This window comes from Medicago sativa, chromosome 7 (assembly GCF_051527215.1).
Source record: "Medicago sativa cultivar Bolivia chromosome 7, Bolivia_mono, whole genome shotgun sequence".
Taxonomy (NCBI): Eukaryota; Viridiplantae; Streptophyta; class Magnoliopsida; order Fabales; family Fabaceae; genus Medicago; species Medicago sativa.
In genome coordinates, this window is record NC_140755.1 from 98,621,404 (window position 1) to 98,906,763 (window position 285,360).

The following is a 285,360-nucleotide window of genomic DNA, read 5'->3' on the forward strand; positions in this document are numbered from 1 at the left end:
ACCTGATGAGTCTACGCAGACCCCCTTATCTGAAATTTCTTTAGGATGGATGTAGGAATTAGCATGTTCAACATGGAAAGAAGAATTAGCATGTCCAACCTTACCTTCAATAGGACTTGAAGCATTAGCTTGCTCAATCTGATGTTCAACCTGATCTTCAACAGAACTAGCATGTTCAACCTGATCTTCAACAGAACTAGCATGTTCAACCTGATCTTCAACATGATGCGAAGAATTAGCATGTTCAACCCGATCTTCAACACGGCATGATGAATTAGCCTGTTCAACCCGATCTTCAACATGGTGGGAAGAATTAGCTTGTTCAACCGGATCTTCAATAGGTATTGAAGCATTAGCTTGCTCAATCTGATCTTCCAAGTCTTCAGATGTAGTTGTCTCAGATTCACTAGAACTGCAGCTTGAGATGGTAGACATATTCGCAGGTTGGAAAGGTAAGCTTTTCATCTGTCTCACTTTACGTTGATCTGTATCATGAACCATGCTGGTATCTACAATTGTAAATTTCACGAGATCCGGTTTGCAATTTGAATTGTGAGATTGAAACGAAGGACATTGAAGTGTATTTGACACGCCATCTAGGGCTTGTTTGTTTTGCGTGTTTTCCTTATCTTCACTACTCTCAGTTGCCTGAATTTCAGTCTCAAGAAGCCTAGGGTCAGATGCCACTTTATTCAGTACATCACTTATAGAATCGAAGTATTGGCTACCTTTTGCCAGTTTCCTTCTTGAAAATTTCTTAACACCAGGCACAAGAAAAACCAAAGATTGTTTTGTTCCAGAAACAAAACTGTCCTTTGGCTCTTCAGAACGCCAACCGTTTGCTAAAAGACGAGGCCAAACAGCTTCCCAGAAGAGATCACTGGATCGAGCTTTACTTAATCTAAAATTCCCCGTTAGAATCTTGATTATATCTGCAGATGCTAGAGAGGAGCAAGCTTTGCCGGCTGGTACTTCATGGCGAACAGAAAAGACGTGATTGGTCTTTGGTGGCTCAAGAGCAGTGCCTGTGAGGTCATGTTTCCCTTTGCCGATACCTACTGCAGCTATAAGGAAGTCGATGCCAACAGCATTCTTTAAAGCAAATACATATTCTTCAAATGGCATCTTTCCTTCCCCAAAATTTCTCGAAATCTGCAGTGTGTAATATTTACGTGAGTTCAGGAAAACTGTTTTTCTGGTGAGGAAATACATGGGTTTAGAGAAATACAAAATTACAGATGCAGCTTAGCAGCATGTTTGCAATGGCTATGTGAACTATGAACATGTTTAGAAGATAGCATCTATACTAATATTTAAGAAATGGTAATATTAGAAATAATGTAAAAAGGACAGTTAATTTTGTACGATAATATGTAAATAGGATAGATAAGGCTGTGTGATAATACGATAACTTGTACCATGCTCGGGAAATGTTACTTATTTGAACAGTCTTGATCACAGCATCAAATTATTCAAATGCAGAGACCCAGGAAACAAGGAAAATCGCTAACTCTGCTACTTAGTTTCTTCTAAGAATAGGAAATGTCAGATTATCAGAAAATTGTCAATAAGGGCGTCATCATACACATTTGTTGTTGTCATGTTTTTGTCTCTCTTCTTTTCCATTGATTACCACATCTATTCTTAATGCAACTTCAATGACTAATATAACAGCAAATAGTTGCTGAAATTTCTAATTTATAGCACTACTGATTGTCAATAAGCATCATGATAGTCCACATATCAGCAAAGATGTTTTCATAACAGTATGGTCCTGGTTATGTTGAAACGATATCTTTCATTTCAAGTTCAAATATTAGCATCACCTAAGGCCACTAAATGCAAAACTACTTCACAAGATAGCTAGTAGCATGGGCAAGATAATTTTCCAGAAGGTAGTTGACAAGATCTTAAAAGACAATAATCATGATAGAAACATTGTGGCCAACATATGTGTACAAATTGAATATTATACCAAGGATATATAACAAACAGAAATTGGTGAAAATATCATTTTCAGATGTTTCTTAACATGTCAATGAAATCTAGAGCTTGCTGATGATTAATTAGTTAACCTCCAACAAAAATCATTGTTTAACAAATAGACCTTTTGAACAAATATATAAGTCAAGAGCACCAACTAAAATGTTTAAATCCTGCAAGAACATTGCTTAACGAGGTATACATTTATATGGCAATTCCATTTTGTTGCAGCCGAACTCCGGATTACTAGGGCCCCCTTCCCCTAGGAACCGGAGGGTTAACAAAAAAATAAAAATAACGTCAGTCTCAGATCAGAGATATACCTCAACCAAAGTAGCTTGAGAGTCCTGTGACACACGGGAAAATAATCTTGATAGCAATTCTTGTTGCCTCCAACCGGTGAATATTTTCTGGCCAAATATACATCGCTTAGTTTTCGCCTTCCGGCATCCTGACCATCGGGAATATCCTTTAGACTTAAAAAATTTACTGTAATAGAAAAACAATATGTCTCCCATACTCTTAGTCCCAACAAATCTCTTCAAAAAATTAAGGTTCTTCCCAAATGCATAGAGGCCAAGAAGAAAACTGTCATATTCAGTATCAGTCCAAGACTGATCATTCGGCGATTCAGGAAGAAGATACTTGCCACTCGACGAGTCAATATCTGTCTCACCATTTCTATAAGAGGATTTAAAATTTGAAAACCCTCCTCCATTTTTTCCTTCATAAATAACATGCCCCTTTCGACTTGTGACAGATTCTAAAGGCCTATAACCGCAACTCCTTTCGGATTCACAATGTGTCCACATAAGAGGAAGTGGTAATCCTACTAAAAAAGACTCTGGCATATTGAGCTCGGTTTCGGAATCTCTTGTCTTTTTTGCAAGCTGAGAAAGATAAGGTGGTGTCATAAGTGGAGGAAGTTCTGCCTGGTACTCGTCTCCAACACGAGGTACCACGTCCGGATCATCTTCAATGCCAGAAACACCGGCAGGTTCCATTTCAGTGTCTTCGTTGTTGTCATCAAAACAACTCGGATTCATCTGCTAATAATGTACAATGTGTTGAAGAAATTATAATATAACAAGCTTTTCTAATTTAAAGCAGCAATATCATCATTCATTATTCTTGCCCCCTCAGTAGCACAAACACTTCTGATTGAAGGTATGTCACGTGTCCGACACGTGTCAAAGACACCAACACAACACAAACACACGTGATTACATTGAATTATGTCATTTTCTCAAATTATTATCGACGTTCATGTTGTGTCGGTGTGAGACACTGAGCATATGTCGGACACTAGGACGTCTTCAATCTGAAGTGTGGATACTACATAGCTTGCCCCTCATTGCAATTGCAAAGCATTAAGCACAACAATTTATTCAATCACAATAAGTGAATTGGTAACCAATTCAAATTCATGAACAAAACTAAAGCAAAATCTTGTATGTTAAATTAAAAAAAAAATATTCAAAAAAAAATAATAATTAAATTCATATTTTACTCACATCAGAAAATTCATATATATTTATCCATTACTGCAGAAAATGTAATTCGTACATATTCCCAATAAATAAAATAATTATTGCGTTGCTAGAATACAAAAAAAATGGATGTGAATCTTTACAAAGATAAAAGAGAACATTCTGAAAATCCAATCACGCAAAAAAGGCACTAGACATTCACAACTAACGATAATTTCAAACCTAAATCAAATTTCCACTTTATAGTGATTAAACACTACAGAAAAAAACAATTAAAAAATAAAAAATCGAATCAGAAAACGAAATACGAAGTAACTTCACAGTGATAAAAAAAAAAAAACAAACTTGATATATAATTATACTCACAAAGTGAAGTAATGACAGAAGCAATAACAATGGGGTTTATTACGAGAATTGAGAGAAAAACCCCAAAAAAATGTAAAATTTGATAATAAATAATTAAGACAAGTAGAAAAAACATGCAGAAAGTAGTAATGATTAGAGAAAAGACATGTAATGTAACCTTGATAGAGTTGAATTCCCACGTGTGAAAATCGACCTGGGAAAATGGGTAGAATCAACAAACAAACCTCAATTGTCAACGTGTTTATTTCTATGCTGCGGTGCTGTTGAGAACAACTGAAAATTATAATAACACAGACATTAATTAACTTAATTCAATTAATTAAAACAAGAAAATGATTTATACTAATATAAATATAAAAGAGTAGAGAGAAGAAGAACATAGTAGTAGATTATTACTAGTAACTACTCGTATTATCGTAAACATAGCTAAACTTATGACAGCAAAGTTGTGTTTCACCGAAGAGAGAGAGAGAGAGAGAGAGAGGACCAAGAAAGAAAACTAGCGATCAAAAGAATAAAGAAAGGAAATTCTCCGACGTTGAAACTTGAATCTAAGCTAACTTTTATATTCATTCATTGGCTAAATAAATAAATAAACTCCTCACTTCTATGTAAACATAAAATAAAAACAATCCTACATTACATCCTATCACTATTATAAATAAACATTTGTTTTCAATTCAAAAGGAGTATAAATAATGTATTTAGACTATAATATAAATCAAATACATAATTTACTCAATAAATCTGAAGAAAAAAAAAATTACTTATTACGGTGATCGAAGAGAGTAATTTTGTGTTTATTGACCTAAAATATTCTTTATAATGAGCTATTCATTTGTTAAAAAAATCTCGAATAAATACACAAATACTTAAAGTTTATTTGTATAACTTTTCTAAAAAAGACCAATATTTTTTTAAAAAATATAATCATTTTTAAGAGTATAAGATATTTTTGTTAAAACTTTAAAAACATGTTAAAAAACATCTTCTTCTTTTTTTGACGTTAAAAACATCTTCAATCGAGAAGATGATATAATTTATGAATAGTTTTCAAAAAAGAATTTTTTTTGTAAAGGAAAGCGAAAACAAAATAGAAATATTTTAGAAATAAAGGAAAGCGAAAACAAAAAGAATTAATATTTAAAAAATGGTTTTTATTATGATGAACAAACACAAAATGGTTTTTTATTTTTTTATAAAATCTTTAAAAAAATTGAGGGATATAAAATCTTTAAATTATTAAATATTAAAAAAATATATAATTTGTAAGAGACTCTAAAAAGAACAAGTCAATAAAAATATGATTAATTTTATTTATCATTTTTTAATAAATGAAAAAGGATCCAATGGATCATTTTTTAGAGAGAGTCATTTATTGTGAGATGGGGAACTACCATTTATAAATGCTACAGATATCTTTTATTTTTTCTTAATGATGCAAAGATCTTTTTCTTTAGGAGTGGTGAGATCTTCCATAAAAGGTATTGGATTGTATTATCTATTAATTAACAATTGTATGACATCGTATTGGTTTTTTTTTATCATTTCTTGATATATTGATTTTTATAACACCGTGAAAAAAAATATCCTTAAAAGTATTTGTGATTAATTAATTATGAAATAAAAAGGGCTACAGTATTTAAATTCATCTTACGTGAGACAAGACAGCACATCAAGACATTGTTTTAATTTGTATTGATTGTATTAATTAAGTTTACAGTCAAAAAAAGAATGCTATTAATTGTTCTTTTTAAAGGGATTGTATTAATAACTTTTTTTAAAAGGAGGAATTGTAATTAGTTAACTAATCAAAAGAGTCCATATTTGATTTTTTAAGAATTTTCAACCAATCGTCGTCTTTTTCTTTTTACTTTTTTTGGCTATAAACTATCGTCGTTAGTCTTATCATCTCTAATAAAATAAAATAATATTAGAAAATAAAAAGAAGGTTTGGTCGTTTAGTTGGGATCTATGAGATCCCTGTACTCATACTGTTTGTTTTTAGAGAGAAGGTAAAAATCGATTAGGGGTAAGGTAGTAAATTGAGTAGTGTAGGACTGTACTGTTGTTGCCTTAACAATAGCAAATCATCATTTTTGTTTGGATTATGGTTGAGCTGGCAGTGTCCCTGAGCAAATAGGGTACAGTTACCGATTCCAACGGAGACGTGACAAACTTGCAAGCAAGCAGCATTGCAGCAATGGTTGTCCTTTTTTTATCCCCTAGTTTTTTTTTTTTAATCTGAAATTTGATAGAAAAGTAAATAAAATCTAACCATTAATTACTTGCAACAACCATGATTTCATATAGTTTTAAACTTGCAAAATTACATTTATAATAACTTTTATTTTGATTCTTCCCTCAACAAACAAAAAAAAAACTTTTAATTTGAAAAATTAAGTTGGTCTAAAATGAGGTGATAAAATATGATTACATGTGACCATAACTCGGTTAACATAGACAATGCATTGTTATACGTAGGGGTGTAACGGTTCGGTTTGGATTGGTTTTCAGTCAAAAAAATGTCTGAACCGATGAAATATTCATCGGTTCGGATTGGTTCGTTTTCACTGTTTTTCAAAAAAGAAACCGAACCAAACTAATCGGTTTGGTTCGGTTTGGATTGGTTCGGTTGATCGGTTTGTTTAATAATATAATTAAAAAAAAATTCATATTCACACAAAAATATTTCATAGAACTTTGTATAATTGTATTTCATATTTTGTTTTTTCATGTTCTCTATTTTTCAAACAACTTTTCATAACTAACTTTACTCAATATTTCATACATATGATCCAAAATTCATTCATCCATCATTCTTCAAAAACAACTTCATCAAACTTAAATATTTCAATCATCCATGATACATACATGCATCATTCATCAACAACACAAAAATTCCAAAAAGCACATCCTAAAATTAAAACATAGTCAAAATGACAAATCAATGACATAAACATGATAAAACTAACCAAGAGATAAATGATCGCAGCGGTGGCCGGTGGTGAACAATTGGTTTGGTGTGGTTGATGGCTAGGGTTTATTTTTTAGTAGAAATGAAAAAGTCTGATGAGATGAGATGAAGATAATGATGAGAGAAAGTGAATGGATTAAAAAGTATTTTATGTTGGACTTTAATTTTGGGATTAACCATAAGTTTGTGTGAGGTAGGATAATATAAATATTAGTAAAATAAGGAGTGGGGTTATCATCGGATTGGTTCATCGTTTTCACGGATCTCGAAATGAAAAACCATGAACCAAACCAAACTAGATTGGTTTTGATTGGTTCGGATCGGTTTCAAACCGAACCAAACAAGGTCGGATATTTTTTCGGTTTGGTTCGGTTTGGACTTTCGGTTTCGTTGGTTTAGTCCGAACCGCTTACACCCTTAGTTATACGCATGTGTCTGGTCCGAACCCCGGACACTCATTTCTTCATTTTAAAAATTGAATTTTAGTCAAAAAAAAATATATGAGTACCTATGAGCAATGAAATTGCAAGAGATTTCTTTTAGTTAGACAAAAAAAATTTAGTTTGAATCAATGCTGAGAATGCAACAATCTTTCCCTCAAAAAAAAGAAAAAAGAATGCAACAATGTTAAATCTCTTAAAGACGTTTGACCATCTATTATCGTTTCCAACCCAATTGAAGTTGTGCACATATGATACTCAACAACAACAACAAGCAAATCTTACCTCACCAAGTGGGATCATCTACATGGATCACACCATAATGTTCTATCATAAAGCACACATCATTATAGTTTTTTTAAATCTTCATCTTTATTTTAATACGACTATCTTTAATCTGATCTATTATCTCTACTAAAGAATATGTCTTTTTTCTATGTGCCCAAAGTATCTAAATCTATTTTCACCATCTTTTCTATAAACGGAAGAAAAAAAATATGACTTTGGTTACAACTCTCATCAAGAAATTAGTTTTAGACTAATGAGTCAATATTTATTCAATTCAAGTCAACTAAGCTTTGTTCACACAGTAAAATATCATCATTTGAGAGACCATTTCAGACATATTCAATTCCGATTCAAATAGACAACAATCAAAATGCCGCAATTTATTCTAGAATGATAGCAATATTGATTTTTCCATATTCTTCTTCATTCTAAAATTTATGTATTGGCCATAAAAGTAGCTGCTGTTTCATTCATTCAAAAAGAATTTAAGATCAGAACAGGTTTAAGAGGATGGATGAATGAAACAACTAATTTAAGACCAGTCTATCATTTATATCTATATGTAAAAATGGTTTTATACTTGGAAGTATACATCTAAAAAATAAAGTTTTTGTAGTTTATGAATGTTTAAATTTAGACAAAATATACTTTGGGAGTTAAGATCCTCTCCATTTACTTAAAATAAATGGATAATGTCATTTGAGGGGTAACCTTGGCGCAACTGGTAAAGTTGTTGTCATGTGACTGTAAGGTCACGAGTTTAAGTTCTGGAAACAGCCTCCTGTGTGAAAACAGGGTAAGGCTGTGTACAATACACCAAATGGTGGGACCCCTTCCCGGACCCTGCGTATGCGGGAGCTTCAGTGCATCGGGTTGCCCTTTAAATGGATAATGTCATTTGGTGAGAGATGGATACAAAAAAAGTATATAGCGGAGCCTACCACTAAGTCGGTCACACCACTATTAATTATGATCAAACTTCTGTGTCTTTATCTTTTCAAATGAAAGAAATAAAGACTGATAAATGGAGAGGATCTTAACCCCGTCTTACTATCTTTGTTGTTCAAACCACTAGCCTCTTGTGTGAAAACATGGTAAGGCTGCATACAATACACCAAATGGTGGGACCCCTTCCCGGACCCTGCGTATGCGGGAGCTTCAGTGCACCGGGTTGCCCTTTAAATGGATAATGTCATTTGGTGAGAGATGGATACAAAAAAGTATATAGCGGAGCCTACCACTAAGTCGGTCACACCACTATTAATTATGTTCAAACTTCTTTGTGTCTTTATCTTTTCAAATGAAAGAAATAAAGACTGATAAATGGAGAGGATCTTAACCCCGTCTTACTATCTTTGTTGTTCAAACCACTAAGTTGTGAGTTGAGGATCATCAATAGAGCATACATAAAAAAACGACACCTAATATTAACTCAATGTAGCATTCTAATCTATTGTGCCATTAAATCATAATAACTAGAACAAAAGTACATTGTGAGTTGAGATGAGGATTATCAATAGAGCATACATTATATTTCTTTTTTTTTTTTTTCCATCTAATTTTCTCCCTTTCTTCCAATGTTATATGTACACAATTTTATTTAATCTTATAGCTCATAAGTCATTCCCACTTTAACCATACGTTTATGAGGAATATCAAATAATTTTTCACTCTGCCTCAAATTTTTCTTCAAGAAATTGTAGGCATAATCAATCAAAATCCTCTTTCCAATGCCAGCTCCTTTACCAGCAATCACCTCATTTTCACCAATCAAGTGAACAACACCAGCCCTTGATGCTTTTTCAACTGCCTCAATCTCTTTTTCAATTTCCTCTTGTACTCTTTCTTCATCAATAACTTCTTGTGCTTCATCAACATTCAAGTTTTCATCATTTTTACCATCTTGTATCACTTTTTGAGACCAATAGTATTCCTTAACAATAAATTCCTTCAACCTCTCAACCATTATTTTCTCAAAAGGCTCTTGCTCGTTGTGCGTATCGGTGTATCCGTATCGAACAACACATCGAAATACATTGAGTTCTTTAGGTTGTACTCGGCGAAAAAGGAACCTTTCTTCCACTGGGACTTTACTAATAGGCAAGGATTTGATTGAAACAAAAACAAGGACAGTGTGTAGTGCAGGCACATTTGCAACATAATGCTTGAAAATTGGTGGAATGCCTTGAACAAGCTCAGAGTAAAACATTGCAAGACCGGGCAATCGACATAAACTTGTGTCACAAACAACCTCTCTAAGCTTCTCAGGTGAAATCTTGTGATCGAGTTCGTAATAGTACTTCTTTCGATACACGTTATTCCATACATACATGACGAACATTAGAATCGCAGCAAATGCAAGAGGAAGATAACCCCCTTGATCAAATTTGTATAAAACTGAGCTTAAATAAAGAAGCTCCACTGAACCAATGATGAGAACATAGCTAATGATCAAAAGTATGTGAGTCTTCCATATCATTATCATGATTAGTACGAGAAAAGCAGATGTTAGCGTCATCACGAATACTACTGCTATCCCTGCATTGCACAAATGTATCCATTAAGAATTAGAATTTCATTGCTCAAAATATTTTACTCGTAAAGTTGGCTTTGTTAATGCTAACATACTATAAAGTGAGAGACTTGCGTAAAACAAGAAAATTTAAGGGCATGTTTTTGGTCGTCCTTGAGATTTTGAGGATCATGTGTAAAGTATGAACATGCTGCCTACCCTATCTTTTTTTATAAATCGCACATGCGCACGCATGCTGTGCGCACGCGCGCACATATATAATATTTTTTAGCCTCAACAAGTAGCAACATGATGTTTGCTATTAGAGAATGTTCTTTCATTTTCAGTTTTCACATTCAATTACAAAATTATGACATTGATTTTATTATACCGATTTTGTTTTCAAAGATTCTCGAAGTTATAAGTAATGACACTTTCTGTTTGCATTGAATTGTTTGAGCTTATGTCCTAACTTAAATACTTTTGAGACCGTATGGAAGAACTTATGGAAACAATGTATGAGAAGTTTATAAGATGTGTTCAGCTTATTTACATAAGTTCTCCAAGATAGATTATGAAAATAAATTATAGCTTATGAAAACGGTTTAACTTTATTTTATCTTGTGTAAAGAAATATCTTGTACATAACCACTTTTATGATAAGTGCTTATGCTAAGGGGCAATTTTATAATTAAGAGTTAAAACTGCTATGAATAAATAAAAAATGTTTTCTCAAATCAAATAGATTAAGTGTTTGTAAGAGAAAGAGTTACCATAAGCATTGCCAATTTTTGTTGTGGTTTTGAAACCAACAGTGATGGCAATACAAGCTATCATGAGGATGTAATTAACTTCTGGGATATAAACCTGTCCTTCATACTTGGCTGATGTATGTACAATTTGCACACGAGGAAAACATCCCAATGATAAGGATTGTTGGATTATTGAGAAAGTCCCTGATATCATGGCTTGAGAAGCAATAATTGCTGCCAGAACAGCAATCACAAACATTGGCCAATACAGAGAGTCTGCAATACATGAAACCTTCATTAGTTTGGCTATTTTAATTAAAATAACTTTTTTATGTGCTTATATTACTCTTTAGTCCTTGTAACATGCATGTTTTCCTCCTTGTAATACTTATTTGTTCATTTTAGTCCCTACAAAATGAGAAAAGTTGTTTTTGACCTAGTGCATATTTGGAATCATACTAGGTTTAATGAAATTATGGTAGCCGTGTGATTTATTGAAGCTACAAAGTATAGTTTTTATAGAAACCAAAAAAATGTGTATGGAAATATACTAAAAGTCAATTGAGTATTTTCTAAAATAATAATTGAAATGGTATGTTGATGATTGAAACTAGGAATTACCTGGTATAGACATATAGAATGTCTCACCGACAAGATCATTGTTTTTGCGAAGAAAAGATGCTTGTCCAGCATAAGCCAAAATGAGAGCAGGGTAAGTCACAGAACACATACTTATCTGTATAGACCGAACAGTAAAGTGTCCAACATCAGCAAATAGTGCTTCAGTTCCTGCACAAAGAAACAAAATCACATCAAATTTATATTCTAGAGTTATTTGTATAATTGAATATATATAACCAAATGATATGATATGATTATGAACCTGTTATAGACAACACAACACCACCAAGAGAAATCCAAGCATCTTTTTTATTCCTGATGAAATAATCTACTATGTATTTTGGATTTATTGCTTTTATAACTGATGCATCATGCTTGATGAAATTGTAGATGCCAATGCCTCCAATGAATGTGAACCATATACAAATAATGGGAGCAAAACTGTAACCCACTTTGTCAGTTCCAAATCTCTGAACCATGAAAAGGCCAACCAAGATAGCAACTGATATCAGAACAATTTGATCTGCATGTGCACAACCAACACAAATAAATTGCATCAGTTAATAAGTACTATCTTAATTCATAATCATTGTCGAAAGACTTAAATGCAGTCAGTCACTTTTACTAGCAAATTTTATTAAATTTGTTAAAATGTCTGCCCCTGCAGGGTACCTACCGTCAGTTATTTGATTATCAGCTTGCTTGATCCCTCCCACAGCTGATAAAACTGCAACAAAATGAAACTTTTAGTTAGCATGTTTGCTTTTGCAGCGTGGACACACTTCATATTTTACAATAATACATATTCGACACTTCATTTTATCTCTCTATCTCTCTCTTCTTATAACATTTATGGCATCATTCTCTTTATCTCATACTCTCTCGACTCAAGATGTATACATTATACACTCATTAGAGGTGTACACCAAAAACTATTGGACCATAACTAACCAGAGATGCAAGGGGTGAGAACACCATCACCAATGACCATGGAAGTGCCAAGCATGGTAGCAAATAAGAGGAAGAGCTTGATGAAGTGACTGTTCTCAAGCGTAGATTTAACCTTTGATGCTCTTTTCTCACGGCGGTTGTTTGGCAATTGCAGCTGATAATTGGACACATCTGCGTCCTCTAGTTGTTGATTCGGAATAAGTCCCACTCTAGCGTAACGGCATATTAGAGAGTACAAAGCAAAAGTTCCACCTAACAAATTATGTTCAAACATGCATGTTAGTATATTGATGTGATATATGTGATAGATTGGGGAAGTGGTAGAAAGAGAAAAAATTGAAGTGTTGAAGAGATGTAGGGAATAGGTGCTCAAACATAATGGTTGGAGAAAATTGAGAATTTTTTTTTTTTTTTTATTTTAGAATTGAAAGAGTAAAAAAGATTATTAATGTATGATCGCTTTATACAGCGATACCAAAGTAATAAATATGACCAATATCAACTAAAAATAAATAATTTGAAACGTACTTAAACAATATTCAAATGTGTAACCAAAAAAATATTCAATAGGATCGACTTATCGTAAGGCCACTAAAAATCATCTTATTAAGACTTCAAATATATATTATATAACTTTTAGTTAATAAAAAGGCTTGATATATCCTACTGCTTTCATAATTGAACTGATGAATTCTTATATACAATTAATTTTATCTTAATAAAGATTTTTGACTTAATTTTCAACTGAAAAATATATTAAACGAAATTGATTAAATTAAGTTATTAAATGATTTTTTCTTCTTTCTTAAAAAAAAATGATTTTTTCTTCTAAAACATCAAGAAAATTACATTTAAATCAATATTACATAGTAATATTTCTAAAATAATCTTATAAACTTTAAAAAAAAAAAACTTATTTAAATTTCGCTTTAGAGTTCCTTATAAATAAATAAATTCCTAACAAATCTCAAAGTAGCCAAAATGCTCATAAACAATATTATGAAAACTAATAAAAAAGATTGAAGTGTGTCAGTGTATATAGTAGTTTACTGTACTAACCATCACCATTATCGGTGGCCCTTAGGACGAAGAAGACATACTTGAGAAGAGGGATGAGAGTGAGAGTGTAAAAGATTAAGGAAAGAACTCCCAAGATATCATCATTGTGCTTTATGCCATCAGTGAAGGTGCTTGAGAACACATACAACGGGGACGTTCCGATGTCTCCATACACTATTCCGATACTTTGAAACGCCAGTTGAAGTATTATTGCCGTTGATGGTCCCTACAATATAACATTACGTCATATAATTATTATTATTTTTTTCAAAAAGTCAATTTAATAATGAATGATATACTTTTTTTACGGAATAAATTCATATACTTTGTCGTATTTTTAAGTTAGACGAAATGAGAAACAATCTTTGAAACTCACACACACAAATAATGGGATTAGGGTCTAAACCTTGTTTATGGCGTCCAGCTAACAATTTTTACATTTTTGTCACTTAAGCTAGGTTTTATGGACTATATTTTGTTAGTTTTATTCATGGAAATACTAATATTTTACAAAATCTAACCCACTAATGGTTAATCCCTAAACACTAAAATTTTACAAAATATAACCCACTAATCGTTAATCCTTATGAAGCACAGATACCTCTAGGACTAGTTGTGTCGCTGTGTCTGACGCGTGTTGGACAACTAAGACCGATGTCCTAAATAAATTTATTTTTTTATATACTTCGACACTCTTAGACCGATGTCTGACTCCAATATAACACTCATACGAGTCGTGTCAGACAACTCAGACAAATGTCTGAAACACTTTTTTTCTTTGTTGGTTCCACACACCATAAATACAAGAGTTACATATGTGTTGAAAAAAGTTGATCAATTAGGGGTTATAAAAATCAAAGTTGATTACAACATTCTTAGTTTTTAGATAGTCTACCCTTCAGTCACTATTATAAGCAAAAAAAAAAAAAAAATTTTAGGTTCATTGAATAAATGTTGTTTCCAGTCATTATTGTAGACTAGATACATCCTCTATTCAATGAATATAAAAAGTTATTTTTCGCTTATAATAGTGATTGGAGGGTGTAGATAATAAATATATAAAGGTCAAATACTATGATATTTTGTTTTAGAATTTTTTTCGATGAAATAAATTGTTCAGGTTACATGCTTATATATGTATTTTGAATCTTTGATTTTCATTTTAGACCGTCTATAAATAAATTTTATATATATATATATATATATATATATATATATATATATATATATATTAGTGTCAATGTCCTATATTTTTTACATTAGTGATGTCGATGTGTCCATATCAGAGCCGCGTCAGATATCCGTATCAAAGTATGTGCTTCATAAGTTAAACCTGAATAATCAATTTGGCTGATTATTCCATGGAAGTTGGAAGGCGATAATACATGCATGCCTCTGTATATTATACACATATGTGATGATGAATTAATCTACATGAGTGATTAGTACTGTACAAGTTAGTACTACTATCTTTCAAAAAAAAAAATTAGTACTACTATGTTAACATAATTATACTTAGCACGTACTTTAGAGTGACGGGCATGGGAGATGGTACGAGATTCCATTTCAAGAGAATCGTTTCTTTGATACTTTTGCAACGAAAGCTGCTTCTTCTCTTGGATTAGTACTCTAGGATGATCAGAAACATGATTTTGTTGTATGCTCTCCATGTTCACAACTACTGCTTCTTCTTCTAAAGCCATTTTTAATTGAGACTGAGGTTTGTGAAGAGAGGATCTCGGTATAGTTCAGTGGAGACAAGTTCATATCATATGCATGAAGGGTTGTTTAAATAGAGAAAATTAGAATAGAGAGCATCCATGATGTTTGGAAGAAGGTGCAAAAGTCAGGATCAATAGCGTGTTCTGTTTTATTAGATAATAAACACATGCATTCTTTCCCACTTGCACTATTCAACGGTAAAAGTTACAAGTGATATATGTTGGTTGGCAACGGCCGCCTTTTTTTAGTTATTATTTTTTTTTTTTAAAAAAAAGACGTCATTAAAAATGTAAATGATGAATAACTAATATCAAGCTAATAGTATGCAATGGTAAAGTGCTTACAAATAATGTTTGGGTTCAAACGTCAAGTCTTGTATATATTATACAATATCCCTACCGATTAAGATAAGCTGAACGACTTTTTCTTCTTTTTCTAATAGTCATAATATAAGATGTGAAAAACATAAAAAAAAAAAAAAAAAAAAACAAAAGAGAAAAAGAAAAAGAAAAAAAAACACTAATATTTAGTCACCTCAAATTTCTCAATGTCATGTTTTCTACCTCTCCATTTCTATCGTATCACTAATCTATTACATAACTCTTTATATTTTTCGCTTCTCTTAGTGTTAGTGAGATGTCTGAGTGTATAGATAACATTTTCAAGAATGATATGAGTACTTTGTTGGTAGATTGTATATATGTATTATGTATCATTTATGATTGCCTGCGTATCTTTTATATGAATAAAGATCAACTAAAATAATATATGGGTCTTGTACTCCCGGAGCACTCTTTAAGCATCCTAAATTTAGAAAGTAATCCTAAAAAAGTCAAATGTTGCAAATTTCAATGCATTAATTACATAGATTTAAATAAAAACTTAATCTTAAAGGTGCTTAAAGAGTGACCCGGGAACACTCGTTAACATTTTCCGTAATATATGTGTGTGTGTGCGCGCGCGCGCATGCCCGGCCTTGAGGGAGTGCAAGGTGCTCAATCAAGCCGGGCCTCCAAAAGCTATGGGCCTCAAAAAAATTAACTCTAATACCCACCCCCACTTAAATAAAAAATATATATGTTACTTCTTTACACGTTTAAGTTTTTTTCTAGACTTTAGTTCTCCTATCTGGACATAAATCTGGTACTATCAAACCACCCCCAATTTGTATAATCACTTAAGCAGTCAATTTGAAAACCTATTTTATTGAAAGAATCACAACAATCATTTCTTTTTCACATAAACCATTCGTTTTTCCCTTTCCCACAACGGATAAGTGACAAATCCAAACGACGTCGTTAGTAAATTATACCTCTCTTTCGCTTAATTTTTTTGTAATTCGTTTCATGTTTAGAATCCCTTTTGATTCTGATTTTTTTAATAAAGCTTAGCTACACAAAAAAATTGTGTTTTTATTTTATCGGGGGCCTATTTTAAATAGAGAGTCGAGCCTCCTATTTCAAAGGGACGGCCCTGTGTGTGTAATATTTTTTATTTTTGAATGGCAAATGTTAGTCAATTGTTAAATTAATATTTACTTTCTTGTTTAAGTTTGAACACATAACCTCCAACTCATTAACCCTTAGCTCGGACCAATTAAGTTGCCCAATTCCCATAATATATATGTGATATTGATTGAATCTTTATATTATTATAAAAAAAAAAATAAGACTTTTATAAACATAAACTATAATAATAATAATAGAAACATTCATTTCTTTGTACCCAAAGATATATATATATATATATATATATATATATATATATATATATATTAATTTATTTTATAAACAGATAGATTTTCTACTCTTTTTTATATGTTTTTAATTTCAGGTAACTTTATTACATTAACTGCTACACTCTGCACTTTTTTTTGTGAATTGACTCTTCTATGGTGAGTAGTTTGTAAAGTGGTAAAATTAATGGATTGATACTAAAAAATATAAGAGAAATTCTTACGTGAACCGTTACCCAACACATTATTCTTACACCCAACCAATTAAAATCAAACACTTCATTAAAATAATAAAAAGAATTAATATCAGATTTTTTTTATTATTTTTAATATTTCTCTCTCCTTTTTCCACTTTCTTTAACCGACAAGAACCACCCACCACCATTTATGTTTCCATTTCCTTAATTAAAATCACATTTTTTTTAAAGTTAATAACACGTGTCATATTTCTATTGGTTGGGTGTAAGAATAATGTGTTAGGTGAGAGTTCATGCAAGAATATCTCAAAATATAAATTAGTATTGGAAATTTTGAGTGGAAAAACATAAAATTTCTCTATAATTTTGTCACTAGATTAAATTTTGTGACAAAAGAATTAGATAGAAATTTCATTTATTTTTGTCGTTAATTTTTTTTCCTCCTGGCTAGTAGTAATATGTACAACCACCATAACTTGTTAGGTATCTCTCTAATTTCTTAACCAAATTAGAGAAGATTATGTCATAGCTTTCAATTCAATTACTAATATTCAATATTCAATAGGTACACAAAAGTTTTAGTTGAAAGTTCTCTTACAGTCACGAGGGAGGAAAATATGTTACACAATTTGAAATTTACTTTCTCTTAATGTCCACTAAAAAGTGGTAAGATTATCAGCACACATTGGTGGTATATTCTTCTTAAATCCCAAGTCAACTGATATTATGTTCATTCATATACCAACCAACTTAGAAGCAAACATTTTGATGACACAATATCATTAGGCCAGGACTAGAGAATATTCATTCCAGCCGTCAAGGTGGTTGTTTGGACTTTGGACCCATTGTGGGCTTGTGATTGTTGTTACTTGTTTCTATGTGATTGAGTGAATGAAAGTGTTTGAGCCATTGAGCGTGGGGGATACTACAGTAGTTTGATTCAAATGAGTTGGATTAATTGACTTTCTTTTTTATCGTATTAATTGAAAGATAATTCAGAGGAGAAATTTTAAAGAAATAGAAATACTAGTAATTTACTCTTTTAAGTGAATAAACATTCATCATTCAAAACCAATATGTGACCTACATATTATTTTAAATAATCACATGTTGCATTGTGACAAACGAAACATATAACCGTTAAACTTTGTGATGTTAAATTCAGTTAAAAAATTGGTAGGACGATAATTAATTCAAGGGTCTCGTTAACAAAATGTTCTAAGCCTCTAAAGATATTGTTAAGAAATCTATAAAAAAATAAAAATAAAAAAAACTGCGTCTTCGAAATACAAGTTAAATATGTGTCAAAATTATAAGTGCACAAGTTTTGATGCAATAAGTTATTTATTTTCACTCCATAAACAATGTCATACGGAGTAGCATTTTTATTTATTCAAATACAAACTTAAATAAAAGAAGCCATATAAAAATGATAAAATAATCCTTAAAAGACTCATATAAAGGTCTATCCAATAATTTTTAATGGTAAGTGGGATGTAAGACAATCTTGAATATATGTAACCATTTTATTTATATAATATATATCTATGTCATTGAAAAAAAAGAATATATGAGAAATTTTTTGTTAGAATATGAGACATATTTACTTGTAAAATCTATTGAATTCTTTTTTGTGGGTATCTAAAACAAGGGTTTTAGTGGTCTTACCCTTGAATCGACTCTATCTTATATTTAAAGGCAGTGATTGAATAACCTTATTAGTAATACATAATGATTTATACGACTCATAATAATAATTACAAAAGAAAATCCTTTTTCGACGAAAAAAATACCAAAAATTGTTAAGTAAACTTTAATATTTTTCAATTGTAGTCCTCGAGTTCAAAACGGAATGAACATCTTTATTGATAAATTGGAGTGCAATCGATTGGTAAATAGTCAAAAATTGCATTAGTCATGGATAAAAGTAAAATATTCGCAATTTATTTGACCACGTCTTATACACTTATTAACCAAATGAGTTCACCTACTTTGTTGAATACATTATAATATTACATATAGTAACTTTATTTAAATTTTTATAAAATTAAAGTCTTAAATGATTTAGCAACCGGACGAATCTAAACCAGACTCTCATATTATGATGAACCAAAATTCAAATTCCAACCTAATTAAGAGAGATATTAATATTTAGTGTTTTGTTACCAAAAAATATATTAATATTTAGTGTTTGACAAGTTTCAAATGAAACTTTTATAATAAGATAGAATTAGTTTTTATTATGAAAAATGTCAACAAATGTCTTAAAAACGTTGTTTAAGGAAAAAAAAATGTAACTTTTATATATATAAAAAATCATACGATTATACTTTAATAATAATTTTACTTTACTTGTATTTTCAAGACAAAATATCATATTAATAGCGTACTTACAAAATCCATTTGAGTTGATCTGATGATATTGACTTAGGATCTGGGAGTGTGCTCCTCCTCAAGATCTCTTACGAAACTTGTTAGTAATTAGCATGAACCTTTTATTATATACTCCTTATTAGTATTAGAACCCAAAAAAATGTGGACACGAATCTTTGGTCCTATTTTAAGCAAAATAAAATGTTATTTTTGAACACTTTAATACTAGTATTCTCTCAGACTGCTCAAATAAAAATATACGGATGGTTGAGCAAATTTTTCTATTAATCTTTATTTTATTTTTGTAATTGTCTTGAATTACTTGTAAATTGTGATAATAGCGATTAGAGGAAACCAAACCGAGAGCCTTCACAAGTTCACATGGCTTTTGGTTCCAATTCAGTCAAAGGTTTAGGTCATCAGTCACGTGATTGTTGTTTTGACCTTTCAAAGTTCATTTGGCATTTGCATCCGGTAGCAACATGCAATTTGCAATGCGGCAATACTTTATACTCCCTCAGTTTCAAAATGAATGTCGTTTTAGGTGTTTACGCACATATTAAGAAATGCAATGATTAAAAGAAAGAGAATAGTTATTTTACCAAATTATCCTTATTAATCATTGGTTAGTTTTAAAAGTAATACTTTGGAAGTAGTGTGCAGAGTATTAATTGGAGGGTACAATTGAAAAGAAAAAGTTATTATTGCATTGGAAACTGAAAGTGACATTCATTTTGAAACAATTTTTTTTTTACTAAAGTGACACTCATTTTGAAACGGATTGAGTAACTTTTTGTGGGGTTCCACTTTGGTGCCATAGTTGTGTGTCATTGGTGCCATTGGTGCTATCTCAACCACACACACACATCACACACACATCTCCACACCCATCAACACACATCAACGGCCAGAATTGCATCAATGGCACCAATGGCACCCAAGCAATGTCATGGAAGTATTTCCCCTTTTTGTGACCCCATGTGAAAGGATACTGGTACCCATTCAATAAAACTATCTAAGAAAAATAATGTAAAAGAAATAAAATGTATTTTATCTTGAAAAAGAATGTAAAAGAAATCAAATGTATTTTATCTTGAAAAATAATGTATTATCGGCCGAAATAATTTTCTGCAGATATTTAACTTATAATGAAATCATCATTCTCTCAAAAAAAAAAAAAATGAAATCATCATTGTCATATAATAAGTATAAGTATTAAAGGAATCGAAGAGTTAACATAAAAAATTATCAACTAAGCATGTGTCTTCATATAAGTAATTCATCGAGTAGAATGAATACTTCTTTTTTTGGTAACAAGTAGAATGAATACTTCCAGTAGAAATAAGAAAATATGTACTTCTAGAATATCAAAAAATAGGAAAAAATTCAAGACATGTATGAAAATATTTGAGTGTCATTGCCAGTGTATTGGACATTTTTCGCATGAAATATCCAATGAACGAAATTTCCATATGACAACTTTGAAATTAAGAGAAGAGACGGATCATGTCACAAGTTTCCTGCTGGCTACCAAATTATAGTATTCAACTGTTGGAAAAGCATATGGCAATTCACTATTGGATGGTGAAATGACAATTCATTGTATTAAAAAAATTAATGTTGGTCACATGCATCATCTCATTCTTCTTGTTCTCTCATCCTTTCTCCTTCATCAAGTTTTATCTATCTCTTTCTAAATTTTAAAGAGAAGATCAAGAGAGAAAAATGTATAAGATAAAATCAAGGGGGAGAGAGAGAGTGAGAGTCGGGCACAGGGGGAATGAGATGGTCAAATTTTAAAAATAAAAAAAAATATGTTGTGAATGGAGGATTTTGGTTGGAATCCTAGGTGAGGTGATGGTCGATGGTGGGCTGTACCTAACAACAACAGTCAAATCTTATATCATTAAGTGAGGTTGACTACTTGTATCAAACAACGTCATCACATTTTAACACAGATCTCATAGTTTTTCTAGATCTTCATCAGTCGGTAGATCTTCATCTTTATTACTAATTCCACTTCCAATTACTAGAGAAAGTAGTGTGTTTTGACTTTGTAGTCTGCACAACTAATTGATTTTGACTATAGAATGGAGTGTGTGGAGCTTTAATTGTCCAAAAGTCCAATATAGAGGTGCAACACACAACTTTCTTTGCACATAGGTGAAATATTAGGTTCAAGCTACCAATTTGAGGGGGATCAAGCATTAAAATAACATAAAAAAATGAAAATTGCTACTTTCAGCGAATAAATTTGTCCCGACATCATCACGATGGTTGTTGGTTACTTATCTCACCTCCACCTCATTATGTTGCAGCCCCCCATGTATTCCATCAAATCCTTAATCCAACGGCTGCACACAATTCGTGAAGCATTCTTGATAAATTCTTTCCCTTGAAATAGCATAGCTCTAAAAAAATAGGTGTAAGTGTAAAAAGTGAGAGGGTTCATATGAATCCCATGTACCATGTACCACCAAAAGGCATGTTAATGATTTGGAATGAGTCACCTTGGTTAGATTTCATACTTTCTGTGGATTGAGTGATCTTACGTTATTTTCAGCATGTTTTTCAATCATTTTATTAGCAATTTGAGTCAATAAAGAAGAGTTTTAGAGAAAATGTTCATAGTTTAAGGGACATTTTAATGTTTTCATATCAAGTCGTGTAATTATTGTTCTTCCTTAAATCAAGCAATTCATAGGTGTTTTTGAAGTATTTTATTGTAAAATCATGTAATTCAACAAATTAAGACACCTCAGGAAAAATGAAAGGCATGGAATGAAGATTCAAGAGGCCTGTGAAGACATTACAAGTTGAGAGAGTCATGTCCCAAGTCCTAAGACAAATTCGAAAGAAAAAACACTCAAAAAGACGAAGAAAAAAGCAAAAACACATTGGGAGCTGAAGTAATGCGTCACAAGTGTGCAGATGAGAGAACAACATCTCTGTTTATAGGACTCACGTGTGGCGCGCATGTTGAGGACAAAATCCTTATTTGATGTTTTAAAGATTACAAACATTTAATACTTGTTTTTTAACTTGTTATCTACTAATGAATTTTGTGAGAAATGTTTCATGAGAATGTTCTTAATATAAGAAGAAGGTTATTTGCTCACAAGACAAGTTAAAAACGTCCTTTTCAAAGCAATTAAGCAAAAGGACGTAATTGGACTTTTTGGAACAAATTCAAGAAGCAAAATATTCTCTATGTCTCACCAAAAGAAGATACTTTGGATATATGACATAAATGGAAAGAATATCATATGATTACATAAAGGCCTTTCAATTTAAAAAGGAATTGGAAAAGCACGTGCCTTGAAGGAAGAAGAAAAAGTTGTTTTACAAAGAAAGAATGTTCTTGAGAACATTCTTGTGAAACTACAAATATGGATAAGGATGATGTCATTCAATCACAGCCAATTACAACTCACACACAGCTGTATTACAACCTCACGTGAGCTGTCTCAAATGGCTAGAAAGAAGAGAATGTTCTTCAGAACATTCTTCACTTTGAATAACACATTTTTTGCAACACTTGTGCATCAAGCAACAAAAGCAAGAGCACATGGGTTGTTTTTCGTACAAGCTTAACAGATGTATAATCATGTATAATTTCAAGTGAGCTTCACTACTTCAGCCTCTATAAATACAACAAGATAGCAAGGCAAATTCTTAAGAGCTTACACACAAGAATTCCATTCTTCTCTCACGTGAATATTCAAAGAAATATTCTTCAAGCTCTTCAACCATAACAACAAAGCAAACTTCAAATATCTTTCTTCTAGCTTAGATATCTCTGAAAGTTTGTATTGATAATATCTCCAAGTTGGGATATTATTTAAAATATCTCTTTGAGATATTATTTTGAAATCTCTACGTGAGATACTTTTAAAATCTCTTTTGAGATTCCATATTCTACCAACCCCCACCACCATACAAATTGTAACTAGATCTCAAGTCTATTGGGCTTAATAGTTTGAGATATAACTTTTCTTGTGTGATCAAGAATCGTAGAAGCCTGCTGAGGTTGATAATACAGAGTGTAACAGACTGATCTGGTGTGATCAACTATTCAGAAGTTTCTGATAGCAGGATACTATAGTGGATAATCTCACACGTAGTGTGGGGACTGGACGTAGCCGGTTAGGCGAACCAGAATAAAACTCTTGTGTTCTCTCTCTTCTCTAATCTCTTAATTTCTGGCCCACATATAACTATAACTAACTATATTAATTTTCCAGAGTGCTCTGGTCCTTAAACTAAAATTAAATAATTAACCTATCACTTAATAATTATGCAGAACTTTATGGTCCTTTATCGCTTTATTTATTTCAGTTATATATATTCAGAGTTTTCTGGTCCCTTGCTGTTTTATTTATTTCAGTTATATATCCAGAGTTTTATGGTCATTTACTGTTTTATTTATTTCAGTCTTTTATTCCAGAACTTTCTGGTCCTTTTTATTTATTTTAGGGTTAATTATGTTTCTAGTCCCTATAAAATAGCGACCTTGTAAGTTTAGTCCCTACTTAATTTTAATAGCATTTTTAGTCCCTAATTTTGTTTTTCTGCATTGAGTATTAGTCCCTACTCAATTCAAATTTGTTTAATTTATGCTTAAACTCTTAAATTTTTGAACAATTTTTTGCAGACATGTTTAGAACATTACTAAAAGTTCGTCCGCAAAAAATTATCGCAAAATTTGATTTCTACATCCAGATTTTATTACTTTTTATCTTTAACTTTTGTCGTTTTAAAAAATTCATATTTAATTCATTTCATGTCAGAAAATTCTAAATTTTAGTAAACGAACCTTTCATAGTGTTCTAATCTTGTCTCAAAAAAATCGTTCAAAAATTTAAGAGTTTAAGGATAATTAATCAAACTCTGTTTTAGCAGGGACTAAAATTATAAGTAAATTTTTTTTATAGGGACTAAAAATGCTATTAAAATTAAGTAGGGACTAAACTTACAAGGTCGCTATTTTATAGGGACTAGAAACATAATTAACCCTTTATTTTATTATCCAGAGTTCTCTGGTCCTAATATTATAATATTTTATTATTGTTCACTTAACACTAACCAAGAATTTTCTTGAGCATATATACTTATTTAAGTTTCAGGAATAAATTTTAAAAGGGTCACAATTCAAACCCCCCTTTCTTGTGACGTTTATTACTACTTCAGCGCATGCGGTTATAGGAAAAGCAACAAAATGTTTTTTTTTCTATTCTGGTTTAGGGAAAAAGCTTGCCTTTTCACCTCAAACCCAACTGAAAACTTGCCTATAAATATAAAGTCTTTCATACACAAATTCTTATTCAGAATTTGACAATTCAAAAGGAAGACAATCACCAGGAGCATCAATTTAAGAGTCTCTCATCAACCTTTGTTCTTATTGTATGTTTTATTTATTTTATAATTGGGTTAAATATGTTTTTGGTCCCTATAAAATTGGGACTTTTTAAGTTTAATCCTTACTTAATTTTAATAGTTTTTTTAGTTCCTATAAAAAAATTATGCACTCAGTTTTAGTCCCTACTAAATTCAAATTTGTTTAATTATGCTTAAACTCTTAAGTTTTTGAACAATTTTTTGCAGACGTGTAAAGAACATTACTAAAAGTTTCTCTGCAAAAAATTATCTCAAAATTTGATTTCTATGTCCAAATTTTTGTTGCTTTTATCTTGAACTTTTGTCGTTTAACAAAATTCATATTTAATTCATTTCTTGTTAGAAAATTATAAATTTTAGTAAATGGACCTTTTGCAATGTTCTAAACTTTTCTCAAAAAAATGGTTCGAAAATTTAAGAGTATAAGGATAATTAAACAAAATTTGTTTTAGCAGGGACTAAAATTACATGTAATTTTTTTTTTGTAGGGACTAAAAAAACTATTAAAATTAAGTAAGGACTAAACTTAAAAGTTTCCAATTTTATAGAAATCAAATACATATTTAACCATTTATAATTTGTTTTTAGCTACGATGAATAACTAAACATCTATTAATTAAAGGTTCTAAGATGAATTTTTTTAAGATTTAGTTAATTTTTGTACGGAATGAATTTTTTTAAGATTTATTAATTTTTGTATGGAAAAGACTTAATTTCACAAATTCTAGGGAAGCATTCTTTTGAGAAATTTGCGCTAAGCATAAAGAGAAATTTCCTACACAAGCAAGCAGGCATAGGAGCACAACAACAGTACATAGGTAAAAAACAATCGAGGAGGGTGCAGTGCAGGAAACGCCCTTCCATAAAATCCGTTCTCTTGTGTTGCTTCATCTCAACCTCACTCATTCTCTCATCTCATCTGCGACCAATAGCTCAGTAGCTGATTCGATCTGCCGGAATCCTTTCAGATCTGACCTTCCACCACCGGAGACCGATTCACCGGAGTTTCATTCACCCGTTGGATCGGATTTTCTTTTACCCACAAACCCATTTCACTTCCTTTGTCTCGCTTCAAGTTTTAGGTAAACTTTCGATTTTTCCTTCACCCCCTTTTGTTGTTTCGTCATTTTAGAAGTGGGTTTTTGTTAAATTTTGAAATGGTGAACGCAATTTGATTTTTTTTTTTTTTTTGCAGGATTTTATTTGGAATTTTGAAGTTGGAAGAGCTTTGTAGCAATTCTCAAATATGGGAAGCCAAAACAGTAAGGGTTATTGTTCTTCTCTTCATTTCATGTGTTTCAACTGTTTGATTATATTTTTTGAAAATTGTAACTGTTTCGAAAGACTAACTTGAATTAAAAATATTAATTATTAGATTAGTAAATACTATCAATATTAATCTCCATAGCACCGACACTTTTGATCAAAGACATTGTGTCCGACACAACTTCAACCAATGTGATCACATTAAATGTTATTTTCTCAAATTACTACCGGTGACAGTGTGTTAGTGCCAGTGTCACTCTGTGTTTGGTTGATGGAATATTCTAAAGCAATCGCTTCTGAAAGGATTTGAACTAATTGTGCCGCAATTGAGCGTTTTTTTCGAATCGCTACATAGACACAATGTCTCACTCTCCGAGGTAGCCCTTGAGTTCATTTGCTTTTGGTTTAATATGGTATCAATAGGTATAGCTGTTTTTCCAGTTTGTAGGTCCTGATTATAAGTTCTCGTTGACCACAACCTATACGAACTACGCTATCTTTTGCTTTTAACATGCAGAATTTTACTAGATTCAAAGGTGGTTGTTTAGATGAATCATAGTGATCCAAGAGTCAATAACAATGCTAACTCATTATGGCAAAAATTCTTGCCCTAAAAAAAGAAGAGAGGGTGAGAGAATTATTTTTATTGGACTTCTAATGTCTGAATTTTTATTTTTTTAATTTTTTTTTTGTGTATATGCAGCAGCAGCATTTTTTGATGATAAATCTGCCAAGGTTTTTGTTTCCGGTCATCGAGGTCTTGTTGGTTCGGCCATTGTTCGCAAGCTGACTCAACTCGGGTTCACAAATCTAATCTTAAGAACTCATGCGGAGCTTGATCTCACTCGACAATCTGATGTTGAAGCCTTCTTTGCATCCACGAAGCCTGAGTTTGTCATTGTAGCTGCTGCCAAAGTTGGTGGTATCCATGCCAACAACACCTATCCTGCTGATTTCATTGCCATCAACCTCCAGATCCAGACCAATGTCATTGATTCTGCTTATCGCAATGGTGCTAAGAAGCTTTTGTTTTTGGGTTCCTCTTGCATTTACCCTAAATTTGCACCTCAACCAATCCCTGAAGATGCTTTGCTTACTGGCCCCTTAGAGCCCACAAATGAATGGTATGCCATTGCCAAGATTGCCGGGATCAAAATGTGTCAAGCATACAGAATTCAGCACAAGTGGGATGCAATTTCAGGGATGCCGACCAACTTATACGGACCAAATGATAATTTCCATCCCGAAAATTCACACGTTTTGCCTGCTTTGATGAGGAGGTTTCATGAGGCAAAGGTCAACGGTGCAAAGGAGGTAGTGGTGTGGGGTACGGGGAGTCCACTTAGGGAGTTTTTGCACGTTGACGATTTGGCAGATGCAGTTGTCTTTATGATGGAAAAGTACAGTGGAGTTGAGCATTTGAATGTAGGGAGTGGAAAGGAGGTTACAATTAAGGAATTGGCTGAGTCAATGAAGGAAGTTGTGGGTTTTGAAGGCGATCTCGTTTGGGATAGTACTAAGCCCGATGGGACACCAAGAAAGCTGATGGATAGCTCAAAACTTGCAGCCCTTGGTTGGACACCGAAAGTCTCACTTAAGGATGGGCTTGTTGATACCTATAAGTGGTACTTAGAGAATGTCAAGCAATGATTCTTCTGGTTAAGAAGAATGTGCCATATCAAGTTTTATATAGGTTTTGCCATTTCACTAAGATGAGTTATTTTTATTAAATAATTATCCAGTTACATTGTATGATCCATTTTTCTGTACTAATTACGTGGGATGAATACTTGAGTGCTATTTTGTTTATTTATCTTGTTCAAGATATCATGGTAATGAAGATCCATTGTTAAAGACCATGAACACCCATATTAGCAGTTTTTTTAGTGTTCTCTTCCACCAAGTTATTCTTGTGTCATTTGTTGCTTACTATGAGTTATTTTCTTTGTATTGGAGCGAGTCTGAGTTGGGGCACAAGGAAAAAAAAAAATGCTGTATTGGTGTATCATATCTTCTACCGTTTAATTGACAGGAGGAAAACGTTGTGTTGGTCTATCATAGCTTCTGGTAATTAAAGTTGGAATTCTGCTGCCACAGTTTGGTAGCTTGAGTCAATTTTCTTAGTTTTGATGTTTGTCCCTTCATTCTGCTGCTAATGGTAGCTTCATTATTTGGTATTGGTTTGTATTGAGCTAGTTTTGACATAAAAACTAGCCACTTGAGGGTTGGTTTTTCAAACTAGAACTTCTACAAGTGATGATATACAAATTTAATACACTATATTACCTATAAGATTAGCAAAATAGGCATTTGTATACCCTATTTCAAATTGGAAAATATTAACAAGTGTTCCTGGAGTATTCTTTAAGGACCCTTAATAATAAACTTTTATAAAAATTTGTGTATTCAATGCATTGAAATTCATAATATTCGACTTTTTGAATGAATAATTTTAAAATTTAGGATCCTTAAAGACAAGACCCTTTCAAATTAAATGCTTACGTGCAGCCGACCTGCGTCTCTACAGCATCTTTTAGCACCATCCAGCATCATACCATCATGTTTCCTTTTAAATATAGAGTATCCATTTCGTGCGTTTCAAATTGTTCATATAACTTACAAACCATAATGCTAATTCCGTACAAGAAAAGCGCAAGAATAACTATATATGTTTAGCTTTAGATAAACCGGAAAATTAGTTCCTAAGACGGAAATCATGGTCGTTCCTTGGTTAAATTATAAGAACCTGATCTATTCGTGCATTTCTTGCTTGAACTTTCCTGTAACATTAAGCATTACCTTACATGTCATCCCTTTTTATTGATCCAAAACTAGATATTAGCTACAATGGGAAGGAAAAAAAAACACATCAAATAAAATGATTTTATTTTATATAATGTGTCTTTCTCTACCCAACTGGAGGTGAAAAAACAACAGGCAAACATTTCTGGAAATCAGAGTTCTCGTTTGTTAACTACCATTAATATATTTTAAGTCCATTACAATGTACAACAGACACCTAACTGGACCATTGCAAATACAGAACTTGCACCATGCGCGAGAATTATCAGGTGCATATAATATAGCCAAAAGACATTCACAAAATTGGCCATGACACAATCGACACTGATCTACATAGATAGACAGATGATGGTCCAGCAGGAAAAGTGAAAAACAAGTGTGGTGGATCAATTTTTCGCTGTTCTTAAGGCCCTGTCGAAAATTGGGTTCTCTACCAACTCTCTGGCAGAAGGCCTCTTAACCGGATCAGGATCGATCATGGCCTGAATAAATATCAAAACATCAGATAAATTTACTAAATCAAACATATTAGCTCAACAAGAAAAGAGCACACAACATCATGAAAATTTTGCAATCGTAAAATTCAGAACGATGCTACTTACTACTTGGTACAAGAAATAAAGAATGTGTCATGAAGTTGAATATCATGAATATCAAAAAGTATATAAAACATGAGTTGTAAACAGGTATAGCAATCCATGGTGCTTCAGAAAATTCTGTGCAAATCACAAATTTTAAATGTGATAGTTGTATAACTCAACAATAAATAAAGAGCATTTTGTACAACATACTCTGTTTTTGAGATGTAGTACAGCATGGTTTTTGAGATGTAGTACAGCATGATTAATTTTCACTATATAATAAAACAATGTAAAAATACCATAGTAGCTTACATATTTTAACAATGATCAAAACAATATATATAGCCACAATAGAATCATAGTTCATTTGTAAAAATACCATAGTAGCTTACATATTTTAACAATGATCAAAACAACATATATAGCCACAATAGAATCATAGTTCATTTGTATACGTATTTGTCTAGTTTGTTAAGTACCTCCTACAAGTCTACAAACCACACATTGGATTTATTAGTCGTGCAAACGTGTTGAGAGATAATGTAAAACACAGAGAAGTGAGAATCACAGACGATATTAAACAATGTATAGTACCTTGAGCAAGTTTTGAAATTGCAATGAATGACCAGGCAGGAGTGGCAACTTGCCTTCTTTAAGATTCAAAAAATGACATCCTGATTCTGGCATAGGTGATTTTCGGATGAGTTGATAAATAGAAACTCCCAAAGAGAAAATATCAACCTTGTCAAGGTGGTCATAATTCTCATTAAGGATTTCCTGGGGCATATAACGTGCATCTCCTTCCTCAATCGGAAGGCTACTATCAGTAAGAGTTGCACATCCAAAATCACCAAGCTTATAGACACCATTTTTTACATAAATATTATCAGGTTTAAGATCAAGATGAGCTATTCCCTTGTCGTGTATAAATCGCAGTGCATTAGCAACCTGTCCAAATTTCCAAATCAAAACAAAATATAAATGTGATCAACGAATTATGTAAAAAGTTATGCAGGTTTACTATAGATTAAGGAAACCATGGCAAAAACGATGGACGACTTTCATCATAGATAACAACAGTTACTGATGATGATAATCTGTACCAAATCAAATCTACATAACAGTCAGACAAGGAAGCTCACTTGATATAAAACTTCTAACACTTGTCCTTCTGCTAATAACTCGGAGCCTTTGTTTACAGATAAGCTATGATCACATATCTCCATCTGAATGTACAGTTGTTCGTTTTCAAACCATGAAGTATAATAGCCCACAATGTTCTCATGGTAACCTATAGAGGTAAGATGATAAACGAAATAAAGATAAACAAATTTAGAATAAAACCTACTCCATCAATGCTTGAACCTTAAATAAGAGAAAACCATAAAATACAAACCCAATGCTGCCAGAGCTTGAACCTCCATCAAAGCTTTTCTCCTTCAATCACAGAATATCGGTGTTAGTGGTTAAACCCAAGAAAAGAAGAAGTCTCCGTAGTATGAAGATGATACCTTTCTGTATCCAGCTGTAACTGTGTACTGCGTTTCACAGCATACAAGCAGCCATCTATTCGCTTTAATACTTTAAAAACACAACTAAAGTACCCTCGACCAATTTGCTGATAAGAGAAGTAAGAATTATACAAAACCATGAAGTTGAATGCGATGAAGGTAATACCAATTCAAAACAGTTCTCAACAAATAAAATTCCTTTTGAAACATGGTACCTCAATCTCATGAAAGTCAGTGCGATAGCGTGAGAGCCCATCATAAGCTGTAAATTTAGGGAAGAAACCTACAGTCATACCATTATACAGTTAGAAAATGGCAATATAAATGAATAAAAAACAACAGATATAAGATCATGCCAGTTACAATGACTTTTCCACCATTAATGAACGGGATACTTGTAAAGGATTGACTAGAGTGATACCTGCACATTTGGATCTTTGGTTTGCATAGGGATCTGTCTCCTTTTGGGAAAGGTCCTTTAAATAGGGGTTACTAAAGCAAGGAGGAGGTATAGCCCTGCAACGCAATGTAGCTGCAGAATGTGACACATAGTTCTGGGCCTTCGGCTTACCAGCAGCTACCGTTATATCAACAGCTACTTCCTCTGCAACAGAGTCCTTACCAAGTTCCACAACTTGTTGATGGTCACCAGAAAAGGTAGGGCTAAGAGGGTTTGCCGAGACACCATCTATGACAAGTATGCATGTTGATTAGAGAAAATGGGTAAATAAATAGCATTGGAATAAGAAGAAAAGAAAAAAAGCAGCACTAATTTTTCCATGTGGTGGGAAATGGGAGCCTATGTAGCATGGAATGTATAAGAGTGTCTGAAGAAAGAGTGTAAAGAATAACACAGACTGTAATTACACTCTGCAGTGTTCCTACAATTTAACCAGATATGTTGAAAATTAACTTAAAAAACATGGTATAGTGTACAAACAATTAAGCTATAGGTTTCACCCTCCAGTTAGATATGTTTAGTCCAGACAACAACAACAACAACAACAACAACCGAGCCTTATCCCACTAAGTGGGGTCGGCTACATGGATCAAATGACGCCATAATGTTCTATCAAAGACCATATTTGGATCCAACTCATTGACCTCTAAATCTTTTCTAATGGTTTCTCTAATGGTTTTCTTAGGTCTTCCTCTACCTCTTTTAACTTGACTCTCCTCCATTTGATCTACTCTTCTTACCACGGCGTCTACGGGTCTTCTCTCTACATGTCCAAACCATCTAAGCCTATTTTCTACCAACTTTTCTACTATAGGTGCTACCCCCACTCTCTCTCTAATGATGTCATTCCTAATCCTATCATGTCTAGTCTTACCACTCATCCAACGCAACATCCTCATCTCCGCTACGCTTACTTTACTCTCGTGTTGGCTCTTAACCGCCCAACACTCCGTACCATACAACATTGCCGGTCTGACTGCTGTCCGATAGAACATATGTTTAGTCCAGACACCTTTCATAAAAAGGGGTTAGAGATTTTTTGTCCCAATTGTCTACAAAGTCATAAATTGGGAGAACTACGTTGAAACTAGAAATGACAGGTATTCTAATATCCCCATTATGCACAATTGGGAGGTCACTGGAGTATAGAATAATCCGATGATTTCAGGGGGGGTGATCACATACTCTGAAGCACAGATACTCAAAAATGGCTTCTGAGTGGTACCCGATATGCACTCATACATGTCGTATCCAATACTTATGGTGTCCGTGCTTCATAGATGACATACTTCTTGAATATGGTGTAAGACATGTGCTTCTCTATCACCCTACAGTCTCTTCTAAGTGGTAGGGTACAATTCCATGAGTAGACATTTTTCATGCAAATTTGGCTGTTACGTTAAGTTAGAAGAAATAAAAACTACTAAATCACCATCAACATATGTTCACAATCCATACTGATTCGCACTACATGCATAAAGTGTATTACTAGCAAGAAAAATCAAGCACTGCAGCTAACAGCATACTCGTTCCCATAAACTTGATGAGACATCCCAGTTTTTCAAATTAGTAAATCCATTTTACTATTTATAAATACATGTGCATACACAAACACGGTAAAATTATTCTGATATTAGCATGTTATCAATTTATTTTTCTAAATATATATTTTTATAAATAAAAACAATTAATTATAATTTAATTAGCAATTAGTGAGTAAGAACATGCAGTAAAAATAAAAAGTCATACCCAGTCGACATCTTTTGCTTTTAGTAGTATTCAATTTCTCCGGGGATTTAGGGCAAGGGCTATTATCCTGCGGAACACATTACATTACAACAACAAAAAAAAAAAATTAGTTTTTTAATCTTTTTATTTATTGATACTAAAAAAAAATTATTAATTTACTAATACACCCCACCTTATTGAAATCGATACCGTTCAAAATCCGCTGATTATCCGGAGTTATGTAATCTGGAGTACTGTAAGAGAAAAAAACAAACACATGCATCACAAACTTCGAAACCAAAAAATGGAATCGACTCAATTTCGGAAAATGAAAAGGGATAAAGCGTGTTGTTACCAGAAGAAATCTTGACTAAGAATGCCATCTCTTGAATCAGCATCGGTAGCATCATTGGTAACCCTAATGGAAGGATTTTGATTTGTCTCTGAATCGAGAAGGTTCTGGAAGGCGGAAGAAGTTATAGTCGTTGTTGGTAACGGTTTGTATTGTTTGAAAGAGAATTTGCTGAGCTGAAGCTGTAACTGTCTTGTGTTACTCGCACCGAGTGGTGCCTTCTTCCTTCCCCTTGATTTTGGGGTTTTTCTCGTCATTTTTAAATCTTTGAATCTTGGATTCAAGACCAGTGAAGAAGATGAAGAATAATAGTAGTAATAGTGTGTTTGGTCTTTCAGTTCAGTATATAAATAAAATACTATTATTGTAAATTTAGAAATAAATAAAAATAATTAAATTGTTATTATTATTTGGGTACGGGGAAGCGGAAATTATTCAAAAAATGCGCGGGTTAATTTTCGAGTTAATTTGTGATTGGGATTAATTTAGATTAGATTAGATGTGGGGAAGTGTATTTAGAAGGGGGATTTATAATTCAATCTTGGCCGTTTATTTGTGCTTTTAAGGGGAAGTGACAATTTGGGGTTTGCAGTGGGATTTGACGTTTGGAGTTTGGACAGTGTGGTTTTGTGATGCGTGCTGCGGAAGCTGGTTCCTTTTTTTTTTTTTCCCTTCTCAAGTGGGATTATGTAGACAGTGCGCACGTGCCTTTTTTTAGTTTGGACAGATTTCAATGATTCCACCAACATAGTTCATTTTAGGGTTAATTATGTTTCTAGTCCCTATAAAATAGCGACCTTGTAAGTTTAGTCCTTACTTAATTTTAATAGCATTTTTAGTCCCTAATTTTGTTTTTTTGCCCTGAGTATTAGTCCATACTCAATTCAAATTTGTTTAATTTATGCTTAAACTCTTAAATTTTTGAACAATTTTTTGCAGACATGTTTAGAACATTACTAAAAGTTCATCCGCAAAAAATTATCGCAAAATTTGATTTCTACATCCAGATTTTATTACTTTTTATCTTTAACTTTTGTCGTTTTAAAAAATTCATATTTAATTCATTTCATGTCTGAAAATTCTAAATTTTAGTAAACGAACCTTTCATAGTGTTCTAATCTTGTCTCAAAAAAATCGTTCAAAAATTTACGAGTTTAAGGATAATTAATCAAACTTTGTTTTAGCAGGGACTAAAATTATAAGTAAATTTTTTTTATAGGGACTAAAAATGCTATTAAAATTAAGTAAGGACTAAACTTACAAGGTCGCTATTTTATAGGGACTAGAAACATAATTAACCCTTCATTTTATGCCAAAATCATTTTATTTCAATTATAATTTCACTTTTTTTTTAAGGAAATTATAATTTCACTTAAAGAAAAAATTATTTTATTGTTGTTGTGTTAACATGTCTGATGTCTCAACAAAATCACACATTTCATCCAATGCAAATTTAAATGGGAGATTAGTCACTTTAGTCCCTGAATAGAAAATGAGTCGGCACTTTAATCCCTAAATACAGATAAATTGTAGAATAGTCTCTGAATGTATACTTTGTTAGTCAATTTAATACTCGAATGCAGACTCCGTTAGTCAATTTAGTTCCTGAATGTAGACACCGTTAGTCACTTTAGTTCATGAAATTGACCAACAGAGTCTACATTCAGGGACTGTTTTGCAATTTCTCTGCATTCAGGGACTGAAGTGATTACTTATTTCCCATTCAGGGACTAAAGTGACTAATTCCCCAAATTTAAATAGAGAAATGATATTTGACCATCCATTTTACAACAAATTTCTCTCTCATACTCACATTATTTTTTACTTTATCTCTCTATTGTTTTGGTTTTCGTGCAAATACTTTCTTTGTAAATTATGGTTATGGTTGTCCCATAAATTGTCAACCAAATGGTTGTTCAAGTAACACTTCTCATTCAAATAAGTCTTCTCCATAAGTGTTCGACAATTGAATCCCTTCCAAGCAAAACACTAGAAAAACAATTTTGCAATTACGATAGAAATTTCATGTCATCTTTTTTTTGTGTAAGTAAGAAATTTCTAGGTTTAACAAATCCATCAAGGTGTAACAAAAAAAAAAAATCCATCAAGGTGGCATTTAATATGGGAAAAGACAAAAGTTTTCCACCACGGGAAAGTTGCTTTTAACCATTAGATTAAATGAGAAACATAGTTTTATCATAGACACTCAACACACTATCTCTCACCACTCTTCTCTCAACCAAACTTTGATGTTATTATAATGTAGTATAAGATAAGGTATTTTTCTAATTTTCTAGTCTTGCCAGAAAAAAGATATTAAAATTTTATATTGAATATGATTTTAATCCTATAAAACAGCTTCATGTTAATGTTAAGTTAAACACAAAAACATTTCATCGATATTTAATCACTAACTTGTTGATTTCAATTAAAAAAAATAACTTGGTTATTTCAAGATATTTAATTATATCATACACATCATGCAATTTTTGAAAATTAAGTTTTAAATTACTTTCAATTGTGATTTGTACCTTGAGTTGTAACGTATTCATCGTCAATAAAATTATATGCCGAAAAATTTATAACAGCGTTGATCAACATCAATAGGCAATGAAGTTGAATCCATGAGTACCAAACAAATAGAAATGTGGTCATGCCCATTCCTCTTTGTGTTTCAAGATGGTATAGACAAGCTCCTGCGCATGAATGAAAGTATAGTAATAATATCATTATTCTTTTTTTTTTTTTTTTTTATAATTAAAATAATGGTATCATGGTTGTGAACCAGCTTTCAAATCTATTAAACGAGACATTCAAGTAGTTATCCTCGACACAAACATTAACATTGAAAACAATCACATATGTAATTGTTGTATGAGTAACCCGGACAACAAACACATCATCATATGAAGTGTAGTAACTGGCCATTAATTTAAGGCCAAAACACATTTACATACCATTTGTAACCCCTAGCTTCAAACTCTTCTTATACACATTTTTCTATGGAGGCCTTAGAACATCCACAATGGAGACCCTCACATTTGAGGTCTTAAATGAGTCTCACATGTACACATCACTTTTTTATTATTTTTTAATAATAGCACCTAATAGGTACTCAACCACTCCCATGGAGATCCTCTATCAAAAGGTCTAAATGGGTCCCACCAATAACTATTTATTAATGAAAAGCAACAAAAGCAATTTAAATAATGATTATTTTATTGAAAAGTAGTGTGAGATCCACTTAAAATTGGGGGTCTTAAGTTAGACTCTGGATCTTATGAGACCCCCAATTTTTTTTCCACATTGGGGGTACCTATTAGGTACCTGAACGATGCTCAAACAGTGAGAAAGACTGCATTTTGAATGTGTAATGACAAAGCTTTCCTTTATGTAAAAGATATACTCCCTCCGTTTCAAAATGAGTGTCGTTTTAGCCAATTACACACATATTAAGGAATGGAATAAATTAGTCAAATGTCATAGCAATTTTACCAAATTATCCTAATCAACTATTGGTTTGTTTTTCATTAAAGAAAAAACAATACTTTGGAAGTAGTGTAACATAGTATTAATTGAATGGTACAATTGAAAAGAAAAAGTTATTATTGCATTGAAAACCGAAAGTGGCATTCATTTTGAAACAATTTTTTTTGCTAAAGCGACACTCATTTTGAAACGGAGAGAGTAAATATAAATATAAATAAATTATCACTATATCAGTTAAATTAAATGATATGCATACTGTATCCACCTTCTTTTAATGTATCTAATAATCTAATAATAATGGAATAATTTTCAACTGTTCCGATTTTGTATTTACGACAAACACATCAAACTAGAGATGTTTTTTCTGAAAGATAGAGATGTTTTTTCTGAAAGAAATGATTCTTACTTTTTTGTTGTCAACCTTATCTTATCTCTAAAAAATAAACATAATTATAATTATAGACATATATTTGTAAATAAACACACTTGTGTTACCAATTGTTGTTTATATGAATCACCTTTCATGGGTGTGGTAGACAACATTGGGTGTGGTAGACGAAGCAAACATTGTAGGGAAAGAACTAATTAATACACCCTCAATAAAAAAGAACTAATTAATGAAGGTTTTTATCTGGATTTTGAGGTTTCTCAAATTTTTTAATTTCTTAGTATAGTGCAATTATTACCCTTAGTATGTGATTTATGTAATTGGTTGCACATATCTAATTATACTTAACAGTTTCAAATGAATTACACATTGAACAATTCTTTGCTTGTTGTGGCAGAAACAACATGAATAATTTATTTGAATGTTTGCAGAACAATCACATCTTCTTTTCTTCAATGCATGTTAAATCATTTCCTTGAACTTGACCATAATTGGATTAACTAACCACAACGAAGATAGATGATTATGCAAAGATGTAGGCCAATTTTTTTATTTAATTTATACTTGGATTAATAAAAATAAATTCATTAGACATGCAATATTCAAACATTTAAGTTTACCTGATTCACCTCTAAAAGCATGTGGATGGGTTATGAATGAAAGGAACGACAACGTTAACATCAAGTCGTTGTAGTATAGTGGTAAGTATTCCCGCCTGTCACGCGGGTGACCCGGGTTCGATCCCCGGCAACGGCGAATTTTTTACTACTTTTCATTTTTTTTTTTTTTTTGACTATATCCTTCTTCTTCTTGGTAACTGAACACCACAGTGATAGCAGTTTGCATACTTAGCGGGAGAACAAAGCTTCGAATCAATCTCACTTCAACTTCAATGGCCACTCTTCCTGCTTCTCCTTCACCCCCTTGGCCTACTAATTCTAACCCTAATAATAATAATAATCCCAATTCTATTTCAATTCCAAACCCTAATTTCCATCCTGATCAATCTCAAACCCTTGATTTTGATTCCCTTATGTCTCCCCAACCTCAATCCCCTTCCGCCACCACCACACCGCCGCTGCCTCCGTCGCTTCTTCAACTCTCCTTTAACCAAGACCACGCCTGCTTCGCCGCCGCCACAGACAACGGCTTCCGCATCTACAACTGCGACCCATTCCGCGAACTCTTCCGCCGCGAATTCGGCGGTGGAGGAATTGCTCACGTTGAGATGCTTTTCCGCTGCAATATCTTAGCACTTGTTGGTGGTGGCTCCCACCCTCAGTATCCTCCTAACAAAGTCATGATCTGGGATGATCATCAAGGTACTTGCATCGGTGAACTCTCCTTCCGTGCCGCCGTTCGTGGCGTTCGATTGCGTCGTGATCGGATAGTTGTGGTGGTGGAGCAGAAGATATTTGTTTATAATTTCGCTGATTTGAAGCTGTTGCATCAGATTGAAACTATTGCTAACCCTAAGGGTTTATGTTCAGTTTCTCATGTGTCTGATTCTCTCGTTCTTGCTTGTCCTGGTTTGCATAAGGGTCAGATTCGTGTTGAACATTTTGCACAGAAGAAAACTAAGTTTATTTCTGCTCATGATTCGAGAATTGCTTCGTTTGCTCTCACGCTTGATGGACAGTTAATCGCAACTGCCAGTGTCAAGGGTACGCTCATTCGGATTTATGATACTGATAGCGGCACGCTACTTCAGGAAGTATGTGCTAATTGCTCTTACTTTCATTTGTTTAGCGTTTCTTGATAATTAGTTATGTTTCTTTTGTTGGATTAGATGTTATTAAGGTTTAATGTCTATATCTGTTGTCTTATTTATGTCCTATGGTGTGAAGATTTGATTTTTATGTGTGGGCTATTGAGACATTTTGGTTTTTCTGTGTGAATTTCTTGGATGTGGATTTTAGGTTAGAAGGGGTGCAAATGCAGCAGAGATATATAGTTTGGCGTTTTCTTCCACGGCTCACTGGTTAGCAGTTTCAAGTGATAAGGGTACTGTCCATGTTTTTAGCCTTAAGGTTAATTCAAGTGGTGTTCCTGAGAATGAAACATCACAAGGTTCGTCTAGTTCAGATGCTGCCATTGCCCCTTCTAGCTCATCTCGCTCCTTCATTAAATTTAAAGGTAAAATATTTTGTTGCTTTTTTATCAACTTGAAGAGTATTTCTTTCTATTTGACAACCTATTTAGCAGGATAAGACTTGGTTGTTGTTGACTATTTCTTTCTATTTGTTAACTGAATGTGTTGGAGATGCTCATGTTTTCCTTTTATGATTCTTCTTCTTCTTCTTCTTCTTCTTCTTCTTCTTCTTCTTCTTCTCATTTGCAAAGAGAATTAGTGTCAATTCAATTCTCTTTTTTCCTGTTGATGAGTGTTACTCTGCGCCTTCAGGAGTGTTGCCCAAGTATTTCAATTCAGAGTGGTCAGTTGCTCGGTTTCACTTGCATGAGGGTACTCAGTACACAGTTGCTTTTGGTCTACAAAAGAATACAGTCATAATTCTTGGCATGGATGGAAGGTATGATACGAGGAAATGACAAAAAATATATCTTGTATATAAGTTTTAGTCTTTTAGATGATAGCTATTCTATTAATATAAGACACTGTCAGTTCTATTAATAGTAAAAAAATTGATCTATGTTATTACTTTAAGTACTACTGAGTTGAGGATTTGAAGAATGACCATGTGAACCAATTTTTTTGTTTTGTTTGCTACTACTGTCTCATACTTTCTAATTTCAAGATAACATGAAATGTAATATGGAAAAAGTTGCTCTAAATTGAGCTTGTCTGAAAAGAGAGTGACTGAATACGGGTGTGGTCACCTTTAGTTTTTTTCTGAGTTAAGATCATAATGTATTTAATGTAATACTGTCCCAAATTTATCTTGACGATTCAATTGAGAAGTTAGCTCTGAGATTATTCGACTACAAGAATTGAATGAAATAGAAGGAACACTTTATTTAAGAAATACGATAGAATAAGAGAGAATATTTTCCAGTTTCCCCTTCACAATAGAGAATACTCTATTCACAAAGACGATATTCAAAGGTGCTGTCTACCCTTTGTGTTCTCTTATTTTTACACATACTTTCTCTAACAATCTCAGCTAACTAACCAGCTAACTAACTAACTAACTTCTATAACAGCTATTAACTGCTTTAACAATCTCAGTTTCCCTTTATGTTATAATCCTAACAAAAGAATTAGGTGTTCCACATATAATTTTGTTCACGTGGGTTGGATTAGTCTTGTGCCTCTTTAGATAAATCCTTTCCTAAATGCATTGGGCATTTTTTTTTTTTGGGTATCCCAAATAAAGGTGAATGTTTATGTTTATGTTATATGATCTTAATGATTTACATTTGATTATTCTGTGCAGCTTCTATAGATGCCAATTTGATGCAGCGAATGGAGGGGAAATGACCCAGCTGGAACATCACAACATTTTAATTCCAGAAACTGCTTTTTGAGATGAAATCCTGTAGCATTTGACGCTTATCTTTTAGTTAGGGTTATTCTACAGGAATATTCACCGTGTAATAATAATAGAAATAGATCGAGAGTGTAATTATTAATAGATGGTGGTTGAAGTAACGCTGACACCGTTATTGTTTACTCTGTGTCGACTAGTTGCTTCCATTGTAATATTGTAATTATATAATGCACTAAATCTTTAACTTATAGACATTTAGTTTGCACCACCAATCACATTGGTCCAACTTGCACCAGTTCAATATTAGCCTTTGATATACTCTTAAAATATTGTAACGGTTTGGATTTAGTGATGGCTACCTTTTTGGTAGGTTACTAGTTATCCTTGGCTCACATGCACCTTGTTGTAGGGAAGTTTATTTTCATTTTTCTGGGCTCACGTACAGAACTCTCTTCTTTCATCTTCTTCCTCAATTCATCACCCACCACCACCATCTTCTTAAGCTTTGATTGATCATCATGGCTTGGTCACTATTACCACTCAACTCAATTTCATCTTCACAGCTGAATTTCCCTTCATTACATCTTCATCATAAACGATGTCCAAATAATGGATCTGAATCACAACACCAGCATCATCTTATTTGTACCCTTCTTTATAGAATCCAACACCAATAACAACTTTCTCTAATGTTTTTAGAAGATTTTTGTACTTTTTTGAGAGAAACTTAGAAATGGGTGTCAAGATTGAAATTGCGATGAGGACAAATTGATTCCAAAATTTTAAAATTGAAAACAAGTTCACATTTTGAATTAAACAAACGAAAAATGAAATGTTTAGTTTTGGTGTTGCTATGGTAAACTGTAAACCTCCTCTGTCAAGATATAGAGGTGATGGTGAAATAGTGACAATGATGATGCAGTGGTGAATAGTGATGTGCAGAAACAGCGAAGATCCATAGTTTTATCTTTCCTGTTGTTTTTGTCCAAAATGATTTTACTGAGTCAACTCAGATTATAAAAAGAAAAATGAGTCAACTCGGTGGTAGTAGTGGTAGTTGCTGCAAGAGAGAGACGAGTCTTAATTGATCTCACCTTAAAAATCATGTTTACATCTTAGAATTCACCTTATTTTTATTAATTTAATGAATAAAAGATTTAATCCCATGTTTACATCTTATAGTAGTCCATTGTACTTTTTGACTTGAAAAAACCTGCAATAATAGGTCATTATAGTGGTGCAAGTTGGGCCAATGTAATTGGTGGTCCAAACTAAATGCCACCTAACTTATAAATATTGAAAGCTGTGGTGAAGCAAGCATACACTTTCCTAACAACTTATCAATTCCTTTCAACCCAAAAATGAATTTTTTTTACGTCATGATAAAGCATGGGGCGGTTTTTGTCGAATGATTGACAACTTCCATGGTGGGATACGGCAGGTCACAGGTGGGGTCGGGCCAAAGATTGATTGTAACTAAGAGAGACTAGTTGATGGAGGTAGAGATACGATACAATCAAAAGTAGGATGAACTCACTTGCGTCCGGTGAGCGGCATATTTAACTTGTGCACCATAGAGGACGCCCTGAGTTAAAGGATTGAAAAAAGGGGGGTGGTTTTTGGGCCACAAAAAATAGAGTAAATTGCCAAAGTATACATTAGTTGATCTAAATTGCGTATGAACGTGTTCCTGAGTTGGGGATCTTGGTTAATCTTTAGGGTTATAATCACTTTAATTCTGACTGAGTGTTGGAAACAGTTTAGGGGCATAATAGAAATAGGATCATATGCATTTAATCGAGTTCGGTTGCATGCAAATATTTAATCATTGGTTCACTCTGTTTGTTTTACTACGTTAATACATCACATGAAGCTGAGCTATAATATAACACTCTCTCTCCATTACATCATCAAAATGTAATACTCCCTCCGGTCCTTATTATAAGAAACAATTGACTTTTTTGGTTCATTGTGTATGTGATGTATCTAGTCTATATTTACAATAAGATACATTAATTATTCTATGAACCTAAAAAGTCAACTTTTTCTTATAATAAGGACCGGAGGGAGTAATATATAAAGCCTTGGAAAAGCTTTGCTTTTAGAAAAGTATCTCTAGGAAGTAACTTGAACATCAACAGCAGAAGACATAATTTTTTTAGACCGAAACAAAGTTAACTATTATCATTAATCATCCAATGTTCAATACAAGAAAGATAAGAATCAAAAATACGGTGACTAACCCAAGAACAGGCCGCCCTAGCTAAACTATGAGCAACCATGTTCGCTTGTCTCCTAACAAACTTCACCTCGAAGTTGGAATGTAAAGATAACTGATAAATAATACTAGAAACAATAGCATAAAATTCCGAATCACCCTGGCACGGAGACGATAGAGCTTCCACTAGAGTAGATGAGTTGGACTCGAAGACAACTCGGTCCCATCTGTTCGCATCAGCAAAATGAAGAGCCTCGAGTAAGGCAACTGCCTCCCCCTCCAAAACAGTCATATTTGCCCGCTGCCATTTCGTTTGAGCCTGAATAAATTGCCCGCGGGAGTCTCTAACACAACACGCAAAAGATGTAATATGGTTACGGTCATGAAACGCGGCATCCACATTGCACTTCAACCATGTCTCGCGTGGTTTCTCCCAAACTGAGTTGTTACCTTGCACTCTATTCTACCCGTGTTGCACTACCGGTTGTGCGGGATGTTTATGAACCTCCTGCCATTGCTGCCATGCATCTAGTGCCGTCCTCCCAATGCTTGTTGAAGTATGATGAGCGGCATTCCAAATGACATCATTACGTGCAGCCCAAATTTGCCAAAGAAGTGAAGCCACCCGACCAGCAATGTCTTGGCTTTCGGAACGACATATATCAAAAACAAAATCTGCCAAACTGCTCACAGTTCCAACTCGCGGTTGCAGCACAGTCGAAAGGCCTGCACAATACCAACTCTCATGCGCCACCATACAACCCACAAAAGCATGCCAATCATCCTCAACATCCGTATCACACCAGGGACATCTCACCTCACATTGTACATGTCGTGATTGTAGTCGGAGACACGTTGGAACACACCCTCTGCAAATCCTCCATAACAAATTACGTGCTTTTTGAGGGGAATTCACATTCCAAATTCTATGCCACTCTCCTTCAACATAGAACCGATCAGTATCTAACAACTCCATCATAACAAGTTTATAACCAGTCTTAACAGTATACCTCCCGTTACGTTCCATCATCCACACTATTTTATCATTCTGAACTTCTTGCAATGAGTGGTGTGTCGAGAATAGCTTGCAGAAGACATAATTTTTAAGGAAATGTAAAATCTACTAACAATATATAAAAATCGAAGTACATCAAAATTTTATAATCGTTCTCTTTAAAACTCATGATCTCCTTAATTTTACGTGCATAATCATCATTTTGCAAAATTTAATTCAATTGTTTTATTTTTAAATAAAATTTTAGTTATGGATAATGGTCATCACAAGTAAAGAATTTTCACTGGTTAACTATGAAATTAATTAATTTGTTAAAAAAATTATGGATAATGGTCATCACAAATCTAACAATTTTTCACGGATAACTATGGAATCAATTTATTTGTTTTTTTAATTTTTTTAGAATGACTTAAAAACAAATATTATGGAACTATCGACAGATACAACAAATTTACACGCATATTTGTTTTATGGGATTCAAAATTAATAAGTCTTTGTAATACTTTAAAAACAATTATTTGTTTTTTTCTTCAGAAAAACATTATTTGTTTTTTAATTAAAAACAAAAGGGTGTAATCAATTTTTCTTTACAAAAAAATTGTAACAAATTTGCACTTCCAAAAGATAGGTGGATATAACAAATTTCCATTGATATTTGTTTTTTTTATGCAAAATTAATAATTTTTTCCCATACTTTTAATTTTAAAATATTATTTCTTTTTTTAATTTACTAACAATATATAAAAAAATTATTTTAAAAAAACAATATATTAAAATCGAAATCCAACAAAATTTCATAACTGTCCTTTTTAAAAGGCAATATATTATCATAATAATTACATATGATGTTTCCATATATGTACATAAAATTTTATCATATCGATTTTCTAATATATGCACATAAAATTTTATCTATTGAAAATCTCACATATCGTTAAATATAAAATTTAAAATAAAAAGTTATTTAATAGAAACACTACATTGATGAAATAGTCTTGAGCTTCCAAAATTTTATCATATCGATTTTCTCATGTATGTACAACAAAAATTATTTATGCATATATAAGCACACAAAATCTGCAACGGGTGCGGTGCAAATATTGAACGGTGTTATACATATAAAATAAAAAATTATTAATAGAAACACTATATTAATGTTTATATTTTGACAATATTAATGAGTTTCCAAAATTTTATCATATCAACTTTCTCATTTATTTACATAAAAAATTGTTTCTGCATATAAAACACATAAAATCTGCAACGGATGCAGTGCAAACATTGAACGGTGTTATGCATATTAAATAAAAAAGTTATTTAATAGAAGCAATGAATGCAGTATAAACATTGAACAATGTTTTGCATATAAAATAGAAAAATTATTCAATAGAAACACTATATTAATGTTTATATTTTGACTATATTAATGAGCTTCTACAATTTTATCATATCATCTTTCTCATATATTTACATAAAAAATTATTTTTGCAGATAAAACGCATAAAATCTGCAACAATTGGGATGCAAACATTGAACAGTATTTTGCATGTAAGATAAAAAGTTATATAATAGAAACATTATATTATTAATATTGATATTTTGAAAATTATCACGAGTTTTAAAAAATTTATTGTATTGATTTTCTCATATATATGTATATAAAAATTTGTTTTCGCGTACATAAGAAAAAAAAATTCACTAACATACGCGATTCAAATATTTAATATAAAAAAATATTTAATAGAAACATATTAATGTTGATAATTTTCATTTAATATCTTTAAACATTTGACAATATTAACATTGTAATTATTTTTATATGATTACTGCAATATTATGTGACACGTGCGGAAGGCCAAGTTTATTACTAGTTGTTAAAAAAAAAAAAAACGTGTGTTTGTTTCAAGTTTACCAAATTCATTCCTAGGAATAATATTCCTTGGAACATAAAGATGGGAATTTTATTCCAAGGTATTTAGAAAAAAGATGTTTGTTTAACACTATAATATTCCTGGGAACCATAAAAATAGGAATTATAATAGGAAATTACTCATGAATTTATTCCCATCTCCATGGGAACTTTATTCCCACCCTTTTCTTTGGGAAAATTTTTCTATTCCCAGGAACGTTTTATACCCGGGAATAAAATTTAGTAAACTTGTAACAAACATAGGCATATGTATTCCTATCGTTTTATTCCCAGGAATCTACAAATATAACTTGAAACAAACGCACCCTTAAGCATGGCGCATATGGAGAAAGGCTAAAACATAAAAAATAGTAAAAAAGAAAAAAGAAAGAGTATTTGGACCGTAATAATGTGCTGTCTTTGACAGCTTTAGCTTGTCACAATAGGTTTTAACAATAACATTTATGTTTAAACAAACAGCAACACGAATAAAACATGTAATCAGTGTCATGAATATTTTCAAGACAAATAGGATTAGACTCCAGGAATAGGATACTGAGAGGCAAGAGCTTAAACTTTCCTATGCAAAATCTGAAACCTTGTCTCCCATAGAAAATTCAGGCGATATCAGAATCACAAAATTCATAAAATCTTAAACCATAGTTCCCAAGACCAAACATTTTGCTTCGAGACGGAGGAGCAAGAGCTTGAACTTTCCTACATAAATCTGAAACCTTGTCTCCCAAAGAAAATTCAGGCGATAGCACAACATTCATAAAATCTAGAACCGTAGATCCCGAGACCAAACTTTTTGCTTCGAGACTTATTAGCACACCCTCGTGAATTAAGTCTGCTATTAGTTCAACTTCTTTCTCACCAAATCCTCTTACTGTCATTGCTTCTGTCCCAATGGAAATGCCGTCAGAAACGAGGGCATTCTTGTCACCTTTGTAATTAGCACATGTTAGTAAATAATACTAAAGAAAAAGTTTTGACAAAAAAAAAAAAAGCAAACATGCAAAATAAGGGGTGTTTATTCTTTTCTTTTCTTGTCATGCAACCTAGTGGCTTGAAATTCATCATTTATGATGAATAAGTTGGAAATCCGAGGTTTGAACCTCGGCCCCTACATAATGCAATTCGGAATACTGCAAGTCACTCACCCGACACTAAATTCTTGTTGACCATTATGTGAGCCATGTTGATAACTTTCTCCACGAGAGCTCCATCAATACCCTGAAGGATGTGATGTTGATTAATATGAAATACAGGGCACTAAAAAAGCATAAGATCAAGGGTAAATTAAGTAATGATCATAAATATCTAGAATTTCATTTTTGGTCTCTATAAAAAAAATCAACTTTTTTAGCCATGTAAAATTTTCCGTCAGTCCTTGTAGAACTTCCCATCAATATAAACTTAGGGTTGGAAGTGGGTTAGGCCAACTGGGCTTTTTAAGGCCTAAGTCTAGCCTACTTCAAAAAATATAGATCTGAGTCTGACCTATTACCTGTCATAGGCTCATTTTTAAAGACTAGCCTGACTTTTTTGAAGGTCCGATGAAGCCAAAAAATCTATTTTACACCAATGCCTAACCACACCTTCAAGTCTACTACTAAATAGACCAAATCTTATGAAGGCCTAAAACACATGAATATGTCTGCTACTAAATAACAAAATAACATGAAGAATTAAGTTTATAAAAATTAATTCAACAATATTAATAATGGAAGAGATATTATATATAAAAAAACTTAATAGGCCGGCCTGATAGACTTAATAGGCTTTTTTGTAAGTCTTAGTCTCGCCTATTTAATTAAACAGACTTTATAAAAAGCTTAGGCCTAGCGTTTTTAGTAAATGAGCTGAGACGAGCTAGACTTTAAATAGACTAGGCTATAGGCCACTGTCGGACACAGAGCCGCAACCTTTCCTTGCCATGGGGTAGCCTTGGCTACCCCAAAAAATATATTATTCTTCAATTGGTTGGTATAAATTTATATCCGGCTACCCTAAATAATAAACATTGAGTTACCCCAAATAAATTCAGTTGTCGAAAATTAACATAAGTAAGAAAGTAAAAATATTACTACATGAGACAATAGTCATAAACAAATTAAATGGACATTGAGTTTCTTGCAAATAATCTATTTGTTTACATCGGAAAAACATTATTAATCTATTTAGTAAACGGCCAACTATGGATAAAATTGGCTTTTTGAAATGCATTTTACCCAACTTTTTTATATAGCTATTGACAATTATATCTTTTGGTGTTACTATAATTTACATTTCATATAAGTAAAAAATTATTATGACTTTTTATGTATTGATTGAATTTCGGATTAAATATATTTTTGATTGAATTTCGGATTAAATATATTTTTAGTCTCTACAACACTTGCGATTTTTAAGTTAAGTTTTTAAGATTTTGTTTGATTTTAGTCCTTAATTTTTTGTTAGAGATTAAATACAAAGATTTTGATTGTTTAGGTGCTGGTGGTGTTGTTCGCAACCACGATGGAGATTGGATAGCTGGTTTTTCTCACTATGAAGCTGGAGGTGATGCATTATTAGCTGAGTTACGTGTTATCCAGATAGGTCTTGATTTTTGTAGTCTAAAAGGCTATGCCAACATTATTTGTGAGAGTGATTGTTTGGAAGCAGTTGACCTGCTTACTGATGGTCGTGATCATACCTTGCACATTTATGCTACTGACATCCTTCATATTAGAGATGCTTTAAATGGAAATGGTAATACAACATTGGTGCATGTTCTTAGGGAACAAAATACGTGTGCAGATTTTATGGCTAAAGAAGGATCACATGCAAGGTGTTCTACTCGCTGGAACTGCCCTCCGCCAGGCATGGAATCTCTCATTCTGAGAGATAAGCTTGGAACTTAATTTTGACTCTCCCTCTTTTTTCTTTTTCTTTTTGTCTCGTTACTTTGTAACACTACCAAAAAAAAAATACAAAGACTAAGTTCTTGTGAGCTTAACTCAGTTGGTATGGACAATGCATAATATATGCAAGGTCCGGGGTTCAAACCCCGGCCACCACAAAAAAAAATACAAAGACTAAAAACACTTTTTTTTTTTGTAAAATTTTAAAAATCGAGACAAAAATTGAATAAATTTTTTGTAAGGACTAAACCTAAAAAAGTATAATCTATGGGACTAAAAACATTTTTATCCTTAGATTTAACATATTCGTTTTACTGTTCCTTTATAGTTGGATTTTGCGTAATTTTTTTGCTAGCTTCGCCGCTGGTCGGACACCTGACCCGGTCCCACCCCTAAGAATAGTCCTTGTAAAAAAAAAATCTGTCCCCAAAAATGCTAAAGAAAATTGAAATTTTGATATTTATAAGGACCATTTACTTAATTCACCCTAAAATCAATAAGCAAAATCTCGCTTGTCAGTAATATACACAACACTACGGACTTATGAAAAAAATTCACATTATTGCACCATTTCTAAGGATTAAGGAGGGGAAGACGAAATAATTATAATTTTATTGACACGCAAAAAAAAAAAAAAAGAGAGAGCAAGAAGATTACAAATGGCCTAAGATCAACAAGAACCATGTCATTATCATTACCACCAGAAACCAGTTTATATCCATGTTCAATTAATCGGTTAGCAAGAGCTATACAGTTAGCAACCACCTGCAGGATAGTATGAAGGAATGTTATTGTTCGGAAGTTGTTTACACCCAACTCTAACCAATGTTGAAAAGCGATATTGACATATACCTGCTTTTGGTATTTTTTAAAGTGTGGTGATTGTTCATCCTTGAAGCAAACTACTTGTCCTCCAATTGTGTGGAGATGCGGACCCCCCTAGATAGTTCTACACTATTAAAATGACATGCTAGGAAGGTAAAGAAGATAAATGCATCTTATTCCATAGGGGCATGTTAGAAAGAAAGGAATTGATCAAAGGATATTCCAAATTTACCTCCGCACGGGGATAACAATTATTATTGTCAATGGCAGACTCCAGATCGACCCCATGCACGGAACCTTTCTTGAAGAATATCATACCACCTCCTGGACCTCTTATAGACTGGAGGAAGTGGTTTTCAGAAAAAATTAATCATTTCACAGTTTTGAGGTAAATAAAATTATATTTTTACAAATGCGAATTTTTCTATTTCATTTTGAGTCAAAAATGTAAGCCGAAACCAATATCAAAGCAAACCTTGAGGGTTTTGGTGGCCACAATATCACAAAATTCAAATGAATCAGCGAGCACAGACTCGGCAACAAACCCAATAATATGAGTCATATCCATCATAAAAAAAGCACCTACTTCATCTGCAATCTTTCGTTGCATAAAAGATGCAACTAGTTTATCGCAAAGAATAAAATCACATTGTATATAGAAGCAGATAATAAAGATTAAAATAAACATACTTTTCTAATGCGAGAATAATCAATATCTGGTGGATACCCACTAGCAACAATGAGCTTTGGTCGGAATTCAGTAGCAGTTTTCTCCAGCCTATCGTAATCAATAAGATCTGTTGTAATTCAAAAGCAAGTGGGGAAAAAAAATTTCATGTTATTCCACAAATAAGCCAATATATGTAAAACAATTTTAATGAAAATATAAACACCTGTTGATTCATCAAGTTGGTACGGCATAATTTCAAAAAAATTTGAGGCGTATGCATGAGATAAATGTCCCTTTTGAGTCAAATTCAAATACTGGTAACATATAATTACTGACATTAGAACAACAATGTAATGGATTTCCACTTTGGAATTGGAAAAACTAAACAAACTTAAATGAAAGAAAGATAGTTTACCATTATTCGATCACGTAGCTCAAGAATTGAAATGTACGCTCCAAAATTAGTCAGGGACCAGATAATGGTTCAACACTCACACCCCACTTATTACAATCTAGATGGAATGTGGCAAGTACCCTTTCATTAAAAGGAATTTTACTCTCATCAACTTCAGAATCAACTTCACTAAAGTCATAATTTGGGAAACTCCTTCCTTCACCTAATATTTGAAAATAGCACATAATGCCGTGAACGAAGAGATGAATACATGGGCATATATATTAATGGGCAAATTGCACTGACCTCCCTTAAGTTTTGCCAAAATGTCACTAACACCCCCTTTATTTTGCAACATGACAGTAACCTCCCTTATTTCCTTTTACATCCATTCAAGGTTAACACCGTTAGCCCCATGTGATAAAAACAAAACAAAGAACTGTGAGTCTGTTCTGCCAATTTCATTCGGCAACTAGTATCTTGGCTTTTGCTGGGTTACTCTCCGATCACTTCCGGTTTTACTAAAAGCCATAAATCATAAATGTCTAAAACAGATATACTCTCCGATCACTTCCGGTTTTACTAAAAGCCATAAATCATAAATGTCTAAAACAGATATTATCCTAATTATTATTTAGGGCATTGAAGAAAGTTGATTCAAATTCCAGATACATGTTTAACCTAAAAAAATAATATATATGCGTGTAGTTGATTGAATATCTTCTATTGATTTAAAAATGATTGGTATGTTATCTTCTAAGAAAAATAAAATCAACCAAATTGAATTGATTTATCTAATTGAGCGGATAAATCGAAAGAAGCGCCTATATTAATGGCACATTATAGCAATTAGCAAGCATGTGTTTTGTTTGGTTGTTCTTCCAAGAATAATTGCAGGCTACTCCTACAACTATGTGATCGTGAGATCTCACATGCTCACCACTATTGGAGTTATTTCATCAGAAACCTTGGAGCACCACAGCTGCAAAGGCAGGAGAAGAGTAGCGGCTGAGTAAAATTAGGATATGACATGAGTCTCACTATTACGATATTTTTGTTGTTGTTTTCACAGAGATTTAACACTGTTAAACTCCAAGGGATGTATGTGTAGCTTTCAAAACAAAATAAGGGAGGTTAGTGTCACTTTACAAAATAGAGGGGGTGTGAGTGACATTTAGGCAAAACTCGGGGGAGGTCAATGCAATTTGCCCTATATTAATTAAAGGGTTAAAATATGTTTTTACCCCTTGCCATTGGGACGAATTTTAGTTTAATTCTTGTAAACAAAAAAAAAGTTACAACCAGAATTCGCTGCCCAAATTACAGGGGTGAAGGTACATTTAATCCTATATTAAAACATGGGTTAAATATGTTTTTGGTCCCTATAAATATGTCAACTTTTCGTTTTAGTCCCTCTAAAATTTCCTTCAACTTTTAGTCCCTATAAAATTTTCAATCTTCACTTTTGGTCCCTCTTTTAAAGTAAAATCATATGTAGATTTCATATTATTTAATAAAATTTTCCAGAAAAATTCAAAATATTATAAGAATCACTCCAAAAAAAATTCAGAATTTTTTAACAAAACATGAATTTAATATGAATTTTTATATGTTTTAAGGTTAAAAATTCATATTTAATTTGTGTTTTGTTAAAAAATTCTAATTTTTTTTAGGAAATTTTTTTAGAATATTTTACACATTTCTGCACAATTTCATTAAAAAATACAAAAATTAAATTAAAAATAGGGACCAAAATTAGTGATTGAAAATTTTATAGGGACTAAAAGTTGAAGGAAAATTTTAGAGGGACTAAAACGAAAAGTTAACATATTTATAGGGACCAAAAACATATTTAACCCTTAAAACATCGGTGCAAAATTCAATTATATATATAAGCACATATTCCAAAGTTGATTTCAAATATATTCCAAAGTTGTTTTAAAATCTATGATGCATAGGTACGAGTACGTTGATATAAAAAAAAAAATATATCAAGTGAATTAGTATCATTGTTGTTCTAAAAACATGCTTAACAAAATCAATTATAACAAAAAATAGTATAATACTAGTCGTATTTTGATTATGTGTTAACAACACTTCTATCATCATTTTGTGCACCCCTCTACTATTTTCATCAAAAGTTGAAATACACTAGCTACCATTAGATGCTGTTAGAAATGAAACAAAACTCTAATTTTATACATTTTCTCATTTTGATTCCAAATTTCATACTCACCTTTTCAGTACCTTCAAAGAAATGAAATAACACCCACGCCTCTCTTCCACCATGGGAAGCATGGCACAACACCTAAAGCACCGAGTATTTTCCATTCTCCTCGGTTTCATTTTCATGGATTTTGTTTGTCTTGTTCTTTCTCATCGCTCAACACCTAAAGCAAAGCACCGGGTATCTTCCATTCTTGTTGCTTTGTGCTCTCATGTTTCTTTTAATTCATTATGTGTTTCTTTTCCTGCCCTTCCTATTGCAGGTTGATGCCTCTCATTCGCTCACATTTTTTTGTGCGATTACGCTTCAGGTCACGTGAATAGCTCAGTATCTTGTAAATTATGGCGCTGTCATGATAAAATGACGTTTTCATTATAAACGGGATGATGTTCACTTGTGTTGTCCAACATATCAGACATGAGATATATGAAATAAAGGACAACAGAAATAAATGAAATAGATTTGAAAAACTAATAAAAATGTCAAGAATATTAGGTGGTTTATTGGAGATGGATTGTTTACGTCAATGGAAAAGTAGTGTTTTTTAGGTTTATCAAATTAATTAACAATGTTAAGTTGAAAAGGGTGGTGTTTATCTATTTAAAGAGACCTTAGCGGAGATTACTAGAAGGGACGTTTGTGTCATTTAACCATTCCATTACTTATGCTCTTCTTTGTTTCATCAAATATAACTAAGTATGCTTTCCATTTATAAAATTCTCATATGGTACGGTGATCAAAATAAAATCTGATGAGAATATATGCAATAAGAATTCCATCAAAAGATATCCAAGGTCAGAGTGAGAAAATGTGTAGAATATCCAAGCCCAAATGACCCACAAATCAAAACACACCTGAAAGTGCAAGTTGACGGTTAATGTGGAGGTCCTTCAAGTAATGCAGTATTTATTAGGATTTTCATCTCAACTGTTAAATTTTATATCATGTACCACGAGGAAGACATCATACTTTTGCCAGCAATGACGAGTTGATTTAGTGATGGTGTTTTTGTAAACTAAATAACCTAATACCAGCTCATTGATATCGATGACAATATTTTCAGGATGCTCAACAGCTGTAGGAGCTTAACAGGAATACTGACCCCATATGAGTTACTTTCTCAATGAATGAGCTATCATCTGTACCATCCTTCAATATCCATCAATAAATACATATCGTAGCAGAGCAGCTCCCTATCAGAAGTAACTGCTAAGTTGGTGTTCTATGTCAACTTACAAGCTGCATGAAAATATTGGGAGAGTGAGCACTATGCCAAGAGTTCACTGGCATGCCTTTGATGCTCAACCTCCACAGAACTACATCCTAAGTCCTTAGTCAGTCCTCTCTCTTTCATCATTCCTCTTATCCTCTCAACATCGCTCCACCTTCCCGCCTCTGCATACAGATTCGACAGCTGAACATAATAGGCAGTGTTATATGGCTCCAACTCAACCAATTTTGTAGCCGCAACCTCACTGAATTCCAAGTCACCACGAGATTTCGAACCAAGCAATAAGGATCCCCACATAGCTGCCGTTGGCTCAAACGGCATACATTTGATGATCTCAAAAGCCTCCTGCAATTGACCAGCACGTGCCAGGAGATCAACCATACAAGCATAGTGTTTGACATTAGGACAAAATCCATACTTTCCATCAACCAACATACTAAAGATAAATCGACCCTTTTTCACCAAACCCGAATGACTGCACGCAGAAAGAACCGTGACCAAAGTCACTTCATCCGCTCTAACTCCATCCAACTCCATCCTATTAAACCACAAAAGAGCCTCCTCACCACTCTTAGCCAAAGCTAGCCCTTTAATAATAACATTCCAAGTAAACACATTCTTTTCCTTCATATCACCGAAAACCTTCAACCCCTCTTCCACTCTCCCACACTTGACATACATATCAATCAACGCCGTCCCCAAAACCACATCCAATTCCCACCCATTCCTCCTCACCATATCATCTATCCACACTCCCATTTCAATAGCACAAGAGCTAGCACAAGCAGACAAAGCATTGACCATCGTCACCCTATTCGGCACCACACCCGCATACTGCATTTGTTCAAACACAAGCAAAGCATCATTATACTTCCCACCGTTCCGATAACCCATTATCATTACAGTCCATGACACAACATCTCTCCGAGGCATTTCATCAAACAGTTGGCGACAAAGTTCTAAACGCCCACATGTAGCATATACATCAAGAAGAGAGTTATTAACATAAATATCATTAACATAACCGAGTTTAATAACATGAGTGTAAACACATTGTGATTGAAGGAAGTAATGTGAGTCGGAAAGTGATTTAAAAAGAAAAGGGAACGTGAAGTTATTGGGGAAGATGGAGTTTTTGTGCATGTGGGAGTATAGAGAGAAAGGGGTGTGAGGGATGTGAGAATGAGAGAAGGCTCTGATGAGAAAGTTGAAGATGAAAACATGTGGTTCTGGAATGAGGTGAGTGAAGAGAGGTGAAACATAGTTGAGAAGGTTATGAGATTGAGATGCTGTGATTAAGTGTTCTGCGATTGTTGTGTGTGATTGAAGGTTGTGAATTATGATTTGTGCTTGAATTTGTTTTACATGAATTTGTGAAAAGCAGAAACTTTTCAGCAGTGTCACTACTCTTCCGGCTAGACAACTCAACTGATCTGTTCCTCTTTCTTTCATAAAAATAACAATGAAATAGAGACGAAAAATGCAACAATCACTATTTTGATTTTTGATTTTAGAGTACCTAAAATTAAGAAATAATTATTAAATAGAAAATCTTAAATAAAAATTGTTTGGTAAAAAGTAGAATAAAGGAAAATGCGCATCCAGGGAATCGAACCCTGGTCAGTACCGTGGGAGGGTACTATGATACCACTACACCAGATGCGCTTATGGTTATTGGTCTGCATTTACTATAGACAAAATTTATCATTTAAATTTGTTTTTGTAGCCTCACCCTTTAACAATTTCTCGCTTTGGCAGACTCCCATCTCACTCTTCTCTCCACACTTTCATCATTTCCTATTCCGGCAGCTTCCCACCACTGCGCGCGACCCCGTCCACTGCCAAGCACTCCAACCTCTCCATGCTCGGCCTCCAACAACAACAGGTAATTCAGAAATCATCATCTTGCCTTTTATGTTTTGAATCTCCATTTGTAGGGTTTTTGAAACCTTGATTTAAGATTATTTTATATTACTCTAGTTGTATCACACTGGGATTGTATTTGCGTTCCACCTTTGTCAACCTCCCATGTTGTAGCTATAGGAATAGATTCATTACGATGAAGCTGATTATTAATCTATACTATGGCTCTGTTTGGTAAAATTAGCTGATAGCTGATAAGCTAGCTGATAGCTTTTAGCTGATAAGCTAGTTGAAGTGTTTGGTAAAATTAGCTGATAGCTTTTGCTTTGAATAATAAGGGTAAATATGGAAGAAAAAATGAGAAGCTAAAAGCTATAAGCTCAAAAGCTACTTGAAGTAGCTTCTGAAAAATAGCTTATAAGCTCATGAAATAAGCTATAAGCTCGTTGTACCAAACAGAGCTAAAGTGTTACCAAACAGAGCTTTTTTTGTCAAATGAGCTTATAAGCTAAAAGCTAAGAGCTAAAAACTCTTTTTTTGGGTTTACCAAACAGAGCCTATATATATATATATATATATAAAGAAAACTATCCTTTCAGCACTTTTGGGTTGGACTTTTCTTTCTAAAATTACTCTTAATTTTAAATACAAATAACACATGTAACAAATAGATAATAAATTTTTTAATTTAAATATTAAAATAAAGGTAACAAACGTAAGCAAAAAATAATGTTAAAGATTGGACTTTAAATCCTCTAAAAAAAATTAGTAACAAACGTGAGCAAAAAATAATGTTAAAGATTTAACTTTAAATCCTCTAAAAGAAAGATTAGTAACAAACTTGAGTAAAAAATATTGTTAAAAATTGGACTTTAAATCCTCTAAAAAAAGATTAGTAACAAACTTGAGCAAAAAATATTGTTAAAGATTTGACTTTAAATACTGTAAAAAAAAATTAGTAACAAACGTGAGCAAAAAATATTGTTAAAGATTGGAATTTAAATCCTCTAAAAAAAATTACTCCCTCCGTCCCGTAATAACTGAGCCATTTGTAAAAAAATATTGTCCCAGGAATCTTGACCCATTTCTGTTTTCAATACAACATTAATTACTATTTTCCAATTATAATTTTAATTAATACTACTTTCACCACTCCCAATTCAATATATTCTACTTTACATTTATGATAAAGAAGAATGCACCAATACTTATCATAGACACTCAAAACCATTTTTCTCTCTCATTCATTTATACACTTTTCTTAATCTGTGTGAAAAACTAAACTAACTCGGTTAAATTAGGACGGAGGGAGTAGTAACAAACGTGAGCAAAAAATATTGTTAAATATTGGACTTTAAATCCTCTAAAAAAAATTAGTAAAAAACGTGAGCAAAAAATAATGTTAAAGATTTGACTTTAATTCCTCTAACGTTATGAATACCATTGATCGTAAACAGAGTCAAGTATTTTTTGTTGATGGTCCAGGCGGAACAGGTAAAATATTCCTTTATCGAGCATTAATGACAACTTTGAGAAATAGAGGAAAAATTGTCTTAGCAACTGCGTCATATGGTATAGCTGCAACATTATTACTGGGTGGTAGAACTGCACACTCCCGATTTAATTTACCTTTTGATGTACAACCAAATTCCATCTGAAATATAAAAAAGCAAAAAGATCTTGCAAAGCTTATAAGAGTAGTAGCTGCCATAATTTGGGATGAAGCCCCAATGACAAATAAATATTGTTTAGAAGCATTAGATCGAATACTAAAAGATATTTTAGACTGTGATGCTCTATTTAGTGGAAAAATTATGATCATGGGTGGAGATTTTCGTCAAGTACTTACAGTTATTCAAAAAGGTAGTAAGGCACAAATGATATATGCATGTATTATTAGGTCTTATTTGTGGGCTAATACCATGGTCCTACATTTGGTACAAAATATGCGATCAATGAATTATCCTGAATTTGCACAATTTCTTATGCGAATTGGTGACGGTGTTGAACCTGCCAAACCCATTGATATGGTGAAGATACCTCCTCAAATTGCATTACCATGAGAAGGAGAATAGTTAATACAAACTTTCATTGATCATATTTTCCACAATTAGATTTGCATGGATGTGATGCATCATATATGGTCGAAAGAGCCATAATTACACCTACAAATGATGATGTTCAAAAATTGAATGACCTAATTATCAATCTTCCAGGAGACGAATATAATTTGTTGTCATTTGATGAGGTTGAAGGGGATACCTATAACTTATATCAACATGAATTCTTAAACTCAATTACTCAAGGAAGTATCCCACCACATATTTTAAAGGTAAAAAAAGGTGCACCTTTGATGTTGTTACGAAACATAGACCCTAGATATGATCTGTGTAACGGGACACGATTGTTATGTCGTGGTTTATTTAAGAATATGTTGGATGTGGAAATCCTAACATGAAGCAATGGTGGAAAAAGAGCATTCTTGCCTAGAATTAAAGGACTTCCCTTGGTGCTTAGTAGAAAACAGTTTCCCGTTAGACTAAGTTTTGCAATTACCATAATTAAGTCACAAGGGCAGACCATTTCCAATGTCGGAATCTATCTTCCATGACATGTTTTCAGCCATGGTCAATTATATGTAGGCTTTATCAAGAGGAGTTTCTCAAAATTAAACAAAAGTTCTCATTAAAGAAGGGAAAATAGAAGGAGAAGATGGAGACTTTACAAAAAATGTAGTTTTTAAAGATATTCTTTTATCGTAATCATTGCAATGTTTCTTTTACATAACATGTCATTTATACATTTATGTTACGATGTACTAATTACTATTAGAATAAACAATAAATGATCATTATTTTATATTCAGGCAAACTAAAATATGTTGAGTTCATAAATAATTTTGTTATATGCATTGACAATATTTTGTTTATAAATCAATATATCAATAATTTTCATTAGTATTTTAAAATTTAAAATTTTTAATCAAAATTATACAAAAAAACATAATAAAATAATCACATGCGTTAGCGCGCAGTAGAAAAAGCGGACAGACGAGCACGATAGTGCCCGTCTTTCCGCTAGTGATATCATAACATGAGTATGTATTTAATTTATTTGAGTATAATATATTAAAATCTTATGATCTTAATATTTATGTTATTATTTTCATTATTCAAAACCTGAACCGCACCGGTTAACCGAACCGAACCAAACTCAAATAACCGAACAATTACATCTCAATTAATCATATCAGCTCTCACTTCTCACACAAAAATTCATTTTCACGCAAAAAAAAAAAAAAAAAACTTTTCTAAACCCTAATTTCATTTCAATTTCAATCCAATCCATCTCTTCTTCTCTGATTCTCACTCAATTGAAGCTCATATGAACGAAATGTGATAAACAAGTTGCAATGAGTGTAAATTGAAGCTCAATCCACCTCTTCTTCTTCTCGACACCTTTTCTGCAGAAGTGAGCTTTTTCACTCTTCTCTAATTTCACTCTTCTGCGATTCCAACTCTACCATTGTCTGAAGAACTTGAAGAAGGTACAAATTAGTTTATGGCTATGATGTTGATTTTGGGTACAAATTAGTTTTGTTTTGCTTTTTGTTAATTTAATTAATGGATTTCATTTTATTTTATTTTATTTTATTTCATAACCTAATTTAGAGCAAACGTTGTTTTACATTTGAAGCATAGATAACCTTTGTGTTGTTCTTTTACTAAAAGCGACAGTTATAATGTTTTTTCATCTTTTTGAACTGAAAACTGCAGTATGAATTTCTTTGAATTGAAAACTTCAAATCTCTTTGCTGCCAAGAACGAAATAACTTTCATGTAGAACTTCAGTGCAGTTGCAGACATTGTATCATATATATGTAGTCATGTAAACAATTAAATTCGCAAAAGGATTAAAAAAATTCAAAATATAAATTTTGGTTCGGTTCGGTTAGCAAGTTACGAAACGGTTAACCGAACCATAACTTTGGTTCAGTTCAATTCGTTCCAAATCTTAAACGGTTCAGTTCGGTTATTCCGAACCATTTTAGCACTTCAGTTCGGTTCGGTTTGGTTAATATGGTTAACCGAACCATGCCCACCCCTAATTTTCATGCATATGATTGTAATTATGAATTGAAGTTGAATAGTTCGACCCAGAGTTCTTAATGAATTGATTTCCGTGACAAGTGTTATAAAGGTTCATTCAAATATTGAGAAATTTTTTGTGGTTTAATTCATACTTTTGTGCTATGTTTAATGCACTGTCTATGATGATTTTCCGTGTTCATGTGTCTATGATGATTTCCTCATTGCCCAGGAAATGTTTGATGAAATATGCGACTGTAGTATTTAACTCAGCCATAGATATAATTTTTTTTTTTTTTTTTTTTTGCTTTCAGAAAGAGTAGAGTTGCTGAAAGCTTGTTTTGAATGGACAACCAAATTTAAATTCTCTAAATAAATACCGATACTAGTAATTTGATAAATTAAAAGGGAAATTAATAGATGCAATTAATTCTCTATCCACCTTCCATTTAAAATTTCCTAAAATTCTCCAGCCAAAGTCCAAACACAGCCTTGGTGTAGTGACCTTGTATCAGCTTTTGAGGTATAGAGTACAGAACTGTGAGTGGAGCATTTACCTTAGAATCAGTTTGAAATATTTTATTGAATATTATGCAGTAAAAGAATGCATTTGGTTTTGAAGGTAATGGATTCAAGAGCTTACAGTTTAGATGCCACTTTCAGGTTTATTATAGTAATTTGAGGTACAAATTGCTCAATTGTTAAATAAATAAAAGATAAAACATTTTTCTTTTGTTTTGAAGAAGCCATAAAACATTTTATTTTTAGTTTGATTCATGTTAATATCCTGAGTTGTTACTTGAATAGCCTAATTTCATCATTTTAGTAATAACTGCTAGTCTTTTAATGCTGCATAGTAGTGGTATAGTACCTCTATTGATGGATAAACATATTCGATATGTCTTTATACAGTTGTATATTGTGCTTGCTCTGTCGTATCTAGTAGTGTTAAACATTCATATACAGTATCCTTAAATTTCCATACTTATTGAGTTATTTATGTTTGTACATGTTAAAATATGTAATGTTTTCATGACTGTCCATGCTCACCCAGGTAAGTGAGAAAAACTCAGAATTAATAGCCGACAAGTTTCAAGGGTGCAGTGATTGATAGAATAAATGAGGATTGTTGGACTGACTGGTGGAATAGCAAGTGGCAAGAGCACCGTTTCCAATTTATTCAAGTCTCACGACATCCCTGTTGTCGACGCTGATGTAGTTGCTCGTGTATGTTTCTTTTTCTTCGTGTTTTTTTCACCTTTTGGCTTTGCTTATAATTTGGGGAAAACCCTCTCATGGTCGGTGGTTATTGGGATTTGAATTACTAGGATGCGTTGAAGAAAGGGAGCGGCGGATGGAAAAAAGTTGTTGCCGCGTTTGGGGAGGAAATTCTACTAGACAATGGAGAAGTTAACAGACCCAGACTTGGCCAAATCGTTTTTGCTGATCCTGATAAGCGTCAATTTCTCAATCGGTATTCTAAATTTATGTTGTGGTAATTATATTTGATTTCAATTTTACTTTATTTTTGAAGTTTCGGTTGTAATGGTTGTTTTAGATTGTTGGCTCCATATATATCCTCGGGGATCTTTTGGGAAGTTGTGAAGCTGTGGTTGAAAGGTTACAAGGTCATTGTTCTTGACGTCCCTTTGTTATTTGAGGCTAAGATTGACAAGGTCACGAAGCCCATAATTGTTGTGTGGGTTGATCCTGAAACACAGATTCAGAGACTCTTGGCAAGAGATAAGTCTAGTGAGGAGGATGGTCGGAACAAGGTCAATGCTCAGATGCCGCTGGATGGTAAAAGGAGTAAAGCTGATATAGTAATCGACAACACTGGTTCACTAGATGACTTGAATGAACAATTTCAGAACGTTTTGGTTCGGGTCACCGGACCCTTGACATGGTATGAGTTTTGGCGTTCTAGGCAGGGAGTCTCAATCATTCTCGCTTCATTTACCTCAGGTGTTGTTCTATGTATGAAGACATTTAACAACAACAGTTTATAGCCACTTTCTTATATTATGTTTTGTGACGTGCTTTACTGTATCTCTTTCTAAATCCCCAATAAATAGATATGACATACCATAGCTCAAGTTTCAAGAACTTTCACGTTTTGAAGTATAGGACAAGAACTATATTTTTTTTCTTCCCTTGTTTGAGTCTGATTTTCTTTCCTTTTATTGCCGTTGGTTGGGAAAATGATTAAAAAATTCATTTTGTCGTAAAGACTTCGGTTGACATTTTTGTTATATTTATTACATATATATAATTGCAGGATTTGAATTGTCTGCAGTCCACCCATTCACAGTCAACACATAGGTTGTCATTGGATCAAGATCGATTGGTGGAAAAAAAGAAGTACTATATTATTTTTTTCCAACTCCAAGATACAAAATTTGAAATCTGGACTGTCCGATCTCAATCCAATGCCTCCTGGTGTGCTATTTGTGTGATGAACTGCAGGCAACCCAAATCCATAATTGTAAACATTTGAAGGAATTATGGTTAGCTGTTGTGTTATGACTAGTCAGTATGGGCAAGTCCAAATAAGGCGAAGATAAGATAGGAATGGATGAAAATGTCTTCAAATATTATAGTAAGCTCATGTAATGACACTTTTTGATTCTTACATATATATTAGACTTGGAGCTTTGAATCTTCATTTGACTGCAGGGACGTTCAAAGCTTTGTGCCCCACTAAATTGTGGATTTGTTGCACACCTTCATTACTGTTTTTGGCTACTCCATAAGACAAGATATGGAATATTGATAATAGTAATAACATGTCATTTGTCCAAAGACCTGTCAAAACCATTGGCTTGCACTAAGTGGAAGATAACCTGGTATCCATTATAAAATCGTGCAGTATTGATATGGATGTTTTTGTTCTAATATTGAATGTTACGGTTATATCATTTGTCAATAGACCCTGTTACATCTTATATTCTTATTCTAATGATTGATGGTTTGAAGTGCAACACCCACACTTCAGTCATAATCCATTGTTTTATTTAATTATTATTTTTTTGAGGCACCACTATTGTATTATGCAATTTGCTTTCATTTTTTTATCTCTAAAGACTAGGTCTATGACATGCATGCATACGCAAGTCGTATTGTTGTGAATGTGATTAGAGTTTCTTTATGCAATAGGTGATATCATTTTATATTTTTCATTCTTTGCTATTAACTTCTGGTTGTAGTGGTCTGCTGGAGGCTGGAAGGAGCCACCTATGATGTGCTGTGTTTAACCTTTTTGTTGTACAATATATTGTGCGCAATGAGACACTTGCTGCAACTGTGGTGGGTTTATTATTGGTTTGGTGAACCTTTATCATCCAATGATGAAAAACATTTTGTTCACCGTGCACCGCACAATTTAACTGGCTTGTGCAAAGTAGCAATAACCCAAATACAAACATTTATTTAAGAATAAAATACACGACAATCAAAGAAAAATTCTCCAACCATTTTCTTATACTAATAAGGACGGAGGTACTGGTAGTTAACATCAAATTTATTTTTGATAAAAAGCTTAGTAATAAGTATTTATTTGACAGAACAAATAAAGTAAAGAGTTAAGAGCATCAGAAAAGGATTTGGTAGTGTGATAAATGTCATCTGGAAATCTGTCTGAGTGGGAGGAATTATTGAATAGTGATCGATACTCATCAGTTACAATCCCAACTAGCTAACCAACTACTCGTCAGTCAATTATTATATATCCTCTATCATGTTGTTCTTACGTCAAATTAACATGTGTTAGTTGAAGCATAATTTTTGATTAATTAGCCAGTGTTACGTAAGTAGTATATGAATCTTCTAACCTCCGGTCCGGACCCTTTATCATATATCATATGGTATATACTGTCCACAGGAGCTCTCAATCAAAACCGCATGATCAATATGATTCAACAAGAGTCTACGCAAAAGGACTATTTAAAAAGTCTTCTGGAGCTAAATCCAATCACAAATTTTACTGTGGACCACATTGAAAGATTGTCCACCGTTGATTAATAATACTAAAAAATTGTCTACAACTTCAATGATGGTTGATGTCGAATCTTAAAATTAGAAGTTCATGATCTCCCTTGTTATAGCATATGAAACATAAGCTGAGATTGATATCAATTTATCTAAAACCAAAGGAAACATATATGTATGCACTCTAAACTGAACCATCAAATTGTTCTCTCTTGTTTTTAGTCAAATTGCAGTTGATTAGATCTTTATCTTGAAGACAAAGAGGAGCATAAATTTTTGCATATAGATGACATGATTAATCATCGTAGATGTTTTGACCAATCTTCATGTACCGATTCCCAGTAAAACCACATATCAAAGTGGTCACTTGTTCTATAATATAATACTGTAGAACTATAACTCTGGAAGATTTGGGCACTTGCCATCAAATGTCTTCTTTTGGAGGTACTATTATTATTTTACAATTTTAATAATTACTGAATATTCTCTTTGGAGTCACGTGATTGAATCACGTGTCTTTGGTGATTTAAATGTCATAAATAAGCATAATGGTGATTACTTTTGTGAGATATGTATGTTAAAGGGGATGTGGCATCCAACACCAAGAGAGTGCTATGATGATTTCGACCACTTTTCTTCTTCGACTTTTTTCTTATTAGTTTACTTCCTCCGTCTCATAATATTAGTCGTTTAAGATTTGTGCATAATTATTAAGAAAATGATTAATTCTGTTGATTTCAATGGTAAAATTAGTAGCATTTACTAAAACACCCTTATTAATTGTAGTTAGTGGAGTAGTTAAGTTGGATGAAATTCAATAAATAAGGGTATAATAGTATAAAAAAATAATAAATGCTACATTGGTATTGTAAAGTGACAATTATTTTGATAAAAAGAAAAAAGGCTAAAGAGAAATAACTGTGAGAAGGAGGGAGTATTTATTAGTAGTACTACTACTATACATGTACATGGGTTCCTCACACCCTTTAAAAGCATTGGCAAAACCAACAAACACACCCCACTTAGACAAGCTTTCTTCGTCCCTTATTTTCCACTCCACTAAGCTAGCTACGTACCAACCAAACTTCATTTCAAATGGCTGCACCCAAACCAGCTGCTGATCAACAAGTTCCTCCCGGATTAGAAACACTCAAGTATCAGGTAATCATAATTAAACACACTTTAATTTCCTTGCTCTAACAAGTCTACTAATCATTCCCTCCTGAATCTATTCTTTGCTCAACTTCACTTTAATTAGTAGTAACTGATTATATATGTGATCATTCTACAGACGTGGGTTTTAAAAGTCTTGATCCACTGCGACGGCTGCACAAAAAGAGTCAAGAAAATTCTTCAGGGCATTGAAGGTATAATAATACACACACACACACCATGGTTCTGAATTGCGACCGCGGTTATGTTGCAAACTTGATATTGTGACAAAATGAAGACAAATACAACTGAGGCGGCTGTAATTTCGGAGATCTCTAAAACCTTTATATTGCAGCCATAATTGCGGTTGTAGTCCGCAATTTAGAACTATGATATATACTATACATTATATATTTTTCTGAGTACCTAATGGTATTTATTTTATCAGATATATACATATATATCTCCACTTAAGTGTTAGTCTTCTAATAGCTTATTAAACATATTGGTTAAACAGTAGTGTCTTGGCGGGTCTTGGATTGACATGATCAATAAACCTGGAATTTAGTTAATTACATGAATTTAAGACATTATACTATGATTATCAATTTATCATCCACTTCAGACTTTATCATGGATGTGCTTTAGTGATATTCTTTATACAATTTTCTTAACATATATAGAAGCAACTAATTAATTATATAAATAATAATAATAATAATAATAATAATAATAATAATAATAATAATAATAATAATAATAATAATAATAATAATAATAATAATAGAGATTAATTTAGATGCATTGTCAGTGTAATTAGTCACAATTTATCCTGTATGACTCTTACGTATATTTGATTAAAGTCTAACGGATCCAACCGTTATGATTGTCACGGATATATAGGGGTTTACAGAACAGAAATTGATTCTCGGCAGCACAAGGTTACAGTTACTGGCAACGTGGATGCTGAGACTCTCATCAAGAAGCTTTCAAGATCAGGGAAATCAGTAGAACTTTGGCCAGAAAAGCCTCCTGAGAAGAAAGATAAAAAATCTTCAAAATCAAAAGGTGAAACTGAAAATATTAATAAGGAGATCAAGGAAGATCACAAGAACAGTACTGAACAAGTTGGTGAAAGTAGTCATGAAGGTTGTATAGATGATGCAGGTGATGATGGTGAAGAAGATTCAGATCACAAAGAAGGTCATAATGGTGATAATAACAATAAAAGTGAGGGTGGTGCTAAAAAGAAGAAGAAAAAGAAAAAGAAAAACAAAAGTGGTTCTGCTTCATTAACTCCAAATAATGGAGGAGGAAAAGAAATGATTAGTACAGAAACAATTGATTCACCACAAGTACTTGAAAAAGTGAATGCCATTCCTAAGGAAATTATTATGCCTCCAGTACTTCCTCAGCAGCATGCTTATAACCCATATCCACCACATATGTACTATCCACACCCTCCTCCAGCAGTAGCACCACCCTATGGGTTAAGCTATAACACATCATATCCTGTTTCTAGCACTTCTTCTTATTATGTTGGTGCCCCTGTCATGCCCATGCATGCTAATTACTCTAGATTCCCTCCACCTCCTCCACCCTCTCATCCAATCAACAGCTATGGTCATCATAATGATCATGAAGAATATGAAGGTGGATATTGCTCCATTATGTGACAAAGCTATACAATGTGGAGGATGATGTTGTGTATGATAGTGTTGTTGCTTGTTAATTAGTGCTTAATGTAAGGGAAAGTGGGGGTTTTAATTTTGTATTATGCGCTGTGAAAACAGAAATTAGTTGCCTAGTTTGTAAAAAGACGATTTGGATATTTCGCAATGTCTAGTGTAGCTATTGCATAGTCGTTCGTAATTTGAATCTTTTGAATTCAGATCCGACTTTGCAACATCTGCATTAGAAGTTGCGGAAGATCTAGATTAAAAAAATGTGGGAACAAGGACAAGAATGTAATAGAAAAAAAAATATGGTGTAGTTTGCTTGCTGGTATGGTGGGTCTTCAATGCTTTGTCTTTGTTTAGCCTTTTTTTCTTCTTCTTTGTATTAACCTGTTAAAAAGTATAGTTTTTTGGGTTGCTAAAAAAAGGCCAATAGCATTGTAATGCTCTGCAATTTGTACACAAGAAATCTTACTTTCCTTCTCTATCTTATGTGTAAAGTATATTTTCATGTACAAAGTTTTCTTTTCTTTTTCTTAATCTTTTTTTACATGCCCATGCTTTTTTCTAATTCACATGCATGCAAGTGTGCTATAGCTGGCCAACTAGTCTTAGCTGCTAAGTAGTTACTAAAGAGAGTGAATAACAAAAGCAAAAGAAAAAATGTTTTGAAGTTTCTCTTTTATGCTAGATTTGGCCAAAAACCATGTTTTGAAGTTTCATTTGTCAAATTCTTACTTTGATTGGAGATATATGTCACGATATTAGAATATGCATATGTTGTAAGCAGAAAGGGGAAGATAAAGTAAACGTAGTAAATGTTTGATAACGTGTTTATGACCCTGCAAATTAGAAGTTTTTATTATTATATCACAGTAAGGTAGCATATACATACTACCCTGCATATTACAACATTATGTCCTTCCATGAAACAAAGTGGAAATTTTCTAGATTATATAAAAATCATAAAACTTTAAATATAGTATGTATTTCATTTTGATACTCGAAATTGTAAGAGTAGAGTAATTTTGTCTCTCAAGTTTACAAAATAGTAAATTAATCTCTTAAACTATAAGAGAATTGAACTGTGCTGTGAGAGTGGACGTTGAAGTTATATTTGCGTTTAGTCACCTCATCATTTGAACCAATGTAACATACTCATGATCTCATATCATAGAGCATGTGTGAGTGGGATTGTGTACTATATCTGAATCAGACTGTCACTGTTTGCCCATTTGCAATTGCAGCCTCATATCATATCTCCTTCAAACTTTACTTCAAATTCTATAAAGCCACATGAAAAGATAATTATTACCATAAGACTAAAGAAAGACTGATTAATTAGTTAATATAGTAGTAGTACTAAGCAAATGTACAAGGTTCACTTTGTTGTGTTATTTTATTTTATTTTGTCAGGCACTTTGTTGTGTTGTTTTCATTAAACAAGTTAGCATTTCCCTATTATTATTAGTTTGGTTTGGAGGGATCTTTCATTAAACAAATAATTACAGAAAAGCATCAAATCCAAAAGTTATCGTCCGGACTTTTGGTGCAGTGCAGAGATGGAGTGGCATAATTTTTCGGGTCCCTCTTGCCTGTGTATGATTTATCTGGAATCTAGAAAATTTGCACTTCAGTTTAATCATGGAGGATCACCTTTGTAGTTAAAATGTAAAATTATGCAAAATTGTACCAAAAAATAATATAAAATTATGCAATGCTGAGATAATGATGACGTTTTTTTTTTTTTTTTTTACAAAATTGAACTAAATACATTAACTTGTTTAATTTTTATATTGAAGATCGGACGAAATAAATAACATTTGAAGAGTTTTCAATAACTTTAATTATTCTAGAGACTAAGGCTTTGTTTGGTAAAATTAGCTGATAGCTGATAAGCTAGCTGATAGCTTTTAGCTGATAGCTTTTAGCTGATAAGCTAGTTGAAGTGTTTGGTAAAATTAGCTGATAGCTTTTGCTTTGAATAATAAGGGTAAATATGGAAGAAAAAATGAGAAGCTAAAAGCTATAAGCTCAAAAGCTACTTGAAGTAGCTTCCGAAAAATAGCTTATAAGCTCCTGAATAAGCTCTTGAAATAAGCTATAAGCTCGTTGTACCAAACAGAGCTAAAGTGTTACCAAACATAGCTTTTTTTGTCAAATGAGCTTATAAGCTAAAAGCTAAGAGCTAAAAGCTCTTTTTTTGGGTTTACCAAACAGAGCCTAATTTAACCGCGTTTAACACATTCAATGGTCAAAATAAGAGTTACTCTTTAAAATACTCTTTTTTTTATAACACGTTTTTCATGTTGAAAATTTACATATAATAACGTACACCCTCCGGTTACTAATATAAGCAAAAATAAACTTTTTAGATACATTTAATTAATGATGTATGTAGTCTTTATTATATGTCACATACATCATTAATTGAATGTATATTTTTGCTTATATTAATGACCGGAGGGTGTATGGTTCAAATTTAATTGACCAAAATCACAAATACTACATATTTTTGTGCACCACACAACACAAACATATTATCCACACTTGTCTGTTTCTATTTATTTAAAAAAACAAAAAAAGAAATGGGGCCACTATTATAGTCGTTGATAATTTTCGTTCAAATCAATATATTAGTTAGATATTTTATACATCATCATTCGAGTTCGGCCACTATTATAAAGAAAAATTTACTTTTTAGATTCATTTAATAAATGATCTAGGTAGTTTATATTAACACACATGAAGCAGCACCACATAAAATGTAAATTGACCTATGAATAAATTCATCTTTCTATCATACTGAGTCAATAGCTAATTTGTCTTTGATATAAAAAATGTCATAATTACTTGTATTTTTTGTGAGAGTTAAATTGGGTGGCTGTGACTTATTATTAACATGATATTGATATGATATAGTTAGTGAAGTTACATTGTAAGAGTAGACACAGCGCAACCTTCTCCGATCAAATGGCCACCGTAATTGACGGCAAAGCCGTGGCACAAACAATCCGATCTGAAATCGCCGACGAGGTCCGTATCCTCTCTGAGAAATACGGCAAGGTAAGTAACCCAATCATTCCTTCATCATCTTCTCTCGCGATATATTCCCCCCTTCCAATTTCTCGCGAGATTCTCATCATTATCATCATCAGGTTGCTGGACTTGCAGTGGTGATAGTAGGGAACAGACAAGATTCAGAAAGCTATGTAAGAACGAAGAGAAAAGCTTGCGCTGATTTGGGAATCAAAAACTTCGACATTGACCTTCCTGAACAAATTTCCGAAGCTGAAGTTATCAAGCATGTTCATCAATTGAACGCTGATCCCAATGTACATGGTGAGTCACTTTTTCATTAGATACATTTATTATTTACATTTTCTTTTTTTACTGTATTTATTTGGTTTGTTTGTTGTTATATGTGTGCAGGTATATTGGTTCAACTTCCACTGCCCAAACATATAAATGAAGAGAAAGTTTTGACTGAAATCAGCCTTGAGAAGGATGTTGATGGCTTTCATCCTTTGAACATCGGCAAGCTTGCCATGAAAGGCAGAGACCCTCTCTTTGTTCCCTGCACTCCCAAAGTAAATGCTCTTCATTCTCAAATCTTTTGGATTCAACTCAATTCTATCAATAGGAAAATAATCCAGGCTCTGTTTGGTAAAAATAATGGATAGCTCACAAACTAGCTTATTTTGGATGACTTGGAAGCTAACTATAGTTGATAGCGGATAAGTTAGCTGATTGAATTTGTAGTGTTTGGTAAAATTAGCGGGTGAATTAGTTTATAATTATGAATGGCATAAAAAATGGTATATTTAATTTTAAAAAAAAAAATCAATTAAGATTACTGGGGTAAAACTGAGATAAGAGATGATAAGTTATAAGCTTTTAAGTTATATGTTACTTGAATTAACTTATCAAAAAACACTATAAGCTCATAAAAATAAGCTATAAGCTCTTGAGAAAGTGACAATTACCAAACAGGTTCGATCTCAACCAACATACGAGATTATAAGACATAAGCTATAAGCTTGGAAAAAATGCCTTACCAAACAGACCCTCGATGAATTCCACTCACATGTTTATTTTTTTATAATATAGGGTCTCTTTCTTAAAAGATATCGAGAAAGATGATTTTAAAGTATTTTGCTTGCTAAATTAGAACGGGATAGGACAGCAACAAATCTATTGAAGTATATTGTCATTCATTTAGACAAACTAACCTGTCATTAATGCACAGTTTTCATTGAGGCGTTGACAATTTTTATTTGTCTAAAGCGTTTATTTTTCAATTCTGAGATAGCTTCAGCTGTGACATTGCTGTTCGATGTAGCGTTTTTATCCTACTCATGCGAAGAGTCATTTATATTCAAAATATTTGCAAATAAACGAGTAGAAAAAAAAATTTGCTTGTCAGAAAGCTGTAGTCAGATACAACTATCTGTGATCCCCCTAAAACCTGTGGGAAGGTTGTTACAATATATGAATTTCTCTAGTTTTGATTTAAACAGCCCATGCCGATCAAGAACGCACAATTACAATTAGCTTTTGAACTACTTTCTTTAAATAGTGTATTTAATTTACATATGCTACTTGTATTCAGGCATGTCTTGAACTATTGTCACGAAGTGGTGTAAGTATAAAGGGGAAAAGGGCAGTTGTGGTTGGTAGAAGCAACATAGTCGGGTTACCAGTTTCATTACTGCTTTTGAAAGCAGATGCTACGGTTACCATTGCTCATTCACACACAAGTCAACCAGAAGATATCATACGTGAAGCAGATATTGTTATTGCAGCAGCAGGACAGGCAAAGATGGTAACTAGCAAAACATATTTAACTTTACCTGCATGTCTATTCCAAGTCTATGTTTTTTTAAAAAAATTCCTAGTATATGTGCAGTTTTTGTCAATTTTCAAATTTGGATGGTTCTTTCTTGGTTTAAAATGTCACGCATAAATAGTTTTTAAATGGTAGCGGTACTGTTTAATATTATATTTTCATAGGAACCTAAGTGTTTGTGGCCAGTTCCACATCAATTATATTGAGCTAAATGAACGATATATAAGAGTGGTGACTCGTATACTCATGTTTTAAACTTGAGTGGAGATATGCGGTGTCCAGCTCTCTTGACAATCTTGATTTTTAATCCGTTGTTGCTCTCAATGATATTCCTATAAACGACATTGGTATATGCAATACTTGTCTGCACACACCAAAACACAGTTTTAGAAAATTTTGTTGATCAGTGCCTCATACTCCAGAAAATATAGCCTACTGTTATTAATCTTCTCAATGCATAGTAATATATTTACTTTTTCTTAGATCAAGGGAAGTTGGATAAAACCTGGAGCTGCAGTAATAGATGTTGGCATGAATTCTGTTGATGACCCAACTAGGAAGGCAGGTTATAGGCTTGTTGGAGATGTAGATTTTGAGGAAGCATCTAAAGTTGCTGGTTGGATTACTCCTGTTCCTGGAGGTGTAGGTCCAATGACAGTCACAATGTTGCTGAAGAATACTTTGGAGAGTGCTAAGCGCAGCATTGAGCAGAATAACTGATATTCCTTTAATTTTAAATAAAAGGGAATTTACTCTTCTTTTGAGAATCAGTAATATCCTCAGTTCAGTTTCTGCTAAGATAGATGAACGTATTCTATAAAATTGTAAGGGTAGGTGTTGAAACTTGTTCAATATCTTTTGTTTCCTTCCCTGTTCTTGATCTTTTTCCCCTCTTGTTCTCTGTATGTGCTATACTTTATTGGAATATTGCTTTTGGTACATCAAAAATCTTAAGTCAGCATATTTTATTAGTACTTGAATGAATGTTAATGTTGATCCTATATATAACCTATTTCTTCTTCCCCTCTGTAATGCCTGCAACCTCTTTGTTATAAAAAGAAGAATTCTGCTCTTCCCCCAGCACAAAACGTTTGCACCCTGCAGCCATGCCCAAAATGTCCCTGCGCTAGTTAACTAGCGCAAGTGTAAACTAATGCGCAATTTAAGTCACGTGGCGCAAATTAAGTGGCGCAAGGTGGCATTTTTTTTTTCTTTTTAATTTATTTACTATTTTCAAATTACGTTATTTACTTTATTCTAAATTATTTTATTCTAATTTATTTTTTCATTTTATTTTAATTTACTTATTTTCTAATTTATTTGTTCACTTTATTCTAATTTATATATTAAAATTAATTTATTTACGTATTTACTTTATTCTAATTTATTTATGAACTTAAAATAAATATTGATTCAATTTTATTCATTAAATAAATACAAATATAAATTAAAGGAAATGAACTAAATTAATATTTATTCATTAAATACAAAATTAGAAAATAAAAGCAAATATAAATAACAAGGAATGAACAAAATTGAGGCATATAACAATATCTCATTTTATTAATAATTCATACAATACAATAATTGATACAAAAATTTATTCGAATTCACTAAATCTACTTATTTTCTCCCTCTTGGGGTAAAAAGTGACCAACCTTCTTGGGGTAAAATAGTGAGCAGCCTTCTTGGGAAAAATACATCATCAACCCTTGGGCTAAATTTAGATCTGGTTTTTTTTTTTTACCACAAGAAATTCTTTTTACCCACGGTAAAAAGTTTCTGGGGCTAAAAAAATCAGATTTTTACTTATCCCAAGGGTCGATCACTTCCAAAAGTCGGCTACTCACTATTTTACTCCGAAGAAGTTTGATCACTTTTGCCCCCCAAAGAGACTATTGAAAAAAAAAGAGAGAGAAATAGAGGGAGAGAGTGAGGAGGGAGGGAAAGTGATATGGTGTGAGGAAATAGGGAAGTATGGAGGGGTATTTATAGGTGGGAATGGTAGTATAGGTTGTAAATACCATTAATGTGGTAAAAAAAACGTGTATAATGGGTAAAAAAACGTGTAGATTGAATGTTGAAAACTGACCAAAGACCAAAAAACGTTTGTTCTTCAGCTCTGACCACCGGCCAACGTGCGTGAGTTAACTCGCGCACATGCCAGTGGTGCGTGACTTAAGTCACGCAAAGCTTATAAGGTGCGTGAGTTAAGTCACGCAGCGTGACTTAACTCACGCAAGGGGTATAAAAGGAAATCATGCTGGGTGCGAACAAAAAGTGCAGGGGAAGAGCAGAATTCTAAAAAGAATGTGATTTTGACCCAAAAAAAGTGGGCTAACATTCTTGTATGCATCCAATTAAATCACGTCAATTTTTTTTGAGTGTTACTTTTTCCACCCTATGGCCTTCTCGCGCGCCTTGCAAAAATTCCAAAAATACCCCTGGTCCGGATTATGTTTTCCGAACCAGATTGTTAGTTACTTCCGGAACATAAAATCCGGACCAGATGTTGTGCGCTTTTTTGTGTCTTTCTTTGATGTCAAGGGTCTCTGTTGACCGTTATATGAACCCCACACAAGCTGAAATGCTATTGCAGGGTTCATATGAACGGTCAACAATGACCATGACACCACCGACACCCCTAAAAAACTAAAAACATTTGAAGAAATTTGAAGAAAAGAGATGAAGAGATTTCCGGAAAATTAAATCCGAACAAAAACGATATGAATATTTTGTGTCTTTCTTTGATGTCAAGGGTCTCTGTTGACCGTTATATGAACCCCACATAAGCTGCAATGCAATTGCAGGGTTCATAGGAACGGTCAACAATGACCATGACACCACAAACACTCCTACAAAACTTAAAAAATTTGAAGAGAATGGAAGAAAAGAGGTGGAGTGAAGAATGAAGGTATTTATTGAAGATGGAAGCCTATTTATAGCCTAAAAAAAGTCCTAGGTCATTAATACAGTCAATGAAAACGTGTTAGTGGTTGTAACCGTCCAAACCCACATTGATGGCTCTCTTTCAAAAGTGCTGAATCATTCCGGATTATACATTCCGGAATGTCCTTAGCCCTACAAAGAAGTGTCAACTTTTCCCTCGTTCACCATAAACGCATTAATCTGGAAAATATATTCCGTAAACCAAAGGTGCATTCCGGATTTTATATTCCGGAACGCCTCAGTGCCATGGCCGGTGGTCTGCACCACACGTTTTTGACAGTGGTCAAGTCAAAAAAACGTGTTTTACCACGTTTTTTGACTGCATTTATGGCTTCCCAACCATTTTTCACCCACCCCTCCCTATAAATACCCTTCCAAACCCCACCATTTCTCACACCATCCCTCTCCTCCTCTTCTTCCTTCTACAACCATGGTTTTCCATCGTTGGCCTTTCATAGATAAGGGCCTCGTTGAAAACTTTCAGGGTTTGTATGAACGGTCAATGAGGATGGAACCGCGCTGCAACGAAGGGCAGTTCATCTGAGGGTCATGTGGGTCAGTGTGGTTATTAGCTTCGCCTGCCTAGGCGTAAGTCTGAGCACCCCCCACCTCCCTCAGGGGCATTTGTTTCTTCTTCCCGCCCTCCTCTTCCCTCCTCCTCCGGTTTTCCTCCAATAGCCAAGCTACTGCTATCTCCTATCACATAGCAGTGGTTAGGCTCTTAGGAGATTAGAATTAGGCTCTTAGGAGATTAGAAATAGATTTAGGATCTTATGTAATAAGCTTAAAAAGCTTGAAAATTATTGTAATGTATTGTTCATATATTAATAAAATGAGTTGTTTTTATGTTTGTGTCTTTTTATTTCTGTTTTTTTATTTTATTCGCATTTTATTTTACGAATTGTAGAGCTTAAAATTGCAAAAGTTCTGCTAAAATACTATTCCGGATTTTATAATCCGGAATCATCTGAAAAATACAAACAATTCATTCCGGAATTTGTAATCCGGACCAGGAGTAAAATTGGAAAAAATAGGGCGCGCGAGGAAAGGCATAGGGTGGGAAAAGTAATACTCATTTTTTTTTTAAAGTTTTACACAATACAAATTAAATCCATTGATAATATGCTTGACAAAATCACATAACCATATTTAAATAAAGTAACAAATCTCAAACCATAATTTGTTGTTTGGATAAATAGCGTGACACATGTGAGAGATATTTTGGTCATTTAACCATTTGGTCTAAAGTTCGATCTTCGATCAATGCGTATGAGAAAAATATTTGTTGGGAGAAGTAAACTCTTTAAATAAATCTCAGTTATTTTGAAGGATTAAACTCTGCGGTTGCGCGCAGATGATATCTTGATTTTAAAGTTAAATAAAATAACCTCAAATAAGTTAATCAAAAAAATAAAATTAGTTTTGGTGTGCATAATTGCAAACTTCAAACAAGTGGAGACACTGAGGGTGTGTTTGGATTGAGGGTTTAGGAGGGGAGGACTCACTTCTATTTTTTAAATTACGAACAATGTAAAATGTTTTTTTAAAATAAATTAAGTGTTTTTGAAGTATTATATGATCATTTATCATATTGTTAATTTAATTTTCTAAAAATCATTTTATAATGTCCGTAATTTAAAAAAGAAAAGTAAATTCTTCCCTCCCTTCCCCTCCTAACTCTCCATCCAAACACACCCTAAGAGTGGTCAAGATCGGGTAGAGGTACCTCTATACCTTAAAATCCTGACCGTCCATTTGCTGGCAACAACCGAATGGTTAAAATTATGACATGTTTGGATAATAGAAAGAACAATAAGAACATTAACAAAACAAAGATATGAAACATGGTGGCAATGGCCATGGTTGCAGCGCAACAATTCCTATGCTTCTCAAAATCAAATTGTAGAATCACAACAACAAGACCATGCATTCCTCTTCATCATTTCAGCTCAATTCTTCTACGCTCACGCAATAACAAGAAGATTCAGTTTCCACTCATTTCATGCTCTTCTTCATCACAGACACCAGAAACTGAAACTCAAACTGCTGAATCTTGTGTCAATTTGGGTCTTGAGCTATTTTCCAAAGGAAGGGTATAATTTATTATCTTCAAAATTTTATCTTTTAGTATTCAAACTATGATGTTTAAGTGGGTCCTTTAAAGTTGTGTTTTTTTATCATGGATTCCTCAGGTTAAAGATGCTTTGGTCCAGTTTGAAACAGCACTTTCTTTGAATCCGAATCCTGTTGAGGCACAAGCTGCGTTCTATAACAAAGCTTGCTGTCATGCATACAGGTATAATGCTATCTTTTTTGCAATGAATTAATGTGGATTCCATAGTTTAAGATGGTTAATTAGTAGTAATTCCACTGGTTTTATAAATTTATTGAAAATGCTCCCAGACTAGTCTGCATTCTATGACCTTTGAGTTGGTAATTATTATTTCCATTGCTTTCATAAATTTGTGATTTGTCCAATAAAAGTTATGTTGGTAGGAATAGTATTTACGGCCCGTTTTTATTCACTTATTTGACTTTAGTTTACCTATTAGCATAAACACATAAGAGTATGTTAGGGAGAGGTTATAGAAGCGGTTTATTTATGACATATCCATAAGTTGTTTTCAAAATGTTTCCATAAGTTTATCAAAACATTTTGACTTTATTTTATCTTTTGTTATAAGCGCTTATAACACAAATCTTATGTTATAACGCTAAAATAAAGTTAAAATGTTTCCATAAGTTTTCCACTATAGCTTATGAAAACATTTTGACTTTGTTTTATCTTTTCTTACAGAAATAAACTATACATAAGAACTTACGTCTTATGTTATAAGCGCTTAACTAAGTTGTTATCCAAACAAGACTTTAGTCAATGATTTTTGCTTTTATGTGGTAGTTGTTTTAGTTCATTCAGACTCAACACACTACTCGAGTCTTGTAACTTACATACTGTGAGATGGTAAGGCAAGTGAGCACCTCTAATCTGGATGTTGTTTGTTTGTTGTTTTTATGAAGAGGAGAAGGAAAGAAAGCTGCCGATTGTCTCCGCACTGCTTTGAGGGAATACAATCTAAAATTTGGTACAATTCTCAATGATCCAGACTTGGCCTCCTTCAGAGCTTTGCCTGAATTCAAAGAACTGCAAGAAGAGGTGCTATAATTAGTTCTCAAAGATTTTATGATGCTAAGTTGTCCCATCTTTATGTGTTTTATCTTAGTTGTCAAAAACTACATTGATTCTTTATGCTTTTCTGCCACGTTACCAGGCGAGGCTGGGTGGGGAAGATGTTGGCTCCAGTTTTCGAAGAGATTTAAAACTTATCAGTGAAGTTCAAGCACCATTTCGTGGGATTAGGAGATTCTTTTACGTAGCATTTACAGCAGCTGCAGGAATATCGTTATTTTTTAATGTACCGAGGATATTGCGTGCAATTCAAGGGGGTGACGGTGCTCCAGATATCTTGGAAACTGCTGGCAATGCTGCCGTTAACATTGGAGGTGAAAAACAATTCAGGTTCAGTTTATATATTTGTTGTATTTAGTGTTTTACTTTTTGTTTTTGTGTGTGTCTGTGATTTTCCTTTTAAGCATTGGAATCAGCAATGTGCAGGTATTGTTGTTTTTGTGGCATTATTCCTTTGGGACAATAAAAAAGAGGAGGAGCAGATTGCGCAAATATCCCGAAATGAGACGCTATCAAGATTGCCTTTGCGTCTGTCAACTAATCGCGTAGTTGAACTCGTGCAGCTAAGGGACACAGTTAGGCCGGTCAGTATCTATGTTATTTTTTCTTCTGTTTTCTCTTTACCTTCTGCTCTTTATTTTTTCATTGTGAATGTTCTATGTTTAACCGAGGTTTCGGTTTTAGGTTATAATAGCTGGGAAAAAAGAAACAGTGACTTTAGCTTTGCGCAAGGCAGAGAGATTTCGCACTGATCTCCTTAGACGCGGTGTTTTGTTAGTTCCGGTCATCTGGGGAGAAGGTAGAGAAACCAAAATTGAAAAGAAAGGTTTTGGCCTTCAACCAAAGGCTGCCGAGGCTCTTCCATCTATTGGGGTGAGACTTGATATAACAACAAAACCTTCTCTTCTAAGCAAAAAATGTTGTTTCTTTCATGAGATGCAAAGTAACCATAAAATTTTGTTAGGAAGATTTTGAGAAGCGAACACAGTCCGTAACTGCACAATCAAAATTGAAAGCTGAAGTTAGGTTCAAGGCTGAGGCTGTCTCGCCAGCAGAATGGGAACGGTACTTAGTTTCAAATTCTTGCCTATACAATTGAATCGCCTAATCTTTAATCTATTTATTATTGAGATTAATTAAAGGATATGTACTGTGAGTGTAAAATTATTTTACACCAACAACCAATCACAACTCGACAAGACAACATACAATTAAACAACTACTTATATTTAAAAACTTTAAAGATGATGCGACAAATTGAAGAGTTGTGATTAGATGCCAGTTTAAAATAACTTTACATCGAGAGTGCACATCTCTTAATCTCGTTATCATTTAAATGAGGAGAAAATTGGCATCAACATAATGAAAGTGTGGATTGATGTCAACTAAGAGTTGGTAATAGCTCCATGCTAATGCGTGTTAATTTAACTAGGTGGATAAGAGATCAACAGAAGTCTGAAGGAGTCCCAGTTGGTGAAGACGTGTACATAATACTGCGCCTAGATGGGCGAGTTCGAAGATCAGGGAGAGTAAGTGCAATTTCAGAGCAGACTTATTTTGCTTTTATTCCCATTCATGTAGAATTGTCATTTATTAGCTTGCTAAATGTCAACAAAAACTATGAGCATCATTACACAAGGATAAGACTTGATTAACAGAATTGAATTTTAAGAATTATTAAAATCTACTCTCAACATTTGGGATGCCTTTCTTGCTGTGATGACTTATTTGCAATTTGCAAAACTTGATGATCGCGCAAAAACTGCTGCATTTCAAATTAATTTTACATCTTAGGCCCTGTTTGGATAAATAGCTTAAATAGGCGCTAGTAGTATAAGCGCTCTGCTTATCATATAAGTGCTTATTTATGAGTTATTTCTATAACAACAGATAAAATAAAGTTAAACTGTTTTTATATTAGTTATAAGCTGCTTTCATAAGCTATCTTGGAGAGCTTATGGAAATAAGCTGAAAATAATTTATGAAGTTATGAGCATGTCATAAGATGTATGAAGTTATGAGCATGTCATAAGATGTTTACATACACTCTCGCAAACAATCTTACTAGGGCTCATGTCACTAGATAATCTTAAACAAACTAACTCAATCAGCCGGAATATTTTTCATCTCGTGATATTATTATTAAATATTGCATATCAACTATAAACTGTTTACAAAGCAGTTTTATTGCAGTACTATTTCTCATACTCTGCCACTTTGAGTAATCTACATATACTAATAGATAGGAATGCATTTGCAGGGTATACCTGACTGGGACCAAATTGCAAAGGAGCTTCCGCCAATGGAAGCAATTTTAAGCAAGCTGGAAAGATGACAAGTAGTATTATGTTGCCTGCTATTCTTCCTAAAATTTGGAGGGTGCAAATTTTATTTTGTTATTTCATACAGCAATATTTATCTGTGCCACTAAACTAAAAATTGTACATTCACTCCTCCACTATCACTACTATAGACAATTGCAAAGTAAATGTTACAATTAATAAGTTTTAATGGAAGAAATATTACTTTAAGTCGGATTTCTACTGTTATAGCTTAAATTAGGAATCTGCAGGTAATCAAAATTGCCCCAATGTATATAGAGTATAGGTTTGTACTTTGTAGAAACTAGATGTCAAATTTTGTATAACAATGCTTCAAATAATTGTGTAGAATGTGATTTTGTATAACAATATCATCAATAACAATTCATATAAAATTTATATATACACATTTGCGTTTTAGAACCAATACATAAAGAAGAATAATGCCTAGCAACACAGAACTAGTCCTTTTCTTTTTTCATATGTGCACTATTTGAGGTAAGTGTAGGGTACCTTGCTTTTACCAAAATCTCTGTCCCTTCCCAGCATTAATAAGGAAGAACCTTCACTCTGGGTCAGTGTCAATGTGTTTAGAAATTCTCCTTGTGAATAAACCAACCCAGCCCTGTATCATCATTATCACAATCCCTTGAATTACTCAAATGTTTTTAAAAAAGTGATTAAACCTTAAAATTCAAGCCATAACAGTGACGTTTGATTGCTCAAAAAAAAAAAAAAACCAATGACGTTTGATCTGTGTTGTTGTGCAAATTTTCCCTCTGAAGAAACTTGACTTAGATAAGCACAAGATATTCCTTCCAGAAGCTGGTTCTCATTTCTCAATGTCAATTGGCTTACGGGATTTTGGGGATAAAAAACACTCTTAGTGGGGGCAGCATGATTCAAAGTTTCAAACCCAACATCAAGATTTTAAGGGCTCGGACACAACACTGTTGAATTAGACATCTGCGTAATTCATACATTTTATGCCCAGACTGAACTTTCAACATTCAGTTAATGCTTTGAATCCGAACCTAGTATCATCCATGCTCCTTTCATTCTCAACGTCATTTTCTTGGTAGGTTTTGAACTCTCTAATTTTACTTTTACCAAACTTTCTTCTCAGCACTCAGAGCACATTTGAACTTGAAGGGTAAAATAAACTCTTTCACCTAATTACACGATATGGTGAAAATTTTCACTTTTTTTAGGCCATTATTCTGCTACACCAAAACGTCCTACATTATTTAAAAGTCAAGATTAAAAGTAGTTTATGAACAACGCTCATGCTTGTTTAAAAAACAAAAAACACTCATAATTTACATAACTATTAATTAACTACAACAAAAACGAGTAGTTTACACAAAGCCCAAAGCGAAAAATACTTAAGAAATAGAGTGCTGTGGGTATGAAGTCAGAACATTGATGTCCTTGGTAGAATTGAACCTAAGCCGTGGCAGAGGGCCAAGACATTTTAGCCACTTAGCAATCTTGCACGAGATCTATACAAGTCTATTTTATCCTCAAAAAAAAATTTCTCTTAATAACATATCACAATATTGTACACCTCTATTTTTTGTCATTTTTTTCCTCAGCATTCGTGTAAATATTTTAGCACAAGAGACGAGATCTTTACAAGAATTAAAAAAAAACTAGTGACAAGTTTGGTAAAGCCGTCCCATGTTAGAAAACAGAAATACTTGATAAACAAGCTATTTACCCACTCCCACTCTCCAAGTAAGCTTCTTTCTATAAATTGGTGAAAAATAGAATGCATAAAGACTTGAAAGCAGAGAGAAGAATAAGAGGGGCTTCACCATTAACTACCACCTCTTAAAACAATGTCAAGTGCTTCTTTTCTCCTACTACCTTTGTACTTGTTCATGGTTTCCATGTCCATCTTTCCCGCCACAAGCGGTGCAACAGGCGAGCACCATCTAAGGTGGGTGGCCCCAACTACAACACCAACTTGCCAAGGCTCTATAGAAGAGTGCATAGAAGAAGGTGAGTTTGGAATGAATTCAGAGTCTCACCGGCGTATCCTAGCAACCACACACTATATAAGCTACAGAGCACTGCAGAGGAACACCGTGCCATGCTCTCGTAAGGGTGCATCCTATTACAATTGTCAGACTGGTGCAGAAGCAAATCCTTACTCCCGTGGCTGTGCCACCATCACCCGTTGCCGTAACTCTTAGATGTTCAACTTTCCTTCTACCATATATTCCTCTAGTTATGATGATGAATGAGGTTATGTATGTTTTGCTTTTGTTGGTGTTTCCTTTCCGTCTTTGATTTTCATAAGTGTATGTAAATTAAACTTGAAACTGATATTGACATATTGTTGCTGTAGTAAATGGATTGTCTTCTTTCATTTGCTTGTTCATCCGGATAAATATTAGTATCCATTGGAAAGACGAAAAGAGTGATAGAAATATGAATAACGTTTATGCATTTTTTTTCCTGCATTGAATCAAAATTCCTCTACATCATTACGGTAAGACAATGACCTGATCGATGTTGATTCAATTAAAACCAAAGAGAACAAACTTAAGTTAAACTTTGATATACTAATATTTATTTTTCACGCATTGTTGAACTGGCATAGATGAGGTCGCCATCTTGTAAGGACAAATAATACTTTGAACTTCTACTTGGAAGAAACATCAGTTGTTAAAGCTTCAAACATTAGTTCAACTTGGATTATGAGACATTTTTCTTCGATTGACTTCATGATGTTTATATAACAAGATGTTCCCAGATCTTGTTAGAGTATGGAGTATTCATTATTGTTAGACGACAACTAATCTCCATCGGCAGACTTATTAGGCATATAGGATAGATTTCCTCATCCAACTAAATTTTCTCATTTTGCAATGTACATTGAATAGTAGGAATGATGTATATTTCTCAATTAAAATACAGAATTTTATTATTATAGTTCTATATATAAATAGGGAAATGTTAACTTGTGCCCTGAGGGCACAAGTTAATGATTCAAAATAGAAATATTTTATTGTAATTAATGCATTTGACTTTAACTTTTTTACTTTTCAATAATTGAATGCACAAAATTTAAGAAAATGTTTTCATTTTTGGGTTGCTTAACATGTGCCCTAAGGGCACAAGTTAACATGACCCATATAAATATCTAAGTATGTCTTCGTTACACTGAAAACGATAACAATGGAACTCTACATCTTTACTTAAAGGGAGAGAAATCCTGCTCCCTATATTGGATCCTGCTTGATGAGATTGCAGTCCCCATTGGGATGTGGGTCAATCTTCTCGGAACCCTATTAACAGCTAAAAGCAATGGAATTGTTTAGGATGCAACCAGCTATCTGAACAAGTGAGGCTATTTACTCGTGCCAGCATGTGGCTAGTAGATGTGAAATTGAAAGCCTCAAAAAACAAATCATTATTTTTTTACAGGAACTATATTCGAGTAACAGAGGTTCATAATACAGTTCACATAATAGGGGCCTTGGATCTAGGGACACGAATTGCCCTCTGTGCAATCTAAAAACGAATGAATAAACAGCCTGAGCATGCAAATAAATCGAGCAGAAGGAGAACAAAGTAATCAATATAACAAAAGTTTTCTTCAACCAATAGTAACAAGTCTAGCTCATCTCGAATTGGGAAAAGAAAAAAATTAGTCAGCAGTACTGTAATTTTTTTAACAGAGACAAACTTTAGCTACAAACGAGAGTGCACTCATATGTTCCATGACAAATATCTGAGTTCCGAATCACTTCTATACTCACAAGATACAGGGACAAAATCCTGATGTATCTTATTCCAAACCTTCTTTCTTCAACTCTTCTTCCTTTGGCTTAACAGGGGCCACAGGTGATGGAGAGCTCTCCACACCTATCTCTGCTCTTAGATCATTGATGCTTTGCTCCAACTCATTTATACGGCTTCCCATTTCGTCAAGTGCAATGGAGTCAAGGAGAACATTAACTCAACAATATGAATAATAACAGGCAACTCAGCAATATCCATGTGATACAATTGGTATCAGTACTCATCTTGATTTAGCTAATATACATGACACAACATATACAAACCGATACCTGAAATAGAATTAGTATCACTACTCATCCTGGTTTTAGCCAATATACATGATACACTATATACACAAATCACATTAAGTTGTAGGTCATAAATCATGCACATCTGTAAGGGGAATGCACTGAATCTATAAAGAATTTTTTTTAGAAGCAGCTATGCACGATAATAATTTACCATCAGTGGTGTTGTGTAAATATGCCATTGTGTTATAGGTTTGAGTTCTGATACCAACTTTAACTTTTCAAGACACAGACAACTCAACCTTTTAAACACCATATAACCAAACTTACACAACCAATTCACCAAAGATATTCCTTGAAAAAAAAATATATTTAAGAGCACAGGTTAAAGATATAAAGAAACTTAAATCTCTTGTGATTGCGCCTATTTGAATGATTACGATATATTATTTTTATTCTAAAAAAATGATATTTACAGGGGAAAAGCAAGATCTCTATCGTGAATTACCATTTTCTGAAATTAGTTTCTTTGACAAATTTCTATTAAACAAACTTTATCATATCAACAATTTGAAGAATGTCTGAAAAGGATATTCTTTGAAATGATGGAGTCAGACATTGTCTGGAACCTAGTTTGCTGGAAACAAAATTATGGTTAGTAACAGTTTAATATATACTTAAAATAAGCAATGCAGCTCCATGAACCTAGAGTATAGAACTCACCATCTGCTGAAGAAGATTTTGCACCTGAAAAGAGAGAATGAGGGCAAAGGTCAAAAATAATTGACATACAAAAGAAACAATTTAATCATCTAACTAAAAACAAAATCAGTACACGATGGCTCAAAAAACATAAGATAGAGCCAAAATCAGTGTTGTCAAATGCAGATTGCGAAAAAATAGTAGTTTGTTCAAATTCAGCTACGCTGCAGTGCTATAGCTACTATTTAACAACACTTTGTACAAAACGGTGTATCACGGAACAATAGTGATTAGTTCAGAAGCCGCTACACTACAGCGCCACAGCACTGGCTAAAATCTTTGTCAAATGTTACTATCAGGCACACCAATTTTTATACTATTTTCCTCTCGCAGTGGACAGCCAGTTATCCACATAGGCTTGGAATATGAACTAGCTAGAGTGATAACATGATCAGAAATCAATGTGGCATCCCAACTAAGTTACTAATACTAGCATTATTGAAATAAACAGCTGCAAATGCAATCATAGAACAAAAAACATGACTCTTGAAAATGTTTAAAAACTTACAAAAACAGTCATATCAGCAGTGCTTTGCTTTGGGTCTTCTGAGTCATGTGCATGCTATCATCAAAAGAGAAAAAAAGGAAGCATATGATAAATAAAAACTTCACAAATACAACATTCTCTATATTAGAAAAATCTCTAATCAAATCACGAAAAATTCAAAATGGAAACCAACTAGGTTACTCATAGTTTGAAAGTTTGAGCACGGTAAAGATTTACGAGGCTTAACAAAGCACATTTTCGGATTTTGCAAACCCTAATTGGTTGAATATTGAAATTGGGGATTCTCGTGAGAAAAGCATAAGCAGGGATAAAATAACGCAACGATGATTGTATTTTTACTATTATTTATTATAAAAAAAAAAAAAAGAGAGAGAGAGGGAACCTTACCATGATTTGAATTTTGAACAACGGACGCTTCAGGAATGGAATGGAATGGAATGGAAGTGCTTCAACAAGTTTCAAAAGCTGAATCAACTTTGTGAGCGACCAATAAAAGACTCTCTCTAGCTTAGGTCCACAAAGTAAAGTTAAAGGATATTCATGCCAAATCCGTAAGGACCATTTTGTCTTGTAATATTAGGACAAATTTACCGCTCCCTTGTGAAAAATTGAAATTTGAGCTAAAAAAACAAAAGGGTTAATTATGTTTCTAGTCCTATAAAATAGCGACCTTGTAAGTTTAGTCCTTACTTAATTTTAATAGCATTTTTAGTCCCTATAAAAAAAAATTACTTATAATTTTAGTCCCTGCTAAAACAAAGTTTGATTAATTATCCTTAAACTCTTAAATTTTTGAACGATTTTTTTGAGACAAGATTAGAACACTATGAAAGGTTCGTTTACTAAAATTTAGAATTTTCAGACATGAAATGAATTAAATATGAATTTTTTAAAACGACAAAAGTTAAAGATAAAAAGTAATAAAATCTGGATTTAGAAATCAAATTTTGCGATAATTTTTTGCGGAGGAACTTTTAGTAATGTTCTAAACATGTCTGCAAAAAATTGTTCAAAAATTTAAGAGTTTAAGCATAAATTAAACAAATTTGAATTGAGTAGGGACTAATACTCAGGGCAGAAAAACAAAATTAGGGACTAAAAATGCTATTAAAATTAAGTAAGGACTAAACTTACAAGGTCGCTATTTTATAGGGACTAGAAACATAATTAACCCAAAAACAAATCATTCCAAAATCATTTAAATTAATTTAATTTAAGTTTTAGGTTATTTAAAAAAAAAAAAACTTCTACGAATGAAGAGAGAATGGGAGACCTATGTGTCAAGTGTCAACACTAATGTCTTTTGTTAGTTCATTAAAAAGAGTTATGTGTCGGTTATTATTGAAGTCTCTAGATTTATACGAATGAAAAGAGAATGAGAGAAATCAAGAACTTTGACGAAGAAATTTGGGCGAGTAGTGAAGAAAGAAGGCCGTACTTGCATTTGAAATCTACAATTAGATCCGAAGTAAAATAATTGTCCGGGATGAATTAAATGACGTTGAAGGAGACTTAAGAAGGAGGTCTCAGGTTCAATCCCCAAAAACTAACATTTTCCTTTGCTATTAATCTCCTCTTAACAATTTACTAACAACAAACATTTGCCTATTTAACCTGCTCTAATTTGCCCTCAACAACTTACGTCCTTTGAAAAAACTTACATCCTTTGAAGTCCGAGGAGTGAGTTGAATAAGTCTTGAGGTAGTCATTCCAATGTGATTCCCTCCTTAGAACGTATACATACATATTTGAATTGAAGGTGATTATGAACTAAACTTTAAAACTTCAAAAAAATCAGAAGAAAAAAAAATTACTTTAGTGAACTTCACTCGATTTCAAACATGCACAAAATTTATCACCTTTTCACACTTTTAAGGGGTTAATTGCACAAAGTTCCAAGATATTGTTACTATATTTGCTTTCTTAACTAGTGCTCCAAGGGGACCAATTAGTATTTTCCTTTCTTTTATTCATATTAGCCTATAACACATTTTATATAACAATAATGAAGATTTAATTCCAACAGTATATCTTGAGTGTATTGATATACCAAAAAAAAAAAATCAAATTTATGCAAGAATATCAATCCTACTCGACAATAACTCATTTATGCTATCAAACACCTATAATTCCTTTTAAGATGCATTCAGCCTGAAAACATAACTGAGTATAAAATTTTCGAATAAATAAATGAAAGTGAAAATAAAACAAAAACTTGTCAAAATGTGGCACCCGTAATCCAAACTGATTGGTGCTCCTAAATTCTGTATTCTCTTTTACAACACAGTTGGGCAAATAGCAATTCTTAGACTATCACTCATATAGACCACAAACAAACATTTACTACATCAAAGGGGAAGGAGTGATAAGGGAAAATCACTTGCCATCCAATTCCTCCACAAAATAGAGGAAGGGAACCTTTGAACTTCTATTTGTCTTTCTGGGACGACGGTTCTTTTTCTGCATAAGGATACTCAGGAGGAGCAGACCACAAACCCCAGAGAATAATTAAGTGAAGGCAGAAAAGTAAAGCTGATGAAATGTTGTTTGAAGGATAGATATTCCAGCACAGCTCCACTCCCACAAACAAAATCAATCTACTTGATCGTATAGAGAAAATAATCATTTATGAATTCAATAGAACATAAAATTATAAAAGAAAGACGAACAAAAGCAAGAATGTAAGTTAACTTACCGGATCAATGTTGGGTAGCGTGTTCTCCACAACAAGTATGGTAAGGTATAGAAGTACCTGTACCGTAAGCCAAATTACAAGATTAGCACCTTGCATTTGTTAGAATACAAGACCACAAACGTGAGACAGCAGTGTTGTTATGTGCATAATAGCATAAATAGTTCAAGAAAGCTCGGCATAAATATGGTAAAATTTATGGGAAAATATGATATAAGAGAATTAGTATTGGCCACCAACAGAAAAAGTTGGTTAACTCATGATACATCTTCAAGAAGGACAGCAAAAATGGAAATACCAGTATTAATGGAACTGTGAAAAGGGATGAAAGGATGGCTATAAACTTACACCAAAAGACAATTTTTATTCACAGAAGTTAAATAAATATATAAATAGCTAAAAGTATACACAAGTACAATCAAACCAAACAACTTTTGCATCTAAAGCAAGTAATAGTATCATTAACAAAACAAAGGTCATTTCCAGCACACTTACCATGAATAGAACTGATAATGCAACGAACGAGCGCATACGATGCCAATGAAGTTTCCAACAAACATGGTAGTCACAATATCTGAGAGAGAGCCAATATTAGGTATCACCAATCACGAAAAAATGGAAGTTACCATATCCTTTTAAATTCAACACAAGACTAATTACTTACGTTCTTTAGTGAGGATCTTGATGGATGATGAACTGCTCTTCCCATGCTTCTTAAATGAGGAGGAGAACAAAAGTGCAAACCTCATTCTCATAAAGACATATCTTGAATGCAGAAACTTGAGAAGACCTCCTTCATGTCTGTAAGCAACTAAATAAGTAAACATATACAATCCATCTGCATCATTATTTCAAACGGATATATCTCGGTATCCCATATACTTTTTTTGTTTTTGATAGACGGCATCCCATATATTCTAATTACAATAGGAATTTTCGGTGGCATGGTGAATTAAACATAAGCAGTACAAGAACAATAAAAACATTTACCACCAAGTGGAGTAAACTCAACTATATGGAACTAATAAGGTGATTATGTTCTATCAAAAAACACGTCTTTGGAGTAGAAGCCTTAATTCCTTTTTAACGGTTTCAGTTTCGGTTACAATTTCTTTTTAGTCTTCTTCTACAGTTCTCCCTCTAAATATTGGGTCATTCATCCCCTCAATTCTTCTCACCACGGCTTTTATCAATCTTATATTTCCACATGACAAAACCATCTTAGACACTATTCTACCATCATTTCCTCACTACGTGATACGCCTAATTTTTTAATATATTCATCCCTTGTCTTATCTAATCTTGTATTTAACTAAGCCATCACAATATTTCCATGTCCAGAACACTTCGTTTATAATCTTACTGGATGTTGGAACTTTATTGCAAACATACAACACCATGCAGCATTGCTTGCTCAATGTTAGGTTCACATTATTTATTGCAGAAAGAAAAGATAAAGAATTTATCAAATGTTCTTGACAAGAATAATCAAGATTTTTTTTAACTATAATGCACACAACCCACCCTTACTATAGGTCGATGGAAGAAAACCTCCGTGTGGTTCAAAACTCAGTAACTCGACTCGCTAAATAAATTCAGAGTAGTACAGAGCAGAAGGGTAAATTTAACCCCTTGTGCATGAGGAGAAACCCCTGTAGGGAATCAACATGCATGATTTGGTAAGTTCAAGAAATCAAATTGTGGTTTCTTAAACCACAAGGTTTTTTCCCATTGACTGTTGGTTGATGGGGTTCCTTGTACTTTAACCAAAAAATTTAGAACCCATTTCTGAATAGAAAATAATAAAATATAACGTTTATACCTACTTGCACCATCTATAATGTGCAAATGCAGCAAGTGCTATGAGGTGAGCAGCCAACAAAAAGATTGCAAATCCTTTGGATACAAATACTGGTTCAGGGATGAATTTGAAGTTAACAGACCTGATAACATACAATAGGAATAATATCAGAAAACCCAAGTAGACGATATAAAATAAAGGTAAATTACACTTTACACCCACCCACACCACTCTCAGCCCCAAAAAAAAAAAAAAAACCTTAAAGGACGGTCACAAACTCAAAATACCCCTTGATGTTTGGACTTAAGTGAAACGAGTATAGGTATTAAGTATAATACATATGCATTCACTACAAAATTACGCAAGCCCTTTCAAATCCCAGCATTGACCCCTCTAGTGAAATTTTCACCTCCCACGATTGATTTAGAGAGAGAGAGAGAGAGAGAGAGAGAGAGAGAGAGAGACAGAGAGATAGGGAGAAGAATTGGTCTGTTGGTTCTTTTCAAAAGATAGAAATAGCCTTATACATTTACATGTGACAGAAATACCACCTTGAATCATCCTTACCAGTAAGAGGTCAATTAAATCCACTGATCCTCTTTTTAATACTCGGGTTAATGATCTCTCAGCCAGGGTTTTGCACAAAGGAGTAGCATATGCTGCTTTGGCCGATACGAGAATAACAAGATGGGTGTGGGAAGGATTCTGTTAGACCTCTCATTAAGGAATATTGCAGGAGAAGGGGCTGAGAAGACCAAGCTCTCAAAAACTTGGAGAGGAACCCGAGTCTAAGCCTTATTTTAATTGTTATATTTCTGTATCTGTTGTAACATGTGTATACAGGACATTCTGGTTGTGACTAATTCCCCAGAATTGTTATTAATAAAGTCTTGTATTGTTCAATCACATTCTGTTTGGTACCAGTTCTATCAGATTCTATCCATCTAAATGGAGAAACCAATGCATTCACTTAGATTGAAACATTAGGTGAGAATTAATAAAACGTTTCAATCTTTGTATTTTTATTTCATAAACCCCTGAACCAATAAAGAAAAATTATATACAAATGAAGACATGGGATGGGAGAATAGAGAGAAAAAATCAGCTGTTTTTCTGAATCTAATACATGAATGAAGTTTAGAGTGTAGAGACCAAATATATTTTAGACACTTGCCAACAGCCTTAACCTAAAAATTACAAATCATATCTCCATTTAACCACCGTATAAGGAATCAAATATTTAGCAGCTTTTTAGCCTATGTATTGCATCTGGAGGAACCTCTCTAATTATGTTTCTTAGATCCAGAAGATTGCTAATGATCCTTGCATAAAATAAACTTTATATACCCTCATTTGAGTTATTTGCCTTGTCTAATCAACATTACTGGACCACAAAAAAAAAGCTTTCAAATTGAATTTTATGACTTTAAAAAAAATAATTAATGAATTTAGATTAGAGGAAGAATGCCCTCATGCAAGGCCAAGGAGAACCACCGACCTTAGCGAGGATTTAGATTTTAGCATATGACTAAATTTGTCTGCAGAGTACATTCTTATCAAGCATATATCACAATACAAACTTAAAAAACTAAGTACCAGAAATGGATGAAGACTCGGCCAAGATTGAAGGCTCCTGATATGTATGCAACTGGATGTGAAACCAGGAAAGGAAACCCCAATAATATCTGCAGCAGTCATCCATCAGGATAGGAGTTAACAAATGTCACCAGAATTAGACACATCTCACCCTTTAGAACCAATCAATCATGAAGCCCAAGAAGAGAAACTCACCTGAAAATACAGAAAACAATATTTGAGAAAAAAATGCACCAGCCATCAGGAAGCTAAAGATTTGTTAACTGTGTAGAGCATTTTGTTTTGTATGAGAAAATTAAAATACCAAAAGCATTTAAGAATACAGAAAGAAAGTCTAATGCCACAAAAAAGTTTTGCAGTTATAGCATCACAAGTATATCAAGTAAACAGAATGTTAAGGAACCTGAACCAATGCTGCACCAGCTAATGCCAATAAAACACCACCAATATCCATAGCCTGCATGTGTGAAAAGAAGAAGAAGCCACGTGAGCACCGTTCTGGTTGCCAATGGATAGTAATATTAACAAATGCTGCATACTCAACAGTGGGTATAGTATGTACCTTCAGCATGAGGAGCAGTAAAGGTGGAGCATAAAGAAGCACGTTCATCTTTACCGAAACAGCCACACTAACAAAATAATTATACGTTAGTCATGTAAACATTTTAGCTGTATGGAAAGATAAGTTAGGAAGTCAGACTTTACCTGAACACAATCAAACCCAGATTCCACCTTCGGTGCATGAGAAAGAGCAATGCAGCGTGAAGAAGAGTCATGGCCACACAATCATTAAAGAGACGAAGAACAAAGATAGAATGCACTCGTTTTGAAAGAGAAAGCAAGCAAAGAGCCCACCATGGAAGCTGAAAGAAATTTCAAAAACAATGAAATTAACACCATAGTTAACAAAGACCCCTTTGGGATCCAAATTGAACTAGTTACAGAGGAAATTGGTGCTTACCACATCAGTCTTGACATAGATGAAGAGAACAATTGCAAGATTAATGATATACAAAAATCCGAACAAAATCTGCAATGAGAAAAAGAAAAGACATGAATCAGTAAGTGCATGTATTGATGAACAAGTAAATAACATTATTTGATGTGAAGTTAATACCACCTGAGCAGGGTAAACATGTCCACCAGTAAGATAAAGAAAAGAAGAGTAAATATAGAGAAAACCAGCAGGGTAAACAAGAGGACCAGTATCACCCTTTAGATTATTGTAATCTCTTTCACCTCCTAGAAACCCATTAACCTGTGACATGTAAGCATCCCAATCTATCTTTGTATCTGAAATTATTAAGAAATTGAAGTTATTAGCATATGCATTGATTCGATTCATGGAATATGGGAAATAGTGAAACTTACAAGGGACAAATACGATTATGAGGAAGACGAAGATTGCATCGGCAATTAGAAGAGCAATTGCTATGGGTATTTTCGGGTTTTCCGTGAATATGTTGTTTCGTTTTGATCTCGGGGGTGGTGCTGATTGTGTAACTGATTCGACGGCCAATGTTTCTATGTTTTTCAATCTCCTGCCTCCGATTTCCATTTTTTACAGCAACAGCAACAGCAACAAACCAACCAGAAAGTGAATGAAGTAAACTAGGAAATCACGTCTTACTCTTTTATTTTTAAGCAAAGTCAAATCTGACTTTACTTTTCGTTTTTTGGAAATCACATGGATGGGCCCATCAAAACTATATTTCAAATATTTTTGCTATTTTGGTTCCCTTTATTTGCTGCTAATTCTGAAAAACAAGGTTTTGAAATTTTTTAAAATCTATACTTTCATCCCTTAATAATTTTTTTTCAATAATTTAACAAAAAAATCTAACCCACAATATGCAAATGAGACATTCTTCCATGATCACAAATATAAATAAATAGTGTTTAGTCACACACATAAAAATGTATTTCTTCAAAATACTAAATCATTATATTATCAATTTCATTTTTATTATTAAAAAAAAACCATTGATGTGTGTGTCCAAACTCCAAACACTATTTATTTATGTTTGTGTCTATTAAAATTTCTCAGTGCAAATGGGTAACCATTTTGATATAATAAAAATCGAATGAATAGTTTTCTTGTTGGAAAAAATGCTTAAACATAAAATTTAAACATTTTTTTAAAGAGTAAATGATTAAAGTAACATGACAAAATAAATATTGTCGACAATACGCAATACCAAGATGTTTAATCATTTTCATCTACTAAACTAGATAGAAAAATGAATGTCCGTACGTTTTACTATTTTGCCCCTCTGAGGGTATTTTCGTAAATTGGTAAATATCCATCTCCCCCCATATATATATGTGAAAAGGAAAAAAAAACAAAAGAAAAGAAAAGGGAGAGAGAAACGGGAACGGGAGAAGAAAGGGGGAACGGGAATGGGAGGAGAACCATTCTCTTCCGTCGCGAAAAACGGCGGCGCTTTCTCACTACTGCTTCATTTCCATTTCCTTCTTCAGCATGCTAAAAAAAACGCCTTCTCTCTAAAATAAAACACACCACCGCCGTCAACCTCGCCGTTGATCTTGCCGTCGCCGCCGTCGAACACACTGATCCACGGTTCTCCATCTTTCATCAGCATGCATGTCACAGATCAAGCCTCAATCCTCTTCTCCTCTACCCCTCTCCCTCAATTTTCACCTTGGGTTTTCATTTTTATTCAAATTCAAACAATAATTTTAGAGAATTGAATTTTTCAACTTTTTAATTTTTATTCAATCAATCTAATTGCATGCAAGTCTCCAGAAAGTTGTTTTTGTGATTTTAAGGGTTTGATTTTGTGGTTTTGGTTTGTTTTAGGTTCAGAAAAAGGTTTTTCAGAATTTTATTGTTCTTGGATGATTTTCGTTTTCTGGGTTTCTGTTTGTGGCTTTTTTTCATGCTTTCATGTGTATTTTGGTGAGTTGGTATCTTAATGAGGGTTTTGTATTTGTTTGGTGAACGCAGAAAAGGGAGGAAGCAGGACAATTTGTGACTGTAGCTGAAGACCCTTTTCAATCTTGTGTAACAGTTTTCATTCTTCTTTAGAAAGCGGGATGTGTCTGATATTGTGATCTTCAAAGCACCATCTTGGTTGAAGGTATATTTTACTGGCACAACAGTTCAATTATTGCAAGTTTTTGGTCATATTTTATGTTTATGAATTATGATGTTTATTGTTTGATCCGGCTTATGGTGTTTCATTTTGAATTGTTGAATTTGAATTCATATACTTATATATATTTCACTTGTGGTGTGAAATTGTTGTTGAATTTCATCAGGTTTATGTTTGATTTGAATTTAATTTGATTTGGAATTAGTTTTGTGCCCTAATTTTGTGTTTGCAATTTCAGTTTTGGCTTCAATTTGTTGTGTTAGTGTGTTTTTCTGCTTCCAATTTTCGATCTTTATCGTTTAATTAACATGGGTTTTGTTCATTCTTTTAAAATAATTGAGCTTTTTTCTCATCTTGATAGTTGAAGCCCCAAAATTACTTTGATTTTAATTGGTTAATCCCAAATTGGTGTTGTGTGGTTCATTGATTGTGCATTGTGAGAAATTTAGAAGCATTGTATAAGTTGATTCAATTCAAATCAATGATTTGTGTCCTGTTGAGAATTGTATGAGTTTATCTTATCACATTATTTTAATGATTTTAAGCTGCAATAGACATTTTCATATTATTTAAATAGCGATGATTCTATCAGATTTTAACTTGAGAAGTTCCATTAGACTTGATTCCTGGGAAGTTAGGTATTATTGGCTTCATAATGTGTGGAACAAATTTTCAAGCCGTGGATTTTGGACATGTCAAAGGTCACTGCTTGAAGAGTTGAAGTAAATTAGTTTTATTCTTTCTTTTTTTGATCATTTTGGTTTTGTTATTATATCATAGCAATTTTATTGTGTATTCCACTGTATGCATATTGTCTAAATACTGCTTTAATTAATCATTCTTAACCAAAATGAATTTAACTATGTGTTCCATACAATTTTTTTTGAAGCATCATTGACTAAAAAAGGATCTGCATCAACAATGGGCATTATTAAGATCTTAACAATTTGAAGTATTATGACTATTCCATAATTTTCTGTTTTTGTTTTATAACGATAATGATCATAATTTTGGTTTACCTTACTTATGCAGTCATTGATTGGTCATTTTGATTTGGATCCGAACCGGGTTTTTGATATTGTAAGTTGGATCTCTTCAGGTGTCTATTTTCCCAATAAACTCAGGTGCCTATCTGCATTATCATTTATTGTTGTATTTGGCTACTGACGAATGTTTCTTATCAGATACTTGAGTGTTTTGAACTTCAGCCAGATAAAGGTAGACATAAATCATATAGCTCATGCGGTACAGAAGCAACGAAGTGCATCCATCGGTGATTTTGAGATTTTTCATGGTAGCGGTTCAAATGTTTGGAGCGTAGTTGGATCTGGATTGCTGTAATATTTTTTTTAAAAAGTTATGCGAATTTTTGTGGGAGCTTCTAAAAATAGAGCTGCTAATTTTTGTGAACTTGGCCAGTTAATTTGGAGTTTGAATTCTTTAATCCTTTTGCAGATGTTCCTTTATCAAATGCTCTGTGGAGTTGCTTATTGTCATTCACATAGAGTTCTTCATTGAGACTTGAAACCACAGAATTTGTTGATATTTGGCGCACTAATTCAGTAAGGCTTGCAGATTTTGGATTGGCTAGGGCATTTGGCATACCTGTCAGAACATTTACACATGAGGTTTACTATTATTTACACATTTACACATTTGGCATTTGTTTTTTCTTAAAGGGTTTGATTATTGAGCATGCTTAATTATGATTGTGATAAAATTGATGATGTTTTGTTTGTATGCAAAACAGTTGAGCATGCTTAATTATGATTAGTACTAGATAATATAAAAGTGCAAATTATGATTGTAACATACATGTGATATAATTCATGCTTTCATTTTTCAAAGAGTATAAGTTCAAATGTATCTCTATTCTCTAAAATTTGCTATGTCCTATAATTGTACACACATTTGATATATGCCTACATAAATATGAATTTGTTGGTTGCGAAACCAATTAGATTGGAAAGCTTACTTTTACTACTTTAATACTGTCAAGTCTTATATTTTTATATTGGTTATGTGATTTATAGTGATTTTATGAATTGAGCTGTTCGATTTTACAAGTTATGTTGCATCAGTCAGCTTAGAAAGTTAACATCTTAAGCTTGGAAACTCCTTTTCAAGTGGGACCAGTTGCGTTTGAAAGAGGACATACAGTAGTTTCTTCATGTTTAATTTCATAATTTTATAATTTGCCTAAATGTCCCAGTTGCTATTTAAACACAGCTGTTCTGTCACAGAATTTTAAGGTACATGGTTGACTTTAGGTAATCCAAAACTTGAGTTATATGAATCGGCTTGAGAAGCTGTTTTTCCAAGTTTATGTCTATCTTCTCATCAATGTGTATGTTATGTTGCAGAGACAAAGAAACATCATGAAGAGTCTTAATGGTTATAAGGTCATTGAATAAACAAAAACTTAGGAACACTCTATTAGAACTTCTTTGATTTGAGTTGTGTTTTTTCTCTTCCATTTTAAGTCTTAACTTTTCTTTATTTTCATGATGCATGTTTTTATTTCCATTGCATTAATCCTTGGTGATGGACTATACAACTTTATCAAAATTATATATTTTAGTGCCTTAAATTTTCAGGCCGGCATGAAAAAGAGGGATCACAATGCAGGTAAATAAATGACCTTTTATCACTTTTTGCTGTAAAAAAGCGTATTAACAAAGCTATTTATGCTCTGATAATAAGTCTAAAAAATGAGTCACTTCAAAAGTGACAAGTGGTTTAGGTCATTATACAAGTATATGGATAATTAGTTAACAAAACCGTAGGCCATGATGCTAGATAACTTATAATTTTAAGATCCTAAACTCTCACATTTTGTCTCCTCTAGCATGGAAAAATTTTCTGCACTATTTTGCACAAATCATACTTGAATATGAGTGTTTTCAACCTTGGTGGATCAATTGAAGATGAAATAAGGTGGAAGTGCTAGGCAGCCGCCTTGAAACTAACCTTTGTTTGGAGGGAATATGAAATGTTGTTTTGAATGTGATTGTTCTCTCTTGGACATCCTTTGTCACCAATAGTGGTGATCAATTTCAGTGTTGCTAAGCTAGCTTCTATTATCCTTTTAACTCAACATGTTCTTACATATTTTAGGATAATTTCAAGCCTGCAATGCTCATGGACTTTGTTGTGTTCCTTTATATGATACCTTAGGTATGATCACCTTCTTTGGTATCTATCTACCTACTGAACAATATGAGAAGTGATTTTGCCTTTGATTTGTGATGACACAATTAGAATGAATAATGTTTAGTTGAATGTAACTTCTACGTACACAAGGAATTTGTGACGGGTTCAAGAATAACCAAGGCAGGTATTAACATAAATAATTAGTTATCAATTATCGCAACAGGGACTTGCTTTTTCGTTTGATTTTTGTGCATCATATCTGATTTCTTGCTTTCCTTGGAGTTCTATTTTTTCAACTATAAGTAGTTTCAATCAAAATTTAGGTGTCACTATATTGTTGATGCTTGCTTTTTCATTAATTATAGTCAATTGTTGCTCAACAATGAGTGGTTGTGGTTATGGTATCTTTGCATATATTAAAATGGTTTGGGAAAGATTTTGGAATCAAAATTCTTGACAAAGTTCGTTTAAGATGGATCATCAGAAGTCAAAGGAACACTTGATTTTTAAAGATGGGGTGAGAAAAAATAAAGCAGCAAAGGCTAGACTTCTTAGAAAAAATGTTCTCCAAGTTAAGAAAACAAGAAGGTTGAAAACAATGTCAAAAGAAAATGCTCCAATCTCATGTAAATGTTCTATTTTTTTATTCTTTTTTATGAATATGAAGTTTGCATTTTCACTCATATTCTAATCTTTTGGAAATTGTATTCTGGCATGTATATTTTGTATAATATTTCAATGACAACTTCACTTCGTGGTGATAATAACCAACTTCGAAATAATACTAACATGATCACAACTTCTACAGCTGCATTACCTAACAAACCATTAATATTTACTGCTGTGAATTCTAAGGTGAATCAGAAAATAGAAGAAAGTAATGTTACCTCATCTAAAGTCTCAGAGATTCAAATCTCTACTCCTCCGCCGAGTAACGAAGCAATGCAAGAATCAATCCACAACAGGAAGAAATGGATAAATGATGAGGAGAACTCTTCAAAAGTGGTGAGAGGATTTCGTAAGCTTATATTCTTTGGAAGAAGGAGTTGAAGAACCTTTGTGGATTGATACTTTTTCACAGAGGGGTTCACATGAACTTATGAATTGTTCATGGAAGTTATGAGTTCTCTTTATCCATGCTTTTGGTTATTCAATATTTCAAAAGAGAGTTTACTTTGTCCATTATTAGCTGAGTAGAAAGTGTTTGGCAAATTGAATTATTTGTTGTTACTGAACATACTCATTCATGTGACATGGTAGTCATGTGGAAGATTGTAGATAGTTTCTAGCTTCCCACACCTTATAAGAATAATACCATGTGGATTGGAATTGCTATCATACTAAGGAAGGATACCAAGTATAATACATTTTCCATGTTTTGGAATAATAATATTTTCCATTAGAACAAATTTCCTTCATTACTTTAAAAAGTTTATAGCAAAAAAGTTTTTCGGTTGGATCGAGGTCCACTTCTGGAACCGCACCCGCATTAGTAGATGTAATGATCCTTTTTAGTTTATAAATGTGCAACGTCTTTGACTGTTTATCATTTTAGAGTTATTAATCTGCAACATTTACATATATGTTCTTAGATAAATTTATCAACATTATTAAAAAGAGTAGAAACCTGAGCGCAAATACGAATCGGTTTTAGTAATAAACAGATTTTCCAAATTATAACTTATTCAAACATATAATAAAGAATTTCAAAACCATAGTATTCTAATTGCCCACGGGTACCCGTGGGTAAAATCCGTCACGGACATGGAGCGGGTAGCTAAACGAGCATCCACGGGTATAATAAACGGGTATTTGACTACCCATTTTAATATGAACACAGACACGGATTTGATTGTATCTATAACCACGGGTACCCATACCCGATAATAAATTAAGTAAATTATTAAAATATCTTTATATATCATATCTTATTACTTAAAGTTTTAACATTATTGAAGAAAATTTTACCGCCCACCTAAAAATCCTCAATAATAACCTATTTTTATTTTAAATTTTTTTAATTCAATCTTATTAGGTTTACCGTTTCCACTTCATTCACATCATAAAATATATAGATTATCTAAGAATCATGAATTTCATATGGATTATGTATGATTTATGAAATTTTGAACGAATTATGTATGGATGTTTAAAAGTTGAGGTTTTTTGGTAATTAAAAAAGTTTTTATTTGTACCAAAAAATAAATAAATTCAAAACTTCATGGGTACTCATAGATACCTGAATACCCACGAGTACCCGTATAGTGGGTACCCACGAGGTTAGATTGACTCTGCATAATGCAGGGGTGGTGGATCGGATCAAGTACACAGTTCACAATTATTCTACTAAATTAACTTTACAGTTATTGAGTTGTGGAAAGCCACTACTTTTCCAATGCACGTTTAGCCTTCTCAATTGTTGTCTTCGCTGCAACTTGCTTTGCATCTCTCTCTACAAAAAAGGTCCTTAACGTTTTCATTTGTTAATCGTGATAAGCCGTTTTGAACATTTCATTTTTTAACCCGTGATGCAGGAGTACTCTAAATATTGTGTTATGGTTTATAATTATCTGTTATTTTGCAATCTATCCGTCCGATATAATATTTTGTCAAAAAAGTAGCTAACCCCCGTGCGAAGCACGGGTTTGTAACTAGTATATGTAAGAAAGGAAATGTCCATTGAATTTACCAATTTGCCCCTATGAGGGGCATTTTGGTAATTCAATTATTGGAGGGTTTTTTTTTTTTTTTAAGGTTTGACCTATGAATTTCCATTTTTGCCCCTAACCAATTTTTTTAATTATTTTCTTATTTTTATATTTTTAATAACATTTAATTATTTTCCAATTTTTATATTTTTAACTATTTTTTCAATTTTTCCTCCCAAATTCAATTGCTTCTACATTGCCGTTGTGGGAGATTAAGGTATCGTTTGACCCGACTTTTTTTCAAACTTCTCTACATTTTTAAGGAGAAGTTAAGCCGAATACAATATCAATTAAGTACTTACTAAAAAAAGTGCTTTTTTTGAACGCATAAAATTGAATGGAATGAGCTTTGACCAAAAGCTGTTGAATGTTACTTTAAAAAACTACTTCTCGACAATTTATTTCACAAGCACCTCTTTTCAACTCACGCCGGAAACTTTTTCTTTATTTTTTAATATTATATTTCAATATGTTTTTTTCTTCCATTTAACTTTATTTTTTTTAACCGTTCCATTAATTTTTTAAGGAGATTCCATTTAATTTTATTACCTTTTTTCAAAGGAATTTTATTATCTTTTTATCACTTATATATTTAATTTCAATATCGTTTAATCATCACAATATCACAAATATTTTTATTCACGCTGTCATTTAATGATCCCAAATATTTTTATCTCCTTTCTTCAACCTCGCGAATATATACACACATTAACGTTTAGAGTAATATTTTATGTCCGTCTGTCAGTTTTTTTGTTACGCTAATGCATATAATTTTTTTAGTGTTGCTTGGTTGAGTGCTACCTCACCAATTTTTTTAAATATTTTCCAATTTTTATATTTTTAAAAACTTTTAACTATTTTACAATTTTTTATTTTTAACTATTTAAAACTAAGTTGATGGTTCATGGTTTTTAAGGTTTATATTTTGACATATTACAATGATTCACAATTATCCGTCATTTTACCATCTATCCTTTCAATGTAATCTTCCAGACTGAATATTACTAAGCATATGTGAAGAGACTGAATATTGCTCTGTTGATATTACTTTTTTGACGTCAAAGAGATTTTTTATTTTTTAACGGTCAAAATATTAATAACAAGTTCCTACACAAGACGCTAAAGAGTTTAATGTGTTTCTTTCGCTCATTTTGTGTCATATAAATATTGGTGTTAATCCCTTTTTGGTAACTCTATGACAGTAGCGCTCACTTTTATAATTTTAACTATTATGTAATTTATGATGTTTTCCTGCTTTTATTAAAGCTTTCATAAATATTTTGATAAAGTTTCTTAATTTTTGTGCAATATTCATTAATTTGTTCATTTTTCCTTCGGAACAATTTTTTTACAAAATACGTTACTGAACCCCATGCCTTAAACCATGCATCACAAATATTTGGATTATGCGAACTTCATTCTCAAATTTACTAAGAATGGTAATATTCCATAATTTGAACATCTCTCCTTTAAAACAAGTTTTTAAAAGTGCGTATAATTCACATGAAAGGACTCGATACTAAATTGCAGTTAATATCTGCCTTTGCTGTAGATCATGTGAAATGATTTATATACGTTGAAACTGAAAGGCAAAATGATATAAATCAAGTAGAGAGGCATTCAACTATCTGTCTAATTCAGAAGTTTGTTCACCTGAAAGGAATGGATACTAAATTACAGTTACTATCTACCTTTGTTGTAGATCATGTGAAAGGATTTATATACGTGGTACTAAATTGCATTTAATATCTGCCTTTGCTAGGGGTGGCAAAAATACCCATGCCCACGGGTACCCGTGGGTAAAATCCGTCACGGGTATAGAGCGGGTAGCTAAACTGGTATCCACGGGTATAATAAACGGGTATTTGACTACCCATTATTATCTGGACACAGACACGGATTGGATTGTATCCATACCTATGGGTACCCATACCCGATAATAAATTAAGTAAATTACTAATATATCTTTATATATATCATATCTTATTACTTAATGTTGGTACCTTATTGAAGAAAATTTTACCCCCCACCTAAAAATCCTCAATAATAACCTATTTTTATTTTAAATTTTTTTAATTCATCTTATTAAGTTCACCGTTTCCACTTCATTCACATCATAAAACATATAGATTATATAAGAATCATGAATTTTCTATGAATTATGTATGATTTATGAAATTTTGAGTGGATTATGTATGGATGTTTAAAAGTTGAAGTTTTTTGGTAATTAAAAAAAGTTATTATTTGTACCAAAAAATAAATAAATTCAAAACTCCATGGGTACCCATGGATACCTCAATACCCACGGGTACCCGTATAGTGAGTACCCACGAGGATACGGGGCGGGCACGGGTATCATACTTATCCAACGGGGCGGGGACGAGTATCATATTATCCGTACCCATGGGTATCCATTGACATCCCTAGCCTTTGCTATAGATAATGTGAAAAGATTTATATACGTTGAAGCTAAAAACACAAAATGATATAAATTAGGTAGAGAGGCTTTCAGCTATCTATCTGATGCAGAAGTTTGTTCGCCTGAAAGAACTAGATACTAAATTGCAGTTAATATCTGTCTTTGCTGTAGATCATGTGAAATGATTTATATATGTTGAAGCTGAAAGTCAAAATGATATAAATCAGGCAGCTTTGGTAATAGGGTTTTCATTGGTTTATAGATAGATATCAATTATTACTGGAAAAGTGTTTCTACAGCTGACAAAATATGTTTTCATTTGTTACTTGTGATCAAACCATTTTAAAGATTTAATTTTGTAATCCGTAATGTAAGAGTACTCTAAATATTGTATTATGGTTTATAATTATCTGTCATTTCACAATCTATCCTTCCAATATAATATTTTGTCAAATACGTTACTGAACCCCCGTGCGAAGCACGGGTTTGTAACTAGTTCCTTAAAGAAAAGTAGACTTTAATTTTCTACAACAGCATATTCTAAAAAATAATTAATCAGGAAACAATTTGATTTTGCTCTGTTTCTTTGAGCAAGACTTTTAACAGTCGCAATTACAAATATTTTGGATTGAAGCGTACACTCAAGCGATAAAATATGGAAAAATGCATTAATAATATTAATATTAATATTAATATACTATTTTAATATTTAATGTAATTTATGGTCGTGATTATGGAAGTTTTGCTCCTGTATCTTACTATTTCAGGATACGTCGGCTAAGACACAACTGAATTTGGGGGAAATACTTGTGTGACATTAATGTCACGGTGACATTAAATCTGGGCCACACATTGGGTGACATTAGATGTGTTGTGTGGCCCAGATGCAATGGCAATAACAATGTGTGGCCTAGATGCAATGGCACGGTGACATTAATGTCACCAAAGTGCCACCCCTGAATTTGAGCTGAACGGATGTTATTGTTGATGGACGGTGCAATAATGTGAAAAAAGTATTGGCCACGTGCAGCAACTATCAGCTTCCACAACATCATCGTCAACATCATCAAACAGAAACACAGACAAACTTAATCCTCATTCCTATCTTTACGCGGTCTCTCTTGCACACGCGTAATGTTTCTCCCTCAAACCCTCTCCACTTCTTCCATCTGTCACTCACTTTTTCCTCATACACACTATTTCTACGCTCTCTCCCTAAAACATTCATCATCACTTCTCTTACACATTCATTCATTCCTATCTCAACCTCCTCTCTTCTCTTCTCCCATTATGGCTTCTTCTACAACCACAGACCTCAAACAAAGACAAAGAAACATCACACCCGACCAAACCACCACCACCACCACAACAAACGACCAAAATGGAACAATTAATCACAAAAGAGACAAAAGAATGAAGTTGGCCAAACGTGGTCTTAGATCACTCATAATAGCACTTTCATTGCCTCTCTCAATAACCCTTTTATCTATTTACATATCCTCTTCTTTCACCTTCTCAAACCACAACAAAGAAGTAATAACCAGTTCTAAAAAGCCGTTTTGGTTTCCACCATCATGGGCCTTACACCTTATGGATGGTTTGGGCTGATGGTGGCTTTCATAGAGATCTAACTGCTCTTTTGCTTTACTTGCTTCAGATTCTATACACTGTCTTGTGGGACCCTGTTGTTTTTGGATTTGGGGCAACTAGTTTTGGGTTGGTGGTTTGTTTTGGAAATTTTGTGACTTTGTTAGGGTGTATGCGTTTGTTTGGGAAGGTTCATCCTGTTGCTGCTAATTTGATAAAGCCTTGTTTGGCTTTGATTGCTTTTCTTTTCATTGTAAATCTTAAGCTCTTTTTTATCTGAAAACCTTAAATACATACATGTTGTAGTCTTGTAGCTAGTATACGAATCTTGTAATGGGAGGAAACATAAACAGTCAGTTTCATGTGTTGTGTTGGATACACCAGGTGTAAATAATATGTAGATTCCCACTATTTTGTGTTGTTTTTTCTTTCTTGGCTTAGATATTTTATAGTATACAACGTCCAAATATGATTAGTGATTCAGTGTATGGCTTAAAATTGAATAATGTAAAAATATTGCATTTTTGTGCTTTTATCACTGCCTTTGAGACTGAGATTTGAACGACAGAACTTGTATGCGTTTGTTTTTAATGTAATGTAACTCTGTAGCTCAAGTGACAGTTTCTGTAAAAATGAAAGGAGAGAGGTAGAGGGAGAAATGGGTTAGTAGAAATGGAATGTAATGTTTTTATACAGTTTCTATAAAAATGTAATGTAACTCTGTAACCATGTAGCTCAAGCTTTTAGTTTTGACAAAATGAGAAATGGGCTAGTAGAAATGGAATCAAGGACTAGTTCAAAGAAAATAGATTTGAAGCATTATATCTTGGACTAGCTCACCCTAAAGCCTAAACTTGATTGCTTTATTCATAAGGCAAAATAGGAATAAGCAGCAACTCAAAAGTTCAACTATGTATGCATACACAGTTAGCCGCTTGATTGGGTCATGATTACTAACTAATAGAGGAAAGGCTACATATCTCAATATGTTAAAATATGAGAAATAATATTTATACAACCATACAACTTTATCTTTCATAATTCATACTCACCTTATGTTTTTACTTTCTTTGTAGATTATGATTATCCTATAAGTTGTCATTGAAATGAGTGTCTAAATAACACAACTCTTAAAATACTCTCTCCGTCTCATAATAATTGTCTCTTTACCGTTTTTTATTTTTCTCAAAATAATTGTCACTTTAGAATACCAATGCAGCATTTATTATGTTTTTCCATTATTATACCCTTATATATTGAATTTCATCCAACTTAACTACTTCACTAACTACAATTAATAAGGGTGATTTAGTAAATGATACTAATTTTACCATCAAAATCAACACAACTAATCATTTCCTTAATAATCGTGCATAAACCTTAAACGACTAATATCAAAAGATGGAGGGAGTATGTAATATTCAATTCGATGACCTTTTGTTTTGACTAGTCTATGGAATAGTGCAAGGTGACTAATTAATAGTGCAAGGGAAGTGCTCAAATATCATTTCTCTAAATAGAAATATTGTGTTGAGCAAGGTGACTAATTAATAGTGTAAGGGAAGTGCTCAAATATCATTTCTCTAAATAGAAATATTGTGTTGAAAAATGGTGAAAAGTGATGAATTTAACTTTTAAAAGCCAAAATGTTATTGAATTCAATGTACACATACTAATTTTGGTTTCCAAAAGAGACATTCATATTTAGAGTAAATTTGTCTCTAATAAAAGGACAAATGTAGGTTCATCCAAAAAAAAAAATTAAAGTAAGTAGGAAAAAAGATTCGAGATTGAAGAGAGAATTCCACAACATATAAAGGCAGATCAATGTTTCACTCATTTTCTATACCATCAAAAAATCCACCAGTAAGCAGATTGAAATGTACAAAAAGTTATATATTCTATACCAACAAAAAGTCCCCACCAGTAAGCAGATGGGAATGTACAAAAGGTATATGACTTGAAGCTATTCATCATTCAAAGAATTGCCACGAATTCCTCTACATATCTCTAACTACGGAAAAGCTCATATCCATGTCAAAGCTCACGTAGTTTTGCTACATTTTGATGTATACTAAGACCAGAATCACTATCTGTGTCATCAATTATCATCTTTAGCCTCTGTAAGTGAAAATGGTAATCGGCTGCCATCTAGAATGACAAGGTATAATCCATTTCTTGATTGTGATTATAATCTCCAAAATCTTAAGTACATCCCCAACACAAGCTCTTCAAGACACAATCTCTTTAGAATTAATGAAGCTTCATATCTAATAAAAACATATAATAAAAGACAAAAGGTGATCACATCAGTAACTTAACAAGTAATAAAGCTCCAAGGAACTAAGAAAAACAATATAGTTTTACCTGTTACAAGACGCCAAAATTGCCGATCTTCCTGAAAATGAAGCAAGGAATTGCTCTATCCTAACCCAGATTGCGTCTGGGAACCACGTAAGGGGTTCACACTTCCATAGATTCTCATTTGCAACAACATACAAACGTAATGTGCCAAAGACTCGTTTAACCACCTTCTGTTGCTCAATTGCACAATGTAAACCCTTCCTAATATCAAATGTCTCATATTTGGGATCACCATAACGAATGCAATCAATTATATTTCCTTCGGTAGGAAAAACCATTTCATTCATCAGTGTATTCGAAGTGACTAGAATAATATCCACAAGTCCTTGCAAATTCTCATGTGTTGATATTGTTTTCAAAGTCTCTAACTGCTTTGTTCTTCCATTTGCCTTTAGCCTTCCACCTTTGCCTTTGTCACCACCTTTATTCTTTGCTAGCTGCGCTTGCAAGGCTTGATCACTAGATTTTTCTAGATTTCTTTCATTCATTCGCTGCTCATATGCCGCCAATGAACCTTGAAGTTCTCCAACTTTCATTTCATCAAGGTTCTTGGATTCTTCAATTATCACAAGTCACAACAATGTAGCCAAATTTCAGGGTTAAGTAAACATTACCTTCTCTATTATCTTTAAATCTGACATTTTATAACCACATCTTTTCATTGAGTTCGCAAGACTCAACACTTTTGCGAAATATTCTGAAATCGTTTCAAGATTCCTCATCTGCAACAATTCAAATTGCCTCACGATAGCGCCGGTAGCGGCCGCTATTGACAACAGAGATCTCCTCCAGCGAAACTCTTCTCCAACGTGTCCCAAGCCTCCTTTGCCGTAGCAGCAGAAGCAATCTTCTCAAAGTGGTCAGCATCCACAAATTGATGTATGAGAAACATGGCCAAGCAATCTTTTTTATCGAGTCGAGCTGAGCTGAACCAAGTTCGACTCAGCTCAAGTCATATCCCGTTCTGCACCACCTCACACACATCTTCAAATCCAAAGATCACTCTCATTTGCACACACCATTTGTCCCAATTCATTCCATCAAGGATGGGTAGGTTTCCTAGAAAATCTCCATTCAAACCTGTCATTGTGTTGCACAGCACAAGTAACACTAAACTCTCACTGAGTCACAAAAGGATTGAACCTAGCTCACTGATACCATTTCTGTTGGCGAATGAAGAAATAGAAATGGAGAAACTCACACAGCACACACTATAAAACTGAGAGAATTGGATGTGAAAAGAAAGGAATTTTATTCACACTTTTTAATTGCACTCAATTGAGTATTCACACTCTTTATTTGTAGAGTAGCCAAATAGTTACTAACTAACAAACTGACTTTGTAACTAACTCACTAACTAACAGGATCAATTCTGGATTACAATATTCAACAATATTTCCCTACTTCATGTATGGTCTCTGTGATTCCGTATTCTTCTGAGCTACGTGTAGTGTACTACTAAAATGTACTAGTATATATTGACTTCATAAACAAATGACACCATTTTTTTTTCTTCATAGTTACTTGTTATAATTATTATGAAGTGTTAAAATTAGATCGTTAGCACTCAAATACAGAGCAGCTGATAAAGCAGAGTACATACCAAGCAGGATCAACTTGACAGAAAACAAGAAAAATGCAGACAAAATTGTATTTTTTTTCTTTTCTGCATCTCTATCTAGTGTTATATTCCAATCACATCTACCCCTGTAAATGTGTAGTCCAGTGACAATCTCAATATTTCCGTTGTCCTTATACTGCGGCTCAGGTGTGAGGAAAGTTCACAACTGTTAAACTTATCAACTAAAAAACTTATATTATTGATCAATTGATTGAACAGAAGGTTACAAAGGATTACGAATGAAGGAAGATTATTTATAGGATAGATGGCTCCCAATATCCCTTAACAAACTTAAACTATAGCAGAAATAAATCTAACTAAACTAACTAATGAATGATAAGGAGAAAATGTTATCAACAAACACAATATGAGGCCAAGATAGTCCAAAACTATTTTAACTTCAGAAGCCAATAGAATAGCTACAAACTTACGACAGAATGAACCATAGACAACCATATATTTTATATGCAAATCTACCGTGAAACTTCTCCATTACTTCATAAAAATTTGTGTTAAAATACAATTCTACAAGCTTTAAAACTGAGAGAGAGGTTACATAAGAATATCAAACCCATTCAAAAAAAAAGAGAAGCATAACCTACTTTCCTGTTTCTCACACTGTACTTTCTATAACAAAAAAAAAATGATAAGGAGACAAAATTTCTATTTCTGCAACTAAATGTGCAACACAATCCAATCCATCAAACACGTCTCAGCTAGAAGATGATACCTCAACAGCTTTAAAAGTCGGATGGAGCAAGCCAAGTTCATCTTTAACCTCAAGAGGATTACTAGTCTCATTCCTTATTCTCCTAACTCTCCTACTAACCAATGACTTATGAGTGAATCCATAAATCTGCAATATTTGATTATCACCGAAATTGAAAGCTCTATCCATCTGCTTCAAGCATCTCTCCACAGGATAATCACCAAACTTCCCACAAGGCTTACACCCCACAAAATGAGTCACCAATGGCCACCTATGGTCACCAAAACCAGGATGATAATTCTCAATCATCTCCTCATATCTATCAACCAAAATCCCCCAGTAACCATGCAAGTAATAACCATTCTCAAGATAAACCTTATCACCCCACTTTTCCTTCTCCTTGGCCAACAAATAAACCATAGCAGATTGATCATCTGCTTCGAAAACCGGCCTATCTTTGAGTTCGCGCGTAAGTATTTTCCCTGCTTCATCCCTAACTTTCCCCTTCGGTCCCATTGGTGCCCAAGCATCAAGAATATCCAATGACCACTGACAGTTCCTCAACAAAAAACTACCAGTATTCAACCCAATCCAATTCTTTTCATCATACACCATCTCATTCCAACCATGCATCACCAAATTTGAATCTTTATACCTCTCCCACGGCACTTCAAAAGCCATATCCGTAAACATAGCATCACTATCCATCCACCACAAAAACTCCACTTCTGGGTGTGCCAAAAGAAGCTTCCTAATCAATGGCAACTTCGCCCAAAAACCAGCCATTTCGGCATCAAAAAGAGCCATATTGTAAAAAACCTCAATACCATGTAAACGACAATAATCAATCTTGTTCTTAATAGACTTCAACAAGTAATGATCACCCACTGGATTCTCACATGGTTTAGGTGATGACCCAGTTACCAAAAGTACACGAGGCTTCCCGGGTCGAATGAAATTCGAGAAATTAGGGTTTTCACGAATCCATTTTGACCTTTGTTCATCCCAATTCGAAATTTTTGGTCCTAAACTATACGGCTCATTGGAGCTACGTTTCTCGAATTCATCTCTCTGTTCTTCTTCTTCTTCATCGACCAATATTGTGTTGATGTCAAAATCATTGTAATTGGTTGTTGAAGTTGTAGAACTATCCGAACGAGAATGCGATGAAGTTGTGGAATGAATCTCACCGAGAATGCGGTGAGGTTCAGATAGCTTACGAGAGGAGAAGCGGTTGCGAATGTCGACGAAATCTTGCTCCGGCGTGCCGAATTTCCCGGCGCCGATGGTGCCACGTAGGACAACAATGGTGAGGAAGAGACAGAGGATTGTAACCTTACAATGGTTAAGAAATCTCTGGAATTTTCTCGCCCTTTGAGCTCCCAAACACTTTTCTAACATTTTTTGTCGTCACCAATCTGGTTTTTTTTTTGGTTGGTCAAAGGGAAATGAATGAATGAATGAAAATGAAAAAGGCAGAACAGAAGCAGAAACAGAAGAGTGATTTTGTTATTGTCGGTGAATGAAGAAGCGCGTTTAAAATGTTGCGTTGATGAAGAAAAGATAACAAAAGCAGACAAGGGGTGGGTTGGCGAACAGCATATTCTGTTCGTATAACAGAAATAAAACACTCTGGATTTTGAGACTCTTGTAATAACTTGATTTACTTTCCCAATTTCATTATTAGTTTTTTTGGTAATAATTTCATTATTAGTTTTCATACATGTTTCAAAATTAATTCCGATGTTTATTATAAAAAAAAACAAAAAATATAAAAAATAATGTATTTTTTTCTGAAGGAATAAAATATAAAAAATAATGTAATCGTTAATTATTATTGTACTAATATTTTTTCAATGTTTTTACAAATATATCTTTATAAAAATTGTGAAACATTAGATACATCAACTATAAATGAAAAGACAAATATTAAAGAAAGGGTAAAAAAAAGTAGTTTAAAATTTTTTTTTTGATCAAGGGGAAAAATTAAAAAAAGCTAAGCAATTCGCTGTCTAAATATCCCAGAGGCATCCGCAAACAGAGAGATATTTAGCTGAGGAGGAGGAGACATCCATATCTTCAAAGAATCAACATTCATAGCACCAAACTTGGCCAACCAGTCAGCACATTCATTGCCCTCTCTCAAAGTATGATTAAAGGAGACCATCCAAGGAAGAGAAGAGAGCTTCCTAATGAGAGAAAGCAAGTTTGCATGAGGATGAAAGTCATTTTGATTAGTATCCTCAATAAGATCCAAAGCTGTCCGAGAGTCAGATTCTATGATGATAGATCGATACCCAAGGTCCCATGCGAGTTGAAGTCCTTTCCAAATAGCTGAAAGTTCAGCTAGTAAATTAGACGCTCTACCACAAGAACCAGAAAATCCTTGAATCCAAATTCCCATATCGTTTCTCAAGAGACCTCCAAAACCTGCATTACCAGGATTTCCAAAAGAAGAACCGTCTACATTGATCTTAATATAGCCTTCATGAGGGAGATTCCAACGAACCTGACGGACCACATGATGCTTACTAGTGGTACTAAGAGCGCAAACCATAGATGCATGATAAGAGATTATGTTGTTGACAGAATTCCAAGTATCTTTTTGCGTATTTTGGAAAATATGTTCGTTTCTATTTCTCCAAATTTCAAAACAAGTTACTATAAACTTGGTACCTGCCTCCATTGTAGCATGATGTTTAAACCAAAGTTGACAGTCCTGCATATAAAAAGTATTAGGAATGGTAGGATAAACATACATCCAAATAGACATTGCTCTAGGGCAATCCCGTAGAGTATGCAAATCACTCTCAACAGCAGCACCACATCTATGACAAGAAGTATTAGAGGTAAGGTGACGTGAGACTCTGAGAGAATTGGTAGGAAGACTACCATGCATCACTAACCAACAAAAATGCCGCAAATTTTCAGTAATTTGTAGCCGCCAAATCCAACTCCAGGTAGTATTGGGCACCATTTGTTGATTTAAATTTTGATCCAACCATCTATAACCATGACTGGCCGAATATATACCATTGGGGGAGCCACTCCAAATGAGTTTATCATCAACGTCACTATCAATGGTAATGCTACGAATACAATCTTGGTAAAACGAAGGAAGTTGAGTGTAGAGTTTGTTGAAGTTCCAAGCCTCATTTTCAAACAAATCACAAAGACGAAGGTCTGTGTCACTAATGTCAACATATGGCACAACATTGCAAAGGTAGGCATTTATCATACCAGACATATATATGTCCTTTTCCGACTCTACAAATAAAATCGGGCCCTAATATTTCCACTGCCTTCACAATAGCACGCCATATGCAAGAATCGACAGGCTTAAAAGAAGAATGCAAAATATGAGTATCAGACATGTATTTGTTCCTCAACATCTGAACCCAGAGCTTCTGTGGTTGGTGTAAAATGTCCCATATGTGTTTTCCCAGTAGAGAAATGTTTGAGTTCCTAGCTGTGCGAATGCCTAAACCACCTTGAGATTTAGGCTTAGTCAAGTTGTTCCAATTAACCCAATGACAAGAGTTTCTTCCCCAAATAAAGGAACGCACAATGGCATCAATATTATCACATATACCTGATGGAAGCCAAAGGTTTTGCATAGTATAAATAGGCATGGCAGTCACAACACTTTTGGCTAAAGTGACTCGACCTGATCTACTCAGTAGATTTCTTTTCCAACCTGCCAACCTACCATTTATTTTGTCTAGGATATAATGAAACTCAGAATTTTTAACTCTACCAGACAACATAGGAAAGCCAAGGTACTTACCAAGTTGTGAAGTATGGTTAAATTGAAGAAGACATTCAAATTTGTTCTTTTTCGGCCGAGACACATTTGAGGATGTCATAAATTTTGACTTTTGAATATTAATCTTCAATCCTGAAGCCAAACAAAAATTTTGCAACACATCTCGGACCAATTTAACTTGTGAGCTCTTCGCTTCAGTAAAGAGAAGACAATCATCAGCAAACAATAAATGGGAAAAACTAGGACCCTCTCTTGAAATACTTATCGGCTTCCAAATGTTGTTAGTAACTTGGTGTTGTATCATTAAAGATAGTTTTTCCATGCAAAGAACGAAAAGATAAGGTGAGAGTGGATCACCTTGTCTCAATCCCTTTTTGGGTTTGAAACTATCAAGTTTTTCACCATTCCACTTAAGGGAGAGAGAGGAAGAGGTGATGCAACTCATGATTAAATTAATAATAGAATGAGGAAACCCAAATTCAGATAGAGTTAATTTCAAGAAGTTCCAATCCACCCTATCATAAGCTTTCTCAAAGTCCACTTTAAACAATAAAAGTCCTTTCTTACCTTTTTTCTTGTGCATGTGGTGAACAATCTCTTGCGCAATTATGGCGTTGTCAGAAGTACCTCTATTAGGAATGAAAGAGCTCTGGAAAGGGCCAATAAAATCATTCAAAAAAGGTCTGATACGTCCTACTGTAACGCCCGTCTTAATTATTCGATTATTTAAAAATATATTTATATATATGATTTACGTGATTTTCATGATTGATATGTGTGAATTTTATGATTCATGAAGTTGAGTGGGTTATATGATTTATAACTGCATAATGTGGAGTATTTTGTTGTGGTGAAGTTGCTATGTTGTTATGACTTATTTTATTATTAAATAAAATAAGATATGAGAAATAAAATAAAAATATTAAAGATTGGGCTGCGTGGTGAGATGAGCAATTAGTAGTGAGAAGAGTAAAAAGGAGAGATAAATAGACAGACATAAGTTAGGAAAAATAGTACGTACGTTTTTGGAGAAAAAGAGAGAAGAACCAAGGAGGGCTGCGATTCTGCTATTATCAGGTAAGGGTGAGACTAATTTTCAATATTATCAAGGGTATAATTCTATAGGATGAATTTGGCATGATTAGATTAAGTTTTGGTGAGAATTGAGAATTAGGTTTAAGATCAATTTTGACGATTGAATCATGAACAGATGTTAGATTGATGCAAAATTAGTGTACAGACCTTAGATATTACTTAAGATGATAATTAGATGCTATTTAGACGAGGGAATCATGTATATAGGTGAAAAGTTGTGATTTTTAGGTTTCTGGCCGTACTGACATTCATCGCTCGCACCTGCGAGCAAGAACACTCGCATCTGCGAGCTAGAACCCAGAACTCGCAACTGCGAGCAATGCAACTCGCAACTGCGAGTGACCTGTAAGCTCGCAACTGCGAGCAGAATGACTCGCCACTGCGAGTAAAGACTTAGGAACCCAGAATGCACGCTTTGCTCGCCATTGCAAGCAAAGTTACTCGCAACTGCGAGTTAGGCCGTTAGTTGCCCAAAATTGTTCTGTTGCGATCCTTTCGCACGTGTAGTCATGAGTTGATCTTAGAAGTAAGAAAGAGGGTTGTTAGGATGCTTTCAGAAGTCCCAGAAGTCTGTTTAGATGACTGAGATTAGTAGTGATGTTGTATAAGAATTATTTAAGATGCTTTATGATGATAAGTGGTTATGATTCATTCCCTTTAATGTTGTTATGTTATTTAAACACTGTCTTACGATGTAAATGTTGCTGGTTGCTGCTGTTGACTGTTAGTGTCTTGAAGTTGCATGAGTCGGTCTATGTTGTTGGAATTTTAAGAAGTTGTCCATGATTATGAGTCGTATGAGTTGTTCACGTCGTCGTCTAAGTCGTTGGAAGTTCGAGTTCATTGCATGCTCATTAAAGTTGGGGGCTTTAGGCCCGGCAGCCTTTGTGCTCATTAAAGTTGGGGGCTTTAGGCCCGGCAGCCATTGTGCTCATTAAAGTTGGGGGCTTTAGGCCCGGCAGCCTTTGTGCTCATTAAAGTTGGGGGCTTTAGGCCCGGCAGCCTTTGTGCTCATTAAAGTTGGGGGCTTTAGGCCCGGCAGCCTTTGTGCTCATTAAAGTTGGGGGCTTTAGGCCCGACAGCCTTTGTGCTCATTAAAGTTGGGGGCTTTAGGCCCGGCAGCCTTTGTGCTCATTAAAGTTGGGGGCTTTAGGCCCGGCAGCCTTTGTGCTCACACGTTGAAGAGCCTATTATGCTCATTTTGTTGTTGAATGGTACCACATGCATTTGCATATCAAGAAGTTTCATGTTGTTTAAGTTGTCAAGTTGTTGTTGAGTTGATAGAGTTGCATGGTCAAAGATGAGTTGTGTTGTCAAGTTGTTGTTGAGTTGATAGAGTTGCATGGTCAAAGATGAGTTGTGTCGTCAAATTGAGTGTTAAGTTGATTATGATTTGCGATGAAAATTAGTAATGGTATTTGATGATTGTACTTGTTATGAAATGAAAAATATGCTAATTGTTAATTGTTGATATGTTATTAATGTTCAAGTTGTTAAATGCATTTTATTAGATTATATGCTTAATGTATTGATTATGAAATATCACCCCTTCTGCGTATATGTTGCCTCGACCGTGGGTAATGTGCAGGTAATAAAGATTAGAGGCGTTCGTGAGTGGACTCCTCACTTGGTGTCTAGGTGCTCTGATACGTAACGGGATGGGGGCTTGCTTTTACTTCTATTCCTTACGTGTCTCTTTTATGAACTAATTTATGAGATTTTCCAATAAGGCCTGCGTGCCAAGACTTTTAGATGTTGAACTATTTTCCGCTGCAACAATTTTAAGATTTTCATGATGTTGAATTTGAAGGATAATTATTATTATCCGTTTTATGATTTAAATGAAGTATGTGACATTCCGTTGTGATCAAAATACTCTGATTTTAAATGAAATTTTTATGTTGGGAAAACGGGGTGTTACACAACTTTTTTTTTTTTTTTTGCATGAAGTGTTACACAACTCATGATTAAATTAATAATAGAATGAGGAAACCCAAATTCAGATAGAGTTAATTTCAAGAAGTTCCAATCCACCCTATCATAAGCTTTCTCAAAGTCCACTTTAAACAATAAAAGTCCTTTCTTACCTTTTTTCTTGTGCATGTGGTGAACAATCTCTTGCGCAATTATGGCGTTGTCAGAAGTACCTCTATTAGGAATGAAAGAGCTCTGGAAAGGGCCAATAAAATCATTCAAAAAAGGTCTGATACGTCCTACTATAACTTTAGAGATAGTCTTCAGAAGCACATTACATAGACTGATAGGACGAAAATCTTTGAAACTCTGAGGGATATCAACCTTCGGAATTGGAACAATCATAGTCTCTGCAAGATTAGGATCAATACTACCAGAAGCAAAAGCATCAGACACCATTTTCCACACATCGTTTCCAACAATATGCCAATAGGTTTTGAAGAAAATTGGTTTAAATCCATCCGGCCCTGGAGCTTTGTAAGATTGCATTGAGAAAATAGCACCTTTGACCTCTTCCATAGTGATAGGCTTGAGAAGGTGGTTATGCATGTTAATGCCAATAGATGGAATATTATTCAATTGTAAACTATGGGGATTGCAAGGGTCATTAGATTGAAAAAGATGCATAAAGAATTTAGTTGCTTCTCTTTTAAGAGTGCTTGCATCCGTGCACCATGTGTCTTCAACATTAAGGCCTGTAATTTTATTTCTTCTTCTTCTGATGACGGCCTGACATTAAGGCCTGTAATTTTATTTCTTCTTCTTCTGATGACGGCCTGAGTATGAAAAAACTTTGTGTTTTTATTACCAAATTTGACCCAATTCTCACGCGACTTCTGGTACCAAAGCATTTCTTCCTGTGCCAAAATCTTGTTATATTCTTGTTGAAGATTCCTTTCAAATATAATAAGATCAGAAGTTTGGTGATTATCTAGTTGCTTATGAACACCTCTAATCCTAGCTTCCAGTATCCTCTTGTTCTTAAATATATTCCCAAATGTTTCTCTATTGAAAGTGATTGACTGAGCCCGAACTTTAGTTAATTTGACTGCGGCTGAACCTGCAGAATTCTTCCAAGTATTATCAACCAAAGGCTCGTAATCCGGATGAGAGATCCAAGCAGCTTGAAAATGAAACATATTGGATTTAATGCTTCTAGATTTAGAACAAATTAATAACAATGGATTATGGTCTGAATTATGAGGAGAGAGAATTTCCACAAGAGCATGAGGAAAAGCCAACCGCCAATCAACATTCATCATACATCTATCTAGGCGTTTTCTAATGTGGGTCCGAGTGTGTGTGCTACGTCGCCAAGTGAAGAAACCACCTTCAGTATCCACGTCCAGCAAATTACAATGATTAATCATATCATTAAATAAAGTTGCACGAGACAAATTAAAAGAGCCACCTGTTACTTCATTTGCGCTTCTAATTTCGTTGAAATCACCAATCATTAACCAAGGTGCCGTAATGATGTTGCGGAGATTCGTAAGATGAGACCACAAAGAGGTTCGAATAGTGTAGATAGCAGAACCATAAACCGCAGTGCAATACCATGAAGCTAACCCTTTAGAAACCATAAAAGTAATGGCTTGAGGTATGCTATTAATGAGAGTAAATTGAAGATCATTTCTATTTGAGAGAATCCAAATACCACCTGAGTAACCCATCGCTTCTTGAATGAAAACTAAAGTGTAGCCTAAAGAAAGCCACATTCTTTCCACTTTGGCATAAACACCATGAGTTTCATATAAAAACACCAAAGAAGGATGATAAGAATTAATGATATCATGAACTTGGCACCTTGTTTCCTTACCTAAGGCACCCCTAATATTCCATGATAAAACAGAAACGTCTTCTAACAAATCCATAAAATAATAATAACAGTAATAATAACATAACAAGTGTTTAACAAACACCACTCGTTATGTTGTCATATGATCTGTCATACCTTGAGTTTCAGCGACCCTTTGTGTAGTGTCAAGATCACTCCCATGAACATTAGGTGAAGCATTATGACTATGATGTGAACTTGTTGCACCAGTTTCATCCACCATGATATTCTCCACTACGTCGTCATTTTCATCATGAAGAAGCATGAAACGAGAACCATTACCAGATATATCTCTCATTTTGATAGTACTTTTTATTCCATTACTATAATCAAAAATCTTTTTACCACCTAGCATGACGGGTTTGACATGTTCACCTTGTGTACCTTGTGTGTTATCTTGTGAGAGTGCATGTGTTTGCTTTTGTGATGCATAGTTTGTTGGTGGCTTTGTAATAACACGTTGCACATTGTTATTATTTCCAATCTCATGTCTTTGCCTTTTGTTGTGGACCCTACCATTGGTTGAATTAATTCCCTTTGCCACATAAGTCGTAGGAGGCACATGTGAATTCCTATTCTTTGTAACCACACCAGCTAAAATAGTGGGCTGATTTTTCTCAAACTTTCCTTTCCTATTAATGTGGGGATTCCTATCCAAAGATATTTGATTCTTCGAGATATTTGTGGCTTTTAAATTACGTGCTTTCCTCTTAACTATCAACCAATCACCATGTGTCTCTTCCTTAATATCTGCTGCATTAATTTCAGATATATTGGTAACCGTTTCTGAATTTTTCTGATGTGTGAAATCTGTTTTCTGCGGCTGTGCACCAGGTTCATAAAGTAGGGTTGATGGCTGTTTTTGATCATTCTGTAAATGTTGAGACGGAGCCCTAAGAGGCGGCTGAGCAATAGGTTCATGTGCCGACTGTTGTGTAACAGAAATGTTTGAACCTTCATCTTTTTGGGAGTGGGACTTGCATTCCCTGGACAAGTGACCATAACAGCCACACAAAGTACATATTCTATGCAAACCTTCATATTCAACCTTGTACCAATGGTTCTTCATCCACACTTTACCAACCACCGACTTATTCAGATTAACCTCAACACACACACGAGCATACCGCCCTCTCGTTACGTCAAGCGTATTAGTATCCACCTTGATTGGACGTCCGACTGCAGAGGCCATCGCCATTAACACACTTTCATCGTAGTAAAACAGATTTAGACCCGAAAAACGAATCCAAACCATGGTGTTCTCCACTTTAGCAGTTGGAGAGGCAAATTCTTCTGACCACTCTTGAACAGTAAGATAGTGATCAAACATCATCCAAGGTCCTCCATCCATTACCTTCTCTCTGTCTGCCTCATGGTCGAATTTTACCATGTAGTAGCCATTCCCGTTGTCCATGATTTGAAACCCAGCTGAGAGTTTCCAAAGCCTGTGAAGTCTATCCCGCATGGTATGATAACCGACCGACTTCCCCAGTAACTTGATAACAAGTGCATCTTTCCATGGTTCACTTAAACCTTCCCAAACAGATTCATCAAAGTGTAACATAGGTAAGCAAGGATTATTATCCGCATACACTATATGTGCCAACTTCTCCTTGATTAGGTCTTTCTTCTTCCTTGGGGCAGAAATCAAATCTTTGTCACCTGTCACCATGTCTTTAAACGAAACCTTCTTTGTTGTTGTATCTTCTCTGTTTCGTTGAAATACACCGTGATCCGGAGGTTTACTTCCCTTGCCACCACTGTTAGATCCTGGAGCAGCAAACACAAAAGGCTGTTGTGGTTGAGCGTTTTCAGAGAGAAAGCTTGCCATAATTCAGACGAGCAAATAAGTTGTCAATCGTAAATACGGAATCAGTAGTAATTATTTAATTTAATTTAAAGACTTACAATATTTAGTTTAATTTAAAATAATAATTATTTAATTTAATTCTTCAAAAAATAATTATTTAATTTAATTTTAAATGATTAGTGAACATGTTACATGAGGTAAAATTCTCTCAACATCTATTTTTTTATCTATTAAGAATAATTAAATTGGTCCACGTAAACTTACTTGATAAGGGATAATGCATACTCCCTCTGGTCTCGTTTATAAGTAAATTTTTACTTTTTAGATTTATTCAATAAATGATGTATGTGGTCTACAATATAGATCACATGCATCATTTATTGAATGAACCTAAAAAGTTAAAATTTGCTTATAATAGTGACCGAATGGAGTATGTACGTAAGAGTCGAAGTTCGGAGCCCGGACACTCCAGTTATTAACCTTTAAGGTGAATTTATCTAGCCGATAGAGTCTAGGATACTAGACAAAAAAAAAACAAATTGTAAGTTTACCATACACATTTAACAGAGTCTAGAATACTAGACAAAAAAAAAAATTGTAAGTTTACCATACACATTTAATTTAGTTTTGATTCATTGGTTGATTTACTCTTTACATACTAAAATAAGTGCCACTTCAGCGCACAAAAATAATCGTTCTAAAATAAATGTCATTTTACCTTTTCAATTTAGCATTATTTAATTTTTTAAATTTTATTTTTATATAAGCAGGTGTTTTTCTGATATATACAACATCGTACATGTTAAAATGCGATAAATGCATTACTTTTTTCAATGTAAATTAATTACAACTTTATTAAAAAAAACTTATTAAATCATATTTTTTTTTTATTAACTTGCTAGATTGGTTGAAAACTTATCTTCAAAAGTTTGATTTACCGCTAGAAAAATAAACATTGAATCCAAATTCTGAGCTCGGGCGGTTAGTATATTCGAATCGAGAGGTTTGTAGGTCTAAATCAAAAAAGGGGTTAGGGATCAAAGACCTAAGGCTGGTAAAGCTATGTTGGGTAAATGGATGGGGAGGTTGCTTTCACGAGGGTCGTATATTTGAAATGAGATCCTTTGCGCCCGATATAGGGTTAATCTGGTAGGATCTGGTCGTCGAGGGCTGGACGGGCCTCTGTGGTATGCCTCTGCATGTGGAAGGGGTCTCCATTCGTAGTACATGTTTGGGTGTTGTGTCCAGTAAAGACTGGCGTTCAATGGGTGTGACTAGGATTGCGAGAGACAACATTCAGACTTACTTTTGGGAGGATGTTTTGGTTGGTGAGGCCCCTTTTAGAGAAAGCTTCCCTAGACTTTTTCAGGTTTCAACCCTAAAATCCTCCTACGTAGGGTCTCCGGGTTTGTGGATGGATGGCAGGTGAGTGTGGTATATGAAACGCAGAAGAAAATTGTTTGTTTGGGAGCAAGAGCCGGTTGTTCAATTGTTAGGCTTGTTAGAGGAGCATCATTTCTCAACTAAATTAGACTATTAGGCTTAGATGTTTGGTAAGCAAGGGGTCTTCTATCTTTCTTCCACGTACGAGTACCTGACAAAGACCACCTTAAATGTGGGTGGCAGAATGTCTATTTTGATAGTACCTCGACGTTATTTGGAATAGTCGAACTCCTCCCAAAGTCAAAGTCTTCTCTTGAAAGGTTCTTAAAATAGAATTAAAAATTAAATTTTATATTGAAAAAATAACTTTTGAAACTTTTAAGATATTAAATGCATAATTTTTCAAAATAAATCTTCTACTTTTAGTTTCTTAACTAATGTCCCAAGACATAAGTTAGAAAAAGAAAAAAAAAAAAAATTGAAAGAAGGATGCAGCGTTGGACAAGATTGACCACAAGAGGGAGACTAGTTAGCCAGCTCATAGATCGTGTATCCGTGGGGACACAGTTGTAATTCAGCAAGGACCTACGACTAATATTAGACCTAGGCAGCTTTACATAACAATAACATAACGGTGCTAAACTTCAAACTTTATCATTGACCAAACAGGTACGAAACCAACAAAACAAATTTACAATTAGTAGCGGGTAGCGTGTTCATTCATTCAACTTTATGATGACGATGACGTGAATATTATTATATGTGAGTAAAAAATAAGAGGAGGATCTTACTAGTAGAAATAATAAATAAATAACGCAAAAAAGGTTGTAGTGAGGTTTTGGAGAAGAGAAGAGAAGAGAAGCATCAATCGTTAGGATAGGATGGAGTTGATGTGTCATTGTTCAACTTTTCTTCTTCCACCGGAAACTTCTTCTTCTTCCGTTTCTCTGACATACGCTCTTGTTATTCTCAATCAAAATCTTCCCAAATTCGCTCCTTTGCTTTGGGACCACGGTATTTCTTTCTGCACCCCCATCCTTTCAATTCTTACCCCTCTTTTATATTATAAGATATAAGATGATTCATGTGTGTTATTGGTTGTTTATTGCAGCTCATATACGAGTTTGCGCTGATGGAGGTGCCAACCGTGTGTATGATGAAATGCCTCTTTTCTTCCCTCACCAAAATCCTTCTCATGTTCGTACCAGGTACAATTTTTTTTTTTTTCCTTCCTTTCCCAATCGGGTTCTGAAATCGTGCACTGTTTTCTACTAGTTTAGCTCCTGGCTTTATGTTTATAACTCTGTGTTTCACCTTTTTTGGGGGCTCTGCCATTCACCGGTGGTCCTATCCACAAAATGATAATCATTTTTTTCAGTACAGTAATGATTTCTGGAGTTTTTATTTTTATTTTTTTAAATAAATAAATAATACTAATTAGGTATAACTATAAGGTTGCAAAATGCATCACGTCTGTGGTTATTCTATTCAATTAGTTTCTTGAAGGTTCCGTAGTTGCTAATTTTTACAAAAACTTCTACATTACGTATTATTTGTGGGGACGGGGTTTTAAATTATTAGTAGCTGCTGCTGGATTTGTGTTAATTGTTTTATTTATGGGTAATAAAATTAGAAAAGGAACCATTGGATCTAACGCAAGTGGTTGATGCATGGACAAGCGTCCTCTACCTTTTTTGTAGTTGAGAAAGGTAGAGTTGACTTTAGACTAAATTTGAGTAAAATAGCAGAAATGGTGATGTTTAAAATGGAGGGAAAAAGATGTTAGAGAAAGTAATTCAAGAGAGAGATAGAGAGAAATGTAGAGAAAGGTTGAGAAATAAAAGTTAGATGATCCAAATCCGTGGGGGCACACACAAGATCCAAATACTTCTGATGCATTGCCATTACTTAATTACTGATTGACCTCAAGTAGGCGGAGTTGGTTTTTCGTTCTAGCGGGACATTCATTTTTTCACGCAAGATTTAGCTACCTCCAACAACTCTAGGAATCAAACTTAAGTAATTTTTCTGGAGGAGAGTCATGTTACCAAATATAAACTCTCCCAACACTATTCTGGTCTTAAGGCATGTATATTTATGCTAATGATGGCCAAATATTAAAGATATGTAACTATTTTATATTACCTTATTTATGTTTTCAGTTCACATACGTGTATAAGAGTGAACTTATGGGTTTTTCATGTATTTTAATTTTACTTAGTAATTGCAGTTACTACCTCATTTTTTGCTATACATGGAAAATAGTATGTTGTACATCTGTTGTCAATGCGGAAATGCGGCGCAGCCAACTCAATTGGCGTGGTGCGGGAGCGGGGCGCGTAGCAGGCGCGGTGGTGCGGCCACTAATAAATTTAATACTAGATACCATACTATTCAAAAAGAAATACTAAAATACCTTAAACATTGCTCAAAATTTCATGAAGTATTCATAATATGTAACAAAAGGGATAGCAAAATCGAAAATGGCTAATACCAATTATATACAACTAGTACAAGTTATTGTTTTACTATTTATAGGTTCGCTTTGGCCGCTTTCCACTTTTGACACGCGCCGACGCGGTCTGGTTCGGTGGTCCTGATTTTTCCGCTATAGCGGTCGGTGCGGCCGCTATTGACAACAGATTATATATAAGTGGAGTCAACAATATCTTTCAACGTGTTGGTTTAACTTTTTTCACAACACACTTCTTTTATTGCTTTTGGGATTGATGTTATTGGCATAAGCCCTCCAGATGAACTTTATTCCCACCTAATGTCTATTTTGTACATGTTTGAATTCACTTTTGAGAGGACCATAGGTGATTTCGAAGACTTCAAATTGATTTTGGTATGTTAAGGGTCCTAATTAGAATTGATTTTGCATCTACAATCGATTCTAACTTATAAGTTAGGAATTATAGCTTTTACGCTCAAATTAATTGTTCAACTCACATTCAATGAACATATCCCCAAACATAAATCATTTTATCTTAAACTCACTTTTAACTAAAATCAATTAAGCAAAATCAATTTTGGCCACGTTAGAACAAATGCACGTGAAGTTTATTTGTTGGAGGATTATAAATTATAATGGACTCACTAAAAGCTCTGTAAAAGTGGTTGTTTTTCTGTGTTACTGGCAGTACTTGTTTTAGTTTTGTTGGTGACTAAAGCTTGGTTTGCCATTATGGGTCTACGGTTAGTCGATTACAGGTATCCTAATATCTAACTGTTGAGTTTTCTGTCAGGTACAAGCCTGATGCAATCAAAGGTGACATGGATTCAATCAGGACAGAAGTACTTGATTTCTATGCAAACCTGGTATCCCTCCCTATCTATATCTTTATGTTTTTTTTTTTGTCAATGTCATGTAATGGAGACAACAATTTAAGAACTCAACTTTCTGGATCACACCAAACGGCTGTTATTGGTTCCTATGTTACTGCTACTTTGTATTTAGTCTTCATTCCATGAATCATGTTGAGGATCTTATGGTCTTTGGCTTCCTGCAGGGGACGAAGATAATTGACGAGTCTCAAGATCAAGACACCACAGATTTACACAAATGTGTTGCATACATCCGTGACCTTATACCAAATACTGATAAATCAGAGGTAAGTTAAATATCTGGTGATACTTTATTATTGTCTTTTGCAAGGGGGAGACGAGGGAGTGAACCGTTGTCAATTTCAACTTCAGGCTTAGATAGTTTTTGGATGAATGAAATTAATTGAATCTTATGTAGTATGATCCCTCATCCATGCTTGATAGTAAAGAATTATTTGTGTATATCTAAAAACTATCTAAGCCTATCACAGCACATAAATGAGTCCTTAGACCGTATCCCTGCTTGAATCTTGTATATTTAGTTGTACCTTTTGCCTTTTGGAATTAATCTCAGCTTGACATATCTCTCAAAATGATGGCAGCTATGCATTCTTGCTGTTGGAGCACTTGGTGGGAGATTTGATCATGAGATTGGAAATATTAATGTGCTGTGTCGATTCTCCAACACGCGCATTATCCTTCTATCTGATGATTGCCTCATTCAACTTCTTCCGAAGAATTATTCGCATAAGATCTTCATTCAATCTTCTGTTGAGGGTCCACATTGTGGACTCGTTCCTATTGGGATGCCATCCGGAAGTTCTACAACCACAGGACTCCAGTGGGACCTCAGTAAGTATTGCATATTTTGTTAAATAATAATGCTATGTGATTATTTTATTTTCTTAAACTGTAAATTTATAACTGTTGAAAATGTGCTTCCAGATGCATTATTTTTATTCTTGCATGACTGTTGTTAATTAGAGTTGTAGGATGGAATACTTTTCCTTGTGTTCCTTATGAGTAAATAAATAAACTAATTATCAGTCTAGTAGAATATCAACACATGACGGTATATGCATGATGTTTTGATCAATCATTATCTTCAATTTCTTTTTTCAATCATTCCGTTGTGATCTTGTTTGTTATGTGTATATGCATGATGTTTTGATCAGTCATTATCTTCAATTTCTTTTTTCAATCATTCCATTGTGATCTTGTTTGTTAGTGGAGTCTGATGATTAACACTTTATTTTGACAACAATTTCAGAGGACACAGAGATGAGATTTGGTGGCTTAGTAAGCACATCAAATATTGTAAAAGGAGATATAGTAACAGTACAGTCTGATTCAGATCTTCTTTGGACAATTTCTATCAAGAAGCTCTAGGTTTTACATGTTGCATACCGCACCTGGCTTTTCATATCTTCTATGTCCATTAATTAGATGGGTCTTATTCCATTTAAAGGCCAGACTTTCTTCTGACCTTTTTTTTTTGTTAGATCTGCTGACCTTTGTTTATGTTTCTTATACTTTTCATTTACTGTACAAATTATGGGAGGGTGAAAGGGAGTTATTCATTGATTTGGGAAGTTATATTCCCAATAACCAATAATAATGGAAGTTTAGGATACAAAGAAGTTACTTATATTCCTTGACTCAGATGTATGTTTTTGTTTTCCATTAATGTAATAAGCCGAATAACGTGTTTGGTACCGCATCTAGGGCTTCTATTCACACAATTGGGATGAAGCTACTAATTGAAGCTTCAATGTAAACGTAGGTTTAATCGGTGTGGGATGCACAAGCAAGCACACACTAAGTTGTCAGAAAAAAAGTTCTCGACAAAAGAGGCAACTGCTTCTCCTTCTCGGACATCAATCCAAGATGGGTACTGAGGTATGCAGGGCACAGTTTGTGTGATCATGAATGCAAATGCCACCCCACATGACATGAGGGTTCTTCGTATTTTTTAATCAACGGGAATAACATACAAAAGAAACAAAAAATAAGCAGAAAGACACCACATAAGAAAAGATAATTAACAATGCAAATGCTGAGTTCGAGACTGTTTCATGCTTGGCAAACCAATTCACACACCACATAAGGAAAACTGCTATTCCAAGCAATTTTTGTTCGCTGCTTTCTCGTATGTGAACTTCGCCTTATTGCTGAGCCTTTTCTGGTTACGAAGGATCTTTTAAAGTTTCTTTTGTAGTAAGATTGGTCTTAACAATAAGAAGGAAACTTCTAAGAAATAAAGAAAAAAAAGATATCTTCATGAATAGCAGTGAACTATCTGAATAAAGCTCCAAAATCAAGATGGTCCTGGATTGCTCAATCAACTGCTGTCAATGTTAAGCTTGACTGAGTTGTCCTCTGCGGATGCCATTTTACAAAAATCTGCTATTGCTGATTGGAATTAGTAGGAGAGCGTTGTACATCACAAATAAGAGGACGGGTGCATGAATTTGATTGAGAATATACCAATTTTCCCATCTAACAAAAGTAGAAGTCAAACACATTAGTATCGCAACAATTGACTAAAGAAAAATATATCAAAAAGGAATTGGAAAATTGGTAGAATGAAAAGAAAGAACGCATTTTTGTTTGAAGGAAAAGAAAGAAAGAACGCATTGATGGATAGTTAGAATATGTTCATCATAATTCAAACCAATTATTCCATATTCCCTATTATTTACGATCACAAGAAATTCCTCATCTATACACGCATCTCTATATTAAACGAGAGAGAAATGATATTCTAACAACCATTTTGTGACAACCTATGTGACAACTTTATCTCTCATACTCACATTATCTTTTTACTTTCTCTCTATTGCTTTGGTTTCCGTGTCACTATCTACTTTTCCTTTGAAAATTGGTGGTTGTCACAAAAGTTGTTGATTTTTGGTTGTTAGAATATCAATGCTCTAAACGAGAATCCTTAACGTTGAATCATTCTAAAATCCAATACACATCTCTATGTTAAACGATAATCTTTATTGTTGAATCATTCTAAAAGTGTGCGGATGAGAGAAGATAATGGAATTTGTTATCGATCGGTCTGAGTCGGATTTTAAAACAGCAATTCAACTCTTAAATTTATAAAAGATAATGCTTGGTATAGCGAATTTTGGTTCACAACACTCTTACAATGGCTTAAACCTATGAAACATGTAACCACATACAAGCAATATTTGTTGTGTTTTTCGTAAAAAGACACTAATTTGCAAAACTTTCGGGATGATATTAGTCGCTATAAATAACATTGCTGAAATATAAAATATTTTAAATTTAATCCACTAATTTATTCGGTATACACAATAAGAATCTACTGCAGTATCTACTATGTATTTGTTTACTAGTTAATTTTTATGTTATTTGCAACCATTTCCATTTGTATAGTCATAGTAGTATTATTATTCATATTCAAATGACGGTTTGTCCCTAATATTTGTACATCCATTTGTATAGTCATATAGTTTTATTCACACTCCGACGTGTGTTTATCCCTAATAGTTGTACATGGAATCCTAATTTAAACTAGTTATCTCTTAGTATATGAATTTAAATTAAATGACCTCAATGCAGGTACTTCGAAATAATTCCACCCCTATGCTGCTGTTGTGGTTTCTCAAATTTGTATAGACACACTCACACCAGCTCATTCTCCAAAGTAAGGAAACGTGTGTGTAGATTGATTAGCCAGAAATGAAGCTCATTCAGATTACTCTTTCAAACTGAGATTTCCCATGAGTCGTTGACTAAGCTTCTGGTTTAGTTCACGACAGATTTTCTTACTTGTTTTCTTTGCTCCTTTTTCGTTCCTCCTAATAAAAAAAGACTTGCACAAATTATTTTCATAACTTTGAATAAGAAATTTTTCATAATTTGAAACAGCATGCAATTTGTACGGTTGTACCTATACATAACGTTTGATATCAAGATTTCGTGTAGTTTTTTTTTTCCTTCCAATTTTACAATTCATTTGAAATATTTTATTTACAATTATCGAATTAAATAATTTAATTTACTTTTATATTTGATATTAGTATAGCTAATCCTAAAATCCTTAAATCAATCCTAACAAATAACAAATTTAATATAAACTAATTTTAATTCAAATTTGTTAAAAATAAAAATATGAAAGGATATTATTCAAAAAAAAAAATAATATGAAAGGATACAATTTTGTCTTAAATTTTAAACGTCTACACGCTAGTCACAACTCTTCTTTAAAAAAAAAAAAACGCTAGTTGCAACTCACAATTTATGCCAATATAAAGAAAGAGGAGATCTAATGATACTCCCTCCGTCCCGCAATAGATGACCTATTTGAAAATGTGTAATTTTGACCTAGCTTACTTTGACCATATTTTTCTACTAATATACAAAAATAAATAATATCATATAAGATGTCGTTAGATTTGTCTTGATGAGTATTTTCAAAATATCAAACTTTCATAATTTTTTCTAATATATTATTCAAGATATATAACCTCAAAATTATGCATTGGCATGCGTAATAAGGTCAACCGTGTCAAGTATTATGAGACGGAGGGAGTATAAAAAATGAATAATTGAACCAAAAATTAAGTAAAATATGATTAAAAATTGAAATTTTCAAAATATATAATTACATTTGAACTCGATTTCCTTTCTTAAAAAAAAAACTACATCTATTTAAAAATCCGATCTTAATCAAAACTTATTATCCACTTACTGTCGTCAATTATTAGATTCAGATCAAACGTGTCTTCATCGACATAAATAAATGCAAATAAAGTACTCCCTCCGTCCCTTAATGTAACCTCCTTTTGTTTTTTTTTCCACATTTCTTAAGAAAAACTGACAATGTAATTATTATGTCTTGTGTGTTAATATTACCATATTGTCCTTTGTTTGTATGTGTATTAAATTTGACTTTTTAAATTTCAAAACAAATTAGTAGTATTAATTAGGGGTATGTTTAGGAAAAAAATTATAAATGCATCTAGTAATTTGAAGAGGGGTTTAAATTTAGGGACAAAAATAAAGTCAAATGGGTGGTTAGATATAGGGACGGAGAGAGTATTATCTTTACAATTGTTATCCATAGATATAAATATAAATCATATAATATTTTTCTGTCCAAAAAAAAAAAAAATTAGGTTTCTGTATAAATACAGGGGAATAAAGAAGAATGAAGAAATCATTCAAATCAATCACAAAGTGAGGGTTCTCTTCTTTCCCTCCTCCACTTTCTCTCACACTCTGCTCTTCTGAATCGCACACCTTCATCGACGCCACTTCAAAGCTCATCAACATGGTAACAACGCATACTAGATCTTCCTCTTCTCTATTCCTTTTTCTCCTAAAAAAGTATTATTTTTTAACCGGAAAACCTACCCGCATTCAAATTCTCTCGGATCACAAAATTAAAGCACTAGGGTTTATGTTATAGTCACCGTTAATTATTGTTAATGTTTGCAATCATGTTAATTTTTTTTTACCTTTTTTCTTTTTTGCAGCTTCCTCTTTCTCTTCTTAAGACCGCACAAGGTCACCCTATGGTAAGTAACAAAAACTTTTTCTTTATTTTACTTTATGATTTTTTTCTGTTTGATTTATAATAATAAACTTTTGATTTTTCATTGTTGTTAAATTTTGTTTTTTGAACTTTGTTGTAACAGTTGGTGGAGCTGAAAAATGGAGAGACATACAATGGGCATTTGGTTAATTGTGATACATGGATGAACATTCATCTCCGAGAAGTTATTTGTACCTCTAAAGTAATGTTCTTTTTAACTGTTCTTGTTTGTTGTCTTTTTAATTTGTTATTGTTGAAAGGTTGGTTTATGGATTTTGATTGAAATTGGTAATGTAGGATGGAGATAGATTTTGGCGGATGCCTGAATGCTACATACGAGGAAATACGATCAAGTACCTTCGAGTTCCTGATGAGGTATGTAATGGTGGTGATTAGTTATTTATAAAGATATTAAGGGTCATGTGCTATCAGCGTAGATAGGCTTTACACCAACATCTAACGAGAATTTATCAGTTTGCCATTTTATACCATTAGTTTTAAGATTCGGTTGCAACTTGTAAGAGTAGATTAATATATTGGAATAGTGGATTCTTATTGGTTGCATGTGTAAATTCAGTTTACAATGACAGTGCACTCCCTTTAATGTTATTTAAGAAAACCATTAGCGCATAGGTTACTTTGTGATCTTATTGGTCATGGGTTTAGTTGGGAAAAACCTTGTGCTTGAGGGTTTAAGCCTTAAGGCTGTGCTCATACTTTTGTCCGGAGCTTCTGCATTGAGCTACCCTTTTAGTGAATTAGATAATTTGTTAAGTGATGTCTGACTTATACATGGTTCTGTCAACTAATTTTGTTTTATTGCTTTTGATTTAGGTTATTGACAAAGTTCAGGAAGAAAAGAGCCGTACAGGTATGAAGTATTATTTTGATATCTAGTTTATTCTGAGAGTTCAAGTATGTCATGTGTGTGTGCATGATAAATCCTAAATTGACTAGGAATGGGAAAGCTGAGTAGGATATAAAGTGGAAGGACCTGTGAACCTGATGCCTTGAGATTTTGGATTGAAATATGGTGTCAGATCCTCTAAAACTACATCTATGTAGTGTTTTGGATGCCTAATAGCAAACCCAATAAACTTCCCTTTGTTGGATCTAGCACCTGGTCTTTATCTTGATGCATATGTAAATTGGTGGTTTATAACTTATAAGGGGGAAAGGAATATTGGTGTGCTCGTTATAATAAAGATGCATATATAATTTTCTTCTGATTGATTCTGACTTATGGCACATCTATTTTTTTTATAAAGATGCAAACTTCCCCTGTTGGATCCACACAATTTGAAATGCCATTTATGCAGCCTTCCAGTTATATAAAAAATAAAGTTATCTAATCAATGTCACCCTTTTCAGATCGCAAGCCACCTGGTGTGGGACGTGGTAGGGGCAGAGGTAGGGAGGATGCTGCTGGTGCTGGTGGACGCCAAACAAAAGGCACTGGGCGTGGTTTTGATGATGGTGGTGCTAGAGGAGCCGGAGGCCGAGGCAGGGCTAGCCAAGGTGGAAAGCCTGGAGGAAGCAGAGGTAAATCATAAATGCACTCATCATATGTTTTACCACCTCTGTGTGTGTTTTCTTCAATCTTAAATTATGTTTTTGTTATTATGATACAAAAGACTAAATATTAACCTTTACTTGTTATACTAGATTTATAATTCTAATCAAATAAAGAAGCTAATTACAAAATATATAAAAAAAATACAGAAGGTAATTGTAAGTAAGAAATAATTTAAGATGCTTTGAGAATTTAGATATTATAAGATATTTATCATATACTCAAATACCTCAAATTCCTATGTCAGAGTTCAAAGAGTTTCCTGGAATTATCTTTTATTTTCATCTAGACCAGATTAGCTCTTGATAAACTAGAAAGTTATTCTGCTTAAAAGGTTATTATTGTTGAAAGAACGCCTTACCAATTCTGTAATTTGATGGCTCTGATGTTAAAAAAAAATTGTTCGAAAAATGCATAAAAGTTATACAGGTATTTTAATTTTTAAAATGATAGCATGGAGTTAAAGAATGTATAGTAATCAAATACCTTTTCTTCATTTTGTAGGTGCTGGGCGAGGTAGAGGTTGATCTAAGCAAATGATATGAAGTGTGAACTACTTCCAGTGGGACTTTGCTCTACTTTTAGAGGCATTTGTGCTTGTCTTTATGCGTACCTGCAGCAGACTTCACTGCCCGTGTTTCATATGTTTTCCTTGGATTTTAGCTTTGAAGCGTTTTTCTTGTATTTATCTATGGTCTCAAAAATGTTGGTGCTATTATATATTATTTGAGGAAGGATTCTGTCATTGCATCAATTTCTAATACCTTCCAATGGTAAACAGTTTTTTTTTCTTTCTTTCTTTCCCCACAGTAAGAAGAGCACCCAACCTTGGTATATTTGGGATGCTCCTTTAACAATTGTAGATGAAACGTTTGGGGGGTTTTAACTTGAATTCATGTCCTAGTAATTTAGACGTTTGCTAGAAATTATCTGTTTTTTTCCTCATGAGGTTGAATGTTGATTTAAAACGTTTGGAGCAATAATGAATTTGATAGAAGTTGCTAGCAGTTAGCTGTGCATGAACTTTAAATATCTTATGTGCAATGTTTAGAATTTTATAACAATTCAAATTTTTATATATTACAAACTATTAAAAAAAAGGGAAATAGATAAGGATCTTAAAATAGAATGAAACTATAAATATTGTATTGAAAATATAAACTTTTATGATTTTTAAGGTTATGAACGTACAATTTTCAAGATTAAATTTTCTTTATTTAGTTTCTTATCTTGTGCCCTTTGGGCACAAGTTAACAAGACCCATTAGTAAATAAGATAACATGACTTTCAAGCTTTAACAAATTTCCCCTACTTAATCTTGTTTCTAGAAATCATTTTCTTTTCTTTTTTCTAGGGTCATAAATGGAGAGGATCTCAACTCTTTTTCTAGGTATTGTGCATCAATCAACTCTTTTGGGAAGAATGATTTTGTGTGAGTGGCTTGACTTACTTCGATCGGTTGCCTTTTATGGCCTTTAATTTTCTTTTCTCAGCTATTTTTATATTTTTTTCTTTTTCAGCTCACGATGAGTTCTTTTCTTTTCTATGCTCGATTGCCCTATTCATTCTCTGAAAGATACCCATAGTTGATAAGTTTCATACAAAGAATCGAGGACCAAAAAAATATTTTCATTTTATGGCACAAACGGGGCAACCATTTATTCATCAAAACATACTTCATAAATACTCTCTCCGGTCACATTTATAAGCAAAAAACAACTTTTTAGGTACTTCAAATAATTGTATAGTTTCAAAAAGGTTACAAGTCAAGTTCTAGAGAACACTAGTCATTGAGCTATGGTGAGTTGTTTTGGGGTGGTAGTGTTTTTGCTATCTTTCTTCAACTCCTTGTAATTTCTTACCTCGATTTCAAAAACCTACAAAACAGATTTCTTACCTTCCTCAAAGTTCTTTTACTTAATATGAAAATATATGTAATCATTAATATTGTAACAAAAATAGAATGAAAGAGAACGTATGGAAACCTCCCACTTTTTCAAAAATGGAAACCTCCCATCAAGCATTGTGGTTATTGGTTGTTGCCGCCACCAACATCTTACTAATTCTATATGTTGCAACTGTCATCTACACTTTTAGTTTATGACTACCATAATCGACTCTTGACATTGTTTACTCTCCTGTCGTTGTCGCCATTGTTGCCTCTTGTCATTGTTGCCTGTTGTTGTTGTTGTTGTTGTTTCATGTCGTCACCGTTATCTCCGTTATTGCCTCTCGTTGATTTTACATTGTCTTCGCCATCATGGTTCTCGTTTTAGAACAACCATCACAAAGTCACAACCACTTCTGCCTACAATCCCTGCGTATCAACACTTAACCACTAGAACGAGGATGAGGTGTAAAAGACCGACAGAACCAGTCACTGCCCAACAAAGTTATAGGTAAACGTAAAGGAGGAAGCGAGTTCAATGGTGGGTCGTGGGTGGCATGCAAGAGAACACGTACGATTAGATCAAGCTAGAATTTAATAGTGGTTAGGTCATTCGTGTGATTTGCATGAGGGTAAAGGGTGCACATCAGCATTTTCCTAATTATTTATATGCATCAAGTGTAGAAATAATTTATCTTCTTTATAAGACTATCATGTATTTTTTATTTTTTTTAAATAAAACTTTCGTGTTTAGTTTATTAGAAAATAAGACAACATGACTTTCAGGCTTTAACAAATGTGCCCCTAATCTTGCTAGTCTCCATACACTTCATGATAATCCAGAAGCCCCTAATCTTGCTAGTCTTCAAACACTTCATAATAAATCAATAAGGACCCGCTCTTTATAACCGAATAAACAAATTATTTTTTGATACAATTGAATAAATTAATGTAATTATATAACCAAATACTATAAAATATGGACAATTCCATTATAATAAGAACAATATAAGTTAAATTTTTATTTGATTATTGTATATTCTAAAAAAATTATAACAAAATACGATAAAATAAACATAAAGTTAAGCAACAACAAAGCGGAAAGACAAACACACGTTAGTGTCGCCTTGACGCTAGTGATACATAATGAATCAAATGATCTGTATTTCTTTTTTAAAATATAAAAGGGGCTTATGCAAAACGCCCCATTACAAATATTACATGCAATAAACATAAAAGTAAAAAATTTAACCCAAAATCCATCAATCCTAACCCAAGTTTAATAAAAAAACTAACTAAATGAACCAAAAAATAAATAAAAACCTTTGGCATCAAAACTAGTATTAGTAGGGGTGATGGCGATTTTTCTTGCAAGTTCTTTCTGGTTTCATAACCAATGAACTTGAAATCCAAGATTGGTTTTTTTGAGGGGAATCATCATCAGACAGCCAACAACATAGCCTACCATCTTCCCCACCTGTCCATCCAAAAATGCCTGAACTATGAACTCTGGACATAGGTAGAACACTTCTAACAACATCTGTATGGCCACCTTCGAGAATTGCTTCTGCACCTCCAATTGTTGTCGTTTCACTGTAATTTACAGGAAAGAAACCCAAAGTACCCGCATTTGTGCCGCCGATCAACCATAATTTTTCAGCTTCTCTTGAGTAGTGACAATCAACGAAGTAGTCAACCTGCAAAAAGAAAGGAAAGATCAATTTGTTGGCTAAGACTTGTAGTGACAAAATATTTGCCCAATAGAGCAGTATACAAGCTTTTGCTCCAACAAACAAATCATAAAGATTTTTATCTTTATTTTCTGTTATCTTTTGATCAACACGACTTTTTTTCCAACTCCAACTTTTTCGCCTCTTACTCTTATGACAAGGTAATTGCAATCAGATAAGGAAGATCATCTACCCAGCTTGTTCAACCAATGCCATGTATTTATGACTGAATAAGTAGCCAAATTGATCCTCAAAATTGCAAGTATGGATCAAAATAATCTCCGAATTTAGCAAATTGACAAATACATCACTTAAATTGTAACACATCAGTTAAAATAGTCCATCTGTTAACACTGATGTCGGAACCTATGATGTGGCACATTAAATGAACATGTAACCCCCTACGTGGATCTTACATCAACGCCATATCACCAGGAACTAAATTGTATAAAATTTATGAGGTAAAATTAAATTAAAGTCTTCGGATCTCAAGAGTGGCAGCTCTAAAATGAGCATGAAATGCAAAATTTAACGTGTCACATAAGTTTTTGATGATGTGACATTGAAGTGAGATCCAAGTGGAAGACCACGTGTTCAGTTAATGTGTCAAGACATAGCCTCTAACAATAGAAGTCAACGGAGTGACTATTTTCGGTGCTGCGTTATTATCTCAGGATGTATTTGCCAATTCATAAAATTCAGAGCATATTCACTCATTTATGACCACATTATTAATTTAAAGAGAATATGTAGTTTATAAATATAAGCTCTAGCCTCTCCTGGAATTTTCGTCAAAGCTTGGTTGTCAATCCAACTCCACGCACTTCAATATGAAGTAGTATATGTAATTTAGCATGGCTGAAAAGCACACAAAGCAAAGGCTCTCCTGGAAGGAAAGCTCCAAAAGGATCAGGTTTAAAGAGAGCTAAAATTCTTACAGCCCCCCTCCATTCTTTCTTTCTTTTCTCCATTCTGTCTCATGACAAGCAAATGATATATCATCTGCATAAGATGCCTACGCATCACATTACATTTTTATTTTGGAGGCAAAAACTTTAATTTTCGAAGAAAGCATTGGCGCAACATGTAGAAGCCATGATTTCAAGTTGTGGAATTAGCCTAAGTAAGGCCGATTACAATAGAACTACAATGGATCGGCTCCTTCTTTGAACTCTGTAGTGGAGGTTGGCCTTTTATAGAAACTATATTTTTCATGTACGAAGTATAACACCTTTCAGGTTCAAACAAATAAGCATATTCCATCAAATAGGAAGGAAAGAACTCACATGATCCAAATTCCAACTTTCAGAAGCTAAAGTACGCGTGTCTGAGAAGTTTACTTCATTTCTACCTTCTTTCCAGTCCCAAATGCTACACAAAAGAATAGAACGAATCAATGAAATATAAGAATCAGCCATAGCAAAAAGAGAGGAAGAGTAAATCTGCACATGCAAATCCATATAACCCACATTAAGAGCATAAGAGTGTGTTGTATGCATCAATTTACCATTCATTAGCTATGATGCACTGACACAGAACACGACACTGACACATGCACGTTGACACCGGTAAAAATTTGAAAAAATGAATTAATTAAATGTAATCATGTGTCAGTGTCGTGTCAGTGACCGGCACTGACACGTGTCGAACACCGGACACGCCTTCCATCAGAAGTGTCGGTGCTACATAGTTCATTAGCAACTATGAATTGATGACTTTGAATTCAGGACAAAGCACAACACAATCATATGCGTCGTTGCAAATGAGTAAACTATATCTAGCCATTGAGGAAATAAAAACCAGTAATGGAGATGAATTGTACCCGAGAGTTTCAATATGAGTTAAACACCAAAGCTTCTGATAACTCTCTCCAAAAAAACCCACCTTTGCAATTGATGTTCCCATATTAATCACCTACATTTTGCAAGCAAAAAATTTACTAGTTTAGTATGAGCAACTTTCTTCAGTTCAAATATGCAAAGGACTTGAGAAACCTGTTTTTTTTTTTTCAAATGTGAAACTTGAGCTCTGCATATGCAAGCATCAATAGTGTAAATAGGGTTATTAATTTGCATGTTGTGGAAGCAAACTATACAATCCTATTCTGTTGATTACTTATCTGAGTTAAATATATTTGGCCATTTAAAAAGGTTGTAAATTGCAAGAATTGTCAACTGAAGGAAATTTAATTTAAGTCTCAGACATACCGACTCTAGATGATCATCGTCGTTAATATCTCCAGTGGTATCAAATATGCAGATCAATCCATCAACTGAAGCAGAAATGAGCTTGCCTTGTTCTTCAGGGATAAAATGAACCTAGAATCACATTTTCAACAAATCAGACATGAATTCACACATTACATTCAACATATGATATATATGCTCCATCTTGAAGGGGAGTTTTTTTATTTATTAGCGTTGATATAGTTTCCTTACTGTCTATTTCCATTTTCTGAGGGATTCTCTGTTGTATATAAATATGCACAATCTCATTGTGAAATATAAGTTGATCACTCCATATCATTCAACTGAAGCCAAGCAAGGTAATAAAATACATGTGACAAATTCAGGATTTGTCAAGGCCAAAGTTGATCACTCCATATCATTCTACTCGTACAAGGCCAAAGTTAAAAAGCAAATTCTAATAATTGAATTACTCCTTACTTTTTTTGAACAAGCCAATTGAATTACTCCTTACTAATCCTACATAAATAAGCAGTTTTCGTGGAATTGATCAAGTGATGCCTAAAGCCATGTTGAGCTAATGAAAATGGCTACAGACAGAACCGGAAAAAGCCAGTCACTCGAAGTCTCCAACTAACAATATCGGACACAGAATACGAGGAATTAAATATTTGGTTTTATAAATCTACAAGGAATAAGGAATATCCTCCATTATTTTTCTGCAGTAAGATTTCCACTATTGTTAGGAACCCAAGAATTGAATTCCAAAGAAATAACAATTATATCAAGAAATATTTTCCCCTTCACAATAGAGAATACTATGTTCAAAATTACAAGATTCAAAGAATACTCTCCAACATTTGTATTGTCCTACCTATACACATATTCCTCTAACAACGTATAACTACTTAAACTACTCTAGTATCCTTTTATTCTATAGTCCTAACAACTGTTTCCTCTTACAGAAATATCCTGAGCCCATTTGTTGGCAGTTTATAAAACATATTATATTAAATCCTGCATTCTTACGTCAGTTTTTTAGGAGGGCATCACCAAGACAAACATCCTTTCACCAAAGGGTTACAACTCCATCAGATCAAGTTTTAGATTAAGATGTAATTGAAAAACTTCGAACAGAACAAACCTGAGTGACATCATCCACATGAGAATCTTCTAGGCATGCAATTTGCTTGTTATTTCTCCAATCCCACAAGAGTACCTGGGATAATTACACAACACAGTATAAATTCCATACCAGTCTAAATCATTTCACACAGTATCTATCTATCTATCACCAAGGTCCTCCAATAGAAAAGCAAACCTGTGAATCACAACCCGCAGCAACTAAATTTCCACTAGGTCCTCCAATGGAGAAGCTGAAGATTTCTTGAGATGGACCAGCATTGATAATAGAAACCTGCAGTTTTGACATTCAATTTAACACTCAAGCAGCAAAGAGATCATGGGCCTATTTGCATTGACTTATTTGAGCTTATCTAGTGGCATAGACACTTTGTGAGACTATTCAAGAGAGTTTCTGACAAAATATTTGATTCAGCTTATTTCCATAAGCTCTTGAGGTCTGAGGATAGCTTGTGAAAACGGCTTGTATGAAACAATTTAGCTTATTTTGTCATTTGTTATAGAAATAAGCACGTATATGATTAGTGGTTGTGCTATAAACGCTTAATTAAGTTGTTTATCTATAAGGCACCAATAATTATGGAGAGAAAAACCAAATAATAACATTAGTAACAACAAAAAATCAACCTGTTGAAATGTTCTTGTGTCCCAAGTCCTGATAGTACCATCTGAAGAACAAGAGCTTAGAATATTGGGATTAGAATGACCCGAAAACAAAATCTGATTGATAGTTGCAGTGTGACCCTTGCACTCTCCATAATATTGACCCACCACTGGTGAATACAGTTTCACTGCGTTCGTCGAAAGTGAAACCGCCATTGAACTCCAATCATCCCTTCCATTCACAAAAAAACCCAAAAATTATAAAACTCCCAAATTAAGGGCATAAATAAAAAAGTGAACTTTTTCAATATTTGATCAAGCTTGAGTATAATTGAAAAGCTTAAGAAGAAAGTGAAAAGGACGTACTTTGGGATGATTTGGAAAACATAATCGTCACCGAAATTAGTTTGGATAGAGTTTTTAAGACCGAAGCGTTTAACGTTGTTGGGTATGGGAAAAGGTCGTTGTTCCTCGACATCCATGGCCGCAATTGCTTCCATTTATTGTTTGTGACTGTTTCTATGAAGGTGCAATTGCGGTGGAAGAAAAGGGTTTTAGGGGCTCTGATCAGCTACGATGATGTCCAGTTAAGCAAAAGCTCAATAACCTCACTTTTTTTTTCTTAATTATTTTCCATCATATTTTTTTTGTTGGCGGGTTTGAATCCCGACCTTTGCATATCAACTAGGGGTGTTCAAATCCAAACCGATCCAAAATAAAACCGCAAACCGATCCAAAAAAACCGAAAACCGCAAAAAACCGAATATATTTGGATGCGTTTGGATGTTGTTTTGTAAAAACCGCTAAGATCGGATCGGATTTCGGATCACTTTTTCAAAACCGAACCAAACCGAACCGAACCGCAAAAATAAATATTAATACTTATTTATTCTTTTATTAGTATTATAGATTGCATTATTATGTTGTTTGTTAAATTTTAATCTTATACATTGCACTAATTTAATCTATATTATTATTACTTCATATGTTTCAAAAATAATCGATAATTTTCATACTATAATTTTATTTTTTTAATATATTTTGCATCAAACCTATTATTTTACCGTGTTTGTGTAATATTAATATTAATAAAAAAATTATATTCTTCAAAAAAGAGTAAATAAAAAAATATATTTTGCATTTTGGACATCCAAAAACCGATCCAAATTAAACCGCATATATTTGGATCGGTTCGGTTCGGATTTTTTTAGAATACTCATCCAAACCGAACCGAACCGCATGTGATTTTTATTTTGGATCGGTTGACATTTTGCCTCAAAACCGATCCAAACCGCACCGCGAACACCCCTAATACCAACTGAGGTAAGCTATTTTCCATTATATTATACTTTCTTATTAAATTATGGGTTTTTCTTGGTGTATTCTATATTAAATAGACAACTTTTTAATAATAATCGGTGTTTTTCAATGAAAAGTTACTACATTTAGTTTCCTTAAATTATATATCGACGTTATTATATTACTATTGTTCTTTTGATGATAAAATTCATGTATAAGTTGCAGAGTTTTGGAATTGGAGAACATATTATTTGTTAACTCCGCCTTTAATTGATTACAAGTCCATTTTGTAAAAAAATGTCCCTTTATATAAACCTCTTTGATATTTTTAATTATATTAATTACTTTTTACCAACTACTTATTTATTTTACATCATTTTCTTCGATCAATAACAAGTGTTATGTTGAAAACATAAACAAACTCTCTTTTAGAGAAATAAGATTATAAAAATAATAATGATTGTAAACAAATATAATACTATTACCAACTTTCTTAATTCTCCTAATTTGATCAAAAATGTCTTTTTATAATTAAGGATGAAAGTAGTACCATTTAACTCTAAATGCTCGTGAAATAGTGAAAACTGGTTTGACTTGTGTGGTGTACACTGGTTTTAAATTTTATTTTTTTATTATTTGTACAAGCTTGCAATGTTTTTATACAATTGCAAACAAAAATGTAAATTATTCTTGTGGCCATCGGATCTGAATCATTCCAATGAAATTACAAGTAATGAAATTACAAAATTTACTAATAATTATTAATTTTGTTAAGTGGTTAATAATTACAAGTAATGTTCTACTCTCTCCGGTCACATTTATAAGTAAAAAACACATTTTTAAGTTCATTGAATAATTAATGTATCCGGTCACATTTATATGTTAGATACATTAGTTATTCAATGTACTTAAAAAGTTGTTTTTTGCTTATAAATGTGACCAGAGGGAGTAGATCGGAACAACGAAGTTAAAATAAACTAAATTAAAAAAAGCATAAATTTAATCAAATGATAAAATTACACATGGCAAGAGGCAACAAGGCCACATGTAAATTACAAACACGTGTCAGCAAAATCCAGAAAGTCCTTTTCCCTTCTTTTTTCCTTCAGACAAACAAACAGACAAACCATCAGTGCACACTCTTTGCTTTCTCGGCTTCATTCCATTCTTTGTCCAACTGCCACCCGGAATTGTAGTCGCCTCGGTCGTGAAGAAACTTGCATGAATCGCCGTAGCCACAATACCCGGTCTCCTTGAAGTCTTTGCATATGTCAGGTTGATAATCGATTCTTGATGAAACTCTAATATGAGTGGAAGGTCTGAGAGGACCGTGTGAGTGTGACCCACAGATGGAACTTGAAAAATGAGTCTCAGTCTCCAAAGTTGCTGTTGCTTTGCTATCATGTTGAACTTGAATCTCTTTTGAAGACTCAAAATGAAAGATGGGCTTCTCGGATTCTTCATTACTGTCAGCCTTCTTCATGTTCTTTTTCTCAACATTCATCATCAAAGATAAACCTAAACCTAAAAACTAATATGGTAATCGTTTCATCTTACCTTCATAAGCTCACGAGCTACAAATTTATGATTTAAATAAATTTCATGTTTATTTTAGAATGCACTTTTTTATATGTATTTTGAATGATTTTATTTTAATTTTCGAGGAATATTTTGGATGTTTTTTTATTTGGTTAAATACTACAATTTCTACTATTTTATGAGTTGCTTTAAAAAAAATTGGATCATAGTTTTATTTCAATTGTTATGTTTTTTTATTGTCTTTTTATAATTAAAGTGCGGGTAATGGGTACGAGTATGAGCACTTAGGTGCCCACAGGGTATGGAGAAGAACACTAAAGTTGTTACCCACGAGGTTACGGGCTCGGGTACGGGCATATTTTACAAACACGGGTATGGGGGAGGGGTATGGGGGAGGGTACTATAGTACCCTACCCATTGGGTACCCATTGCCATCCCTACATACAATTCCCCAATAAAAAAAAAAATCTAATTCAACACCATAAAAGCGAGTCAAGATCTTCTCCATTTCTCCATTTGGAGAGATATAGACTCAAAAAATTTTCAAAAAAGTGAAAAATAATTAATGATGGTGGAAACCACTTAGTGGTAAGACCCACTATCTATTTTATGTGTATATCTCTCTCTAAATTGTGCACTTCCATTTATTTTATCAAATGGAGAGGATCTTAACCCCATAAAAGCACTTATTTGAAACAGAAGTTGAAATCGCGATTTTGAAAGATATGGGTTAAGTCTGCAATTAATTCATGAAAATTACAGTATCCTTACACATTAATAAGTCTCTTAGCCGGAGGCTATTTTTATGTTTAAATTTTGAGCAATGCTATATCTCTAGAAAAATAACATCAAGAATTCTTCAAGAATAAAGAATAGCCAATCACAATGCACTATTTGCTACAATTCAAGAAGGTGTGGCTGAAAAATAGGAAGTTGACAAATAAATCATCCAATTAAAATTTACCAACTATTTCTTGAAAAAATCTTGAAGCTATTTTTCTTGAGAAGTAGCATTTTCCTTAAATTTTTGCTAGAGTTAATTCCAATGGGGGCCTATCTGTGAACGTTTATATTTTGCTGCACTAAGTTACGTTTGAAAGTGTTAGCAGAACAAAGTGCGAGCTTCTATTTACTGCGTGCGACTCAAGTTTAAATTTGTCTTTCCTATTATAAAATGTAGTCTATCCAAACACATTTAAAAGGAAATCTAACATTTTCCGAGCCACGCTTGTACTCCATTCAAGAATGATTGATGATTTACAATACAAAGTCCAAAAACGTTTAAAAACTAACATTTAAAGGGTATGATTTACAATACAGAGTCCACAAAAGATGATTGATGATTTACAATACACAAGAGTCCAAAAAAGTTACATAAAAGCATGTAAAATTGACAGCATTTTAGTTGCATTATCTCATGTTATATAACAAACAGGATCAATGGTTCTTACCTTACAATCAATTATGGTGGTGGTGATAAAACTGATTGGAAAGGAACTATCAGAAAATTCCGAAAGTAGACAACCCTTTCCCACACTTGAAATAGTTAATTAGAAGACAATTTTAAAAAGTTTACATTCATCAAATATAAAGTAAAATAGTAAATGAAAAATAAAACAAAACCCATGATTTTAAGCCATAATACATGGTGCTACAATGGACAAAGTCATAGACAGACAAGAAAGAAAAAAAAAAAAAAAAAAGGTGAGTGACATATTAACTTAAGAAACAAAAAATCAGTACAATCTATCATAAAAAAAGAAATGTCAGATTTGAACTCTGACATGAAATTAGAATTCAAGATAGAAGTTGAGAATCTGTGATTTATACTTAGAGTCTGAAAATCTGATAAAGCAACAAAATAAATACAAAATTAAGTTTGAATTTGGAAGTCTCAGAAAAATTGGGACTATTTAGTTTTGGCCAAATACCTCCCCGGGTCCTTTAAGTTTCGAGTTTGTTTCGGATTGGTCTTTTAAGTTTATAAGGTTTCAGATAGGTCCTTTAAGTTTCTAAGGTTTCAGATAGGTCATTTAAGTTTCGAGTTTGTTTCAGATAGGTCCTTTCTATCAACCTCCGTTAAGCCAAAGTTGATCTGTCCGTTAAGCCAAACTCGAAACAAACTTAAAGGACCTATTTGAAACCTTAGAAACTTAAAGGACCTATCCGAAACAAACTCGAAACTTAAACGACCTATCTGAAACCTTAGAAACATAAATGACCTATCTGAAACAAACGTGAAACTTAAAGGACCCAGGGAGGTATTTGGCCTTTAGTTTTTTATGCAAACTATTCACAAAAGAAAAAGGAATTTTTCTTAAAATATGGTTTCTAATATGAGGATAAATATGAGGATATTGCATAATACTACTGCCCAGTTTTTTCTTGCTTCGATCCATCTTATGATGTGTTTGGAATAGCGGTGGAAAGCCACTAAACCAGGGGCGGACCTGGCCTGGGCCTAGTGTGGCAAGTGCCACACCAGCCCAGGCCCTTTTTTTTTACATGTTAGTTGCTGTCATGCTGTGTATAAATTAGCTTGCTATTGAGACCTGCTAAAGTGTTAGTTCTCACACATTACACCGTCATGGCAGCTGCGCCTGCTATAGTATCTAGATGTTGGATAATCTAACCTGCAATGTACACAAATCCATTGTTAATGATAGTTGTCCTTTTGAGCAATATCTCTAAAAAAATTGCAATTGCGGTCCAATAATTAATGTATGAGTCATTGGTTGATTGCACATGTCAGTGAATAAAACATACAACAAAATTAAGTATGGTTACCTTGCAAAATTAAGTATGTTAACTAAGTAACAAGATGGGTGATAAATGGTTAAATGATGGTCTTGTAACGTACATAGACAAAGATGTTCTTAAAATAATTAGTAATGATGTAATTTTAACTCATTTTCAACAAATGGAAAATATAGCATTTTCTTTGTAATTTTGGTTGCTACAACTATTTTTAATATAACTTTTTATTATATTTACTATTATTTAATTATTTGATACAAAAATTGTGCCCCAGTGATATTCCGAGTCCAGGTCCGCCCCTGCACTAAACCCACGTTCACATTGATGTTAGAATTTCCAGCTTTGAAAAAATCACGTTAAATTGGCATTGGGTTGCAAGAAATTTGATTTAAAATCGGGTCGCAAGAAATTTGATTTAAAATCCCATCCAAATGGAAGCTTAATGTAAATTGAAATTCGGGCCAAGTAAGCATACCCCTATACTAAGGCTATCATAAAGACTATGAATGTGTTTTTGAAATTTTTCCCCTCCAACCAAAACTTTATTAACATAATCTTTATTGTTAAAAGTTCTCCACAGATTCTAGATTAAAAACCCCAACAGACAACAATATTTACAATATAGAAAAAAGAGTTTAGACATTATTAAAAATTGAAATCTAAGATTCAAGGTGATTGTTTTATTTACATAGTAGAAATGAGTTTGGACATCAATTAAAAATTATCCCTTACCAAAAAAAATAAATTATCCCTATCGATGTTGAGACTAATTTGGGCATCACAAAAAAAAAAGGTAAATCCATTTATTTAGACCAACGAACTTTGTCAACAAACTAAGAGCTTAGTAGCATGCATGCACACAACACATGAAAGTTTCCTTTCTACATTTCACTTCCGCAGAACCACATATCAGGTTCTCTGTATCAAGAATACATTTTGGCTCAAAGACTAGCGCATCAACCCAAAGATGCATATCAAAATCACAAATTCATGTTGAATGATATTTCTTTTTTACAATCAAACCCATAGTTAATTATAATAAATAACAACACATCTCATAGTTTGAACTAAGATTACCTATTGGCTGGCTATTACCATGATTGGTCATTAAGTATGTCAAAACGGATTACTTTAGAATATGCAAAAAGGTAAGCTTCTGAGGAGACATTAAGACTTACTCCCTCCGTCTCAAATTGTACGACGTTTTGGACATTTCACACATATTAAGAAATGTAATTAATACTATGTGGAAAAGAGATATTATGAGTTGTTTTACAAAATTGTCCTTAATAAATAATATGGGAAAGATAAATTAAAGAATTGAAATAAGAGAGTAATAAATAGTTAAGGTTATAATAGGAAAAGTAACATTAATGTTGCACCGGTATTGTAAAGCGACATATAATTTGGGACAATTTTTTTTCCCTAAAGCGACATACAATTTGGGACGGAGGGAGTATATTTGAAAGAGCTTTAGAATATGAAAAAAAAAAAAAAAATCAGAATCACATGTATCTTCAAAATCAGAAACTCTTGAGACTTAGATTTTTGTAAGATCTACTATGCCAAACGAGATATTAATGAGAAGTGTTTTGACTTTTCGCGTGAACTATCATTGAAGGAGCTCTCGGAATTAAAGATAAATTCCATTTTATTTTAGCCTTATTGTCACTTATTTTTTGTTCCTATTAGTATTTTTGATTTAGTTCTATTCCTATTAGTATTTAGTAAATCTGAAATTGACTTCTATTTCGTGTTGTTTGTTGTTCAAGAACAAAGCAATTTCACTGTTCAAAATAGTTGTAACGTTCTAACTAAATAGATGCATGTTTGATATGTATTAGACTATGGTATTCAAATATGTATTGGACTATTGTATTAAAATTCTCCTTTTTAATTCATTCATCGATATCATTTGTCATCGTTGGTCTCTAGCTTTTGTAATTTATTTTATTGTCTTGGGTAGTTTGAAGCTAATCATGTGTTGATCTATTGATTTGTAAATCAATGACGATATCCACCCGTGCGTATGTGCGCGGGTACTAGACTAGTTTGAAACAGAAGTTGAAATCGCAATTTTGAAAGATATGGGTTAAGTCCGCAATTAATTCATGAAAATTCCAGTATCCTTACACATTAATAAGTCTCTTAGCCGGAGGCTATTTTTTATGTTTAAATTTTTGCTAGAGTTAATTCCAATGGGGGCCTATCTGTGAACGTTTATATTTTGCTGCACTAAGTTGCGTTTGAAAGTGTTAGCGGAACAAAGTGCGAGATTCTATTTACTGCGTGCGACTCAAATTTATTGTTTAGGAAACACTTCAACAAGCACTACACATGATAAACATTTGTGGTGTAGAGGGCCACAATTTTATCCATTACAGCAAGGCAGCAACAAGCATTCAAACGCTTTCCACAGGCGCATCGTTTCCCTCCTTGCCCAACACATTCTATGATAAATGATCTCTCCGATCATTTGATACGAATTACGAAAAGAGAATTCCATGATAGTCAACGCAATATAACATTACTACCATTATGTTGATACTGAGGAGGATAGCAAAATAGAATTTACTCCCACTCAGGTAAGCTCTAGGAGATACAAAAAGTGAAAAGATCTAATGTTAAGAAACTTCCCTCATATTGCACGCAAATCAATGCGTTGAGTTTAGTGTACTCTACACTATGTCTCATTTCTACAATCCTTTAATGATTCAAGTATTTTGACTACTGTGATTAAACCTTGTGGAAATTGTCACAATATTTAGGAAAATCTCAAATTTGATGTGCGAAATAAGATAAGTGAATATTATACCAACATTCTTTTCCATCGAGACAGCGCTGGCTAGAAACAAATCACCGCCATTCATGCATTAAATAAATCTCAATTATACAATATCCTACTGTTAAGTCAACACAGCAAAGAGGACACAAAGGTCTCCCACTTAAAACTACCACTGAATGGCACAAAGAGGAAAAATTCACTCAACAGTCTTTATAAGCATCTTCAAATCTTGCACTGCAAGGTTATTATGTGCTCGGGGTAGCTTCTACTTTACTCTCTGTAGCTGCCTCACCAGCGCTCTTGCCAGCAGCATCTTGCTCTCCAGGCTTTGACACTTCTTGATCTATAATTGGGAAACACGGGTTAGTGCAAAAAATTACAAACAACTGCAACATGTCTATATTGCTCACATTCATTATGAGCATCTAGTTCAAAAAAGGGATTATAAGAACACAGAAGAGTCATATGCCCAATAGCCATGTCAAGCAATTAAGAAAAAGGAAATTAAAGGGGGTGAAAATTGCAAAGAATTGATGCTAAACTACATAACTTCAAAATGAATCCTCTTTTCTTTAACCCCCTTTCCCAAGTGAATGCCCTCAAATTGAAATTAATAATCTCATAATATTACACATAAAATATGAATTTTATCGCTAATCTTCAGAAATATATAAATGTATATATATCAAGTTTTTTATATTTGCGAAGAAGCTCAAGAAAGTACACATGATACAAGCTGTAGAGCTACTTATTTCCACTTCCGCAACTCAAGAGCTAACATCCTTAACCCTCATGTTAACAACGAACTTTAAGATAACCAATATTTAAAGCTACATTGTCATAAGTTCATATTTCTTTAAACAGTAAGCTGCCTGCTTCTACATAAAAGCATATTACTGTATATTAACATAACAAACCACAAAAAATCTAAGTATCATGCATACTATATAGTAACCAAGTATCATGTGCATAAACAGAGAGAGAGAGAGAGAGAGAGAGAGAGGGAGAGAGAGAGAGAGAGAGAGAGAGAGAGAGAGAGAGAGAGAGATCAACAAAAATGAAAATGTGCATGCATACCTTCATCGTCACTCTCATCAATATCATCCATTGCATCACCACCCATCCCAGCAAATTTCTGCAGTACACACAAGTAAATAATTAAGTAATTACAACATATATAACAATAGCAGAACAGCAAATCAACTGAAAACATCACATACAGAGAAGTCCATTCCTCCCAGTCCTTCCATTCCTCCCATGCCTCCCATTCCTCCCATGCCCCCCATCATTCCTCCCAAGCCGCCCATGCCTCCCATTCCTCCCATTGGATCATCACCACCCATCCCGCCGAATTTCTGCAGTAGTACACAGTAATTACAACGTAAAACATCAATAGAAGGAACATAAAATCAAATGAATATATCACGCAAGTAAAATTCCATCTGTCCAATGGATCATATCCCACCCCACCAATTGAAGAGGTTAGAAATAGAAATATTGTAGTGAGAAATGGTGACAAGTGATGAATTCAAGTTTTTAAAAGTTAAAATATTGTTGAATCCAATGCAAGCCTACTACTTTTGGTTTCCTTAACAAGTGCCTTAAGGGCACTTGTGGCATTTGTTAGCATAATCCTAAAAATTAATATCAACATATTGCATACCGAGAAATCCATTCCTCCCAAGTCAACATCACCACCACCTGACCAACAAAAACCGAGACAATTCGATCAGATTTCCAATAAAAATATATTGTTGTCCTATCCATTAAAAAAATTCAAAGGACACATAATTCATACCTTCTTCAGCCTCATCTTCATCGACCCATTTATCCCAATCTATTTTCACATAATGAGGAGCCTTGCCTTCTCCACGCAGCAACCTCTTCCACCATCCACTCTCAGCCTTCTGCACTACACAGAATATGTTTCGCACTCCTACACTGATTTTGCTCTCCTGCAATCAAAGAGTCATGAAGGCATACTAAAGACCATATCTTTGCAAGCAAAGCATAACCACAACCATTCTAAAAATGCTTGCGACCACCAGCATAAGCAGGCTAGTATCACACAAAGTCCTTATTCAACTCATTCAGGTAAACATTCATAAGGACCATCTTTCATTTTAGGACATAGTCTCACCTCTACATTAACCTTGTCAAAGAGCTCAAGTTTCAGCTCATACTGATTGTCTCCAGCACCAGCACTACCAGAAAAGGTAAAATCACCTTCTGGAGTAAGATCAACTTTGGAATTTTTGGAATCAGCCAACTGCACTGTGATGTAGACCTTGTCTACTCTCTGTGCCCACTTAACCTCGGGATGACGACTGCATCATAAAGTACAACGACAAACCGATAAGCATATAAATCAAAACCAACACATCCATTTTAAAGCAGCTCTAATAACAAAAACTACATCTAATTGAAGATGTAAAAACCAAATAGTCATATACAAGAAAGCACAATTAAAACTAAAAATCAAATTACAGATCACAGTCCAAATTTGCCATCACAATCTGCATCAATTACCATAGAGGCATGATTTAATTATCAATTCCAAGATACCCCTAACATTTTGTTTCATAGTTTTATTTTAATTTAGTTAAAAAAAAAAAATCTTTTTTATCAGAAACAAAAACAAGTCGTCAAATTCAAAGGGTGGGTAACAAATCGGCAAAGATACCAAATCAATTGAAAAGATAAGTAAAAAAATAAACTTGAATCGATGAAAACAGAAAACGCGATTCCAAGCTTATGTGATGAAATCGGAAGGGCATAATAAGATTAGCGAAAGAAATAATGAGCTAAGAGATTTGCAGATGCAGAGTTTAGAGATTGTACCTCATGTTGTTGGATTTGATTGAAGATGAGAAAAAAGAGGTAGGTACCGTAAAACCCTAATTCCTTCTTTGGTTAGTGACAGAAAAAACCCCAAAAGTGATACTTATTCAGCTATTGCGTATTTATATGCCACGTTGATTGGATGACACTTCTAGTAGAGAGAGATCTAGTTAGTACTCTCCTACAAGAATCGAATATGCTCAATTTCATCATGGACTATACTTCATGGCCCAACTTTTACTTTGAGGGTTGTTCATATTTGCACCTATATTTTTTTTAATGCACCCCTTCCTGTTTTATCACATAGAAGGCACATGCCATGCCATCTTCCTCTTTGTTAGAGATGTCCTATGAAGGGAATGCCCCATTCAAGGCCTATTGGCTGGCGGGGAATGCTTCATCGTATATACGAGGGATGAAGTCTCTTTAGGGATAGTTTGATGACTATTACGAGGAGAGTAAGCCTTTTATGTGCGATTTTGTCCACAAGTAGTTTACTAAAATACTCTTTTTTGTTTGTATATAGATGTTTTATAGATTTTGTTTGTGTTGTCTTTTCATGAGACTCAAAGCAATGTCTTAACACTACCTATTTGATTGAGACTTATAAAAAGTTTGGTATTTCTTTACGTTGATCGAGTTGATCTAGTCCTTGCAAGGATTGCCATAAAAACTCCCCGCATTCAAAAAAATGGATATGGGGGCAGTATGGATAGCGGGCTGGAGCGTGTTTGAGTACTCCCCTCCTAGTCCTACCCAATTTGGCATTTGTACTCTTGGCAAGCGCTCTTGAATAAATGCATCCTCCACTAACCTATATATGTTGTGTTGTGTGTCTGCTATCATCTTCAAAAGATAGTTAAGGTACCAAGTTCACATAAAATAACCTCGTGGTGATGTGTAAAGTCAGCGCTACAATCTAACCAATCTGTCACTTCGCCAGACTGCAGTTTGGCCTAAACATATTCATCTGATTCTGATGTGGCTTACTCTCCATAATCGAGCTTCAGTTAGACTTGCACTGTTCAGTAGAAGGGCTGAGTTGCGGTCCTCTGTGTTGTTTTTGTTATCAACATAATGAAACTATTGTCCATTTATTCATGGATTGTGACTCCATGTCCTATATGAGCTGTAGCAAGAGTGCACTATAAGCTATTGCTAATTTTAACAGTCACAAACACAGCCTTTACTTATGCTGGTTTCAAACAGAAGATGTAGCTTCATGTCTATCAGATCCTACAAAATGAATATTGATGCAGCTGGTGCAACATGCAGAAGGGATATTGTGGTCACTTCATGTATTACGTACCCCGATTAAGATATAGCCGAAGGAATGGTGCTGTTGAAAGGACTGGAGTTTGCACAAGATATGCTGTTCTTAATTAAACTTGGTGGCAGAATAGGTTATAGATAACAAATCTTGTTTATCACATTCCAACCATATAGATATTTAAAAAGCAGTTGCACTACGATTAAGTATCATAATAACATACAAAATGACAATCAAACAAATGTGTATTCACTAAAGAAACTAATATAGCTGATGATCTTCTTAGACGCCCATGAAAGCTCTACATTGTGAGTCCCAGTGTTCCTTTATTTGCTTAATCCTCTCTACCCTCTCTGTTTGAAGCCTTTGTTCCCAGTATTCCGGACAGCTGTAAAAGTATCAAAATTATTAAAGTTGACAAAGCATATAGCAGAAACTAACTGATATAAAAAAGTGGATTTATATCCCCTATAGCCGCTGCACGATGTGGCAGCTGTGATATCCATTAGATCTAGAGAGAATTTGAATAAATTGAACCATGCATACCTTCGGCCTAACAGAATGTTTAGTTCTTCCAAATGCACAGCACCTTCATAAACCGTACACTGCCATAGACAAAATATAACTTATTATAAGTTTCAAATTATATTTAGTTATTCGAAGAATCAATCAACCGTGGTTGTTTGTCAAGGTGCCTCAAATGAGTGAACAAAATCTTCCTTACAAACTACTATGTGTTGTATATTATTCACCAACCGCGTGATTTGAAGAAGGGAAGCTGTAGAATGACAGAGGGAATGCAAAGACTTGAGAGTCACGCATTCTATAAGATCAAAATATTAAACTAAGTCTAGAATTTAATACAGGCCTTAACATATGAACTGTAGAGAATTTCACATAAATCACGCTCTTCAAATTAAACCGAAAACGAAGCCAAGAATAGAGTCCGGATCTAATGAGAGCACAATCTCCAATGTAAAAATTAAACATAGCCATGAAGTTGTTGATTATCCTTTTGGTTGGGTCTGAATCTAAGCACTATACAAACAACCTTTCGGTTAAAGTGAAAAACCTCCCTTTATTTGACATTTCTTGTTAGTAATCAAGTTCTATTAGAGTTTACAATATAATGTCATATCCGGTAGCTTAATTACCTCTCGGCATAGAGGACATTTTTCTTTAGGGTTGGCTGCCTTAAGTCCATCGACAATAGATACTGATGCAGCCGAGCAAGCACAAATATAACAGAATATATGGCCGCAAGTCAGAGAAACTGGATCAAACACGGTGTCCTGTCATTGAAGAGCCAGATGAATATTGTCAACATAAACATCATAATGTAATTAATGGTTCTGAAAAATGAAAACATTTATATATGTGAGATAAGAATGAAAAATAAAATTTAAGAATTTATATTATATGCGCCTAATCTTTAACTTGACTAGATCTTCTTGCAAGTTGCATCCAAGTCAAATGACAAATTTGAATGCGCGTAATGCATATAAATTGAGGAGTAATGCATACACAATTAACTTACCAAGCATATAGAACAAGTCAAGTCAATGTCAATTTTGATAGAATCAAATAGCTCACAAGTAAGTGATGGTTTTCCATCCATAAATGTGAGAGAACATTCATCAAACAAAGCAGTTTCCTTCCTTGAATTGACCTTGGTTTCTCTTAAATTGATGTGGAATGCCATAAGTTCACAAAGCCATGGACTTTGAAGAATTTCCTTGTGCATACTCTGAACTTGTGACTTAAACAATTGCCCTTGCTTCGAATAATGAACCTGCAATGACATTAAAAATAAGAGCACATAACCTAAATTATCTAAACTTAAAACTAGCGCACCAAATTATTCTAACATTTATTTATTTATCATACCTTATCATATTTCTTTAGTATTTTTCGGATTGCGGTGGCATTTATGAGTGCATAAGTAACGAGATCTTCACCTTCTTGAATAAGAGCAGTATGGTTTTTATGATATTTACCTTTGAACCATAAAATGTACTTTCTGAAACCAGAAGCAAGATGTAGCTCAAGCAATTTCTGTGCACGCTGATTAAAGCAGCCTACTATCTCAGACATTTCACTGAGAAGTGAAGGGAAAAAGGTCCCATCACACACTGAATAAATATTACACCAAGTTAGCTCAAACACAAGTTGAAAATGCATCAAATATTTAAAGTCTTAGTTCCCATATTTTCTGTTTTCATTTTCAATTAAACTCTAAACATAAGAAAATACAGATCCAATATTTTTTTCATTGTTTTCTTTTACAATTTATGAAAACAGATCTATCATATTCAAAAAATAAATAAGAAATTTCAAAAATTTGTTTCTGAAAAGACATTTTTCTGAGTTTGTTTTTCATCTTTTCTCTATCACAATTGTTTACTAGATGAATCTTCTATAATTTTATTGACAATTTAAAACGAACATAAATTCTAGAAAATGTTTTTTAAAATTTCTTTCCTTGGCTCCATAATTAAATGATTTGGAATTAAGTCATAGAAACTAGAAACTTTAACCGATCATGCATGCAATAGAAGCAAATTCATAAAATCAATGATTCAACTAAAATTTAGAATATTTTGATGACCTGAGCAATGATCAGGGCAGGTATGTGATTGAGAAGAATCTCTACGGCACTTCTTCAAGATTTTTTTGAGCTTCTTGAATCCAACCTCAGGAAGTTTCTTCTGCTCCTGACCTTGCATGTATTCCTGGTATTTTTTGCAGAACTTCATGTTTTATAAGTAACATTAATCTATGATCCTATGGTTTTGTCACAAGAAACTAAAGGGATATGGACAAGAATAATGTGATTGATTCGGTTTGTGTTGTTGTGTTGTGTCTATATAGTAAATTGAATTGCTTTGCTTCCCAAGTTCCTAGTGTTGCATACGTTACCAACATTTTGACACCTCCCATTTTTCTCTCGTGAAAAATAGTCAAAATATTGGGTTTTTTTTTTATCAATATTTTTTTTTTAAAATGGAATCAAATATATGAGCATTTGACTCTAAAGGAATAAAGTACCGGCCAAAAAAACAAAAGGAATAAAAGTAAAGTGGAAAGTTAGGGTTTGTTTGGAAGATCAAAGAAAGTGAAAGGAAAGATAGTAAGTGGAAAGATTGATGAAGGAATGAAAGTGAGTAGAAAGTGAATGGAAAATGTGATGATTATTTAACCGTTTGGTATGAAAGAAAGAGGAAAAAAAGATAAAGGAAAGATAGATCTATGTTTATTAAAATGACATAAATACCCTAATATAAAAGTGATTTATACATATATATATATATATATATATATATATATATATATAACATAAATTTTAAAAAGTATCAATAGATTTTTTATTAATTATTTTAATTAGATTATTTATAACAAAAAAAAGTAAAGGAAATACAAACACTAGATTATTTCAAATAATATCCATCTCCCTCATAAATATGTCTACAAAGCAGGGGTATATAGGACATTTTGCTTAAAAAGATGCAAGTTCCTTACTTTCTTCTTACAACCTTGCGGAAAGTTTTTTGAGCATGGGGCCCACTCAAATCAATCTTTCCTTACTCAATCCATGGAAACCAAACGGTGGAAGGCCCACATTCCAATAAACTTTCCATCCCATAAGCTTCCATCCCTACCCTTTCTCTTGAAACAAACAAGCCCTTAAAGATGGTAGGCTTAACTTTTTTTTTTTTTTTAAGCAAAGGAAATATTATAAATAAAAAAGAAGTAGATAAATTTGAGGGACATAAACCTGACTAGGTGGTAGGATTAACAATTTACCATTTACAAAATAAAAGTTTTAACAAATATTAAAAAAAGTTAGTAAAAAAAATTAAATTAAATTTGGTATGATGTGATTGTAATATGTACTTTTAGTTCTTTAAAAAAAAAAATATCTACTTTTAGTTAACCCACTTTTGGCCTCATAATATTGGTTTATCTTATAATGTGCTACTTTCAAAGATTCGATTATTCTTGATACCAATCTCAATAGATTAGTATAATTTTTTTTAAAAAAAATCTACTTTTTTATGAATAAAATGGTTTAGTATAGAATATACCAACTTTATTATAGATTTACGATGAAATTTACGTAAAACAGCCTTTCATTTTGCGAATTTCAAACCAAAGTTGAAGTCACAGCTGATACTTGATAGGAATAGAAAATATTTGTTCCATTTTAATTTATTAATTGAATGATAAGTGATAGTGCTCATTTTTCCTATAAAAAAAAGAAAGAAAGAAAAAGTAATAGTGCTTTTTTTTAAAGGAAGAGTAATAGTGCTTATTTTATATTGTTCGGTGAATTGCTGACTTTATACGAGGCTTGTTTATCTTGTCAGTATTGAAGAATGCAGTGTAACATAAACCAAATGACAATTAAAAATGTACCAAGATCCTTTGGATGAACTTTTAGTATGGTATGGTAATATGCATCTGTATTGAAATAATTCTCTAGGAAGAACTTTTATGGTATTACGCTAAAATTTTATATTTGCCTAAATAAAATGCTAACCATTCAATGTATTTAGACATATTTGTCAAACAAAAAATGTATTTAGACATTTGTTCAATGTTTCTAGTGATACACCACGTTTTTTTTAAGATAGTGGATATACCACGTTATTATATTTTTTTTAGGGATTGTTATTATATCTTACAAGGGAAATCTTAACGAATGCCCCGGACACTCTTTAAGCACCTAAAGTAGTAAGATTTTGTGAAAATTTGTGCATTTATTGCATTGGAAATTAAAGTTTTACTTTTTTTTTAAAGAATAATTTCCTCATTATGAATGGTTAAAGAGTACCCCAGATGCACTCGTTAACAAGACTCATCTTATAATCCATAATAAACCCGGTTGTCTTGTAGTACTTTTTCCAGAGATGTATACTTGTTTATAATAGTGAAATTTTCATGTGATTTTTATAATCTTTCTCCTAAGCAATTTGTGTGGACATAAAGATTTAGACATGTTATCTGGTCACACAAAAAAAAAATAAACATGATATAATCATTTAAAAATTAATTATTTTTTATGTGTGTGTGAGTATTCAAATCATGTGTCCATCCAGTAATTATTTTTCTCTCTATTATAAAATAAAGTAAAAGAGCATGACAATAGAGATAAAGAATATAAGAGTATATTATATTTTTATGTGTCATCTTTATTATAAACATTTATCTTATTTTATTTTGATAGTACACGTGGCAAGCTTAAATTGAAATGTGCATTTAATGTTTTTCTATCAACCAATTCGAATGAATCATGACTCATAATTTTTGTATTAACCAATCAAAATAGATCACGACTCATTTCGTAAGTGCATGCGACATCTTCACATTCTACATCTCATTTAATGCTTTCTTATCATCCAATCAAATTGAATTATGACTAATTTATTTTTGGGTCATGTTAACTTGTGCCCTAAGGGCACATGTTAAGGAACCCAAAAAAAAGCAACTTTGCATTGGAAAACATCATATTTTAACTTTTTAGAAGTTGACTACACGACTTTTGATGCGTACATTTCTATTATGAGTTCCTTAACATGTGCCCTTGAGGGCACAAGTTAACATTTGCCTTTATTTTTTTATTAGCCAATCAAGATGGACCATGACTCATTTAGTTTTCACCAACCAATCAAAATTGACCATGCCATGATTTTTCTCTCTATATATAGAGACTTTGTTTTTCATTATTTTCATGTGTCTCCTCCCTCCATAATATTTTCGTAAAAACAATTATTTTATGTGTTTTAAAAGCATATAAGTTTTTCTTTCAAAAAAAAAAGCATATAATTAATCACTTGATCGTAGATTATGAGGTTGATTTTCTTTTTTATTTGTATCTAATTGTTAATTGCTAATGCTACTTTCTCAGGGTTCCATTGGAGAGCATGTGTCTACGTTCTACGACTTCAAGATGTTCAACATCAACAATATAATTTTTAGTCAAGGCAACGTTTTGTATTTGATATAGAATCAAGATGTTTGAGTTTAGATACTTTAGGTTAATTTTTAATGAATTGATATGTCGAAAAGCTAATCTCAATAAATTGATTTAACCTTTATCTATATTTATTTTATGAATATTTGTCTTGCACAATGGGTATATTACATATGAAATCTTATTTGATGAATCTTAATTGATACTTTTAAACACATCTCCGGACATGTTAAACATCACCCTAAAGGTTGCATACAATTGGTTCACTTCATCTAAGTTGGACAAACCTTTTCTAATAAGAAGACGTCTTAACATCATCCTGTTTTACTATGACTGCTTTTCACTTATCATATTTTATTCAATAGAATGTATCAAAAGCTTCAATCAGCCATTGAGCAATAATCATGGTTTCTTTTTTATTTCTTTTGACCGGATAAAACATAATCCTTTAAGTGTCATTTTATCTTAGTTATTTGACAATCAATACTTTTTCTACTTTAATTTGTCAATGAGATAGTTACTATTAAATAATTTTTTTTGGAGGACTATTAAATAATATTGTTAATTTGGTTATCTACCGTTTATTATAAATAGCTTCCATTTGCAAGCAATTCCATGCACCATTTCAATTAAAAATTGTATTTTTTTTTTAATCTTTTGTCTCAATGTCATGTCTTTTTTTTTGTTTTTTTTTTTGTCTTTCTAAATTTCACGTATTTGGTATTTTTAACTACGCAAAAGGAATTATATTAACATGAAAGTTTCAAGTATTTGTATAATAAAAAATTTAATAATTAATAGAATTCTCAAATGTTAGTTTTTTCCTTTTTATTAAGGATAATAATGATAAAGCAATTTAAGAGTAATTAATGTCACTTAAATTAAAATGATTTTATAATGGTTAAAATGTGTCATGTGATTATTTAGAATGAAAATGCCTTGATTGATGGATCAGACGGAAAAAGAAAAAAATGATAGTGTTAATTATAACCCCTAATTAAAGGAAACAACTAAACCAAAGAAATATGGAAACAAATAAATATTGAAGTATATTATAAAAAATAAATCGAAGACATTTAAAATTCAAATAGTTCATTTTTCTACCCGTATAAAAAAACTGAATTATTTGAATCTTTTAACCTTTTCTATTAATGTTTTATATTCAATTCTTTTAAGAGAATATTTAATTTACAAAAAAAGTTTTTGACAATTTCAAAAAAAAAAATTGTCATTAAATTTTGAAATTTTATATTTTTATAATTTAAAATAATTAAATTTTATGTGTCATTTTAATTGGGTTGATTCTATAAATATTAAACTTTGTCGTTTAATAGGACGCTCAAAAAAATAAAATGTTCTTTAAATAAGATCCTGAGTTGTAACCCTTAATTAAACGAAATAAAAAATATTAAATTATAATGCAAAGATAAAATGGTGTGCTGTCGAAATTTAAATAATTGAGGTTACTTATAAAAATCTATTGATTCTTTTTTTAAAATAAACTAAAAACAAAAATATTTTAAGTTTTTTATTATTGTTTCACATCCATTTTTTAAAAAGGAACATTTCATGTACTTAAAAAATGTATCGCTAAATTTTCTAAAGACAAATTTCATTAAATTTCGAACACTTCAATTTGAATAATTTAATATTTTTCCTTTTTTTGTGATTTTTTTTCTTCATGTTATTAAGTATAATCATGATAAAATAAATTAAGAGTCATTAGTGTGGCCATTTAAATTAAAATTATACTACTAAATGTCTCATTTCTTGGGTTAGATAAAAAAAATGTTATTTAAATGATAGCATTATATGATATCATGTTTTGAATCACTATTTTTGATATTAAATCTAATAATAACATTCCTAATCAAGGTTGGCTCAGCTAATAATGAGTTGACTCAACCTCAAGGGCGTGGATTCAATCCCCGCTATTAGCGTGAGGATCTCTTTGATATGGAGTAACTTTGTACGTGCTCATTGAGTCATGATACATATCTTGATCTTGATGTGTCCACCATGTCTAATCACCTAAAAAAATTATAATAAAAAACAATTTTTTTTAAATTGTAAATTGTAGATTATGATAGTAGTCTTTTATTTTTTTTAAAAGCAGGTAGCAAGAAGCTAACCCAGAGTCTAACTCACCTAAAAATTGTAGATTATGATAGTAGTCTTTGAAAAGCCTCAATTTATTTTATGAAAAATTAAGGTGTGTTTGTTTCAAGACAAGAAATTACATTCCTTGAAAGGACATTCCTACCCATTTGTTTGGTAAAAATTTAGATTTCCTGAAATATTTTAGAAATTAATTAATTAAAAAAATAAAAATGGAAATAAATGTTAATGGTAGTGAGAATTTATAGCAAGTTGAGTTTTATTACCATGGAAATTTCAGATTCCCATCCTTTAAGCATGAGAATAACAATAGAAGAAAACATGTGTAAATAACATTCATGGGAACAAATTTTCAAAACTTGAAACAAACATGAGAATGTTGCATTTCTAATCTTACATTCCTAGAAATCATATAACAAACCTTGAAATAAACACACCCTACAATCTCTTTGACAAATTCTAAAGGAACTTTTTTTTTAAAGAAATAATAATAACAAACACAATTAAAAAGGAGAATTGAATGATATCCAAAATTAAATTTTAGTAATAACTCAAGTGATTTTGTAAATTTCAATTTTACGAATTTTCAAAAAAAAAATTTATACAATTTATTTAGGGGCCCCTCATAAAAGTGAAAAGAGATTGGGTGCTTTTATAGCCACCATTCTCTACCAGCACCTTATTTATTTGTTTTACAATGGGGCTGCTTATTTATTATGGTGCTAAATAGGTGAAGCACCCACCATTGTGGATAGTCTTAGAGATAAAATAGCACTCACAAATATATTTATGTTTACTTATCTCCAAGGATACTAGCTGAGTTTGAGACTCAGAATCTCGAAATTCAAAGTTTGTCCTTCTACTACTAGATTAAACCCTTAACTTGGAAAATCGCAAAATCGCAGTGAACAAGAAAATGAATTTTTATTTCAAATTAATAAAGACAAATGAAATATCCCTTATACCAAAACCACCTCTCATCTTGATTTTTTTACTAAAAGAGTTTGTTGGTTTAATTGTTCATGCTAATTGGGATATTGCTCGGTAAAACATATTGTCCAAAAGTTGTTGATAATTTTGTGGATTTTTTTAAGGAGTTGAAAAAATGACACCGCATAATGAACCAAAACTTTAAGTCACCTGGTATATTGGTCATCTAACTTATATGTAACATCTACTTTAGCATCCAATATAGAACTTTAACTCTCACTTGACACATTGACATATCTCTATTAAGTTTGAGACTCTTTGCGACCAGGATATAGAGACATAATAAAATAAAGTTAGACGAATGCACGACATGCTAAAAAAGGTGGGTAGATGGTGGCTTTATACAAAGAGTTTTTATCCCTTTCTTTCTTGATAAATAAAGGATTACGCAAATGAAATCCAAGATCGAAGAAAAAACAGTTCATCATAATGTTAGGACTTTCGCGGGAACGTAAACTGGGTTGGATAATCACATTAGACTAAGAGCAACTACTCAAGTGAGATTAACATCACATCTTCATCCAAATCTTAAAGGCATTGGATTTATGGGTCATCTCAGTTATATGTTTGTCACTATATTCTCTTGCATCCAATCTGAAACTTTAACTCATATAAGACATGTTAACATCTCTCCCTTTAAATGTGAGACTCTCCGCATTTGTGATTTGGTAACAAAGCCAAATAAAATTAGAGGAAGACATATCATGGTAAAAATAGTGAGTTGGTGGTGATTTAATGGAGGGAGGTTTATGTTCCTTTCTTTCATGAGAAGTTACTAAATAAATTAGAAAAAGAAAAAAAATAAAAAAATAATTTGAACATGAGAGAAATGATAAGGAAAAAAGAGTGTGTGCTTTTATGTGAGCGTATAAGGAATAGAGTGAATTGTCGATAACTTTATTGGTCGATCAAGGAGTTGGACATTTTTTAGTAATGATTTAACCAAAATATTAGAATAACTAAAAAAACGCCACATTATTTTAAAATTTCTAATAAGTATTTGAGGTTGAAGTAGTTTGAAGTAGTTGAGGTTGAATAACAAAAAAAAATATAGCATGAAAGAGAATGACATCCAATAACTAAAGTTTAAGATAAAAAAAAACAATTGACAACTGAAAACTGAAAACTAACAAAATATATTATCCTAATGTTGGGATTTTCGGGTGAGTCTTCACCGGGTTGGATGATCGTATTACGTCAGTAACAACCATACAAGTGAGATTGACACCACATCTTTACATAAAACCTTAAGACATTATGTATTTCGGTCATCTCACTTATATGTTGTTTAAAATCTACTCTTCCGTCCAATGTATACTGTTAACTCACATTTGACACATTAACATATTCTAATCAATTGTGTGACTATCTGCCTCCATAATTATGTAATGTATTCAAATAAGGTCAAAATTAGGTACAACATGTTCAAAAAGGTTGAATGATGGTGATTTTATGAAGGTATGTTTATATTCCTTCATCCATGAGAATAGAGAAAGGAAACTAGATAGAAAAATAAAACAAATATGAAGAAGAAAAAAATTGAACATGGGAGAAACATTAAGGTGAAAAATATGTAGTGTGTGTTTTGCCTGTGAGAGTATAAAAAATAGATTGAATTATCGGTAATTATGTGGTTTTGTTGAAGGGGGTGATTTTTGGGTAATTATTACAAAAAAAAAAGACTTAATTAAAAAATTGTTGTATCATTTTAAAATGTCTAATAAACATGTATTTTGTCAATTCATCATAACACATGTACATTTTCCATTGTCACATCCCATCATATATCATATGCGAAGGAGTTTGAAAAAATAGAGTTTGAATATGAAAATAGAATGAAAGTGAATGACATCCAAAAACAAAGTTTTACGGTAAAAAATGGTTAATTGAGTAAATGTTCCCTATAAATATTAAGATTTTTTTTTTCAGTCCCTTGAAAAAATTGTATATCTGGATTTTTTTGCAAAACATGAACATCTTGAATTTTTTTGCAATGACAATAAATAAAAATCAGAGTCAGTCGTTGTCTCATGTTGGAATCTATCTTTCCAAACCGGTTCTTACTCATGGACAGTTGTACGTCGCTGTGTTGAGAGTCACTTCCAAAAAGGGATTGAAAATGCTTATATTGGATGAAGAAAATCGCGTGTGTATTGAGGCCACTAATGTTGTGTACCATGATGTTTTTCAGAATGTTTAACCGGTCGTTCCTAATGACGCAGGTGGGTATGAGTTTTTTTTTTCTCTCTTTTAAACTTCGTTGTAATGTATATTTTTTATTTGGATATGAATTGGTTGGTTCTACTTGCAACCATTCTAATAGTTGCGTAAAGAAAGAGTAATGTATTGGTCATGTAGATAAACTACAATTCTGCAACTAACAATTGAGATCACGCTTCTTATTTCATTGTATAAAATCCGATGACATTTATTGTTGCGAAAAGAACAGGCTGAGTGATCAATTTGTTACAGGGACTAATATATGTTATATGGAGTAATTTTTTTTATCCTTTTTTGACAATATTTTTGGTCTCATGTACCTTCAGGTGCTGGTTTTGTGCTTCAAGTGACGTGATATCATTCAGATGTACACATGCTGACGTTAATGAAATTTCTATGGCATTGAAATTTCATTGACCAATTGCAATAGGTGCAATGCCTTCTCTTCGGCTCCAAAATTAACACTGCCTGATACATTAAGGTGTTTATCTACTGAGACTTCGGTTTTTCTATTATCTGATAGAGCAACTCCAATATTCTCATACTCAGTTTAATTTTATTTATAATGTCAGTATCCTTCTGATCTTTCTCATTTTTCCTAATGTAAGCCGTACTCTTTCAGTGACCATATTATCAACTATATGTTCTGCTTCATTTTTTATACAATTAGCTATATATCCGTCTTTTTTTTTTCCTTTGTTCTTTGGAGCATCTATGTCTATGTGCATGCACATGACAATTTTGTAGTCCCTTTTTCAAGCCTTTTATGTTGTGTTTTTGTTGATGGATTATTTTATAATATGCTTAGTTAAAAAATGCGATAGATAGTTGGTGTCTTTGTCGTTGTTTGTTATACTTATTTGTTACACGATTGAATAATTACAAGTTCGTGTTGGATGTTAAGATGAATCAAGTGTATGCACGATATTAACTTTGTATATATAAGGGTATCTGCTATAGAAATCATGGAATTCGAAAGAAACTATATATAAGGGCATCTGGTAGAGATGATTCGTTGTGTAGGGACAATTAATTGTATATGCAGTGGTAGGCCTCGAGACTCCAACACCCCAATTATATGCAGAACATAAAAAAAAATAGACTCATGTTTCCGTGATTAATTTTAGTCATCCGTGTAAAATATTCCGGCATAAATACTAATATTTCGACGTTACATCCGTTAAATCATTCCTGTTTAACCATACGAAAATCCAAATAACTATATACGTGTTGATATTTGTATATAATATGCAATCGAAAATACGACAACTATGCGTTCTATTTATATATTGTGTATAAAATAATGAATTTGATGTTTAATTAGATTTTATAAAATAAAAAAATAGTCGCAGTTCTAACCCGTGCTTCGCACGGGTTTCCAAGCTAGTTTACAATAATATCGTGTGAGTCGTATTTATTTATTTATTTATTATTATTTTTTTGACAAAAGAATCCACCTTATTTATAATATGGGTCCTGCTAACCGGTGCCCCCGAGGCACTGTTTAAGCATACCATAAACAGAAATTATTACCATAAACGGAAACTGTTTTTAACTTTATTATAAATTAATTACACAATTTCAATGTATTAATTAATATATAATTTCCTTTTTCATATCCAGTGCCCCGGGCACCGGTTAACATTTCCCTTATAATATTTATTTATAGGACATAAATAGATCCACGAACTAATCGGAGTCATAGGAATAAGGAAGGCTACATGGATGGAAATCCACACTGACAACTATCAATTCATCTTGTCCCGGGTTATAAGTCATTTAATTGGGGAAGAAAAAAAAATTAAAACAGCTGCAATAAAATACAAGGAGAACATTTCTCGACCTAAGCAGAATCAATGGAAGGTAAATCAAAATTAGCCAAATGAGTTGCACCAACATTAGCGGTTCTTCTTACATGTTTTAAACTAAAAAAAATTAAAAGATTTATTTGTAAAATGTGGTTTAGTGGGTGCGCTATTTGGAGAGAAGTTTTTAGGTGCTTGGGGTGATACTCATAGTTCTGGGAGACCTCTTCATTTTGTTAGAGTTATTGTTTTGGAGCTTCAAATAAAAAGATGATGAAAGGTTCTTTTCTTTTGATATGGCATTCAATTTTTTAAGTGGTTTGGAAAGTTAGAAATGACCTCATCTTTCGTGTTAAGAAGGATGTGATGTGATGTGCTCGAGGAGATTATTTATGAGGGGAAGTCTGGTGTTGCTTGTACTCCATTTTTTATTAGTGGTTCTCGAACCCATTTCTTTTTGTTTTACGTAGTAAATATTGTGTGGTTGACGGGTTGAGTTGTACGCCTTGTATTGTACTATTTCATTGTCTTTGGCTTAGTACCTCCACTACTTTCCCCTTCCCTTTATCAATATATCAAAGATGGATTTTGTTCAATAAATAATCGAATAAAGTAGTGGTATATGAGTAAAGACGGTAAATTATGTAACCCCTTTCACAAGCCACAGCTACAAATACAGCGAATGCCACTCTGAAAAGGTTTCTATCCTTTGATGCACTTTTTGGTGGGACAGTGAGTGACCGTTGTTTGCGTCCACGAAACGATTCAAGTGCTCCAGTCCACGACGCTTTCCTCTCCGTTTATATTTTTTTATGGTTACCAACTTTAACATGGATATTGTCATTGACATTTATTATTCTCATCTCCATTGCTATTATTAGTAATGTTTATCCAAATTTTACAGTTGAATGTTCACATGTAAAGCAAACATGTTATGTTACGACTTACGAACTTGGAATTCATTTGTTATAGAATGACTCAGCTGACTTTTTCTTACAGGCTAATGAATACATAAAACAACGTACTAAGGGTGTAACACTCATACCAGACGTATCTAGAAAGTCTAGCACGTGCGTTAAGTTTAGTACCGGATACATTAAAATATACAACAAAAAATTTTCGAATGAATATTATTACAACAACATGCGTTCGTACAAAGATATACAACTCATCTTTTCTAAAGTATAATAAATTGCATCCTTGAAATCCATCACATCATGCTGCGGGTACGAACGAACACTTGTTGAAACATCCATTCGGCTACTAGTTTGCCATCCAACCTGTTTATCTGAAACAAAATAGGATTGGGATGAGACATAATGTCTCAGTGAGTTCCACCTAATCCTAGGCTATAGGCAACCACGGGGGGGAAAACCTACGGTCACCACGTGTCTATTTTACAACCTGACGGTTGATTATACGTGTGTGGGGACTTGCATGCTTAGACGGTTGTGCATACTAGGACCGTCATAATTCATTTTACTTGTCATAGGCTTACTATATTCTTGTGTGTCATGGCGGTCAAGGGAACCTAAGACCACTATGCCAAGATACGGTAAACGCATCGAGGTCTTCATGTAACATGTTCATGACACAATCCTAAGCCGGACGATTAGGGAAACCTAAGAACGTCATCGGCATCACATTCTTTACTTAGCTTCTACTTGCACATAACATATTCATACATGAGTTCATTCGTGATCATAATCATATCATAATCGCATCTAAGTTCATTCATCATTATGTTAGCGTTGAACAAACAATATTATCTTGATTCATTTTACGGAAAGTCCCGGGTGGAGTAACCCCGAGTACAATCCCATACATGACCGATGTACGTACATCGGACTCCCTCGGTGTCGTGCGGGTCCCTTGCGGCTTGAACCGTTCCCCTTAGGTCGAGAACCTCCCGTATCCCCCTGGCGTGGATAACAAGAGACACGAGCACCTACGTCTTGTTAATTTCAGTGACATGCGGGTCCCTTACGGCTTGAATCGTTCCCCTTAGATCGAGAACCTCTTGTATCCCCCTGATGTGGATAGCAAGAGACATGCCACCTACTCAATAATCATGGTCTTGTCGTATACATAAGTTAAACATGTACATACTTGATTGTTTACCTCGGAACCTTAATCGAACCGATTAGTGGTAAACTCTTACTTGTTCTAGCTTATACGTTCTTATTCTTAGTGGAGAGATTGACTAATCAATCCATGGCTTAATGTGCTAACTAAACATACATAATCATATGCGAATAGATTACACTTCGCGTCTTAACATTCTAGGGATACTTGCTAAACATGCTAGTTCTCGACAACTAGTCGAGGCTCTAGTTCATTCCCTTACTTAAAGATTATCTTGCTACCCAAATCAAACATCATACTCTCGCTTACCATGCTTTACCATATTTGCCAAATACTTGTTTCATTTATAAGGAAGTCTCCTTTTAAAACTTTAACAATTAGGATCTTGGTTTGAGGGGTTTATTTCTCTTAAAAAGACTGCACAAGAAAAACCGCTCGCGAAACACCGAAACGACCTGAGGCGAACAAAACAATGGGTTCCCTCACTGTGTTGCTCGCCTAGGCGAGTAAAATTACTGGGGAGGCGAGCTCTTACTCGCCATGGCGAGTTGGGGGCGAGCAGGACCCCCTGTTCGACCTTCTAGCTCGCCTTGCGAGCAGTTTACTCGCCGTGGCGAGCTGTGACAGTCCAGCCACTTCAAAATTGATATTTTTGACTTAAAAACCTCAAACCAAGCATCTCCAAGTGCTATATGACCCTTAGGATCATTAGGAACCTATAAAAACAGTCATGGAACAAGTACATACAAATATAGCAAGCATGGCAAGAAAAAGGGCAACTAAACATATACTTAAAACCCTAGAAATTATCATATGATTCATGTTAATTAACAAGGCTTAAACATAATCCCAAAGGGAGGGAAACTAACTAAGGAACTCACCTAACCAAGACATAAACTTGATTCCCAAGCTTCCAAGCTCAAGCATCAAAACCCCAACTTGTTTCTCTTGCAAACCTAGCTTATGCCACTCAATCTTGATGTTCTCTTGAACTCTAAGACACCATAATCCTTGCTTTATCATGAGGAAACCATAACTTGCATCATCTTAGTACTTACCAAGAACCAAACCCTAACTCTTGGCTTCAAAATAACTCCACCTCAAGGTTGTCTCTTGCTTAACTTTCCAATTCCATGAAATATAACTAGTATAAGCTCCAAATTCACCACCAAAGACCCTAGCTTCTTGTCACAATCAAAACCCTAGATTTTGATTCATTTCTTGAGAGGAGAAGCAGAGGAAATCAAACATAAATCAAACCTCTCTTGGCTTGAAAGATCATGAAGAACATAACTTAGAGGCTTGCCAAGGATTAGAATAAGATTTGGAAAGGTTTGGTGGAGAAATGAGAGAAAGAGGCGTGGGAGAAGAGAAGAGAGAAGGAGGAGAAATGTTTTCCCAACACTTGAAGAGAGAGAGAGAGAGAGAATAAGGGAAAATAAGATATTTTCCATCCAAAAACATTTAAATATCCTTTTCCATGAAATTACCATTATGCCCTTGCCTCAAGCGTGTTTAAAACGACTCTGATACTTTTCCCGTAAAAAGCTGACATCTTATAAAATATTTCCGTTAACTTACTTTCCATGAATTAAATTCATCTGACACAGTCGACTGGTAATATCTCGATACTGTCAGGCGGGATATTACATTCTACCCCCCTTAAAAAAAATTTCGTCCTCGAAATTTAGAGATCACCTACCAATCATCATGACAAAGACTTACCATATATGGTCTGATTTATACATCTTCTATTCATACATATTCATAGGGTTCATCGTATCATGTCCTCATCTTGTTTCTTAGCCCACATGCAACTGAACATAGCCTTCTTGATCTTAATATCACTCAAAATTTAGAGTTAACTTGTTACATCATGATTTAGAATATTCCTTGCTACACAAAGACTTGTCGTCTCGGACTCGAACTTTACCCGCTTACATAAACCATTCATAAAATAATCTCGTCATAAACATGAACACTCAGGATTTGCCTTTTAACTGGAATCCTACCGGAAACCAGGTTTGCCCTGCAGTGCTTACTTGCAACTTCGAAATATCTTTTCATGCATACACAATCTTATCGGGTAAACATATATATCATATAGACAATAACACAAGGAGCTATTGTTAATGAAATCATATGACAAAAGCCCTCATATTATTACTTATATCTTTCCGAGTCTTGAGAAATACTCCGACTTTATGCGATTTATTGCACCTGAATCAATAGGTACTTACATAACTTGACATGAGAATGTGAAATCAAATTGTTACTTCGTCTGACAACCTAATAACCAATGTTGTGGTTAACATGTTCTTGAAACTTTCTAGCAATTCCACTTGCACATACGTTGAATACTCTTAACACAATCCCGTGTATCCCGTAGGATTTGGCTTCACACTAACATTGTCATTTCCATAACATGTGCATACTTTCAAGTATCGCCTCTTGTTAAATGCTAAAGATACTTGTTCTAGAATCTTTCTTGAAGAAATTTTTTTTTCTTAAGTTCTGGTATTCGGGTTCTTGGAACGAATATACACATGACTAAAAAGATTTTACCATTTCCAAAACTGATTGTGTAATGGTACCACAGGACCACCAGACGAGTTTCTATATTTTGAAAAAAATTTAACAACTCGCCCCAAACTTGTCCACGACAAGTTGGTCCTGAAGCTTGTACGTCTTAAGTGAGATTACTTACGACGTATCTCATCAGTTTCGAAAATGTATAATTCCACGAGTTGTAAAATAAGCATCGTTCCCAAGTTCCTTAATACCAATCTTAACTTTTAAAAAAAATATAAAATCATGACTTAACATGTCTTAACAAGTATCGTTTTCACTCAACAAGTATTGCATACGAGAGTATGATTTTCATTGCACAAACTCGAGAGTTGCACCTCCTTCCATGATAACATGCTTAACTCCGAAGGTGGATTCTTACCTTCTCAACTGATATACGTAGTTAAGACACGTATTACTGCATAACACAGACCATAGACGATCCTTGGCCCACTAGACGGTAACTTGTTCCTCTTCTGCAGGAACACCTAACTTGATCCTCCACATAATTTCATTCAGTTATCGCTTGGGCGTTAATACCTTTTTCGAAACCGGTCATCATTCGTGATGATTTGATTCTTTACTTGAGTCTCGAAGGGTAACCTTCTGAATATTACATATTTTCCATTTTCGTTATTCATGCATCCTGACCAATTCATATATGGCAATTCTTGTCCTTTTCATCTTACTTAGGTGACAACACATACTTAAAACTTTTACCTTAACCAATGAGGACTATATAAACATCCATACTTACTTATCACATCGAGAACTCCTCGCTTGTCTTATGATGCTTCTTGCTAAACTTGAATTACCAACCGAACATTCTTCACGAAAATCCATACATACTAAAATTCCATGTTTCGTGATTAACCATTAGCTTCCATGGCGCTACTCTGATTCCCACCGGTTGGTTTAAACCATTACTCTAATCTGTTAGAGCGATTGAGACTTCACATTCTTTACACTTGTCTTTACTACTGCCTTGTAAGAACAAAACTCGTGATGACTTACCTTATGCTCATAATACTTGACTTGGGGGTAAACCTTACGTTCTTGCTGGTTACATTTACCATACACATCATAATTGAACTTGTTTCCAAGCAACTCGAATTCCTTTGATCAACTCATATAACACTTGAACATATCCTTCTTGAACATCTAATCCTTGTACTTTCGCATCCTCGCTTACTATATTTTGCTTAATCATAACAATGCTTGCTCGTTGATTTTCCTTTTAAAGAAAACTTCGTAAACTAGCGCACGGGTCATTGACGTTGATAATTTTCTACTTTATAAATATATATTAAGTTTTGGCCCCGACCGTTGCTTCGGAAATCATAGAATGGGTTGATAACACATACGTGCCACCAAACCTAGACTCTAATAAGTCTAGCCCACTCTACGAGTGTCGTAGCAACCCGGTTCCTAGAAAAACCCGTAAAAAAAAAATTTCTTCAGAATATCAACCTCAATCACCCATACGTGTAAATCTTTTTAAAATCATTTAAACTTTATAGATCGAATTCATAATGAGCCTTAGCAAGTCAATTAAGCAAAACATAGGTTCGAGAGATACGTCATAATTCCACATAATCCGTGAACCTTGTGATTTCTTATAACCTAGCACCACTTTAACTTCTTACTTCATACCTCATGCATAAACATCTGTGACTTTCCTTCTAATTGCCGGAACTTCTATACTCTTGATCTTGGCTTGTTCTTGACTCTTAACACATTAACTTCCAAAGCTACCTTAAACCATATCGATTTCATTAATGGTTGCCCATGCCTTTTCCTTGGAAATCTTAGGATATAATATGCATTCGTTACTTGATGTCATAAAAGATTTTTCGTCACATAAAAGATTATAGTGAAGACATCTCCCCAATAGTCATTGCAAACCATAGGAACGAACGAGTAAATTTCATAAAAACGGAAAATTTCGTTCCAAGTTCTCTATTGGTGAGTTTCTCCAACTATATATATATTTTTTTTTCAAGTAACCAATGCACATTATTCATTCCTAGCATCGTAAAACATCCCATAACGTATGCATGGCAACTTCAACCTTTTCGATACAATTCTTGGCACATCAGAAATCAATGCCTTAATCCTGATAACATAAAACATTCTCTTGAATCCTTAACTTCCTCCACTACGAATAGCTTACCTCATTACGTTGCCACTTACGCAACTTTCCAAACATATATGTCCTTAACTTCATTCACTTTCGGGTACATGAAGTATCACTAACATCTTACCCAACATTGTCGGAACGTTCCTTCTTAACATAACCTTATATTCCCGGAGGATGCCCACTTCTATTTGCTTTGTTCACCGGCCACCTTTTGGCACGATCAACTTCTTCATCACATACTTCGTTCCTCCTGGGTCCTATTCAGCTCTCAGGCATCTATTCTAATCGTTGAATGCTAAATTGAGTTGATCAGGCTCAACTAACAACAACAACTAGAACATTTACCTAGAACCCAATGGTCCCACTTCCTTTGTTGTAATTTAATGACCCAAGGCACGGTCTGAATCGACCTGCTCTGATACCAAATGTAACACCCATACCAGACGTATCTAGAAAGTCTAGCACGTGCGTTAAGTTTAGTACCAGATACATTAAAATATACAACAAAAAATTTTCGAATGAATATTATTACAACAACATGCGTTCGTACAAAGATATACAACTCATCTTTTCTAAAGTATAATAAATTGCATCCTTGAAATCCATCACATCATGCTGCGGGTACGAACGAACACTTGTTGAAACATCCATTCGGCTACTAGCTTGCCATCCAACCTGTTTATCTGAAACAAAATAGGATTGGGATGAGACATAATGTCTCAGTGAGTTCCACCTAATCCTAGGCTATAGGAAACCACGGGGGGAAAACCTACGATCACCACGTGTCTATTTTACAACCTGACGGTTGATTATACGTGTGTGGGAACTTGCATGCTTAGACGGTTGTGCATACTAGGACCGTCATAATTCATTTTACTTGTCATAGGCTTGCTATATTCTTGTGTGTCATGGCGGTCAAGGGAACCTAAGACCACTATGCCAAGATACGGTAAACGCATCGAGGTCTTCATGTAACATGTTCATGACACAATCCTAAGCCGGACGATTAGGGAAACCTAAGAACGTCATCGGCATCACATTCTTTACTTAGCTTCTACTTGCACATAACATATTCATACATGAGTTCATTCGTGATCATAATCATATCATAATCGCATCTAAGTTCATTCATCATTATGTTAGCGTTGAACAAACAATATTATCTTGATTCATTTTACGGAAAGTCCCGAGTGGAGTAACCCCGAGTACAATCCCATACATGACCGATGTACGTACATCGGACTCCCTCGGTGTCGTGCGGGTCCCTTGCGGCTTGAACCGTTCCCCTTAGGTCGAGAACCTCCCGTATCCCCCTGGCGTGGATAACAAGAGACACGAGCACCTACGTCTTGTTAATTTCAGTGACATGCGGGTCCCTTACGGCTTGAATCGTTCCCCTTAGATCGAGAACCTCTTGTATCCCCCTGATGTGGATAGCAAGAGACATGCCACCTACTCAATAATCATGGTCTTGTCGTATACATAAGTTAAACATGTACATACTTGATTGTTTACCTCGGAACCTTAATCGAACCGATTAGTGGTAAACTCTTACTTGTTCTAGCTTATACGTTCTTATTCTTAGTGGAGAGATTGACTAATCAATCCATGGCTTAATGTGCTAACTAAACATACATAATCATATGCGAATAGATTACACTTCGCGTCTTAACATTCTAGGGATACTTGCTAAACATGCTAGTTCTCGACAACTAGTCGAGGCTCTAGTTCATTCCCTTACTTAAAGATTATCTTGCTACCCAAATCAAACATCATACTCTCGCTTACCATGCTTTACCATATTTGCCAAATACTTGTTTCATTTATAAGGAAGTCTCCTTTTAAAACTTTAACAATTAGGATCTTGGTTTGAGGGGTTTATTTCTCTTAAAAAGACTGCACAAGAAAAACCGCTCGCGAAACACCGAAACGACCTGAGGCGAACAAAACAATGGGTTCCCCCACTGTGTTGCTCGCCTAGGCGAGTAAAATTACTGGGGAGGCGAGCTCTTACTCGCCATGGCGAGTTGGGGGCGAGCAGGACCCCCTGTTCGACCTTCTAGCTCGCCTTGCGAGCAGTTTACTCGCCGTGGCGAGCTGTGACAGTCCAGCCACTTCAAAATTGATATTTTTGACTTAAAAACCTCAAACCAAGCATCTCCAAGTGCTATATGACCCTTAGGATCATTAGGAACCTATAAAAACAGTCATGGAACAAGTACATACAAATATAGCAAGCATGGCAAGAAAAAGGGCAACTAAACATATACTTAAAACCCTAGAAATTATCATATGATTCATGTTAATTAACAAGGCTTAAACATAATCCCAAAGGGAGGGAAACTAACTAAGGAACTCACCTAACCAAGACATAAACTTGATTCCCAAGCTTCCAAGCTCAAGCATCAAAACCCCAACTTGTTTCTCTTGCAAACCTAGCTTATGCCACTCAATCTTGATGTTCTCTTGAACTCTAAGACACCATAATCCTTGCTTTATCATGAGGAAACCATAACTTGCATCATCTTAGTACTTACCAAGAACCAAACCCTAACTCTTGGCTTCAAAATAACTCCACCTCAAGGTTGTCTCTTGCTTAACTTTCCAATAGTATAAGCTCCAAATTCACCACCAAAGACCCTAGCTTCTTGTCACAATCAAAACCCTAGATTTTGATTCATTTCTTGAGAGGAGAAGCAGAGGAAATCAAACATAAATCAAACCTCTCTTGGCTTGAAAGATCATGAAGAACATAACTTAGAGGCTTGCCAAGGATTAGAATAAGATTTGGAAAGGTTTGGTGGAGAAATGAGAGAAAGAGGCGTGGGAGAAGAGAGAAGGAGGAGAAATGTTTTCCCAACACTTGAAGAGAGAGAGAGAGAGAATAAGGGAAAATAAGATATTTTCCATCCAAAAACATTTAAATATCCTTTTCCATGAAATTACCATTATGCCCTTGCCTCAAGCGTGTTTAAAACGACTCTGATACTTTTTCCGTAAAAAGCTGACATCTTATAAAATATTTCCGTTAACTTACTTTCCATGAATTAAATTCATCTGACACAGTCGACTGGTAATATCTCGATACTGTCAGGCGGGATATTACAAAGGGTGTTCTTTTTTTTTTTTTTTAAGATTAAAAAAAGTGAATAGCACTTCACCCCATCTAAATTATTTAGTCTATAGTTGCATTTTCTGCCCCCATTTATCAAATCAAGTATTAGAAAAAACCCCTAAAAAATAGTATTAGAAAAAGGTTAAAAGCAATTCACGGCCCTCTGAAATTATTTTAGTCTAGTTGCACTTTTTGCCCTTGTTAATTTATCAATTAAGTATTTTACACTTTAATTTAATATTGTTTATTGTCACTCGTCTCTAAATTAGTCTATGAATTGTGTTAGAGTAGGTCGGACACCAACCCAAATAATTTTTTTTTTTTTTTGACAAAACCCAAATAAAAATAAAATTATAATATGTCAATTAATGTGACTAAATACTTTTTATTTAATTTTGTTAGTTTTATGTAAATGGGTCTAAATAATATTTATTTGGGATTGTGTTCATGAAAGATTTTCACATTGTGTTAACTCATCCTAACAATTTAACATTGTTATAATTTTAAGTGACGTATTATAGATTCCTTCGAGAACTATCACAAATGAAAGAGAGAAGAAGTTTCTCGATTCCAATTAATACTAATTTTTGCTAATTATTAAGACTTGTTCTTTGTTTTATTCTTCTGCCAAGCGAGGTTTCTAAAATATCACAAAACCTCGATTACGAATCATTGTGTATTTGTATATTTGGCATGTCGAGTGTCGACATTCAAATTCAATTTTCGCTCACCAATGCCGACACCACACATAGAAAAATCTTGCTGATGTTGAGTTATGGGGGATGATGCCACACTTAATTTAAATATATGTATTATGGTTTTTGTTTATTCAGAATTAAGCAAAAGAAATGACTGTCTTACAAATATATATATAATATTTAGGGACAGTACGTGGTAGGATCACTACCGATTACCAAATTCGTTTAAAAAAGGCAGCGAATTCCGATAATAAAAAAATTATAATTATACATGACCAATAAAATAGTTGATTTGCTGGCCTGTCATGACTTTTTTTCTTCCTAAATTTAATGGAAGAACTTACTGGTGCTAGATGAACAAAAAATTTAGATTCTCGTATTGGATGAGCACTGATGCCTAATAGATAAATGCCATATATAGTGTACAAAATAAATATTGCGCACGAAAGAGAGTTGACATTATAAAATAATAATGAGGAAATGAAAATATGAAAATATGTAGGCTTTATTTCACCACTCAATGTGAACCTTTCAATATACCCTCTTAGGCCCATGAGTTGTTGGGACAATTTGAGGTTTTATGAAATAGTGAAAATAAAACTATATCAGAGAAAGAAAGAAAAGAGAGATATGGAATAAAGCTTTGCAAACTTGTTTTGAATTGAAGGGAATTAATATATTGTTTTGAATTGAAGGGAATTAATATACAATTATGTTGATTATTGTGCTTATATACAAAGACAATTCAATGAACTAACTTGCTAAAAATCTTAACAAACTTCTAGCTGCCTTGACAGACAAGCAACTAACTTGTCTCAAACAATTAAACTAAAAACTATGTGAATTAAAGACTCACTCCTCATAATTCATGTTTGCTAGTTTTCTCATTCCATAAGCTCTTCAAGTCTTCAAACCTTGCTTTCTTCAAAGGTTTCGTGAGAATATCTGCATGTTACAACTCAGACTTGAAATATTCAAGTTCTAGCCTATCCTTGTTTACTTGATCTCTAAAAAAGTGTTATTGTAACACCCACACTAAACTATCTAGAAAGTTTAGTATGTGCGTTATCTTTAGTACTGGATACATTTAAATTTCGAATGAATATTATATACAACGATACACGTTCGTACTTTAATAATACAACTCAACTTTTCTAAAGTATAGTAAATACATCCTTGAAAATCCATATCATTCCGCAGCGGGTAAGAACAAGCATCTGCTGAAATATCCATTCGTCTACTAGCTTGAAATCCAACTTGTTTATCTGAAACAAATAAGGATTGGGATGAGACATAATGTCTCAGTGAGTTCTACCTAATCCTAGGCTATAGGTAACCACGGGGAAAACTGAAATTCTGGCTGGCTAGCAACAAAATGTTCTACGAGATGTTCCAACACTCGGCACAGATTACTAATGTTGAATGAGATGTTTAGAACATCGTGCTAGCAGTGGACATAAAATAACAAGGAAAATAAAGAACAGAAAAATAAAAGGCACAGGAGAATTGTTAACCCAGTTCGGTGCAACGTCACCTACTCTGGGGGCTACTAGTGTAGTCCTTATTCTCTAGCTCTCAGCAAACTCCTCGTTTACACTAAAGACCTAGGACCTACCCGTATTTGACTTCAACCTAGGAACTCCTAGATCTGAGATCTCATCTCACTCCTTTACAACAGATCACAGCCTCTGTGTTTCTCAGATTACAGACTCAAATAAAATGAGGTTACCCTCAAAAATAACAACATGCAACCTTGCTTAAAAGCTTAGATGCAGTTCACAGTCTACCTAGCTCCTTGCTTAAAAGCTTCAGAGTAGTGCACAATTTACAACTCAAAGCACAGTCCTAAACATGCATCAAGGTGATACACGAAAGGCTCACAACAAAAGACTCAAAACCTAGATAAACTATATTTCTCAACATGATGTCTTGAATAAATCTTTAGGTCTTGCAGCCTCCTTTTTTATACTGAAGCAAACGCGTCATCAACTCCATCAATCAGGCTTCAGATCACACCGGTGACTCATTTCTCAATCAACATGGCCGGATAAGGAAACTCCTAAAAAGTAGACACATTAAAAGTCACATTATCATCACCTTAAAAAACTTTCCTAAGTCATTACCATTCCCTTAGGAAATCACATCTGTTCTGATCTTCTCATAAAAACACGCAGCTTGACCAACAAGAATAAAAACATGGATTCCTTAAATAGAAAACGCATGCGTAAATCAAGGCACTTGATCAGGTCACACTAAACCTTGCCAGGATGTTGGAACATCGTATCCAACATCACACTTGAATATTTGTTTTAGGCAAAAGTGAAGCCAACATACAAATATCCAACAATCTCCCCCTTTGGCAAATTTTTGGCTAAAACAAATTGAGGCCAGTCCAAACACAGAAGAGAGATAACACGCATCCATTACTTCAATCAACATAAGCAAACAACCATGAAGAACGGAACACATCTTGCAGAACTTACTAAAGAGATACCGTAAATATAATTCTTCAGTCACTTCATAATCATTCAGACTTGAAGAAAAATAACATAACTCCCAAATTCTACTTCCATTATTTTTCACAAAAACTCTTCAAAAGGAAATACGTAGATAAGAGAGAATGAGGTACCACTAAAGAAACTCAGAGATGCAATAGCGGAAATAGCACACATCATATGTCTCACAAAAACAAAATGGGAAAAATAAATTCTCACACAAACATGCAGAATCTACTTTGATGTTCCAACATGAAATCACACACCCTATACCACATCCTACCAAACAGCTTGAGCACGGCCAAGCACACTTCATAGCATCACTCCCCCTCAAAGATGCAACCAATGAGTGACTACTAAAACAATATTCTAATACTCCCCCTGAACACATGCACAAAAAGAATCTTGAAAAACCAAAACTCTTAACACATAGAATAAGAAAACTTCAGGACTGAGTCAACCAAAACCTCAGGGAATATTTATCAACTAGCATACCCAAGCTAGCAGACCTTATAGCAGCAACAACAGAGAACATGTATAGCAGAAATACTGAGAAAAATAAATTCTCAGAACAACATCAAGATGTTGCAGCTTCAGTGCCAACATCTACACGAACTTGAAATAGTTGCAAAATAAATGCAACAGCAGAAAATACAGGCATAACGTACATAAAGCTGCACGATAAATGCAAACAGATAGAGAGACGATAATACCATTTTCTCCTCCTTTTTAGCCACAAAATATGCCAAACAGAAAGTTGCAGACTTCAAGAGTAGACCATTGCCATGTATACCCCACAATTCAAAGACGTGCGCATAAGAGAAAACAGATAACACGTCTCACAAAACAGATCATTACACTTCTTCATGCAGGAAAATGTCATCTAGATGTTTCAACATTATCAGGCACAACAGCAACAACAGACAATATGATGCAGAAGCAAACACATACAATCACCTGCTTCCAGTGAAAAACTTCACAGGTATTTACAGAAGAACATAAGTAAACATCTACTCCCCCTTTGTAGCCATAAATTCTGACAAGCTAATCAGAAAACTCCACACACTTTGATCACCACTTTCTGATCCATCCTTCTCATCACCAACAGTTACAGTATTACTATCCCCATGATTAGAAATATTCTTACTTTGAGATCTTTCATTATCAGATGCTGACTCAGCCACAAACTTTATTTGATCAGGTTGAACCAGAGATGTTGTAACATCCAACGCAACATCCGATGCAATAATAGTTTTACAAGCAGACACAAACACACATTTCTCAATAGTATTATCAGCATCAGCAACATTCAAACTAGACTGACCTAAGTTGCCAAACTTAGTCAAAACAAGTGGAACACTAATTGACGCAGAGGAAGTCACAAAAGAACTTACATTTGGAGTTTTGGGTCTCCATTCTTTCCTATCTTGCGCAAACATACCACTGACCTTTGGTTGAACATGAGACTGAGGATATCCATACAATTTATAACAGAAAGTACTTATGTGTCCTTTTCTTTTACAGTGGTGACAGATCCAAGGACGAGTTGTCTTTTTATCATTTTGATGTCCTTGAGAATGCTTCAACATTGTCTTGCCAGCAACATATGTTCCTAAAGAATCAATAACCTTGCCACCTTTGACATGTTCTTCCTTTCTGAGCATCCCATGATCTTCTAATGCATAACCAGACTTTCTGTTGCGCTGCTTTTGATTTAGGGATTTATAGTCAAAACATACACCATTTGCCTTCCTTTTATCGTGACTTTCAGTCACTTCTTCCAGAATTATGGAACCACTTGTCATCAATTCAACTTGCTTATTGACCTGTTCAAGTTGTGAGTTTAGAGAAGTTACCTCATCATTGAGTTCTGAAATCCTTGTTAGATGACTACTCCTTTCTGTAAGCAGTTCACTATTGATCTTCTTTTGTTCCCCTAACATTTTGCATATTTCTTCACTTCTAGCATGCAAATCCTTATAAGAAGTGGCTAAGTCATCGTAAACCAATTCTTCATCACATGACTCAGTGTCAGAAAAGACTATACCAGTAAAAGCAGTCACCTTCTTAGTGAACTTACCTTCATTAAATCTTTCTGAAATATCTTCATCCGACCAATCAACAGTCAAACCTTTCTTTTGTTTTTTGAGAAAACTAGCACACTCCGTTTTTATATGACCATATCCTTCACATTCAGAACATTGAACTTCCTTATCGGTGTTAGAAATGAAAGCTATGTTTTTCTTCTTAAAACCATTAGCTAATTCAAAAGTTTGAAGTGATCCTAGTAGCTCATCAACCTTCATACTGGAGATGTCTTGTGCTTCTTCAATCGCAATCACCTTCATATCAAATCTTTTAGGTAGAGATCTGAGAATTTTTCTAACAAGCTTTTCATTAGAAATTTTCTCTCCAAGTGAGTCAAAAGAGTTAGCAAAATCAAGAATGTTCAAGTAATAATCATGTATGTTCTCATCCTCCATCATTTTTAGATTTTCAAACTTGGTAGCCATAAGTTGAAGCTTTAACATTTTCACTTTAGATGTACCTTCATGTGTAGTTTTGAGAATTTCCCAAGCATCTTTAACCACAGTGCATTGCTTGATCAATCTGAACATGTTCTTGTCCACTCCATGGAATAAAGCGTGCAAAGCCTTCGAGTTTTCAAGAGCTAATTCATCTTCTTCCTTGGACCACTCTACTTCTGGTTTCAGATCAGCTGTCTTGTTTCCATCTTTGTCAAGCACAACAGGATGTTCCCAACCCTTCAGAACTGTTTTCCATGTCTTGCTATCTATGGATTTGAGGAAAGCACTCATGCGTGATTTCCAATCATCATAGTTGGATCCATCCAACAAAGGTGGTATGTTCACAAATCCTCCTTCCTTGTCCATAATGCCATAAAGTATCTGCTCTGGATCTCACCCTAAAGCAGGGTGCCTGCTCTAAAGCCAATTGAAATTCTGGCTGGCTAGCAACAGAATGTTCTATGAGATGTTCCAACACTCGGCACAGATTACTAATGTTGAATGAGATGTTTAGAACATCGTGCTAGCAGTGGACATAAAATAACAAGGAAAATAAAGAACAGAAAAATAAAAGGCACAGGAGAATTGTTAACCCAGTTCGGTGCAACGTCACCTACTCTGGGGGCTACCAAGCCAGGAAGGAAATCCACTAGTGTAGTCCTTATTCTCTAGCTCTCAGCAAACTCCTCGTTTACACTAAAGACCTAGGACCTACCCGTATTGACTTCAACCTAGGAACTCCTAGATCTGAGATCCCATCTCACTCCCTTACAACAGATCACAGCCTCTATGATTCTTAGATTACAGACTCAAATAAAATGAGGTTACCCTAAAAAATAACAACATGCAACCTTGCTTAAAAGCTTAGATGCAGTTCACAGGCTACCTAGCTCCTTGCTTAAAAGTTTCAGAGTAATGCACAATTTACAACTCAAAGCATAGTCCTAAACATGCGTCAAGGTGATACACGAAAGGCTCACAACAAAAGACTTAAAACCTAGATAAACTATATTTCTCAAAATGATGTCTTGATTAAATCTTTAGGTCTTGCATCCTCCTTTTTTATACTAAAGCAAAAGCGTCATCAACTCCATCAATCAGGCTTCAGATCACACCGGTGACTCATTTCTCAATCAACATGGCCAGATAAGGAAACTCCTAAAAAGTAGACACATTAAAAGTCACATTATCATCACCTTAAAAAACTTTCCTAAGTCATTACCATTCCCTTAGGAAATCACATCTGTTCTGATCTTCTCATAATAACACGCAGCTTGACCAACAAGAATAAAGGCATGAATTCCTTAAATAGAAAACGTGTGCGTAAATCAAGGCACTTGACCAGGTCACACTGAACCTTGCCAGGATGTTGGAACATCGTATCTAACATCACACTTGAATATTTGTTTTAGGCAAAAGTGAAGCCAACATACAAATATCCAACAAAAACCTACGGTCACCACGTGTCTACAATACAACCTGACGGTTGATTATACGTGTGTGGGGACTCGTATACTTAGACGGTCATGCATGCTAGGGCCGTCATAAGATTCTTCTTAACTTGTTATGGGTCTTGCTTACTTATACGTGTCATGGTGGTTGAAGGGAATCTAAAACCGCTACGTCAAGATACGCTCTACGCATCGAGACCTAAGCATAACATAATCATGATACGATTCTAAACCGGACGATTAGGGAAACCTAAGATCGTCATCAGCATAACTTTCTTTACTTGCTTCTACTTGCATGAATATGTTGTGTCTAACAACATATCATGTCTAAACATACTCAGGAACCTGCTTTCTTACTAGTTCTTGATGATCTACGTCAAGGCTTAACTAGTTCTTGACGATCTACGTCAAGGCTTTATGACATTAACATATAACATTATGCATAGTCAGATTCATTGATTAGGTTAGCGTTGAACAAACAAACATTATCTGAGTTCATTTTACGGATTAGTCCCGGGTGGAGCAGCCCCGAAAGTCAATCCCTTACTACCGGTGAAAGGCCTAGCTATGGCGCACCGGACTCCCTTAGTGACATGCGGGTCCCTTACGGCTTACCCCGTTCCCCTTGGAGAACCTTTTATATCCAACCTTGGAAGGAATACAAAAGACACGACACCTTTACTTTGACTACTTAGTGGCATGCGGCTCCCTTGCGGCTTAACCGTAACCCTCAAAGAACCCCTTGTATCCAACCTAGTGTGGATATCAAGAGACATGGCACTTTCATCTTAAAAAGTCTTGGTCTTATGCATGCATGAAAGTTAAACTTAAACATGCTAATACTTTTACCTCAGATCCTTAAACGATCATACTAGAGGTAAACTTATGCTTGCTTAACTTACTATGTGAATAGATATCTAATCGTTCACATCTTAGCATAAATAAATTCATGCTTAACTATCTAGTTCTCGACAAGCTATGTCGACGCTCTATATTCTTTCCCTTGCTTAGTTCATTGCTACCCGAGTAATTCGGCTTAAACTCTCTTACATATCATTTACTAAAAAACATTATTAATGTTTTTCCATGCCTTTCCCTTGTTTAAAACCTTGTTTGGAATTGTACTTTAAAAACTTGGAATTGAGGGGTTTCATAGTTTAATAAGATACTGCAAGAACGAGCCTCGGATAACCCTTGCTGGCCACAAAACGCGTTGACAACACATGTTGTGCAGTCAATTTTGCCTGGCCAACTGTCTTCTCGCCAGGCGAGCAGTTTTCTCGCCATGGAGAGCTCAAAGGCAAGCTACTCCAGAGAGCACTGATTCCCAGCTCGCCATGGCGAGATCTAGCTCGCCTAGCGAACTGTAGCAGTCCAGAATTCTGCAGAAAACGTAATTTTGCATAAAAACCTCAATTTCAAGCATCATAAGGTACCTAGCACTTCTAGAGCATCATAAAAACAATCTATATCATGTGCATGGCAACAATTAACAATATTGGATCATAAATGGTACAAAAGGGTACTAAAACCCTAACATATACTATCACAGTTCATGCTTTTCTCACAAGAAATTGCACAACCCAAGGTAGGAGAACTAGCTAAAGAACTCACCTATGATTCTTGAAACATACTTCAAGTCCCAAGCTCAAACAAGCCAAAACCCTAGCTTTTGATCCACTTGCTTCCTTTGCTCAAACCATACCATCTTGTTGTTCTTTCTTGCAATCTAAGCACCATGATTCTTGCTTGTTCATCTCTATTCCAACCCAAAGCTTCCTTCACCAAAACCCTAATCTCAAGTAAATCTCTTTGTGAGGAAGAGTAGTGACAACAACCCAAACCAAGCTTCCAAACACCATAAACTCTTGAGGAGAACTTGCACAACACATAACTTGATTTGGAAGAAGTTTTTGGAAAAGATTCAGGAAGAGAGGGAGGCCGATGGAGAAGAGAGAAGGGAGAGCAAAACTCTTTCTCTAACCTAGAGAGAGAAAGAAGATGGGGAAATGAGATATTTTTGCCCAAACTCATATAAATATCCTTTTTCATGCAATTACCAAAACACCCTTGCCTCAAGCGTGTTAACTCCGACACTGATACTTAACTTGTATTAAACTGACATCACATAATAAATATTTCCGTCAAACTTTCTTTCCATAACATTAATCCTCTGCACGATCGACTGTTAATATTTCGACACTAAAAAGCGGGATATTACAGTTATCTTCTCTCAATATTGCTTCTACCAAGACTCATTGGATGATTGACCAGATTATATTGCTTATTTGTTATCAACGAACAACTTCATCTTATATCAACAGACCACAATGCTTGAGAGGAGGTATAGGAAGCTCCTACATACTCAACTTTACAAGAGAATAATGCTATGTATTTTTTTTTACAATAATAAAATGATGGCTTAATTACACCACATGTCCTTTAAGTTTGACGTTTGTAATAGATAGGTCCTTTAAGTTTGTTTTGTAACAAATAGGTCCTTTAACTTTGTAACAGTGTGCAACTAAGTCCTTCTATTAACTCACCGTCACAGAAACGCCGACATGGCCGTGAAGTCTGTGATGTGGCATGCTAGAGGCGTAAACGCTGACGTGGTCGTTTAAAGAACCTATGGTGTAATTAAGCCTAAAATGATATTCATTCGTTCAAATTGATAGAGTACATTAGATACAATCACACGTTCAACATCGCTAAAAACATAAAACATGAATCCGCGAACAAACCCACAACACCAATTAATAGCATACAACAATGAAATATCTACAAATAATATGATAAATACAAGTGACATGAATACCTAACCTTCCAAATTCCCCATGTTGACACTCAAATCATTGATTGAATTTGTAGTTGACTGAAGTTGATCTTTTAATAGAAATCAAACGAATACTGCAACAAGACGCGAAATCAAAGAACGCCGCACAAGACGACGAACAACACAACGCTGCACTCAAACAATGAAATCACGAAGAAGAAAAAAAATACAAGAAAAAGTTTGGTATATGTGGAAACCACTTATTTATATTGAAAGAAAGAGAAAAAAAAGATGCGAGGGATGATTATAAGTAAAAAATGACTTTAAATCATCCCTCACCGGAAAGTCAAGGTTGGCTATCAAGAGAATAATGTCTTTAACAAAACCTTTTGTTTTTAGGGATATTTTTTCACAAAAACCTAGTTATAGACAAAGGGTTATCTGGTTACAACCTTTCTATATGAACAGGCACGGATCTAGTGTGGGGCAATGGGGTCAAGCGACCCCACTTGCCTCCACATGTGTATTGTATTTTTAACCCAAATTTAAATATATACTTAGTTTGACCCCTCTTTATATAATATTATTGTCTTTACATACTTTATTTATTACATATAAAATATTACAAAACTAAGAACGATCTTAACGAATGTTTTAAAAGCACTAGTTAATAAATCAGAATAAGTAGTTTTTTTTATAAAAAGTTGTTATAATTATTATATCAATACAAATAATGCTTATTTTTAAGATAAAATTTTCTTTTATGAAATCTTTAACCAATTATCTCAGGGCATATCGTTAGCAAGACCATACAACTATTATTATAATATAAACTATTCTTATATTTGTTGAAAAAGGTTGTGACTGACGCTACGTTGGTGGTGGAAAAATAATTAATTATGGTTATATTATTTATACCCTGCTAGAAATGGACAAATATTTTAAAAAAATCAACATTTTAGGGCAATTATAAATATAACTTGTATAATTTTTGCACGCTTACGCGTTTATAAATTTTTTATGATATAACTTGGCCCCACTTATTAAAATTTCTGGATCCGTCACTGTATATGAATATTATCTAAAACGAATATATACATATATACCTATTCTGGTCTTTGAAGATGCTTTTTATAAAGTGATCCACCAAGGAATTAACATAGACTTTCACCAAACGAAAGAATATTATGAAAGAGAAAATAAGTAGTAAATTGACATTGTTGGAGGGTTGGAGGCCTTGGAACAGGTTTGTTACGACTAAATAGTTTGGTCCATTAATTCCAGCTCCAGCTAGTAAAGTCTAGAATTAGATAGAACAGAATCCCGAATAGTGCGTGCTACGTAAACAAGCCAATTCAAATGCTTCATTATTAGTATTTTTTGTGGTATACGTAGTTACGTACCCTTGATGCTCCGAATATGAATAAATTCAATTCAACACCACTTGTTCTCTCATAGTTAGTTACATATAACATATTGCACCATTAACAATTAATAATAAGTATAAAATAGCATTATACTATTATTAGGTTGAAGATACAAGATCTATCTATCATGGCTCAAGTTTCAGAGAAGCAAGTGATGGTGGTCGGAGTCGACGACAGTGAATTTAGCACATACGCTCTTGAATGGACTCTGGATCATTTGGTTACTACACTTCCCAATCCAATCTTCAAACTTGTTCTTGTTTTTGCCAAACCTTCTCCTTCTACTAATGTTGGCTTCATAGGCCCTGGTATGTTTATATATATATATATTGTTTGTTTCTTCTTAATTATGATACTTCATTTCAAATGTGATGTTGTTGTTGATGATGATTTTGTAACAATGTTTATTCAGCCGGAGCCGCTGAGATATTACCTATTGTGGAGGCCGATTTGAAAAGAACTGCTACTATTGTTATTGAAAGAGCTCAAGAAATCTGCACCAAGAGATCGGTAATTTTAATATTCTCTCATTTTCTATTTTGGATGTTCATGCTAATTAATATGCATGATACATTGCATATAAGTAATCAAAACTAATCTCCCAATCCATAGGAATATAGAGGAGTGGATTGGTGGAAAGTTATTTTTGGAGTTTGGTGAAAGGATGAATAATAGTGAAAATTCATCATTTCAAACCACTTCCACTAGCTCTGTTCTTCCTTTATTTAATGAAAGAAAGAACTAATCCTTAGTTCCTAAGCAAATGCAAAGTTGCATTTTACAGTTGATTATTTGATTTTACTTCATTTTTTGATGTCTCAGAATCAAAGTTCAATATACTGTGTGTGCATACATATGGATTATCATCTGAACTAGCTTTTTCTTTATATCAGGTAAAAGACGTAGTAGTGGAAGTTGTGGATGGAGATGCTAGAAATGTTCTTTGTGATGCTGTGGAGAAGCACCATGCTTCTATTTTGGTTGTAGGTAGTCATGGTTATGGGGCTATAAAAAGGTAGGTATTCATTCAGATCCCAGTTATCATGCTATTGCATTTCGATAACAGCGTTAAAGGAGTCTGATAAATACTTATACTGGAACTTTCTAGTATTATCGAGCTATGAAGCACTGACATTGAACACCATTGACATTGATAATAAGTTAAGAAAATATAAATAATTTAATTTAATATCATGTGTTAGTTTCGTGTCATTGTCGAACACTCACAATGTCAGACACTGGACACACCTTCAACCTAAGGTGTCGGTGCTACGTACTTTTCAAGTGAACCAATATAATCTCAAACGTAGGGTCACGATATTTGTTTTTCAAATCTGTTAATTCACTTATGCTTTGAAACTGCATTTATTTGCAGGGCTGTTTTAGGTAGTGTAAGTGACTATTGTGCTCATCATGCTCATTGCACTGTGATGATCGTGAAGAAGCCAAAACCCAAACACTGATCTCACTGGCTGCATCTACAATGACCCACAACAATCAGAATAAATCTTTTCAGCAATAGGAAACATGAATGTTCTTTAAAATTCCATTATGTTGTTTGTTCTATGTCATGTTGAGTCTATAGAATAAGGTTCATTTCACCTTTGATTATGTTAAAAAATGTACTAAAATTGAACAGGGGTTCCCCCTGTCCTTGCCGGTCGAAACCATGGTATTTATTTTATTTTGTTCACGGGCAACTTTTGTAAATGTTACTGTTCTATGCATAAATGAAAAATCATGTATGTTGTGAATCTGTCACATTCAATACACTCTCTTTTATCCATATAACATGGTCTAGGGGTGTTCAAAACCGAACCAACCCAATCCAAACCGAAACCGCAAAAAACCGCACTTGGTTCGGATGAATTCGGATGACTTTTGCACTGAACCGCGCGGTTCGGTTCGGTTTGCGGTTTGCATCTCAGCAACCAAACCAAACCAAACCGCAAGAATAATGAATATTACTTAAATATGTACTAGCCCAATTACCTAGCAAAAGAATAATCTCTTTTGATTCGATTTTTCCATCGTTGCACCATCAGGTTCGATTATAATTCTTTTCCATCTCTTTCAATTCATTTCCAGTGATGAATTTGTTTTCTTTACTTCCCAATAATTTGTTTCATGCTTATGTTTCTTCTTAATTTTACCTATTTTTATGAGTTTTACCTAATATTTTATCATATAAACATCAAAATAAAATGTCCTATGTTTATTTTGTAACAAGTTGGCAATATTAGAGTTAATGTAATATTTTTTTATCTCGTGATAAACCACACAAACCGAACCAATCCAAACCGTATTGGTTTGGTTTGGTTTGGTTTGGTTTGGATGACTTTTTAAAAATCAACCGAACCAAACCAAACCGCATGCTTTTTTATCTCGCGGTTTGGATGACTTTTTTGCTCAAAACCGAACCAAACCGCACCGCAAACACCCCTAACATGGTCACCTATCACAGGTTTAGTCCATTCGATAACTCTAGTGTGCCTATGAAAGACCATTTACAAAATATGATCCGAGTTAACAAGCCGGAACAAGTTGTGTTCAGGCTAAGATCACTCTAGAGTTGAGTTTGTCATCAGTAGAGTCACAGACCATCAAGAGTGTTCAAACATCCATTGAATAGTGTCCATAACTCATGCATTTGGTGATTCAATGCCTAAATGTTTTGGCATCCCCCAAGAGGAAGAGTCAATCTCAATATAACAAAACTATTTTTCTACTTAACTGGGCTAAGCGTTATAGTGTCATGGTACTGATAGCATTTCTCTTTACTACTCATGTATGAGCATAGCAACGCTAAGGAGAAAAAAAAATCTAATTCATTGTCCTCTCGAAGCAAGACTTGAAATGCCAATATCACTTCTTTGATTCAGGAAGAATTCACACTATAGTCAGAAAAAGGTGACAAATTAGATTCAATTCCTCTGAAATCAGGAATTCACAAATGAGAAAAGAGTAACAAATAATAGTCATTAATTTGAAAATTGGTGTTTGACATTTAAACAGCAGCTTCATAATTGGCACAACAGCTTCATAATTTGCAGCACATGCTGTGTGACTGTCCTTGTGCAATGCATATTTGTGTCAATTTAGTCTGTGTTGATGTCCGTCGCTTTTCTATATAGATCTTGCTGGCAGGAGATTAATTTGTCATCCGAAGCTGGTTTTTCTAGTTCTATATGTTCAAGTGCTACAAGGCAACTTTTTGTCATTGTTTATGAACATGGACAAAGAAGGAAACTCATGTTGTCTCTTTCTCCAAACCTCCTTATCCTCAGGCCGTGGTCACAAGTTGGTTCACCAACATCATTATGTTGTTGGGCTGCATCAAAAGATGGAGACTGCGCCTAGAACTCAGGTGCTTGTTGGAAGGAATCTGATGTAGGATGGGTTAATTTGAACATGATGGGGGTCTCTAAGAAAGGTGGTCGAGCTGGTTGTGGAGGTTTGCTTCCTAGGGGCAGAGGTGAATTGTTGTGCGGGTTTTCAAAAAACTTGGGGAGTTGTAGTGTAGCTCGGTGATCATCGACATTGGGTCAAAAGCAACCAACCTTATGTTCTACCAACATGACAAAAGGAAAACCTAATATGAAGAACCTGACCCCTATTACAAGCTAAACATAAACCCTCAGGCACACCTCATAGCCCGCAAGGGAGCCCGGTGATCATTGACATTAGGTTAAAAGCAACTATGTAAGTGAGTTGGACACCACATCTTAAATCTTAAAGCATTGGGTTTATGAATACTTATACATTGTTCAACATTCAGTTTTCTATTAAATGTGAGACTTCTAACTCACCTGCACTTGCTGGAACACCTTTCCTCCAATGACAGAGAAGTGGAAAAAAGATAAATTGAAGAAACTCAGGAATTGTGTGTGGTGATTATATTGACTAGAACAAAAATTATAGAAAAGCCACATTGAGTATACCAGAAACCCCTGCAAAGTTCTCAATTAGAAGGATTGCAAAATCTCGATCACAATCTCACAATTAGAATTACCAATTTGACATGAGTCAATTTAGCACAACCACTTGGAAAACGCTTAAAACATCCTCTTCCAGTATAACTGTTTGCACCGACACTTTTGATTAAAGGCGTGTCCGGTGTCCGACACCTGTTGTGTCGGTGTCGGACACCGACACTTGTGATTACATTGAACTATGTCATTTTCTTAAAATTTTATGTGTCAAAGTGTTAGTGTTGTGTCCGGTGTCCGTGCTTCATAACTTTAAGTCATTATAGGAGCTAAGGGAATCATCCACAATAGGCCAAGAGCAACTTCACAAGTGAGAGAGACACCACATCTCTATACAAACAAGACATTAAGTTAAGATGTGGTGTCTAATTTACTTTAGTGATTGCCCAAGGCCCAACGCAATGATTCGCAAACCACTATGACCCAAGAATAACAACATTAGTCACTTGTTCTCAGCTATTGATACTGTCAAACACAAAATATTGTGAAAAGAACAACAAAAATAAAAATAATCAAGGCAGACAATGCCATGTGTTGTTACTGGTCACGCAAAATGGAATTCTAAGACAAACCGTTGAAATGATACAAACTTAAATATAATAATAAAATGTGAAAGAAGCTCAGATACAAAATACAAATGCCAATAAATACTACTCTCCTATGAGATATTTCTTCCCATATTGCAGGAATAAATAATGACAATTACTATTAAGTTCAATAATTAAAAGACAGAAGATAAAAATTACAAAATAAAGAAAGAGAAAGAATGATCAAGCGTACATAGGCATATCAGTCCAAGCACCAGAAACATGACCATTATCACAAACATAAGCCCTAACAACAGGTTCACCATCATCATGATAACCAAATCCTCTCCTCAAACAAAAAGCAGAGTGAAGATCCCAAGTATGATTACAAGAACAAAAAGCACAAGCCAAATCAATCTTCTTCCGATTACTAATATCATTCACAGTCTTCCAAACACGTGTCTTCTTGAAATTCATAAAAACACCTCGAAAAAGTCTATACTTTCTCTTCTCTTCCAAATGAACACAACCTGGCCAATCACAAACGTATAAACAATCATCACGAAATTGTCTTGCTAGTAACTTACTTCCTTGTTCTCTACTAAGAGTCCATTTTCCTGTAGCTAAATGTGAACTCAATGACCCATTAACCTTTCTCTTCTTAGCTTCTGGTGGAACATCAACAACACCAGTTCTAATCTCTTCCTCGTTGGTCTGTTCTTGTCCCTGTTGAAGATGATGAGCTTCAGAATCTGCGTAGAGTGTATCATGATAAAGATCATCATAAAGTGACCAATAAGAAGAACATTCATTTGTTTGAGGTGGAAGAGATGATGAAGGTGTTGTTGTTGTTGTTGTTGATGATGATGTAATAGGTTGTTGGTGTTGTTGTTCATCTGGGAAATCAGCGGTGTTGAAGAGAATACCAGCATGAAGAGGACCAGGACAACAGAAGGGTAGTTTATGAAGAGAAAGATCTTGGGAAGAAGAAAGAAGAAGTTCAGAAGGAATTATGATAGAAGATTTGTTCTTCCAACAGAAATCATGGATGAGAGAATTGAGTTTTGTGGAGACACAAGAAAGACGAGCCCAATCACGAGGGTCTTCTTCAACCTTCCATAAAATCTTCAGAATTATATCATCTGTTAATTCTGATAACATTTTTTGAGATTATAGCTCTAACAAACTACAAGAATTGTTAGGAACGAACACAACAAGCGGTGTTCAAATAAGACACGGTGTCTTGTTGATTATTATGGTCATGTGGTGCAGTGTATGTACATATACATATACATATACATATATATATATATATTAATGAGACGCCTATAATAATTGCTATAAGTGTAGACGAGTATTGACCACACATTTTTCAGTAGTACATTACTAGCTAGCTAGTTGAAAAAGGAAATAAAAGGGAAGGGATTAAAGAACAAAATGGAATAATAAGGATTCTGATATGGAAAAGGATATTGCACATGAGGGAAATCAAAGTGAGAGAATCATTTTTCATTGAAGAATTTCTTATTACGGGTACACCCTCCCTCCCACAATAATCAACCTTCTTAATCAATTCATACATATTAGTAAGAAAATGTAAATTATTGGAAATGATATGTACAAAAATTAACGTATTTGGTCTTAATTTTAGACTAAATACATCAATTTTTTAACAAACTTTTACTAATATTTGAGATCAAAGTATGATATTATTTTTATCAAATTTTGGTGTTTCTATTATTAATGTAAAATGAAAAATATTGGATTGTAAGATTAGCAAATTTTAGATAAAGTTTATTTCAATTAACTATCGTTTTGATAATTTAAAGTATATTTTGTCAATTATATTCTTACCCTTCAACTTATTACTACTATCACATTTTCCATAAGAATGAATTAAAAAAATATATTCATTTTAATTTGTCATTTTAATGTTATTTAGGTATACTGGAAAAAACAAAAAAAATTGTTGTTTATGATAAAATTCTTTTTTTTTTGTTAAGTAGTGTAGTGGATATACTTCAAGAGTCTATAATATATCGATTATTATTTAACTATTTCTTCTTCTCTTGTTTTTTTTATGAATGGCTCCTGTAACTATTTCTTCCTTGGTGCAAATTACTTTTTCATTCTTCCTTTTTTTTTTTTTTATACTGATTACTTTTTCATTCTAGGCCTAGACAGTTGGTACTTTTACCTTTTCAATTACTTATTTATTAGTCAAAAAAATCTTCTCAATTAATAAATTAATGTTATAAAAGTACATTCGTTTATATTCATTTTCTAGGAGATGTTACTTTTATACCTGTACTTTATAAAAATAACACATCGTTAATCTTTAAATACTCAATCTATTGTTTTGGTAGACTAAACTCCATAATCCTAAATTTTATAGTATAGTCCGTTTTCATTAGTCTATTTTAGTACTTCAAAAATCTATTAACAGAGATGATGACTATGAAAAACCTTCTATGGTCGTTAGAAGAATAAGTTACTTTCCTCTCTATCAAATTGGATGTCACATTTGAGTTTTGCGTTGTTCTTGGAAAAATGATAGCTAAATCGACTTCAATGATACTCCATGTTACTCTTATTGATGTTTATGTACAAAACATTAATTTATTTGCAATTTATCTAATGGTTGAACCACATTAAAAACAGAGAACTGGGTCACGTCAAAGAACATAGAAGCGATAATCACTAATAAAGGCCAAGGAAGGAGGTGAAGAGAAAACAATGAACGTCTATCACTTTCAATGGAGAGTTGAAAGCAACAGCACTTTGAAATGAAATAAAATTGAAATAGCACTTTGAAATGAAATAAAATTGAAATAAAGCTCAACCACAGAAGCAGAAAAAGGACAGACAGAGCACCAATCAACATGTCTCTGACTGTATTGCACCTACCGTTAGATCCACCTGATTTCCTTATCTCCACGTACTACATAATCACACATTTCTTATCTAAGATATTTCATGACAACAACAGTCACGGCCCCCTTTTCTTTTTTTGGTGATAAATTTACAACCAAGAAATATCGGCACTACAAAACATTCAGCTTGGTTGAATGGATTGGGGAGGAATCTTATATTGTTGTTTAATTCTGCAGGATGAGCTACTTAAGAAAATAGTCAAATAAGATTTTTCACCCTAGTAATTTTTGAGGTCATGTTAAATGAAACAACTTCCAAGTCTATTATAAATAAATATTCTCTCCATATTCTCCACTTATTGAGGGAGCTAAATTTGGTTCGAGTGATTTTTGTCCCCAACTCCTCTATTTTCTTCCAACTAAAGAGATCCTAAATCAATCAAGCAAAAGGAAAGGGCTGTGCAAATGTGTCGCAAAACATTTTTTATTTATAAGGATGTAATAAAGTCAATACCAATTACCAAGTGTACCCAAACAAGGAACCAAATAGTTCAACAATCTACTACCATATAAAATCAAGGTCCATCAAATTCCTCATAACTTAAGATGCCCAAAGGCACAGGTCTCAAGTACAACAATCCAGAGAGTTTAAAGTTCAAATAACTTCAACCCAAATAAGTATTTCTCAGCCAAAGTCAAATATTACTAGAAAAAAACTTTGTAGCCACACTGACCATCATCCACTTCTTCATTAGTAACAATCAGAGCTCACCTGCCAGACCAAGTCCCGATCAAAATAGGGTTAAGCATACAATGCCAAACAAAATTAATAAAGACACGAAATGCATGGCAATTTCATTAAAAAAGGACTCGAGATAGAGACCTGGACAAACTCTTGCTACGGCTCCTGCTCCTACTTGGACTCCTGCTAGCACTGCGCTTTTTGGGGCTTTTATTACGCTGATAAATAAAATCATTAGTTGAGGTAAGAAAGCCCAAAATACCAAAACTATACGTAACTTTCTTGGAAGTCAAGATGAGACTTTATTTACTCCTCCCATGTACTTCTTGCACAAAGAAACTCTAGTTTCCTTACAGATGGGCCACATCAGAACATGTGTTGATTTTAAAACACACTAATGCAGCCATTACAAGGCACAAGAAGCAAATTAAATGTTCAATGGCAGTTAGAGAAAATTCACTCACCAGAGGTAATGGAGACCTAGACCTTGACCGTGATCTGCAAAAGTTCCACAAATAACATAGTATAAATCCACAAGTTCCCTTATCAAATTTGATCCAACAGCCTTGATGCCTCTCCAATGTCACGGTTCGCAAACCCAAGAGAGGTAAAAAAACAAATATCATAAAATATAAAACAGCCCAATTGATCCAACAGCCTTGATGCCTCTCCAATGTCACGGTTCGCAAACCCAAGAGAGGTAAAAAAACAAATATCATAAAATATAAAACAGCCCAACAGAGAAAAAGCCAAAGAACGAAATGTTATGGGCACTAAATGCAACATAATACGATGAAAAAATGAATGATAAATAAACAATCCCAAGGTTAAACATTAAGACACCAGCAGACTGGAGAAAAGAAATCTTCCCCTGCACCATAATCCAGAGAATCCAGATAGTGCACCCTATTGGCTTGGCAAATCTTGAAGCCCGCAATTGTAATGAAATTATCCCTAGTGCTCATTGGTGGAGATTTCCAAATCCTAATTTCCTTTTAACACAAGAAATCCAGCTCTAATATGGCAATCCATGATCTCTTTGTTTCCCAATCTAGCACCCACGGACATTTACATGCTAAAAGTATTAGAACAAATGTACTATGAGGGTATCCAAAGTCGCCCATCTGAAAAATACCATACCTCCACAACAAATTGAGTTGTAGGCAATTGAACCAAATCCCACCAAGTCCCTAATTTCCAATTTCCAGTATGCCGCAAGTTTCCAATCTAAGAAAAAACAAAGGAATTTTCACAAAAACAAAAGGAAACTGAAAGAAAACATTCCAACATGGAGGCATGTTTCTCCAGGTACCGGACGAACAATGCATGTATGAAAGAAAAAAAAATGATATGGGAAGGGAAGTAAAGAGAGCAGTAGTTTGTGTTGAAGAAAAAAAATATTAAAAGAGGTTTCATAGAGAAAAAATGATAAATAACTTACAAACTACTTGCTCTGACGTTACACTTTTAATAAAAGAAGGGTGTTTAAGAAAACAAGTTTACTAGGATGCTTATCAACATGAAACCACAGATGGCAAAAATAACTTTTTTTTTATATAGGCAAACGTTAGTATGTTAATTGTTATGTTAGCATTTTTTTTCCTTCGTCAGGGTTTTAACCTCAACTCCTTTAACCTGTTAAATAGGACAAAGACAATTGACCTCACTAGGACAAAACAATAGAAACTAAGTTGTTTATACTAAAACTTTGCCAAGAAAAGATATGCATGAATTCAATTGTATCATGAATCGAAAAAACTCCAATTCCTTTTATTCTGTTCATTATCAATACCCATAATTAAAGAATGTACCCCATGCAACCTATTAATGTGCCTCCTATGGGAGGACACTTTTTCCCCCTGCACGTAAGAGGCTAAGAAGCACCAAATAAATAATTAAAATGCTTGAGTAACAGACAAATAAAATCTACTTCAAAAGATTAGCCATCAGAAACATAGTAACAGACATCTACACATTCAAACAATTAACATATCATACCCTGATAAAGAGCGGGATCTAGATCTGGAGCGAGAACGAGAAACTGATCTTGCAGGAGATTTAGCTGGTGAACGTTGTGTGGTTTTACCCTTAGGAGATTTGCTGTTTGACAGAAAAGTCTCATTTAGAAAGAAAAAAATTAAAATATGGAATCTTTATAGAAGGAACGCGTAAGAGTCTAAGATACATGTTGGAAATACCTTCTGCTATGGCCCGGACTGTCGCTACGGCTGCGGCTGCGACTACGACTGCGGCTATAGCTTCTTCCTCTAGAATGAGAAGGCCCACGACCAGGACTTCTAGAGTCCCGCCTCGAATCATATTCCCTCACCTACATGGGCAAACAGAGGGAGAGAAAATTTTTAGTAGTAGTAGCATGCATTATTAAAGAAATAGAAGTTTTAACAATCAAATTCAGGTCATACACGAACGTAAGACTTGGAAAAAGCATTCCGGAACTCGGAGTCATCAAGCTTTTTGATCTGCAGCAAAAAACGGAAAATGACAACATTGAAAACAATCTAGATAATTATAAGAGGTTACACAAAGCAGAGCTTTTGAAAAGATATCCATGATATCCTTCAAAATAAATAAAACCATATAAGTGGAGAAGAGGCTCACAGCATATTTCATATCATCGTAGTTTGTGTAATCCACAATCCCGGTAGTACCTGCAAATCAATCACAATATATTGAAGAGCTCTAGAGTCGTAACAAAAAAATATCTCACTTCTCTGACAGGCTAAGATGCCACCATAATATAGACGGAACTAATATAATAGATGCCAGAAGGGGGAATAAATAAGCAACAACATTTAAACTTCTTAGTTACTAATAATTACTAATACATAAAATCTAAAGGGTACAGCTAAAACTGAAAATGTCATCCGAATGTCCCGTACCCCTTCCATCATGAAAAACTTGGGAAAAGCAAACATCCCCAGCTTTTCGCATGTGATCCTGCATTTAAGAAACCACTATTGAGTCAGTATTGATGCGCTCGCGAATAACTTATCTAACAAAATGGTAAAGAAAATATATCTCACCTTAAGATCCTGCCAGGATGCAGAAGAGGGCAGTCCATTGACTAGAACTGCAAAAGAGGTCCAAATGATTTCAAAAGCATACCAAAAACATCCTCAAATAAAACATAATAAATATTCAAAAAAGCCTACACACCACGATATTCAGAGCGCCTGGATACCCCGCGTCCACCCCGGCCATTGCTGTGACTGCTGTATCGATCTCTTGAAGATGAATTACCACGACCGCCATGTGCAGCCTCCACCTATAAACATACAAATTTAAACAGTATTAAGAATTAAGGTTATCGTGTTGCCATTCTTCTGGTATAAGCAATTACAGTTATAAGATTATTAAAGCAGGTATCTGTAAGATATAACCAACCCGTAATCGGTGCCCATCAAAATCATAACCATCACGACCGCGAATTGCATCCTCGGCATCTTGAACATCTTCAAACTGCAAAAATAAGACCTCTATTAGGATTTTTTTTTTTTTTTTAAAAAAAAAAAAGCAAAACAGGGAAATTTACAGAATAGCCTATGTAACTTCCAACTCACCTCGACAAATGCATAGCCAGGGGGCCTTGGCGGAACCTTTAGGTCAATGTGAGTTATGTGTCCATACTACAAAAGTGAAATACATAAGATAGGTAAACAGCAAATATAAGAACCGAAAATTCCAACAAAACATTAATCACATGTGTTTTTAATCGTTAACAGTCACACCACATCAGAAAACAACTTTATGATCTACACTGTCCCAAAAGAGACCAAGAAAAGGTTCAAGTGTTCCTTAGTGAAATTATCATCCATAAAAAAACCACCTTAATTTAAATCCTACTTTAACTAGTGAAATCCACACTTGGTCAATAAAATTAAGCCAATGTAGGTATAAATCATAGCAAGCTTATGGCTTTCAACGTAATATTAATTTGATCAAATCACTCAAGATTTGAAAACCAAAACCCTAACTAGTGAGATATGCTGAAATTCCAGATCAAAATTAAAAAGCAGAAATGAATGAACAACGAACCTTCATAAACAAATCTTCAACTTCTCTTTCACGGATATCGCCAGGTAGATTTCCAACATACACGGTTCTGCTCGAATGTCTACTCATTCTTCTCTCCTGTAACAAATTAAATAATCAAGAAGTTGCGATTAATTAAAAATATAATTTTTTTTCAACCAATTGTGGTAAACTCAAGAACCGTGAAGCAAAATTCAGCGAGAAAATCGAATTATTCGTAGATGAAGAAATTCGCAGGAGAATTAATAATGATAAAAAAATGAAATTGAAGGGATGATTAACGAAATTGAAACCCTAATATCGAGTTACCTTTGATTTGAGGGGTAAATGGGGATCGGTGGTGTTGCCGCGAGAGCTTCGAAGGTTATTAGGGTTTTAATTTTGGGGGGAGAAGAAGAGGATATTTATTTATTTATTTATTTTTCTGATTATATATATATTGATTTTAGATTTTAGATTTAGACTGTGCGCGTCGCACGTGACTGGCTGCAGAGAATTGGTGTGTACTTTGCCTCTGTTGTTTGAGTGAGTTTTACGTAGACATCATCATCATTTTGAATACTACTCCTAGTCTACTACCATACCATAGATTTTCTTAATTAAGGGTTAAATAGACATTTTGGAGTTTTATTTTAAGATAACCTACATTGAAATTTTTTTTTCTCTTTTTTTTTGTAAATCATATATCCTCCACGAGCAACTTGCAAAGATTAATCTCTCGAACCTTGTGGGGCTTAAATGGGGTAAACTCTACCCAAGAATTTTAACATTGTTGCATGTCCGAGGCTGAATTCGAACCCAGGACATTAGTTAAGCTCGAATAGACATGTGTCATTTAATCTAAACGCTCGTTGGTAAAATCAAAAATTCTTTCTACCATACCCTACTTTCAAAAAATAATATTGATCTCACAACCTCACGCTAGATAATATTCATCAGTTAGTCGATTTCATCATTCACAATCTTCACTTCCCTGAGCTTTTTACATAGTTTTTTCTTTACTTTTTTTAGACATTTTTCATCTCACTCGATATTTTTTATAAATGAAGTTGTTGTGCATAAAAGATACTTGTGTATTGACCACCCATAGAACTTGTTTGTAAGGAAGTAGTGGACGACATCTTCAACAAAATCGATATCAATTCTCAATTAAAAACTTTTCTAAATTACTGTAAAGCTTCACATTTTAGTTTATCAAACTTCAAGATGTAAGTTTTATCAGGCGACAAACAAACATTCAGCGGCGAAGCTAACAATTTTTTTACGAGGGGGCCAAATATAAAGAAGAAATAAAGATATTTTAAAAACTAATATATTAAACTTAATCACTGAGTAAAATAAATTTACCATAATTTTTACTTATAATTAATGAAACGACAACGAAGAAACTAAAATCTAAAAATAATTATTTATAAAAGTTGAAATCTATGAAGTTTTAAGAAGTCCCTAAAAAAAAGTCAAATTTATCTATAATTGACACTAAACTAAATAAATTATCAATATTAAGAATATCAAACAAATATTTCCAATATTAGTGTCCCGGGGCACTGGTTAACATTTTCAATATTTTATTAACATTATCTCTCTTTGAACCAACAAAATTGTTTGGAGTAGCCAAATACTCCCTCCGTCCCGCAATAGATGGCCCATTTGAAAATCTGTAATTTTGACCTAACTTACTTTGACCATATGTTTCTACTAATATACAAAGATAAATAATATCATGTAAGATGTCGTTAGATTTGTCTCGATAAGTATTTTCAAAATATCAAATTTTTATAATTTTTTCTAATATATTATTCAAGATATTTAAGTTCAAAATTATACATTGGCATGCGTAATAAGGTCAATTGTGTCAAGTATTAAGGGACGGAGGGAGTAATATATTAATGGGGTAGCTACATACAAAACTATACTAATTATTCAAGATTTTGTTTTTCTTTCGGGTAGCCAATGCTACTCCATTCACTTGAAGCCATTTGCCCCTGCAAACATTGTAGATCATTGTTAGTAAGAGCATCGATTTTTTGTTGAGGAAATCAAACGAATGCACCGAAATTGACATCGAAAAAACTAACAAGAGCATCGTTGTTACATGTTATTACGAATGAAATAAGTTAATTTGGTTCATGTTACTGTTTAATATTACGAATGAAATGAGTTAATTAAGTTATTGTAAGGAAAAAAGTATGAACCAAAGCACGTTGCATAATGGGTGATATTCTTATTTTCTATTATGTGTTTTTGTTTTTTCTTCTTTATTTCTTGTTTTTTTGGGTAGATTTTTTTTCTTTATTTCTTACTGGCGTTTATTTATTTTATTTTTATAAACCTATTTTATATTATTTTTTCTTGTTTTTTTGGTAGATTTTTTTCTTTATTTCTGATTGGCGTTTATTTATTTTATTTTTATAAACCTATTTTATATTATTTTATACAGTGTATTTTTTCTTTATTTCTAAGTTGCGTTATTTATTTTATATTGATTTTTATAATTTTGCTTTTGCGAGGATGTTGCAGAAAAAATGATTGTTTATGCACAATCCCATCGTGCACCGAATAAATCATTCTGGCCAACTGAATTCGACCATTGGATTTGGATGGCACAATTTCATAACATTTTTAATTGGTCCAATATTCGTCAAGGAAGAAAAACCAACTCTAAAATATATTGATTAGTTTAAAACCACATGCAATCTTTGAAAAATAACATGTGCATTAAGCAAAATCTAGTTTTCGGTTTCAATTATAAACAAAAATATATATAAACTTATACCAGATATTATTTATTAATTTCATAAAAAAGCACGTGCATTCTCAAATTTTTCTCATAAAACTCCACTCCACTTCACGAAAATTTAAGTCATTAGAAAATGAAGTGGAGTAACAAAAAGTCAAAAACAGGGATACGGTTATAGTCCTCCACCATCCAGTGATTGATTTATGTGCTTCATTGCTCGGTGATGGAAAGGCGACATTGTTTTTAGACAGCGTCATCTACTGTTTGCTTTCCTCTCTTTTTGTCTTTCTAAACAAAAAAGAATAGTATGCAATTTTTCAACTATGGATAAATGAAAATATGCATTAGGCAATACATTTTTTCAGAAAAATATTGATAATAGGTTGAATGATCGAATCTTCAGAGCATATTAATAATAGGTTGAATGATCGAATCTTCAAAGCATAATTACCTATTAACAAAACAGAAGGCAATCCAATACGATACTTGAATGATAAACTTGCATATGCACATTCGCTTTGGCCATGTGACATGTATGAGAGTAGCATGAATCTCATGCCAATAATGTAGACGGAGTAACAAATACCACACGAAAACTCACATACAAAGGGGAGATCCTGAATTTGAACCCAAAAAATATCCCACCAAACAATCTCATTATTGTTAGTTGAGTTATGTCTTATGTCTTACAGACACTTCTAGACTTTTTTACATTAGGCAATTTTTTTACAATTTTGGATGATCTGCCGGGGCACTTCACTGTACACATAAAAAAGAAAAATACATTTTTACCCAATAAAGTGTTTAAAAAAGAAATATTCAATAAGAAAAAAGGTTGAAAGCTCGTGTTCACAGAAATCCAAAATTTACTGCATAATTACACTGTATCTCAATTTTATCTGATGATTCTTTTTTATTTTGAGGATTTCAATCCTTTAACCTCAAGAATTTTAGAGCAAACGAAAATAACCAAATTAACTCAGCATAGTTCAGTGTCTAATTTGCAGTCGCAAGTTGACCTCCGAATTATTGCACAGGGAAAAGAAGCCTGCCCGCCGAAGGGCTCACACAAAACGCAGAAATAGCGATCCAAGCAGAATTACAAACAATTTATTAAAATAATTGTTCAGAAGCTTAAATTGACAATTAATTACTAATGCTAATGATGTTCAGCAACTTTCCCGTCATCTTGACCTTTCCTGGCAGCAGCTCTTAGTTTGCGTTGTTCCTCCTTGTAAATCCGGTTTCTTCGTTGGAACTGCATTAAGCAACAAATCAACATTAGTCATTTATATGGCGATCAAACTGACAGATACAATAATTTGTTAACATATGGAACACTGGGTGATATAAATTTACTTGATAAACAATAAAACAACTCTTTCCCTTAAAAAAACATAAAACAACTTTTTCTATCGGATATAAAAATATCTACAAATAGAAAATACCCAACAGTTTCTTTCTTTCCTCAATAGCCCTCTTCCCCCAAGCCTCCTTATCTTGGTCAACTTTCTGTGATCTAAATGCTCAATAGAAACTCTACTCGCAAGGACTACTGCCCATGCCACAAATCTGATTGTGCTAATTATGGGCTATCATACAAGACAAAAAGTCATATATTTAAATCAACCAGTCTTTAGGTCTTGTTTTACTTGCCTTTTCCCCCAAGGTGCATAAAAAGCACTAGTGCTGTAATATAGTTTTCGAAGGAATTTGAAACAAGGCTTGATATATATATACACATTAATTTTCTCCACAAACATAAAAAGAAGTTACCATTTGCCAAAAGCTAATTCACAATGGGTAGTATTAGTATATATGACATTCTCTACTGCTTTTAAGGCCTGAACTTGAGTACCAGAATAAACTTTTCTCACCAAAGTAAACTTCATGGATAAAATATTATAGGAAGGGTTTCTAGGTAATCCAAAGCTCTTTATGCAACAAAGTTAAATACTCCAGTCATTTTCAATACTTCCCACATATGTTTTAGTTTCCCCCAACAAGCAGGTAAGTTTCACCCCCTTACTTGCCCCTACCAAAAGCATTCTTTCCTACTACATGGCTATTGAGGTGAAAGGAAAACTACAAGAGTTCTTTTAAAAACAAAAAAATAAGCAGCTTAAGAGTATACAATAAAATTATCTACAGTTTTCTCCCAGAGCAATATTAGTTGATAACTTAATTATAGGAAGAAAAAGGAATTGCCTAAAATGTACCCAAAGTACCTGATTGTAAGATCAGCATGACCAAATAAGCTAAAAGACCTTTAACCAGATAAACGTAACAAGAAAAAAACAACTTCCATATGACTGTTGTCATATTCCATAACTCAATTTTTGTCAACTAAATAGCTATTATGTTTGTAATGTGTGGTTGATTGAAAAGGATGAAAATCTACTCATATTTCAGCAGATGTTTGGATGCAATAGAGTAGACTAGCTATTTGGAGTCAAACACCCCACATGAAAAATCAGCATGACAAAATAAGCTAAAAGGATGATTATAAGATGAGCATGACAAAATAAGCTAAAAGACCTTTAACCAGATAAACGTAACGAGAAAAAACAACTTCCACATGAAAAATTATAACCTCATAATCAAACTGCGCCATATGAAACAAAACCAAATGCCATAAATTAACCACCATATTATTGGCAGCCACAGGACTTTACATCCTTAAACTGTGTCATGACCGTAAGTTATTGGAGAATCATACAAGAAATATGTTTTGAAAGCTAAGAGAAGACATGAACTCAAGAAGCTTAAAAAAATCTATAGTTAAATTAAACATTTAAGGTCCCATTGTAATTCCAAGTTCACTGTAATTCTGTTGACCATTCAATCATGCTCTCTCTCGCCAAATCAAGGTTGATGTAGATTAGAATGAAAAGAAGCAAATAAGAAATGAGAGTCCCACTACAGGATGTTAAGTCTGTTAACATGTGTTACTTGGTTAGGCAGTTGGTTGGTTAATACTGATTGTTATTATCTAACAAGCTCTATAAATAGACCACCATCATCATGTATCAATTTTTCTGATTGAGAATTTCTCATCTCTTCCAAGCTCTCGAGCTTGCTTGTTCATTTTACCACCTCATCCCCTGTTTACTAACAAGTGCCTAGACATCAGCACAATCCCTGTATTGTTTTCATTGGTTGACTAATAGACTGAAATTGAATGTAGGTTAAACTATAATTGCTACAGGGAGAAGACATTTCACGATTTAACGTAAAATAAAATCTATTAAAGTTTTCAAATATACCTTTACTCTATATTTAATTAACAGAAAATACGAGGGGAGATGCTGAGAGGAGAGAAATGAAATGCATATAAAATTTTCTCCCATTGTGTTGTGGAGAAAAAACAAGGATGAAAAAAAATGATATGGGACTCACGGAAAAGTTTCCTCCCCTCAAATTGAGAGAAAACAAATAGCTTGAGAAGAAGGTACCCTCTTTTCAATTATACCTTTCTAACTATTTCTCATCTGTGATACAGGCTGCACTAGATTTTTCTCATATCAAGGTAAAAAAGAACTTCACGTCAATTATTCATTTACATTTCTTCTTTTTTTCACTTTTACATCGAACAAAACAACAGGAGAGAACATATATACTTTTTTTTTTTCATTTTCTATCCATCTAAACAATATACAAAAAATTTCATTTTCTCTTATTTTTGTTTTGTTCATTTTCTTTCTGCTCATTATCTTGCCACAGTAAAACAAAATAAGGTTTGGGAATACAGAAATGTCGTTCCCGAAATTTAATCATTGTTCGGGACCGAACGTTGGCCCGATACATTGCATCCCAATAACCCATAATCGACATCGAGTCAGAGGCAACAAGGAACTTTCTGTGCGCTTCACCACAGACAAACGCAGCTCTGACGATAAGGATCGTCAATACGATCTCTAACTAAGATAAATTGAGGTTCGTATGACTAATGCAGTGAATCGATCATTAATCTTCACGAAATTAGGGTTTTGAAAAACGAAATCAAGTGGATTTGAAAGTGATGAATGAATTGTAAAAAAAAAAAAAAAAGGTAAAAGTAAAAGAAAGAAAAAGGGATTGAAGGTACCTCTTTGGAATGGTGGAGGCATTCGAAGTAATCTTCACGAAGGAGAACACAATCTTTGGGTTCTCTACAAGTAGACATGCACTCGCTGAAATCGATCCAGAAATCGTAGCAACGACCTTTGTTACCAGTGATTCCCCAACCTGACGCCATTTCTTCTCCTTCACCTTATTTCTTTCGCTCAACTCGATCTCACCGATTTCTGCTTCCAGGTAACAAATTCTGAACCATCTCAACCTTCGTCTTCTTACAAAGCCAAATTACCAAACTACCACCACTCTTTTCATTTTTGCAATTATACCTCTCTTTTTTTAGGTAAATACCAATTAACCTCAAAAAATTTACTATTCTATCAATTCCTCCACTCCGATATTCAAACTTTAATTGAGTGAATATGCAAAAACCCTCCTGAAATTGTAACTTTCGTCAAAAACCCCCCTGACTTTTAAGAAACTTCAAAAACCCCCTCTGAAATTGTTAAACGTTAGTCAATTACCCCCTCTGTTTGTTTTGGCTGTTAAATGATTTTTTTTTTTTGCTTTCTTCATCTTCTTCCTTTCACTTTTTTCATCATCTTCATCAATATTCATAAAAAATCCAGAAAAAAATTAAGAAACAACATCATCATCATCTCATTACTACACCTCCACCACCATCGACAACAATAACACCACCTAAGTTAAAAGCTATAAATCTAAAGTTGTTTTCTCATAGAAAGCTTGTTTTCTCAAAGGTATTAAAGCTGAATGCAAGGGACATGTTCACTCATAAGAACTTGACAATTTTCTTGGAAATCCTATTTTTGAAGTTACCATATATCAAATTAGGAGTATTCTTTAAATTAGAGTTGGAATGTAACCTTAGTCCAATGTTGTTAGATATAGAAGCAGATTCAATTTTTTTTTGCAGAAATAGCATAATCAGTTCTTTAAATTAGCACATTTATAATTAGTTCTGGATGTATAGTAATGGGATGATGATGATGTTGTTAATGGTTGTTGTTTCTTAAATTATTTTCTGGATTTTTTTTATGAATATTGATGAAGATGATGAAAAAAGTGGAAGGAAGAAGATGAAGAAAGCAAAAAAAATAAATTAAAAACTAGTCATTTAACAGCAAAAACAAACGGAGGGGGGTAATTGACCAACGTTTGACAATTTCAGGGGGGTTTTTGAAGTTTCTTAAAAATTAGGGGGTTTTTTGACGAAAGTTACAATTTCAGGGGGGTTTTTTGCCTATTCACTCAAATTTAATTTATCATGTTGTTTTGGATAGTATTTTTGTTAAACGTAATTAGTCAAAATAATTCTCTTTAATATAGCTTAATCTTCAAAATAAAAAATTAGATTAATTGTATTTCTAAAATATTTGAAAATTTATATTGTTAATGTATAACATCTTAACACTGTCCTTGTAACCAAAAAAAGAGATGGTGTTGTAACCAAAAAAAATCTTAACACTGTTCTCGTGAGCGTAGCTCAGTTGGTATGGACAATGTATAATATATGCAAGGTTCAGGGTAGCTTAACTCGGTTGGTATGGACAATGCATAAAATATGCAAGGTCGGGGTTCGAACCCCGGCCACCACCAAATGGTGTGAAAAGGTTGTATTACACATTTTCTTTTCCATTTTAAAGAACAATAAAGCTCATACACACTACATAGGGTATTACATATTTAAATTTGTATCTCAAAATATCAAATATTCAAATAAATTTTTATCATTCAAGTTGTACTTACATGACAAAATCATATTATATCACTTACTATCTCTATATCAAAATTACCTTTTTTTCAAGCAAAATTATGTTTTCATATCTTTAGGCTCTTTTTTCAAATTAGTCATTTAAATATTCCCCTCCTCAATTATCTTTTAAATTTACGTTAAATATTGTTTGCAATCATTTAAGTTTCACCATGTTATTGAATTATTGTGATAGAGTACTGAGATCTAATTCGAACAGCTCGGCAAAGCCGACTGTCCAAGTTACTTTGCAAGTGGAGGAGCTTAATGACAATGATATTATGGATAAACATTGACTTTCAAGTTTATAGAGTTTGATGATAGCTTTTGAATGGTTGTCATGGGAGCAATTTCTTGCAGCAAGGACCAAAGTCCCTAATGACAAGATGCTTTCAATTGCATTGATTGTTGCTGAAGGGATAATGAGGAATAACAATGCAAATAGAATGTCTCCATCCGTCCCATATTATTTGACCTATTTAGAATATTTGCACTATTCATATAACATGTTTTGACTCTATTTTTCTACTAATATATAAAAACAAAATATAGCATATAAGATGTTGTTAGATTCGTCTCGATTAATATTTTCAAAATATTAAATTTTCGTAATTTTTTCTACTAGATTATTAAAGAAATTTAAGTTTAAAATTGTGCATTGGCATAGGTGACGGAGTCAACTAGGTCAAGTAATATGGAACGGAGGGAGTATCATAAATTATCACTTTAAGAAAAATAAACTTAAAAGATCAATCCAAAATAAATATCAAACTTAAAAGTTTGAAGACATGGTTTACATTGTGTTTGAATCCACGTTTAGAATCCTCCAAACGTACAAAATCGAAACCCTCAAGTTTTGAGTTTTTGTGTTTCAAGGTAAAAATGACATTGATAAGACAAATGTAAACTTAGGGTGCAAAATGTCAAACCAAATCCATATTCAATCTAATGATTTTGTATGGGCAACAACCAATAATACCATGATAACCCAACCGTGTGGCTTATAAACTTGTAATGAGACAAATGTTCTCCAATCACAAATTTTTTTGCCAAACAAGTGTAAACTATCTACAAAATAAAATATACCAAAAGTACATATAAGGAAACAAAATGAGTAATATAGTTGTATTTTATTCCTTACGGCTAAAATTAACAAAATTTTGAAATGTTTTATAAAATAAAAGAAATCAATCATACAATTTTGTGTATAAATTGATAAATAGATCGATGTGATTGGGAACTACTTAAAAGGTTTTAGTTTAGAGGAGAAAATTTATCTTATAAACCGTGTAATTGTTTTTTTAGTACAGTAAAATATTGTACAAAATAGAGTATAGTCAACCATGCGGTAAAATATACTAGTGACATAAGTCTATTAAATTATTGACAAATAATAATATTTATAAGGACTATTTACTTAATTATTTTTTTTTTAGCAAGTCTATTAAATTGTTGTCAAATAATAATATTTATAAAATTCGAAACCATGGAGACTGTGAAACCATGGAGACCCTAAAAATTAAAATAAACACTTGATGGATATACATTATCAATTTAGAATCAAGGAATTGTTTGATGTCACGAAATGGTTCATCGCCATCAAATCATAAGGTGTTGCAAAATAATATTATTGGACATTGATTTGTGTTTTTATTAGACTAGTATAGTGACCCGTGGGAAATAAAAAACTTTTTTGATCAAATATATAGATTTTATATTATGTTATCTTAAAGTTATAAGTGTGGTTATAATTCAAATTTGATATCGAAAAAAATATCATCTTAATTTTGTTAATTTTGTATATATTTTGAAATATCTAAACATTGCACATAACGATTAAAGTATTTGGATTTATACTTATACTAATTATTTGTAGTATAAGATGTACTAATTGTTAAACTTAGCATACGTAATATTTTTGCAAAAATACACCGACGTACTGTATATTATTATTTGTTGACATAATGTATTTTATTAATCATAAAAACTAAAAAATTTGTATTTTTTTATATAATAGTCAGTGTCAGATGTATACACCTAGTCTGTGAAGGAACCCGTTAAATTTTTTATGGGTGTGTATAAATATAGTTTGGGCTACAGAAACGCCGATTGTTATTTGTTTTTATTTTTTACAAAACCAATGGTCTAATGTAAATATTAGACATGGCAAAGGGGAGGATCGGAGGCGAGTTTGAGTATCCCCGTCCCTGCCCCCGCCCCCGTCCCCAAACCATATCGGAGGTAAAAATTGAACACCCAACCCCACCCCCAATGGGGACGGGTCTCCCGGCCCCGCCCCCACCCCCACCCACGAAAACTTTATTTTTTATAAAATATTTAAAAAAATGCATATTTTTTCTTTTTTCATAGCAACAAAAACACAATAATTATATTAATAATTTTCTATCTAATAAACTTATTTCAAAAGAGCAAAATAATTATTATAAATATGTTTCTAAAGAGTAATAATATATTAAAATAGGTTGGTGCTTATGGAAATAAGATTATAAAATTTAATAAACAAAATTTTAAAAATCAGGTGCGGGGCGGGGGTGTAAGCATCCCCCGCACCCGGCCCCGCCCCCGTACTAAAGCTCCAAATTTCCCCCACACCCGCACCCGGTTAAATAGGATTTTCCCCGTTAAATTCAGGGCGGGGCGGGGTTTGTTGCCATGTCTAGTAAATATTGTATTTTAGGGTAACAACGATGTAAAAAAAAAAGTTCCGCGTATTGTTATACCTGAAAAGTGCATCAATTAAAAGTCAATGGTAGGAGGATTTGCTTATATAGAAATTGCATGTCCTGTAATGACCAGTACGCCTTACAAAGAAATTAAAAAAAACAACTTACAAACAATACGCAACTTTAGTTTTCTAAATTATAGCAACAACAATTCTAAAACATAATCAATGATCATACTTTTTGAAAAAACTTCACGATACACAACATTTGTGGTCTCCTTGCAAACATTATTATCTTCATCCAAGATGAGCAGCTTCAAACCTTTTCTAGAATTAACTCGAGAGACAGCGACATAGAGTTGTCCATCCGTGAACACGGGTTAGGAAGATAAACTCCCACTCGAGATAAAGATTGACCCTGACTTTTATTTATTGTCATTGCAAAACAAAGTGTCAATGGAAATTGTCTGCGCCTGAATTTGAAGGGTAGTCCTGGATCACTCGGAATAAGATTCATCCATTCCTGGGAATGAATACCCTGGTACCTGCCATTTTTCCTGTTATTACGTTAGCAGCTATCATGCTCTTCCCTAGATGTGTAACTGTCAGCCTCGTACCGTTACACAGTCCATTGGCCTGATCGATGTTTCTCAATGATAAGCTAGTGTGATACCCATGCTAAGCACGGGAAATTAACGTACTTATTTTTTTTACTCAAGGAATTAACGTATTTATTAATGTTTTATAAAATACTATTTTAAATTGAAAACTAATTTACACAAAGTTAGCGAGTATTTAAGTTATTTGATATATAAATCAATATAAATTTAAAATAACTTTAATATAAATTATAAAGTTTTTTGACAAAAACTATAACTTGTAATATTTGTAGTTTTTGTAAAAAATATTATATAGTTGTATTAAGATATTTACTTTTACAAATATAAAGTATATATATGTAGTTTACAACTATATATATATATATATATATATATATATATATATATTTTAAACTAATACTTTTATCCTAACTAATAAATTGTTTCGGGGGTTGAGTAGTTCAAATAATTTGAGTTAAGGAATAAGGAGTTGAAGGTACTGGGTCAAACTCAAACGAAAGAGTAAATATTAATCTAACAACTAATTACTAACATTTGTCATCAGAAAAAGGACAATTGTTTGAATCTCTCCAACATGATAATATTTACCCCAAGTATATATTACATTGACATTTAAAAAAAATAAATATTTACTATTGTCAAATTCACCTTTTGAAAATGGTTTTTCCTATAAGGTCTATGGTAGCCCATGTTCCTATTATGATTAGCAAGTCTTTAAAGATATAGATACACACTTCGAACCCGTACCGAATGTAGAAATATATTAATATGTAACATGCAAGTCTCTAAATATTATCCATACTTTTGAGATATTTTGTAACTTTTAGTCACTGTAATCATTAACCTAGTTTGAAATTGACTAATTACCTTACGAAGAGGTCAATTTGATATCAAATATGGTGTTGGGTGTTTTCCTACCTCAAATGGATTAGATTGATAAAAATTGATGGATATGAATTTCTGGCAGTAGGGTGGGTTTAGGTTTGAGGATGAAATTTCTCCAAGACTTACCCTTCAATAGATATATTTTCAAGCTCAACTGCCTTATTGTCTCATCCATTTCAACACTTCTTTTACCTCGTGTTCTTGAATCTGATGATAGTAGTTATAGTTTATATCCTCCTCTCCGATGTCTATCATGTTCGAGTATATATATATATATCACAACCTTTATTAAATAACTTTTGAAAATACTACTTCTATTCACCTTTTATATCTCTTTCCTGAACAATAAATTTACCATCTTCCTTTTTAATACACTTCACTTGATCCATATATGTTTTCTTTCTTAGTTGCCCCTTAGCAAGAATATATATATATATATATATATATATATATATATATATATATATATATATATATATATAAACTTTTCTCTCTCATTGATGTGTAAGGTTTGGTATGACCCATCAAAAGCTTGTGTTCTTACTGCGTTCAATGCCTTCTTAGACCCTTTCTTAACTCTCTTATAATTTTCCTAAATATTTGTACTTGAACACATATACCACACTTTAAAACATCCCCTTTTGATTCTCACTGTAATTTGAACATGTTAGTGCCACCAAGATTCTTTACTCTTAGCTAGTTCCAAAACCTATTAATTCTCCTGGTGTTTTTTTTTTTTGTTGCTACTTTTCCAATCTCATACGTCATCTTGTTCCACATATCATTTTCGCTCCTATGTAGCTTGACGCAACCTTCCTTTAAAATATTTTGTAGAAAAACACTTTGTGTTTTCATCCTTTAAGTGCCACCATTTGATCCTTGTATCCCAATTGTGGTATCTCCTCTTCTCTCTTCTCTTAACCCTTGCATCAATAACCAATACTATATGTTGGATAGTCAAACTCTCTGTAGGTAAAACTTTAAGTTCAAACAAATCATTCTAACATAATTACTAATAAGAAATAAATTTATCTGAAAATATGACATCTCACTCTTGTATGTAATAAGACTCCTTTTTGTTTTCATAAACTTAAAAGATCAATCCAAAATAAATATCAAACTTAAAAGTTTGAAGACATGGTTTACATTGTGTTTGAATCCACGTTTAGAATCCTCCAAACTTACAAAATCGAAACCCTCAAGTTTCGAGTTTTTGTGTTTCAAGGTAAAAATGACATTGATAACTTTGACATATGTAAACTTAGGGTGCAAAATGTCAAACCAAATCCATATTCAATCTAATGATTTTGTATGAGCAACAACCAATAATACCATGATAACCCAACCGTGTGGCTTATAAACTTGTAATGAGACAAATGTTCTCCAATCACAAATTTTTTTGCCAAACAAGTGTAAACTATCTACAAAATAAAATATACCAAAAGTACATATAAGGAAACAAAATGAGTAATATAGTTGTATTTTATTCCTTACGGCTAAAATTAACAAAATTTTGAAATGTTTTATAAAATAAAAGAAATCAATCATACAATTTTGTGTATAAATTGATAAATAGATCGATGTGATTGGGAACTACTTAAAAGGTTTTAGTTTAGAGGAGAAAATTTATCTTATAAACCGTGTAATTGTTTTTTGAGTACAGTAAAATATTGTACAAAATAGAGTATAGTCAACCATGCGGTAAAATATACTAGTGACATAAGTCTATTAAATTATTGACAAATAATAATATTTATAAGGACTATTTACTTAATTAACTTTTTTTTAGCAAGTCTATTAAATTGTTGTCAAATAATAATCCTTATTTATTAATTTTGTTACGTCTGCAGCAATTTAACCTAATTTTTTCTCGCTCATTTGCTTTACTAGACCATCGACCCGTGCTAACGCACGGGTCATACAAAAGAAAAAATATAGCGCAAATACGAAAGTAAACATTTTACTTGAATCGAAAAAATAGTATAATTCAATTCATAAAATAAATTGTCAGAAACCTTTGTAATGTACCATATTAAACAATTTCCACGACATCGACCCTGTTACGGTAACATAACATATAAATTTAATGTCATAGTTTATTGAAGAAAAGAAAATCCAACGTCCGTCGACATAAAAATAGTACCAAAATGCAATAAAAACAATACTACCCGTGCTACCGCACGGGTCATATTGACGGGAAACAAAACATTCAAATATATAGAAATTAATGTGTTTTTAGTGCAATTACAATGATAATAATAAAAATACAAATAAAGATGAAGTACATGAAAAAGAAAACAATAGCATTTATTGATGATTTTTTTCTTTTAGGGAATACATAGATTACATGACATGAAGGGGTATAATATAAATATGATCATCTGATGTAGAAAACTTTAGATGGATTGGCTATAAGGCTTGTTTTTTTTTTAAAAAAAATCCAGCAAAGATATCTTCTATAACAGAACTATATATCCAGCCAATTTGAAAATGATATTACAACTTTTGATAAAGGATCTTAACATTGATATTACTACAATTATTTATGATAAATGTTTTGATGCTAGTAGCTTTGAAATTTCTATTACCACCACTTAATTTCTTAATATTAGTTGATTTATTTTAAATAAAGGGTCGTCAATTTACTACTTTTGAATTGGTTGTTTCCAAGTTGAAGTTGAAGTTGGAATGGCATGCTAACGTTGGAATTAGTGGCATAAGGATTTCAAGTGTGTCTATAGAATTTTTGGTAGCAAACATTTACACATACAAATTGTCTTGAAGAAAAAATCGCAACAAAGTTTACAGAAAAAAGGCCATCACCGTAATTTACTTAACCATAATATCATGCCAAAAAGGCCATGATCCATGCATACCCAACTCAAGTTAACAAAACTACCAATACAGAAAGGAAAAAAAAACACTAACAATGATCCATATTTGGTCCTTAAATACTCAGATTTCCAAAAAAAAAAAAAAAAACTAAAAGCATAAGCCATATATAGCACATTCATGTTTCATATAACATAATACAACTGAAAGTCAAATGAGTTCCAAAAAAAAAAAACAGAGAACAGAACATAAAATAAGAATATATGAATGTTAATATAACTATGATTTCAATAGGATGATTAATGAAAATCATTACAGACATATTGAAAAACACTTGAATAATGAATAAAATAAAAAGAAATCAAAATTTTTCATTGAGTTCAAACATATTGATCACTACAAACATTGGCAGAATGCTTTAATAAAATAGATAGTCTGATACTCGAAATAGAAACTTCTAAGCCAAAATTGACAACATAGTCGACTCAAAACTATACTTTTCCTTTAGTATAGTAACAAAATAGATAGTCTGGATACTCGAAATAGAAATAGCTAAACCAAAATTCACAACATAGTCGACTCAAAAGTACATTTCTTTAATTCTAGTAACGTCTCACAGTAAAACAAAGTCTCATTTTTCCCAACAACAGGAGCACTGATCTTGATAGGAGAACTTTTTATAGAATTCTCGTGCCTCAATCATCCACTTCCACTGGTTATATGGTCTTGATCCATAAATAAGTATGCAATCCCACACATGTTGCCATAATCATCAACCAAGACTACTGCAGTAGCTTTCTTGTCCAAGATTGATTGACAAAATCCCTCATATGCCAACATCTTCAAAAATAAATGAGATAGTGAGTATATGCATCGTATGCACCAAAATATTTCTATATTTGTTTATAAATTAACTCACCAAAAATCCAAAGATAACATCATATGTGGTTTCTTCTCATAGTAAAATTGGAAATTAGTAACTTCATGGTGAAATGGAGTAGGAATAACAGGATACAAATAGAAATCACGAAGAGCAATGTCATCCTTTTATCAAAAAAATCATACCAATGATCATTTTCACATAACCCTGAAATAAAACGAAAGCATTAAACAGATTGAGCCATATTACTTCATACTCGAAGGAAGAAAAATATAAATGCATACTTACATAATTAGCATCAAACTTCATGCAATATGTCCTATATTTAACTCGCAGTTCATTGATAATCTTATGCAATCCAGTAACAGGCTGTAGATCTAAAGGATCTATTAAAAGAACAAAAATAAATATTCAGTTGATCTGTCAAGAAAATAGAAGCCAAACCCAAGTTTCGATACATTTATAAAGGAATGTCGTGGTATACCAGTCAAGCTAGGCAAGTAGAGTCTGGGTGTTATTATTATAAGCCATGGCTGAATGGTTGAGATGTGGGCAGTGCGCAGCCAAGCTGTCGATTGTGTGACTGGCATTGAGCTCAAGTTCATCTCCTTGGAATTGAAACATACATTTAAAAAATATCTGCCTTGGAATAGGAAAAAACCAAGTCATGTCAGCCAAGCCTAAACAATATTTTTGAAATTCCAAATTATATATGCCAATTATAGAATATTTGGATATCCTGGACAATGTTATTTTCATTCAGTTAACATGGAAAACAGATTCAGCCTCTCACTCAATTGTTGTCTGCCATGATGAAATTCGGTATGTGCGACATTTCCAACATTGAAGATTGCACTCTCAACCTTGAATACAATAGCCAAGCCTTTTCTTCCTTCTTCAGGTGAATGAGATTCACATATTCTATAGATAGTGGAAGAAAAAACGGAATACAATCAAAGAATCTCAATCAGAAATAAGTACAGTAAAAATTAAACAACAAAATTTTGCGTAATATGGTAAGTGTGAAACCTCTATATGTCAAACCTTTGGAATTAAAAATTCAACAAATGATGGTCCCAGACTATATTTCTCTCGCTGCCTCTCCTGTCATCTATCTGAAAAAATTTGAGGAAAGGTTTAAAGAAGATTCAAAACAAAGGACATAAGCTGAAACTTTGCAGCTAAGAAAGGAAGTTCAGAAATCAGACATATTAATGGGGAAAGTATGAGAAAAGAAAAAGCACTTTGTTGCACCGTAACATCTCTCTTCAATCCCTAATTGGAGACACCACAAACAAATTCAAATAATGATTCACATAAGAAAAGGTACATCAAAATCAGAGATTTGGTTTGCATAAAATCACTCAAATTTTAAGAACAATTCCATACATATAAACTACTTGTTGAAAACAAATAAACAAATTAGGAGAGATCACAAAAAATAAGGAAAAAAAATTTACACTAAGAACTCTAGAAACAATTGATAAAATTGGATGGTTGAACTTCTTTTCAGAAATTGTTTCATCAATTGGTTTTCTCATAAAACAGGTTTTTTAATCCAACACTAATCAACTTTCAAGTTAATTTCAAGGTTCCTTTAATTTATAGAACCAAATAGTTACATTTAATACTAAAATGCTATCAAACCATTGCAGGAAGAAAAAGAAAAAAAAAAAAGACAGGAACTATACCAATTTAAGCACTTAACTTTATTTTCTTAACATGCAACATCATCGGTTTGTGTTCCTCAATTCCTTCTTTCATAACCTTCAAATTTGATTACATCCCTTCATAAAGAAAAACTGAAATAAGCAACTTGAATATAGTCATTCATTGAAATTATAATTAGAAAACGTAAAAAAAAAAACATTAACCCGAATAGCCATTCATTGACTCCTTCAAATATTTAACTTGCAATTATATTTGATTCGTCATGACATATGTTTTTTTAGGGATTGTCATGACATATTTATAGCTTAATTCAACTCTATTCTTGAAAAATAACAATAAGCATTATTCTATACTGTATAAAGTTCCCAGTGTACAATGAGCTTTGCCTAAGATGAGGCTTATTGTTAATGAGAAAGCTCATATTAGACAGAGTATTGAGAAAGTTAAACTAATAATCTTTCAATAGTTTCTATTAAGAGACTTTTCAAAGAGCAAAGGTGAAGACAATATATAACAAAAAAATGAAAATTTAATCAATATCCGAATTGAAGACGCATTTGTGACTGCAATGAATTCAAGTATTGATTTGCTTCATCTAACATTCAAGCACAATCAAAAGAAATATAATGAATTTCAAGCCTAGATACACAACTATATGTACGATATTTGGGAAGAATGACCAGCCCAAAAAAAGGCGGAAAAAAAAAGAAAAGAAAGCAAAATACAACATTTTATGCAACTTGTACCACTCTTTCAAGCCTAGATACACAACTACATGAAGAATATTATAAAAGAATGAACTACTAACTTGAATTTCCTCCTGGATTTGGCAATTTTTCTGCAAGATAAAGAAATGAAACCAAAAAGTCATGCATTCACAAATTATGCAAAGATGAAGATTAATTGATTCACATGAGAATAATGAATAAGATTGAATGAGAAGATGCACGATTATCCCGAGTGAGAAGAAAAAATTAATTTGAGAAGGAATGATGCCTTTTGGTTTCGTGACGATGAGAATTGGAGTTTTGTTTTTGAGTAGTGGGAGCATTGATGGAAATTACACAACAAATAGAGTCTTAAACCTTTTTCTCAAATTACAACCTCAAATCATAATCCAAGACTCGTGGTTTTTCTTATTTGAACCATATTTGCAGAACCTATAAAGTGTAGATAGAAACAATCTCATTATCATTATTACAGAATAAAATGAAATTAAAAGTAAGAAGAGAATGAGATAAAAAAAGTGAGTTTGATGTTCCCAATCACTTTGGGAACATGCTCTTCAAAAGAGAGAGATGAACTTCTTACATTCCTTGAAAGGATGGCAGCGACAACACCATTCATCCTTCGTCTATGAAATCCTCTGTCTTCGTGAATCTAACTGAAATCCTCTCCTCTTGGTTCATTTTTTCTACTTCGTTTCATCACAACAATGCTATAATGATGGGTGCAATTAAATTTATCTAAAAAAGATTAACAAAAAGTGATAATACATTAATACTTTCTGCAATCAAATTTGAATATCTTCGCCCAAAATTTGCTAAAAACTCATATTACATTATCAATATAATGATACAGAAAATCACTATCTCATCATAATAAAGTCGATTTGGAAATTGAAAACTAAAAATGCTGAAAACGAAAATCAATTACTGAACTTTTAACCTTTCAATTCATATTGCATTGTACCAAAAAAAAGTGAATCTTCACACACAAAATAAACCCAAACTTACTAAAATTTATACATTATTGATCTAATCCTACATATAAATTCACTATAACATTGGGAAATTGAAAAGGATGAAAACTAAAAAATCAATCAGAACAACAAATTACTTTCATTTGTAATTTCTTAAACCAATTTTTAGAAGAAAAATTAAAGACCTAAGTAAATACTTTTTGAACAGCAAATTTTATTAAGAAACCATTCTCACAAGGAATGAAAGATGAGCAAAATCGAAGAAATAATTACAACAGGAAAACAGGGCACTGCTGCTAGGCCAAAACACAATCGCCCATAAACCAAAAGAGCCAAAACCCCATAACAACAACAGCTGCAACAGCGGTAAAAAAAAAAAACCAGAAAAAACTACCCGAACAAAGGCAAAGCACAGCACCTGGAGCCTCCAAAAACAAACCAAAGCACCACACGAACAAAAACAAACAAACCAATTGCGAAGGTATTGTGAAATAGTGAATTTAGGTACCTTGGCGAAACCTTCGGCGTTACCGATTTGAGTAACAAAGAAGACGGTGACTAAAAACTCTATTGATTAGATAAACCATAATTGAAAATTCAATCGCTTTTTAACATCAATATAATTAAAACCTAAAGAGTAATAACAATTTGTAATCAGAAAAGTGAATAAGGAAAAGGTACCTGAAGCTTTTGCAGTGCAATTGGTTGAGAAACACCGGTGATGCTGATGAATGTGTCAATCGTCCCTTGATTAGGTGTCGCCATGGAAATCAAAATCGCAATCGAATTTTTGACTTGTATGTTTACGGTTGTGTTGGATTATGGCTTTGAGAGCTTGTGAGGCGATTTGTATTTACTGGATTTGTGAAGAATTCGGGGTTTGTGATGATTGGTATGGGTTGGTGTACGGTTCTGCTTCTGGTTTGTGTTGTGAAACCGGCTGTGAAATTGTGCGTGAAGAAATTTGCGGCTTTTTTTTTATTGTGTTTATGCGTTTAATTGGCTGTGAAACCGGCTTGTTTGGGTAAAACAGTAATTGTAGCCACTAGGGTTTTGGAAAAATTAGGGTTTTAAAATTGGCTTGGGACAACTTTTATATATAGATAGATTAGGTTTGCAATTATTTAACCTAACAAATTTCATCTAAAAAAATGCATCGCACCAATTTCATTCTATCCTCTTGCCTTTTTTTTCTACACTGATCCTTATTTATTAATTTTGTTACGTCTGTAGCAATTTAACCTAATTTTTCCTTATTTATTAATTTTGTTAGGTCTGCAGCAATTTTACCTAATTTTTTCCCGCTCATTTGCTTTATTAGGTTTGCAATTATTTAACTTAACAAATTCCATCTAAAAAAATGCATCGCGCCAATTTCATTCATATCTTCTTGCTTTTTTTTTTTAATTTTATTAGGTCTGCAGCAACTTAACCTAATAATTTCCCTCTAAAATGTTGTATTAGGTTAGCAGCAATTTAACCTAACAAATTCCATCTAAAATGTAGCGCATCAATTTAACCTAACAAATTCCCTCTAAAATGCAGTAATCCCTAATATTTCTGCTCACTTTTCATTCCTATCATGTTTTGTCATCGTTTGTATATATCTATTGTTTCTGTAGATTTTTTTTTACAATAATTAATGTTAATATTCCTGAAGTCCAATAACTTTAAACCAAATATTCTCATACTTCTTTATTTTCATACGTCTTTAAAATTTTATTTTATGGCAAAGTATTATACCTTTTAACATATTATTTTATTTATGATGCAGACTATGAATATTATTTTCTACCACTATAAGCCAAGTATTGATAGCTTATTTAGGTGCGAAACTAAAGTCGATATTTGTTGGTTAAAGGATTTTAACCATTAATATGTTATGTTGTTTAATGAATTTTATTTATGAATTTAAATTATTTCAACCTGATATATTTATGTTTGCCCGAACACAAAAATTTGCTTATAATAATTAACCTGGGCAACGCCGGGTATTTAGACTAGTATTTATAAAATTCGAAACCATGGAGACTGTGAAACCATGGAGACCCTAAAAATTAAAATAAAAAGTTGATGGATATACATTATCAATTCAGAATCAAGGAATTGTTTGATGTCACGAAATGGTTCATCGCCATCAAATCATAAGGTGTTGCAAAATAATATTATTGGACATTGATTTGTGTTTTTATTAGATTAATGATTGATTGATTATTGGACATTGATTTGTGTTCACGCGACGTTCTTTAATGATTCAAAATTACTTCCTCCGTTTCAAAATACTTGTCCAAGTCAACCACTTCACACATGTCAATGCATAATTTTGACCGTCAATATCTTTAATTATCTAAAGTAAAAAAATTATAAAAATTTAATATTTTGAAAATATTTGTCGAGACAAATCAAACAACATCTTACATGATAATATTTGTATTTATACATTAGTTAAAAAGTACGGTTAAAGTAAGTCAAGTGAATAGTGCACATTGCAAAAATTGGACATGTATTTTGAAACGGAGGGAGTAATAAATGTACAAATTTTAAAAAGTCAAATACTTTAATTTTTATTGTAATGAATGTATAAATTTTCATAAAAATTTATCGTTTGTAAAAAAAAAAAAAATTAAGGTCACATTTGAGGTCTTAAACGGGTTCCACATGGGCACATCATTTTTTTATTATTTTTTAATAATAATAGCTAATAAGTACTCAACAACTCCAAATGGAGATCCTATATCAAAATGTCTAAATGAGTCTCACCAATAACTATTTATTAATGAAAAGTAACAAAAGCAACTCAAATAATGATTATTTTATTGAAAAGTTGTGTCAGGTCCACTTAAGATTGGAGGTCTTAAGTGAGACCCTGGGTCTTAAGAGACCCTCAAATTTTTTTCTTTCTACAATGGGGGTACCTATTAGGTACCAGATCTTAAATGGTAAAGACTCTACCAATGTGGATGCTCTTACCCATTAATTCTTCATTCGATTGAATTATAAAATTCACGGGTGTTCAACTATAAGATATATACAAAATTACACGTGAGTAAAAGACAAACGAGCAACACTAATAATTTTTTGTTGGCAAAACTAATCGTCTTAAAACTACACTCATACACCCATACACACAACATTGTAATGCATGACCTTTGAACTCTTTATAAAGATCCACGACCTCTGGTGTTAGGAAGCCAAAAGTTTGAAATCTAAATTGTATGAAAGTATGTTGATTGTCAAAACACATTTTCTCATCAAGCGTCTTTAAGGATTACATGTTCCATAATAAAGGCCCTAGTCCTCAATCCTACAAGTCGGGAGACTCCAGTCAACTCCACATATACATCTTTCCCTCCTACTAGGAGTGAGAACATGTCAGACCGTCCGACAAGGGCCTACAGTCTGGCCTATTTAAAACCTATTTCGGTCGAACCTGTTTAATAAAAAGGCAAGGCTCAAACTATTTATAAAGCATATTAATTAAATAAGTCAGACTAAGGCATACACAAAAACATATTAGACCCGTCAAACCGACATGTTTATATATAATATTTCTTTTATTATTGGTATTGTTTAAATTTTTTTATAAACACATCCCTTCATATGGTTTGTTTATTTAGTAGTAGACTTATTGGTGTGATTAGATCTTCATAAGATTTGATTTTTTAGTAGCAGACATGTTGGCGTACTTATGCCTTCATAAGATTTGTTCTATTTAGTATTAGGCTCATATGTGTCGATAGACTTTAGTGTAAAACAGACTTTTAAATAAGCTTTTAGGCTTCCAAGCCCTTAAAAAGACCAGACTAGACCTTGAAAATGAACCTATGATAGATAATAGGTGAGACTCAGACATATAATTTTTGAAGTATGTCAAGCTTAGGTCTTACAAACCCTACCTCCTACCCACTCGTACACCAAAACATACGGTCACCTAAGCGTCGATCTTTCCTCCCGTAGGTTGGTCAAGAAGTTCACAAGTGAATATTTCTTCATACATACTCATGCAAGCCTAAATATATCAAAAATGACATCCCTAACAAGTCATGAACGTATTTGAAATTTCAAAGCTTCCTACCAGGGATTGTGTGCTCTTCAATGGTATTCAGACATGCCTTATGGTAAACAAGGCATACCTCTTCAATTAGAAATAATGGAATCACAAGATAATAACTAAGGATAATACGGTATTATGTTGATGACATACAATGGCATAACCCATCAATATGGATAACTGAAAGAAAATCATGAGCATGTGTTGCTTGCAAACACACAAAAAAACTACCTTCTTTCATGTGGTTGTGTCAAACTTTACTTCCATGTCCTCAACACTCTTTTAATTAATATAAATTATTATGAAATATTAATTATTGGTAAATTGTTTGATTGTTCATGTTCGAGAATGAAGCATGAGATTTGATCCTTTTGTTAAGCTATACAAAAGGTATTGTCCTTAACCGTTTAACTATTTAATCATTGTCATGTTAGATGTTTAATCGTGTGGTTGAAAACTAGACAAACAATGAGAGTAGTCATTCTTTCATACGTGCGATTTCATTAGTTATCCATGTAATCTTAAAGATACACAATTTATTATATATTTTTGGTTATAAATATATGCTATAATTTTGCATTTATAATTTTTAATTAAATTCATCAATTGGTATCAAAACATTGATGGAGATACGAACAAGTTGAGGGGACATTAGATATTTTGAGACGTAGTAGTGTGTGTGAGCTTTTTGCAAAAAACAGAGTTATGTGGTTTCATCACTTCATGCATGATATTGGTGACTCTTGATACTTATGAATGTTAATTACCCATGATCCCCATTGCTTGATCACCATGAATTTTATCAATAAAGAAAGAATAAACTTCCACGATACTATGAAATTGAGTCATCTTATTCAATAGTAGTAGTAACAGAAGTCCTCCTAAAAATAACTCTTATCATGAATGAAGTGAGAAATTCAATTTCCTTTCACGTGTTACGACTAACTTTCCCTACCTATTACAGTTCACCCATATCTCTTTTTTTAAATGCACTCACTAGCCTCTTGCCCATACAATCCATAACACCCTCACTCACAAGAAAGTTCCAGACAGTGAGACAATACATGCTGCCTTTTTCAAGCCTATACCTTGAAAGCTAATCTCTGTCTCATTAATTTTCAATCAATTAATTTTATAAAAATTGATTTTAATAAAAAGTTAGTTAAACGTAAAATGGTTAATGTTTAGATATTAGTTTAGTGAGTTGAAAAATAAATTTGAATGTGAAAATTAGTTTAGAATTTATGATATTAATCCGACATTTATACATTAAAACTATAGTAATAGATACCTCCATTTCTTTTGAGAAATGATGAGGATTTCAACTCGTCAAAAACTATGAATCTTAAATTCAAACATGAAACAATTTTAAATGTAAAATCAATTCTAATAAAAATATATTTAAATATGTCAAAATTAATTCTACATTTCTAAAATCAATTTTGACACCTAAAAAAAATAATAGAACCAAATAAACTTGTCACACTTCTCCAATTCCACTGGTCCATAGCAACTATATATTTCATGCCTAACTCTTCCCTTCTCTTCTTAATACTATTAGCACCAAACTATATTTCCCTTAATCTTCTTTGAACTTCTTCGTTGTCATTCTACATAATATAAAATGATTATAACATCACGCCTTATTTTACTATTAGTATTTCTTTCATTCTCAACAAATACTAGCCAAATTGTATATGCAAAAGGAAACAAGAACAACAATGTTAAGGAAGCTTGCAGTGTCACAAGGTACCAAAACCTTTGCATCCACACACTAGCACAATTCTCCAACACAGCAGGAAGAACCCCAAGCAAATGGGCACGTGCCGGGGTGTCGGTAACGATAAGCGAAGTTAAGAATGTTCAAGCATATCTCACAAAATTAAAGATGAACGAGAAGATGAAAGGAAGAAACAGAGTTGCACTTTCAGATTGCATAGAAACTTTTGGCTATGCACTTGATGATCTTCATAGGTCACTTGGTGTGCTTAGGAAACTAAGCAAAAACACATTTAGTACACAAATGGGAGATCTCAACACATGGATTAGTGCAGCTCTTACTAATGAAGACACTTGCCTTGATGGGTTTGAAGGAAAAACGGAGAAGCAAATTAAATTGCTGCAAAATAAGGTTAAGAACGTGTCTTACATAACAAGTAACGCACTTGCTCTTGTCGATAAACTTGCTTCTACGGGTTTGGAAAGCATCACTGATCCATAGAAGTTCTTAAATTAATAGGTAACCGAAATATATATATTATTATAAATTAATGTTATAGAAATAAGTTCTGTTGAATCATACAAAAATCAATAAACTCTGAGGAACTTATTGATACTAAATAAGCTCTAAGGAGCCTTTTAGAAAGAAAAGAAAAAACCCTCGGGTTTTTTTTTTTTTATAGATACTAACTGCTAGTTCTTTTTGTACCAAAAAAAAAAAAAAACTAGTGGTTTTATTTCGGGTGTGTGTAGTATATATTGTTTCTTTTTAAATCGTCCAATCCAAAAAATGTGTCTGTGAGAAGAAATTAATAAACAAAGTCTAGCATATGTCTAAATATTGTTTTTTCTGTTCAATTAGAGTTGTGGATTAGACTTGGATGCTGCTTGTTCTCTATATGTATGACGACATGCAATCTTAAATGTTTTTGTTTATGATTGAAGAAGAATTTGTATTATCAACTGATATGTTAATATTTGCGCTTCTTAAAATAAATGTTAGCATTGCAAATTAAAATTTGTCAAATTCATCTAACATTATTACATTTTGTCAAAAGAAAAATATCTAACTTTATTACATAATTTTTTTAAGAGGACAAAAACAAAATATTAACAAATCTCTCTTTGATGCACAAGGAGTGCTTAAAAGGGATTAGAAAGTGTTAAATTACAAAAGTTCATACTAAACTAGAAAAAACTTAATAGAAATTACATAGGGAATAATCCAAAACAAAGCAGCGGGCTAATCCATCAAGCATTAAAATCGATGAGAGTATTGGTTTTATGAGTCTTCAACCACTATTAATAACGAAGCTTTATAAGCTCAAGTAACTGCTCCATCCAACGATCTTTAATATCGAAAATTCTTGCACTACGCTCTTTCCACATAACCGAGATACAAGACATCTAAATTATCCAGACAAGAGCTGATTTCCTTCCTGCAGAAGAGCGCACCACTAATCTGTAACGCTTGTTCATCCATGTGAGTTGGGTTAACAAAGAAATTCCCAACCACCAAAAACACAAGGTTTCCGATACCAGCAAAGAAGTTTCAACTAAGAAGTAGATGATTAATTGTTTCCTCCTTACCATGCCCTCCCGAACAAAGTAACGAACCAGAAGACCCCACACCACGACGATTTAAATTATCTTTTCTTGGGATCCTTTTATTAAATAGTTTTGAAACAAATAACCTTTTATTACATAATTATACACATATATGTTTTTCATGTCATGTAAAGGTTTATACACATGACGAGCAATCCTAAATGTTTTTGATTGATTATCTTTGATTCCTAGTATGTACCTTAAAGTGTAAAAGAGAAAGGGTTGTAGTTTGTAATTCATAGCCAAAAAATAGTATATCATCTTTCCATAGTTTCCTTTTCCAGCTCAACAATAGGCTCTAATAATTAAAATTTGAGCTATTTTCATAAATCAACTTCATAAACCTGGTTTATAAAGTTAGAGATTTATCTTATATACGATCACACATACCACATTCAACATAAGATTTTCAAATTTGGTTATTACTCTTGATGGCCATATTGTTAGCCAAAGATGATTATAAGTCTAAGATATATAAGATCATTGATTATACGATATCACTTCCTCTCTAACAATACGTATTACCCACAAAAAATATTTGGTAGAGAAGTTCTTATAGGATAATTTTTGTCTCCAAGATCTTAAACATGCCTAACAATCTACTATTGACTTATTGTTGCAAGGAGTTAAAAAAACAAGTTGGAAAGTAAATAACACAGTGAAATTAGGCAGGCAGAATGTGAAAGATATCCCCACAGTAAACTGTAAAACAGTATATAGCTACATCATGAACCTACATTCATGGTCACAGTCAACACCAGAGTGTAATTATTTCATTCTAATTTGCTGAGTGGTGTAACAAACGACTTCCTTTCAAGCCACAAAGATAACTTTTTCGCCTATGAGATTGTTTCATAGTCTTTGCTGATGATACAACTGGTGTCAATGTCTCATTGTCATGGTTACAAGTCTCAATTGGATGTGTAGAATCATAGGCAGCATTGTTGGCGTGCTTGTCAAGCCATGTTATGATGTCTTCAAAAACTTTTTCAATGTTGTCATCTGGCTCACCAGATGTTAAACCATGCCACATTCCAGGGTACAATTTAATTGTCTTATCTTTACTACTTGCTCTCTCATATAATGCCCTGCTTACTTCTGGGTCTGTCACTGTATCTGTTTCTCCATGCAATACAAAAAATGGAAAGGTTACCTGCTCAAAATTCCACCCAAAGTACCAAATAAATTAGGTATGATATGAAAAGTAATTACATTTGATAAGTGTTAATTTGAATATTTGTTGGCAAGCCGAAAAAAGGTAACTTGATTATGTGTATGTATAGATAAACAATTTAACGTTTATTTGGTTTTGCCGTAACAAAAACTAAAAGTGATGTTGAATGTGAATCACTTTATGTTTGGATACATTCACATTCACATAAAATGAGTTGAACAAGAAAATTGAGGCTAAAAATCAAAATTTAGAGGCGAAAGTATCAAATTGCGACTTCAAGTTAGTATCAATTTTGGAAGGAAAATCAATCCTATTCAAAAAGGCATCCGGTTAAAAGAAAAACAATTTGGACTCCTCCAAAATAGAAACAAACATACACTTGATTAATCGCTTATTATGTAAGTGTTTTAAGTATAAGCTATTTCTATGATAGAAGATAAAAAAAGATTGAATTGTTTTCATGTAGCTATAAGCCGTTTTCAAAAGTTATCCCGGAGAATTTATAGAAATAAGTTGAAAACAAACATGTCATAATTGTTTTCATAAACTCTTCCAAACAGTCTCAACAATGCTTATACTAGTAGATAAGTTCAAATAAGTCAATCCCTCAAAAAAAGTTCAAATAAGTCAATGTAATGCAAACGAACTATGAGTATTATGTTCAATAAATGCAATGCATAGTTAACCTTGTATAAGGTGTCTTCAAGATTCATGCTGGTTCTTAACATTTCTAGGGCTGTTTTTAACCTGGGCTTGTCCTGGTATATCAACTTGTTTTTCCTTATCTGCAACCATTGTCAAAGGAAGTGGTATATGAAATGAGACACTAATTAGCTAAACTCAAAGTCATTTTAAGAAAGCCTCAATTATAGATTAAATAAAAACTTCAGATATATTTACGAGAAAGGAGAAAAAAAACCTCACCCTTTCTCGTTTGGCCGGATCTTTGAAGGCAAAATTGATGACATCCTTTGTGGGAACTATCTTCCACTTTGGTATGATATCTTCAACTTTAGTCAATATGTTGATGACAACTTGGTGTGGCTTCATCTTCTCTGATATCTGCACATTTGTATAAACCATATTTTCATGTTTACTTTAGTGATTAATTTTTCTAAACAAAAAGTATATGGATTTATAATTAACTTGGAGTGTGTACCTGTAATGTAAAGATTTTTTACGACTTTAATTCATATACAACGTTAGTGAATATTTTTTTTACAACGTGTACCTTACACATGGGTGCGACAAGGACAGCGCCATCCCAAAAAGAAGGGTCCTTTTGATGCAAAAGTAGACTAACTGCTCCACCCATGGACTCTCCATACAAGAACCTAGCTTTTCCCTTATACTCTTGGAGAACTGAAATTAACATTAAAATGAATGATGAAACTATAATGGATTAAAATGTATACACTCAAAAGATTAGACAAGGTGTTGAATCCATACCACTAACTGACTTGAAAAAGTCATAACAGTCATTAACAATGTTGTTGAACTTCTTAATGTAACAACGAACACCTTCAGATTGTCCATGTCCTTCATAATCTACACCATACACAGCATATTTGGCACATGCTAGCCGCACTCCACATTCTGTAGTACCCATCATGCTACCATAATTAGCTAGAGATAAACCCTAAACATATATCTATAGTACTTTCTCTATTTCATTGTTAATTTTTACCTTCTCGTACTCTAAGAATATAAGACACATTTTTTTCTAAGGACAAAAGTTAATGTACCCAAAAAAAAAAAAAAATAACCATGAATTTTTCATGAGAAAATGTGACGACAGGAGAGGATCTACATGGCATGTCCAAAAACACAAACAACCATCGTCCTTCTTACTGTTAAACTGTTCCCTTCCGTAGCAAAAGGACATAGTACCTTAATTACTTCATAAGAAATGCATACCAACCAACGATCATTCTAGATCTCGATCTGCCATATTTTGTTTTTTCAGGGTTGACTAAGTGCAATAAGATCAGAGCCAAGCTGACACTAGATTTTTCGTTGGGTACAAAGTTACTCCCCCTCCCATAATTCTATATGTTTTTTTTTAAAATATTAACCATTTATTGTTATATTTTTATTGAATCGCAGAAATAAAAAAATAGTTTATCATTTTTTGGATATTTTTTTACAAAATCAATGAAATAAAAAATTTAGTATAACATTAAATTTATGTACAATTGATATTGTTCTACAAATTTACTTAGGAGAGATAATTGCTAATTTATAGAACTATTATTTTTACAACACCAATTTATTCTATTTTCCAAACTGTATTGATTAAATATTGCAGAAAAAGACTTAGCATAGTAATTTTAAGTATGGTATGTTGGTCCTTTCAAAAAAAAAAAAAGTATGGTATGTTGGTAAAAAAAATTAATTGAGACAATTAATAATTTGAAATGAATTTTATAAAAAGAATAAAAAAAAAATCTTAAATGAGGACGAATGTAACACTATTGATTTGTCCTACTTGAGACACGTCTATACATGCACAAGAATATTTTAGCAACAAGTAACGACTACATATTTAGTTGGGTTGGTTGAGCTAATCAAGAGCTCTTCGTGGGAATGGTTTAATGGTAGGGACGAAGGAAATTTTCGTACACCATTTTCTGATGGGTGGCTTCGTCCACTTTCAAATTGTAAAAAGAAAACGTGTAAAATAATTAATCATATAAATAAGAGTATTGTGGTAAAATCATAAATAAATTGAATAATTTTTACTTTATGTGTATAACACCTTGAAAGCTTGAACCACCAAATTTCAAAGAAAAATTTCATTGAACCCTGAAGTTCTGTTGTTGGTACCCTAAATGTAAAATCAATTAAAAATCCAAAATGTAAATATATCTCTCTTTTTTGAACAAGAAAAATGGAGTAAGTTCCTACAAAAAAATAAAAAATAAATTAAAGTAATTAAAAATGAAAGATATACTAAAGTATATTAAATGTCTGACTGATTAATAAGTAGTAGTACTACTATTTTGCTGAACAAAACAAAATTCATCACTTAGTTGGTCAAAAGAAAAATTCGTCATCTAATAAATGGACACCAGATCGGTATCTTTATGGGCTGAACTAAAACCAAATATAGGTAGACATCCATTATAAAATTAAACTAGTACAGTATATGTTTTCTTTTCTTGAACAAAAAAATATGATATCTTGTGCATTTTTTTTCCAATCGGAGGTTCAACCGTTACCAAATTAGTGCTCATTTGTATTCTTTTCTCATTGGAGAGGTTCAACCACCTTCTAGAAAACTGACAAGTAACTAAAAGAAAAAAAATATAATGAGCACGCACAAACCATAAAGATTTAAGTCTATCTTTTTTTTTTCTTTCTTTTTTTGAGAGGAGATTTAAGTCTACTGTTCACATTATACATAACTATTTTTAAATAAAAAAATGTGACTTTTTAATACTAACTTAAGATGAGTTTAAAATTAAAGTGTAATTTTTTAAAACGTTTTTTCATGTTTCATCTCTTTTCAATTTGAAATTTGTATTTTTTCCAATAATTGACCCCAAAGCATGTTTAAATTTTAATTCATACTACATCACAAATTAACACAATTTCTATTGCCAATTTGACGACATGAGCATTTCAAAATAATTTTATACATCCTTAAAAAAAATATGCATGATTTGTTTAGACTCTGTTTGGTAAAAATAGCGGATAACTGATAAGCTAGCTGATAGCTTTTAGCTGATAAGCTAGCTGATAGCTTTTAGCTGATAAGCTAGCTGATGACTGATGACTGATAAGCTAGTTGAAGTGTTTGGTAAAATTAGCGGTTTAACTAGCTGATAAATGTAAAATGACAACAAAGGACATTCTTAATTTATATTAAATTTATATCAATTAATAAACTAAATGTAGCAACATCTTTTCTATTTTCTCGACAAGATGCTATTATCTATTTATTATCATTTGTCTCTATTTTATACAAAGAATAGACATTACCAAAATGTATTATTATCTATACGGGACGACATTACCAAAATGTATTATTATCTATATGGGACATTTTGTAAAAAAAAAAATCTATATGGAATATTACCTCAAAAATCTATATGGAATATTATATACCATCTATATGTGTTATCAACGACGGATTATTTCTCTAAAAAAAATTGATGGATGATTATAAAAAAAATAACTAAACAGTTATCGTAAAAAAATGGACAATTGCACTTCTTTTTTGACAAGGAACAATTATACTTTATTAATACCCTGAAAAAACATCCTAGAATTATTCCTTTTATTGTTTTAATCTTTATGGCTGCATTTAATACATATAAATTATAATAAATAAAGAAGGGGTAAAAACGGATTTACATAAAACAAAAAGGGTAATAATGGAAGAAAAAAGAATAAGCTATAAGCTATAAGCTCAAACGCTACTTAGAATAGCTTCTGAAAAATAGCTTATAAGCTCGTTGAAATTCGTGAAATAAGCTATAAGCTCGTTGTAAAAAAAGTTACCAAACAGAGTTTTTTTTGTCAAATGAGCCTATAAGCTATAAGCTATAAGCTCTTTTGGTGGCCTTACCAAACAGACCCTTAGTTTATTTCCTTTAAACCGACTTCAAATATAACAAAAAAAAGGGGGGGAATAGAAAAGGATGCTGATATTGATTGATAAACAAGTTACTGGAAGAACATTTATTACCTCTCATGAAACGACTGCACTCCATGCCATAACCTGCAACAGATATTTAATGAAACAGAAGCAAAATCACACCTTCTAAGATAGAGAGAGAAAATTAGAGATAAATAAAATTTGGGTCATGTTAACCAGTGCACCGGGGCACTAGTTAAGGAATCCAAAAAAGGAAAATTTGAAATAAAAGTAAATTTTTTTTGACTTTTGAGAAATTGATTACACAACTTCCAATACAAAAACTATTATATTTGTTTCCTTAACCAATGCCCTAGGGACATTGGTTAACATTTTCCATAAAATTTTATTAATAGACAGTGAATTAATTACCATGGCAAAGAAAAACCAGAGCCTTTGGAGAACATAATGGCAACCATTTACAGGTGAAAAGTTGCACTCCCCTTGGGTTCCTCCAGAACTCCTGATGCATGTTACGTATATAACATTAATCTCCATAATATTAATATTAATTAGCATAATAACATAGCAATATTTTTTATTAGTTGATGTAGCATCATTTTACAACCATTTCATAAAAAATTTAAACTCCGTTCATAAGGTTACAAAATCAAACTATTTTCACTGGGATATAACTCGTGAAAGTACCTCGGAACACATAAACATAATAATATGACATAGTAAATAATTAAAGAAAAATTAGCGTGTAAGAGAAAGTACTTACTTCTTTATATTGAAACTCTAAATCCATATCAACCAGTTAATCGATCTGATCAACTAATATAAAATGCAGTAACCTATGAACAAGTGATTGATCTGCAAGTGAAAGGGAAACCTTGGTCCAGCTCTTAATTAAATACTAATTAAGAGGATAATGCATGTGAAGTTGATGGTGAAAGTTATTATTAATTGAGAGAGAAAGGAAGCAAAAATTAATTTTTTGCTACGTGCAGAGGAGAGAAATAGAGTAAAGAGAACGATGGGACAAATGAAATGATCGAGTAGAAATAGAGAGGAGTTTGCAGGAAAAAGGCTACAAAGAAGAGGGCGGTACAATGTCCTTTTGAAAGAGACGGTGAGGGTGTGTGTTTATTAACTTGTGCTGCGAGTCAAAATAGATTCGAATTCAATATATAAAGATCATACAAAATTTTAATAAAATTTAATGTGTATCTATTTTAGGTTTACACTATTATTTTAGGGTGTATTTACATTCTCACAAAAAGTTTTTTTTCTCTCTACTTTCCACCTCTCCAACAAACCGACCTTAGTTTACAGTATTATTGTCAATTTTGAGCTCAAATCACACTCATCTTTGTGTTTTTCTTCTTATGTTCACCTAAACAAATTATTTTCACATAGATCTAGCTTTTTTTCTTGATTTCGTTGTCTAAGTCCGGCATTTTGTTGTTTGTTGTCTTCTGCGATATTGTTTGATTTTTCGCCAAATTGTAGTGTTCGTTCGATTTTAATTAATTACATATTTAATAAATGATTTGGGCGTCAATGTAGTTGATCCTAGAGGCATGATTATTCCAATCACCCAACGATCAGAATTGAAGAATATTTTAATGAACAGTAGTTGGCTTGACTGAAGCCAAACTGAGCAAAGTATAAATATCATGCCAAATTTGACGAAAAAATCACGATGCAAAAAAAGATGATCAATATTCTTTTCCAACCCACAATTGTCTGAACAAAGAGATGTGTTCGGATGAAGTATCCTTATCCTGATAAACGTCAGGCGAAAATGTTGATTTTTAGATAAACCTCCTTGTTCCAAATGGTTGGAAAAAGATCGTTGTTGGAAATTTGGTCCCTTGATGTCAGGTAGTTGTAGACACTAGCAACATTGTATCTTGAAAAAGGTATAAAGTTGCCAAGTCCACGTGTCATTCACATTAGCCTACAAAACAATTGGTAATAAAAGCGCACAAGAGTTGCTCAACAATTCTTCCTCCCAAGCCATCAACCTAAGACACCAATTTCACGCTTCACCGCCCTCCCCCCATCCTAGAAAAAACATGTACGCCACAGTCGTCGGTTTGTTATCTGAAAGATAAAAAGACGACTAAATCTATCCTTCAAAATATCTCCCTCTAACCAATGATCCCACCAAAATAAAGTTCATACGCCATCCCCCACCTCATGTCGTAAGTGATCGGTAAACCAGCCTCCAATCCCCTCTACAGCGCCCCTCTGAATGCAAAGTAAATTATTCCACCACGCCTATGCTAATCTTCCTTCAATACCAATACTTCCTCCTTCTTCACCATACCTTGCTGTTAAGACTATATACCACAAACAACCTTTTTCTCCCTTTAACCTCCAACACCATTTGCCAAATAATGACACATTGAATTCTCTAATCCTCCTGACCCACAAACTCTCATCCTCCTTTTTGGGACAGATAACGTCCCAAATTATTCAAGATGTTTTCCCAGAGTCCTCACTTCCCCCCAAAAAAAACAATTGAAAATAACTTCAAGGAAAGTAATGATACATGCAGAAGCATTGAAGAAGGAAATGAAGTAAACCATGAGAGAAAACAAACCATACTTTAGAAGGACTAAACGGTCGTCCATAGATAAATTACGACTCTTCCATCCAAACAATCTAGAATTGATCTGCTCAATCAAAGGTTTCCATAAGTTCAATTTCCTAGAGTCACCACCAATGGGAAGACCCGGGTAGAAGAATGGGACATGGCCAATTTTCCAGTTTTAGAAACCTCATTCAATCAGGAGTCGGACACATTAACACCAACAAACATGCTTTTATGAAAATAGTCCTTAAGACCCGAAGTCACCTCAAAAAGCAGGAGCGGAGCCTTTAAAGATCGAATATTTGTCCAACTTTTAGTACATACCAACAATGTATCATCAGCAATTTGCAAGTGAGAAATGTTGACAGTGTCATAACGTCCCACCTTGTAACTAGAAAAAAGATCAGCACTGACTAGAGCATTCACCATGACATCAAGACTTTCCGCTACAATTAAGAAAAGGGACTGCGAGAGGGGATCACTTTGATGTCTTAGATTTTTTTTGTGGTGGTCGGGGTTCGAATCCCGAACCTTGCTTATATTATGCATTGTCCTTACCAACTGAGTTAAGCTCACGGAGACTGACGTCTTAGATATATACTAATTAGCTTATTATGAAATTAAATATTAACTAACCAGTTATATGATATTAGCTGCTTTTTATCAAACAAAGGTTTTATAAACTGTAGAGTTAATTAGATTAAGATAGAAAATTTGACATTTCGACATTTAGGCTCATTTGTTAAGGATTGTAAAAAAAATGTTGTTTTATATTTGTTTATTAAAAAAATCATTTTTATTTAAAAACTATCGAAAACAATTTTTTGAAGAAGCTTCTTAAAACAAATTTTTATTTAAAACAATTTTTAGATTCACAATTTTTTTGAAAATCTCTAAATGAAAAAATTCGAAAGGTTCTCATTTTATTTTAAAAAATGTTTTTTTAGGAAGATTTTTTTATCAAGCAGAATTATAGTCAGAAAAAAAATTGGGTTCTATTCAATGTTTTTTTTAAGGAATTCTAAGATTTGTTTTATTTATTTTTAGTAATTATGAATGTATGTATTTTTTTTTAAGAAAAATATGAATGTATTTTTTTCTTTCGGAGAGGTAGTATTTTTTTTTTGTGGTGGCCGGAGTTTGAACCCCGGGCCTTGCATATTTTATGCATTGTCCATACCAACTAGGGATGAGAATAGGCCAGACCGGCCTACAGGGGCCTACGGCCTAGCCTACGACAAGCCAGGCCAGGCCAGACTTTTTTCTTAAACAGAGAAGGTCTAGGCTTTTTTAAAAGCCTATTTAGCTTAAAAGGCCAGCCACAGGCCATTAAAAAAGCCTCTTAGGCCTATTAGGCAGACCTATTTAAGTAAATATGAATAATATTATTTATTATTATATTATATTTTGTATTTTGAATTAAAATAAAACTTTGTTAACTTTTTCAGTAATTTAAGCTTATTTGTATACATTAATTTTTTGCATATTTAAATGTATTATTATAAACTATAATTGAAATATGATACAATATATAGTCAAATTACCTAAAACCTCACTTTGATTATCAAAAGAGAGTTTAATCTAATTGATATATTAGTTTGTTAGTCCATTTAAACTTAGAACACATTGCTTACGTAAAGATGTTCATATGAAATAAGCTTTTAAATAGGCTAGCAGGCCGTATCAGGCTCTTAGAAGGCCAGACTCAGGCCTAAAAAGTAAGTCTATAACAGGCCGCAGGCCAGGCTTAGGCCTTCAAAAAATTTGGCAGGCCAGACTCAGGCTTTGCAAAGCCTAGCTCGGTCTAACCTATTCCCACCCCTAATACCAACCGAGTAGTATATGAATGTATATTTATTTCCCTCAAAAAAAATGGATGTATACTTATCGGTTGGATTTAGCCTGGGAAAGGCTAGTTGTTTCCCACCATGGGAAAGTTGTTTTTTAACCATCAGATCATATGATGAGCATAGCTTTATGATAGACCACCCACACTAGATTTTTTCTGCAATCATATTCATCCTTTCACACACCCCAAAAGGAAAAAAACAATCTCAGTATCAGCGTTCCATTATTATCGTTCTTTTCTTCTCCAAATGTTCCACTAATCTCTTCAATAATGATTGTCATTTTTTACCAATCTCTCTTCCTTTTTTCTTTTCTTGTTCTTCCTTCTTTATATGTACCGGTCTCTCTTCCTTCTTGTTTCTTCAAATGAAAAACCCACCAAAATCTTGTTTTATTTCCTTGTTCCATTCATTAATTCATAATTCTGTTGGCTTATTTTATTTCCTGGATGAATATAAAGAAAATAATCATGAAGTCCACATGAACTCATATTCATACTGAACCCGTTGAGCAATCCACACAATAATTAAATATCATTGAATAAAAAACAAGAGAGAACTCAAGAGTGAAGGGAGTAACTTGTGTAGATCTAAGTTAAAATTGAACTTTTGTTCTGAAAAGCTAAAACTGAACTCATTCGTTTTCCTATAATTTACAAACTGTGAGCTTCGTTAAGGAACACAAACTAAAATCAATGGTTAATTTAGAGAAAAACAGTGACCCATTTGTCACTGAAACTTGAATTAAAAAAATATAGAAAGAGAGAATAAAATGTTGAGAGCACTTTGTGTGATTCAAGCTGTTGAAATGATATCTATAGTTGGTTTGATCTTGCAATTTAGGCAGCTGGTGGTGGGTTGGTGAGTTATGGAGGAGAGAGAAATGATTGTGAGGTTGAAGACAAGGTTGGGAAAGATATAATGTGTGCAGATTATAATAAGATTAGTGATCCTCTTTAATCTGATGGCCAAAAAATACTTTTTCATGGTAGAAAACAACTTCCCTTTCCCATGCTAAATCCCCCATATTTATTTCATTGAAATGGTAGTCACGTAATATTAAAGGAATCCATGTGAGAAGGTTAGAACGGGGCAACGGGCAGAAGAAGGATGGGAGTGGCTACGACATCAATGCATATGCAGTTTCCCGATGCTTCTTCACATTTATTTGAACTCTTTATTTATTGAAAATCAAAGTACTATTTAATGCATTAAAAATTTGTATTTTTCTTACAATTTTTAATAATTCTCCTTTTACTTTTACATTTTAATTTTGGATTTATGTTAACTGGTACACCGATACTGTGGTTGAACAAGACGCTCCGGTGATATAAGAGAACATACTTAACATTTGACTAGTCAGTAGAATATTGTTTTATTTTTTTTTCTATTATGGCTCTGTTTGGTAAAAATAGCGGATCAGCTAGCTGATAGCTTTTAGCTAATAGCTTATAGCTGATGACTGATAGCTGATAAACTAACTAAAGTGTTTGGTAAAACTAGCGGTTCAATTAGCTGATAAATGTAAAATGGCATAAAGGGCATTCTTAATTCATAATAAAATTTATATCAATTAATATTTAAATATTTGTAATTTCGTCATCTAAATTTTCTTTAAAAAAGTACTTTAAATTTAATATATCTTTTATATTATATATTAAATTAAAATTTATTCAATAAAAAAATACAACGAAAGGCCAAAGAATAAAAAAAATAACACTAATAACATATATATTTTTCCGTCAGAGGATATATTGTATATTTTTTTTTTTGAAGTAACACTTATACTATATTGTTCCGTAAAAAAAATGTATATTGTAGTATAAAGAAAATTAGAAACAAAGTATGTTGGTGTAATAAACGTGGTATTTTAAATTATAGATGTAATAAAATATAATGGGTAAACATGGATTTTACGTAAGGGTAAAAATGGAACAAAATATGATAAGCTAAAAGCTATAAGCTCAAACGCTACTTGAAGTAGCTTCTGAAAAATAGCTTATAAGCTCCTGAAATAAGCTATAAGCTCGTTGTAAAAAGCGTTACCAAACAGAGCTATTTTTTGTCAGACGAGCTTATAAACTATGAGCTAAAAGCTAAAAGCTCTTTTTTGGTGTTACCAAAGAGAGCCTATGTTTCTTTAATAAAATTAATTTCTCATGTCCGAGTTTGATAACGTAAGTTGTGACTTGGGACTTGCTCTTTGACATTTAACGTTTATAGGCATTAAATTGTTGTAATGCTCTTTGATGTGTGAAAAAAAAAATCTTATAATTGGGTGAAGCTGCATTAAAAACTAGCTATATATACCAACAACGGATTGGCTTGAGAGCTGAGAGTATGCTCCTCCTCAAGTTCTTAAAATTCGATTCCCTCCGATGCCAATTTAAGTGGCTAATTTAACTTCTTCAAAAAAAAAATATAATAAATTTTCCTTCAAAAATATAATAATATAATAAATTTAAAACTATTTTCCAATACCTCTAAAGTGGCATTTAACATGGGAAAGGGTAAAACTTTCCCACCATATAGGTCACTTAAATTTTTACCATTTGATCAAAGGAAGACCACGGTATTAACATGTTCCCTCAACACTATATTTTTTCACAATATCTTCTCCAACCATTCTCCCTCCTCGGACCTGGATTCCCTGCTGTAGCTGCAACACACTGTTTCACGCTGTGGTAAATCTCAGCCATAAAACATTGATCCAACAGCTCAGATTTGTTCTACTAGTTTTCACACAGTTTGATCTCAACCACTTATTTATGATCGGACGGCTCACACGCCTTACAGCATCCTGCTGTTAAAGCAGGAAATCTGCTTCCCTCCCTCCTCTCTCTCAACCAGCACTTGCAGCAACTCACCGACCACTGAAGGTGAGAAAAACACAAGAAGGGGGGTTGAATTGTGTTTTGAAAAATTCTTCGTTTCTCCTAAAACTGAACACACTGATCAGAAGCTAAGTGAAACAGCTTCTGAAGTGATAATCAGAATCTGAACGCAGCGGAATAAAACAGAGAGAGAGAAGAAGAAGAAAGACACAAAGCAATTATATTGGTTCCTTCCACAATCCGGAAGTAGTCCAGTCCCCCTTGCACTTCCAAGGAAATTTCACTAAAAGTAATATCTGATTACAATTGCTCAAGCACACTTGCAAGAGACTTCCTTTGCTCAAGCACACTTTGCAAGAGTCTTCCTTTGCTCAAGAACACAATCAAGAGACTTCCATGCTCAAGCACAACTGCAAGAGACTTCTAACTAAACAAAATTACACATAAAATTGTTTAAGGTTGAACACTTGATATACAATCAGAGGTGCTCACAATACAAATCAGATACAGACTCAATAACTTAAGAATTTCTAAGATATGACTTTGAGACACAGAAATTCTAAGTGAATGCAGAACAATTTCAGCAGAGGTTTGACACTTGTAAAAATGTAGTGAGTCTTTCTTTCAGCGTTCTTGCATTACCAAAACTCTAAGTCTTCACTCCTTTATATAGAGGTGTGAAAGAGACGTTGTGAAATTGCCAGCACATCAAAGAGTCGTTGTTGAAGCTTGATCTTTCACCAATGATCTTTTGCCTGATTTGGTTGTTGTCCTATGAAGAACCAATTTGAAATCCATTCCCATTGTGAAGGAACATCTTTGCAGGCATAGCTGTTATTCTGGAGCTGTTTTCTTGTCTTGTAGCGTAGACACAAAACAGAGTAGTAGAGAAGGTGATTGTACAGTTCGTACATAGTACAATGTCAACATTTTTTGAAGATAAGGTTCCAATGCCTTCAAATCTTCACCAAAACGACCGTTGCAACCATCCACTAGTCTTCTGCAGTGTTTTCGAATCCAATAGACAGCTTTTGAAGTGTTGATCTTTGAATCTTCAGCTTGTGGTGATAATCAGCTTCTGATGAAGTCGCTTTTGAACTATCTGCTTCTGATGACTATCCGCTTCTGAAGGCTATCAGCTTCTGATGACGTCATCATTCTTCAGGAGCACTTATGACTTCAGATGCACTTCTTCACAGATGCTTTCAAGCTTCCTTTTCTTTAGTCCATAGCTCTCTTTTTGTTCTTCAGAACCTTTATATGATGTAAAAATTTGACTATGGTCCTGTACACTTGAACAAATATTAGCTAGTCCAATTTACAATTTTTAATACTTTGTTATCATCAAAACTCTTTAAGGCTCATTGTTAAACACATTTTGTTCCAACAACCACCACCACCAACCTCACTATCACCATAACATTTACGAATGGCTTCTAATTTAAATCCAAAAAATAAATGTATACATTAATCATCATCAAGCTCAAATATCCAAATCAGAAAACTTATAACAATTACATTTCACTCAAAGATCCAAATTTCATAGAGGTATTGTTCTAGATCTAACAAGTTGGAATGCTTTTTCCTCAACATAAAAACAAGTTGATCGAAAATCGATTTTGCAAATTTCTTAAAACTAAATTATTCATCAACAATCTCTTGTGATACGAGTGCCATTCACGTTCAGGAAATTTCTGGTCAATATCATGCCATGATTTTTGGTCAATATCATGATGTTTGAACTATAATTTGAAATTAATTAATATATGTTTTTTTTACAGTAGTTAATTAATGAGTTATTTATTGAAATTAGTATGTGGTAGTTAATTAATCCCATGAAATTTTTGGTCAATATCAATATATCATGCCGACATTTCAATAAATAAAAATTAATTAATTTCTTTCCCTAAAAAAAATTAATTAATTTCTTGATTAATATTCTGGGTTACATAGATTTTCTGTCTATCTTTAATTGAATTTATGGGCTATGTTACACTGATAGAGTGGGGTTGGTGGTAGTGGACTGATGGTGGGTTGCTGGTAAAAATATGAAGAAGAGATAGTGGTTGGGGAAGATATTGTGAAAAATATAGTGTTGAAGGAACACGATAATATTGTGGTCTTCTTTTGATCAAATGGTAAAAACCAAGTGACCCATGGTGGAAAAGTTTTAGCTTTTTCCATGTTAAATGCCACCTCTAAGACGAGAACATAAATAACTCGAAAATTAATTTAGTGATCAAACGAAGGTGAATATAAAACATTAACCTACTTTTAGCAGATCACCAAACACCAGCTACCTTTAGCTAATTTTCTTTGTGGGATGACTGTGGCTAATTTCTCTTTTTTCGTCAAACCGTGGCTAATTAACTTCTATGCGGGTGATTATAAGTTTCTTAATTTATTTATTTTTTTAAAAAACTTATTCGTTCATATAAAATTTCAAAGTCGTCTAAAACTCTAACCATATTGACCTCATATCTACTAAACTAAATAAGGAAATCAATGTCCGTGGAAATTACCATTTTGCCCTTCTGAGGGGCATTTTGGTAATCCTGTAATTTGGGAGAAGGGCATTTTGGTAAAATCAACGGGCATGTTGGTAAAAGAAAAGAGAAAAGAGAAAAGAGACAGAAACAGAAACGAGAGAAAGAGGGGGTCGAGGGAGAGAGAGGGGGGGAGGGAGTACCGGAGAAGAAGTCGCCGGCGGTGGGAGGGAGTACCGAAGAAGAACTAGCCGGCGGTGGGATTGGACGATTCGGCGATTCCGGCGACGAAATTGCAGTGGATTGAAAGTCATAATCTGTTGATGGCCTCTTGGTCCCAAAGTGGTCCTTCTGGTGTTTCTGATAATGTTAAGTTCATCTGAGATCATGCATGTCTCTAAAAATGCTTTATTGAATCAGTTTTGGTTATTTGATTTTGTTCTGTTTTTGTGTTTTGTTGGTTTTTTGTTCTTTGGTTCTGTTCTAACTCTGTTTTTTATGTTCTTCTTCAGGTTTCTTTGCCATCAAGTTTAAAGGTTTGTGTGATTCTGGTAGTTGATGTTGTTTATATCAATTATTTCTTGATATTTTGTTTTGTTTTTGTGTGATTTTGCTCTGTTTGTGTTGTTTAGATTGAGCCCTTGGTAAATTAGGTGTTAAGTCAAAATTGATTTATATGTTTTTGGGTTTGTGTTTGAGACAATTGCAAAATCTTGAGACAAAAGTAATAAGCTGTGATTAAGCTATTTTGGAAAATCTGTTGATATGTGAGATTATGATATAAAATAGTGGATAAAAAGATTTTAAGGCATTTGAAAGATTAGAGTATGTTATCATCAAATATGAATTTGAATGTTGTTTTGGTTGTGTTTGTGATGCAGGGATTGTGGAAAACAAGTGTATTTGGGTAAGTATTAATATTTTGATATAAAATCAGTTATATATGTGGTAGTTAAAAGTGGCTAAAAAAATTGTTTTATTATTAAAATTGGTATAGAAGCAGACATGATGTTTTTGTTATTGAATTGGTTTTTTATTTGATTTTGTTTGAAGATTTGTTTTTAAGATTTGTTTCAAGATTGACATCAAGTTATATACTTCGCACGGGTTGAATTACGTATTTTTTAGAAAATTTGCTCTAAAGGAGAGATGTTCAAATTACGGAACATTGCCATTCTTCGTAAATTTGAGAACGAAGGTCGCATAATCCGAATATTTGTGATGGTGGATCTGAATAGGTTTGGCACCCTAGAGAGGAAAATCTATAATGTCAATGGGATAATATTTTTCTCTATGTTTGTCATATTTAACAGTGATTCTTTGTAACACCAGTCATCGCGTACTTTGTAACACCAGTCATCGCGAACACAACAATTTATTTTCAGCTTTGTTCCTCCAATTACATGTCATTCTTCTAATTTAATGTCTTAATTATTTCATTGAATTATTCTGTGAATAGGTGCGGACAAAGTTATTTGGGGCAACAGAAGCTACATACTCGGGCTATACCTGTTATACTGGTATAGCAGAGTTTGTGCCTCCTGACATTGAATCGGTTGGGTGAGTTGGCCATTTTTCTAACTTTAATCCCCATTTAACTATACTTGTTGGCCATCATTTTATCATGTCATGTTGAGAAGCTGACTTGAACTTCTTTGGTTGAAGATTAGGACACAAACAATACTTTGTATCTTCAGACGTCGGTGCTGGAAAGATGCAATGGTATGCATTTCACCAAGAACCTGCAGGAGGTGTTGATACCCCCAATGGTATGTGCTTCTAAACTAAATGTCTTCTAAGTGTGTAACATCTGTCAGAGAATACCCTCTGAAGATGTGAAGTATTATTGGCACTCCATTATAAAATCAAGACACAAGTATGAGCAAGAAGCTAATAGACCTATTGATAAGGTAAGAACGTGAAGAATCTGTATTCAGTGCACATTAGGTCATTTACTGATACCATGCTTTCAAATTTTGGATGTTGTACATTAAGTCATTCTGATATGATTAAATATGCAGATACAAAGGCGTCTTGCACAAAATCGAGAAGCTGCACGTAAGAGCCGTCTGCAAAAAAAGGTTTTAATGTTGTTTACAAATTGATGAATATGTCAGACGAGTAATTATTAGTGTCAATGTACTGATTAAGTCATTTCTGACATTGCCTTACAAGCTTATGTGCAGTAGCTAGAATCGAGTCGTTTGAAGTTGGTGCACTTGGAGCAAGAGCTCGGACGTGTTAGACAGCAGGTGTGGGGAAGATGGGTTATTATTTTACTAAACGCGACACTGTGATTTTGACACAATTTGGAGTTTCAGTGAAATGATAGTGTCACAGTGATTTTACTAAACTCGATGTCAATTCAAACATGCATTAAAAGGCTATGAAACATATCAGGAAGGGTTGAAACATGATGCAAACAACCAGGAATTGCTTGAAGGGGTTCTAAGGTACATATCATAGTGGTTAAAATCCCTGCAATGTGTTTAATACTTCCAGTTTTTGGCTGCAAATCATGTTTAGCCATGTATATCCATTTCAGTTGTGTGAGGCAAATTAATATAACCAGTCGTGGAGATGTAACTCCTGAAGAGTTGAAGGAGAGACAGGTTTGTCATATAGTGCCAAAATCTTTGCATTCAGATATTATAATTTAAATATAATAATATATGTTGTATTTTGAATATTTTTCAGGCTAAGGCAATGTCCGATCCAGAGATTCAGAACATCCTTCAAGACCCTGTTATGAGACAGGTTTGCTTTTTTCTTGGCTGCATTGGTTATAATGGCTGGCTTTGTATGCAGGTATTGGTTGATTTCCAGGAAAATCCTAAGGCTGCACAGGAACATACCAAGATCCCGGGTGTGATGGACAAGATCCAAAAGCTGATCAGTGCCGGAATTGTCCAGATGAAGTAAATTTGATGGAAGATGGCAGCTCTTGTGAAAAAGCAATTGACTGTTATTCCTAATGTGACTTTGATTTGGGATTATGGAAAAGGAGAGCAACTCTAATTTGGCGAACCAAAGCGCCACCCCTAAGCGCCACCCCTAGGTTCATTTTGCTGTATAATATAGAAACTTTATAGGTCTCTAAAACTGCACGTTAATTGCAATTTCCCTTAATTTAATTGTGATTTTAGCCGTAAAATGCAGCGATCCCCTCATAGAAATTTTGTCACACTCATATTTTCAAATCTCTTAGAGGAATTCAGCTATCTCCCTTAATTTAATTATTTTTCCTTTAGAACGATTTTTTTTACAAAATACGTTATTCAACCCGTGCGAACACCACTACATTCCAATACGGTAATCTTATAGAAATTTGGAATAAAAAATTTCATTTTTTGTAGGCAACGTCAAGTTGGCTATGCGAGCTGATATTCTCCTGGTTGGTTCAGTTTTATTTATGTCTCTATGTATACAATCATAGTTAGGAATGGAACTCATCTTATCTTCGCTTTTGTACCGACTTTAGAAAATTTTCATGTGCAGGTAAAGCCCGGTCTTCCTTATCCCGATATCATAAGGTTACTCAGGGATAATTCCCCACTGCCAGTTGCAGCATACCAGGTGCTTCTCTTACCCATTCTAGCTGTAGGCCAAATATTTCTGCTGAAAAGTTGATCAAATATTCAATTGATACTGCATTAAGCTATATACTCATAATAGAAGTCTGTCGATAATAGGCAAAGGTAACCCTTGTATTTAGAGCTGGGGCAAAAGTTTTATGGTTGCTTCAAACAGCTATTGTTCTTACTTGGTACTAAGTTCATTTGCGGGGAAAAAGTTTTATGGTTGCTTCAAACAGTTATCTTCTTATATGTCATCAAATTTGAATCCAATTCTTTCCAAAAATGATTGATTGGGAATTTGTTTGTGTAGTGATCATATATTCCTAATTATGACAGCGATTAGCATTCATATTTTGATATTTTGATCATATATTCATATTTTGGTGCCCCTGTGTATAAGGTTACAAGTCTACAATACGGTTAGTTTGCATGATTTTTTGAGCTTGCAAAATGCTTAGATGCATTGTAATATAACATGTATTTAGTACCAAAAGAACCACTTTTCGAAGCTGAAAGTGATGCAAATCAAGAGAAAAAAAATGAAGAATCTACATTTTTTTTATTCATCTAAAGGGTTTTTTTGGTATCGTCTAACAGACTAACACTGAACATAAATTATGATCCTCGCTTTTTCTTTTTATGTTGCTTTCTGACCTGTTACTTGGGTCAATCATTTGCAGCATAATTAAGGGAAATAGCTGAATTTTTACCGACTGAGTTTTATGTAGTGTTTCTCATATCACCTACGTAAAAAAAATATAAGAGTGGATTCAAATACATTATTTATAGCTTATAAGTATATTTGACAGTCGAGATTAGAGGAATATCCGAGTATGATATGATAAGTTATCATATTCATATACAATCACTTATTCGATGAATTAATTCATTTGTAATTTTTGGTGATCTTTGCAATAGTTTAGCCCCCTGCCAAATGCACGACCTGTTATTCCACTTCCTATGCCAGACCAAAGAATCGGAAAGAACTCTTTCCGACCTTTACCTCCAGCTGGCCCACATGCTCTACTCCAGATTCTACCTCATCTGAATCCTGGTCCTAATGCGTCAAGCCAACAACCAACTGTTGGATATTCTAATTTGATTAGTTCACTCATGGCCCAAGGTGTTATCTCATTGGGTAATCAACCCCCTGCGGAGGTAACTAAATCAATCGTTAGTTCAGTTTTTATATCACATTTTCCTTCCATTTTGCTTGACTGCGTACCAATTTTGTTATTGTATTCTGTTTGTAGGATTTTATTGGCCTTGAGTTTGATCCAAATATTCTCAAGGTTCGTCATGAAGCTGTAAGAATGAAGAGTTGGCAGTTCCGTCCGACGAGGATCAAAATGCATGTGCATTATGTGGAGAACCTTTTGACGTGTTTTACAGTGATGAAATGGAGGACTGGATGTGCAGAGGAGCTGTATACCTTAAAGCGCCTACAGGTTTGCCACTCCATTGCTTCAGAAACTAAGGTTATCTGTGAGTCACAAAAACCTTAGGATCAGGGCTAAAGCTGTTGTTTCTCTATCCAAATGTGTCTCCAAAATGGTAAAGTTTGCCACTCCATTTGAATTATGATATGATACATGATCTAGGTAGAAAGTTTAATACCGTCAACATATCACAACCAATTAACGATCCGATGGTGTAAAAAAACTTTACGGTTACACTAATGGTGTATATGAATTAAATCAATTTGTTTTATTGGTGTTTTTGGGTTTATGTATGTTTCTAAAGGGTAGTATGGCAGCAGGGAATTGAGGAAATGGAGGAGTTTGGGATGGAAAAGTTGATTGAAGTAGCAGCTGATTTAGTGAATGATAGGCTCCCAGAGGCAAGAGATGCAGCAAGAAGTATTGTAACTTCAGTGTATGAGGCAATCATTAAGAATGTGGAAGAGGAACAGAAGATGGAAGTGTGGCAGAGTTTCTGCAACTCTAAGCTAACACCAACTAATGCTCTTTCAGTTTTGAAGATAGCAGGGGCGGTTTCACCGCCCGGCGACCCCGGGCGGTCGCCCGGGCTGGATCCATAATTTTTGCGTATTACGCCCAACCCTAAAGCTCATTAACACACTTACAACAAAAATTATTGGGCAAACATTCCAGGAAAAGAAAAGTGAAATGAATAAAAGGAAAACGCGTGAAGCGAGAACCGAAAGAATGTGTGAAGGAACAGGAATAGAAAGAAATTGATAACACATTACCTATTATGAAAGAAGCAGATCTGAGAGAGAATAGTTATCTCTGTAATGTGTTGTAGCGCATGAAGAACGAAAGAAAAAGGGTGCCAAATGAAATCTTTGAATTGGGATTGTGAAGGGAAGAAGAGATATATACACGAAAGATGATGATTTTGGTGGGGTAAAGTTGATAGGGAATAATATTATTAAAATATTGGGAATTGAATGTGATGGCAATGGGTTAAGGGAAAAAGAATAGGAATGGAGTTGGATTGAGTGAAGAAACAGAGACCAAAGAAAGGAACGAAAAGAAACAGAGACTACGAGAGAGGGACAGCCGCATAAATGGAATCATCATGGGGGAAAAAGACAGTGTGCTGCCATATATTACTTGTTTATGCAGTATATATTTTTATTTTTATTTGGGCCCCAAAATCTGGAGGCCCAGCTCAGCAGAGCTGTTTGCACCCCCCTCAAAGACGGCCCTGATCGCTTTAGTGAAAGAAGTAACATTGTGCTTGATTGCTTCTCATGTCTTGACCCTGAGAAATTTTTTTGCGATAAATTTTTTCGCCCAGGCTCTATGAATTTTCTGGCTCCGCCACTGGAAGATAGTTAAACCTTAGAATTGGTAGAGTATTTATTGTGTACGTTTGCTCATGCTTGAGGCATATTTAGAAGTTTAGCTTTATTTGTGGCAGTGCTCATGGTTCTACATGAGCAGCCATTAGCAAATAAGATTTCATTTTGTTTGATGTAGCTAGCTACATTCCTCTTATATATAGTTATTTTATAATTATAAAATAATAATGGTTGTAGGGATGGCAAAGCGGGCCAGCCCGCCCCATTTAGGCCCGCCCCGTCTAAGCCCGCTAAAAACGAGACGAGATGGGCCGAGTCAAATTTTGTGACCGAGTCCAAAATCTCACCCCGCCCCGTTTCGTGGCGGGCTTGCGAGTTGGCGGGCCGGCCCGCCAAACAAAAAAAAAATAATTTTTTTTTACAACTTAATTGTTACAAAAAAACTATGTTGCTTTTATCGTAAAAAATATAAAAGAATAGGTAGCAAGTAAATTTGTGAAAAACAAGATAATTATCAAATTGTCGAATTCAACATCATAACTAATAGCAAAATAAGGCAAATGCGCAACATAAAACAAATCATAAAATAAATCCAACAACCAAATTATAAAATAAGTCTCAAAATAAATAAACTCAACAACCAAGATAAATCCAAAAGCATAAAATAAGTCTCAAAATATATCTAACAACCAAAATAAATCCAAAAACATAAAATAAAACTCAAAATAACAAATTGAAACACGAGTTAAGCGGGCCGCCCCGCCACGCCCCATGCTCGTCCCGTTTCCAACGAGTTAAGCGGGCCGGCCCGCCCCGTGCTCGCCCCGTATTTTAACGAGACGAGATGAGCCGAGCCAACTATAAAAAGCGAGTTCAAAACTTCGACTCAGCCCGCCAAAAATAGCGGGCCAAACGGGCCGGCCCGGCGGGTCAGACCCGTTTTGCTACCCCTAAATGGTTGTCCATTTTTTTAAAAAAAAAAATTAGATTAGGGGGTGGAGGGTTAGAGAAAACTATCAATCTCATTAAGAGTTTACAATGAAATTTACGTGTAACTTATCAATTACAAAAATTTAGATTAGAACTCAAGTCAGAGTTGGTGTAAGCAGAAGGTCTAACTATTTGTGCCTACCTCGATTGGCTTAATGAATCAATGTTACCAGAAAAAGGATGAAAATAAACTGAGTCACTGAAACCATTTCTAAGGCTACATATGTATTAGACACTCATTAAAGAAGTGGAAGAAATGGAACAAAAGATAGGGGTGTGGAACATATGTTAGAAATTCTAAGCTAACGCCAATAACCGCCCTTCCTTCCAATTATGTGGTTGAAATCTTAGAATTGGAGGGATATTTCTTTTGTGTGCTCATACTTGGGGCATATTTAGAAGTTTAGCTTTATCTTTGATATTTCATTTATTTTGTTTGATGTAGCTACAACGGTTTTATATATATTTAAATTATAATTATAAATTAATAACTACAGTAGCGCTGGCTTTGATAATTTTGGCTAATATATAATCGTAATTTGTACATCATTGGTTCCAATTAGTTTAATATTAATTATTATGTTGTTTTCCTGATCTCATGAACAAAATATATGCTCTTTTCATGAATCAAGACTTGGTAAGGCTTTGGTAAATATTTTGATAAATATTTCTAATGTTTGTGCAATATTCCTTAATTTACTCATTTTTCCTTTGGAACAAATTTTTTACAAGATACGTTATTCAAATGTAGCAAATGAATAAAGCAATTGAAAAGAGATAACATACCACATATCCTCTGTTACATTAGATTTAGATAGTGTTATAACTGTAATATATTAACGTCTCATAACATCAGCCTTAAAGAAGTAGTTTCTGCTCAAGTGATCTATGTCAGTTTACAGTTTCATTTTTGATTTCATATAGCATTTTCCTAATCAAATATCCAAGAGAGTCTTGAAGAGGAAGTATCTAAGGATGACTTTAGAGGATGTAGAGACACACAAGACATATAATTGCAAGGTAACAACTGCTGGCAGGGGGAATGCTGGGAAATCTTTGGGTGGTGAATGGTCTAACTTCGTCAGAGACCGCGACTTACAAGAGAGTGACAGGTTGATCTTTGATTTGGAAGATCCACCAACCAAAATGTATGTAAGACACATCCGCGGCCAGTAAACAACGAAAGGTAGTGGTTACTTTTGGGATTGAAGATAATGGGGCCGTTTTGGAAATTTAACTTTGTAATCCATCAAACACAACTACTTTAGAATCTATGTTGTATAACTTTTGTTTTGGTTTCGTTTATGATAGACCTGTCTAGGATTTGATATGTTATGGATCATGGTTTTTTATATCTATATGCATGTAATATCTATATTTGCAATTAGTTTACTTTTAAGCGTTAACAAATATGTGTTTGCAAATAAAATTATCCCAAAAAAAAAAAAAGCAATCCACCCCGTGCGAAGCACGGGTTTGTAACTAGTAATAAAGTTAAAATATTAAAATCATTTAGTAAAAAATCAAAATAAACTTTTTTTTATATATCTAATATCTAATTTATTGAAGAAAATACACTCGTTATTTTTAACTAATTATTATTATTATTATTATTTTACAATTAGTTATGATTAGAGATGTGTCCACTTGTTCCCATAAAATTTACTCCTTTAGTAAGGATAATGCATAGTACTTGTAAGAAGTGGGGTTTGGACCCTGGATGGGGTTTGGACCCCGGAAATCCACTTATTCTCCTTAAAACATCCACAATGATGACCATCAATTAAACAGATCACACGTGCACACATAACTCTTTTATAATTTTCTAATAATAGTGTTTAATAAGCACTCAATCACTCCAATGCAGTACCTCCGACAAAAGTGATAGATGGGTCGCACCAATAACTATTCATCATTTACTTTCCAACAATAACATATCATTTACATGCCAACCAAACATTGCAAAATGGTTAATTTAATAAAAAAGTATTGTGGAGCCCACTTAAGAATGAAATGTTAAGTGAGATCATGGGTCTTAGAAGACCCCAAAAAAAATTCTCCCCAGTGAAAATATCTATTAGATACCGGATCTTAAATGGTCAAAACTTCACCGTTGAAGATAATTTTAGAGGTAACTTTTTCTAGTCACTAGGCTAGCCGTAAAAAAAATCTAAGGAAAAAAAGTTCCCACAAGAGGGGAGGTTTGGGATTAGAGATTTTTTTTTAATTTTATTTTTTTGGAAAAAGCCAACATAGTCAAGAATCTACATATGGTAATTTTGTTACATAAGTCATATATTCATTTCATAAAAAATACAAATTATTTTCAATGCAAATTTTCTACTTTTCAAGTTCTTTAACTTTGAACTTAGAACCTTGGTATTTTTTTTTAAAATAAACTAGATCAGGTCTAAAAGTTTTAGAATTTTACCGCAAGATGATTTTGCACTGGTCCAAAAGTTCAATACCAAAACAATGAAACATTAATGTACGGCTGTAAAACAAATGAGATAAAATATGAAGACAATCTGATATATAACACCAAGATAAGAAAATTGTCGCAGATAAGAGATTCTCTGTAACCACCTTAACAGCTAAAGCATAACAAATTGGGAAATAAAATAACATTTTTGTTATAAGCAAATCAACAATTTAAGCTGTGATACTTTGAATACTCAAGGGAAGCTATTCTCCCTCGTTCTATTATCTCTTGGATGACATAAGCTTCCGCCTACCAAAATCGGTCTATTTTTCTCTTTCAATCTCCGAAGTGCATCTTTCCAAAGAATACACTGAAAATGGTGAATATTTATAGAACTGGATCACAATCAAAATTCAGTCCCACTTACTTTTTTCCCTTGACCTTCAACTTCGACTTTTTTATGGCTTTGCTATCATTGCCTTTGCTATCATTGCCTTTGGTTCTATTCAACTTCTTGTTCTTAACACTCTGTTGCCGCTGCTCTGGTTTATCGTGAGGATTCACTTCCTCAAATTCTATCGGTTTTATAATAACACCTGGTTTCTTCACCACCTGCACATACAAGAATATATTTACAAGACAGCTACAAGAATATATTTACAAGACAGCTACAAAAGAAAAAAATACAGGTGCACATCAAACTGTATTTTTGCAAAGTAGTTAGTTCATTTAGTAGAAGAACCCTCCAAAACCCGTAAGTATATCCAATTAAGAGCTTTACTACATAAAGGAGGACGGTCCAAATATCACTCTTAACTAATTTAAATAAAGGCTACAATACAGCATGATGATAAACACAAATAAAAGGATAAAATGTTTGCCAAGGAACTGTTTTGAAAAACTTACTTCAGGCCGAGTAAGAGGTCCAAATGTAGTTGCCGGGTTAGATTCAGGTCCAATGGGCATACGCATACTCTGATGAAAGACATCTTTGGAAGTATAAGGAAAAGGCACCGTTTTTGTTTGGAGTTTCTCGGCCTGTCATATCCAAAAGAATAAAATCAAAACCGGCACAATAACTTGACTGAGATGAAAAATAAACAGTACAGAAGACAATGGTGGCTGGCAAGTGGCAACATGATTCAAGCCCACTGAGTGCGTGTGCGTTTGGTTTTGCGGTGATAAAATTGATTTTCTAAAATTGATTCTGACTAAAAGTAAATTGAAGGTAAAGTGATTTATGATAGGATACATTAATGTAAAAGTGAGTGAACCATACATTTATGTATAAATCAAATCTAAAATCAAAAGCTCTAATTTCTAGTTTCTAGTTATACATTTGAGTGTGTGAATCAAATCTAAAATCAAAAGCTGTAATTTCTAGTTTCAAGTTAGAATCAGCTATGGAGGCAAAATCAATTGTACCTGAGAACAACCTAACATGACAAAATCAATTATACACCTCTAGAATCAATTTTGACTTCTCCAGAAGTGGAACCGAACATACACTAAATTAAATAACTTAAATTGATTATACAAATTCAGTTCCTCCAGCCAAATGGCGTAGAGCCGTAGACCAACACTGAAGTATTGTCGATCTTTTATTTTGGTCAACACGGTGTGTGTGTGTGTGTGTGTGTGTGTGTGTTAGTTATAAGCCTATTTGAAATCAGTTTGGACTGGATGCGTCTCAAAATCTAATTTTGGAATGACAGTTACTGCTTGATTACTACTACTGCACACATTAGATGTTTACATCAACTCAAAGGTATTCAAAACAACATTGTTACCTGCCAACATTAGAGCATAATATATACTTTTGAAATGTTGGAAAATAAGAAAAATTTAATTATATTATTATTTTTAAAATTTGTAAAAAGTTTGGCAAAGATAACCCTGGTAATAAAGAAGAAAAAAATCAGTGGTGTAAGATACTGATATCTTAAACTGGTATAAGCTGATCCCACTCTGCAACAACATATGGTAACAGAAATATTGATAAAAAATAGCAATACCACAAATCTTTGTAATGTTCACTGCAGTTTCGTATTGTAAAACAAACCATTGCAATTTCCGACATAGTCTTCAATGTTGATGTTTATAATTCGGAAGCATATGAAAGGTCCTAAACCTTGTATTTAAAGTCACTAACCTTCTTGCTTGATTTCTCAGAGATGATGACATTTTTTAACTGAGCATCCTTTCTCTTCTTGAGGGCTTCTTCCCTTTTTCTCTGGGAACTTTCATGTTCTTTGACCATCCAGGATGGTAAACCTTTCTTTTGCTGTATATCAGTCCATTGACCCCAACCAGGAAGTAATAGAGGCTTCTCAGGCTCGGGATTTTCTTCATTGAGGATCTCCTGCTTATCCTTTTCAAAATCATCTTCTACATCATCCCCAGCAAAAGCTTGCCGAATGAGCTCCTCTTGAGATGGAAGTTCATAAGATGGTTTAGATGCGGAAGTCAGAATTCCATCCACCATCTGTCCTTCATCATCTGTATCGCTATCCTCTCCCAATTGATCTTTTTCAGAGCTCTAGAACATAAAACGACAACACATATTCAAGCTAAACCAACAATTCAGTTTATATTCTTGGCATATACAAAGACTGCATACCTTTACATCGTGCCTAACAGGCCTATTAAACTTTGAAGACTTCTTGATGTCTGTGTCTATACCATTTTTGTTTTTTGCCTGCCCCATTATCAGTAAATCAGTCCAACAAAATGCCATATATATGGAAGATATCAAAAGTTGTTTTGATAAAAGAAACAGATCACAGATATAAAAAAGCAATATATTATACCTTTTTCCATGTATCTGAGGCAAATATGGAAACTTCGTATGTAGTTTTTGGCCCGGGATTTTTTACAATCTCATCAAAGTTCTGTGACCAAGTTTCAAGAAATGCATAAAATGTGTTATACCCATTACCATAAAGTAAAACAAACATCTGAGAAGTCCAAGAAAATAGGAAATTATTCACCTTAAAAACAGATTCTTTGCGAGTATTGATATTCTCTTGATTTAAAACTGAATCATTGATGACATCCTTCTGCAGATGATCACTTCCCTCATTCTCAATGTTGCCACTTTTCTTGGCCTCAAAGTCATCCTCGCTATCACTGTTATCGTAAAACTTATCTAATTCCACCTTATTATCAGCACCAATTGTTTGGGCTTTAGCCATTCCAAATACTCTTCTGCCACTGGTAGATGCTACTTTTGGATCTTCTGAGCCATCAGAATCCTCCAGCTTCTTCATGGAATCTTCATATTCTTGTACAGTAAGGTTGACTTCTTCAATAGTTGCTTCTTTTCTTTTCTCCAATCCACGCCTCTATACCACAACAAATCAGATGGAGGCCATAAACTAAAAGCAGAAAATTACCATCTGACAATTTCAGGCTTTAATGATACCAAAGAAAATATTTAAGAAACCAAACATTTGCAAAAGATATATGCCTTCATCATAGTTGGAGATCACCCTTTCCAGTATCAATAGGACATGTATTATTTAAAATGTTAATGATTCAAATAAAAAAATTATGTATATAAGCCATAGTCTTTGTGGGCATTAGGAACATACATATATATACCATCAGAGGTTGGGTAACTAATATTTATTTCAGGAAAACAAGAACAAGAGAAGAAGAATAAATAATTACCATAAAAGGTAAAGATAGCAATCCCGACTTGGGCATTTCATCATCTTCCTCCAGCACTTCTAGTGTCTTTTGTTTTGCTTTTCGCAAAATCTTGTTTGCCTTATCCGGATCAGAATCAGCAGCATTCTCATCATCGGCATCTTCATAAGTGCTATCATCACTGCTGCTACTGTCCATGGTTTTCCTTTTTCTAGTCAGTTCCTCGTGTCTTTGAAAATGTTCAGTCACGGCAGCACGAGTTCCTTCATCCTGCTTATCTAAACCACGTTGCATTTTGCGCTGAAGCCATGGACTTTTGTGTTTGTGTCTCAGAGTCATGCGTTCCTAAAATAAGTTGGGAAGTGAGAAAAAGATTACCAAGAACATTTATCTTCTTTTATTCAATAAGACTGTATATACATATATACCTCAGCCCTCTGGCGTTCTTGTTTCATGGCATATTCATTAGCAGCTTCAGGATCCATTTCCAACTGAGAAGACTCTGCCTTCAATCTAACTTTCTTTAACAGACGATGATATGTTTTGGACTTAATCTTTTTAACATGTTTTGCCTTCATCTCATGACGAAAAAGAAGGCTCCGCAATTTAGCAGCCTGGTTATGCCCATCCTTCTCATCCTTTATAGAAACCTATCAAGCATCATAAACAACAAAAAACAACGGAAATTCAGTCAAATAATGAAAGCTTTGTAAACAGAAATTTGAACAGTGCAGTTGGTGCTATTAATTTTTGGCATGAGTAATTGAGTATGGAATTTTCCTAAAAGAATCGTATTCTATTATTCTAGTCATATATGTTATTACATTGATGGCGGATGGAGGACAATAGCGGAAACCCAAAAATTTATGATTTTATGCTGCCATATCCCACTTAAAACACCATGGCAGTAGTAAAAAAATTCACTGCTGCAATCCAATCTTTCTACATGGTTGGTTAAGAGGAAGAACAATAAAAATACTGAGAGGAGGGGGAGATTAAATAGAGAGGACACTACAATTCAATAATTTGTAAGGCATTATTGAAACCGAAAAAGTAAAAAAAAATTAAAATCAATACCATCTTAATTCCTCCTCAGTTATGTCCGCCAAGGTTATTTTCCAATCATAAAAGGGAGAACAACAATCTTATTTAAATTTAATCTATTGTATGATAAAATCCAACAACCAGTAATTTATCAAACAAATCCATGTTTGAATTTTGAAATTTACAAAGCTCCATAAATGCTAAACGCAAAGTAGTTCAAATTTACAAATGAAAATTCAAGACATTTGGGTTATACATCAATCATGGACTCGGAATGCATGGGAACCTGGAAAAAGACAATCAGGTTTCATATTCTATGATCCTCTACTATCGGTAATGTAAAAAATGATTACCAGCTAACATAAATTACATAAACAACAATCATACCTTGTTCATGTCAAGAAGACTACCACCATCGTTTTTATGAGCTTCCATAATTTTGTCATGATGAACTAGTGCAGCCATATTCCTCTCAAATTTAGTTCTGGGTTCAAATTCAGAAGCTATTGCTCCTATAGTTGAAAACCCTAGATCTGTCTTTTCATCAAAGTACTTAGTAGGAGCCTCCCTATTTCTCTGAATAAGGGGTTGCCACTTTGTGACTTGTTTCTTTGATATGTCATACGCCACCTTCCTTTCCACCTTCGCTTGATCTGCCTTTGGAAGTGGTGCATGAACAGTTCTAGAACGATTCTCAATTTGTTGATTTCTTAACCGGAGTCTTGAATGATCAGGATCGTCACGAAGAGGATTAAGGAGGTCCTCGATAGTAATTCGTCCATCACCTTCCACAACATCGTGACTAGGATTATTTTCAGACTCTAGATATAGCTCCGGAATAACATCATTCTTCCTCGCCTTCTTATTGCCTACGATATGATAAAAATTAAAAGTGTGTCACAGTTTCGATAACAAAATAATCAAACTCTGCAGCAACAACAGCTAGTGGATTCACTCACAATATGCAAACAATTGATTGATATGCAAAAGCTGAACACGTTTATTTATTCTTACCATCAAAAGGCTTGCTCGGCATACCGGTAATTCGTTGTAACATCCTTTCATGTCTCTCATCATCTTCCTCCCCAGAATCATCATCAGAGTCAATTTTCTTCCTCTTTTTTCCAATAAAATCATATCCGTCGTCGTCATCATCAGATTGTACATTCTCATCCTAAACAAACAAATGGATTCAGACAAATGAAACACGAAATGAACAATGAAATTGAGGCAACAGTTATAAGATACCTCGAAATCAGAAGAAAGGTCATTATTATCATTGACAGAGACAGGGTCGTATCGCTTATTCTTTCTAGATTCTTCTTCAGGTTGTTCTTCTTCGTATTCGTAAACATCGCTGTCGATTTCATCAACATCAACAGGAGTAGGGTTTAAGTGTTGGATCTCTTTTTTCAAAGATGAAGGCAAACGAGGACCGGTTTTCTTCCGTTGATTGTCGGAAGTCTTCTTAGACTTCTTTTTTCCGATGTGGCGGTTGTTGGCGTCGCCTCTTTCCTTTCGCTTCTTCTCGGCCATTTTTGTTGAAGCGTTGAAGCAGAGAATGTGTTGGGGAAGAGTGTAGACCTAGCAACGCCGCTAGGTTTAGAGATTGCCAAAGACCTGATGATTCTAGTTCTAGTGAGAGTGTCTCATCTCATGCTAACCTAATTGTCACGGTAAAAGTATTGACAATTTTGTTTTAAAATTCTTTATAAAAAAATTGCTGCAAAATTTTACGTCAATGTTTTTATTCATTATAAAAATCTAGGTATTTTTCGTCCTAAAAATTGTTAATGAAAACATTGTAGGGATTAAAAATGACGACTTTTTATGGACTAAAAAGAAAATTCTCATTATTTATATGGATCATTTATTTAATTAACTCTTAATTGAAATATGTGTAGATAGACATTGACTTAATTTTTACTAAAAAACAAAAAAAAAACTACATGTATAAATTATAAACTAGTTCATTGAAATTGTCAAATAGACTTGTATGTCTGAGAGTAGACTTGGCCACAAAACCCGCCCCCGCCACAAAACCCACCCCCACCCGCTTTTTAAAATTTACTTTATTAAATTTTATAATTTTATTTCCATAAGCACCAACATATTTTAATATATTATTACTCTTTAGAAACATATTTATTATAATTATTTTGCACTTTTGAATTTTTCTATTAGATCTTTAATTATTAATATAATTATTGTTTTTGTTGCTATGAAAAAAATGAAAAAATATGCATTTTTTTAAATATTTTATAAAAAATAGAGTTTTCGCGGGTGGGGCAGGACCGGGACGTCCCCATTGGAGACGGGGTTGTGTGTTCAATTTTTACCCTTAATATAGTTTGGGGACATGGACGGGTACATGGAAGCGGGAATGCTTAAACCCGCCCCCGCCCTGTTGCCATGCCTATCTGAGAGTACTCATCAGAACATTCATGGCGGTGTTCTTCACTTTTGAATTCATAATTAATCTCGTTAATAACTTTGTATTGGTATATTTCAAAACTACAATTTAGTTATTTTTTATTGAACCAAAATAAAGTGGAAGGTTGTTTACATGTGTTTATGATAAACAATCATGTAAATCCTATGACATATTTGTGCAATTATTTCTCATAAAAGTTTGAATATAAAAATGATAAAGATAACGTTTATTTCGACTGGGTCGAAATAATTTTAAAAGTAAAAGAAATTAGACTGACGCTACTTAACGCGAGAAAATATCCAAAAAAAATTAACGACCGCACATAATTGTTGTAGCACACCTCCATGTTTACTTCCACTAATCCCTTGTTGTCCACTAATCACAAGATCCAACACTTGCTGTTTATTCGGGACAGATTCGGGATGATATTATTCGTTGTTAATAGCATCTCTCAAGAAATAAACTTAATAGTAAAAGCAAACAACTTTAAAGAAAAAGTAACTTGATTGAATGATTAAAGAAAAAGGTACACAAAATCATACATTTTCTTCGATAATCTCGTTTCTCGCTGTAACATGGATAGTTTGAGTATTGTAAGGTTTTTGTGAATGGTCTGTGACTCTTATTTCCTATACATAACAACTCATATACTAAGTAAGAAAGTAATTGTAAATAACTGTCACAAACTAAAAGCATTCGACACATATATTGGTATGCTCTCAGATTTCTTGACAAGCTCTCACGTGTCTTCGACCTTTTGTTTGTGCCTCCACACAAGCAATTTGAAATTATTCTATGGAGACTGAATGACTTTAAAATCTCTAATATGTTAAGTGCTAACACAATATGTCGAACTCACTAAAAAGAATAACTTGTCCGAGTGTGTGACCTAACTTTTTTAGTCTTCAAAGTAAAAAAAAAAGGTAAAAGTGTTTTTGTTTCAAAGCTACCACACAAAAAAAATTAAAATGTGAGATTTTTTTTTTGACCGAAGCAAAATTAACTATTATCATTAATCAACCAATGTTCAATACAAGAAGGATAAGAATCAAAAATACGGTGACTAGCCCAAGAACAGGCCGCCCTAGCTAAAGTATGAGCAACCATGTTCGCTTGTCTCCTAATAAACTTCACCTCGAAGTTGGAATGTAAAGCTAACTGATAAATAATACTAGAAACAATAACATAGAATTCTGAATCACCATGACCTTGAGACGATAAAGCATGCACTAGAGTAGATGAGTCGGACTCAAAGACAACCCGGTCCCATCTGTTTGCATCAGCAAAGTGAAGGGCCTCGAGTAAGGCTATTGCCTCCCCCTCCAAAACTGTCATATTTGCCCGCTGCCATTTCGTTTGAGTCCGAATAAATTGCCCGCGAGAGTCTCTAACACAACACGCAAATATTTCCGTATTTGGGTTAGAATATACCATTCATAAAAAAAAAATTATTTCCGTATTTGGGTTAACAAATTTTATTCTCGAGAATAAAATACAATTAACATTAACTACCAATTTTTCCTCTAAAAGAAAATTTAACAACCAATTTTTCTCTCCTTCAAAAAAAAAACCAATTTTTCTCTATCATTTTGCGTTATTTCAATTTTAAATCTTTAAAATAAATAAATTTATAAAAAAAAACTCCTAAAAATATCAAGAATTTACCAAACACATTAGGACTCCTATAGAAGTTAAATACCAAAAATAACTTTTGGAACCATGAAATAGACATTAGGACTCGTAATAATATACAAAGATTTTAGCAAATAATTCATGATTGGAAACATAAATTCTTTGTATTTTCAATCAAGTCGGTAGCTATTCAATTTCGAACTTTGTTAATATACCTGTTTTATCAAGGGAAAAAAAACTTTGTTCATATACCCTCTTTCTTGCACTCTTCTTGGATTTTATCAACACGTATCTTCGTTAATATTTATTTCTTATTTGTGATCAATCATATCCAAGAATATGGCCATGTTTGTTAGATTACTCATCTTCAATATCACATATTCGAATAAAGTCATGAAATGTTGTGCTGTTATAACAACCATCATCTTTAGTTGTCTGATTAATTACTAGAATTGGTCTCATATCACATGACATACATCATCTTTAGTTGTTTGATGGCTTTAGCTTTAAAATTTGGAATGTGATAAATTTCACCTTTGTATATTGATAGATACTCATGCATATTTTGACATCCAACAACAACGAGATAGTACTTTTCAAAAAAGAACTAAAACAATTTATGTTTTTGTATATGAAAAAATTATTTTAAAAAATATATTAATTTTATTATAAAAATTAGATATGCTTACCTTTAGATATTTCAATCATGCACATGAAAGAATACGTGTATCACGTGCAGTTCCAAATCAACAATAACAACAAAATTTATAAATTTATAAACTTTAGGAGATATGTATTTTGACCAATCAATTATGTTTCTTGTAACTATTATAACTATTGAAAATGACTTCTAGAAACTAAGACTCATGCCATGATCCGGTTCTTGACATCAATTGATAACTGGAAACATCGTCCCAAAAATAGTGAGGTATAAATCACAATAACATAGAATTTGATAAAGCAATTTAAAGATATTTTTAGTCATGCTTGGTGTGTTAAGCAAGTAAAACTTCTAACAAAAGAATAGAATACCATACAATATCCACAATTATGTCATATACATAATCTCACAAATGCAATGTTGTCTTAAACATAATCCATTGTTGTAGAATATGCTTGTATTTGTATATGCAATTACCGTATATCACAAATCATATATACTATTTTTAAGTCACTCAGACATGGGTCACCTGTTAAAATTTCCTTGTGATAGCAAAGATCATCTTTGCTGTGATAGCAAAGATTACTTGTTGTAACTTTGTAAATACTATGTTGGTTCCCACTAGCTAGGGACTTACCACTTCCCTTTGCATATAGAATCAGAGTCCATTTTGATAAACCCTAAGATATGTTGTTGGTTACTTCATCAAGGTTATTATATATTAGGCCAAATACCACGTTTGATCCGTTTGATAAAATTCTCAAGTAAGTTTCAAAAGTTTCAAATAGATCCTTTTAATTTGACAGAATTCTCAAGTTAGTCCTTTAAGTTTCAAATAGGTCCTTTTAGTTGATAAATTATTTCACCGTTACCCATGCTGTCAGTTAATAATTAACTCATGTTGATGTAGTCATAAAGTTGTTGACTTTGATCAAAACGATGTCTTTTATAAGCTCCAGGGTGTCAAAACGTTACGTTTAATGGTCACAAATGATCATTCTAGCACTATAAATATCGTTTAATATGGCCAGAAAGACATTTGTTGTTGTACATAGCTGTCTTTCTAGCACTATAAATGATCATTTGTGACCATTAAACGTAGCGTTTTGACAACCTCGAGCTTATAAAAGGCAACATTTTGATCAAAGTCAACAATTTAACGGCTACATCAGCATCAGTTAAACGGAGACTGACAGCAGGGGTAACGGTGAAATAGTTTATCAATTAAAATTACCTATTTAAAACTTTGAAACTTAAAGGACTAACTTGGGAAATTTGTCAAACTAAAATGACTTAATTGAAACTTTCGAAACTTAAAAGACTAACTTATGAATTCTATCAAACTAAAAGGGCCAGAAGTAGTATTTGACCTAATATATTATTTGTATTAAGCTCCTATAAATACCCATACTTTCTCATATCATTCATAAATCTATAAATTTAATGTATAGTAATGCCACTTACATGTAAAAGCATAATTGACTTGCAATTAAAGTCCTCGTGTCATTTTCACAAACGAAATTTATTTTTAAACACCCAAACAATCAATCTAGAAATGAGATAAGATGTAATATACTGATATGTATGATGTGAAATGGGAGATGGAGATAAAATGAAGCGTTGAAAATTTTAAAATGTCTAAATACAAAGTGTTCTTTCACAAACATCGAGTAATCAAGACATATCACCATTCATGTCAAGAGACATCACATTGTACCAAAAAAGGAGAGGTATGAAAATTGAAATAAAAGTAAAATTGTAACAAATTAGTTTTTTTTTGTTTGTTAAAACATCATATAATATGCGACAGTCATTATGTATGAGATGAGACCGAGGAGTAATTAAAAGTGACAGCAACTGAGAGACAAGGAGAGAAACCCATCTTGGAGAAACAGAACACATGCAAATGATTTGGTGGCATAAGCATTCTAGACACAACAGAGTTGCACGTGTCCTGCTTCTCCAACAAGGAGTTCTCAGCCTATATAAACCATTACACCTCGAGTTTGATGAAAGTTGAAGTGGAAGTTTAACTTGAGCTGGGAAAAATGTGCTCTATATATCAATGCAATTTTGTAGAGATATGAGGTAGAATGAAATTATTTAAGGAAAAATGTGTGTAGTTAATGTTTCGGTCTCAAAAAAAGGAACACTCTGCCACACCATACGGCATACCATACCTCATCATGCAAGTACTACAATACATGCACACAAAAAATCAAAGTTGCAATGTCTCTAAGGAACCCAAAACGAATCATATATATTTGTCTGCTTTAAGGCAACAATTACAAACTCTTTGTTGATTTGAGGTTCACTTACACTGTAACAAGGAAATAATCACAAGCCATCTTAATGTCTATGTCCGTTTGGATCGAGAATATTTGGGTCCCACGTGCTTACGGGCTAGCTCTAATAATGTACGGTGTTTGATCCCTTTTCAATTGCGTGGAATTGCTGATTTGTATGAGTGCACGTTGATTTTGCGTGTTGAGTGCAAGTTTTTTAGTATGGCATATGTGCACCTATTAGAGGGAAAAGTTCGAAGGCTCCATTACCTTTTACCTCAAAGTTTTTGGTGGTTGAACAGATATAGAGTATGGTAGATTACAAGAATTTCAAAGACACTAATAATAGCCGACAGAAAAAAAAGTAAACAATGAAATGAAACATAAACATTGGTTTTGGAGGACATATAAATTTAAGACAAACGTGCTACTCAACCATTTAAATTGTTTTGAGTTTCATCATGCATTTTAATGCATGTACGATCCTCCTGCAATAATGAATAATATTGGTGACCATCTCCTCTGTTCATAGCGGATGGTGAGGTCTAGCTTGTCCACACTCCACAACATGCAAGAACCTATGTCGTGCAATATTGGTTTAGATATTAGATAGGCTATTTGTGAGGATTTGTTCATAGGTTAACAATCACTTTTAGTGTACATGTTTGAAATGTAACCATGTTATAATGACAAACTTAGTATGTTAATACACGTCAATGTTTACTCAAAAAAATACACGTCAATGTTATGTTGTATTCAACCCTTTTATCACTCAATTCGGTAACTCTCTCACCCCAAACACCAAACGTCGAACCAACATTATCCCTAACACCACTATTTTTCCGAAACTCCAACATTTTGATTTGGTAAACACTTCACGACCATGTTAAAATACCATGTAGGAAGAGTACTTTTTTTTTTGAAGTAATATTTATATTTGGACACCTACTCTCTCTTTATATCATCCGCTTATCACCATACCTCTCTCTCTCCTCTCTCTCTCCTCTCTCTCTCTCTCTCTCTCTCTCTCTCTCTCTCTCTCTCTCTCTCTCTCTCTCTCTCTCTCTCTCTCTCTCTCTCTCTCTCTCTCTCAAGGTGTTGGATGGTTTTGAGGGTGGATACAAATCATTTTGTTTTATTAGTGTCGCTTGGAGTTGTTATCACTTGAAGATGATGGCCATGCTCTTTTTTCTTTGTCATACGTTTTTTACCTTGCTGTACAAGAAATTGAGGTAGATTCTTGATGAGGTCATTATCAAATCTAAGGACTTGCATAATAAATATTGGCGTGTGCATCTATGAAGCAAAAGCTTTATTTGGTGACACATTCATTATTCAAAGGCTTATGAAATGCTCCCCAAAACAGCTAAAGATCTGCAGCACTGGATGTGTTTTTTTTACTACGCCATTGCCACTGAGAAAGGAACAGTTTCTTGCTTGTCCATTAAATTTGGGAATTGATAAATCTCCCAATTCATTTGCTCCAATCCAAACCTTAAGTTAATGCCAAACCTTCAAAAATCTGATTTTTATTCCATTTTTTTTGCCAATGTAACAAAAAAATTACAAGAGGATAGCAATTCACAAGATAACTTAAAAAGTTGTATACTTGAGCAAAAAAGAGATCATGTATCTGGGGAAATCTCCCCCAAACAAGAAAAATGCATGACAAATGACAGATCCAGAAAATGTAAAATAAATCTGTCATAGATAAACTCGAACCAAATAGTAATTTACCATGATAAAAAAAGATAACAATTTTCCAAATACAGATTTTTATAAGAATGTTAAAGTTAGTGCACTAACTACAATCATACAAGAACCAAGGCTGCTGCGGGTAAACAGCCATTAAGAAGATAAACTATTGCATTAGATGGATTAACAACTCTATGCGAAGATATATGATTCCTGCCTTTCTTGCAACATTAGTTGGAGAAATCACTGTCTATTTCTTTGCATAAGTTATCAACATAGGGTTTTGTGGGGCTATCTTGAAACCTTGCAGCGCCTGCATAGCCACTGTGGATTGCATCTCATCTCCATATTCCACAAAGGCAATTCCTGGCTTAGCTTCAACCATTCTAACTTCCTTGAATCCAGGATATTGAAGAAACAGCATTTGAAGCATCATGGGAGTGGTCTCGTTGGGAAGATTCTGAATAAAGAGAATATTATTTGGTGGTGCAGGAGCCTCAGGTAGCAAGGACTTTGCACCGCCCGGATAAGGTATCTGGGATAACTGCATTATTAGAAAAAGTGTGTAACAAATGCAGAATAAAAATTGTCCGTGCTTCTGTGTATTATAGAATAATTTGCTTTGAAACAGATAGAGTGTCATCGCATCTTCATTATTTTGATTCCAGCTTTTATCAGAAAACATACCAGTTCGAGAAAAAATACCATAAAACGGTTAAAATTATGAAGATGCTAGATTCAATGAGACAAAGTACTGGCACATTAAGATGCCTATAATATGACCATTGTCTAAAATAAACTACAACAGCAGAGAAACTTACAGCCGGAGTAGCACCGTAACCACCAGCATAAGCAGGATTTAGGCCAGTTCCAGCTAAATTAGCGTCGTTTTGGTCCTTCCTTTTTTTGCCCGCTGAAAAATGTAATTGGATATGTAATTTGACTATGTATATTTATTTATACAGTACATATTACCGATATTCATTAAAAGAGTTGCATCCGTACTGGACACTAAAAGTCAAAAGTATTGCGTAAGTCTGTTCTTTGCTGATGAAGGAAAGCATAAAAAATATCATTTATTGGATATTTTCCTTCTTCATTGTTAATGTATTATCACTTACAGAAATCATGACCCCAAAAGCCCTTTGGCAACCAAACCAAACAAAAACCCCCGACAACATCAACAAAAAAAAAAAAAACTAAGAAATATATTGGCCTTTTGTTGCCATTATTGGGCACTCAGTGAGTTGGGCCCTCATTTTGAAGAGAAAACGTGCTTAGTTAAGTTTGTTTATTTCCAATATGAGCTTAAACTTAACAGTGCAGGATCCTTAAAAAAAAAAAAATAGAGAGAGCTCAGAGAGTTATACCTTTGTCATCGTGCCTCTTTCGTTTTTCCCGAGGAACAAAAGTACCGTCTGCTTTTGCTATGACATCAGATTTAGTCCTGGCATACTGTATTCTCTGCATAGATTGCAAAATTGAATTCAATTTCTTGCCTGAGAATAGTTTTATGGAAATGATATAAACTAACAAACTATTGCACATCCGATGGGTCCAAACAGACAAAACAAAAAGTTAAGTTGTCTATATCACAATATGAGGGATTATGATAGAGATTTGGGCATTATGGGGTGGTCCCACATTGAGTAGTATGGGATGCTCGGTGGTGTACTTAAGTGACCTTGTTCTTCCCCTTTGATAGATAGCTTTTAAGGGATGGTTTTGCAAGTGCTTAGATACTTATTAATTGGTATCACAACTGGTCGTCGGTTGCTTGTAAAGAGCTACCGACAGAGGAGCAGAGCGGAAAGGCTGTATAAATTGATGTAGTGCTACAATAGATTAGAGATTTGTTATGGGGTGCCCAAGTCCCACATCAAGTAGTATGGAATGTTTGGTGGTGTAATTAAGTGGTTTGGTTCTTCCCCCTTGATTGCTAGCTAAGGGAAGGTTCCCTAAGTACTTAGATACTTGTCTAATTGTAATAAAATTAATATCTCGTGATAAATTCTACTTTTAACTGACTTAGCTGTAGACCAAACAAATCTATTTTAGCATGGGGGAAAATGGATAGATATCAGAGAAAAAATTCATGTTGCTGGAGATTTGAAAAATATCAAACAGGTCTAGCCAGCACGAAAAATAACACATATCATGGGCTAGCAAGAAAGCCATGCATATGACCAATTAAAATAAAGCTCCAACGGCACAAATCAAGCAATTATTATCGGAGCACGCAGTGATAGAAAGCAATTTTCATAGCTTCAAAACACTCAGATAGAACTAACTGCAAATCTCACCATACCACACCATCCATTAAGATAGACCATACATCACATAATTTTATTTGTGTGCGAAATAAATGTAAAATATAATTTCATCCACAAACTTGTGACAAAGCTAGCTCAATTAAACCTATTAGTAGTTGTTCACAACAAAAGCAGACTGTGACTACAATGTCATTGTCAGAGATATAAATCTTTGAATCACGACTTTGGGGAGGACATTAGAATCAATTCCTGAAACTCTGGGTTGCAAAACATTAGTCTGCCACAACAACACAACAATTTTTTTGAATATTTGTGCAAAACATGTTATATGTTACAATATGTATATCTACTAAAAAAGGAATATATTGGGGTGAACATGTTATCTCCGTGTCCATGAGAAGATCCGCCTATGTATTAATGGTCAATCTTGTGGCTATGCTTATGGATTACCCAATCAAAGACAAAAAGGCTAATTCAACAAAATTATAGTGAAGGAAGCTAATCTCATGGCCATTCTTACGGGATACCCGTAGGCTATGTTTGGGAATTGGGTTTTGGAGGGAAAGGGAGGGGAAGACATATTTTTCATTTCTAAATTAAAGAAGTTTTAAAATGCTTCGAAAATCAATTAAAAATGTGATTGAAATATTAGATGATTATGATTGACTATCAGTGTCATTTTATCAATTTTTTAAAAATCCCAAATGTACATCAAGATATATTATAGACTTATCCCTCTAAACCATACTCTTATTTGATGTTAAGGGTCTGTTTAGGAGGGCTTTAGAGGGTTAAGTCTTTATTAGATGTTTTAAGAAAAAGAAAAAAAGTCATGATAAATGGTCATATAATAATTCAATCGCACTTAATTGATTTAACAAAACATTTTATCGTATCCGTAATTTATTTATTTTTTAAAAAAGTAAGCTCACCCCTCCTAAACCCTCCATCCTAACATACCCTTAAATTACATTTATAGTGAAGGCCCCTAAACATCAGACACAGTCAACTTAGCACAAAAACAGTAAACCACGTACAAGTCTGTATTTAGTTAATCTGTATTTAGTTGATCAAAATTGAACTTGATGGATCCTTGACATTGGGGATAAATATGACAAGTCGTACTCGGCCAGTCCTTGGCATCAGTTTTACTATTTTTCTAGTGTTCTAGACTATTTCTGTCTAAAATCCATTATCATTCCAAGAAAAATATCTTCCTATTTTGTTCATTGAGTGTAGGGGAAGGATTTGGAGTTTATCTAACAAAGAGAATTTATTCCACGGATATAGTTAACTTAGCTCAAACACGAAAGTCACTTTTGCCGGTCATCACAAGACAAGAGCAATTTTATGCAACATTTCACATGTTTGAACACTTCCTTCACAGTAAGAAGAAGAATATATTTAGGTGGTCATGATATCTCCGTCCATCGGAAGATCAGCCTATGGATCAATGGTCAGTCTCATGCTATGCTTTTGCGATACTTGATCGAAGTCAAAAAATTTAAAAAGCTAATTCAACAAAATTATAGCGAAGGAAGCTAATCTCTTGGCTATTCTTACATTAAGTTACATAAATTTCAAGGCCTCAAAAACAAAACACTTAGTTAACTAGCTCAAAACGACCACTTGAACACTTGGGGATAAATATGACCACTAGAACTGAGTCAGTCCTTGGCATCAGTTTTGCTATTTCCTAGTGTCCTATACTATGTCTAAAATCCACTATCCTTCCAAGAAAAATATCTCCCTATTCTGTTCAATGAGGGAAGGGGAGGGACTTGAAGCATGTCTACAATAACAACAACAACAACAACAACCAAACTTTATCCCACTAGATGGGGTTGGCTACATGGATCAAATTACGTCATAATGTTATATCATAAAACATATTTTGGTCCAACTCATTAATCTCTAAATCTTTCTTTATAGTTTCTCTTATAATTTTTCTAGGTCATCCTCCACCTCTAGTGATCTGATAAATAGCATATCTAATAGTTTCTCTAGTGATCTGATAAATAGTTTCTCACATCTAATAAAGATAATTTATTCCATAAATAGCATAGAACACAATAGTCACTATAGCCACAGTGTCAATCATCACAAGACAATATCAATTGACATGTTTAAACAGTTCTCTTCTTCCTTCTGCATTTTCATTTAGCAAGACCAACATAATATCTATAGAGGAGACACGACTGGACACTAAATAAGCATTACACATTTACACCGAAACATTCCTTTTTGTTTTCTCAAATCCAATGGCATGTTAACTATTCTAAATCTCCAAACAAAATTCAGCTAGAGAAACCTATGTCATGTTGAAGATTGTTATATATTTTCATTTCATGTTTAATAATAACTAGAATTATCATAAATTAGAATAAAATTACACCCAAAAAATTCTAACTGAAAAAACTAAAATCAAATTAAAAATACAAAGTAAAAGACAATTTAAAAATTGAAGAGCATATGATAGTACCATGGGCTTATCATAGAAGGGGAAACCTTGCATTTGCCTAAGAGCATTAGAAGCAGAAGTAACATCCTCAAAAATCACCCAAGCTTGACCCTTATGTTTCAGAGTCTTGAAAGCTAAAACCTCAAGTATCTTCCCAAATTGACTGAAAACAGCGTGCAAAGATTTCTTCAACTCTGCATCAAAATTAGAATAGATATAAAATAGTATATAAATGTAGCTAATGAAAAATTGATATTATGGAAAAAAGAACGAACCGTCGATTTTGATTTTTTCGTTGAGGTTGTTGATGTAGATGGTCATGTTTTGAGGGGGTTCGGGATTAGGGTTAACTTCAGCCATGTTTGTGTTGAGATTTCGAAGATGAAAGAGAGAGTGAGGTTCTTCACGACGGGGGTAAGGTAAACCCTATGAGCCAGCCGGAGAAGCTAACCCTTTGCCGCACGTGTTTTTTTGTTTGTTTGTAAGCTTTTGGGCTTTAGGAAATCTTATCATGTGCGTCTAATAGTATTAAGCCCAATTCAATGTGAGATCCAAGTACAATTTTACAAAATTGATCTTTAGACACCTAGCAATTGCTCACAACCATCTTAAAAGTCAAAAAATGCCCTCTACGCTAGTTAACTCCATCTTAGATTTTATGTGTTTGTATCGGCAAGATTTGGTCTTTATGTCCCATTAATTTGTAATTGGTATATAAAGTCGATGCGGTCTATGGTCGTCTTGTGCAAGAACTTGCTTATTAATAAATTTTGCTGTTTAAAAAAAAAGTTGATACGATAAAAATTTGAAAAACTCGTGGGTATTTTCTTTTGTTTTTAGAGAGAAAAAAATATTAGTTTATAACATACCAATATTAATGTAGTATTTTTTTATAAAATATTAGTTTATTTTATATAAAAAAAATCGATAAAGCATTTATACTTTGCTCGTTGTGAATTTTAAGTACATATATTTGTAGGGGTGTAAGTGGTTCGGACAAAACCAACGAAACCGAAAGTCCGAACCGAACCAAACCTGAAAAAATATCCGACCTTGTTTGGTTCGGTTTGAAACTGATCCGAACCAATCGAAACCAATCTAATTTGGTTTGATTCATGGTTTTTCATTTCGAGATCCGTGAAACCGATGAACCAATCCGATGATAACCACACTCCTTATTTTACTAATAAGATCCTACCTCATACAAACTTTTGGTTAGGTTCAAAATTAAACATAAAATACTTTTTAATCCATTCACTTTCTCTCATCTTCATTTCATCTCATCAGTCAGACTCTTTCATTTCTACTAAAAAAAGAAACCCTAACCGTCAACCACACCAAACCCATTGTTCATCGCCACCGGTCACCGCTGAGATCGTTATCTCTTGGTTAGTTTTATCATGTTTATGTCATTGATTTATACTCATTACATTTCATTGTTTTCCACGTTCATTTTCTATGTCATTGATTTATACACGTTATGTTATATGTCATTTTAGTGAAGATTAGAAAAGTCATTAAAAAAGGAAAGCATTTGCGATTTGCGTAAAATTTTGATCGAGTGTGATGTCACTGATGTGTATTGATAAAAATTGAAATAAAACTATAAAATATATATACTACTCAATAAAATTGATGTCATTGTGTATTTTGATCTCTTTATAAGTTTTACAGATTAACACCAATCAATTCTAAACTTATTTACAAAGCATCTTCTTGTTCGGATCTATCAATATAATGTTATGTTTCAAAGTCCAAACGGTTGGAAGCCAATGGAAGAATTAATACTTGCGAATAAGTTTTTCGAAGGTATATTATTTGCAGGGGTTTTTTAATTGCAAATTATTGGGTTCAGAAATAATTTTATAAGTTTTAGAGATTTAAAAATATTAGAGATTAACACTAGTAAATTCTAAACTGATTTTAATTTTGATTTTTTTTTGACAAATTTTAATTTTGATCTGTCTTGCTTCAATTGTATGAAATATTGAGTAAGCTTAGTTATAAAAAGTTGTTTGAAAAATAGAGAACATGAAATAACAAAATATGAAATACAATTATACAAAGTTCTATGAAATATTTTGTGAGAATATGAATTTTTTTTATTGTATTTTTAAATAAACCGATCAACCGAACCAATACAAACCGAACCAAACCGATTAATTTGGTTCGGTTTCTTTTTTGAAAAACAGTGAAAACCAAACCAATCCAAACCAATGAAGGTTTCATCGGTTCAGACATTTTTTTGACTGAAAACCAATTCAAACCGAACCGTTACACCCCTTATAATATATGCGAGTACGAATTTTTTAAAAATAGACGAGAGTGTGGTGATGTATTAACAAATCTCGAGGGATGTCAAGAATAATTTGCGTATAGTAAAATTAAGGGCTAATTATAGTTTTTTTCCACTTATTTTCTTTTATTCACAAAATTAGTTCCTCCATTTTAAAATAACGTAGTTTGATCCCTCTATTAGATATACGATTTAATGTCCCCGCGAGCTTAGCTCAATCGGCAGGGACATTGCATAATTTATGCAGGGGCAGAGGGGTTCGAACCCCGGACACCCCCACTTCTCCATATTTAAATATGTGAGCTTTAGTCACTAGGCTAGTAGACCAAAAAAAAAAGATATACGATTTAATGATCTAGAGTGATCAACCATAAAAAAAATCTTTATATATATAAATGTTAGACAGTCTGCAAGTAGCCCTGAGTAACCCTAATCCCGCCTTTTTTTATTAGCTTAAAAAATCTTTATGAAAAAAACCTCTTCTGAGAATCGAACCCAAGACCAATAGCTTCTCCTCAACATTTTGACCACTAAGCCACTAACAATTTTTTTGATTTAATTTTGTTTCCATTAATTGATATCCAATATCCCACTATCACATTATCCGTAACTCACTAACCACTTATTAATATCTACCCACATGGTTATTATTATCAACATCATAACTTACCACTAAACCACGTCCACTAACCTTAATGTATGACTGAACTTTTTGACAAATTGTCTACGTTATTAATCATTATTTTAATATAGCCACTTATAACATTTCTATAAGCAATATATATGTCTCATTTCAAATTAGGGAATATATATATATGTCTGGTTTCATTTTTTTTTGAAGGAATGTTTGATTTCATTTTTATTCTTTATTTTTTTTATGGAGTATATACATCATACAGTCAATTAATGAATAGCTTTAGTTTTTTTAAAACACTATTGTATTCCATTAAATGTTTCTAATAATATAGTCAATTTGATAACTATACATGAAACTCTAAAAAACCATTCAAAAAAATATATACCCGTGCATCGCACGGGTTATAGTCTAGTTATAAGAAAACTCATAAAAAAATTCACTATTTTTGAAGTACAAAAATTTAAGGCACCATTCTATGATTTTAAAATGAAAGGACCAATTTCTTAAACGATTTTTTTTAAGAAGTTAAAATGAAATTTATTAAAAACACATAGAATCCTAGCATGCACAAGGAATGCTAGGCAAGGAGTCTTAAAAAGCAACATAAAAAGGAAAAGTGTTCCGTATATATGCGGAACATCCAAACAAACACCCATGTATCAAATATAAATTTCTATAAACAAACCAAAAACACCCACCATTGAGGCCCTCGAAACCGATAAAAACTAGACACCAAACCAATAAGTCATCTCAAAAAATCAAAGTCTAAACGTCTGCGCAATAGCAGAAACAAATCTTGTACGAAACCTCTTCAAAATAACCATCAAACCTACCAAAAACTCATGTAACCACACCTTAAACAAGCCACATCAAACTCATAGAAGAAAACCCACAAAAAGCATAACCACCACTAGCCACCACAAGCACCACCACCTCCACCAAAACTACCATTAACCACCACAAAAACCACCATTAATCCTCACCAAAAACAAGCACCAGACACCACGAGCATCACCACCAAAAACCAACACCAGCCACCATAGGCATCACTACCAAAAACCACCACAGGCATCACTACCAAAAACCACCACGGGCACCACCACAAAAGACCCAATATCAGCACCACCATGAAAAGCACCACAAAGCACCACAAACCAACACAACCAAAAAGCAACATACGAGCTCCTCAACATCATCACCACAAACAAAACTCACCGATTTTTTTTTTGAATCACCAAAATTTATTCACGTCGAGTTATACTAAAACCGTACCACTCGCGGATAAAACGATAAGGGACAAACAAACCGGCGCCGTACAAAGGCGGAACACCGAATACAAACTAAAAAACTCCAGAAACCGCAAAAAACCAAACCAAACAGCCCACCTCCCAACTAGTGTTGAAGCTAAAATATACAAGTAAAAATATAGCAGAAACCAAAATAGCATTTGCAGTACACTAAAATCCAACAAACCATACCATGTCTTCAAACACTAGCTCCCAAACTAAAGAACAGGCGCAGACAGTACATAGCAGTACACCAGAAAAAAATAAACCAAAGCTAACTAAAATAAATTAACACCAAAGGCCTATAACAGAAGCAAAACAACAAGTGCTCAGATGGTTTCTTATTGATAGCATTGACCCTCTTCAAACTCTTCTCATTCGGAACTTTCTTTGCCTTCGTCCCCATTTTGGTATGAAACCCCTAAAATTGGATCAACAGAAAACCGCCCATAAAAACCCACCACGAACCACCATGAACTACATTGAGAACCACCACAAAAAACTAGTAGCACCACCACCACAAAACCCCTCCGAAAACCATCACAAACCACCACAAAAAACGCAGCAAACTAACACCACCATGAACACCAGCGATGAAGAAAACAACCGCTGAGAGAAACTGGTGGCCAAGTGATGCGGACGGCCCAGGCCAATCATCGCGCCACCAACGATTGAATCTACATCGCGACAGATATATGTTGGATTGAAAGGGAGGAGGGTGACAGTGGAGATCTAGAGAGAGGTAAGAGAGATGTTTTTCAATTTCTTAAACGATTGAAAGTATTAAAACCAAAATTGTATTGAGAATTTTCTACCATGTAATGTTTTTAAGCGGTTATTATCACACGGTTTATTAAAATAAATCAAAGATAATACTTCCTCCGTCCCGCAATAGATGACCCATTTAAAAATGTGCAACCTAACTTTGTTTGACCATATTTTTCTACTAATATACAAAGATAAATAATATCATATAAGACGTCGTTAGATTCATCTCGATGAGTATTTTCAAAATATCAAATTTTTATAATTTTTTCTAATATATTATTCAAGATATTTAAACTCAAAATTATGCATTGGTATACGTAATAGGGTCAACTGTGCCATGTATTATGGGACGGAGGGAGTAGTATCCATAGCTAACCAAACTACATGCACCAAACAATTTTCCAAAGATATTTTCCTCTGCTGGTGGTGGCCATCCACTTGTATCGAATGGAATGAAATGAGTTAGGAAGGTTCTCCTTCCAATGTCTAGCAATACCTAGTAATAGACCAATTATAGTTGTCCACATATAATTCAAGTTTGGTACTCCCTCCGGTCCTATTTAAGTTGACTTTTTAGATACATCGAATAATGTATGTATCTAGTCAAGAACCTAAATCAAATACATAAATTATTTAATATATTTAAAAAGTAAATTGTTTCTTGTAAATAGGACCGGAGGAAGTACTATAGTTGTAACAATGATGAACAAGTTTCGTGGAAGTATCTAGACTAGAGAGAGCCAAGTCAAAAAGCAAGTCCAGATTCAGCTCACTCACTTGTTAATTGTTATTCATTTCATCCACCGCAATTAATTGACTCCACCATGACTTGTGATTCACGACCTGGTCTCCCTCCCACAAAGCCGCCGCATGCTCTCAGGTCCCACCTTTACAATTACATGATCATGATTCTCATTTCACATATACTTTTCCACCGTTCCTTCGTTTGTCTTTATCGCCGCCCTTCCTTTCACTTTATATATTTGGAAACTTCTTTTCATGAAAATACTCACTCTTTCTTCTTACGAAAGAAACATTAAAAGCAAAATTCCAGAATATTTCAAAGATTATTCAATAAATAAATTAGTATAGATTTAATAATTATACCTAAAATCAGATTCGGTGAATTTGAATTATTGATAGACTAAGTAAATATTTAATTTAAGAAATTAAAAAAAAAAAAAACAGATTCTTTATGTCATGATTGGTAAACAGAAAACACATGGAGCTACGGTATTACAGACAGGTGGCAACAAAACAAAGGTTACAAGATTAATGATTTGGTTATTGACGCGGCTAATATTCTGAATTAATTAATCACGCACCTAAATTATCTCCGTAATCATGCGTGACGCGTCCTCTTTGCCCTCTCTTTTCTCCACATTATATATAGTCCTCCACTCACCTATTCCTCTCACAAACAATTCAATTTTAAAACTCTTTCATTCATTCTTTCGGGCTTAAGGTGGCACACAGTTCATAACGATAGTTTAAACTGTGGAAAGCTTATTTTCTCTATAACTCGTATTTTTCATATCAAAGAAATAAGCTTTCCATAGTTCATTTAATACATCTTACACTATTAGTATGGCTCGTTCTTTCGCTAACGCTAAGGCTTTCTCTGCTATTGTCCTTGAAGGATTCTCCAACCCTCTCACAAGGTACCGTAACGTTTCTAATTGTTATTTGTGATATTATTATTAGTATTAATTTGTTTTGTTATGATTATATCTGAGATTTTAACATATGGTTTTTTAAAATAATTAAACAGACGTGGTTACGCTGCGGCAAGGGGAGGAGTGGTGTCTGTTGGCAACAAGATGGGACCCACAAAATCAGGGGAAGATGGTTCTTCGACTTATAAGGTTTCATGGGTTCCAGATCCCGTCACTGGTTACTATAAGCCTGAGAATATTAAGGATACTGATGCCGCTGATTTACGTGCTAAGCTTCTCCGCAAAAAATTCAACAACTAATTTCAATCAATTCAAGAAATAGATTTATATTATATTATGTATTTTGGGTTTGTTATTTAAACGGTGGATCTCATGAGCTTTTGGGATCGATTTTAGATGGCTTATTAAAGCCTTGATTGATTCTGTTAATTGCGAAGATCCTACTCTGTTGGTTGGTTCATTCCTCTGTTTATTTACTTTGTTAGTTTTTGGGAACCAGAAGAATGATGATTAGTTGCTGATCATAAGTGTAATGGTGTGGTGTCTTCTAGTCTAATTCAAAGCAATTTATTTTATTTTTAATTAATAATTGGTTTAGGTGTTTGCACGAATAATAAAAGAATACGACTAATGATATTTTGACATCAATTTGATGACAACTTTGTTGAAAACCTTGTTTTTCTCACTTCTTATTGGTCAAAAACAATGGAGAGAGAAATAGCAAGAGAGAGGAACAATGGAGAGAGAAATAGCAAGAGAGAGGATAACAACATCATTCATGTGAGTATAAGAGAGAAAGTTGTCCAAAAGTTGTCAAAAAGTGGTTGTCAAAATATCATTTCTCAAAGAGTAATGATATTTTGACAACCATTTGATGACAACTTTTGTGACAAGAGAGAGAATAAGTACATCAAAGTTGTATAAAAGTTGTCATAAAATGATTGTACAAATATCATTTCTCTTTCTCAAAGAATACTCTCTCCCTCAAAATAACAGTCCTGTACGGTCTGTGCACGATTAGATTAAGGAGAATTGGTTTAGCTACTTAGATATTGTACGGATTGGGATTTCCTGCTGTTACAGCAGGACGCTGTAACAGCACAGGACCGTCCGATTTAGATCGTGCGGTTAAAATGATTTGAAGTGATTTGACACATCAGTTAATTTAAATTGCATGATCGATAATCAACGGCTGAGATGCAAAACAGCGGCAAAACAGCCTGCTTTTTTACAGCAGGGAATCTCAATCCGATATTGTACAGGGTAACAATCAAAATTGCTCATCAAACTAAGATACTCGTCTAACATATGTAATTATGTGTTAGGGAAAAATATACCCCCTCCGTCCCATATTATAAGAAAATTAAAACATAGTAGTTTGCAACATAGCTTATTGTGTTATCTTTGAAATAAGTTTTATAGAAAGATGTAAAAACAATTTTCATTGGTTATCCTTGTGTTATTTTAATTTTGTTTTTAAAAATATTTTATAATGCCGTGATTTAAAAAGAAAAAGTAAATTCACCCCACCTTTGCTCTCTTGTATCATCCATCCAAATATACCCTTAGAAGAAATTAAGTACAAAAGCTATACTAAGTTAAAATTAAAGACAAAACTTAAGTGCATTTTTTTTGTGTTTTTCTTATGATTCTTAATTAAGAAATGACAATAACAAACTTTAAAAAACTGTGGATTTGCCTTTAAAATGAACAATCCACCCAAGTTTGGTATAGCACAGCAAAACACGGGGACAAAAATTACTCAAGATTATTCAACTACACACCTATTTGAATTATGTAAGTTTTCCCTCTTTGACTGATACTCAAATAATCTCTTAAAAAGAAGGTTAATGCTAACATGTGCCCCAAGGGCACATATTAAGGAATTTAAATAGAAATAATGGTTTTAAAAGTTGTACATTCAACCTTAGTCAATTTTTTAAAGTCAAAATTTTAATATTTTCTATGAAAAACTTCTAATTTTGGATTCCTTAACTTGTGCCCTAAGGGCACAAGATAACAAGACTCTAAAAAGAAATATGATAGATGATATTAATATCTAAAAGTAAGGGCAAAAACTATAAAAATAATTAGACAATAGGATATAAAAAATAAATAAATATATCCCTTAAAAAAGGGAAATGCTAACTGGTGCCCCCGGGACACTGGTTAAGGATACGAAAAAGGAAATTATATAGTAGTTAATGCATTGAAATTGTGTAATTAATTTATAATAAAGTCAAAAGCATTTTTCTTTTATGGTAATAATTCCCTTTTATGGTATGCTTAACCAGTGCCCGGGGCACCGGTTAGCAGGACCCTTAAAAAAATAGGCAATAGATCTACAAATTAACTCCTTCAAAACAAAAAGATACACTAATTAAGTGTAAATTTCCGTTATTAGCTTTAGAATTATCATCATACCATGTGAATTTAAAGATATAAAAAGAACGATAAAATCATCAATTGGCTTCTCAGTGGTCAAGTTCTTTAAAAACAGACTATATTCATGGCATGTACTATACATATAAGGCAAATTCATGGCATGTACTATACATATAAGGCAAATTCTATGATACACTCAATATATTTGAGTGTACCGGTACACTCACTCTTTAAATTAATAGTTAAATGAGTTGTTTTTTGAAAAAAAAAATATTGTTTTTTTATCACTTATAATTATAATAACTAAATCTTATTCATCAAAAGTGTCAATGAAATAAAATTAATTTTTTTTGAATTTTTATCACTCATGATTGAGAACATTGATTATTTTTTACGATAATATGTAAAAAAATACTATGATTTTATAAACAATGAAAAGATGTTTTTTCTTACGAAATGATGTTCTATAAAATATAAATATTGAAAAATAGTTATTTCTTACATGAAAAATGATCTTTAATTTATAAAATTATGAAGCGAGAGTACCGGTGCACCTCACTTTGTGAGTGTACGGTAGAAGTTCCCTACATATAATCGATCCAAAATCAATAATAAAATATAACAAATAAAATAGTTAAGCTTAGCATAGAAAAATAAATTTAAATAGTATAAAATCATATCAAATATAACAAATAAAAATAGTTAAGTTTAGGATAGAAAAATAAATTTAAATAGTATAAAATCATAACAAATGGTAAAAGTTAATAAAACAAAAGAAATCGATACTCTTTAAAAAAAAACGATACGACCCCTCTCATCGATAAACTAGTTTAGACATTAACTAATTCTTCTAAACATAATTAGAATTTCTGCTTCAAAAAAAAACATAATTAGAATTTAATTAAATATTTAGTGGAAAAGATCAAGGTATATGTTGTTATTTATGCCAAATAAATAAAAAAAAATTTAAAAAATAAAAAGTAAAAAATTCATAATTTGAATAAAAAATAAATGTAAATGATCAAAGTAATATATATACTGTTTGTTTAGATGGTAAATTCTAGGTGAGGGCTCAATTAGATCTCGGCTTAATAGCAATTTTACCTCCCCTAACTTTCCCAAAGTTGCGATTTTGGCCCCCTAAGAAAAAAAAAACTACAAAACCTCCCCCTAAGTATTGCATCTGTGACAGTTTTGGCCCCCCAAGGCCAATTTTGACTCGGTCTACGCTGACGTGGTACCCTAAGTGAGGTGTCACGTGTTATTTTTTTTTTTTATATTTTTTACCAAAAATTGGCATTGGGAGGCCAAAACTGCCACAAGTGCAAAACTTAGGGGACAATTTTGAAGTTTTTTTTTCTTAGGGAGCCAAAATCGCAACTTCGTGAAAGTTAGTGGCCGAAAACTGCTATTAAGCCTTAAATCTCTCACCATTAGAGCAGCGTCGGATTTAATTAATGATTGAGATTCATTAAAGTCAAAAGTAAAAACATTTACATGTGTAAATTATGGTGGGATTTAGCATGGGAAAGCATAGTTGTTTCCCACCATGAGAAAGTCAATGTTAGCCATTAGATACACAATCATATTATACACCTTCAACACTAGAATTTTTTTGTCACCATCTTCCACCACCATCTCTCTCAACACTTTCAGAAATCAAATGAAAATGCCACCCAAAACCTTAATAACCCAGAAATCAAATGAAAATCGCCATTATATCACATCCGGCTTCACCACCGTTAACATAGGCAGTGTTGACAAGAAACAAGACAAAGTGCTTCTCTTTCTTAGGTAGTAATTGGTGTTGGTTTCATTTTTCAACACAAAATTAAACACTTTTGATTCATCTAGATCTAGAATTTCTATTTCACAAACCAGTTTTGAATTTGCTGATTAAAAAACGAATACACAGAGTGGAAATTTAAAGTGTGATACGAGTGATTTGATGAAGATGTACAGTGAACATATAAAGCTAATTCTTTAATTCTGGAAAATTATTAGTATAAACAAATCCCCTTCAAAATAAAACCAAAAATAAATTAATGGATTGAAGGAGGAGGAGAGATCCATTGGTTTTGGAAGCTAATTTGAACAACTGTGTAAAATCAATTTTAAGCAGGGGCGGTTTTACCCCCCAGCTAGCCTGGGCACACGCCCGGGCTCAACCCATACTCGGGCGGATTTCTTTAGGGTCTGATGGAGCCATGGTATCCCCTAAATAATCTATAAATATTATATTAGCCCTAGCGTATCATATGTTTCCATGCGTTGCAGTGGTAAGCGAAGTCTTTCTTCTCCACAAGGTCGCGAGTTCGAACGCTGTTGGCTCCTTTTTTTGAATTCGGCTCCTTTTTTTCAATTAAAATGAATTTTTATAAATGAATTTTTATTTTTATTTACTAAAAAAACGTTAAACGGGACTCGAACCACAAACAACAAAATGGTGGAATCATGCAAACTCAACCAATTGGACTACTTACAGTTTGTGAATGCTGTATGTAACAGTTTATATATATTCTAAATATATTTGGCACCCCCAAAATTATCTTTTTTATTTTGATTTTTGACTATTTATATATTTTTTTTTTTGCAAGATTTTGACTATTTATATATTATGTCACATGTCAATTTACGGTCAAAATTTCGCCCAGGCTCTATAAAACTTCTGGCTCCGCCACTGATTTTAAGGGAAGTGTTCAACTGTGTCGAGTAGAGAGACAGAAGGAAAGACAGAGAGATGATTGTAGGAGGTAGTGGTCGCCGAAAGTGGGTGGTCGCCGTATAGAGATGGTCTTTGGGGGAGAGAAATAATCTAGTGTTGAGAGTGTATGATAAGATTGTGTTCTTTACCTGATCTGATGGCTAACATTAACTTTCCCATGGTGGGAAACAACTCTCCTTTCCCATACTAAATCCAACCGTAAATTATGCAACGGAAACATCAGGATCACCAATTTGTCTAACATTCATCATCATCTATGGGAGTTGGAAGATTTTTAGATCCAAACTTCACAAAATTTCAAACTTTACAGATTTTTTTTTTTAAGGAAAACTTTACAGATTTTTATATCGATAGTTTTTTTTTGAAAGAAAATATTTTTATCCGTAGATGTAACCATAACCGTCATCCAATATTAGTATGTTCTTGTACATTCACCAAGTGTTTCCCCGATGAAAATTCTTCGAAACAAACAGGACGTGTAAATTTTATTTTCAATAACAAGAGAACAAAAACCTTCATCATCATTAATATTAAGTTATTAACACTAAACTAGCAACAGACCGGTGCTAAGCACGGGGCTCGTGCTCCGCACGAGTTGATCCTTAAATCGCGATTTATGCATCAAAACACATTTACAATATTATTTACATTGAGAAATAAGAAAAAAATTATTGATAAAGATGAAGATAATAATAAAAACATTGAAATAGTTGTTATTAAATAATATAAAGTGCTAGACTAAAAATATGTGAAAATATTATAAATAATAAAATCACAATAATGATAGTAGGGACGTTAATAAACCCCGTGATTTTTTTGTCAAAAAAATAAAATAAACCCCGTGATTTTTATATATCATTGAAAAATATTTGTAATTTTTTTACTTTTATATGAATTTATAAACAATGAATATGTATACCGTGCAAGATTCTTATATCAAATTATAATTAGTATATTATAATTACTCCCACTATTATTTAGAAGATACAATTAGGCATAACAATGAGGCGGGTGGAGATAGGTTTTACCTTCCCCGTCCCCATACCCTACTACCATATACTTACCCGCTATCCTACCCATACCCAACGGGGATAAGAAATCAAATCAAATCTCATCCCCGTCTCCGACGGGTTCGGGTATCCCAGCCCCATCCCCGCAGTGGATAATTTTTTTTTGATAAAATAGAAGTATTTTTCTGTCTCAGACGCAATGTTGCAATGCATTATCTTGCAAAGAAATGACGACGATAGATCATTGCTAATGTGATGGAGAATAGAGAGAACTCTGAGAAGTGAGTATCATTTGATAGACTGAGACTCTGATTGTGTGACTGAAATGATTTATGGTTTGAGTTTCTTTTTATATAAAAGGGGGCAATAAAATGTTTTTCTACATTTGGGACGAGTTTGAGTATGGGTTCAGGGTGGGTATACCTATTTCCCCGTTACTCATCCCGTACCCGTGTTTTAAAATCGAGGAAAACCCAAACCTAGTCAAAGAGGGGAAAAATCCATCAAATTGATTTCGGTTCGGATGGGTACTCGCGGGTATGGGTTTTGTTGTCATGCCTAGATACAATTCATAAAAAAAATCAATTTAACTAATTAATATGTGACTGATTGTTGTCTCATGTATGATTTGTACAACAATATTAGTTAGTGTCTAATTAATTAATTAGAGAGTAACGCTTGTCTTATGTTTTTTTTTATAGTCATTCTTTGAAAGGATATAATGATTAATAATGAATAACGATGAAAATCATTTATACAAAAGAAGTAATCTTGAAGATGTGTAATTTTATGTAAAGTAGTTGTATTTCTCATAATAAATACTAACCCCGTGTATAATTTATAAATGAGAAAGATTTTGTAACTCTCTCAAAATTTTGTTATTTGTGCTCATTCAATTGGATATACTTGAATAAATTTAGATGTAAAAACATGTATTAGTGAGAAATAGTCCTGTGTTTTTTTTGTCAAAAAAAGTCCTGTGTTTTTTCTTTCTTTTTTATTTACTCTTTTTTTCCGTGTTTTTTTAAGTATCGGTATAAAATGTTTCTCCTATATTTTTTATATTATTCATAAGTGAAATGTATTTATTAATGTTTTTTATTAGAAACACACGATGAGATAAAATCACATGTGCGTCATATAGTTTATTTTTAGTAAATGTAAATTAAATATATGACAAATTTGTTACAAAATAAAAAAACATCATTCAGTAATTTATAGATATTTTTATCATGATAAAAACCACCTCTTTAGGGCCTTTGGCCCTCTTCTGTACCAAAAAAAACCTCTTTAAAAAGAACAATTCTGAACCCGTTTTGTTACAAATTAAAATAAAAGTGATTTTGATATCTATTGTTTAAGAGAATTTATAAAACAAATCACGATTTATTTTTTTTGGTTATTGTAATTAAAATCACATGTTTTAAATAATTTAATTTGTTTAGATACAACTATAAAAAAATGGATTTTTTGTTACAAAACTACATCAACTTTAATAATTAGAGAAAGATTAACTTTAATAATTTGAGAAAGATAATAGATTATAAATTGTTTTTAACTATTTAGATATTTAGAAGTTGAATTATAGAAAAAATTATTTTGATTGGGATTAAGATTAAGTTTGTTTGTTCTTTAAAAAAAGATTAAGTTAGAGTTTTTTTTTTTTTGGTACAAAATTAGAGTGTTTTATCAAGTGAGTTTGTTTTAATTTATTTTTAAGTGAGAAAATATAGGGGAAGGTTGAAGCAAAAGACACAAAAAATATAATTTTGATGATGACTCAAAAAATTAAGAAGGGGTAAGATTGTATTTTTTGTACACATTAAGTTTCATAATTAGGGAATAGATAATTAGAAAATAAAAGATTAAGTTTTTTTGTTATTTAAAAAAAGATTAAGTTAGTGTGTTTTATTGAGTGAGTTTGTTTTAGTTTGTTTATAAAAGAGAAAAAATAGAGGGAGATTAAAACAAAAGACACAAAAGGATATAATTTTGATGATGTGTCAAAAAATTAAGAAGGGGTAAGACTGTATTTTTGGTAGACATTAAGTTTTATAATTAGAGAATATATTAAACGGGACAAGATTGTTTGTGAGAACGTGTAAATGGTCTTACCTTAACTTTTAATGGATCTAAAACATTGATTAAATAACACGGTTTATTTTCCTTGCGCCACCATCGATGATAGGATTTAATTGAGCCATCACCTTTAAATCCACCCTATATTTGTGCAAAATTATAAAAAATAGTTTTTAAAAAGAATTTAATTATTTTTGAAAAAAATAATAATTATTTTACAAATGCATTTAATAACATGTGTTGCCACGCTAATTAATGAATATAAAAACATGCATTCTCGTATTCATTAATTGATAGGACAACATATCATTGAATGCATGTATCAATTAACTTTCCACGGTTGGTGTATAATAATCAAACCCTTGAATTAGAAAAATAATGAGAATTGGAAAGAAAAAAACATTAAATTATTGAAATAAAAAAATAATTATAAAATTAAATTAAATATATATAGTTTGTTATTATCAAAGTAATATATATATAGTTTGTTAAAATATATATATATACTTACTATATATAAAGAAAACTACCCCTTTCAACACTTTTAGGCTGACTTTTTCCATTCCAAAAATACCCTCAATTTTTTTTTAAAGAAAAATACTCTCAATTTTCAATATAAATAACACATGTAAAAAATAGATAAGAATAAATTTAAACATTAAAATAAAAGTGTAACAAACATAAATGCCTAGTTTTTTCCTTTATCATTTAAAAAGTGTAACAAACTAGATGAGTGTATCTATACTTACTTTTCATTATCCAATTATACCCTTAAACAACAATTTTTTCTATAATAAAGATTGTTTTTTTTTGACAAGTCTATAATAAAGATTGTTGTTGGTGTCATTAAAAAAATAAGAATTTATATTTTTGTTATATTGTTGGTTTCATTGAAATAGATAAACAAGGTTAGTTTGATTTGTTATAATTTAAAAGCAAAAAACATTTTTATTTTTACTTTTAATCAAAATTAAAATTTCATAAAAAAACACCGTTCATAATTTTCAAACGTTAACGCAGTAAAAAGAGCGAAAAGACGGGCACGTGGGTGCCTATCTTTTCGCTAGTGTCACATAAAAAATGAGTTTATGAAAATTAGATGTACTTGCCAAAAGTACGGTAAGGAATACTAGGATTCTAGGGTTTAGACTGATTATTGGATGCCTTGGGAATGCTCCCAAGAGCGGTATTTATAGCCTGCCGTGGGCTTGGGCTTCGGTTACTTGGTTCCCAAGTAACAGGGGTATTTACGTATTTATGGGAGTTTTAGGCGGTTTCTAGAAGGCCAATGGGCCAACGCCTTTAGCAGAGCGCGCCAGGCCCTGGGGGTCCTTCTGGAGGGCGCCCATGCCCTTCTGGAGGCTCTACGTCCCTTAAGGAAGTTTTGGAGTCCTTCCGGAGGTCCTCTAGGACCCTAGGAATATTATGACGGTCCACAGCCCCCCAAGCACAAGTCTTGGGACAAGGCG

At 33.3% G+C, this 285,360-nt stretch overlaps 32 protein-coding genes, 4 long non-coding RNA genes, 2 other non-coding genes and 3 pseudogenes across 64 annotated transcripts in view; 18 read left to right on the forward strand and 23 right to left on the reverse strand.

Annotated features, from left to right (window-relative positions):
• The window catches only part of LOC146911003 (arginine-glutamic acid dipeptide repeat protein), a 5,402-nt gene extending 1,026 nt beyond the window's left edge, over positions 1-4,376 (reverse strand). The window contains exons 1-5 of one of the 2 annotated variants that reach the window (XM_085722679.1): positions 4,236-4,376; positions 3,997-4,112; positions 2,307-3,029; positions 181-1,152; positions 1-150 (exon numbers count right to left, since the gene is read on the reverse strand). The exon at positions 1-150 is cut by the window's left edge and continues 1,026 nt beyond it. In XM_085722679.1, the coding sequence (XP_085578805.1) occupies positions 1-150; positions 181-1,152; positions 2,307-3,029 (1,845 nt within the window). In that variant the 5' untranslated portion in view covers positions 3,997-4,112; positions 4,236-4,376. Of the gene's footprint in view, positions 1,153-2,306; positions 3,030-3,996; positions 4,113-4,235 lie in introns of both variants that reach the window. The other variant, XM_085722678.1, reaches the window with a different exon arrangement.
• Positions 4,377-8,982: 4,606 nt separating this feature from the next.
• On the reverse strand, positions 8,983-15,286 carry LOC146911004 (potassium transporter 5-like). Its single transcript, XM_085727035.1, has 8 exons — positions 14,966-15,286; positions 13,440-13,665; positions 12,381-12,632; positions 12,106-12,156; positions 11,692-11,952; positions 11,430-11,597; positions 10,830-11,084; positions 8,983-10,082 (listed from the first exon to the last, which is right to left on the reverse strand). Exons 1-8 carry the CDS (start codon positions 15,140-15,142, stop codon positions 9,151-9,153), a joined length of 2,322 nt encoding a protein of 773 aa, XP_085583161.1. The 5' UTR covers positions 15,143-15,286; the 3' UTR covers positions 8,983-9,150.
• A 10,370-nt stretch (positions 15,287-25,656) lies between these two features.
• LOC146911005 (putative GDP-L-fucose synthase 2) lies at positions 25,657-27,988 on the forward strand. 2 transcript variants are annotated; one of them, XM_085723686.1, is made up of 3 exons: positions 25,657-25,945; positions 26,059-26,125; positions 26,833-27,988. In XM_085723686.1, the coding sequence occupies exons 2-3, from the start codon at positions 26,110-26,112 to the stop codon at positions 27,777-27,779; spliced, it is 963 nt and encodes a 320-aa protein (XP_085579812.1). In that variant the 5' UTR covers positions 25,657-25,945; positions 26,059-26,109; the 3' UTR covers positions 27,780-27,988. The 2 variants fall into 2 exon arrangements, with proteins under 2 accessions (XP_085579812.1, XP_085579813.1); XM_085723687.1 differs by having other exon boundaries at positions 26,836-27,988.
• Positions 27,989-29,073: 1,085 nt separating this feature from the next.
• WEE1 (WEE1-like kinase) lies at positions 29,074-33,880 on the reverse strand. Its single transcript, XM_085723688.1, has 10 exons — positions 33,567-33,880; positions 33,405-33,465; positions 33,233-33,299; positions 31,445-31,711; positions 31,239-31,306; positions 31,024-31,130; positions 30,909-30,949; positions 30,655-30,803; positions 30,107-30,460; positions 29,074-29,413 (listed from the first exon to the last, which is right to left on the reverse strand). Exons 1-10 carry the CDS (start codon positions 33,818-33,820, stop codon positions 29,318-29,320), a joined length of 1,464 nt encoding a protein of 487 aa, XP_085579814.1. The 5' UTR covers positions 33,821-33,880; the 3' UTR covers positions 29,074-29,317.
• Positions 33,881-38,124: 4,244 nt separating this feature from the next.
• TRNAD-GUC (transfer RNA aspartic acid (anticodon GUC)) lies at positions 38,125-38,196 on the forward strand. Its single transcript has one exon. It is a non-coding gene; the product is annotated as a tRNA-Asp (tRNA).
• Positions 38,197-38,266: 70 nt separating this feature from the next.
• Positions 38,267-41,161, forward strand: LOC146911008 (autophagy-related protein 18a-like). Its single transcript, XM_085723689.1, has 4 exons — positions 38,267-39,154; positions 39,360-39,576; positions 39,845-39,971; positions 40,836-41,161. Exons 1-4 carry the CDS (start codon positions 38,333-38,335, stop codon positions 40,924-40,926), a joined length of 1,257 nt encoding a protein of 418 aa, XP_085579815.1. The 5' UTR covers positions 38,267-38,332; the 3' UTR covers positions 40,927-41,161.
• A 2,409-nt stretch (positions 41,162-43,570) lies between these two features.
• Positions 43,571-44,134, reverse strand: LOC146911009 (uncharacterized). Its single transcript, XM_085729482.1, has one exon. It carries the CDS (start codon positions 44,132-44,134, stop codon positions 43,571-43,573), a length of 564 nt encoding a protein of 187 aa, XP_085585608.1.
• A 3,157-nt stretch (positions 44,135-47,291) lies between these two features.
• On the forward strand, positions 47,292-48,937 carry LOC146911010 (uncharacterized). The gene is made up of 2 exons (XM_085729483.1): positions 47,292-47,328; positions 48,525-48,937. The coding sequence occupies exons 1-2, from the start codon at positions 47,292-47,294 to the stop codon at positions 48,935-48,937; spliced, it is 450 nt and encodes a 149-aa protein (XP_085585609.1).
• On the reverse strand, positions 47,496-51,153 carry LOC146911011 (serine hydroxymethyltransferase 3, chloroplastic-like; annotated as a pseudogene). Its single transcript, XR_015017805.1, has 7 exons — positions 50,848-51,153; positions 50,656-50,746; positions 50,453-50,559; positions 50,238-50,360; positions 49,995-50,102; positions 49,790-49,876; positions 47,496-49,702 (listed from the first exon to the last, which is right to left on the reverse strand). The product of XR_015017805.1 is annotated as a serine hydroxymethyltransferase 3, chloroplastic-like (transcript).
• A 2,789-nt stretch (positions 51,154-53,942) lies between these two features.
• LOC146911012 (pentatricopeptide repeat-containing protein At5g43790-like) lies at positions 53,943-55,774 on the reverse strand. The gene has a single exon (XM_085723690.1). It carries the CDS (start codon positions 55,734-55,736, stop codon positions 54,321-54,323), a length of 1,416 nt encoding a protein of 471 aa, XP_085579816.1. The 5' UTR covers positions 55,737-55,774; the 3' UTR covers positions 53,943-54,320.
• Positions 55,775-55,878: 104 nt separating this feature from the next.
• TRNAG-CCC (transfer RNA glycine (anticodon CCC)) lies at positions 55,879-55,949 on the reverse strand. The gene has a single exon. It is a non-coding gene; the product is annotated as a tRNA-Gly (tRNA).
• Positions 55,950-56,048: 99 nt separating this feature from the next.
• LOC146911014 (dephospho-CoA kinase-like) lies at positions 56,049-62,388 on the forward strand. 8 transcript variants are annotated; one of them, XM_085723699.1, is made up of 6 exons: positions 59,409-59,694; positions 60,858-60,918; positions 61,290-61,462; positions 61,564-61,709; positions 61,794-61,863; positions 61,957-62,388. In XM_085723699.1, the coding sequence occupies exons 3-6, from the start codon at positions 61,355-61,357 to the stop codon at positions 62,242-62,244; spliced, it is 612 nt and encodes a 203-aa protein (XP_085579825.1). In that variant the 5' UTR covers positions 59,409-59,694; positions 60,858-60,918; positions 61,290-61,354; the 3' UTR covers positions 62,245-62,388. The 8 variants fall into 8 exon arrangements, with proteins under 8 accessions (XP_085579821.1, XP_085579823.1, XP_085579818.1 ...); XM_085723694.1 differs by adding an exon at positions 60,550-60,758 and having other exon boundaries at positions 59,425-59,694; positions 61,794-62,388; XM_085723695.1 differs by lacking the exon at positions 59,409-59,694 and adding an exon at positions 56,049-56,169 and having other exon boundaries at positions 61,794-62,388.
• Positions 62,389-65,237: 2,849 nt separating this feature from the next.
• Positions 65,238-67,537, forward strand: LOC146911015 (uncharacterized). The gene is made up of 3 exons (XM_085723691.1): positions 65,238-65,383; positions 65,514-65,589; positions 66,278-67,537. Exons 1-3 carry the CDS (start codon positions 65,318-65,320, stop codon positions 67,048-67,050), a joined length of 915 nt encoding a protein of 304 aa, XP_085579817.1. The 5' UTR covers positions 65,238-65,317; the 3' UTR covers positions 67,051-67,537.
• Positions 67,538-69,952: 2,415 nt separating this feature from the next.
• Positions 69,953-72,873, forward strand: LOC146911016 (Amino acid dehydrogenase family protein). Its single transcript, XM_085723700.1, has 5 exons — positions 69,953-70,116; positions 70,209-70,392; positions 70,483-70,640; positions 71,663-71,875; positions 72,383-72,873. Exons 1-5 carry the CDS (start codon positions 70,024-70,026, stop codon positions 72,617-72,619), a joined length of 885 nt encoding a protein of 294 aa, XP_085579826.1. The 5' UTR covers positions 69,953-70,023; the 3' UTR covers positions 72,620-72,873.
• Positions 72,874-76,662: 3,789 nt separating this feature from the next.
• Positions 76,663-80,572, forward strand: LPA1 (tetratricopeptide repeat (TPR)-containing protein). Of its 2 annotated transcripts, none has more exons than XR_015017809.1 (9): positions 76,663-76,941; positions 77,041-77,144; positions 77,867-78,002; positions 78,118-78,349; positions 78,462-78,619; positions 78,720-78,908; positions 79,004-79,100; positions 79,468-79,564; positions 80,296-80,572. XR_015017809.1 is itself a non-coding variant. In XM_085723703.1 (9 exons), the coding sequence occupies exons 1-9, from the start codon at positions 76,693-76,695 to the stop codon at positions 80,368-80,370; spliced, it is 1,341 nt and encodes a 446-aa protein (XP_085579829.1). In that variant the 5' UTR covers positions 76,663-76,692; the 3' UTR covers positions 80,371-80,572. The 2 variants fall into 2 exon arrangements, 1 of the variants encoding a protein (XP_085579829.1); XM_085723703.1 differs by having other exon boundaries at positions 79,000-79,100.
• Positions 80,573-82,197: 1,625 nt separating this feature from the next.
• On the forward strand, positions 82,198-82,554 carry LOC146911018 (rapid alkalinization factor-like). Its single transcript, XM_085729484.1, has one exon. It carries the CDS (start codon positions 82,198-82,200, stop codon positions 82,552-82,554), a length of 357 nt encoding a protein of 118 aa, XP_085585610.1.
• A 155-nt stretch (positions 82,555-82,709) lies between these two features.
• On the forward strand, positions 82,710-83,310 carry LOC146911019 (uncharacterized). The gene is made up of 2 exons (XR_015017810.1): positions 82,710-82,853; positions 82,965-83,310. It is a non-coding gene; the product is annotated as an uncharacterized LOC146911019 (long non-coding RNA).
• Positions 83,311-83,918: 608 nt separating this feature from the next.
• LOC146911020 (heat shock factor-binding protein-like) lies at positions 83,919-86,191 on the reverse strand. Its single transcript, XM_085723704.1, has 5 exons — positions 86,054-86,191; positions 85,667-85,720; positions 85,120-85,143; positions 84,991-85,033; positions 83,919-84,298 (listed from the first exon to the last, which is right to left on the reverse strand). Exons 1-5 carry the CDS (start codon positions 86,054-86,056, stop codon positions 84,156-84,158), a joined length of 267 nt encoding a protein of 88 aa, XP_085579830.1. The 5' UTR covers positions 86,057-86,191; the 3' UTR covers positions 83,919-84,155.
• Positions 86,192-87,830: 1,639 nt separating this feature from the next.
• ALG3 (asparagine-linked glycosylation 3) lies at positions 87,831-93,358 on the reverse strand. 2 transcript variants are annotated; one of them, XM_085723702.1, is made up of 12 exons: positions 93,127-93,358; positions 92,876-93,048; positions 92,717-92,785; positions 92,461-92,618; positions 92,318-92,384; positions 92,159-92,212; positions 91,756-91,844; positions 90,185-90,301; positions 89,023-89,159; positions 88,854-88,932; positions 88,362-88,418; positions 87,831-88,263 (listed from the first exon to the last, which is right to left on the reverse strand). In XM_085723702.1, exons 1-12 carry the CDS (start codon positions 93,311-93,313, stop codon positions 88,095-88,097), a joined length of 1,356 nt encoding a protein of 451 aa, XP_085579828.1. In that variant the 5' UTR covers positions 93,314-93,358; the 3' UTR covers positions 87,831-88,094. The 2 variants fall into 2 exon arrangements, with proteins under 2 accessions (XP_085579828.1, XP_085579827.1); XM_085723701.1 differs by having other exon boundaries at positions 92,873-93,048.
• A 748-nt stretch (positions 93,359-94,106) lies between these two features.
• On the forward strand, positions 94,107-99,433 carry LOC146911022 (uncharacterized). 3 transcript variants are annotated; one of them, XR_015017811.1, is made up of 8 exons: positions 94,107-94,336; positions 94,724-94,856; positions 95,904-95,951; positions 96,056-96,208; positions 96,327-96,499; positions 97,469-97,499; positions 97,989-98,048; positions 98,880-99,433. It is a non-coding gene; the product is annotated as an uncharacterized LOC146911022 (long non-coding RNA). The 3 variants fall into 3 exon arrangements; XR_015017812.1 differs by having other exon boundaries at positions 98,889-99,433; XR_015017813.1 differs by lacking the exon at positions 98,880-99,433 and adding an exon at positions 98,390-98,487.
• Positions 99,434-104,400: 4,967 nt separating this feature from the next.
• Positions 104,401-105,273, forward strand: TSPO (TSPO(outer membrane tryptophan-rich sensory protein)-like protein). The gene is given in 2 exon segments (XM_085723705.1): positions 104,401-104,740; positions 104,742-105,273. Coding segments are annotated over 2 exon segments (576 nt in total). The 5' UTR covers positions 104,401-104,441; the 3' UTR covers positions 105,019-105,273.
• Positions 105,274-106,552: 1,279 nt separating this feature from the next.
• On the reverse strand, positions 106,553-109,179 carry LOC146911024 (uncharacterized). The gene is made up of 2 exons (XM_085723707.1): positions 107,106-109,179; positions 106,553-107,008 (listed from the first exon to the last, which is right to left on the reverse strand). The coding sequence occupies exons 1-2, from the start codon at positions 107,636-107,638 to the stop codon at positions 106,927-106,929; spliced, it is 615 nt and encodes a 204-aa protein (XP_085579833.1). The 5' UTR covers positions 107,639-109,179; the 3' UTR covers positions 106,553-106,926.
• Positions 109,180-109,182: 3 nt separating this feature from the next.
• Positions 109,183-111,100, reverse strand: LOC146911025 (xyloglucan 6-xylosyltransferase 2 pseudogene; annotated as a pseudogene). The gene has a single exon (XR_015017814.1). The product of XR_015017814.1 is annotated as a xyloglucan 6-xylosyltransferase 2 pseudogene (transcript).
• Positions 111,101-116,842: 5,742 nt separating this feature from the next.
• LOC146911026 (uncharacterized) lies at positions 116,843-119,935 on the reverse strand. The gene is made up of 2 exons (XM_085729485.1): positions 118,222-119,935; positions 116,843-118,128 (listed from the first exon to the last, which is right to left on the reverse strand). The coding sequence occupies exons 1-2, from the start codon at positions 119,933-119,935 to the stop codon at positions 116,843-116,845; spliced, it is 3,000 nt and encodes a 999-aa protein (XP_085585611.1).
• A 2,203-nt stretch (positions 119,936-122,138) lies between these two features.
• On the forward strand, positions 122,139-126,344 carry TPK1 (thiamine pyrophosphokinase1). Its single transcript, XM_085723708.1, has 6 exons — positions 122,139-122,311; positions 122,409-122,505; positions 124,546-124,618; positions 124,810-124,911; positions 125,227-125,476; positions 125,895-126,344. Exons 1-6 carry the CDS (start codon positions 122,179-122,181, stop codon positions 126,011-126,013), a joined length of 774 nt encoding a protein of 257 aa, XP_085579834.1. The 5' UTR covers positions 122,139-122,178; the 3' UTR covers positions 126,014-126,344.
• A 3,476-nt stretch (positions 126,345-129,820) lies between these two features.
• LOC146911028 (sm-like protein LSM4) lies at positions 129,821-132,523 on the forward strand. The gene is made up of 7 exons (XM_085723709.1): positions 129,821-129,935; positions 130,138-130,179; positions 130,300-130,398; positions 130,494-130,571; positions 131,031-131,067; positions 131,568-131,738; positions 132,274-132,523. Exons 1-7 carry the CDS (start codon positions 129,933-129,935, stop codon positions 132,294-132,296), a joined length of 453 nt encoding a protein of 150 aa, XP_085579835.1. The 5' UTR covers positions 129,821-129,932; the 3' UTR covers positions 132,297-132,523.
• A 2,216-nt stretch (positions 132,524-134,739) lies between these two features.
• LOC146911029 (Transducin/WD40 repeat-like superfamily protein) lies at positions 134,740-139,842 on the reverse strand. The gene is made up of 8 exons (XM_085723710.1): positions 139,686-139,842; positions 139,344-139,551; positions 138,895-138,990; positions 138,718-138,792; positions 137,595-137,705; positions 137,210-137,301; positions 136,674-136,758; positions 134,740-135,354 (listed from the first exon to the last, which is right to left on the reverse strand). Exons 1-8 carry the CDS (start codon positions 139,817-139,819, stop codon positions 135,001-135,003), a joined length of 1,155 nt encoding a protein of 384 aa, XP_085579836.1. The 5' UTR covers positions 139,820-139,842; the 3' UTR covers positions 134,740-135,000.
• A 7,918-nt stretch (positions 139,843-147,760) lies between these two features.
• On the reverse strand, positions 147,761-150,632 carry LOC146911030 (HSP20-like chaperones superfamily protein). 2 transcript variants are annotated; one of them, XM_085723712.1, is made up of 7 exons: positions 150,541-150,632; positions 149,840-150,026; positions 149,498-149,654; positions 149,363-149,400; positions 148,920-149,054; positions 148,777-148,834; positions 147,761-148,042 (listed from the first exon to the last, which is right to left on the reverse strand). In XM_085723712.1, the coding sequence occupies exons 1-7, from the start codon at positions 150,543-150,545 to the stop codon at positions 147,945-147,947; spliced, it is 678 nt and encodes a 225-aa protein (XP_085579838.1). In that variant the 5' UTR covers positions 150,546-150,632; the 3' UTR covers positions 147,761-147,944. The 2 variants fall into 2 exon arrangements, with proteins under 2 accessions (XP_085579838.1, XP_085579839.1); XM_085723713.1 differs by lacking the exon at positions 148,920-149,054.
• Positions 150,633-151,897: 1,265 nt separating this feature from the next.
• LOC146911031 (putative E3 ubiquitin-protein ligase BAH1-like 1) lies at positions 151,898-154,646 on the reverse strand. The gene is made up of 6 exons (XM_085723711.1): positions 154,419-154,646; positions 153,698-153,942; positions 153,348-153,602; positions 152,965-153,102; positions 152,357-152,415; positions 151,898-152,198 (listed from the first exon to the last, which is right to left on the reverse strand). The coding sequence occupies exons 1-6, from the start codon at positions 154,564-154,566 to the stop codon at positions 152,093-152,095; spliced, it is 951 nt and encodes a 316-aa protein (XP_085579837.1). The 5' UTR covers positions 154,567-154,646; the 3' UTR covers positions 151,898-152,092.
• A 31,659-nt stretch (positions 154,647-186,305) lies between these two features.
• On the forward strand, positions 186,306-187,968 carry LOC146911032 (universal stress protein PHOS32-like). Its single transcript, XM_085723716.1, has 4 exons — positions 186,306-186,508; positions 186,613-186,710; positions 187,094-187,215; positions 187,576-187,968. Exons 1-4 carry the CDS (start codon positions 186,328-186,330, stop codon positions 187,661-187,663), a joined length of 489 nt encoding a protein of 162 aa, XP_085579842.1. The 5' UTR covers positions 186,306-186,327; the 3' UTR covers positions 187,664-187,968.
• Positions 187,969-190,763: 2,795 nt separating this feature from the next.
• Positions 190,764-192,329, reverse strand: EID1 (F-box family protein). The gene has a single exon (XM_085723714.1). The coding sequence runs from the start codon at positions 191,875-191,877 to the stop codon at positions 190,960-190,962; it is 918 nt and encodes a 305-aa protein (XP_085579840.1). The 5' UTR covers positions 191,878-192,329; the 3' UTR covers positions 190,764-190,959.
• A 1,807-nt stretch (positions 192,330-194,136) lies between these two features.
• LOC146911034 (serine/arginine-rich splicing factor SR34B-like) lies at positions 194,137-198,790 on the reverse strand. 3 transcript variants are annotated; one of them, XR_015017816.1, is made up of 15 exons: positions 198,694-198,790; positions 198,388-198,483; positions 197,913-197,978; positions 197,737-197,811; positions 197,509-197,617; positions 197,376-197,422; positions 197,232-197,289; positions 196,951-197,000; positions 196,755-196,811; positions 196,530-196,660; positions 196,330-196,431; positions 195,472-195,558; positions 194,796-194,829; positions 194,473-194,549; positions 194,137-194,361 (listed from the first exon to the last, which is right to left on the reverse strand). XR_015017816.1 is itself a non-coding variant. In XM_085723715.1 (14 exons), exons 2-14 carry the CDS (start codon positions 198,472-198,474, stop codon positions 194,358-194,360), a joined length of 897 nt encoding a protein of 298 aa, XP_085579841.1. In that variant the 5' UTR covers positions 198,475-198,483; positions 198,694-198,790; the 3' UTR covers positions 194,137-194,357. The 3 variants fall into 3 exon arrangements, 1 of the variants encoding a protein (XP_085579841.1); XR_015017815.1 differs by having other exon boundaries at positions 194,796-195,382; XM_085723715.1 differs by lacking the exon at positions 195,472-195,558.
• A 3,322-nt stretch (positions 198,791-202,112) lies between these two features.
• Positions 202,113-205,475, reverse strand: LOC146911035 (NADH-ubiquinone oxidoreductase-like protein). The gene is made up of 2 exons (XM_085723718.1): positions 205,212-205,475; positions 202,113-202,382 (listed from the first exon to the last, which is right to left on the reverse strand). Exons 1-2 carry the CDS (start codon positions 205,359-205,361, stop codon positions 202,284-202,286), a joined length of 249 nt encoding a protein of 82 aa, XP_085579844.1. The 5' UTR covers positions 205,362-205,475; the 3' UTR covers positions 202,113-202,283.
• An 8,845-nt stretch (positions 205,476-214,320) lies between these two features.
• Positions 214,321-215,774, reverse strand: LOC146911036 (uncharacterized). The gene is made up of 5 exons (XR_015017817.1): positions 215,648-215,774; positions 215,339-215,497; positions 215,143-215,240; positions 214,894-215,061; positions 214,321-214,814 (listed from the first exon to the last, which is right to left on the reverse strand). It is a non-coding gene; the product is annotated as an uncharacterized LOC146911036 (long non-coding RNA).
• A 1,837-nt stretch (positions 215,775-217,611) lies between these two features.
• Positions 217,612-218,796, reverse strand: LOC146911037 (uncharacterized). The gene is made up of 3 exons (XR_015017818.1): positions 218,736-218,796; positions 217,837-217,991; positions 217,612-217,685 (listed from the first exon to the last, which is right to left on the reverse strand). It is a non-coding gene; the product is annotated as an uncharacterized LOC146911037 (long non-coding RNA).
• A 5,016-nt stretch (positions 218,797-223,812) lies between these two features.
• LOC146911038 (pectinesterase inhibitor 6 pseudogene) lies at positions 223,813-224,836 on the forward strand (annotated as a pseudogene).
• A 1,408-nt stretch (positions 224,837-226,244) lies between these two features.
• LOC146911039 (caffeoylshikimate esterase-like) lies at positions 226,245-232,527 on the reverse strand. Its single transcript, XM_085723719.1, has 8 exons — positions 232,146-232,527; positions 231,794-231,884; positions 231,473-231,505; positions 228,229-228,375; positions 228,011-228,141; positions 227,704-227,841; positions 227,466-227,564; positions 226,245-226,758 (listed from the first exon to the last, which is right to left on the reverse strand). The coding sequence occupies exons 1-8, from the start codon at positions 232,170-232,172 to the stop codon at positions 226,384-226,386; spliced, it is 1,041 nt and encodes a 346-aa protein (XP_085579845.1). The 5' UTR covers positions 232,173-232,527; the 3' UTR covers positions 226,245-226,383.
• Positions 232,528-241,152: 8,625 nt separating this feature from the next.
• LOC146911040 (uncharacterized) lies at positions 241,153-246,665 on the forward strand. 8 transcript variants are annotated; one of them, XM_085723725.1, is made up of 14 exons: positions 241,655-241,669; positions 242,015-242,040; positions 242,593-242,693; positions 242,799-243,043; positions 243,155-243,214; positions 243,309-243,586; positions 243,679-243,745; positions 243,831-243,890; positions 243,942-244,191; positions 244,490-244,527; positions 244,632-244,709; positions 245,630-245,869; positions 245,965-246,265; positions 246,455-246,665. In XM_085723725.1, the coding sequence occupies exons 10-13, from the start codon at positions 244,507-244,509 to the stop codon at positions 246,214-246,216; spliced, it is 591 nt and encodes a 196-aa protein (XP_085579851.1). In that variant the 5' UTR covers positions 241,655-241,669; positions 242,015-242,040; positions 242,593-242,693; positions 242,799-243,043; positions 243,155-243,214; positions 243,309-243,586; positions 243,679-243,745; positions 243,831-243,890; positions 243,942-244,191; positions 244,490-244,506; the 3' UTR covers positions 246,217-246,265; positions 246,455-246,665. The 8 variants fall into 8 exon arrangements, 7 of the variants coding, with proteins under 7 accessions (XP_085579851.1, XP_085579852.1, XP_085579849.1 ...); XM_085723726.1 differs by having other exon boundaries at positions 246,468-246,600; XM_085723723.1 differs by lacking the exon at positions 241,655-241,669 and having other exon boundaries at positions 246,471-246,602.
• Positions 246,666-250,982: 4,317 nt separating this feature from the next.
• Positions 250,983-257,228, reverse strand: LOC146911041 (U3 ribonucleoprotein (Utp) family protein). Its single transcript, XM_085723728.1, has 11 exons — positions 256,837-257,228; positions 256,603-256,762; positions 255,976-256,457; positions 254,973-255,194; positions 254,566-254,889; positions 253,884-254,237; positions 253,704-253,784; positions 253,514-253,591; positions 253,046-253,432; positions 251,800-251,931; positions 250,983-251,505 (listed from the first exon to the last, which is right to left on the reverse strand). Exons 1-11 carry the CDS (start codon positions 257,122-257,124, stop codon positions 251,317-251,319), a joined length of 2,697 nt encoding a protein of 898 aa, XP_085579854.1. The 5' UTR covers positions 257,125-257,228; the 3' UTR covers positions 250,983-251,316.
• Positions 257,229-264,289: 7,061 nt separating this feature from the next.
• Positions 264,290-269,450, reverse strand: U1A (spliceosomal protein U1A). 2 transcript variants are annotated; one of them, XM_085723730.1, is made up of 5 exons: positions 269,305-269,450; positions 269,051-269,223; positions 265,666-265,759; positions 265,117-265,208; positions 264,290-264,830 (listed from the first exon to the last, which is right to left on the reverse strand). In XM_085723730.1, exons 1-5 carry the CDS (start codon positions 269,387-269,389, stop codon positions 264,546-264,548), a joined length of 729 nt encoding a protein of 242 aa, XP_085579856.1. In that variant the 5' UTR covers positions 269,390-269,450; the 3' UTR covers positions 264,290-264,545. The 2 variants fall into 2 exon arrangements, with proteins under 2 accessions (XP_085579856.1, XP_085579855.1); XM_085723729.1 differs by having other exon boundaries at positions 264,290-264,839.
• Positions 269,451-275,432: 5,982 nt separating this feature from the next.
• LOC146911043 (indole-3-acetic acid-induced protein ARG2-like) lies at positions 275,433-276,219 on the forward strand. The gene is made up of 2 exons (XM_085723731.1): positions 275,433-275,677; positions 275,788-276,219. Exons 1-2 carry the CDS (start codon positions 275,604-275,606, stop codon positions 275,990-275,992), a joined length of 279 nt encoding a protein of 92 aa, XP_085579857.1. The 5' UTR covers positions 275,433-275,603; the 3' UTR covers positions 275,993-276,219.
• The last annotated feature ends 9,141 nt before the right edge of the window (positions 276,220-285,360 follow it).

Coding starts and splice junctions, on each gene's coding strand:
- LOC146911004 (XM_085727035.1), bottom strand. CDS start 15,142: ATGGCTTTAGAAGAAGAAGCAGTAGTTGTGAACATGGAGAGCATACAA. Junction 11,598..11,691: donor TGTTGTGTTGTCTATAACAG/GTTCATAATCAT, acceptor TTCTTTGTGCAG/GAACTGAAGCACTATTTGCT. Junction 10,083..10,829: donor AAAAATTGGCAATGCTTATG/GTAACTCTTTCT, acceptor TGTGCAATGCAG/GGATAGCAGTAGTATTCGTG.
- WEE1 (XM_085723688.1), bottom strand. CDS start 33,820: ATGACGAGAAAAACCCCAAAATCAAGGGGAAGGAAGAAGGCACCACTC. Junction 33,466..33,566: donor CTTAGTCAAGATTTCTTCTG/GTAACAACACGC, acceptor TTTCTCTTACAG/TACTCCAGATTACATAACTC. Junction 30,950..31,023: donor TTACAGCTGGATACAGAAAG/GTATCATCTTCA, acceptor CTGTGATTGAAG/GAGAAAAGCTTTGATGGAGG.
- LOC146911008 (XM_085723689.1), top strand. CDS start 38,333: ATGGCCACTCTTCCTGCTTCTCCTTCACCCCCTTGGCCTACTAATTCT. Junction 39,155..39,359: donor GCGGCACGCTACTTCAGGAA/GTATGTGCTAAT, acceptor TGTGGATTTTAG/GTTAGAAGGGGTGCAAATGC. Junction 39,972..40,835: donor ATTCTTGGCATGGATGGAAG/GTATGATACGAG, acceptor TATTCTGTGCAG/CTTCTATAGATGCCAATTTG.
- LOC146911009 (XM_085729482.1), bottom strand. CDS start 44,134: ATGGAACGTAACGGGAGGTATACTGTTAAGACTGGTTATAAACTTGTT.
- LOC146911010 (XM_085729483.1), top strand. CDS start 47,292: ATGAAATACAGGGCACTAAAAAAGCATAAGATCAAGG. Junction 47,329..48,524: donor AAAAAAGCATAAGATCAAGG/GTAAATTAAGTA, acceptor TTGATTGTTTAG/GTGCTGGTGGTGTTGTTCGC.
- LOC146911012 (XM_085723690.1), bottom strand. CDS start 55,736: ATGAAAGAAAGAGGAACAGATCAGTTGAGTTGTCTAGCCGGAAGAGTA.
- LOC146911014 (XM_085723695.1), top strand. CDS start 61,355: ATGAGGATTGTTGGACTGACTGGTGGAATAGCAAGTGGCAAGAGCACC. Junction 61,463..61,563: donor ACGCTGATGTAGTTGCTCGT/GTATGTTTCTTT, acceptor TTGAATTACTAG/GATGCGTTGAAGAAAGGGAG. Junction 61,710..61,793: donor AAGCGTCAATTTCTCAATCG/GTATTCTAAATT, acceptor TGGTTGTTTTAG/ATTGTTGGCTCCATATATAT.
- LOC146911015 (XM_085723691.1), top strand. CDS start 65,318: ATGGCTGCACCCAAACCAGCTGCTGATCAACAAGTTCCTCCCGGATTA. Junction 65,384..65,513: donor TAGAAACACTCAAGTATCAG/GTAATCATAATT, acceptor ATCATTCTACAG/ACGTGGGTTTTAAAAGTCTT. Junction 65,590..66,277: donor AATTCTTCAGGGCATTGAAG/GTATAATAATAC, acceptor ACGGATATATAG/GGGTTTACAGAACAGAAATT.
- LOC146911016 (XM_085723700.1), top strand. CDS start 70,024: ATGGCCACCGTAATTGACGGCAAAGCCGTGGCACAAACAATCCGATCT. Junction 70,393..70,482: donor CGCTGATCCCAATGTACATG/GTGAGTCACTTT, acceptor ATATGTGTGCAG/GTATATTGGTTCAACTTCCA. Junction 71,876..72,382: donor CAGCAGGACAGGCAAAGATG/GTAACTAGCAAA, acceptor ACTTTTTCTTAG/ATCAAGGGAAGTTGGATAAA.
- LPA1 (XM_085723703.1), top strand. CDS start 76,693: ATGGTGGCAATGGCCATGGTTGCAGCGCAACAATTCCTATGCTTCTCA. Junction 78,003..78,117: donor TCAAAGAACTGCAAGAAGAG/GTGCTATAATTA, acceptor CCACGTTACCAG/GCGAGGCTGGGTGGGGAAGA. Junction 78,909..78,999: donor AGGCTCTTCCATCTATTGGG/GTGAGACTTGAT, acceptor AAATTTTGTTAG/GAAGATTTTGAGAAGCGAAC.
- LOC146911018 (XM_085729484.1), top strand. CDS start 82,198: ATGTCAAGTGCTTCTTTTCTCCTACTACCTTTGTACTTGTTCATGGTT.
- LOC146911020 (XM_085723704.1), bottom strand. Junction 85,034..85,119: donor AAAATCTTCTTCAGCAGATG/GTGAGTTCTATA, acceptor TTTTGTTTCCAG/CAAACTAGGTTCCAGACAAT. Junction 84,299..84,990: donor TGACTCCATCATTTCAAAGA/ATATCCTTTTCA, acceptor ACTCCATTGCAC/TTGACGAAATGGGAAGCCGT.
- ALG3 (XM_085723701.1), bottom strand. CDS start 93,313: ATGGAAATCGGAGGCAGGAGATTGAAAAACATAGAAACATTGGCCGTC. Junction 92,385..92,460: donor CTGGGTTTGATTGTGTTCAG/GTAAAGTCTGAC, acceptor TTATTTTGTTAG/TGTGGCTGTTTCGGTAAAGA. Junction 89,160..90,184: donor GCACATTATAGATGGTGCAA/GTAGGTATAAAC, acceptor AGTTGCTTACAG/ACATGAAGGAGGTCTTCTCA.
- LOC146911024 (XM_085723707.1), bottom strand. CDS start 107,638: ATGAAAGTTGGAGAACTTCAAGGTTCATTGGCGGCATATGAGCAGCGA. Junction 107,009..107,105: donor ATTTTGGCGTCTTGTAACAG/GTAAAACTATAT, acceptor TGTTTTTATTAG/ATATGAAGCTTCATTAATTC.
- LOC146911026 (XM_085729485.1), bottom strand. CDS start 119,935: ATGGCAAGCTTTCTCTCTGAAAACGCTCAACCACAACAGCCTTTTGTG. Junction 118,129..118,221: donor AAGGGTCGCTGAAACTCAAG/GTATGACAGATC, acceptor TGGATTTGTTAG/AAGACGTTTCTGTTTTATCA.
- TPK1 (XM_085723708.1), top strand. CDS start 122,179: ATGGAGTTGATGTGTCATTGTTCAACTTTTCTTCTTCCACCGGAAACT. Junction 122,312..122,408: donor TCCTTTGCTTTGGGACCACG/GTATTTCTTTCT, acceptor TGTTTATTGCAG/CTCATATACGAGTTTGCGCT. Junction 124,912..125,226: donor CAAATACTGATAAATCAGAG/GTAAGTTAAATA, acceptor AAATGATGGCAG/CTATGCATTCTTGCTGTTGG.
- LOC146911028 (XM_085723709.1), top strand. Junction 130,399..130,493: donor AAGTTATTTGTACCTCTAAA/GTAATGTTCTTT, acceptor TTGGTAATGTAG/GATGGAGATAGATTTTGGCG. Junction 131,739..132,273: donor AAAGCCTGGAGGAAGCAGAG/GTAAATCATAAA, acceptor TTCATTTTGTAG/GTGCTGGGCGAGGTAGAGGT.
- LOC146911029 (XM_085723710.1), bottom strand. CDS start 139,819: ATGGAAGCAATTGCGGCCATGGATGTCGAGGAACAACGACCTTTTCCC. Junction 139,552..139,685: donor GTTTTCCAAATCATCCCAAA/GTACGTCCTTTT, acceptor TGTGAATGGAAG/GGATGATTGGAGTTCAATGG. Junction 138,793..138,894: donor CTGCGGGTTGTGATTCACAG/GTTTGCTTTTCT, acceptor TAATTATCCCAG/GTACTCTTGTGGGATTGGAG.
- LOC146911030 (XM_085723712.1), bottom strand. Junction 149,401..149,497: donor TGAAGATGAGGCTGAAGAAG/GTATGAATTATG, acceptor TTTGTTGGTCAG/GTGGTGGTGATGTTGACTTG. Junction 149,055..149,362: donor TGGGAGGAATGGATTTCTCG/GTATGCAATATG, acceptor GTACTACTGCAG/AAATTCGGCGGGATGGGTGG.
- LOC146911031 (XM_085723711.1), bottom strand. CDS start 154,566: ATGAAGTTCTGCAAAAAATACCAGGAATACATGCAAGGTCAGGAGCAG. Junction 153,943..154,418: donor CTGCCCTGATCATTGCTCAG/GTCATCAAAATA, acceptor ATATTTATTCAG/TGTGTGATGGGACCTTTTTC. Junction 153,603..153,697: donor TACTAAAGAAATATGATAAG/GTATGATAAATA, acceptor ATGTCATTGCAG/GTTCATTATTCGAAGCAAGG.
- LOC146911032 (XM_085723716.1), top strand. CDS start 186,328: ATGGCTCAAGTTTCAGAGAAGCAAGTGATGGTGGTCGGAGTCGACGAC. Junction 186,509..186,612: donor TGTTGGCTTCATAGGCCCTG/GTATGTTTATAT, acceptor ATGTTTATTCAG/CCGGAGCCGCTGAGATATTA. Junction 187,216..187,575: donor GGTTATGGGGCTATAAAAAG/GTAGGTATTCAT, acceptor ATTTATTTGCAG/GGCTGTTTTAGGTAGTGTAA.
- EID1 (XM_085723714.1), bottom strand. CDS start 191,877: ATGTTATCAGAATTAACAGATGATATAATTCTGAAGATTTTATGGAAG.
- LOC146911034 (XM_085723715.1), bottom strand. CDS start 198,474: ATGAGTAGACATTCGAGCAGAACCGTGTATGTTGGAAATCTACCTGGC. Junction 197,618..197,736: donor TTGATGGGCACCGATTACGG/GTTGGTTATATC, acceptor GTATGTTTATAG/GTGGAGGCTGCACATGGCGG. Junction 194,830..196,329: donor AGATCCCGCTCTTTATCAGG/GTATGATATGTT, acceptor GAACTTTTGCAG/ATCACGGTCAAGGTCTAGGT.
- LOC146911035 (XM_085723718.1), bottom strand. CDS start 205,361: ATGGCGTCAGGTTGGGGAATCACTGGTAACAAAGGTCGTTGCTACGAT. Junction 202,383..205,211: donor GCCTCCACCATTCCAAAGAG/GTACCTTCAATC, acceptor TGCTTAATGCAG/TTCCAACGAAGAAACCGGAT.
- LOC146911039 (XM_085723719.1), bottom strand. CDS start 232,172: ATGGATTTAGAGTTTCAATATAAAGAA. Junction 231,506..231,793: donor TCTGGTTTTTCTTTGCCATG/GTAATTAATTCA, acceptor TATCTGTTGCAG/GTTATGGCATGGAGTGCAGT. Junction 226,759..227,465: donor TTGAAGACACCTTATACAAG/GTTAACTATGCA, acceptor AATTTTGAGCAG/GTAACCTTTCCATTTTTTGT.
- LOC146911040 (XM_085723725.1), top strand. CDS start 244,507: ATGCGAGCTGATATTCTCCTG. Junction 244,710..245,629: donor TGCCAGTTGCAGCATACCAG/GTGCTTCTCTTA, acceptor TCTTTGCAATAG/TTTAGCCCCCTGCCAAATGC. Junction 245,870..245,964: donor GTAATCAACCCCCTGCGGAG/GTAACTAAATCA, acceptor TTCTGTTTGTAG/GATTTTATTGGCCTTGAGTT.
- LOC146911041 (XM_085723728.1), bottom strand. CDS start 257,124: ATGGCCGAGAAGAAGCGAAAGGAAAGAGGCGACGCCAACAACCGCCAC. Junction 256,763..256,836: donor ACCTTTCTTCTGATTTCGAG/GTATCTTATAAC, acceptor TTGTTTGTTTAG/GATGAGAATGTACAATCTGA. Junction 251,506..251,799: donor GACCTCTTACTCGGCCTGAA/GTAAGTTTTTCA, acceptor TTGTATGTGCAG/GTGGTGAAGAAACCAGGTGT.
- U1A (XM_085723729.1), bottom strand. CDS start 269,389: ATGGCTGAAGTTAACCCTAATCCCGAACCCCCTCAAAACATGACCATC. Junction 269,224..269,304: donor CGAAAAAATCAAAATCGACG/GTTCGTTCTTTT, acceptor ATTTTGATGCAG/AGTTGAAGAAATCTTTGCAC. Junction 265,760..269,050: donor CCTTCTATGATAAGCCCATG/GTACTATCATAT, acceptor CAATCTATGCAG/AGAATACAGTATGCCAGGAC.
- LOC146911043 (XM_085723731.1), top strand. CDS start 275,604: ATGGCTCGTTCTTTCGCTAACGCTAAGGCTTTCTCTGCTATTGTCCTT. Junction 275,678..275,787: donor TTCTCCAACCCTCTCACAAG/GTACCGTAACGT, acceptor ATAATTAAACAG/ACGTGGTTACGCTGCGGCAA.